A 275187-nucleotide genomic window follows, 5' to 3' on the forward strand; every position below is an offset into this window, starting at 1 on the left:
AGGATCCAGCAATATCCAGGATCCTCCTGGGCATATATCCAGAAGATGTCCCAACCGGTAAGAAGGACCCATGCTCCACTATGTTCATAGCAGCCTTATTTATAATAGCGAGAAGCTGGATTATTATTTTATTTCTGCATAAAACAGAGTTGCGATTCTGCCGTCCACCGTCCCTTTACTCAGCTGAAATTATCAGCCTGCTGCCATCTCATCTTCTCTGGGTTTTTCCTTTTTTCTTCTCCCTCCCCCCCCCCCCGCACCCCTCCCTTTCTAGTGTTTAATAAAGAAAATCCCAGACATCATACCATGTCGCTCATTTCCGATAGAAATTTCCTGAAGACCACAAGAGAGAATAGGCTGGGAAAGTGATTTCTTAAGATTGTGTTATTCACAAAAATAGGGGCTGTTTTTTACTGAGACAGGGAAAAATGTACCATGCCTAAAATAGGTACATGATACTGTGGGTATGGAGTTTTGGTCACCTTTCTCCAGAGCACTCTCCCAAAGGCTTTGGGGAGGGAGTCTCTGGAGACTTATAAATCTTTACTAGGAAAATAAAAACAAAATCTTTGACATCGCAGATATTTGTAAGCCCACAAAGAGGCAAATAGCTTTCTGAGAGCATTGATTATGAATTTAAAGGCTATCAATGTGTAAAGTTTGAGGGAATCTTTCAGCACACGCACCCCTCGCCTATCCATCCCTGTCCTAACCTGAGGCGCTGCGTATTGTAACCTGAAGTCAGTCTGGATCCAGGATGTAAGAGAGAAAAGCACAATGCACGGTTGTTTTAATGTTTGCAACTTCTCAGATTTATGGAGTATCAACTTATTTAGAAGTTTGGTTATTTTCCATTAGCAAATATCATCCAACTAAATCTGAGCAGAGCACCCTCTGAATAAGTCAAATAGACAAGGGCTCTAAATGAGGAAATTAATTATAGCCAGTGTCCCAGGGAAAAGAACCCCTCTGTGGCACAGAGAAGTGTAATTAATGGGAGGGAAGTGCCAACAAATCACTCCTTAAAATATTAACGCTATCAAAGAACAGCTGGAGAAGGAGGAAACTTGACCCTTGGGGGACTGATGGAGGGGCCGTGGCTGCTGTACAGTTTCACACAGTTGTGATGTAATGAAATTCCTCAAATCATAACTTTTTAAAAAAAGATATTAAGTCGTGTGGCTCTGGAAAAGTTATTAAGCGTTAGTGTGTCTTCGAGTTTGATTATTTTATTATGATCCCTGTAGCTCATATTTGCTGTGGTTTTAAATCTTTTTCTCTTTATTTTCCTGAAGGCAAAACCAAACCTCCCCGCTGCCCCTAAAAAACTGTTTTTGTTTTTGTTTTTTTAAAAAGCAGCCTGAAAGCCCGGTGACAGCATTTTTTTCCTATATACATAAAAATCCATTAACCATGAAATTTCTACTCTACCCCACGTGCTTCAATTAAATTCTTAGTTAAGGAAATTTGTTTGCCTAAATGTAATTTGGCTTTACTTAACAGTTTGATAACTTATTATTGCCCCCCAAACATTTATTGTGGAGCAATGCAGTTATAATTTTACACAATCCTACTCAGTAGTGGCGTGTTGGGTATTTATTTTTATATTTAAATAATAATCTCAATATTTAAGACCTGAAGCTAGAAGTGGTTCTTTACCCGGGATGGAATTTAATTTAGATACTTAAAAATAAACCGTTTTATTCAGCACTGAAGTTTTTCTAGAAGCCTCTGGGACCGTGGGCAAGCTGCGGGTGTAATAAATACTTCTGACCGCGTATACTTGTGTTGGCGGTGCTCTGACAAGTTCTTCCATTTGTTTCAGGAGACTTGCTAATATCTAAAACGGTGACAGGGTGTTCAAAGCGTTTGACAAACCGTGTGGCTGAGACGAATGTCCTCACACGTACCGAACCAATAAACCCCGGAGAGGAAACACAGGTTGCAATAAAAATAAAGTCTTGAGGTTAGCACGGGTTTCACGTAACTCTGGCTTCACACGGCTCTCCCTCAGCTGGAGGAGCCATGCCCTGCAAACAGCCCACAGGGGACACATCATTTAAATAAATGTGTTTCTTTGCCCGAACAGAAGTTCAGATAGGCTCGATTATCATTAATTCTGCTCTTTTATTTCCTTTGCGGGCGCGGAACACCGAAATCCTGGCCTTTGAAGTGCGGCTGGCGGAGCTGACCCGGGTCCTCCCCGGCGCCGGCTCAGCGGTGCGGGAAGGAGGCGCCTGAGCGTGAACTCGTGGAAGCTGGAAAGGAGGGGTGAAGGGGTGGGAGTGAGGTACAAATGTTGGTGACCCTAAAAATCAGGTTATAGGAATCGAACGAATCCTCAGAATCGGCGGCCCAGGGACAAACTGGGTCTGTGCACAAGCAGACAGGACAGTTAGGGGACTTCAGACGCCGCGCTCGTTTTTTAAGAGAAACCCGTGGAGCTCAAGCGCGGCGCGAGTCCCCTCGTGAGCTGGCAGGCGTGGACGGAGGCCTGACCTTAGTCTTCCTCATCCTTCTGCAGGTTTTTCCCCTGGCTATGTGACAGCTAGGTGGCAGGCTCGGGCTGGTCCCCTCGGGGTCACCGCCAAGGCCCGGGATAGCGCCGTGGGTGGGGGCGGAGGGGAGACGCGCGTGAACCTGCGGGCGTCGGGGACCGCACCGCGGTGCGCCTGCTGTGATTAGCTCGCTCGGCGACCCCGGAGGGCGGACTTTCCTCACCCTCGAGTCTCCTCCTCCCTCTGCCTTTTTAAGGGACGCCCTCCAGGCAGAGCTGTCAGCCACCCCAGGCCCTCTGCACTTGGCCGCGACTGGGCTGTCTCCCGCCTGCGTGACAGTCAGGGGCCGGAGCGGAATTAGCCGTTGGTCCCCGAGAACTGCACGTGGAGAGCCAAGCTCAGTTCCCGGCTCTGCCGGGTACCGGGCGACAGCCCACGATCGGGACACTGCCCGGCCCTGGAGTTGGTCGTTCAGGGCTCGACGGCCCGCAAGAATAGCGGGGTGGGAGGCAGCCCGGCCCCGGGTGCTCCTAGCGCGATGAGCCTGGCTAAAGGCGGCCGCTGCTTCAGTCGCAGCCTACGCGGTGGCCTCCCGCGATCCCTGGTCCCCTCACCCTCGCGCACCATGCTGACCTCCGGCCAGCGGAGCCCGCAGAGCAGCCCACGCCTCCTGCCCAGCCGCTGCTAACCCACGAGAACGCGTTCTTGACCGGGAGGTCAACTGGCCGCGTGGTGCTTCGGGGAGGCGGAACCGTGGTCCCCTGGAGCTCCGGCTCCGCCCTCCGATTCTCCAGCTGCCACCGGGTGCGGGGCGGCGATGGGGGCGCTGCTGGCGTTCTGTCTGTTCGTGGGCTTGCTGCGTTGGGGCCCGGCGGGCGCGCAGCAGCCTGGGGAATACTGCCACGGCTGGGTGGACGCGCAGGGCAACTATCACGAGGGGTTCCAGTGCCCCGAGGACTTCGACACGCAGGACGCCACCATCTGCTGCGGCTCGTGTGCGCTGCGCTACTGCTGCGCGGCAGCCGACGCCCGGTTGGAGCAGGGGGGCTGCACCAACGACCGCGGAGAGCTGGAGCATCCTGGCATCACCGCGCGTAAGTGCGGCATCCCTGGGCGGACATGGCTCGCCCACCCGACACAGGCACGCCTTACTCCACGCAAAGTGGACCCCCTCTGGGTCTGGGGATCGAAGAAAAAGAGGGTGATCGTATTTCAGGTCAGGGGTCCTATCGCTTTGCAGTTTGGATCCCGACTGCACGTGATCCCCATGGTTCGGCCCCAGGGAAAGTTTGCAAGGGTTCCCAGGAACTGCTGGGCTGGCGGGAACCTGGTGCTTCTAGGGAAGACAGCTGGAGCCTAGGTTGGGTTTCCTGGGCGCTCTGGTCAAAGCGGGGAGCTCCGGAAGTTCGGGTGCCAGGGAACGCGACTCTGATCAAGAGCCCAAGTACAGTCCCACAGGCTGATTTTTCACCCCCTTATTTTCTTTTGTCGAGTAGTAGCATTTCGTCACTCTTCCAACTTCCTTACAATTCCCTGCATCCAATTACCCTCTCTAGCCCACCCCCTATTGTCACGCTTTTCAGAAACACCCAAGTCTTTGGAGGTGAGGATTTAAAATTCCGGGTCACAGGGCTTTCTCAGGCCCCCTATTCTCACGTCGGAAAACACGGGTCAAATTTCCGCTCACTTGTCCACTTGCTCACTTAAGAGGTGAATAAATCAGGACCCCAGCTGAGGAAATTTACACCTTGAAAAAAAAGTTTTCCACTTGAGTTGGAACATCAGGGAAACCTTTTACAGCTCAAGGCGAAGGTTTTACTGCCAGGAAACCCGAGAAGTGTGTGGAGCTGAGAGCCTGTGTCTCCCCAGGACTGGGAGGCGGCAGTGTGAGGCCTGCACACTCGGATCCCCAGAAAGACAGGGAGAGAGAAGCAGGTCCTGTCGTCCAAATGATAACTGAGAGGAGAGGGGTCAGCATCAAACAGTGTTTTCCTCTGGGGTTTAATTTTGGTGGTGAGGGGAGAGTGTTAAGAAGCCCAGTCCTGAGGACCTGGGAAGTGGTTTCTAGACTACATAGCAGAAAGCAGGAACTCAGGGCTCTCTTAGCATGTTAGAAAAACCAAACTTCTTTGCTTCTCTAGGCAATGCTAAGCCTGCCTCCTGAGTCGGGAGGAGGGTTGTTCTCCAAAAAAGAGACTAGAGGATTGGAGCATTCTCCCCACTTATTGAGTCTGAGATCAGGCCAAACCAGATGGATAGTGGCTCTGCCTCCTGCCAGCACTTTAACCTCTGGTGACTTAACTACGCTGGGCCATTTTTCCAATTTAAAACGGGCATATTGCCATCGAAGAGTCAGTTTATTGATGACAGTAGCATACAGCTGTTTGACTCCAGTGCACAGGGAGTGCAGGCCAACTTCACCTGGCCTTCTATACCACTGGTACTCACACGGAGATGGAGACAGGGGGTGGGGGTGGGGGAGCATAAGGGATGCCGAAGAGCTCACAGTTAGCAGCCCATGGGTAGCTGCTACCTGTCCCACCCTGGCTGAGTCTTTGGAAAAGATATGTAATTATATCTGGATAAGAGGGAGTTGCTATCTCACAAGGCCTCTGTGCTAAAAGTTCAACCTGATACAGAAAATCAGGCTCGAGAGCCTTAGTAAACCCAGGTGTCCTGTCTGCTGCCCGGAAGCTGGAGCCTGCCTCTCTGTGTGGTTCTTTCACAAAGGGAAGAGACCAAGGCAGCTGCCCTGATACCTCTGGAAAAGAAAGTCTTATTTCTATCTGCCTTTTAGAGATGGAAGCAAAGGAGAGTTTGTTTGCTCTGCCTTGGGGATGTGCTCAGAAAGAAGTCTGGGTCACCAGTACTGAGAACTACATGCTGTTCTTTCTGTGGGTGGCAATGTAGACACAGAGGTATGACGTCTGGAGTCAGGACTGATGGTTTGTGAGATGGTGGGAGACACAGTAAATTGGGGCTCACTGTGGATTGCTTTCTCCTGCTCTTTCTAGAGCTCTGTAACACCCTGGGCCTTCATTCAACAGGCCTGGTTCTCCTGGCTTAGACTGGAAGTATTTGGACAGGAGATGGATTGTCAGTCTAGGAGGTGGGTTAGACCTTTAAGTGTCCCACCATGATCAAACCCCTAAAACCTAGATTTAAATGCACATGCATGGTGATCCCCCAAACTTACTCTCTCCCTTCAGTGCACCAAGAGGATGATATAGACTTTTTGACCTCTAGATGTTCAATATGATGGCTAATTGCTAACAGAGGCTACAGCACCAGTTTGCTTTCTCCCTGCTAGGAGTAGCAAGAGCACTCCATCACCATGGTTTGTACTTTGGGGATTGCCAGTCACATGCAAGCTGACAGCCATGATGAGCCTCTGCCTCCTGTCTCTAAGAGGCCAGAGCAGAGGGTAGGGTTTGAGTGACTTGTACCCAGCATCTGTGTATGTCTGTTTTTGCCTTTTAGAGCCTGTCTACGTCCCCTTCCTGATCGTCGGCTCCATCTTCATTGCCTTCATCATTTTGGGCTCTTTAGTGGCTATCTATTGTTGCACCTGTTTGAGACCCAAGGAGCCCTCTCAGCAGCCCATCCGCTTCTCGCTCCGAAGCTATCAGACAGAGACCTTGCCCATGATCCTCACCTCCACCAGCCTCAGAGCAGCTTCCAGGCAGTCCAGCACCGCCACCAGCTCCAGCTCCACGGGAGGATCTGTGCAGAGGTTCTCCTTTGCCAGGGCTGAGCCAAGCTGCCTGGTGCCCTCATCACCCCCACCTTACACCACTGGTCACACCATACACCTAACCCAACCGTCCGGTTTCCTGGTATCACCCCAGTATTTTGCATACCCTCTCCAGCAGGAGCCCCCATTACCTGGGAAGAGCTGTCCGGATTTCAGTTCCAGTTGATGGGTCGATGGCTGTGAATAGGCCACACAGGGAAGGCCAGCCAGGTGGAGTGCTGCTGTCTCGGCCAAGCCACGCTCACTTCTGAGGAGATGTGTGGTAACCCACCATGCTCATGGAAGAAAGGGCCGGAAAGACTCAGCGCTTTCTGGTCTTGAGTTTCTTGGCTATAATGACAGGAGGTCTGACTTAGCAATCACAGCGAACGTGACAACCTAGTCACCTTTTGTTAAAATAGTCAGCAGCTTGATGTTCAGTTTGCAAGTTGAAAGAAAATATTTTACTGGACAATTCATCTACCCTTTGTAGAAAAATGCCCTGTGTTCCTTTTCCTGAGTTGAATTGTAGTACAAATATATACATAAATAAGGAAGGACATACACTTAACTGTAATTATAAAGGTTCACTTAAAAATTAACTATTAAGTAAACTCGAAGGGCCAGGCAACTACCTATTTATAATTTTTGGAGCAACCTAACTATAAGCAATATTAGTACGATGAGAACATTTACTTCTTAAATTAATAACAAACTTTGTTTTAAAATATGAGTTTTCTTTTTCCAAAATACAAGGTTTCACTAACCACATGGGAAGCTTAAAGTTTTAAATATATACTCAGACATGCGTTGTAACCCAGATTCTGGGTAAAAACACCTCCCCCACCAACCTGAGGGAATATTTATTGCAGACTTTTTGTTCAGCAATATTAGTGTTTAAATGGAAGCTGGACAATTGGGTCTTAAAACATTTATTTGTACAAAGAATTATATAGAAACGTGAAGATCTGTAATTTAATTTACTTACCACATTGACGCTACTAATTATTTAGAAGTCATACTATAATTTTGCTCAAAGTCAAAGGGAGGGGGGACATTAGTGTAAGCATTCAGTATTCCACATTTTATGTGCCACTGTGTTTGATGTCTGGTGACGACACATAAGGACCAGGCTAGAAAATAAATAAATACATTTATCCAGTTTCCTGAACTCTATTTGGGGTTTTCAAATCAGGATTCTTTATTTTATACTCTTAGTGACAATTCTTTTGCTAGCTAGTAAAAGGATATATTTTTATCCCACACTCCCATCTTTAAAAATTAAGGGAAACATTGGCTTCCTCAGGACTTAGGAAAGCAGCAGAGGTCAGTTTTTATAGAGTCCTTAGAAAACAGTCTCTCTGTGGTCCTCACATATCACTTGGCCTGTAGAGTTTGACCATCCAGACATTTTTTTTTCATAGGATGTTCTGGGTTTTTGTTATACATAGAAGATGTGACACTGCTAGTCCTGCCTTTCTGTGGGCTCAGGCCAACCCTCTTCAGGCAATACACTCACCTGTTACCAATCCCTTCCCTGTTCATCTACATGCCCCATTCCCTTCATGCTATTCACCACCATCGATGCACTTGGAGAGTCCAGCTTCTGGAAATTCATCCAGTCATCTATCACCTTCAGTATCCCTGTACCAAGTCAACAGAGGTAGAGGAGGGTTAATTGGCTTCCTTGTTTTCCAGTTGAGGGTCAGAGAAAACCAGTTCGAAGGCATTGCTCCTTTGCCAGGAAGTTAGAGTGGTGCCAACTTCCAGTCGCCTCTTTCTTCCACATGCAAATCTGGTCTTTCTTCCAAGTATTCAAGATTATATAAAAATCAACTTAAGAGATAATTGGATGTAAAGAACAAATGTCTGAGGCTGTGCTCAAACCCACACAACGGGATCACCATCCTGGTTGTAGTAGATCTGTACTGTTTCGTTGACAGTTTTAAGTTAACTTCCGCTGAGTTCTCTGTTCTAACACAAGTCAAGTGCAGGGCTCAGCAGTTGTGTGTTAACTTATCCAATCCTCCAGACAACTCAGAGGCATTGTAACTGCCATCTTACAAAACTGGAAACGGAGGAGGAGACTAAAGGGTTCAACTTTCTACAGCAAGTTAATACTGGAGTCGGCGTGTAGAGAATGCCTCAAACAACAGAGTGGCACCTGCTTTAAATTTTATTTAGCTTCTTTTTGAGATAGAGTGTCCCTACATAGCAAGGCTGCTCTAGAACTCACGATCCTGCTGCCTTAGCATCCCTGTACCCACATACTGGGGTTATGGCTGTGTGATGTCATACTCTGCTTTAATGTGCTGTTACTTGGTCCTACTCAGTGAAGTGAATGTTTCTTATTTTGTAATCTCCTTTAGTTGTTGAAAAAATGAATTACAGGCAATATACCTGTAATTAAAATAAACCCATTCAGTGCGCTAATGAGAGGGAGAGAGAGCAAGAACAAGAGCCAGAAGGAGCAGCAAGAGTGAGAGAGTGGAAGGGAGAGAGAGAGAGAGAGACAGACAGACAGACAGACACACACACACAGAAAGAGAGAGAGAGAGAGAGAGAGAGAGAGAGAGAGAGAGAATCAAATCTTCAGTAGACCCTGAAGGACTCACAGAGAGGTGACTGAGCCAATTTCACCCTCCCTTGCCCAGTTCCACAGTGTCTGCTAGAGTATGGAAATGCCCCCTCCCGTGCTAAGCACGATTCTAGTTTGTCAGTGGCTGTATTTTCTGTTTCCTGCTGCTTTGGAGAACAGAATGCAGTCTTTAGGTGCACCGATGTTGAGTGACTCACCGAGTGCCCACATCTGTATTTCCCTGCTGCTGTGGGATTCTCCAACCAATCACCTGGCCATATAGTATTTAAAACTAGGATGGTGTTGTCCATGTAATTTATTGTAACGTGGCATTCAGTGACATTGAATCAAATCATATACTCATGTACTTGGTGACACAAAAATGTATCTTTGTACAAGCCTTCTCTTTGGAAGCTAAGTGGCTGCTAATACTATTTATGATCTTAACATAATAAAGCCATTCCATGATAACTTTTAGACATGTCTCTTTCAACAAGCCTTTGAATCACATTCCTCACCTTTGGGTTTGGCCCTGTGTGGGGTTGAAAAGTCCAAGTGGAATTAAATGTAGTTCCTATCCCAGAAGTCTCTACTCTCCATCACTGGCTGGGAAAAGGCAACTAGAGCTTGAGATGGGATGTTGTAGGGGCTTCAGAAAAAGCAGCACCGTAGAGGCCAGGCACGTAGTCCAGCGGATAAAGTACTTGTACACATCCAAGGGCTTGAGTTTGGGTCCTTGGCGAAATGCTGAATGAGTATGTATCTCCAGCTTCCCTACGAAGGTGAAGACAGGGAACTGCTGGCAAGCTGGCTAGCTAGACTAGCTAAATCAGTGAGCTCTAGGTTCAACGGAGGAACCCTGCCTCAATGAATAAGGTAGAGGGAGACCAAGGAGGTGCCTGAGAATAAGTCTCCTCGGGCTCCCACATACGTAGTCCACATACAAATGTGGTACCCCTTCAAACACATGTACACACATGGACAAACATCACACATACACATGCAAAAAGGAAAAAAAATGGAGAAGTGGTGTCATTCCTTCTCTCAGATAGCTCACGGTCAGGTAGAAGAAGATGAGCCTATAACCTAGTCCCTAGGATGCTTCATAACTGTGGTCATGACAGTAATGCAGGACATGTGGAAAGAGGTATAGACTCATACTGAGAGCTGTGAAAAACATGTGGAGGGTTTGAGTGAGGAAGACTAACAGGGGTGGGGTGGGGGGAGGGATGCAGTAGAGAAGAGTAACGGAATTAAGAGATCTAGTAAAAGAGCCAGCAGCATCCAGGGACTAGGACTCTTGAATGACACACAACACATCACAAGTTAAGTTATTAAGGAAGCAAAGTGTTACTATATATTAAATACCTGGTTATTTAAAATTGCAATTAGACATTGTTGTGAAATTATTATTGCTATTTTCTTTCAATTGCTAGCAGTTTGTACTTAGAGGCAAAGACCAATTCTTTTTTTTTTTTTTTTTTGGTTTTTCGAGACAGGGTTTCTCTGTGTAGCCCTGGCTGTCCTGGAACTCACTTTGTAGACCAGGCTGGCCTCGAACTCAGAAATCCGCCTGCCTCTGCCTCCGGAGTGCTGGGATTAAAGGCGTGTGCCACCACGCCCGGCTGGCAAAGACCAATTCTTAAGAAGTATTTTGTATTTTCCCAACATATTAAATGCAAGTGGCAGCTTGGAAGTATTTTATAAGGGACTGTGAATTGCCCTCATCTTCAATTTTGGACAATTAAACATGGGGAGGGGGCGTCAGTCATGTCATTTGAAATCTCCGAGGACATGCTCACTATGTCCCACTATCACAAGACATAGTGGCAAGGTATCTGGCTGAGCATTTTATTGTTCTTACAAATAATCACAGTGTCAGCATCCTCAAATGATGATTATTGTGAAAACTAGAATCCTACATTTTGAAATGTGGTCATTCCTATGATTAGATTTACTAAGCGTCATGCATTTTCTCGAGACCTTTCTACATTATGTCGCTGAGTTTTCAGGCGGTCCTTCCTCTGACGTAGGATGGAGAGATCACAGTAGAAGGTCAACATGTCTCCCAGAACAGGCAAGATGGGGGAGATAAGATTTGTGTCCTAGGAGGTCAGCTTTGCAAGCCTATGTTCTTTATGACATTAGCCTAGAAGGCCCAAGTTTCTTAGGAAAACAACCCAAAACATTTCTCAGAAAATCCACTGGGGGAAAGTGACTAGGTGCATTGTGTCTTACATGCCCTATAGCATCAGGGTCCTAATAGGCATGAAGCTTGTGCCATATTGTGAGAACCGGAAAAGAAACATCAGAGGATGCACACTTCCCCCTTTACATGTGAGAGATGGAAGACACCCAGAGGGGAGTTTGGCTTTTGAGCTTTTAGGTCTGGTTAATTTTCTGGCTCTTGCTTAGAAGAGTCTTTTGGTCATTTGCTCACCTCCTGCTTGTTTCATTTGTAAGATGGGAGTGTTAATAGTTGCTTTGGACTGTCTGGGTAAGAAGATCCACTCTCTCAGATCAGCTGCACTCTAGGGGGGTGGGATCCAGGTAGAAATCAATGGTATGTATAGAGGGCAGGAGAGTTTAAAAATACTCTAGAGTAAAAAACGAAAGCCCAATTGTTGTGGGGCAATGTGGACCACCGACTGGTGATGGAGAACAGAAAACGAAGACTTGATGAATCACAGCCTCATGAGAAGTGGCCAAATTCCTATTGCTGTCCATTATTGCTCCAGCCTGAGGAGCCCTATGGTTGCCATTAGTCAGTTTTCCAGCATTGTCACAAAATAGGTGAGGTTGAACTTTAGAATTTAAGAGGGTTCATTGGGCTCCCAGTTTTGGTGGCTGTTTGCTTTGGGCTCATGGCAAGGCAGCATATCAGAGCAGGCACATGTAGGAAGCAAAGCCTCATCCTTCATGATCCTAGGGGACAAACAGGATTGAGGAAGGGCCAGAGTTACCCTCCTTGAGGGCCTGTCTCCAAAGATCTCCCACTAGGCCCCACCTCCCAGTAGTACCACCTGTGGACCACACCCACTGACTGGGCTCTGCATTCATTTTATCATACACTTTAGGAAACAAATCTTACAGAGTGATTTTGCTTTAAAATTTATTCTCCATTCCAAAGCCAACGGATGATGTTTTGAATTGTCCAAATGGATAGATTGTTTCCTCTTATTTTTTATTTTTTCTGCCTGCTTACTCTTTCTTTTTTTAGTGTGAGGAGTTGCATATCACATTATCAGATTGATCTAAATCCACAGGAAAGAAAAATTCCCTAAACTGAAATAATTAAAAGGCTCCCCAAAATATATACAGTTACAACTGGGAACCTGAGACATAACATTAAGCTGGTATCAACTTACTTTTTAAATTTCATATATGTTTAGGGAAAATACAAATTTATAGGCATGTTGGGTTATGTAAGGGAGCAAAGTGTTACACATTTACATATCTGGTTATTTAGAAATTGCAATTAGACATTCATTATTTGTGAAATTATTCTGCCAGACTTCTTGCATTTGCTAACTACCCAGTTTGTACTTAGAGGTAATAAAGACCAAATGTTAGAAAGCATTTCATATTTTCCAACATTTTTTTTTATGAGCTTACTTGTGAAATTATCCAGGTTTGTAAGACGTCTCTTCATTAGACTGGGGTGGCTATGTTATAGCCATGGTAGCTTTAGGTTAGAGACGCCGTAAGCATGAGAAAACAGACTTTAAATGGAGGATGACGTATTGAATTAGGAGGGTATATTTCAAGTTTGCTGTTGCCTATAGCAACAGTTGAAGGCATCCCATGCCAAGGTGTCAGTATCCACACACATATATTCCCCCCAAACCCTTTTAAAGGGGATGGCAAGTTAAGTGTGTAAAGTGTAATAGAACTCAGAGGTAACTCCTCTATAAACTGTTTTACTGGGGCTTTGCATGAAGACCCACCACCAGGTGCCTCAGGAAGTCTGCGGGAGGAAGGACAGGGGCTCCCAACAGCTAAGTAGACATGGCGTTCTCAAATCAGCTCCTTTTCTCTATGCTGTGCCCAGTACCTCTGTCTCAAGGACTTAGATTCTAGCAGCTTACCAAATCCATCTCCACTGAGTGAGCTTCTATCACAAGATGCTTGTTTCTGAAAAACATGGCACTTATTCCACATGGTGCTTACTCCACGTTTCCATGTAAATCTGGCCCATTTTATTATTTTATGGTTACTTCCTTTGAATGTTATTGGCTAAACCTGCCCCCCCGCCCCCTCTCTCCTTCTCCCTCTCCCTCTCAAGTGGGTTTAGAAAACCTACAAAAATTCATCCAACACAAAAGGACAGAGACCTCTTGTGAACTGTTTACTGACAATCTGATTTAAAACGCAGAGACATTTCCAGACAATAAAATCGAAATACAGTAACTTCCCCCCAAAATATTTGTGTTAAATACAAACTACTCTCCTGTCAAATTAGGACTACTTTTCTATTTCATTTAGCCGAATTAATTTGACTTAAATACAGCTGTAAACAAAATGTTAGGAAGCTATCAGATGGATACAGCATCTCAGACTATAGTTACTATGGCTTTGAACCTCTATAAAGCAACATATATGTGAAAAGTAGCAATCAAAACTTCAGCCAGTTCCTTTATGTAATGGTAAAGTTTATTTTATTTTTTATTAACAATTAGGACAAAATGTTTAAAATTTGCAGTTTAAAACATGCACAGTCACCAAAGGCCAATGACACGGAACAGTGCATAGAAATGGGTTTTACTCAACATTTGTAACTATTTATAAAACACAGTGCATCAAACATCAAGATACACAAACCTGAGAGAACCACTTTAAGCACAGATTCGACACTATCCACGCAGCATGCAGCGCCACGATCTTTACAGCCGTTACGGGGGGAATGGCTTTTCCACAGAGCTGAATGTCTATTTTATTTTTTTTAAAGCGAACGGCGGCTTTTCATAGCTGCCTTCCAAGGCTGCCTTCTTACTTTTAACTTCATACATTTGCAAAGGCGAGAAATGAGCCAGAGGGGGCTGCAAGCAGCACTCGCTGCATTTATGGCTTCTAGTCTACAACTGGGAATCTCATCTCCACCAGAGCATACTTACCGATGGAAAGTTGCTGCTAATTCAAAGGGAGCTACAGGCCAGGCCACCTTTCTTCCTATTTAAGGAAGACCGATTTGCTGAGAAGTTTCGTGAACTTTCTAAAGGAGAGTTCTCAGAGGGAAGCTAATCAGAAGATTCAATTAAGTAAAAAAGATTCCGCCGAATTGGTTGAAACTTGTAAAACAACCCATTTATTTTTTTAAAAAAAGAAAGTCATGTGGAGGACCGATTAATTTGCCCATTAATTCTTCTTAGGTCATGGTAAAGTTTCATAAGACAGAAATAAATATAAGGATTTACACAAAAGCCATGCATTAGTCTGAATCGCCTTAAATACTAATTCATGCAAACCATAAACCTATCAAAAAAAAAAAACCCAAAAAACAAAGACAAACACACACACACACCAAAAAACTCAAACAGCTGCTCTCCTACAAAAAAATAAATCAATATGAAACACAGAAGGCATTTACCTCCTTTTCTTAAAATTTAACTGGCATTCCACTTTAATAACTGCTGAAGGTTAATCAAAACACAGCAAAGTATAACTAAGTTTCACAAGTTGTTTTATTTTAATGTGAGAAAAGTCAGACTATGATATGTTTAAGAAACAGTCCAGAAATACTCACAATTACAAAGCATTTATGAGGCACGGAGCCACACAGTGTTATTGTAAGCAACAGACAGAAGGGATTCCACATCCTTGCTCACCATGGTGTGAATGAGTGGGGCATTTCCTTGATAAATTTTGTAGCTTAATTATTAGACTAAAGATTCATCTTATGATACAAGTTTTAAGACCAGGAAACATCAGAAAAAAACAAAAAACAAAAAACAAAACCCAAGTGTATGCTGAACAGGTAGCTTTATAATAATTACACACTGATTAAAAAGGACGCCAATCCATTGCCTTCTCACTAGCATTCGTTTTCTGAAAGGGCAGCTTTCAATCACAGGTTATGAGTGTGACACTGAGTATAGAACAGACTAACCTATTGTGAACATCACACCAGCTCTCTGGGATACTGAATTGAAAAATTAAAATATATCATCAAATGCTGAGACAACACCCTGATTATTCACAGAATCCATTTTTCCTGATGGAAAGGAAACCGACTCACTGACTCTCTTTAATGACAACACAGTCCATGGCTCCCTTATTTGGCAGTATCCCTTCACCTGCCAGGGTGAGAAAGAAGCAATCCAGCAAATTCTCCTGGCTCCCAGGGAGCACTGAGTGGAGAACCAGCCAAGAGGCACATTTACCATGTTAAAAGGCCTACGTTTCCAAGAACACTGCTTTCCTGCTAATACCTTTACTAATAGAGCATCTTTTAGGTGTGAGACAGCAGTGAATTGTTAGGTGCATATCTAACACACAGAAAGTCTATGTGCTCTCCACTACTGTGTGATATTCCAACCCAACATCAACGATTCACCGCCCAGCTTTTCTAGGTTGTAAACGTTACAAAGTAGTCACGTCAGCATTTACCAGAGTCCCCTATAGGGGACTTTTAAATTGGAGTTCTGTGTTGTTTATTTCAGAAAACATAGGCTTAAAGTCACTTTGACTGCACCCATTCAAAGCCATGGTAAAACCATGTGCCTTTTCCCCAGCTGACAAAGGGTAGAAACTTGAGAGGATTAAGTCTCTGTAAACTCACTGCTATAGCAAGTCCCTATTTCAAGTTTCACCCAAATGGCCACTCTCTGTGTTCTCCCCAACTTAAGAACAGAGAGACCAAATTAATGCCTGTCATTCAAACACAGGATCCAGGGACAAAAGGCATATAGAGTCTTGTTTTCAGGGTATGTTGTATAACTTAGTATGCTCATGTGGAAGAGATCCATCAAAATAATTTATGATTCAGGATAAAAAGATGACTTTCGATTTCCAGGCAGAGGTCAGAAGATTCCATTCTCATTGACAACGTTCTGAGGTGAGGAATCTGGAGACAGATACCTCTGACGGCTGGGCCAAGGGAAGAAAGCCTTTCTTGGATAACCAGTCATTTTGGGGGGAATGACCTCAATGGTCACCCCCAGAAGGCTGAGAAGAACCCACTCTCCAGATTCAGCTGGTGGACAGCTAAGCCTGCAGCCTCACAGTCTGGAAGATCAGCTTAGATTCTATGTTGTGTGGTTCTGCCTGATGCTTTGATTCTCGGGTGGCTGATCTAAGCTCCAAACGGGACCGTTTGAGATGTGAAGTGTGTCCACTCTGCTTCCTTTCCAATTACGTGAATTTTTAGAACCTCATCTTCTTTGCAGGGAGTATGGAGACATGATGGAAAGTAGCTACAGCTTTAGAGAAGGAAGACACACAGTCTAATTTTAAATTCAGACCAAGAAAAGTGGGGGCGGGGGGCAATGAAATGATTTAACAGGGTAATATGGAGAAAACCCCCCTTCTCAAAGCTAGTCCTTGCACACGTTTGAAGGTCTATTTTGCTGGTAATCCACAAAAAGGCAAACAGGCTTTTGAATAGAAGGCAGAAGAGTGTGTTTCGATCTCTGAAGTGTATCTGAAAACTAGAACTCCCTTTTTTTTTTTAATCTTTTAAGATGAAAAAAATACCATAAAAACTGTAGAAAACTGCGTGTGGTTTTTAAACAGCCCCTTCACCATTTACTGTTGGTAGCAAAATAGGCTTTTTTTTTTTTTCAGGCGAATTCATGGAGATGCCAAACTGATCAGAGCGAACACATGTTCGAAAAACATATCAGTGAACCCTACTTATGATGATAAGTATTCATTGACTGTGAGGTGTTAGGCTAGCGTAAAATAGGTATGTCCTTAGAACGAGGGAAGTGTGCCACTTATCTCTCTCGTGTCGATAAGCAGTATGTGACTCAGTTTGGGAGTTGTCGGCTGAGTGAACTGTGAAATAATTTTCAGGCTTAAGCATACGCGTAGTCGCCATGAGACCAACTGTGCTGCACATATCATTGCCAGTGGGAGAGCACAGTGAAGAACAAACAGCACGGGACAAAAGCTGAGCCTATGTACATGACAAAAAGCCCATGCACTATCTCACGGATTATCCCAAAGGTCTTTGGAAATCCCACATAAATATGTAAGGGTAATTTCCTTAGGAGGGGAAAGACTGAAGACGTAGTCACTCAATATGCGGCAAAAGCCAGATTTTTTTTTTTTAAAGGAACATCTAAAGGAGTCTAACGTTCATCAGAAATGACAGACAGTACAATTAAAAAAGGAAAAAAGAAAAAGGCAGCGTCATAACAACGGTCACACGGACACACGTCCCTCCGACTGGAACAAATAAAAGAAGACAAACGACAGAAAAGCAGTTGTAAGGCCGAAGGTGCAACATCACAGATTTTAGTAGCAAACGCCTGGAAATGCTCAAAATTTTAAGTCACGCTCATGTTTGAAAAGTCAAGCATGCAGATGGTACGGAGGTACCATGAAAAAAACTTTCTTTTAAATTTCTGGGCAGATGACTACTGAATGAGAAACGCACACACTGAACGTCTTTGGCAAACACTCAGCAAGACACTCTTTGACACAAACACATGTTAATGCCTTGTTTAGAAATGCTCAGTAGAGTGAGCTGTCTTATTTCAGTATATCCAGATAGTCCGGATATCGAGAGTCCTTCCCTTAACATCACTTCTGAGTTGTTGTTTCTTTTAAATGGTTGATTGACTGGTGGTTGAGCCAATGAACGATAGTTACAGCCCCAGAGGGACGGCTTGTGAACACTGACCTGTCCCCATTTTGAGAAAGCACTCTGGCAAGATAAAAGGTAATTTCCAATATCGGTTTACAAAGCCTTAGCAGGTACTTTGAGGACATCCAAGGACAATGGTATTACAGTAGTCACATAGCACAATGTCCTTGAAATTCATCTGTGAGATGAGCTCAGATCCACTTTTTCTCCCCATGGACCAGACTGGAATTGGTCAGCAGGTTACAGTGATGACCTTAGACTGTGACAGCTCTCCTCAGAGACACAGCGGGGGGGCCGGTGGCTTAGGCCTGCCATTCACCACTCATCCGACCTCTGCTTCGTGGTATCATAGGCTCTGATGACTTCAGACTGTGAGACGATGCCGTTTTCATCTTGAGAGAAAGCATAGCCGTCTGTAAGCAACGAAAGAGTAGACATCAGTTAATGAACTGGAAATTACTGTCAGTTACAGTGTGCCACCATCTCCTGGCAGAGCTGATGCATTGTTCCCACCTTCAGAAGCAAGGGGCATTAACGTTTAACATCTGGAAGAGACACAAGTTCAGCAGCAAAAAGGAGGAGCAGAAGGACCAGCGGCTGCCAGTGTACATCTTCTAAACTCTGCTTCCCATGACACTAGGCTGAAGCTGGCTAATCTCCCTTGGGCCTCGGAGACGCATAGCAAGAAAGTCCACCCCCTTTACGTTTGCTTTCTTGTGACTGGAAGGGCTCAGAGTCTGAACATGGCATTGGATACATTTTTAGGCAGGGGCCAAGGGAGTGAGAAGGTTGGAGGAGGTGCACAGAGGGATGTATTAATTAGCTTGATTAAATTATCCTACCATGAGCACACACATGAAAACACCACCCCATTCTCCATGAATAGATTCATTATCATTTGTAATCCTCTATAGTTACATGATTATCTGTTATTCTCTATAAATAGATACGTGATCATTTGTTAACTAATGGCACTGAGTGGGAAAGAGAAAGAACACACAGAAATTGCCAGTGGTGGAAGAGAGGCCTGTTTTCTTATGCGGCATTTTCTTTGCCTCCCAGTGCATGCACACACACACACACACACACACACACACACACACACACATCACTGATGTTTTATATATAGTCAGAGGGGGTGTGGGGATAGGATATGACCCCCTAGGGGGATCACAACTTTGGAAAAGACCCCTTGATATATAAAGTCCAAAAGCACTAAAACATGGGCATATATAAAGGAAAATAAATTACATGTGGAAACACAAAATAAAAGATATATTACTGACACCAATGAATTTACTCTAGGGCTGTATATATTATGTTCTCTTTCAGGTCCTTGAAATGTTAAGAGGGTGAGATACCTAATAACTTCTTCCAACTCTAAATATGCATAAATATTTTTGAAGGGGAAAATATATGTTTCTTTGCATTGCATGAAAGCCGAAAAGACTCTGGCAGAGTTATTTAAGTAGGAAAGATAACAACACAGGCAGCTTTTAAGAGTTTAGATTTATCTTACTGTTTCATTTTTAAGATTTAAGGCTCCAAGGAATGAAAAGACAGCAGCATTTTAAACTTTGTTATTAACTGGGAGGTGGTGTAGCCCTTGGGTTTGTTAACCAACCATTTGTGTTTATATATCACGTTGCACAATTTTAAATCATGAATTTTAAATAGTTAAATGTGGTGCAAATCGAACACATGGCTCTGCTGCACGCTGGGATCCGCAGAGCACAGTGGGTTCATGTAATCCAAATTCCAATACTCACGGAGCAGGTTCTGTTGCAGGGACTCGGAGCGGTACAGATTCACATGGTTCTTCTTAAAGACATTCTTGAGCAGCTGCGCTCTCTCCGTGAGGCTGTGGGGCAGGCACAAAAGTGTGAGACCCACTGTCAGCTCTGGGAGCCCTGACCTCCTCAGGACTACCAGCAGAGCTAGACAGAACAAAAGCCCAAGAAGCCGCAGTACGGACTTCTTTTTTTTTTTTTTTTATTCAATTTCCCCAGATAGCAAATGAGATCTTAAGTGTTTATAGACACTTCTGAAGCCATTCCCCCCATGATAATCTAAGAAAAATAAGGTTTCTGAATCCAGCATCATTATATCTAAATCACACGGATGCAGAATCTGCTTAATACAAGCAGTAAAACACTACCTAATCACCTACAATCTTGATTGACTCACGGTATGGATTGTAAATACAGAACGTTTAGAGTTTAAAAGCAGCTATCTTAGCGTTACTATATCTTGCTTATACTCTGATAATAAAATGACAGTTTTAGCTATACTAAAGAAATGAAAAAAAAATACAAAGGCAAAAATCTTAATCCTTTCTAATCAGAAAAAAATCCATTATCACTCCAATATGGTTTAAGTATGTCAATTTCATTTTTAAATACATTTTAAAAAATTATGTTAGATAAGGCATCAAGAAAACAAAAATCTGTAAATGCTTAGCCTGGCCTCCACAGAGAGGTCCACAGAATTGACCGCCCTTTCTTCTGCTACATGCAGTGCAGTGACTCATAGCAGGAATCCAAACATTTGTTGGATAGAAGATTCGGAGCCAATTGGACGCAAGCTCACACGCCTCCTCCACCTTACTAATTACAACGCTTTTCTAGTGGCTGATTTATTCAATGCTCTCTGATAGCAAGGAGCAGTCAGCATAGGTGGAACTGAGGTGTCCGTGTGAGCTGAAGTGAACAACAGCCCACGTAAGTGTGTTCTAACAACTGGAAGTGCATCAGCTGAAAAAAATTCCCATCTTGTTCTTCTCCTCACTGTACAAGCTTTCATTAAGCTGTTGTAAATTATGTCAGTTCTGTGTTTTGCCATCTTTTTTTGAAAGCCAGAAATGGAATTATCTTTATCATATACACATACATAAAGAACATCTTCCCCATTGTAGAGATGAATTACACAGACATTTAGGCAAAAATTGAAGGGAACTGTTTAGAAATGTTGACATTTGTATTAATCTCTCTCGCATAGTTTTTGAAGCCCAGGGATGCTAACTAGGACTTATGAGACATAGTTTATTGTCACTGGGAATTAGCTCCATTAAAAAAAGAAAATGAATTCCTGGAGAAGTCAATGCAGTTAGTTGTAAACCATTTCTGCCACACACAAAGGGAAAGGGTCATCTTCAGGAGTTTCTTCTCCTTTCCTCCTTGTCTTTAAATGATCTACGTTACAGCTCTGAGACACTAAGGGAACTAAAATGGGTGACTCCTTCGGGGAGTTTGAGAGTTCGGGCATTGAGCATGGGTCAATCTGAGTATCACAAAGGAATATTCTGGCAGCTTTTCCCTCAAATTCTTTTTTCTAGATTTCAGGGTGGCCTTCCAATATTTGAAGAAGTCTAGGGATGGACTTTATCCTCTATAATTCAGCAACTGAAATACAAAACATGCTGCTTTCTTCTGCTAGCTATCGATCCATCGATCTATCTTCTATTGATCCATTGGTCCATCGATCTATCTTTTTTTTTTTTTTAAAGATTTATTTATTTGTTTATTATATGTAAGTACACTGTAGCTGTCTTCAGACACTCCAGAAGAGGGCGCAAGATCTCGTTACGGATGGTTGTGAGCCACCATGTGGTTGCTGGGATTTGAACTCTGGACCTTCGGAAGAGCAGTCGGGTGCTCTTACCCACTGAGCCATCTCACCAGCCCCCCATCGATCTATCTTTTAGCACTGAGACCTTCTTGGGAAAGAAGCACAGCCATCAGGAAAGAGCATAGACCTTGAAGTCTGGTTTTGACTCGATTCTGAGTCTGCTACTTGTTAGCTTGTTCACAGTAGACAAACCTTCCTTGGTCATCTCACTTATAATGGGAGGACAATACAGAACTCTCTGGCACACAGGGAGGGTTTAGCCACTTGTCAACAAAGTGACTGACACTTAGGAAGCAGTCAACAAGTGCTGGTCCCTCCCACCCGAGTCTCCCAAACCCCAGGGATTTTATTAGAAAAGGTACTTTGTAAGGATTTTTTTTTTCTTTTTCTTTTCTTTCCTTTCCTTTTCTTTTTCTTTTGATGCCTCCGTTTGTGCTTAACATTGGCTTGGTGTGAGAGAGCTACTGCTGTACATGGATTTTAATTCCTGAAGCCCTCATTCCACCTCATGCTGAGAAAACAAGTACATTTTTGTTGCCCTGTTCTTTCCTTGGTGACTGTGTTTTCTGCTTTCGTTCTCGTGCAGCAGAGTCCCCACTCCAGAATATAAGCGCCATCTGTAGCAGGGTGCTTCATAAACTAGAAGTGATGATGACCTGGATATCTCTGTTTCTATCCTACCCTTAGGCAATCATTTATCATTTCAAAATTGATGTACTTTTATATCATTCATGTTTATGGGGACTAAGAATACTACTGGGTCTCATTATAGTATTTGGATAACATATTGAATAAGTATAGTAAAAGTCTAGGGTTTTTGTTGTTGGATAGCTTTACTCAGTGTGATAGAAGAGAGAAAGAGAAGGAACAAGATCTAGCCACACTAAAACCACATCTATTACAATTCTTAGGGAGCAGTTTCTCTCAGTCTTGTAGGGCCTTTCATTTACATACCAAGATATGCAAATTCCAAGTCTGTTTAATCACACAGTAACTATCAGTTAAACATTGTTGCTTTATTTCTAACTCATGGCAATCATTTAACTTAGGTATTTGCTGGAAGTAAATGAAAAGACATTGTGTTTAACTATAGTATTTCTTCTAGAAACACAGAAATATGTTACAGTTGGTAAAAACTTATATACAGTCAAAGAATGTTTTATTTTAAAGGAATTTTGGTCACTTTTGAAGGACAGTAAAGTGGCATTTATTGGTTTGGTGAGCTGGTTAGTTTTCGTCAACTTGACTTAAACCTAGGCATACACAAGAAGAGGGAATGTTAACCGAGGAACTGCCTCCGTGAGGCTGGTCTCTGGGCAACTCTGTGGGGGTGTTTTCTTGATTGCTAATTAATGTGGTAGGGCTCAGCCTACTGTGGGCTATGGGCCTGAGCTGGTATCATGGCACCCTGAGCTGGTGGGCCTTGACTCTGTAAGAAAGTACCAGAGAAAGGAAACCAGTAAGTAACACTCCTCCATGGTTTCTGCCATCAGTTCCAGCCCTGGCTTCCCTGGATGATGGTAACCTGTAAGCTGAGACAAACCCTTTCCTCTACAAGTAAAGGGACACATCTAGTCATGAAAGGGTTAATGTACAGCATGGTGAGAAAGCAGTGCTGCCGAAAGAATGAACCACAACCCTAATGGGCCTAATCTCTGCCTAGGAGGAAGTAATACTCCATCCCCTTTCACGGTAGTGATGGGCACTCTGAAGAAAAGCCCTTACAAAAGAATATTGCAAAAATTAGTGTGTGCATATATACCTACGTGTTGTGCTGTATTTTTGGCGAATGTTATTCACTAGTGTAGTTGTCTACATGTGTGCATGAACACGTGGAAGGATGGACGGTGTGCCTGTTTTTGATCATCCTCTACCTTTAATTTTTGAGACAGGATCTTGTCAGTCACTGAGCAAGGGTCTGGCTCAACAGACGAGCTTTGGGGATCTGCCAGTCTCTGGCCTCACAGCCAGAGTTTATAGTCATGCTCTGCTGTGCCTGGCTTTTAATGTGATCTGAACCCAGGCGCTAAAGATTCCATGGAACTATACTGGCAATCCATCTTAGCCCCAGAACAGCTTTTCTATATGGTATTTCCCACAGACTATGTCCTGCCATATTGACATAAAAACCACAGGAAAAACTGGAAGATATAATTTTGTTAGTTCTAGGACAACGCCAAAAGTGCTTTCCACTAAGAAACAATACTAAGAAGCTGGGAGCAGGTGTCACCATGTTCCTCCATGAACAAATCATCTGCCACCCACAGTCCCTAGGCTCCTCTCTATGCTGAGACTATGCGACAAACAGTGGGAAAGTTGGTGAAGCCTGGACCCAAAGACCCTGAACTCAGATCTGTTAAGAAACAGATTAGCTAGCTCTGCTGGCTAATGGCCACAGCTGAGTAGCAAACTGTGAGTCTCATTATCATTATTTACCTGGACACCATAAGATACACATCACACATACTCCAGCAATAGCCAACACGGCCACAGTCTCTCCATAACCCCTCATCATCCCCCACACCCCAATATAGTTTTTGAGTGTGTGCCTATTCAAACACTGTGAAGGGCATGAGACCATCAGGGGTCCTGCTCTATCACTTCCCACCTTATTCTTTACAGACAGCATCTTTCACTAAATTTGGAAACAGGCTGACTTTAGCAAGCCCCAACAATCTTCCAGCCTCCACCCCTCCAACATGCAGGGGTTGCAGGCATGGGTAAGCACACGCAGCTTTTGACATGGTGCTGGAGACTTTCCCCTGGTCCTAATGCTTACATGGCAAATGCTTTTCTCCACTAAGCTGTCTTCCAGCTCTGGCCTCTGGTTTTTGAATTCACCCTCAGTTTGTTATGGCTGTTTGATAAACATCTAGGTTAGCAGGACAGCTTTCCTGCCCTGTTGCTGTCTCCTGCAGATCCTTCTGCTTTGCCCCTCCTCGAGCTGCTTTTTTAGCAGGAAGCCACCATGCTCTCCTTGATCACCAGTGAGCAGCAAGAATGCAGGTATGTGCTGGACCAGGGCTTGGCTTGTAGTATTTACTTAGGTATAACTCATTCCCGGAGGAAAGCTGAATAGATATTTTAAAAGGCAAATGAGCTGGGAAAACTGCAGGGTGGGGGGGGGGGGAGGATATCTGGAGTCTTTTAAATAGAGTAGTTCTATGGGGTATAATCCGTTTCTTTCTGGTTTTTTGATTTTTCAAACTTTATTTTATGCGTCCCGTGTTTTGTCTGCATGTATGCAGGTGCACAGCATACATGCTTGGTGTTGGTGGAAGTCAAGAGGGGGTGACAGAGCCCCTGGGATTGGATTTACTGATGGCTGTGAGTTTCCATGTGGGTGCTGGGCATCCAAAGCAGGTCCTGTGCAAGAGTGAGGTCCTGTGCAAGAGTGCTAAGTGCTCTTAACCCCTAAGCCCGCTTTCCAGCCTCTGCTGGTTTACTTTTTATTTAGTGGAAGGGGCTACACACATTGCTGACTCATAGAATGATTAGGATCCGGAGACCATCATCATTTCCGTCCTAGCAGACCTGGTCAGTAACTGGTAAAAGACAAGGAGGGGTGAATGCAGACCTTGGCAACATACTTGCAAAGGAGAATCTACTCGAAACACAGAAACAGTATCATCAGTGGCCCTTCTCTCCTATTTCTTACTTTATTTAGTTTCATGAGCTAGAATGTTTCTTTACCCTTTGTATCACTGAAAGAGAGAAAACAAAGACAGAAAGAATGTAGGTCCCAGGCCACAGAAAAGGCGCTTTTGTTTAATGAACCCTGTGATGCTGAACTATTCTTTGGAGCGGGACCTCTTCAATCAACTGGCCTAGGTTCAAGGCTGACAATTTTTGGGACCCAATCTCTCTGAGCCCCCGTGTTCTCAACTGGACAGGACCTGTTGGCATTGTGCTGCTGTCTGGGTCCCGTGGGTCTGTGTATACAGACCACAGCGAGGAGCTCAAGTGACCGGATATACTGGAGATATGCTGGGACCATTAAGTTCAAAACAGAGCTCCACAGTAGTGTCCCATGGGCTGCTCTGAACCAATGAGAGGCTGTAAGGCTCAGAGGTCAGGGCCTCAGCTTCAGCTCCCACTCTAACATCAATCCCAGTCCGCCAAACTGAATCAAAAATGCTGAAGCAAGACTAAGGTGGCATACTGCTTGATAAAAAAGTGTTTCCTAAGGGCTTTAGACAAGGCCTCTGGGCTGGCTAGCAGGATGAGAGGAAAATGAAGTGTGTCCCCAGCGCAAGCTGCGTGGTTATGTCTTATTCTGGATTGCTTGTAGTTGATTTTCTTTTGTGCATGTAGTGGATTTATCTGCCATCTAGCCTTGTGGTTTCAGAGGATGGGGTGGTAAGGAAAAAAGCCTGGAAAGTGGAACTCACTCATTGGATGACCTGGGTCTAGGCTGGTTCCTAAGACTTCACTAGGCTGAAAGCGCAAACCGTAATTCTGATTTCAGACCTTTAAAAATTATTAATACTGTTTCGAGATAAAAATTCTTTTCCTTTAAAAATTTGTTATAAAACAACAAACACTTGACACTATGCTACGTATTTTATAGTCTCTCTTTCAGTTCTTTAGTTTGTCTTTAGAGACAAGGTCTTAATAGGTAACTGAGGTTGGCCTGACATTTCTCATGCAGCCAGGCTGGCCTCAAACTTACGATTACTTGCCTCAGCCACCTAAGTGCTGTGACTAAAGGCCGGTCTCTCCTTGTTTCCATTGTTTCACTTACGCATCACAGCCAGTTTAAAGTAGGCATGTGAGTCCCATTTTATTGATGGAAAAATTTGAGGCTCTGGTCATTAAGAACTTGTCTAAGACAACAGACTATTTAATGCTAGATCTGTCTTGAGCCCCTACCTCTCTGATCCCAAAATCTGTCAACAATATCACCAGTCCCAAGTCAGATGATAAATGCCGGTTATACGGCTTATTTCCCACCGCTGGTAAGGACGAAATGTAAACTTCTCTTTTGAAAGAACATGTTGCATCTGCTTTTTACCTCTTCCCAAGTACGACTGCACCCGGGTCTTGAGATTTCGCCTCAAGCTCCTGAACTTCATCCACTAAGGTTTTAAAGGCCGTCCTCTTGATGCTGTGGGGAGAAAAGGATCTGCATGGAAAGTCTCCTAGGAAGATAAGGATGCTGGCATGTGGCTTACTGTCTCGCCGCTGGCAAGCAGGGCCTTAACAAGGGACAAGGAGAGCTTTCACAAATCTTAAAAAGCTAGGACACTTTTATTTAGCAATATAGGGACAATAGTCTTAACAAATAACTGAGATTTTTATAATACTAAGTTAGCTGCTAAATAAACATTAACTTTAATAACTATATTACAAGAAAAGATCATTTAAAAATATAACTATTAAGAAAAATTGCAACGTTTTTGTTGCCTTTATATTTTATATATATTTAGAACCAGGGAAGCAAGAAATTTCTTTTCACAATATGTAAAAGACATGTTTGGAGGTGAAAATCATTTCCTTTCTATTTTGAGTTCTTGCAAGTGATTTCTAAAGCTCAGATATTTTCTGATGATATTTTCTCCAGTCCAATCATGGCACCTCTCCTTGATGTCACCCGAACACACCCACTTTATTTCTCATTTTGCTTTTTAAACTAATTTAGTTTTCTCATTCTTGAATCATGCCTCCCTTCTTTAAAATTGGTAAATACCACTGGCACCTATTTTGCACAGTTTACATGTTTGGGAACCACAGGGCCCCAAGGGGTGACATGCGTGCGTGTTACTTCGTATTTAGTCAAAGATCACATACTCACACTTTGTACAGCACATCCAGAAGCAAGGACGCCACGGGGATGGAGAGCAAGCCCACCCAGAAGACTCCAGAGCTGAAGAGCATGGCTGCCTGCGAACATCATCACAGACAGTTGATACTTCCGCAGAGCTAAGACATACACCAGTCACACGTAGTTTCTTAGCTTAATTTAAGGAAGGTAGCTTAAGTAGCATTTTATACGGGGAAAGACCATACTCTGAATTCAAACTCTTAAGATGTTTATGATTAAAAGCCATATTTGTCATGGCATGCCTTTATGCGCCTTTTCCCTCTCAGGTAGCTGATGGAGAGGTTTAATCATGCATCCAAATCTTTTCATATATATGTATACACACACACACACACACACACACACATACACACATATATATGGATTTAAAAATGATTATGCTTAATGACATGAAATGTAAAATTTGACCTTTTCCAATAGAGCATCATCATCAATCTTTCTGAAGAAATCCAATATACTGAATTAAATGAAATCAAATGGCATATAAGATAATTCATATTTAGAGACAAAATTTACCAATTCTGGCACATGAAAATTAACTTGATACTTATCACACTGCAAGCCATTAAAAATCATCCAGACATATTATGACAATGGTGCAATCAAATTAAGATATCTATGAAAATATCAACTTGATTATTTGGGCAAGTGGATAGACATAACGTTATTCTGGCTCAATGATTTACATACATTTTATCAGTGTATATCTATTATTGCTAAAGTCAACCCAAATATCTAGTATGTGAAACTCAAATAAAGGTATACTAAAATTAACTTTAATTATCTCATAGTATTAGATCTTAAATTGTGTATCAGAGCCTGTCAGACTATAAACAAAAATTGTTCTATAATTTAAAGAAGGTAATAAATTCTATTAGTTGTTTGTGATTAAAATAAAGTAGCATCATTGCGAAGTTAGATTACCCAGAGTTTAAAAAGAACTGATTTGCACAGTAAGAGACATATTTTGGTTTTACTTTTGTGAGTTGATTTGCTTCTCAAGGGCAGGCCTATAGTACTCACTCCGTCTGTAAATGAGCTATTATATTACAATACAAAGTTGTCAACTAACACATGCACACCTACCTCTGGCTACAAATCATACAAGAAGGGTTGGGTTTTTTGTTTCTTTGTTTGTTTGTTTTTAAAACTTGAATTCAGGAATTAAGATGATCTAGCATTTAATTCTACATACAGTAACAATTATTCATCGTCCTAGCCCATCAATCCTCATTAAATAGGAAGGTAATTTTAAATTATGACTTGGGTCTCCTTTTCATTTTGATCCTCAAAGGGGGACCAGGAACTCCTCCCATTTTCTCTGCAGGAATGCAGGTTACTGATATGACTGTCACAAGGATGCTAAGCTTCCCCCTGCCCCTGTAATATGGGGCTGATATCTCTGCCCATTTAAAATAAAAACATGCCCTCGGTAAAAATCTCTGAAAATAAAATCTGTTTGCATGGGTTCTGAAGCACCGCATGCGTATTCTAGACATCAACTCGTGAAAAATATGCCCATAAAAGTCACTTTATTTAATAAGCAAAACATGATCTGGGACACGTTGGTTGACATCCTCAATAGTGAAAACCAACAGTAACTATGTAACAGGAAATGTCTATCACCTCCAGGGCCTTTGTTTCCATTCAAGGACGCCTTCTAGGAAGGTAACAGCTATTAGAAAACAAAACAACCCTAAACAAAACAAAAACCCTTTCATGTCTTTTTCTTCCTGGGGAAAAGGGTAAGATGAGATGCTAAGTCATATAAGCGAAAACACCTTTGCCTGGCTTATGTATTTTAATGTTGAGAACAAGAGAAGAAAAGACTTCTTGCTTTTGGCTGCTGTGTATTAACCTCAAGTTAAAGTCTTTGCAGACAAGAAAAACTTGGACCCTGTGGGCTGCTAATTCTGACCATTGTCATGCTAATGACAGAGTGGGGTAACTACAGCCTGCTATTCAGCTACCCGCCTTTGGCTTTACAAATGAACAACGTGAATTGAAGGGGGGTGAAGACTTTTTCTGAGTCATATCTGAAAGCCTGTCAGATTTTTTTTTTCTTTTGCAGCGTTAATCCAAACCTAAAAGATTTAAAGCCGTCGTCCCCATTTAAGACAGAGAGTCTCTTTGTATTTTTTTGGATGAAGAGGAGGGGGAAAAATGAAATCCCACAGAGGTATTTCCTTCCTTTCTGTACAAGAAGGCTCCCCTCCCTCTGTGGAAGCCAGTTTGTCTCTAACTTTTCACATTTCCCCACTTGCAGGCAGGTCAGCTGGGAAAAGCCAAGCCGTGCGCAGACAATGGCGCTTACGGGAGTGTCTGTCCCTGGTTGGTCTGGGGCTTCCCCTTAGAGCAGTTTGTAAATGGTCCTGAATGTGGGAGATTGGGGGGCAGTGCCAAGTGTCTCTTGTCCTCTTCCAGGTCTTGTGAAACCAAATGGAATTTGTCACAAAAAAGCGGAGGGGTGTGAGAAGGGAATCTAAGTGCTTAGGGCCTTGTGGTTGGTAACACGGCAGGCTTGCCTGTGCCCTATGTGGGGAACAAGTAATTGCTTATCTCTGCAGAGGCCCCGGGTGGGAGCCCTAGGGCTTCAAAATAAACTAGGGCTAACTCCAATGGAACATATAACCCAGGCAGGGGAAACCGCTCATATTTTCACATAAACCTGCAGAAGAGTACTTGAAAAAAACATCAGCTTATTGTGCAAGTAGCCCAGTAGAGATGCAGGACCAGGACCAGCTATAGTCTTGTTCCCTGACCCACTGTGGGGGAACACCAGCCTTTCCATACCAGAGAGATGTTCAACACAATCAGCTTGCCCAAGTTCAGCCTTGTAGAATGAAGAGAACTCAAATTTGCTGCCTGCAGGTAAACCCTTGGCTGCACAGTTCTTGTCTGTCTCAGACTTTGCCACTAGGCAGGTTGGGAAGGCATAATTACTTATTCTGACTCTCCATTACATACAGACGGCTCTCAAAAGAAAAGCACGCTTGAGAGCCCTTGTACCTGAGCCAGAGCAGGCCTGGTGCCCACAGCCTCTGACTTGGTCTGCTGGTGCCCATGGCTGCCACTGAGACTCCATGGTTAGGACCTTTGCAGACTGCTTCCTCAGCTATCAAGTGGGTTTAAGAACCAAACCCCACAGTGCAACATGGCAGCATTCATTATTAGTGATGCCTGCCTTCCCTTATGTTTATCTTCATTTTTAGAATTCTTTAGTGGACTCTCTCTCTTCTCCTGTTTTTTTCTAGCGATCTGTCCCAGGAGCTTTAAGGAAGGGAGTTTTTCTCTTATCAAGTTAAGTGCAAATCAGTTCATAAATTTTATGATTTTGATTGCTTTATACATATGCATGCTTGTCTTATGCAATATTTTCCAATGTCAACATACAGTATGGGTCAACATAAATTAATAAAGTTTCAGGCTTATAGATTTGCTAACAGGAGTGGGCTTGGCTAAGTATACCAGTCTTATATAAATTTGCTCACAAGAAATGGAGAAAATAGAAATTATCATATATTAATTTTATAGAGAAATTATTAAGAAAACAGTGCTATAAAACTTGGTGACTTTCTTTCTTTCTTTTTTTTTTTTTAGTATAGAATAGAGTTTATTCAGGGCATGGGAGGGGAGTTTAGAGGGTAGCAGAGGCAGAGAAAGGCAGAGAGAAGGAGAGAGTAGAGAAAAATCACTTGGTGACTTTCTTTTCCCCTCTCTCCCTCTCCCTCCCTCCCTCCTTTCCTCCCTCCCTTCCTTCCCTTCTTTATTTTTCAAAAAAAAAAAAAAAAAGTTTTCGCCATGTGGCCCAGGCTGGCTTTAAACTTGAAAATGAACTGTCTGCTTCTGCCTCCTGAGGACAAGGGTTACAGACATATGGTACCATGCCTGGCTTAAAACTTGGGCAGTTTCTTCTTCCCTCCCTCCCTCCCTCCCTCCCTCCCTCCCTCCCTCCCTCCCTCCCTCCCTCCCTCCCTCCCTTTGTTCTTTTGTCTCATTCCTTGTTTGTTTGTTTGTTTAAGAAAAAATAATGGTGGTGGTGCACACCTTTAATCCCAGCACTCGGGAGGCAGAGGCAGGCAGATTTCTGAGTTCAAGGCCAGCCTGGTCTACAGAGTGAGTTCCCGGACAGCCAGGACTACACAGAGAAACCCTGTCTCGAAAAACCAAAAAAGAGAAAAAAATACAAATCCAAAGGAGCTACAAGTTGATGTTAGCAACAATTGACAGTGTAAAAACTCCCAAAAAACAGGCCTGAGGAATATTCCTCAGTGGATAAACCATTCATGTACTGTGTGGGAGGCCTAAGTTCAATCCACAGCACTCCAACAAAATCAAAAGAACAAAACAACAAAACCCAATAAGTGATATTGTCTAGATAAGGCTTTATACAAGGGTTTCTATATTTAAAAATAGCGAGGAGAAAAATAATCTCCAAAAAGAATAGATGCGCAGAACTTGCACACGTTCAAGGGAAGTGAGTGAAAGGTAAAGCATCCTTGGGGTGAGTCTCAAGTGCATGCGATTCTGTGCTGGTCTCTGATCATAAGGAGAGCCCAGTCATCTTCCTATGAGTAGATCGCAATAGACAGGCACAACCAGGACTCATGTTCTCAAAAGCTGTAGCAAGCTATCAGTGACAGCTTTTCTCCACAGTTCAACAACAACAACAACAACAACAAAACACACTAAATTAAATCAAATTTAAAAACATGCACCATCACAGTTGTGGGGTGTGGAGAACCATGGTAATTGTGATAATTCAGAGATCCCCCTGGAATCCTTTGGGAAAGAGATGCCAACACAGTAAGTCATTCCTGTTAACTTGATAATTTAGTTTCTGTACTACGTGTCAAATTCCATCCAGCTTCTCTGTATCATGAATACTGTCTTGTGATCATCAGTCCTACAAGGCTCCAGGGACCCAGGTGTGGTGAAGTGACCACAGGCTCTCAGACACGTGTGTGGCAGCTTAAGCGTGGAGAAGATAAAGAGCCCACTGAGCAGTTAGCTTTTAGCCAGTGTAATGATGAGCCTTAGAATGCTATTCCAAGGCAATGGGATACAGATATCTGCTGGGAACAGCAACAGTGAACTGGATACCCTGCAGCTGGCTGAATAAATGCCTGTCCATAGGTGGGAATATTATTTCAGTTCTTCAAGATCCTGCCCACAGAATGCAATGAGGAGAAAGAAAGCTGATTGTTTGGAGGTCCTGAATAGAGAGGAAGGTAAGTGTGACCTGTAGGGACATCTTGTTATGCTGGTCATTGTTGTTGTGTCTCACGAGTGTCACAGTCAGGTAGGATACTGGCTATTTCCTGTAGGGACATCTTATTATGCTGGCCAATGCTATGTTTCATTGATGTCACAGCTAGGTGGGACACTGGCTACTTCCCTTCCTTGGTAGCTTGTATAGTATCTTCTGGTATTAAGAAAGCTAATCCTCAGAGAGGAGGTTTCCAGCTTGGATCCAGCTTCTATGTCTGAAGTATGTGGTAACATTAGCAATAAGGACTTACCTTCAATGGCTGGGAGGAAACCAAGGGCAATATCAATAACCTGTAATGTTTTGGAAGCCTCTTGGACTCCCCTGACCAATAACTCACAAAGGGGCTTTTTGTTACTTAATAGCTCTTAATCTATCAGCACAAGTGGCATAACTTTATTTACACTACACTACACTACACTATACACACACACACACACACACACTTACAGTAGGAGGCACAAAGGCTCTTGTGCTTATCGATGACTAAGAACTAGGGAACCTGGAATATTAATCATAAGGGAATGTTCCTTCAAAGAGAGGGAGGCATAACTCGTCATCCAATGAGAAGGCCGGGAGCTGACATGGTTAATAGCCTGGTGATCTTTGTGCTACCTGTGTGGCTCGGGACCACACCTGATTCTCCCCCAGACCCTCCGAATAAGCTTGTTTTCCTTGCCAATATGTAGAGCCCATCCTTTTGGAAGGTGTCACATGTTCCTTACCGAGAGTTTGATGTAGTCACATCTACAATTTACTTAGCTTACTGCATGCTTTGCTGCACACATGGGATGGAGTTAATCACCACCAGAACAGTTTTCACCAAATTGGGCTGTGCTTAAATATGTCTGAAATAAACTACGCAGGGTCAGATTCCCAACGTTTGAACCAGCACAGGCTACTTAATCGTGTGAAGCCGACTGCCTTCTGCTTCCCTGGGATGGTTGCTCTGCTGGTGGTGACAGTCATCGTTATTGCTATGGCAAGTGGAGTCTTCTGGTTTGCTTGTATCTTTGACGACTTAGAGGGCTTTTTGCAGGGAAGGAACATGTTAGAGAAAACTCTATCGGCAAGTCGATTCTGTTTCTTAGGGTTTGGTTATAAAAATGGCAAGTCCAGGGCCAGGAGATTAACTGTGCTTTCTGGCTAAGCTTAGCTTTCCACACTCAGAGGGGTTTGTTCTGTGAGGGGCAAAGTCAAACTCTCAGCTCCCATCTCTCTCTTTTTAAGTTTATGTTGGGAGTTTACTGTTCCTCTTTCCCATGTGCCGGCTAATCTCCGCAGGAAGCACCATCCTCATGAAATAATCATTAAATCAACAAAACCCCAAAACTATTCCAGTGGCTGGCTTCAAATTGCAGGTATTATGTCTTTTCACGTGAGACTTCTTGGCTCTTCTTCCTGTGTGGCTTCTCCCTTTTCTGACCATAGGAGCCGTTGCATATTTCTTTGGAAAAAATAGACTTTGTGTGTGGCCACATTCCAATTTCAATCCACCCCACCCAACCTCAGGCACCCACGGGGTCTTTCCTGCTAGAGATTTCTCTCTCAGCTATCTGCCGCCAGTGGTCGGAAGGGTCTGCTTCATCCAACCCGAGACACAACTTGCTACCATGGAAGCTGGGATCCACAACCATAACATACATATCATTTTTTAATAATGTAACATAAATCCTGTATATACCAAATGCTAACATGTCCTCTGCTAACATGACTGCCTCAGAGGCCAGGAAGCTCCTATCGGCCTCCCACAATCAACAGCTATCAGACACCGAAGAACAGGGCTTTGAACCTGCGAATACACGAAGGGATCACTATAGCGGCATCAGGCTGTGAAACACCATGGTGGACTCCATATGTCCCAGAGGAAGTGGAAGAAGTGTGCCACCTTGCACTTTAACCAAAGTGAATGCCAAGCTCCTGTGAATTTCTGCTTAGAGATGTGAAATTCACTGAGACTCAACTGACCTGGGAAGTCTGGCTGAGATCTTCCTTCTGAGAAAATCTAAGATAGGAAAAGAAATGCCCACTCTATGTTCTGGCATCTATCATCAAGAAATGTCTTCTGATGTTTTATTTCAGCCCAAGTGAATGCTCTCAGGTCTGCAATTATATTCCAGGACATATAAAACAGGTTTCCCGTGACTTAGGAACCACTAACATTTATTTCTCGCTTCCTTTGATCCAAATCTGTTTTCTATGGCTTCTGGTACTCTCTGGAATATCGCATAACCCACTGGCAGAGCCATCTATCGTGGTTTAAGAAGTGGGTGCTAATTCAAGGAACTTCCGTGGTCTGGTTTATCCTTAACCACCCAGGTCGAGCTTCGTGGGATCTCTCTACCCGAACAATATAGAAGGAACTCTGTATTTACTGAGATGTTCTCTCCCTAGAGACCTCTTTTCTCTCTCCATGTCCCGGAGATGCCCAGCATCTGGGCACTGAAGGTGACAGTGGAACTCAGCAGCCCTCTACAGCAATAGCAGGAGACAAGTGCTCCCTCCTCTGCGCATACTATTTGCAGCTTGCGTGGTATTCTCTGTCCATCTATTCCGCACACACTAGACCATACCTGTTTGTGAACTTTGGATCTCCTGATAGCCAGTGTAGGACCTGGCACGCAGGCACTCCATAAATCCTGGCAGAGCTAAGCTGAATTGGGCTCTTGTGTAAGATGAATTATTACGTTCTCCATAAAAATAGACAGGGCAGAACATCCAGAAAATAAGGAGAAGGGTGTTTTGGATAAACCCCAATATGTTTGCAATTATTTCCAGCAGCTCTTGATGACTAGGGGGAGGGGGAGGGAATCCTTTCGCTGCTAGGACAACCACAAACAAACAAACAGACAAAGATCGAAGAAAATGTGTAAAGTAGACACCAGCACACAGCATTTCCAGTTCTTTACCATGGCCAATTCCAGAGGTGGTAAGGGGCTGGAAAAGGCTTAAGATTCCCGGTATGGAAGCTAGAATGCCCCGTAAGAAGCTCTCGCTCTTGAATCTCCACTGTCTCAACAGAGCAGGTGATGTGAAAATAAATCAGTGAGGAAGATGTTCAGAGAAAAAGGAGGCTCTCGCTGCGACCCAATCAACTGGCAGTTGTTAAGCCTGGCTATACAGCCCTGCATACCGAAGGTGCTGTGAAGGAGCAGTCTTCAGAAATGGCGTAGAGAATGCCAGGCACTGTGTAGCTCTGAAGAGCCGTTTTCTAAGGCTGCAGCCCCAGCATAGTGAAAATAATTAGAAACAGAGTTGTAGATTTATTTTGATTTTCCTTATTGTGCTATTTTTAAAATGTAAAAACAATACAGAATGGGGATGGAGTTAGTAATACTTGGATTATGAGAAAATACAGATTGAAGGTTTTAGGGTATTACTGGGTAAATTGTGTAAGAAGGGGTACATTATCTCAAATCTCAATATTTCTACTCTCTAAACAGAAAGGCCTTAGATCAGAGATGCCCTCTCTTCCTTGATCCTGAGACACTCTTTTTCATACAACAGCTATCCGAGTTTCAGCCTAACTGTCCCATCTTCCAAAACACCTTCTATCCAGTCCTGGTGCTCTTTCTTCCCATTACATTCTACTCTGGATAAAGACTGCCACTACCTCATCACATACAGAAGTAACTCACACCTTAAGCCCCTTCCTGCCCCCCACTACAGGAGAAAAGGAACGCAGAGGAAATTGCCCTGAAGAGTATCTAAAGCTCTGCCACACGCTGCACTCTCTGCCCTTGCTCAGTTATCTGGCGGACCACATCTGGCTCGCAGATATGACATCACGTTCTGAGTCACCAGCCAGGAGACCACCTATGGGCACGGACCAGTTCTGTTCTCTGCTTCCCAAGACAGAGTCTGGAGTGAGTTAGACACTTGCTCTCCATTAGAGGGAAAGATGCCATGGATATGAAAAAACAATTCCACATCTCTTCACGGCTCTAAGAAGTGTGACGCCATAAGCATAAAGTACCAGCTGAGGACCCGAATCAGGACAGTGCTTTCTGTATTTAAATCTCTTCTGCCTTAGCATTTCTAGACACTCCTCCCTTAACAAGAAGGGCTTCGAAGCAACCGACCACTTGTCCCACTTACTGTCAGGGTCATGGGGACTGTGATTGATGGCATGTTTTGTTGGATGGGTTGGCGATTGTCCTTGGCTCACTGAAGAACATCTGATGAGTTTAAACTAGTGGTTCCCTCCAGGATACTTGGCTTAACACAGTAATCTTAGATAAAAAAACTCTGCCCCTCCTTGGGAGCCCTAGCCTTACCACCAATAAGTTATTATATTGCTGTCTAGTAATTAAGGGCTGATAGGTGGATAAGGAATATTTTAAGCAGGAAATTCCTCATAGGAAGTGTGATTTATGACGCTGGAAATAGGCAACAGCACAGTTTAGGAAAATCTTATCAATGTTGTAGTTCATGAATGTCTTTCTTCAGGGGTGACACCAAGGGGCCCAACAAAAATTTTTTACTGTTTTTCAGACTGACTTTACAAACCTCAATCAAGAGATCTGAAATTCTGTAAAACACATGCTCTTTCCTTAACTTCAATTTCCTTCGGTAGTTTTATAGATCCCCGAGGCCAAGGAGAGCAGAAACAGATGGCGCTGGGAGTGGGGGACACTTTTCAGTGTGTGTCTGCAAAGCCGTAATAAATTTAAAAGTTTTTTTTTGTTGTTGTTGTTGCAACCCAGCTTCTGGTATTAATCCTGATGTGAAATGACCCTTGATAGAGTTCGATATAGCGGCTTTTCTATTTTTTTTTTAATCTGGTTTACTAATCATTTTTGCAAAAAACAAAACAAAACATTTCTTCTGGAAATTCCTAAAAAATACCCAGTGCCATCATCTGGACATGTCTGGAAAGCAGGCTGGCCTGTGTTTGCATGACACAGCGCTTTTCCTCAGGGACCTCCTTACCCCATAAACTGTTGTACTGGTGTGAAAAAAATACAAGTCAGGTCTGAAGAAAAAAAAAACCACCCTCTTAAATCACAGCCAGAAAACATTCAAAGTTGCAGCCAAGCTTGTTGCTCTGTTTTTTTTTTTCTTTATTTTTAAAAACTTTCCTCCAATTGGCTAACTTCATAGACTCCACTTTCTCCCACCAATGTCATCATTCCTTCTAAAAACCGTCTTTTAGTAATTTTGGCCACTGAGTTATTTGTTAATCATTATCATTTGATGATTGTTATAGGCAGGCATGCAGAATGACTGTTGGAGATCCAGTGCGAAATTACAAAGGGATGTTTTCACATGGGAACATCCTACCACCAACTAGGAACCACCAACTAGGAGTCATGGAAGGATGAGCTGTGCCCTGTCCTGTGGGGATGAGCCTTCTGGCAAGTCCTCAGGAAAAGAAGCTACAGTTGCTTGCATAAAACAACTCTCCAAACACTGACAAAGGCAGCTGAGGACAGCTGAGGACCGGAAGGCTACATACAGACACCACTGGCCACTTCCCCAAGCATGCGGGCACCAATGTAAACACTTATTTAGTACCCTGGTACTAAAGGAGGGTTAAGCCTCCACAGTTGCTATGGCTGAGAAACAAACCATCAAGGACCAGGGAGAAAAGGTGAGGGAAGAAAAGCAAATGGGACAAATGTTTGAGGGTGCGGTGGTTACCGGGGGTGGAGCGGGGTGGGGGTAGGAAGAGGCTGTTCCAAGTGCAGCTCAGATTCTTAGGACCCGGAGGAGATGACTGGACCACTTTGACTGTGAGGTGTGACCCATGTCAGAGTGTTGCTGTGGCTCCTCCATGAGTGAATACCACAAGGGTTTCAGAGAGTATACGGGCACATGGGGTCCTACTAGACTAGTAACAACCATATGTTTTCTTGCCACAGGACATGCTGTTTCATAGACTTTTCTTTCAAAAAAATGAGATGGTTATAATTAATAGCTAATTTTGCTATTAAAAGGAGGTTAAAGGCTAGGATGAAGGTAAAATTTCTCATATGTGTGTGTGTGCACATGTGTGTGTGTGTAGTTATGTGCATGTGTCTATGTGTGTCTATATGAGCAGAGGGTAACATCAGGTGTTATTCCTTGGGCATTGCCCATCTTGGTTTTTGAGGCAAATCTGTCTTTGGCCTGGAGTTTATTAATGAAGTTAACCTGGCTGACCAACGTGTGCCAGTGATCTGCTTATTTTGTCTTTTCCAGTGTTGGGTTACAAGCATGGAATTACATCACACTACAGCTGGCTTTTACAAAAGCAACCAAGTGGCCAACCAAACAGCTAACCAACCATCCAACCAACTAAACATCCAACCAACTAAACATCCAACCAACCATCCATCCATCCATCCATCCATCCATCCATCCATCCAACCAACCAACCAACCAACCAACCAACCAACCAACCAACCAAAAAACCCTCTGGGTTGTGGGGACTAAATTCTGTCCCCTGTGGTTGTTTGTTAAGTCCTTTGCTGGCTGGGCCATCTCCACTGCCATGGTGAAGGTGAAGGTGAAGGTAGGATTCCTACAGATAAGCTGAGGCGAGGTGGGTGCTATACCATGTGATTAGAACTCTGGGCACTTTTTAAGGAGACATAAACAGTTTCATACTTGGTTAACTTAGGAAGCTGACCTGGGGCTCTGGGTAAGCTATGAAATAACAGGATAAATGAAAACAGGAAGATGGCTGCAAGATGAAAGGAAAGAACTGCCGGGTGTGGTGGCACATGCCTTTTTTTCCTTTTTTTTTTTGAGGGGTGGCGCATGCCTTTAATCCCAGCACTCGGGAGGCAGAGGCAGGTGGATTTCTGAGTTCGAGGCCAGCCTGGTCTACAGAGTGAGTTCCAGGACAGCCAGGGCTATACAGAGAAACCCTGTCTTGAAAAACCAAAAAAAAAAAAAAAAAAAAAACTGTAGAGCAAAGAGCTTGTGTCTGTATGGATGTGACGCCTGTCAGTAATAAATTCAATGGCCTATTGCTTAGGCAGGAAGCAGGAGGTGGGACATCCTATAGGCAGAAAGGATTTTGGGAGAGTGTCAAGCAAGGGAGATTTCCCCGGGAAAATATGATGGATATAGATGCATGGTGCTTCAACACAGATAACCAGCTACATGGTAGAATGCAGCTTAGAATAAGTAGATTATTTTAAGTCATGATCTAGTCAAACAAGAACCTAGCTATGTGGTCAAGATATTTGTAAATCTATCTTGAGTCTGAGTCTTATTTCTGGAAGCATGGGGCAAGGAGGAAGAATCAGAACACACTTCTAGAAACAGCCCTCCTGATTGCAAGTAGGAGCAACAGTGGGTACCCAAGAGAAGGTGGAGAATTCCTCAGCCTGTTGGGAGAAACTGGTGGTATTTGAAAATAAAACTGGGACTTCATTCTCTGGGCTACTAGCTAGTCATCAGCTATTTCTCTCTTTATGACAATATGGATCTAACTCTCATGAGTCATGCCTGCTATAAAACGTGTCACTGGGCAAACACACTGGGTGTGTGATAAGTACTAGCTCTCTTTCTTCCCACTCTCTGTGAGCAAGGGTTTCCCCTTCCATATGCTATGAAAAGCAGCCGTGTCTTCACACACTCCAAAGGCTGCAAAGGTGAACCCAAACCACAAAGTCGGAGATGGATACGTGGTCCAGAACCATGTGTGATGCCCATGATGCTGACCTGGAAGCAACGACCTGTATCTGTAAGTTGCCTGAGTTGTACAATCCACACCCTGAAACCTGTGAGCTAGAGCGAGAGTCAGAGCCCTTTTAACTTGTTCCACTTGAGAAGCCATAGAAACCATGGGGGCTGGGGGTGGGAAGAGAAGGCACCATGGAGATGTAGATAACTTGCTGCCTCACTGTTGCTAGTGACTGAACTGGTCCCCATCACTGAAGCATGATTTGGGCAAAGCCTAGCATCCTCCTCTGTCCATGTCATACAGAAAGTTATCTGAGCTGAAATTTAGCGCTCTGCATCTTCTACCTGGTTTTTCTTCTGCTTGCAGAAGATACAGCAGAAGTATAGACTGATGTCATTTAATGTCCATCACAACCTGTACCATATAAAGGGATAAGCAAAGAAAGACAGCAGCATTTGGTCCTTGCTGTGGTTGTGCAATGACTCTTGCAGCATCAATGCCTTGGAAAAGCAGCAGTGCAGGACAGCAGACAACAGGTATCCTCTTCTATGCAAATCCACGAGAGACAGTCATTGGGAGGGAGCTTCCTTATAGATTCATGGTGTCCTAACTTAGCAGCTAGTACCAGAGAAGTAGCATTCACAAAAAATCTTTGCCACTCCTTATGGGAGGTCAGACTAAACTCCTAGGGCCTCAGTTAAATTTATCTTTAAATTGGTTATTAAAACAAATTTGTGATGAGAACCAGAAGTTAATGTCTGACAGCTTCGTCCAATGGCTGCTTGTCTGACTGTGAGCAAGCACCTTGGGTCATCGTGCCCTTACCTGCTGCCCGTCTCTCTGCCCATGCGCATGGCACTTACTTATCTCATTCCACTTACTCATTGTCTTTCTCTTCCCACCAGAGACATCAGCTGCAGAAGGGCATGATTTCTGTCATCCCTGAATCCAGCGCCTAGAAACGTGGCTGACGCAGAGGAATCCCAGTAGATGTTTGTCAGACCAACTGACTATGCACACAGACCTTGGAAAAGCACCTGAGGGGAAGTGAGTGTTCAACAGCACTGGGATGACTGGCATTACGGTGCTTCCAAGACCTTGGCTGCCTTTGGGAGCAGCTCTGCTACTCTCAGCCAGTGCCCCTTTAAGGCCGCAGAGTCCCCCAGCCTCCAAAGCCTGCTTATACCATTTTCTGTTCTATCACCTTGCACACGGCCTAGATTAAGCTTCTCGGCAACTAAGAACAAACCTATGCATATAATTTAGTCTCCGAAGGAAGTGTTGAGACAGGGAAGGACCGGATGTAGACTACATGTATGTGTGTAGAGGCATGTAGACTCTGAACTCGACACCAGTGACCTTGCTTTTGGTGGTGACAGAAAGTTATTACCCACTGTGTCAGGAATTCTGTGAAGTTATCTCCACACTCTTGGCCTTGCTTTGGGTGGTGTTTCACTATGTGTATTATACGGCCCACGCCAAGCCAGCCAGTGTTGACTGCTGCTACCTACAATAATGTACTGCCGTACGTATACGGTGCTGATTTTGTTATGAAAGTCAGATGAATAAACAAACTGTACGATGATCAGCCAGTTTTTGCCCAACCTTACAATAGATATAAAATATTGGCACAAGAGTAAAAACTTCCTATATATGTATATATATATATAGTCTGTAGTGTCAATTGAGATATAGAATCTTAGGATTTGCAAACTCTCACACACCCGAGAAATCACTTCTTTCTGAGATGACTTGAGTTCTCCTATAACTAGTGGCTGTGCTTATCATGAAATGTCACAAACTGAGCATAGGAGATCCTGTTACCCCACAAGAAGCAGACGGACATCACTGATGTTTGACATTATGCATGGCAGTTCTGTCAAACCCTCGGCTGGAGAGGAGGTTCATTTGAACACACATACACTCACGTGTATGCACACATCAGAATCTGTGACAAGCACTGAAGTGCGGCATAGTGTTAAGGAATCAATCTTTTCCTTGGATCAGCCAGACTGACATGTTTTGGACAAGCTAGGAGAGCCTCCAGCTGAACTAGCGCAGTCCTTCTATTTCCAATGACACTCCAGCTATGTAAATACTTCATCCAAAGTCACGGTAGTCAGAAAGCAGGAAGGAACAGAGCTCCCATTAGCAGTTCCCACCGTCCACGAAGGGACAGAACTGTGATGGAGCACTGACATTCATTTCATGTTGAATTAAACACGGCACTGGCGTGCGTCTCAGGAGACGATATTAAGTTCCGTGTTTGGGTAATACCAGGAATTCTACAGGCAGGGGCAGAATTATATTTGGCTGGCTAGAAGCCAACCATACTTTGCACTTGTCCTAGAAGTAGGTGGTCAAAAACTCAGTTCTTGTCATCAGACCCACTAGCCACAGTTGCTTAAGTGATCAGGGGATGGGGGGGAGAATCTCAAACACTTCTGTGGTACTCATTTTGAAGATAAAATCGACACAGAGACATCTGGACATGAAGGGGACTTAATGCGTACTGAGAGAGGTTCAGTTAGAACTGAGCTTGGGAAAAGCAGGTTCAGGCAGACATCATAACACAGGGACAAAGCAGCATTGGGTTTCCCACACAGCATCATCAGAGACTGAAGACAAACACTGCCACACACATGAACCATTTTCCTCTTCCAGAAAAGAAAGTCTTAGAAACCAAGACAGAGAGGAGGTATGTTCCCGGCTCTCTCTGCTCTCTTTAAAACACATGCTGTAAATTTTCTAGGCCTCACAGTGTGCGTTTCAAAAGATACCTTCACGTTCGGTGGAGGGAAAAGCGGGACTCTCGGTGCATCTGGTTTTCCTGTAATGGTATATAATGCCCCTCTCTAATAAATCTAACCACATTTTTCTTAAGGAAAAAAAAAAGTGTCTGCATTCTGTTAATTTATAAAAAGCAGGGTGCTGTCAGATCGAATTTCATGAAAATGATCTATAAACCAGACTGTCAAAAGTGAAGGGCACTCAGGCAGAGTTACAGGCAGGGAATACGTGCAAACCACCGGAGAGGGTTCCTGTGAACGCTACGAAACAGCAGCCCGCAACAGGGCTCACGTTACCTTGATTTGCAAGTTACTGTGCGGTCACAGGAAATCCCGAAATGTTTTCCACATTTTCTTTTATACATTTTATGTCAAATTTCCTGCAATTGAAATCATAAACCCTCCTACCGCTGGACCCTCTTCTGAAGGAAAGGGGGTCTTTTGACACTCCCCCACAAACACCTAATAACTCAATTCCTCCCAGCGTAACAAGAAACTGAAAGACAGAATTGAAAACCGGAGGATGATAAGGCCGAGATGTCACGTGCCTCAATTCCTTCAAAAAACAAGAGTCAAGCTGATGTCATTAAAACAGCTTGAAAAGTGCACTTACTCTAGTGACAGTTGACTGCTTTTTGAAATGAGTGACAACAGATGGAATGACAGCTTGTCCCAAAGAAGGAGCCGAAGCATTTCTCTCAGTCTCTTAGCCTACATGCACTTGTGGATTTATGGTTCAATGTTTTAAAATGGCATCTTCTAGACGGGTATCCGTGACAAGATTCAGGTTCCCCACAACCATATTTTACCGTTCCAGTTATGTTTATGAAAGGATAAGTCAGATTTAAGTTAGATGTTGAAGTTAAAATACTGGTCAGAGATTTATCTCTCCCGCTTGTGGTGTTCGAGGGTGGTCGAGCTCTTGCCGAAGACACACCCACAAAACGGGAAGTCACGCAGAGTAGGGCGCAGAATGGTTAATAGATACCCATTTCTAAGGCACACATTACCTCTCCAGACATGTCAGGGGCCATGGGTACGGCAGGCCACAGAGATGAGTAGATCCCGAAGAACACCACCCAGAGCGCGATGCTGCCCCAGATGGCGATGTGGCTGAACTGCGAGGAAGGAGATCTGGGTCAAGACACTGCCAACCAGCCAAGCACACAGCCATAACGGAAACACTCAGATTCTCTCCTGATCTGTATTACATTCATAAAAAGATAACCTCCCGGAAATGTGCTATAATTGTATAATCGTATAATTGTATGTTCTTTGTAATCTCCACCACTGTCCTCTGCTCCAACTTTTATCTTTTTAATCCATGGCTATCCTTCGTTCACCTTTATCTGTGCTCCGTATGTTCTCTCTCAAAGAGGTCAGATACACGAGAGAACATTGTGTGTAGGTCAAGGGATGTTAAATATAAACTCCTCGTTCCAATCCCCCTCCCCCCACCTTGAACGTCAAACTACAATTTTGTTTTCTCCATCGAGTCTCTCTTCCTGGAAGTGGGCAGGCTGCAAAACTAACATGCTGGAAGAGGAACTTGTTTTATTCAGACTATGCTTTTACGTCCAAGGGCAGATCTCTCACGAATTTAATTGTTCTTCAGAATTATTTCCTGATAGTTGTCTATGGGACACCAGTCCTATGATACCCCTAAGCAAAGGCACCTATGCCTGAATGCCTCCGTCATTTTGAGGTGGTGACAGTGTACAGTGCTGAGCCAAAGGCTGGAGGGGCCACAGTGATAAACTCATGGAACTCTGTGTTTTCCATCCCAAATCCCTAATTCTCCCTCCTTGCCCATTGCTTCACAGTCAGAACTTTAGGTTCTGTGATAAAGAGACATGCGATTGGAGATGTTCTTACCCATGTCCAATAGGAGGTTTCCAGTCCAGCTTTCAAGCACACAGTTATCACTACAAACTAAAAACAGAAGAAAAAAATATTACTTTGTCTCATATATATTGTTTTATAGTAGTCTATCAAGTGACATAGAGACTCCCATGGAAGACACATGTTGGAATCAAACCAGTTATGTGCTCAACGGACTCATGGATCAGGTGAATGGCTCTCACTAGGGCATAGCAACAGCTGCCATTTACATGGCTCCCCCGCCTCTGCTCACATTCACAGCCTCAGAGTCTATTTGGGAGGCTACCCAGGGTGCTGCTATCTGCATTCTGGACAGTTCACAAATAGCCATAGCATGTGCTTATGTTAATTCGGGGTTTCGTGCTCCTTTTAACTGAATGTTTTTAACTGAATGCGTTTTCACTAAAAGCTTACTTCCTGGATTTTAAAGATAAATTATACAAGTAAAACAACTAGACATTTAGGAATCTAAGTCTCAGCTCTGGAACTTTAGGTACACACAATTCTGCAAACATAGGATATGACAGTCAGCCACTTCTAGAAACACACACCAACTACGGCGGGCGACTATATTGGTGTCCCAGCTAGTAAATGTCGACTTGACACAAGCTGAAGTCATCTGAGGGGGAGTAACCTCAACTGACAAAATGTCTCCATTAAATCAGCCTGTAGGACATTTTCTTAATAAGTGATTGCTGTGGAAATGCCCAGCCCATTGTAGGTGGGGCCACCCCTGGGCTGAAGGCCTGAGTTCTATAAGAAAGCAGGTTGAGCAAGACATGATAAGCAAGCCAGTAAGCAGCACCCTCCATGGCCTCTGCTTCATCAGCTTCTGCCTCCAGCTTTCTGCTCCAGCTCTGACTTCCTTCACTGATGGACAACGATGTAAGATGTAGGTGAAATAAACCTTTTCTTTCCCCAAGTTGCTTTTGGTCAAGCACAGCAACAGAAACCCTGACCAAGACAAGGGGTAATTCTGAAAGCTACCTTGACTGCTCTGTCTCCCCTATGGATGCCTTAATGGTTAGACAGAGGACTGAGAAGCACGTAGGAGTCTAGTAAACCAGTCTGGGGTTGTCTGCGAGGGCATTTCCAGAAAGCACTGTCTAAAGGAAAACTCACTCCAAGTGTGGGCAGTGCTGTCATATAAGGCGAGGGCCCAGAAGGAAAAAGCAGAGGAAGCCTGTTAGTACATGAATCTTCTCTCTGACTGCTTCATGGCTGCCACCGTGTCACTGTCTCCTTACCACCATGACCCACTGATCTGGTTTTCTGTGGTGGGCATCTCAAAGCCCTGGCATCTCCAGTAATCCTGGGGTTTCCACTCTAACTGAAACCATACTTTCACCAAGGGCCTCTCTCGGTGCTAAGCCTCAGTTTCTCTCCAGGGCCCCTTTAGTCCTGGGGTCTCCACTTTAACTGAGGCTGCATCTTCAACAATGCCTTCTGGTGGCCTGTCTTCAGGGAGACTCTAGTCCTCTCACCCAGTACCCAGCCTCAGCCACTCTCTGTGACCCATTCATGCCTTCAAAAATTAGGAACATACGGGAGAGACCCTTCATGCTATCTGCTGAGTTCTATAGCCAGTTGATGTGCAGCACTGGCCCCTCACTGTGTACTGACCCCAAAGAAATACTTCTCAGAAGATTTCACCCCAATGATTATGGTCTCTTATTAATGATTGCTGCAAAATCGCAGCCCCAGCTAGCCAGCATCAGTTGTCCCACTGTCCTAGCTGGGCAGTTGCCTCAGTGCTGCTGGTTTCTTGTTAATCACAGGTGATTCTTCAGCTCCAGCTGACCAGAAACTGCAGGCTTTACATTCAAAGTTTTATATTAATGACTCTGGGAGTCTTTGAGGGACCCCAAAAGTTCCCTCTGAAACTTCATGAGCCAGGCCTCATCGTCTGTGCTTTTTTGTCTTCCAAGCTTTCACAGAATAGCCCATTAATCATTGAGCACTCAGTGTCTTTTCTACCTGGATCTCTACCATAACCCCCACCCTTAACTCCCAACACTGAACATGGTAAGGTTTCTTACAACAAGGCCCCACTTCTGGTACCAATTTCCATTCTCGTTTGCTTTCTCTTGCTGTGATATATACCATGACGGGAAGCAACCCGGGAGGAAAGGGTTAATTTCACCTTACAGGCTACAGTAAAGGACTAAAGTCAGGGCAGGAACTCCCAAGGTCAGAAGAGAGTGTGAAAACTTCCTTCTGGAGTTATAGATGGTTATGCACTAACACGTGGTTGCTGGGAACTGAACCCAGGACCTCAGGAGCAGCCATTTCTCCAGCCCCAGATCACTGTAAAGTTAGTTAGCTTGAGCCTCTAGAGAAATCCCTGGGTGTACACCCAAAAATACTTTGATGAAATTTGGGAACATTCTGGAAGGCCAAAAATAATTAGTTATGCCAGTAAGATAAATTTGAGGAGGAAGTTAAAAATAAAGAAAAAAAAAAGGGCGGAAACAGGTAGAAAGAAGAAAGACTGAGAATCAAAGTAACAGAAATCTTATAAAGTCAACGAATACCAATCATAGTTAGAAAGAGCAGGTGTGGTGGTGCCCATGTGACTGGTAATCGTTCTTGGCCTGGAGGTGGAGTCAAAAGGGCTCTGAATTAAAGGCCATCCTGGGCTACACAGTGAGGTCGTACCTCAAAACAAAAATGAAATAAAAAACTTAAATATGTTGTGGTCAATCTCCAACCCCAATAAGTCCGTGCAAAGAACACACAACTCAGTTATAAAATTTATAAACTGCACACCTAGATTGGGCAGATCTACCACTACACTGCTCTAGTCCCCAGCTATGTATGAGATTCCTTGCTACTTGTGGCTCCTCCAGGCCATATGGTTCTGCTCCATTTTCCTTCCACTTCCTCTTCCTCTCTCTCCTCAGTCTCCTAGTCTCCCCTCCTTTTTCCTTTCTCTCTCTCTCTAAAACCTCCAGCCCTGCCTTTCCCTTCCACTGCCCAATCACAGGCTCTAGCCTTTATTTGACCAGTTAGAATGGGGAGAAGGGTCACACGAAATCACCTGAGTATGAACCCAACAAAACCTAACCTAGAAAACTCTTAATACTCCAAGTGCCTTATTTCATTCCCCCTCCCTCCCTGCACATAGACATTTAAATCCGAAAGGAAACGGGTGGGGGGGGGAGGGGGCGGTCAGAGATGAAAGGTGTGGCTTTAGACAAAAACAGGCAAGAGGGGTTGAACTCACAGTATAAACAAAGTTTCCCAGAAGCAGGTAATCTGAGGTTTTCCCATTTCCAAATACCGTGCCTGCAAGGAGAAAATAAAAATACAAGAGGCTTGTTAGAAAAGAAATAAAAGTCCAAAAAGGAGGAAGCAAGTTAGCCATTTTGAACACAAGGAGAGCCTAGAGGTACCCTGTGGGGCAAGAGATGAAGAGGATGTTACAATGATGCTGTCCCTCACTAAGTTGCTACAGATGGGCCACAAATGAGACACCAGACTCCGAAAGCCCACACAAAGCGGAGAAGCTGACTTGCTAACCAACTTTTAGAGTCCACAGGGCGAAATGAAATACATAGATAATACCTAAAAAGGTTGAACTCTCAATCGTTCGGAAAGCTTAAAGCTCTGGGTAGTGACAGGATGTGACGTTTGGAGTGCTGACAGAGAAGGTTGTCAGCAGAATAGTGAGAGTCACGGGGAACTTTTCAATGAAGCTGTTCTGGAGGAAACAAGAGTGATCCATGAGAAAACCGTGCTCAGACACAAAGGAGCACCAACCCGATGCCAGGCACATGATTCTTTGAGGGCCTGGCTGGATTTCTGGGCATATCAAAAGTCTTTGGTTTTTCTAGGGAAGATTAGCAAAGACAATTTTAGAGGAAGGAATAGTGACTAATCAAGAGATGTTATGGACCACAAACATTGATCCCCATTTCCCACGGAACTCGGCTCCCTTCTGAAAGGCAGCAGGAAGCTCCTCGCAAGTTCACACAAGTTACATGCACTGTCTGGGGTGGGCAACAGTGACTGACAGACCACCAGCTTTCATTGCTGAGCTTTAGATCCACTCAGGAATTATTGAGGATTCTCATGTATGTGCTTTATAGAGACTGGTATTTACCAAGCTAGAAATTCAAACAGAACATTAAAAGAAATCTGTATTTTATCTAAAAATAACAGTAATAAACCCAGTGCAAAGTCATATAAACACATTTTATGAAAAATAACTATTTTCCTAAACAAAAACGAGCGAGAAAATTGGCATTGTTTTACATCGCTCTCCTTAATGTCCAGAGTTTAACAGAATACAGCTGGGCTCTCAAATGCTGCTTTGGTTAATACAGTTCATAGAAATATGGCTTTGTAGAGATACACAGAGCTATAATGGGTGTGTCTGTGTTTATCTTGGTAATCTTTTTCCAGTAACTCTTTTATACAACATCAAAATTCACCACACATTGTTTTTTCCAGAGATAGAGGTGTTTTTTTTTTAAGTTATGTATTTATTTTTATTTTATGTGCAGTGACATTTTGCCTATATGTATGTCTGTGTCAGGGTATTGGATCGTGAAGTTACAGACAGTTGTGGGCTGCCATGTGGGTGCTGGGAATTGAACCTGGGACCTCTGAGCCATCTTTCTTCTTCTTGTTATTGTTGTTACATTACAATCCACTGGTCACACAGTCCCATGCAAGACTGTAATCCTGTGGAAGCCAGTGGTGCTACTCATGGAGGGAACAACCCTTCCCACAGAGCAAGTTGTTGGGCTCTGGAACACAGCAGGTGTGTTTTTATGCCTCCACAGCTTGCCTGTCGAGGATTTCTTAGACAAGCCAATGTTTGAGAGATAATCAGAGGCTGGCCTACGGTTACTTTAAGGGCAACCGTGAGTGAGTCTAGATATAATCGGTGGAGGATGCAAAGACCAGCACATTATTTTTATCCAAAGCAGTACACGTCTTATCCCCCACTGACCATGTATCATAACTGAAAAAGACAAAAACTGACTATTATAAAAAATTATAAATACTCAAATTTTGACCCCACAGACTCCCAAAAACTCTCAAGTTTTATAAGACAACTACGGGCAACCCTTGGAATTACTCCATTAAAAATGCTCTATATTGTATACTTTTATAGACTCCTGGTCTTCTATATTTTCAAAGCAAAACAAGTCTCTTAGTCTCCTAGCACTCACTTAAGAGTGGCAAAAAGGTGGAACAATTACATCAAGCTGCTACCACAGTCTGTGCTTGGTCTTTGAGGGAAAAGCCAAGGGCCCTCTGGATTTGGATTTCATGGGCAGTAGCTGATGGGGATGGCTGGACTGAAGCATGCTGATGCGGACTGTTTTCCAGGTAAACACAGCGAGAGATCTGGCATGGCTAAAGTGTGAGGTATGCTGTGTAGTTTGGCTTGCTTATTTATTTATTTATTTATTTATTTTAAGATTTACTTATTTTATGTGAGTATTATTTTCACTGTTTTCACCAGAAGAAGGCAGTAGATCCCAGTACAGATGGTTGTGAGCCACCATGTGGTTGCTGGGAATTGAACTCAGGACCTCTGGAAGAGTGGTCAGTGTTCTTAACCTCTAAGCCATCTCTCCAGCCCAAGGTTTGGCTTATTTTTCCCTTCTCTAGCTTAGAATGTTGAAATAGGAGTTTCATGGATTGGTGATATCTTGCTTTCCATTCTTATGTTAATATTAACATCTTGAAAATTAACCATATCTGGTCAATTTGTCTAAGGTCATCAGGATATCCTGAATTGTATCCGGGACTTTGGTATCTGGTTGCTCCAGAAATCAGAAACAGCATACTGTCCACCGACTGATTAATGGGTCAAGTATCGGATAGCTATCTATTCAGTGGAATATTACTTAGTCAGGAAAGGGGAAGAAGTGCTGACTGACCCTACAACGTGGAAAGGCCAAGCTTGTGCACATAATTCTAGTTATAGGACATGTTCACCATAGGCAAATTCACAGAGATAACAATGTCAGTGGTTTCCAAGGGCTACAAGGAGGCTAAGAAGAACCTGAGAGTGACTGCTAATGGGCACAGGATTGATTTCTTTCTTTCTTTCTTTCTTTCTTTCTTTCTTTTTCTTTTTTTTTTTTTTTTTTGGTTTTTCGAGACAGGGTTTCTCTGTGTAGCCGTGGCTATCCTGGAACTCACTCTGTAGCCCAGGCTGGCCTTGAACTCAGAAATCTGCCTGCCTCTGCCTCCCGAGTGCTGGGATTAAAGGCGTGCGCCACCACACCCGGCTGGGCACAGGATTTCTTTCTGTGGTGATAAAACATTATGATATTATGCAGTGGTGACATTTTCCTAGTTGAATGAAGGTACTAAAAACCATTGAAGTGTGCATTTTGAAATGTTGCAATAACTTAATTGTACCTTAAAAGGAAACAAATGTATTCCCATGGCCGTGAAATTAAGCAGCATTTCCTGCTATAATTTCCTGAATGCTTAACAAAGAAGATTAAAAACTTGGCTAGGGCAGGAGTCCACCACCTCCTCTGTAACACTTAGGCATTCCTGCTGTGAGCTGCGGTAATCCATCTGCAGTTGGCTGGGTACCAGTGAGGAGTGAGATCCTGTTCTGAGCACACCCAGCACTACCAACAGGGCTCACTCCTCAGCCTGCTAAATCTTAGAGGAGGAAGATGATGCAGAGAGACAAAAAACAACAAACCAGGCTAGGCAAGTCGTGTGCAGATGTGGGGATGGCAAGGGGACTCGGTGCTGCAGCAGCGTGACAAGGGTCATCTCAGATGGTGTCTCTGTGCAAAGCCTCCCTGGGGAAGAGCACACAGGAGCCTGGAGGTGGGCGATTTTGTTGCAAGTGTGATAAGCTTTGAGGTACTTGGCTCACATTTTATTAAGGACATTCTGGAAACCCCTGGTAAAGGACCCATAGGGAAACAAGAACAGGTAGCATGGTGTTATGCTAACAACCATGAATTCATAGATAGTGGGAATGTCTGTACTTAGGAAGGACCGGCAGCTACTTGAGTGGAGAGTGAGCTGATGGTTTTTGCCTTACAACCTTGGAGCACTCAGCATTGAAGGGCCAGCCTCTTCCTGAGCACCCCAGGGAAAAGGTCTGCTTGGAAACCCAGAAGCATCAGGCTAGGCGTGACAGACATCCTTCCTTCCTAGAGTGGCCACTTCATCATTTTTATGTCCAGAGGAAGTATACCATGATCCTCTCTTTCAAAAGTGATGGAATAAAAATCACTCCCTCGAAACCAGTGGAGAAAAAAAGTGCACACTCCAAGACAAAAGGGGAAAATCCATTAAAAATGTCAGGTCAAGTTCACCTGAAAATGCTTAGCACAACTGATCGGGCTCAATTGTAGAAGCCTCGTAGGTACAATAAACAGATGACATAAAATGTTAGCACTTACTGCCTTCACACGCACGCACACACACACACACACACACACACACACACACACACACACACATATATACTTGCAAAGAGGGAAAATGGTCTAGAGTCTGCAAATTTGGGAAGCATGAGAAGCAAAGAAGAAGGACTTTGCATAGATTACATCACTTGACTACTGAAGGAATAATAAAAATGTCTCCTGGGTGCACGACTTTCAGATGCATACATTTTAGATTAAGGAAAACGCCATAGAGGGAAACTGAACGTATACAGACAATGAGTTCCTTTCCTAAAACGGTGAGACACCAGCTCTCTGCATTCATAGTCTTTCTACTTACCATACTGCAGGGCTTTCAGTGGGAACCAAAACAGAATAACCGAGTGGAAGAGGCCATTCAAACAATGAACCCAGAAAACCTGGGGGAAAACAAGAATCCATGAGAACTGTTTGCGATAAACTCGCGCCGTGACCTCTGACCTTTCTTTTTATCTATGAGCTAGATGCACAAAATGTGTTTCTGCGGGGCCACCACTGTGACTTAATAGAACTGACAGACACTCTCTGCCTTAGACGTTCATGGGTCATTTATTTATTTTTATGTTTCTCAAGATGTTTTTTCAGCTTCACTTGAAATTTTTTTTCTCTACTTAAAATAAAAAAAATTCCACTATCAGAAGTTTGAACTTCTGCCTGCCAAAGAGGTTGGTGTGTGTGTGTGTGTGTTCGTGTGTATGCAAATCTAATAAAAAAATGCAGATCCTGGAGTTTCTTACACTGGGATTCCTTTCATAATTCTAGAAGAATAGACCTTTAACAGACATGACTGGGAAATTTCTCTCCTGCTTTATTTCCTACCCTACTACGCAGTAAATGCTCAATGGTACAAATTAGTATGTTTTTCTCTCTCTCTTGTAATAGACATGCACGTGCATACACTGTAAAAAAAAACCCACAAGGTCTACCACTTAGATTATATACTCATTAAAATAAAGTATTGTGACTATGTCTGAATTTATCAAAGGCTTTTACAATGGCTTAACATCTGTCCATACCGAGTTTCAGACAATCACCACAGCCACCGAACAGCCATTACTTTTTATGTCTCAGGGATTACAAACAGAAGAGCAGCCATCGTCAGGACTACTCCCCGTAACATGAATGTGAAAGATTAAGTTATAGAAAACTGGTTAGAGTCTTTAGGAGCTACAGAACAGCTGTAGCTTCATCATTTAAAATGGCTACTTGCAGACAGAGCTTCATGGTAAATACAATTGGCATGTATTAATAGTTTTAAGCTGTTCAAACAACAGAAATTAAGTTGCCTGCCTCCCGACATTTTCCACTGTGATCTCAGTTTCCTTTGTTGGCTTTCCCAGCCATGCCGACCTGTATGATCCAATTTACGCTCCAATACTTTACACGTCTCCACTTGTGCTGCTCATCAACCTTTGTCGCTTCTCCTGACTGTGTCATTACCACAAGTTTTTATTTGACAGAAAGCACAGGTGGGTGTAAGAAAAATTAGTTCTACTTTTCCATCCCCCTGACGGATACTTATTGTCACATGCTAATCCTTTAACCCCTGTCATGACCTCAGAACCTCCGACCCCTTTTACCATAACAAATGTAAGCCTCATCATTCAAGGCCACAATGCTCCACACTGGGGACCCTCGGCAACCGCTGTGTAGACAACTATGCATTTTGTAACCATTTTGTTCCTGAATTTTAAAACATTTAGATGGGATTCAATCAAACAGTTTTACCGAAATCATTAGCCCCAAATCCCTAAGCCTTAGAAAAATAGACGGCCAGCTGAATATATAAGCTAAATACATATTTAAAGAGATATAGGAATTGTGCAAGCCAGTTGAGTTGGTCTGGAGACTTTCTAAATGCCTGAGCTCTAAGATCATGAAGTACTTCTTCAACAATAAAAGACAGAAGGAAAAAGTTGCTCTTCCATCAACACTGAGCACCGTATCATGTGCACAAAACTGTGCCCATGTTGCCCTGTGTGCAGGGCATGGGAGGATGACTGGGTTGGCTTGGGGGGAACAGTTTAGCTTTCATTCAAGGGGGACATGTCCCATTTGTGGCTAGGAAGCTACCGTGAGACATCACCAGAGTCCCCACTATGGGAGGGAGGTAAGGTGATTAAAACCTACTCAGCTGGTAAGAGTCATTGCGGGTGTACTAGTCTGCCCTTTACTCCCAGAACACTTCTACAGAAAAACAAGAGCTCATGACCACTGCATCTGCCCCGACTATAGCTTTTCATCATTTGAAAATGTCCCCCACAGACAGCAGAAACCATGGCAGCAATGTGGGGAGAATTTGATACAAGTTGTTCACAATAAATACATACATACATAAATAACCAACTTAAAAAATAAAACATTAAAATATTAGACATTGAGTACTGTAAGAGAGACAGTTTAAGAGTATAACGCTAGAAATATATGTCAGATCCAGTAGTATAAATTAAGCGAGAGATATTTTAATTTTAATTCGTTAGTTTCAGTTATTTAACGTGAAGCCATGAAGTGATATTATATGCATGTATGCCACTGGCCATCCACACACAATGCGCTCATGAAGATGGAGTCTCAGGAGAAAAACAACTTCTTGGTTATAAACTCAACAGGATCATTTCTGGTGCGTGGTACAAAGGCACCAAAACACCTGCTTTACTTTGTCCCTAGGATCCTAAGGATAAATAACACTTGAGAGCTTTATGAAGTAAGTACTGACTTCATGTTAAATGACTCTGAAGTCAATACACTGAACTGCAATTATAACCGAACTGTCACTAATTTACTACAAACATGCACTAAATTAAGTGGAAATGATTCAGAAAAAGGACATCATATTTGTTCACTTTCATATACATAATATTAGAGTTTCAGAGAACAGCATCTACCTTGACTGTTGGCATTTTAGATCCCTCTCTCAGTTACACCACACCGAAACCTGAATGGTCACATAATACTAGTGTAAAAACATGTTAAAAGATATCCTTGCAGAAAGGTGAACTATGCAGAAATGAAGTCTTATATTGCTGGAGTGGCTAAATATCACAGAACAGGGAAGATGCAATGTATGAACCCAAGCAAATGGAATCAGCTCAAATGTCCACCAGCAGATGAATGGACATTAAAAATGTGCTACATTTATATGGTGGTATTCCATTCGGCCATAAAGGAAAATGAGCCCATGAACCTAGAACGGAAATGGATGGAACTGGAAAATATTATAGTAAGTGAGGCAGTCTGGGTGTGTTCTCTCTTGTGGGTGGCTCTTAGCTCCTCATTTTTATCCATGTGTGTTCAGGTGAAAATGAGTATAGACTGAGGGGAAGAGCCTGGAGGGAGGCTGAGGACAGGAGTGAGGGGTAGCAGGGAGGGAGTGTGAGGGGGATGGAACACAGAAGATCTGGAAGTACAAGGGGGACAACAGGGTGGGGGGTGTGCAGGGGTGTGTGGAAAGACAAAAATGGGGATGAGAGGAAGGGAGGCAAGGAAAAGCTAGGAAGAGTGTAAAGCAAAATAACCACCCAGGAGAACTCTAAAAGGAAGCTGCTGCTTTTTATGCTAATGCCACTTTCTTATGCAATAAAGAAAAGGAAAGGAAATAAATTTCTAGATCCAAAAAACAAAAACAAACAAACAAAAATAAATAAATAAACACAACAACCCAGGCAGACAACGGTTTTAGGTGAAATGCTGGATACTTCACCCTGAGTTTTGAGTTTTAAGCCTCAGAGCTACGGAGTCAATGAGAGGATACTTCCTAGGGTCTAGAGTTCTAACGCCCGACTCCATCACTCTCATTTCTAGTGAGAACATCATGCCCCCAGAACCTTAGGAAAGAATGAGAGAACACTTCTCACACGAGTACAGCCAGCCCATCTCAGTCCCAAGTGACGAGCCCGTGAGAAGTGAGTTTCCCCTACACTGTCTGAAAGGCCATGTCTACTCACTGTTGTCTAAGAACCCCCCAGTGAAGAGTGGTTTTATTTTAATTTTTTAACACTCAAAGAAAAAAAAAACAACAACCCACAAAACCCCCCAAAACAGACAACAACAAAAACAAGAACAAAATCTCCCAATCAATCTAACCCAACCAACACAAGTCCTTTGCACTCCGGACTGGAACCTTCAAATGACTTGCTACATTCTACACCCTGGCATGCTCGGCTGAGGCAGGCCAGGTGCCCCAAGCTTGTACAACAGAGAAAATCCGTCTGAACAGACGAGAGGACACAAGTGCCTACCTTGGTATTGAAGTCCAGAGCATTCTGGGATGTTTTGTACAACTCAGGATACTTCAACATGTTCTCCTTTCTGCACGATCTCTCAAATATTCCAAGTGTCAAGGGAGGCATCGCTGTGAACATCTACAGGGACATATTTCTCATTACACCAGAGAGCCAGATGCACGGGTGCTACATCTTTCAGTATTGAACCAAATAGGAATTATCTAATGCACTCGACTCACCACATTATAAAGCCCTATGCACCATCTTTCAAAGAGGATCTGTCCAGAAAAGCCGTTGACAAAGGCAAACCAGATCTAGGAAGAAAACAAGACTCCAGGATTAGGACACAGGACTTCAACACATCGCCTAGAAGCTGCCGCATAGTGAAGACTGCAGAGCAGCGCCGGGATTATCATCTGTGGGTCTCTGGACAAGGACATTTCTTGTCTTTACGTTCGATTTAAAGGGGCACTTTCATTAAATAGCTGCCATTTGAGCCAGAGTTCATTCTATTTGCCAAATCTAAAAAATCTACACGGACAAGCAATCACAGAGCTAGAAAAATTAGATATCATCTTTTTTCTACACGTGAATATGTTTTACGTCATTAAATTCTGAAAGCTTTAATTCCTCTTTCAAAATCCCTTCAAGGATTCAGTGAAAGAATTTTTTTTTATAGATGTTATACTTATTTATTTAGGAAATAATTTCCATCATTTTCTTCAGTGTCACTTGGTGTCATTTATATACAAATAAAGTCACAGCTGTATATAGTGTCACAGCCTACTTCTTCCCCTTAACAGAGTTCTCACAACATCTTATAATACCACTAATGGATTGAGAACTTCTGCAGTGTGGACATTTAGCTGGCTTAACAGCTCTTGCTATCAGAAATGATTCCTAACTGAAACCTTACACATATTCCCCTTTCCTTAGGATATATACTTAAAGTAGAATTAATCTATTAAATATGTTTTTTTTTACAGTTCTCGATAATTACTGCCATCAGAATGTTAAGCTTGAATTTGTATGTTGGCATATTTTAAACTTACAGACTTATTTTTAGTTAGGTGTAGGTGTGGGTGCACATGTGGGTATGTGCATTTGAGTGCAAATGCCCGAGGAGACCAGGCGTGTAGAACTCCTGGAGGTATGGTTACAGATGCTTGTGTGCTGAACTTAATTTTTTATGCTTATATAAAAATCAAATCTTTAATTAGTAGAACATAATGTTTTCATATGTTTGTAATTCTCTTTGAAAGAGAAATCTTAACTTAGAAAACAAAATTTAGGAGTAATTTTATTCAAAATATTTGAAACATATAAAATTAAAATGATTGCTGGCAATACCTTAAAAAAGAATGCATTTTAAAAAGCCAACTTAAATATAATTAAAATTCAAGTGGACTTAGTAAAGTACAGCCTGGCCTAGCAAGAAGATTATACATACACAGCACACAGTACCAGCAGACATGAGGGAAGAACACAGCACACAGTACCAGCAGACATGAGGGAAGAAGTTCTTGTCTCATGGCTCCAGAGAGTACTTCAGAGACACAGGTACTTTGTAACACTTCATGTCTCGTTTAACCTCATTACTGAAACATGAACCCCTACAAATTCGCCATTCATCAGTATGAACCCAGGCTAGCTTCCCCAGAACAGTTTCTGTACTGGGCCTGCTTTATAGCAGAAGGGAACGGCAGAACATATGGAAGAGTGAATGTCTACACATTAGTCTAATGGACACGATTTGGCTCACAGGGTGTAATTCATTGTAAATGCATTGCCAAAGCATCGATGCTGTATAAGTTTGTGTTAATAAATTGTGTATGGTCAATAATTATAGAGGTGAGTGGCCCTTTAGCTTGTTTGGGTGAAACATTCTCTTGTTAATTTAAGAACAAGATTAGGCTTTAAGACTCTCCTTTGAGGCAATGAACATAGATGGAAAGTCTCAAACACAAAATAACTCTCCGATAAGCCAGCAAGTTTGTATTCAAAGAGTACTTTAAAATATGTAAGTGGACTGTGTTATAACAGAAAGCTTTGACATGGGCATTAACACGCTCTTACCACCTTACTGTTTGAATGAAAGGTATGTGACATGGTATTTCAAAATGTTCATCTTCTTATTGCTTTTTTTTTTTTTTTTTCTTTTTAAAGAGAATGGACTGGAAAGCCTACATGAAGAAGGAGTCTTTCAATACAGAACATCTTTATGTAAATATTTTGGTATTCACATTTTCTTTCTTTCTAGACTTTTTTTGTTTTGTTTTGTTTTGAGAAGCAGAGAAAAGATAAAGTCTTTGCTAGGAAGTAGTCTGCTAAGTTCAGGTTAGTCTGAGATCTGCAGCCTGAGTCGTATCTGAGAAACACATCCCTAAGGAAGACAGACCCTGAATTAGCATAAGCACACAGATTCCCTCTCTTCACTCCACCAAAGCCACTGATGAAGCAAGCAAGCACCAGGCCTTCTGGGGGCGGTGCCCAGATTATTTAACTGCCCAGGGAGTTGACTTCCCAGCACAGCTTCCTGGGAAAGTATCACCTTAGTGACTTTAATGACTTTCTGGAAAGGCGAACCACTACATTGTTTTGGGGGTCTAAGAAAACGTAGATGCCACCAATCATCTTAAAGAAAAGCTCTTCTCTGTTAGAAAGGAATCAGAGCATGTAGAAGGAGCCAACAATTTTAAGTGAACACTTACAGCCACTGCCTGGCAGCTACCCCAATGATGTTTGCTATCGCCACCTGTTGAACCTGTGTGTGTGACTGGCTGCAATTCACAGCAGTGAAGGGGCTAGCAATACCATGACAGAAAAGCAGTTTTTCCCTGACAATCTATTGCACCCTTTGGGTTTAAGACTGCTCTTGACGAATTCTTTTCCAACCCCTCCTCCCCTCAGCCCCCCATGTCCCTGCATAGGCAGTTCAGCTAAAGCCCTACAGACGTTTTCCTGATGGAGCACTTCTGCATATTAAAAGCAGCAGCTTGCAAAGAGTCAATGCGGTCCTGGCTCCCACGCCTGATCAGCACAAAAACAGAAAAGGAGAGATTCGAGACTGGCAGTTGTCCTCGCTGGAGACAGTCAATGGTGTGCTTTCTGCCTATTCATTCTCAGTATTGACATGAACCATTAACATCTGCAGAACTTGTTTTAGCTGGCAGAAGGTGGGTATTGGGGGGTGAGGTGGGCGGGCGGATTTGATTTAAAAGTTCAGTCCATTTCCAAGACAGTTGAATTATATTCAAAATACATTTCCAAAAAGTGCTAACAGAAAAATAAATATGAGGTTTCCAGTAAAGTTTCTCTCTCACTTCCCTTTTAACCCATTAAGAATGTGATCGGTGTTAAATAGCTCGTGAAGAGGCTTTAAATTCAAAGCCGAGTCAAATTTAGGGCGAGGTAACTACAAACCACATAGTTCAGGGCTAGAAACAGAATGTTTAGACTTCATTTTCACGTAAGCAAAACATTTTATGTTCTTCATTAGTAGATAAGTTTTCAGTGTACTGTTGTCAATCTAGATGTTCAAAAAACTGTCAGTTAGTCTATACTTAAATTATGAACTTATTTCATGAAAATTATACTTCATATGCATCTTTGTTTAAAAGTTTATGTAAACAAAGTATCACACTCTCAATAATTGAAGTGAGAACATAAAACTAGGAAAGTTAGATATATAGAGGGGAGGGCAATACAAATAATTCTTACAGGGAAGAACCACAAGTTTGCATGGTAACCTAACTTTAGATGCTGAGTGACTCATAAAGACACATATACCTCAAATTTAAGTCTTAACATCCTAATCTGACTCATAATTAGAATTCTGACAGAGGCAACTGAGCCAGATGCCTAGCAGTTTCCAACTGCAGATGTGGAGTCAAATGCCTGTGCTGTGATATGTGGATTCATAAAGAAGTGGGTAGGCCACGTCCTCCTGATTGATGCATAGGAAAGTCCTCAGAAAAGAGAGGGAAGTGGCAAAGACAGTCACACAGTAAGGGAGCTCTCAGCAAATTTGTGAGGATGTGGGTCCTAGACAGGGTTGAAGATAGTTCTCATAACAAATTATGCACATCTCTCAGAGATGTTCAGAGGAATGTGAAACCAATAATATCTAGAGGAGGCTCATTATTATGATACAGTTTCCGATAACCCAGGGATGAGCCAGGCATTAAACAATATAAGACTGTATAGGGAACAGAGGAAGCCCTGACCTGTACAATACTGAGTGCATATGTGCTGCTGGTGGAATGGGTGTGTTCATATCACTACTCTGTATCCTGGGAGAAAATGTCAAAGCCTCACTCAGGGCACCAAGTGCTGAGTGTTGACAATGTAGTCTGAAAATGTCCACCGTAGCTTTCTCTGCCCATATATTTACAGCCTGAATATTGTTCCCCTCTAGAGACCACCCTACAGAGAGCAGCTATATCTGTCCCTTTATCCAGCAGCATACCATAAACTCTGCCTCCCTGTTTATCTATATGGAATACCCCTGTCTCCTCTTTTTAGCTGTATGCAGTCACCTTGCCTCAATGCTCATCTCTGTATAGAAAGCACCCTGAGCTATGGTTTCTACAGCAGAGTCCAGACTACCCAGCTCCAGCCTTCTATGTATTTGCCTTTTCTTCATTGCCTTGTCACCTCCAGTCAGGTCCAAGTCCCTGGAGCTATTCAAGGACTTGACTGAAAGAGCCCTTGAGATGGCTCAGGAGGTGAAGGTTCTTGCTGACAAGTCTGAAGACCCGAGTTCCATCCCTGGAACCCATTGCAGGCCTGGAAAGAAGAGACTTCTGCGAGTGGTCCCCTGACCTTTCCTCTGAAGTTTGTGCATGTCTACTTACATACCCACAAGATAACGAATGTCGACAAATAACAAATAAATAAGCGGATAACCCTTTCTTGTTCACGTATCCACCAACACTGTGCTGCCAACTGTGTTCAGCAGGCCACAGCGCATTAGAGAACTTGATATATCTTAGTTCAAAATTGAGATGTGTTGAAGGCAAAATACCAGATTTCAAACACTGGGCATGGAGGAAAGGATGTAGAATGTATACACAACTACAAAAACATAATATTTTTTTTACATGGTGAATATGGTAATATTGTTAATATGTTGAGTTAAAATATGATATTGAAATCAATCTGGGTTTTTGTTGTAGCATTTTGCTAGTGTAGTACCTAGGAAATTTAAAGTTACAGACATGGATTCCAATGTGTCCTTCTGGCCAGTTCCTGGGGTAACAGACTGTCCTTGGCTTGCTTTGTAGTTGTTGGGCTGAGGCTGGTTATCTGATGCTCAAATATCTACAGGGCAAGCTTTTATCCTCTGAGTACACACGTGTGTTTGTTTGTGAGCAGGGGCTCACGTGTATGCGTATGCAGGTATATGTATGTGTATGCATGTGTATGGAGGGCAGAGGTCAACCTCAGTGTCTTTCTCTCAGGACCTATCCACTGTTTATTGGAAACACTGTCCTGGAGCTCACTGAGCAGGCTGGGCGGGCTGGGTAGCCTCAGGCGTCTGCCTCTCCAGTGCAGAGATGAAAACGCATGCCACCATGCCTGCCTTTTCACTTGGGCTCTGGGATTCAGACTCAGGTCAGTGTGCTTATGAGTCTACTCCTTGATCAATGAAGATCCCCCAGATTTCCTTTGGAAGATGATGTCATTTTTGATATGTGGAAAGAACCTAGGAATAGAACGTTTTAGACATTCCTTGTCCAAAATCTTATTGTTTGCCAAATTCAAACACCGTAAGAGATGTATAGCAAGGGGTGGCTGTGGCTCATATAGAAGATCTAGAACTAGGTCTTAGGTCTCAGAATCTTAGACTGCCCGGCATGTTGACTGTGAGAAATATGGTACTTTCTGCCAGAGAAGTGAACACGCTTTCTAGTGGCAATGGGTTCTGGGGATAGAAACCAGAAAGAATGCCTAGGTTTCCCAAGCATGCAGAAGTTATGGCAAGAAATACCACTGGACCAGTGAATGTAGGCACAAGAGATATCATTGCCACTGGGAAATGAAATAGGGGCCTGGCAGTCAAAACCGCCAAACCCAGACATCAAAAGAACATCAGAAAGGACTGGAGAGATGGTTCAGTGGTTCAAAGCACTGACTGCCCTTCTAGGAGTCCTGAGTTCAATTCCCAGCAACCACATGGTAGCTCACAACAATCTCTAATGGGATCCCATGCTCTATTCTGGTGTGTCTGGTGTGACAGAGACAATGTACTCACATATATAAAATAAATAAATCTTAGGAAAAAAAAGACTCCAAAAGACTGACAGCTAAACCTAGTATACTTCCCTGATCTAGAACCAACCCTTTTCCCCCACTTTGCTTCTGGCATTCCTTACTTTTCTCTGATTGGTAAAAAAATTTTGCATCATCAGATTATTATTTTTTAATACAGTTTTTCTTGTGTGCACTACCCCTTAACAATGGGTTGAAGAAATTCTGTACACGTTTAAGCTTTATTGTCTTTCAAATCTGATAACACGACTCATTAGCAATTCTACTTCAGCTTTCCATCAAAGTGACCTAACATTTTTAGCTAGTGTCTACACATTGATTATTCTCATGGTTAAACTCTTCTTTGACACGTTTAGAAATAAAAAGGGAAGACATGGTCCAGCAGTTGGAAACACCAACTGTTCTTCCAGAGGATCTGGGGTTTTGTAGCTTGCCGGCTTTCCACCCATGCGTAAGATCCCTGAAATATTAACTCTGAGGCTGGATTTTTCTATGAATCAATGCTTAGGCCATAAGCCTGGGTCTGTTCTCCCACTAGTTCATAACTCCATTACCTGTTTGTTCTATTCTGTGAGTGCTACATGGCTTGCTACCTCTCCTTGGAGTTCATGTGACCGACCGACCCTCTTTCTCAGAGTTACTGCATCTGACTCTATCCCACAACCCCACCCACTTCTCTTTCCCTCTCTGCCACCTTCCAAACCTGCCTCAGTTTACCAGCCATAGGCTTTTTACTGACGGCTGGATGCTTCCATACAGCATAACAGGCGATTATCCCTCAGGGCTTGAGTCCCTGTACCCATGTGATGACTAACAACCATCTGAAACTCCGGTTCCAGGAGATCCACCCTGGCCTCTGTGGGGTCCCGCAAGCACATGAAGCACAGACAGACACACACTGGCAAAAACATCCACTCACATCAAAATATAAAATAAATTCTAAAACTTTTTTTTTTTCTTAAAAAAGGAATTGAGATGATAAAGTAACTCCTAGAAACAAAGAGAACGATCCCATAAGGAGACCAGTTGGAGCTATGGCTGTCAGGGGCGGGACTACGCCTGCCAGGGGCGGAGCTATATCTGTCAGGGGCGGGACCACGTTCACCATGTGGCTACCTCGATGATGTAGAGCACGATGTTCTTGTAGAAGCAGTACAGGATACACTTGGAGACTCTATTGTAATTCCAGGCACCGTGAACCATCAACAAATTCTTCAAATATTTGAACTAGGGAAGGAATGGGAAGACATGAGTATTTCCCCCCCTCACTTCCTCTGATGCAAAGGGGTGGGGCTCTGTGTCGCTGCAGGAGGCTTTACCTGAGCGATGGAGTAATCTGAAGAGTTGGCTGCCTGCAAACCTTCATTGCCACTTATCCCAACACCCACGTGGGCCGTCTGGATCATGCTGACGTCATTTGCTCCATCCCCGATGGCAAGCGTGATGACTTTGACTTGTTTCTTAACCATCTCGACAACCTCGGACTTCTGAAGAGGAGAAACCCTTGAAAAACAAACCAACCAAACAAAAATGAACAACTCCTCCTGCTTCCTGAAAAAAGAAACTGAAATGCCATCACGTTTTGATCAATAAACGATGCAAAACAACTGGATAAACGCATCTCCTGCTAACATGTCTGTCACTTTAGGGGGAATTCAAAACAAGGAGATAACAAACGTCCTGGAAGCAAATGGGTAGGTGACATCCAAGAGACATGTTTAAGTACCAGCAAGCGTCATCAGAAATTCATTGCAAAGAAGAAGGCATAAGAAGCTTTTGGGGTTAAGAGCTGTATTGCCCTTGCAGACCTGGATTCAGTGCTTAGCACCTATGCCAGGTGGCTTACAACCGTTTATAACTCCAGCTCCAAGAGACCCCACACCCTCTTCTGGCCCCTGTGGGTATCTGCCACTCACATGCACATACTTTTCTATATACACAAAATAAAAAAGCAAAGTACATCTAAAACATATAAACAACCCAAGACCATAAAACAGTCCAAATACTACCCAGGTTTTAGTCAGTGCCTCGAAAACATTCTGAGCTTCTGAGAGCTGGTCATATGTAATGTGCTAGATGAGTAAAACATCTTAAAGCTCCTGAAATTAATAGTGGGGAGTTGGGTAGACTTTCAGCCTGTTCTCAGACATCATTGTGAATCTCAAAAAAAAGTAAACATCCACTGCTAGAACATAGTCCACATGCTTCGTTTTCTTCCAGGGGCACAGACTAATGTGCATGCAGAAATCAGACAACTTTTTCTGCAATCGTGGACCAGGAACAGAAGGCACCAGCATTTACACTAACATCACATTTGGTATTAAACTTGAAGCATTTTTCATGCATCTTAAAAAGTCATTTGAGAACTAAATGCCAAACAAATGATAGAAATGGTCTATGACAGCGTGCTTCAGCGACACAATTAACTTAATCTATTGTTCATACTGCGCTGGAAATAGACAGGAAGACTAAACAGTGAATCCGTCCAGACGACTATTATATTAAGACAGCAATTAGGGCTGGGTGTGGTGGTGCATACTAGTAATCCCAGTACTTAGTGGCTGATACAGGAAGCAGGGTCATAAGTTCTAGGCCAGCATAGGCTACATAGCAAAGTCCTGACATAAACACAGATAATAAGAAGCAACCAGTGTATAAGATGCTAGTTGTCCTTGTCATCGTCATGATAATCGCCATTTTGAGACCTTTTAAGGCAGTGTTAGCCCATGCTGGCCTTGAATTAGCTATGCTGTGTGAGGCTCTGGCATGGAACTCCTGATCCCTTGACTTCCATTTCCTCAGTGTTAGATTACAGCATGTGCAGTGTGCCTCACTCAGCGATACATTCTTTCTTTTCTCTTTTTCTCTTCCCTTCCCTTCCCTTCCCTTCCCTTCCCTTCCCTTCCCTTCCCTTCCCTTCCCTTCCCTTCCCTTCCCTTCCCTTCCCTTTCTTCTTCTTCTTCTTCTTTTTTTTTTTTTTTGGTTTTCCGAGACAGGGTTCTCTGTGTAGCCCTGGCTGTCCTGGAACTCACTTTGTAGACCAGGCTGGCCTCAAATTCAGAAATCCGCCTGCCTCTGCCTCCCGATTGCAAGATAAATTCTTTCTTAAGGTCAGTATACCACAGCTGCGTAATAAATATTTGTTGAAATATCTCACAAAGGATTTTGTTATTCTTTTTAAAAAGAAAGGCCGATTAAGGAACTGATATGTCTTCACATATACTCTTGATTACAGTGACAGGAAAAAGTCCCCAGCAGTGGGCATTCTGTACAAACACGCGCCTCCAGGAGGCAGAGAGTGAGCTACGGCAGCTCCGAGTCTGGCTTGAAGCTGGAGAATCTCAGCTTGAGCCCAGGACACTGACGGAGTGCTCCTCTGTGTTCTTAGTGGCTGAGCCAGAAGAGAACTGGTAAACAGCTGCCATATCAAAGAATTATTTTTAATTTTTTTTGGACTTCCTTTTGGCATTTGGCAAAGGTACAGTACAAAATGACACAGCGCTGACCTCAACAGGAGAATGAGTATCAGGCTACTGACGACGGTTCACTTCACCGTCTGCCTCCATTTCTCTTCAAAGCAATTTTCATTTCACCTTCGCGTTTTATTTAATTTCTCTTCACAGGCTAATAGAAATTGGTAAGCCTACTGGCCCTAGGCCAAGGTTTTATACACAGACTACGGTTGACATTTAGCAAATGTCAAAAAAGAATGCTCACCAGAAATGCTACGGAACGCAAATGGAAACAGGCATGAATGAAGGAAGCATTTAAAAACATTTATCAAGTTCTCTTTAATGGCTCCCGGTCTGCACATGTTATTAAATCACGCTGTGGAGCTAGGGCATAGCGGAGCGTTTTTTGTTTTTTGTTTTTTATGAATGGCATCTACATAGTGAATTTCAGAGAAGAAGACACCAAACCCTTAGCCCCCCCCCCCCATTTTCACAGTGATTACAATCAGCGGCTGCTCTCTCTGCTTCACACTGTAAATTTTAATCCTGCACGATGGGTAATCTTCATGGCCAACCTGATTGACTTTACGCCTAGGACACACAACCTTTGGGAGTGCCTGGAGGGTGTTTCCAGAGAGGCTTAACTGAGGGGGTAAGAGCTACCCTAAAAGTAGATGGGCTGAAGTCCCAGACTGAATAAATAGGGAAAAGTTAAGCCTGCCCGATGAGGACCAGCGGCATCTCTCACTGCTTCCTGAATGCAGGCTGAGATAGCGATGCTACCAGCTACCTCATGCTCCTGTCGCCATGGCTCCCTCTGTCTTCTTTACTTCAACTGTTCAAGTCAGGTCTTTTGTCATAGCAATGAGCACTATAAAGTAATAGAGCCTCCAATCTGTAATTAGGCAAGGATGCTCACCCACCACGATGGAGCCGACTCAGCTGTTCATTGAAAAAGAGTAGGAATACCCTAAGCAAGAAAAATGTGTAAGCAATAAACTATGACTAGCAAGCATAGCCCAGGCTTAGAAGACAGTTCAAGGGATGTGAAAGCCACCATCTCTGCAGACTGGAAGAGCAACTGGCAGCTAAACAGCGATGCTGGATTTACAAAATGTAAAACACTCATTCATATGTTGCACTTACAATAGGAATGCACTGGTCTGTGATCTACACCTACAACCCTCTTTTGCCAGGAGACCTGCTGGTTAAAGCCCTGGATTTTTCTGTTGCAAAAATCTCACTCAGGACACACACACACACACACACACACACACACACACACAGACACACACAAACACACACACACACTTTTCGTTTTGTAGCATGAAGCTGAGAATATAATCTTTCCACCTTAGCTGACGACTGTCTTATCAGCTTCTCTACATTCAAAGGCAATATTGTCAAGCAACTCACATTCTTTGCAGACTCTCATACCCAGTTTTCTTAGCAATAACTTTCACCAGATTGCCTCAGTGATCTGGGAAGTATTTAATTAGTGGCAATTACTTGGAGATATATAACCGCAATAAATACATTACAGGATAAACACGACTTGGAAGACACCAGGTCAATGCATAGAAGCACAAGAGCATGTGAATACCACATCACATCCAGGCTACGGCGGAGGGGGCTGGGGGCAGCTGGTGGCTGTTCTGAGGGAGACAGGGGGGATTCTGCTTAGTGAATCTAAAGTCAGATAAAAAAGATGTCCTATAGAGGGGTGTAAGAGTGAGTGTGTGTGTGTGGTGTGCATGTGTGGTGTGTGTACATATATGTGCACAAGTTTATATGTTTGTGGGTGTATGATGCATGAATACACATGTGTACTACAGCAAACACCAGAGGCCAGAGGATAACTCTGGAGTGTTGGGTGCTCACCTTCCACTTGTTTGAGATGGGATTTCATTTTGCTTTTGTTGCTCACTGCTGGGTATGTATGCCAGGCTAGCTGGCAGCAAGCTGCCTGGGATTTCCCTGCCTCTGCCTCCCATCTCACTTAAAGAGTGTGAAGATTTTACACACACACACACACACACACACACACACACACACACACACACACACTACTGCTCCCAGCTTTATGTGGGTGCTGGGAATCTGAACTCAAATCTCGTGCATACATAGCAAAATGCTTTACTCACTGAGTCCTTGAATATTCTCCCTCAAACCCCATATCCATAAGCTCTCAGTCTGCAACCTTCTGAGTGCCAATATGATGTTGAAAATCCATCACCTGATCTCATGTGACAAATATTTCGGCTTATGTGTGTCAGGTTTGTGGAAAATCTTATACATGAAACATGAAACAATTGTTATGAAATACAAATGAAATCTTTGCTTAGACTTGGGGCTCATCTCCACAGTAGCTCACTATCTATAAGCACATGTTCAAACTTTAGAACCCCAAGTTCTGAATCATGCTGAACCCACGGCACTTTGGATAGGGACTCTCAAATGGGTGCTGTGTTCAAGTCTACTTAAAAAGTTGTTTCTTGCTACGTGGGGTTGGCGAATGGGGGTGTATAGCAAGCAAATGTAATGTGACTCAGGCTTCTGCTGCTGTGAGTTCCTTGACAGGATGCATGGCAACCTGGAACTGTGAGCGACGTGAACCCTTTCTCCCTTAAGTTGCTTTTTGTTAGACTATTTTACCAGAGTAGCAGGAAAAGAAGCTAAGACTGATGGGTGTGGCCTACGGCCCCTGGATAGTCCTGCCTACACTTAGTAGGTCCAGATGATGGAAGATGGCCTCCTTGACAAGCATAGGAGAGTTTATTTCAGATGAGGGAAAGAACACACAGTGGATTTCTTTCCACACCCAAATCTGCCAGAGCATAAATCTTCTCCTGATGAGTCTCCGGCTCTTCAGTCCCATCCCCCCCCTGCCCCCATCACAGTTTGCTTTCTTGACTTTTGTGTGTGCTTTTGGACTTGTACAATATATATAATAGCCTAGAGCAGTAGTTCTCACCCTTCCTAATGCTGCGATCCTTTAATACAGTTTGCTTATGCTGTGGTGAACCCCCCCATCCATAAAACATATTTTCACGGTGACTTCATACTGTTATTTTGCTATTGTCATGAATTATAATGTAAAGATCTGATATGCAGGATATCTAATATGCAGCCCTGTGAAAGGGTTGGTTGACCCTCTCCTCCCCCAAGGGGTGGTGACCCTTAGGTTGGAATCACTGGCCTGGAACAACCACACAATGAAGCTAGTTCATCCTTCCTAGTGCTTATCACAAACTATATGTCTATGGCTGGGAGATTATAAGTCTTCAGCTTTCTAACTACCAACAGTGTTCAACTGTATAATCTAGAAGCATCAGAACGGCACTGTTTTCTTCTCCTAGATGTGTATATGTCCTTCTCTGTGTACAGCTGATAGACTGAAAAGATTCACTACTGTCTTCCACCGTTGCTTTGTCTTTTCTGGAAGCAGTGGGAGACTCTATTGAAAAAAAGATCACCAATGTAGCATGTGCTGTGGAGGTCTGTTTTTCTTCCCGTGCACCACAAACAAGAGGGTGGTCCCTTGTGATGTAACCGAGGAGTGAGCTGAGCGCCGTGTGCTTCTCAGATAGCTCCTGGCTGCAGTTTCTGCACATGTTATTCATTATTGCTCCCATTTGTTACATAGCAACTTGCAGTGCCCCGTGAACATTAGATCAGAGAGCACTGGGATGTTTTGTCATTCAAGCTAAGAAATATATAGGTGGTCTGCTTTTTTTTTTTTTAAATTTATTTTTATGTGTTTGAGTGTTTTGCCTGCATGTGTATCTGGTGCCAGCAAGAGTCAGAATATTGGATCCTCTGGAGTTGATGCTACAGACTGTTGGGAGCTATCACATGGGTGCTGGGAATCAAACTTGGGCCCTCTGGAAGAACATCCAGTGCTCTTAACCACTGAGCCATCTTTCCAGCCCCAGGTGGTCTATCTTATACAAGCTTTGTTTTGCACTCATTGAATGGAAATGATTGTCTCTCTGAATACAACATGGGTAATGATTATATGTACATGTATCTACACAGGCAAAAAGAATTATGTGGCAACTTTACATGGATAGCCAAAAGACTTCTAATGTTAAAGGCATGAATATCACTCTACTGATATATTTTAAAATGTATAGGTGAGATTTGGGGGGGGGGTTATCATCCTAAAGCACAATTTAGTATAATGTATAATTGTATTCCTTTTGGCCACCCATAAGAAATAAAAAACAGGAGGAACATGGAAGGATACAGTTGCTATAGTTTCAGGTCTGTTGCTGTAAACACCCTGACCAAGAGTACCTTTGGGGAGGAAATGTTTTATTTCTGCTCCTTTCACTGAGGAAAAGTCAGGGCAGCAACTCAAGTTAGAGCTTGAAGCAGAAACGATGAAGGTATGCCACTTGCTGACTCGCTGTTTGACTCATTCACCACTCCCACTTTGCTTTCCTAAATGCAGGACATCTGCCTAGGAATGGTGACACCCACAGTGGGCTGGGTTCTCCTGCATCATTAATAATCCAGGAAATCCCCATCAGACAGTGCCCAGAGGACAGCCAGATCTGGGTGTCAATCCTTTAATTGAAACTCCCTTCGTAGGTGATTCTGGGCTATATCAAGATGATTTAAAGCTAACTAGGGCAACTCATTTAATCACCATGATGTGCTTTCTACACGCAGTAATCAAGCTTTGTTACTTATTAAGCGTGAGGTTCATCCCTGGCTGCTCTTTAGAAGTCAGCCAGGATGTGCTGCGCGTTCCTTTCTTCCTAACTTCCTAAAGTCTCTCCTGGGACTGTCAGTCTACTCTCCACTGGGCCACATTTGGTTGACAAATAACGCACTTGCAAAAAGAGAGAAAAACCTAACTTAATCTTACTGCTTTCCTTTTTTTAATTAAAATTTGTTAGGTTCATTTATAATGCTTGAAGCCGAGAAGATATTAATATGTAGCAAAATGTATGTTACACATACCAAAATTACATGCATATTGGAACGGCGCTGGAAGCTCATGGCGGATTTATTACTGGAACGAAAACAGCAGCTGATGTAGAAAATCCTAAGGATATTTAGCAGATGGAGCATAATGAAACGTTCAACCACCTCTGGGTAAGAAAACTGTGCTATTCAAGTGACCGATGAGTGAGGACCTTCCTAGCCTCCAAAACCAACATCTGCTACATTCTGTGCAGTCAAAGGCACCAAAGAGACTTTACAATGTAGGGGCCAAGGCTAAAGAAATAACACACAGATAGCTCTTCTCAGGGGGAAAAGAAAAAAAAAAAAAGGGAAAAGTGACTTCAAGAAAGACTTCCTTTCTGAAGCACGTTCTGGATCCACAGTTGCTCTTGCAGAGTGTACACATTCATACAGATAAACCCCCATGCATTTTTCATTTAAGTGACTCAGACGGGATTTTCAATGGGGACTGTGCATATTGGCAGTGCATATCTGAGGGCTGAAATGTGCACGCCATTACACAGTAATACAGCAAACTGTAATGGGCAGACATATCTTACAGAAACTGCTCCTAGTTGGAAGTTTCATTATAATGTTTAGAGCAAGAACATACTTTTGCATAGTTTATGGTCAGCATTGTAGCTCAGTGGTAGAGTGTTTGGTTATCTTGCATGCATAACTCCCTTGTTCAGTCTCAAGTACAGAGAAAGTATTCCCTTGATTGCTTTCTAAAACACATCCGCCCTTTTGCAGAATATCAGAGCTGGTACCCACTCCTCTCTTGTACCTCAATCTACAATTTGTCTACCCTCCCTTACTTATCCAAGTCCTTTTAATGCATATGTTTTTCAAATCCATTCTTCCCGTAGGATGCTTTTTCCTTTCTCTCTACTCCACGCCTTGTAGCTACCAGAATGTCTTGGCTACTTTTTGAACTGTTTTACACACTTGGAGCTCAGTACTGAGCTCAGAACTCAGCCTTTCTTTAACTGTCTTTAAGGAACCCATTTATTCAAATGAAGACAATCGCTACTATCTGTCTTGAGTTCACACTGAATTCTGCCTCCTGTTTTTACACGCTAGGAACCACCAGTTGAAAGATCATAGACACATCCAATCAGAACTGAGAAAACTGTATGTAGTCTAGTAGGTGATTGATATTCGCCTGAAGGCTACAATAGATTTCTGGAAAGCTGCAGAGTCCAGCATTTAAAATTGATGAAAAGTAAAGCCCTCTTTGTTGTTGTTGTTTTGTTTGTTTTTTTGCTTTGTTTCTTCGAGACAGGGTTTCTCTGTGTAGCCCTGGCTGTCCTGGAACTCACTCTGTACATCAGGCTGTTCTCGAACTCAGAAATCCACCTGCCTCTGCCTCCCAAGTGCTAGGATTCAAAGCCCTCTTAAGAATCTGAATGTACTTGTCTGAGATACATATCTGCACTGCAGGACAGGAAAATATAAACCAGAAAGGATAAATTGGGGAAAAGAAGACATGATTTAAGAAGATGGTGGTGGAAACCAAGGTAGCAACTCTCAGTAACTGAAGGTGGTAGGAAGGGTTCCTTGGACACTGGCCATGGTGGAGTGAGATGTGTAGACTTTGCAAGAAAGTGATGAACCTTGAGATGCCACCTCACACCAGCCAGAATGGCTAAGATCAAAACCTCAGGTGACAGCACATGTTGGTAAGGATGTGGAGAAAGAGGAACACTCCTCCATTGCTGGTAGGATTGCAAACTGGTACAACCACTCTGGAAATCAATCTGTGGATTCCTCAGAAAATTGGAAATTGATCTACCTGAAGACCCAGCTATACCACTCTTGGGCATATACCTAAAAGACGCCCCACCATACCCCAAGAATACATGCTTCATCATGTTCATAGCAGCCAGAAGCTGGAAACAACGCAGATATCCCTCAACCGAAGAATGGATGCGGAAGATGTGGTTAATTTACACAGTGCAATACTACTCAGTTATTAAGAACGAGGACATCCTGAGTTTTACAGGCAAATGGATGGAACTAGAAAATATCATCCTGAGTGAGGTAACTCAGACCCAAAAGGACATGCATGGTATATGGTATATACTCACTAATAAGTGGGTATTAGTAAAAAAAAAAAAAAAAAAAAAAAAAAAAAAGGTACAGAATACACAAGATACCGTCCACAGAACCACAGAACTCAAAAAGGTCAACAGGCTGAAGGGTACAAGTGAGGATGCCTTAGTCCCACGTGGGAGAGAGAAGAAAGCGACCACAATTTGGGAGGGAGGGACCTGGGAAGGAAAGGGGATTGTGGAGGGAAGGGGAACATGATCGGGTATTGGATGGGTGAAAAAAAAAAAAAAAGAATGTGATGGGCATTCACGTAGACTTTCGAGACCGTCTAGCATCAGAAGCTGTGACTGTAGTGTGTAATGTGCGTCTGTGGTGCTCAGGTAGGTTTTCTAGAGTCATACCTGAAACGGTACCACATTGAGTTACAGCAAGTCACAATTGATAGCTCTTAGGTGTCTTGTATGCTCTTAGGCATGCCACTTGAATGGGGTCTTTTCTGGTGGAGCTCATCAGAAGTTGCTACCACATACAATGAGTCCCATAGTTCCTTTAGCATCTCTCAGTAGAAGTGGAATAGGAAACAAGAGGAGCAAGACCTGAGCTGAGGATTGCGCTCAAGCCAAATGTGGGCATTTTATAAAGCTATAAAACCCACTCGGTATGTCTTTCAGTCAGGCGTTTATGAAAGAAACAGTCTCTCCACATTTCCAATATTTATTCAGATTTTCTTGGAAGTAAATATAGGGTCGACATTCATTAACAGTTTGTAAGTCTTCTGAAGCCAAACATCTGCTTGGCGCCCAGTGGTGTGCACAACTTCTTTTTCTTTGAAGGGATGTCTGTTGAGTATTTACTGGCTTCTTTTGGGCCTTGTCGCTACCTCTTAAGTAGAATGTTTATTCAGAGGAGTCCTTGAGCTAAAGACAATCCCCCAAAGACTCAGGAAGTAGATCTGCCCTGACCGACACACTCATACTCCAACAGAAAATATACAGTGTCCCTTTAGGCCTCTTCTTGGAAGGCACTGTCAGGCAGAGGAAGGCAAAAGGTTTTGCCTAGGAATGTCGCTCTAAGTGACAACACTTGCTGAAATCAAGGGTTTTTTTCTTTTTCTTTTTTTCTTGTTTTAAATCTACTATGGAGAAAATGGCCTAAAAGGGGGTTAAGCTTTGATTAGCGATGTTGCAACTGGAGAAAAATGCTTGCTTCAGTTTAACCTCTGCTTTTCAGGGGACATGAGTACATAAATTATGGAGCAGGATGGTGATTACTCGACAGTCTAAGAGCTGGGGGCTTGAAGCCAATTTTCAACCAACTGTCACAGAACGTAAGTTTCAAAATATGTTTAAACTCAACTGACAACTACAGGGAAAAAAAATAAAGAAAACCCCCAAAACGTAAGCTTCTTCGAAAAGCTGGGTCATATGAACTGACGAGGACTTCAGAAACCACACACTATTTCACACAGAGCTACTTCCCTGTGGCCTGCTCTTCTGGAGGGATGATGGGTCAGAGGAAGAAAAGCTGCAGGTCTGTCCCCAGACCAGGATCTAAGCAGCAGAGAGGTGATGCTTAGCACAGAGCAGCCGACAGAAGCAGAGTTCATAATGAAATCTGCCAAGGGTGACAGGCAGAATTGACCAGGTGCTCCCAGGCCGGGACGAGCACCCTAGGAGGTGCTCCCTTCCCTTTCATACCTCAGTAGCGGTTCCCCACCTGCTTCAGGCATCAGCACCTGGGAGGGGTCTGCACTGCTACCTTCGAGCCTCACCATTTTATAGGGAGAATGGTTCAATTCAGTGTCTCAGGTGCCAGAGAGGCAGTTAGAACAAAAGTTTCCTGAACCCCAGTCAAAGCAGCACTATGATTATATACAAACAGGAAGGCCTAGCGCAAAAGCACTGGCAAACAAGCCAGAAATTATTGATCTAGGACCTCAGGATAGCTCTTGATTTTAACTGTTTGCATAAATTTCCACAAGTCCGAGAGCAAAGCTTGTTTCCCTTAGGGAATTGCAGGTTGTCCGTGAAAACCCTGACAATGGTCTACACCACTGTGCACTGAGTATGTGTGTTTCCTCTGGGGGATGCGAACCAGAACTTTCTTTTGTTCTTTAAAGGCATCTAAGAGGGTGTGCAGGGACATGTCTCTAACTCTAGTGCTTGGGAGCAGGAGGAGGAAAGAGAACTAGAAATTCAAGGCTAGCCTTGGGTACACTGTGGGTTCCCAGCTAGTCTGAAATACATGAGACTCTGTCTCTTAGATTAGCCAATTAAGCCGCCAACCAAACAACCAATGTATCTGTGGCCATCCCAAGTAAGAAGCAAGACTTGGGCAAGAGAATAGAAGTGAATAAGCACCAGAAGAGAATATTATGTTGATATGTGGAAAGCAAGACACTCTCAGACACGAGTGCATGCTGCTGCTGCTGCTTATCAGATGACCTGAGGGATGGAGGTCAACCGTCAAACAGTAAACATGAAAGCTGCCCAGCTTCTGTGAACACAGTGCTTGGTAGGCTGATAAGAAACAAGACTATGGGGCTGGAGAGATGGCTCAGAGGTTAAGAGCACTGACTGCTCTTCCAGAGGTCCTGAGTTCAATTCCCAGCAACCAGAGGGTAGCTCACCACCATCCGTAATGGGATCTGATGCCCTCTTCAGGTGTGTCAGAAGACAGTTACTTTTAAATAAAATTAATCTTAAAAAAAAAAGAAACAAGACTATGTTCTACTGTTTTGACTTTAGATCCATATATATACACACACATATATGTATATATGTGTGTGTGTATATATATATACATATATACATATATATATATATATATATATATATATAATTTTTTTTGACATATAACATGTAGCCTATACTCTGTAAACCAAAACCAGGACTCAAATGCCCTGAATAATTTTGGGTTGGAGAGATTAGCTCTGTCTCTGAGTGGTCCCCTCAGAAGACAGAGAGGAGATGTAATGACTCCTGATAGAGAACAGCAGCTTCATTCATTTCAGCAAGAGGCTCTGGGGAGCAAGACTGCATTTTTGTAACCGTGGCGATTAGGCAAACACTGCAACCTCTTTCTGCCCTGGGTGCCAGGGTCAGGGAAGGGAGCTGATGGAATCCTGAGGATGGAGCGGATGAGACTCATTATCGATTCTGTTATCTGCTGCTTCCGTGGACTGTAGAGGAGAGTCCGATTCTGAATTCTCTTCATGGGTGTGGACTGACACACGGTGGACTGGAAAGATGTCTTCATTTGAAGGAAAACCTTGAAGACTTAGCACAATCGTGAGGGAACTTGGGAAAGACTGCTGTGCAGTATTTTGAAATAATATTCAATATTTATCTGAGCATCACTTTTCTAATGGAATAAAATAGAGCGTTTCCTGAGGCTGGGAGATCATTATCGTGTGAGACATGAGCAATTACCCTGGGGTCCATCCTCCAAGGACCATCCACAGGCTCACTCCCCATCCCCAACCTGGGATAGGGACACCATCTTTGCATTCAGAGGTCAGTACAGGAACGAGAAAAACATGCTTTTGTGCCAGCGGTTCAACTGCGAAGAGGCACTAGGCCAGGAAGGTGCACACACACTAATCCAGCTGTGGCACTGATGTAATTATGGGTTTAGAGCGGCCTCAGAGCCAGGCCAGAAGCTTTCCTTTAGGGAAAAGAGTATGAAGGTAATTAGAATTAAAAAGAGCTGAAGGAAGATGTTTTTTATTAAAACAACAACAAAACCTTGAATAGAACTATCTGGCCAGGGACCTCCAAGGCCCTCAAACTTCCACACAGCAGAGGCAGCCGAGGAGGGAGGAAGCAGCCACACACAGCTTTCTAAGCTCCGTGTCAGCACTGAGCCCCACGTTCACGGCAGGGCGAATCGCTCCCAGGGTCCCTGGCCTGAAGAGCTCTGAGATCCATGTGACTAGTGGTCCTGCAGGACACGGATCTCCAGAGAGAACTTCACAAGCACAGAACATACTTCCTCTGCCTTGACTCCGCGTTCTAGTTTGCCTCTAGTGGTTAAGCCTGTGGTTAAGCCTGTGGTTGAGTTTTAGGAAGAACTGAGGGAGGCACTGGGATAAGCTCTGCTTCAATGGCCTCCTGCATCTTTCAAACCAACTGTGAATCTGCTTAGAGGAGAGTGGACAGAGACAGCAAGGAGAGCAGGTAGTGAGCCACACTTGCCTTGGTAAGTGCAAGACCTATGCCGAGCACACAGTAGGCACGTCACAGATGCTAGCTAGAGCCAACTGGCTACTTTATCCAAACGTCACTGTGTTTTGGTCTGCAGTCTGTTTCTGAGTAGGAGCCAAGAGCCCTAACACTCACGGGCTTTTGAGCAATCTCCTGTTGATCCTCATGAACCCATTAGTGAAAGAGACGAGATGGCTAAATGGAGCACAAAATTACTCTGATGGAAGAATGGGAGGGCTGAGCATTAGTGAGCCCCTGCCAAGACATTAGCAAGAAACCAAGAAATGTGACTGTAGCCTCAGATTTTAAAAAGCGTGGAGATGCCAAAGCAAAACCAAGAGTATAAAATAATTTCTATCACTGTGATAAAAAAAGAACATGACTGTTATGAACACTAAGCATTTGCATAATGCATCACTCAAAATCAAAGGTCGTATTATTAATAGAGACCACAGAGAAGACTAAATTCTATAACTATATCTATAATGAGATACCAGAAAATAAAGAGCAAATCTTAATTCTTCGAGAATAAGAAAATTTTGTAGGTCAAAATGATGCTTCTACGTGATCCTTACAGGGGGTGTGGTTTAAACACACTCCAAGAAGTAAATTTCAATTGAAATTCAAGAAATAGATTTTAAGTGGGTAAGCGGAGACAGAAAATGAATGGTTAAAAGGGAATAAGTTTATTTTGTTAGGAAATAGAGCTTTTCAAAAATAGAAGGATGTTGAGGAGAACGGCAGGACCGCGGACTGAGAAGCCATCAAGAAGCCACACTCGTGCTTGTCTCCTGAAGAGGGAGAGTGACCAGCTGGTATGATTCAGTACAGAGATGACAGGGGGGAATCCTGAGCTGAGGACACCTCAAGAGAGGAGCCCGGCTATTGCTATCAAGCACTTTAAACTTCAGGAGGACAGAATTTTAACAATGTAGACAAGGATTGGGAAGATCCCCTGATAAGACAGCCAGCCAGGCTAGAGCTCTGGTAACTCAAAAACAGATTTTAATCTAGGATGTGAGCAATATAATAAATTACTAGGCAAGACTCTTAGAGTAAATAAACAGCCATCGGAAAAATATTCATCTGTTTGGAAAACGACTTGGTCTGTACCTCCCACCACGCTATCCCTACAGAATAAATTCTAGCAACAGGATCAGCGATCTAAATAAATAGAGACAACAGGGTTCTTTCCATAAATAAACCAACATGGAAATGCAGATAAATAATCTTTTTTTCCCCTCTCCTTTGGTAGTTAAGATCAGAGAGAAGGCTTAGAGATCATTCTATCACTGATAGAAATATTTTCTTTTTTTTCTTTTTAGTATTGGTGTTTGAACCCAGAGTGCTGCGTATGTTCACCAAACTACATTTGCAGCCCTCTTGAAAGGGCATCTATTTAATTTTTTTGGTATAGAGTCTCCCTAAATTGCCCAAGCAGAGCCTAAGCTTGGTATCTTTTGGCTTTAGCCTCTGAAGTAGCTGGGATTAATGACAGGTGCCATGTACCTGGTTGCCGCTGATTGATTTTAAATACAGATAAGCAGCAAAGAGCTGACCCTTTCAAATCATGAGTAGTATTCAGTAATGATAGTTAGGACTCAGCTTGTGAACTCTGGGACTTGAGTGAATGAAATGACCCAACATTTGTAGTTCACGGATTAAAAAAAAAAAAAGCTTTGTGGAATGTTTAAAAATTAAGGCCTTAAGCTAAGGCTGGAGAGAGAGCTCAGTAGTCAGGAGACCTAAGCTGTCTGTTCCTGGTACCGAGGTGCCTGTAATTCCAGCATCAGGGGGATCCAGTATCTGTAGCCTCCTTGGGTACCTGCACACATGTGCACACACCCAACCTCACACACATCCATAATAACATTAAGATCAGGTCACTTCTGTTGAAATCTGACAAAGTTGGGGAGAACTTACCTGCAGCAAATGACAGCTTTGCAGGACAGAGCTAAGTCCAGGAAATACTGCCGGACGCCGAAGGTTAAGGCATATTTGAGGGTCTTCCCATCAATTATAAGAGCAAAGTCATTTTCCTTCCGAAGAGCATCTCCCAGGGTGGTGCAGTGGCGGCTGAGAGTTTCCCTTGTGCCCTGGAATACAAACCAACGGTCATCAGCACCCATTCCGTTTGCCCCGCCACAGTGTCTTTAGGATGTTCAGTAACGAAAATTAGTTATTTTTAGTGCTTTTTATCTTTCAAATTGTTCCCACAAGCCTTTATTCATTCAGTTCTCACAATAGGACCCAGAGACGGGGACTGAGAAGGCTATCAGTTCTGTGGATGTTTATATAGCTGCCCATAGCAGGGCAGGGAGCAGACCACCAGCGGCCTAATCCTCCTTGACTCTGCCGTTCGTGACTTTAACCCCATGGCCACAGTACTGCAAAAGCATTTTCAGTAAATTCTCTTCTTCAGAAAAAAGAACAACACTGGTCTAAATTTATGAACTCGTCAACACTGGGTTGCCCTGAACCAAGGGTAAAGGCTGGAGACGATAATTTAAGTAATTTATGACTGTTCTTTGAGAGTACTCAATGCTATTGAGATAAAATTCCCAGGGACCTAGAGGAGGAAATGCAGAGTTTGTAATCTCCTGTAACTTTGCAAACTCGGTTTCATGGTTCCATGATGCTGTATCTTAGTGGGATGGAGACATGAAGTTTGGCAGTCATGATGGATCCAATACAAGGAGCCTTTCCATCAACCAATAGTTAAGACTGTTCAACATGCCCCAAACGAAAACCTTATAATGGACGTTTACATTTTATTCCAGGGGCAAGTATTTGTTTGGTTCGAGAGGACTTAAGAAACAGAAGCATGAAAACCTTTAGAATTCTGCCAATAAAGTTTATAGTTATGGCAGTCCAAAGCATGCTGCTCCAGACGGTTTTAAGAGCAACAATTCATTGAGGTCAGGTGGATGAGTTAACCAATGAAGGTGCGAAAAAACAAAAACAAAAACAAAAACAAAAAGCACCCAGCATGTGCTGCACGCTGGGTAGTTTTAAGGGCTCTGTGTAGATGAGACATTTTTAGCGCTTACTCTAACCATGAGTTTAGATAGTACTGTTGTCCCAGAGTTAAGACAGAGTGGTTAAGTTCCTTGCTCAAGAATACAAAGGTGCCGTGGAGGAAAGTTGGCTCAGACTAAAGTTTCTGTTCTGATTTGTTGTTCTCTGCAAAGTTCATCAGACAAAAACAAAACCCCAGAAAACAACAAAAACAACCACCCCCCAAACAAGCAAACACTGTAAGTATCATGCAGTGAGTGCCACATGGAACAAGTATGAGGTCACATCACTTCTTCTGTTGTTTCCCAGAAGCCTTCACCGCCTTTGACCTCATCTGTTTATAAAACTGAGTTGAAACACAAGTCCTGCCTATGCTTGCTCTACCATCCAGATATCAACCCGCTAAAGTCTAACACCCTTAAGATGGCACTGAGCCTTCCCATTGCTGGAGCCTGAGAAACTTCACCTCCCGGCTCACCCCACAAGCTTGGCTCTTGCACATCTCTCTCCCTAGAGTGTCTTTCCTGTCGAAGCAAACGGACCTACGAGGCTCTCCAGCTGCCCAGTGCACCTGAGCCTATGCCTACAAAGCCTTCAGCTCCTTCCAGGGAGTGTCCAGGGCTGAACCTCTGACCACATGTTACAGAGCCTAGTATGTGACACACTCAGAAATACACCTTACTGAATGACGAGACTGATAAATTGGATAGCATTCTTTTTCCCTTTATTATTACACACACACACACACACAGACACACACAGACACACACAGACACACACACACACACACACACACACACACACGGCTGGAGACAGAGAGAATCCTTGTTCTCTTCAATAGAATTTCAAATGAAGATAAAGAGCCTCTGAATGTGTGTGTATATGTACATATGTATATGTGTGTGTATTTATTTATATCTCTGTAAGTCCTTGCTTAAGTGTCACCTGATCTGAAAGGCCGAAAGAAAAGTTACCAAGAACCCACAAAAGGCTTCAGATGTCTTTGGGCATCAGCTGTAAGACAAGAAGAACTCACCCCCAGCACTGTGGGATGCCCCCTCCCCCGGCTGTGGAGCAGCCCCCTGTGCCCTACTTTCCTTTTCTAAGGTCCTCTCTGACACCCTCAAATCCGCTGAGAACCCTCTTATGTGTGGCATCGGTACCTCTGTGATCCCTTGGTGACTATCCAAGATCTTCAGCAAATCAAGAGGTGTCAGGAGAGGTAAGAGGCAACATGTCGGGAGGGGTGAAAACCTCCCTACAGCCGAGTTCGCAGCAGCCCACCTGGGTGTGAGGTGACACTGACGCGGGTTTGTTAACTCCTGTTGTTATTTTAGTTCACTGGTGTTAAGGATAAGGCGTATAAGGAGCTCTCTTGCTGGCTGTGTGCTGCTGGGTATAAGTTGTATTTTATCCTTATTTACTGCTGGGAGTATTTTAAAATTCTCCTATTTATGAAACATCACTGCGTTGTTGTTGTTGCTGTTTTTTTTTTTTTTTTCCCAAACCTGGGAGCCGTACCCTATGACTATATTGCATTGCAGCTTTATCTCCTGTGGCTATGGATAAATTTATGGCCGTGTTAGCTGCCACTCTGTGTTCTTTTAGGCTTCTGGAAGGGGAAATGTTTAAACATTTAAACCTAGCGACTTGTGAAAGTGAGACTAGACAAAGGAGCAGATGCATTAGGAAAGAAATCAAAGGCTGTACAGGGCAACAATAACAGGCCACGCTGCAATCTGCCTGTTGTCGTTTGTAAGAGGGATTAAAGGGTTGTCAGAGATGTTAGGCAGTTTGTGAGGACAGACAGACTGGAGGACAGAAGAATGGCCATAGTTCCAATTGCCAGCCCATGAGGGGACAGTAGGATTGACAAGGGTGGTGATATTTCCTATGGTGATTCTTTTCTCTATTCAAGTCCCCACTCACTGGACTTCATACCCATGTACTCAAGGGATGTGTTCACAGCTAGTGCTTACAGAAATCCTCCTTGATCTCCTACCCTGTTTTCTCCTCTTTGCAATGTCACAACCTTGTTATCGCAAACACCATTTCTTAGTGCTAGTTAGCTTTTGCCAACTGGACACAAACTACACAAACTAGAGTCATCGGGGGAGGTGGGAAGGTCCCTCAATTGAGGCCTCCTTCAGGTTGGCCTTTGAACCACTCCTGAGTGGTCCTGGGACCGAGCAAGGCATAGAGAGTAAGCCAGTAAGTGGTTGTGATGTCTGCATTACCGCCTGTTTCCAGGCTCCTGTCCCAGCTGCTGCCCTGATTTCCCTTGATGATAGACTCTAATCTGTAAGATGTAATAAACACTTTCCACCCCAAGCTGGTTTGGGTCAGTGTTTTTATAACAGCAGTAGATGGCAAAACAGCACAGCCAGTGACACAGAAAGCCCATCTCCTTTCCTGAGGCTACTCCATGCCTTTTCTTCTCTCCTCCTGCCTAAAACTTGACTTATGAACATCTGTGAGTTTCATTCTTGCCCTTACCATCCCCCACCCCAAGCTATTTAAGCCTATATACAAAGTCAAGATTTTCTAAATCTAAAAACAATGAATAAACTGAAAAGCGTTCTCATTACCCCACCTCCCCTGAGTCCTTCAGGTAACAAGGGTTCTTCCATTTTTTTTTTTTTTGATCCCCTGCCTGCTTTGCTTATGCAACATAGCATGCTATGGCCTGGCTTAGTTTATATCTCAGGCTTCCACTTGTGACTGAAGTCGATGATGACGAGGCCACAGAGATGATTGGTAATGACACCAGAACTCCTTGCTCATGTGACCCCAGTGGATGCTTTAACTCTCCTTGAACCTCAGATCCATTCAATTCGAATGAGGAAAGTGTTACATGTGCCCCTTATTAGAAATGAGATAGAGAACAAATAATTACAATACAATATCTACTGCACTGAGTAACAGCAACTGCTCAGTGGGCGCAGTAACTAACTGCCTAGTGATCAAGGCAAACTATGCAGCTGTGCGCTAAAGAGAAAGAAATGGTTCTTATTTGGTTTTTAATAAACCTGGACGTGAGAAGAGGGAAGGAGAAGGGGAGGGAGGCATGATGAGGAAGGGGACAATTATGCTGAATTCTTCCCAATAGCAATGGAATCAGAGGCCTTCATGTACACAGAACACACTCTGATAGAGTAAAACAATACAATAGCAATCTGGAGGAACCCAGAGACCGGCAGTTTTATAAAAATCTTTTTCCATATTTATACAGGACCTGCAGAAAGGAAACCCTTGATAAAAATCACAGAATGTGCCCCAGACAATGAAATCTGACACAATTTTAGAGGGAAATCAATCGGAAGCTCTGATTTGGAAAGTAAGTATCACAGTACACAAGTTGTCATTTTTTTGTTTTGGCGGAACTGCTTGGAACTGGCTGAAGAACCCGGGGGCCAGATGTGCAGAGAACACGTCAGGCCACCTAAGAAGTGGGTCTGTGATGGCCCCCAAATGAAGTGCCCCAGAGAGCAGCTGAGTAACAATGCCCCTGTTCAGCTTCTGGCCTTTCTGTGCTTTCCCAGAAACCTCTCATTTTACAGGCGCGAGAGTTTTACTTAGGAACGAATCCAAGGAACAGCCTTCCTGAGACTGCAGAGATATCCCTAAAGGAAAGGGAAAGAGCATCAGGGAACCCGGATGAGTGGAGGCCAGCACACAAAGCCTGAGGCTACCAGACACATCTTACCCTGGAGCTATGGTTTCTTACTTGTGACCTTAAACAGCACAGACATGCATCTACCCTCTAGAGGGCATCATCAGTAAGCCTAGTCTCCCTCAATGTTGAAAGGAAATAAGCCCTTTATGTATCCAAATCATAGGCTGGTGTTTGGGCCCAAACCGAAGTGAGCACCTGGCTTTATGCTTATTCTTGGGGACCCACTCATGTGAGAAGATGATAAAACTATATTATAAATTTTATCCCTCGAAAGGAAAAAAAAACTAATAATACATAAAAATTCTGAATAACACTGACTTCTAGAAAATATTTGAGGAGGCAGTTTTAGTCTGGGATATATGTTTGCATTTCTCCCAAATTCCTGCATTGAAACACTAACTTTCTATGTGACGGTGTCCTCGGAGGCAGGGGTCACTAGGATATGGAATCAAGACTTGTGTAGGATTTGTGCATGGCTTGCTTTATAGCAGTGAATCTGGGGAGCCCTCCTCCCTCCTGTCACACGAGGATACAGTAAAAGGACACCATGAACCAGGAATCAGGCCCCAGGGATCCCTGGCTGCTGGCAGCTTGCTGCTGGACTTTTTGTCTCCAGAATACAGAGAAATGGATCTTTGTTGCCGAAGCCATCCCATCTGCGGTGTTATTCTTGTGGCAGCCAGACTGTACTAAGGCAGTCTTGTTGTTCTTGGATTTCTTCTCTTTCTCTTATGAATTAAGGGACTGGTGTATCAGCGGGAAGATGGCAGCTTTCATTTTTGGTGAGGGTGGACTTAAGATTAGAAAGACAGTTCAGCCTACCCCAGTGTCAACAACACAGGGTATTCATGGTCACTCTCTTGTCTTCAGAAAGAGGAAAAATCTAACAACAGGCTGAACAAAGATGGAGATTACCCAAATGTGATGACGGGCTCGAGGCTGGGCTGGTAGAAACCAGCTCTTCAGAGCATGTCCACAGATGAGCACAGATTACTCATGGGTACAAAGAAAACAGTCAATTGCTTAGGGCACACACATGTAGCCATGTCAAAGGGAGACATGAGAGGTCAGAGGCCCCCTTTGGGACTCACATGGCACTCCAGGGTACTGATAACGCGAAGCTGAGTGAAGATGCCATACTCTGGAAGCTAAGCATACCCCACAGTTCAGAAATTCAAGGTTTTCCTTAGCCTCAGATGGAGACAGAGGACAAGGTAAGGCTGCCGAAGCCTTTATCTTCTGTGAAAAGTGGAAAGTAGGCATTTTACATTGAGAAATTTCATAATGAAAAAATACCAAATCGCTTCAACTATTAACACAATAGCCTAGGACCTCTAAAGTGTGTGTGTGTGTGTGTGTGTGGTGAGAATTTTGGTTTCTTTAAAAACCCAGTTATATTATGTAATTATGTTTTTGTTTGAATCCCAGGTGTGGGATATGGGGCTGCTTCAGATTGCTCACAGCCGCTATGATTTGTCTCTGGCTCTAGGAGGGACGAGATTTTTGCCAGCTGCAGATAGTTTATGTTTGGAATTCTGGGGACTCTTGAGAGGGTATAAATGGAGAGCCCCGAGAGAGAGGGAGAGAGGGAGAAAGGAAGCAGGGAGAGTGGGAGGAGAGGGGGCCTGTGGTGGCAGCTACTGGTGGTCCCTGCTGCTGCTGCTGTTGTTGCTGCTGGTTTCTGCTGTTGATTTTGCTGGGTTGCTGGTTGGAGAGATCCTGATGACAAAGACTGGACTTGCCCCTAGGAACTCAATGCCCCTTATCACCAGGAAGTAGTCTAAGGAGATCTATGCCCCCTTTCTCCTCTAACCTTCTTTCTAGTGTTGGGGAGGGGGGTGTTGGAAGGGATTAGGGTAAAATAAGGGTGGAGAAAAGTGGTAGGTAAAAGTAGCCAAAAAGCATGTTTATGAGTATGTGTGTCGGGGGAAGGGGAGGGAGTAGGGGGAAGGGGAGAGATTCAGATATTGAGATTCTTGCTGGTCTGGAACTCAGTATGTAGCCCAAGTTGATCTCAAAGTCATGAAACTTGCTGCCTCAGCTTCTCCAATGCTGGGACTACAGGGGTTTACTGCCATGCCTGGGTGTGAATTCCTTTTGGATGAGATGAGGCAGCCACATAAGCTAGGGATTCCCTGCCCATGATAGAGATGTGTGCCCGTGCAACTATTGCCCCATTGATTCGCCTCACTTTGACAAGCTGGCCATGAGTTGGCACTAGAAAGACCTGAGCTGGAGATGGTGCTGCCACTTACTGACTCTTTCTTTGCTCGGGGAGGTTTTCCTGGACTCCACTGAGTCAAGTGGTTTCTTATGCATGAGATTGGGTTAGTTCTAACCCTTCAGAGCAGGGGTTCGAAACCTGTGGGTGGTAGCCCCTTTACAAGGCCCAACATCAGATATCAGACATCTATATTATCTATATACAGATATTTACATTATGATTCATAACGGTGACAAAGTTACAGTTGTGAAGCAGCGATGAGAATCATCTCACGGTTGGGGGTCACCAACATGAGGCACTGTTTTAAAGGGTTGCATGCAGCACTAGGAAGGTTGAGAACCGCTGCTCTGCGATCGGATTGCTGCATGTGCTGACTCCCTTACTCATGATTACATCATCCTGCCTGGTGCTCAGCAGAGCCCTGGCACCTGAGTTCTTTACCCTCCTCCTCTGACGTCAGGTCCACAGAGGCTCCTACGCTATAAGGCAGCATGAGCAAACTGTTGAGCTCTGCACAACATTAGACAATCCAGGAGGCTCTGTCCTAGGATCACTTTAAGGTTTCTTATTAAGAAGTCTTCCAGTGACACTGTTCCGATCTACCTGTGGCCACTAACACTCTCTCCCAGATGGGCTCTCCCAGCCCATCTTCTATTGCATAAACATTATCTGGGAACCTGACTGCCCTCCAGCTCTAGCTAGCGACGAGAACACCTCCTCTTCTCAAATGGCATACTGCTCCTGGTGCATGGTGGGAGGAGAAATATTGATATAATTAATGTCTGTTTTTCCTTAGCAGTTTCTGCCGGAGGCAGAACAATCTGATACAGCTCATTTCAAAAATTTCAAAGTAAAATGGAGTTTCTCTGTCACGATTTGCATGTTCTCAGATGAATGACTGCATTAATATATGTGTTTGTTTATGATAAATGGCAGACTTGTTTTTCTAGAATATTCTTTAGCTATAGCACCATTAAGGCACTGAATAGCCGGGCGTGGTGGCGCACGCCTTTAATCCCAGCACTTGGGAGGCAGAGGCAGGCGGATTTCTGAGTTCAAGGCCAGCCTGGTCTACAAAGTGAGTTCCAGGACAGCCAGGGCTATACTGAGAAACCCTGTCTCAAAAAAAAAAAAAAAGGCACTGAATAATTTTTAAGCATGGAGATAAATTTCACCTATTTCACCTGTAAAGTGGAGTTTATTTTACTTTGGTTTTATTTTAATTTACCATAATCTAAGGACACTATTAAAAATATATGTGTGTGTGTATATATATATATATATATATATATATATACATATATATATATTCTTGATATCTAAACATACTTGACTAGCTGTTTTGGTGGCTTGTGGGCCTCCTACCTCCCCATCATTTAAGACATGAGTTTTATAACCACATGTTTCACTCCCCTTCTCTACTTTTATGGTCTCCAAATGTTCACACCCTAAAATTGCAAATTAACAGAACATTCCAGGAACATTTTTAATAACACATTCTGGCTATATCAAGTATGGACAATGTTAGCACGTTCTTAAAGAGTGAGTTACGACTCCTGTAATAACAACTTGGATAAACCACTGGGTATTACTTATTTTTCTACAATATGTTACTGATTCAGCGGAGCATTGGACATTCCAAATACGCCTACGCAACACATATATCAACTGCTCTTCCAGCTACTGCAGGCCATGGTAAAAGGATATACACCCGAGAGTAGAGAGAAACTTCATTTATGTACAACTGGTCCATTTAGTATGCATCTCAGTCAGGAGAACTTACGCTCTTTGACATAGTTTTTGATCGAAAACCTTTGGTATTTCCAAATTCCTATTCTAAATTAGGATATAATATTTAAAAACATGTGTGTATAGAGCCAAACCAATATAAAGCAATTTTTCCAAAAGGGGTAAGGGTAGGCAGAAGGTGAAGTCATTAAAAACATATGGTCAGCAAGGTCCTCCAAACTAGCTTTGTGGAAGGCAGCCAAACGAATGCATTTCATCAATACATATTGCTAAAGATAACGGGGGTGGGGTGGGGTTAGGGGGAAGGAGAGACAAAAAATATCCCATGCTTTGCTGATATACAAGCACGGGTTTTCCTGAATGAGGGTAGATGTAAAACAGTGTAGTTGAGAAAACAGTCCAATCTCCCAGAGGGGTCATGCCATCTGAGAAAGGTCAAGGGTCACAGAATGGAAGCAGGTAAGAGAAGGAAGTTAGAGTGCTGCATAAATTGCTTTTGGCCTCTCAGCGGAAGTTAGAGCTTCGGGACCGTGATAGGTTCCATAAGGAAAATCATTCCATGTGAGCATCTAGTCTCACTTGGGGTAGAGAGGAGAGGAAGGGAGAGGAGTGTGGTATGGGTAGCCAGCCTGTATTTTGGTGTTGGGGTCGGGGTATGCAGCAAAGAAAGATCAATCCAGGGAAAGGAAGGAAGGGGAGGGAGATATAATTATATAATTTAAATAGTTCTGTGGATAAAGGCTTTTACCAAAGCCGTTGAGGTAATTATTTTAAACCACCACTGAGAGCCTCCTAAACACTTATTTTGAGGTTGGTATTAACTATTCTCCAGTGGTGGCTGTGATTCAGACGGGAAAGGAAGAAGCATTCGTGGAGGGACTGGCTCGGCAGCCATCCAGTCTCTCCTACTGCCTTCAGTCCAGCCAGGATGAGGTTGCTCAGAATATACCGCTGGTCTTAGGAAAATAAGCAGTAAGCAAATTACCAAACCAACGGTCTGGAGAAGGTAAGTACACAGGTCTAGAAGAAACTGTTTCCCAGACCCAGAGAAAACGAATGCTGGACCCATTTGCTTAATAATTTCAATTAATGCAAAGAGGAATATGGAAGAGTCATTATCCACAGGTCTTTCTTAGGGCAGAGCCGAAATGTACACTGTTCCTATTATTCTCTGTGTGTATTCAATGACTTCTATGCATGGTTCTCGTAGGGGCAAACCTGAATTCCATGAATTCCCTCCAGAAGGGCATTCTCTTTTAGCTGCCCTGGGGGTTGGGGGGAACTATATGCAAGAATAAATGAAACAAGATGGAAGACATGGCATTGACTCTCAGGACATAGAATCCTGTGAAGGAGTCACTCTGTCACTAGAGAAGGTACAGTTATTCAAAGATGGATCCCAATTCGGATAAAAGCACACTCTGGATTTGGAGTAGTGGAAGTGGAAATATCAGGGTACTGATCACAACCCGGAATGTGGATCACAGAAATGCTGTGATCTCTGGCATGTGAAGGGACACAAGTGAACCAACAGCCCCGTCCCTACCTACAGGAGCAGGGTGCGATGCCTCCGGGTACACCTGGTACCTCCCTCAGTTTCTCATAGACAGTTGTATGTAAGGTTGCTCTGACCTGCCAAAGGTATGAGCAGGGGAGATGGAGAAAAGGCAAAAAGGCCAGGAGTGTGCCCTCAGAAATGTCAGCAGTTTGTGGGGAGCTGTGCAAGGGGGCAGCCTGGTTAGAAAGCACTTATCTGTAATTCTAGGGCTCGGGGAAGAGTGCAGATGTTTAGTCGGAGTGAGGTAAAGAATATTCACATTTGAGGGCAGGGGAATTTCTTGAAACAGAGACACCGTGAATCTGTGAACAATTTCACTCAGAGTTCTGTGCACCAGTCAGTCTTGGCTGCGCCGTGTTTACAAAAGGGGACATATTTAACTCCACAAGACCAAACAATGTACGTTTTGATGGGACTTTTTCAACCACATACTCTGGTTGCCAGCAGACACACTCTCAAATTAGGGGCGTGGAAATTAAGCGATTTGCTCAAGCATCATTTTTACCTTTTAGTAATGCTTACATTTCTTACCAGGGGTAAGCAGTGTGCCTTCCAGGATCTGAACAATCTCCCTCCCACAGGGCATTACGGGAGAGTATCCCTGCCTCAGAGAGAGAACAGTGACACCTTTAACTATGTGAGAACTTGGAGACCTCACTCAGAAAGAACTTTGCTAACAGTATAAGAAAAGTCAGAATCGAAGCTCTGACACTAGTGCAAGAGAACTCAGCGTGGTTTCAAACCTGCCTAAACTAGTTTTCAAAGCAATACAAAATCTATTGTATTAGACTCAGGGGACATATCAAAACAAAACCTGAAGTAGCTCACATTTTCTTCCCCCCACCTCCTTTCTCTTCTGGAGTCAAGTCAGTGACTTGCTTATTCTGGATTTCTTTCAGAAGCCATTTACCCATGGCTGATTCCCAAAACAGTGAGGTTTGTCTGCATAAAACATGTAAGTTGAGATCAGAAGGGTGTAGATGACAACTTCAGCATTTATATCCTGAATGTCCTATACATTATAGTAGAAATTTACACAGTGTTAGAAGGTCAAATGTAGGTAGAAAAAAAAAACAAAACCAAAAAACATTCCATGAAGGGTTTTCTTTTACTATGGAGTTGGAATTATTCTTTTTAATGCTTGTTAACTTAATCTCCAATGAGGCCAACAATTAATTTTTGATAAAATATATCAGAGAAGAAACACCAGAATCTATAATCAAAGTTATGGTTGGTTTGGGGCCATTTTCTTCAGTTAAATAGAGACGGGGAAGCAATGGCTGTGTAAAGCTGTCTCTCATGGAAACCGCCAATGACAGAGCTCTGCTTTCCTATGAACAAAGCTGGAAGCACCAGTAAGAGTGGAGGATGGCATCCCAGCATTTCTAGAGTGCTTACCCAGGCAGGGTGCAACACCAAGGGGAGATTAAGGGCACATGAGAGGAGCAGATGTCCCTCCCTTTGAGTCTGACTGAAGCCTCTAGCCAGCTAAGCATCAAACATTCAAACAATATTTGCCATGAAAGTTGCCTACCTAGAGAGGATATTCTTTACACTGAGTTATTTTCAACTAAGAATGTTAAAGTAGCATGAACTATGCTTATTCCTAATTGTAAACCAACAATGTGCTTACTAGGAATCGCATACAAACCTCATTTCTAGTTTAAAAAAAAAAAAGAGTCTAACCCCGCTTGTGGAACTCTTGTGACTCATGGTAAACCTTCACGATGGCAATCCCTATCCAAGGCACCCCAGAACAGCCATAAAACCTCATTTATTGGGGTGGTAGAGGCAGTGTACAGCTACCTCTGGCTCCCACAGCATGGCTATCTGTACTTGCTACAGGCTAGCCACTGTGGTCAATATTTAACAGGCACTGTTTTGTTAAATCCTTATAATAGCATGTCTAGGACTTAGATACTTTCATGACTTCTATTTCACAATTGTGGTACTAACTACCGGGTGTGGTGGCGCACGCCTTTAATCCCAGCACTTGGGAGGCAGAGGCAGGCGGATTTCTGAGTTCGAGGCCAGCCTGGTCTACAGAGTGAGTTCCAGGACAGACAGGGCTACACAGAGAAACCCTGTCTCAAAAAGAAAAAAAAAAAAAAAAAACCACAAAAAAAACAAACAAAAAACCCAACCAAAACAAACAAACAAATAACAACAACAACAACAAAACAAAAAAACTCCCCAAAACAAAAAAAAACCCCATATATTATGTTCTGGAGTCAAACAACTAAGGCCCTGATCACCTACCCGTCTATGATTGGCCTAGTGTCCCTTCCTCAGCTGCAAGAGAGGCCTAAGAGTATGTGCCCACTAGCATTTCCAGGTGAAAATTGGATTTCCTTGTTTAGTCGTCAGTCTAGCACCTGGTACAAAATAGATTTAATAACTATAAGCCACAGATTTATTTATTTTTTTTTTCTGAGTAGAAAAGTAATGCAGGGAACCTGGAGGCACGACAAGAGTCCCCTTCACACAGTGTCATAGTTTGAAATATTTCTCATGGGCTTGGGATACTTGGTCCCCAGGAGAACGTCATGCTTTGGGTGGTTGTGGTCCTCCTGGAACACAGTAACTAGCTGGCAGATGAATGCCACCAGGGGCGGGCCTTTGAAGGGTAAAGACTGGCTCCGTTTCTAGTCCCATTCTTTGCTTTCTGTTCTACCAAGACACGAGGAGAAGCTGCGCCATCTTGCATGCACGAATTCTGCCATACCTTCATACTATATATACTATGATGGACCGAAACCATGTGTCAAGCAAATCCTCCCTCCCTTGGGTTATTTTTTTTTTTTTGTCATGGCATTTGATCATGACATTGAGAAAAACAACTAGAATGCATGGAAGTCAGCAAATTACACTTTCCTAGGAGATGGATGATGCACAACTTCTCAAGACAACAGGAGGGATGTCTTGACTAGGCTGGATGTGAATGACTCTAACAGCAAAGATGGTCTAGAAAAACCGCACCCAGTGGAGAGAGATGGGTGGGGTTGGCTAGGAACTTGAGGATCTGGGAGCCTTTAACTGTGAGCAGAGGGAATTTCCTACTCTGAATACCATTCCTGTTAACTGAGTCGATGAACAGTGACTATCTCTCCACCAGTTCCCCAAGAGAAAGCCTGGCAATAGGAAGAAAGGGGTGGGCACTAGAGCAGGCATGTCCCTGAGATCTACGTATTCCTTCTGAAGAGTCCACAGTTCCTCATACCCAAGAGATGCTAGACACATGCAAGGCTTAGGATGTGCACAGGAGAACCAAGCATGATGGGCCCGGAAGTTACAAGTGGCTTAAGAAATAGGAGTCTCTTAGCAACCTGTGGTAGATTTGACAGGTGAGACCAAGGTGCAGTTTTGCGCTATTGCTACGAGCCCAGACAAGTCTTCAACATTTTTCTAATCATGCAAAAACTTAGTTCAAAGCTACTGAACAACGGGCTGGAAAGACACAGCTCAGCGGTTAAAGAGCACAGGCTGCTCTTTCAGAGGTTATGGGTTTGAGTCTCAGCAGCCGAAGTAGAACTGGAACATCAACTGTGACTCCAGCTTCAGGGGGACCGGACACCTCTGGTGTCCACAGGCTCATGTGCACACGCAGACTTCTACACAGAATTGAAAACAATAAAAATGAATCCCGCCGGGCGTGGTGGCGCATGCCTTTAATTCCAGCACTCGGAAGACAGAGGCAGGTGGATTTCTGAGTTCGAGGCCAGCCTGGTCTACAAAGTGAGTGCCAGGACAGCCAGGGCTACACAGAGAAACCCTGTCTCGAAAAAACAAAAAACAAAACAAAACAAAACAAAACAAAAAACCCAAAACAAACAAACAAACAAACAAACAAAACAAAACCCCAAAAACCCGAATCCTAAAAATAAAATTAAAAAAAAAAAAGAGCTACAAAATGAGTATAAAAAGAACAACAGCAAACATGCCGATGCCGAATCACTGGAAGTGTTTCTAGAGCTCCATAGGGCAGTCATGCCAGAGGGACTCAGGTAATCTCACACTTACCTTTCTTTAATGTATCATAAACCTAGTCTTCCCACAGCCGTTTTCAGTAATTTTGGAAGACTCTAATTAGAACTTGGGAAGTAAAACTTGGTCACAGTATTACGTTCCTGCAGTTCTCGCCTCACAGATCAAATGTTTTCAGCTATAACGTATTTTAAATAAAGTATTTTATGATAGAAGGTTTTACGGGAAGCGTAGAAAGGATCCTGTGGATGAGCCAGTCTATCAGGGGCGTCTGAGAGGATTGCGGCATCATTCCTGGGCACTGGGTGGGGCTAGGGGAAAGTATATTTCCATGAAGTCAGCACATTCAAATTCCTGACTCTGTTGATGGAAACTGTGCTCAGTTAGAGCATAATCAGGATTCCCTAAGAGAGCTGGTCAATGACACCAGAAAAATCATACGAAATATGGAAAGGGTCTGTTTATTACTTAATAGGCTTTGCCATCAACTTTATATGCCTCTTAATGATACTTATTCGTGACATGAAATTCTTTTTTTTTCTTTGTGTATGTGACATATACATGCATACTCGTGTGTGTGTGTGTGTGTGTGTGTGTGTGTGAGAGAGAGAGAGAGAGAGAGAGAGAGAGAGAGAGAGAGAGAGAGAGAGAGAACGAGAGAGTGAGCTGGGGGGCGTCAACGTTTGTATGACTTTCTCTATTCCTCCCCATCTTATTTGTTGAGATAAGGTCTCTCACTGAACCTGGGTCTTGTCCTTTCAGTTAGGCTGGCTGGCTAGAAAGCTCCTGGAATCTGTGTTTCTTCTCCTCTAGGGTTAAAGACACGCATCATCATGACGGCTTTACAGGGATTGTGGAGATTCCATCACGGGTCTCTCTATGTGCAGGAAGTGTATTATCCACCAAGGCATTTCCACAACCTGAAATTCTTATTTTTAAAGTTAAAAAGTTCAACAAGTCTTTCTGCCGAAGACAACTCTTTCTTTGTCTTGTGGTGGCACTCCGAAACCATGGTAATAACTGGAGACAGGTAAACCTTCCAGGTTTCCTCCATTCAGGTCTGAAGGGTGAGACATTGGTTGTGTATATGTCTTCTTCAACTGGTTGTATGCATTCATTCAGAGGTGAAACACTGGCCTGGAGGTGCTTTATTTTGCCTTTGTTTTCTTTTTTTTTCATGAAGGTTAATAACACCAAAACCCAGGACGTGACGAGAAGCCCCAGCAATGCTTTTGGACAGTCTATTTTCTGGGAGACAAATGCTTCCTCATCAGAGTCACCAGGAGAAACTTTCCCCTCCTTTTAGAACTGGCATTTTCCTATGTAGCTCAAGTCGGCCTCAGACTTGTTATCTCCTGCCTCTGCCCTCTGAGTGCTGTGATCACAGGCTATGCCGACTGAAGAAGGAAGATGTTTTATATATGAGTTTTTAGAACCTGAGAATATGATTCTTTATAACAATGTAACATGAGACCCACCATTTCCACTTTAACGTTAGTATGGTAGAAAAGCTGGAAACTATATAGTAATATGTGTCACTCATATAAAAGATGACTGACAGCCAGAACTTACTGCCTCATGGAAACTATTAAAGACGGAAAGTGATACACTTTGTATAAAAATTCTCATTACGCATAACAGAAAGCTATTGGACTCTTTCCACCACATTCTATGACACCTCTTTGCATGTACTGCACTTTACACATACTTTGCGTGCACCACGTACCACCATACCAATGCTCTGCCCAAGGTAACACCATACATACACACACAGAGGCAGCTAGACCTGTATGGCTCTGAGAAGCTGATTTCAATGTATAAGGCCTACTGTGCTGTTTCAGAGGACAGCCCCAGAGCACTTGACAAGTCACACATTCATAACTTCATTCCTGAGACAGCATGCTCTGAGGTTTATGACTTGTTAATTGTTCTTTGTGCTCATGGAATGAGCACCCCGAGCCTTCTTGCTGTCTATCAGTACAGTCTGAAAGGCAGACTGGCTGTTTTTCTTCCTCTCTGTGATGGGGAATACAGCTAATAATTTTTATAGATAGGCATTCTAGCTGCTCTCAGGATCCGCCTGAACTCGGAGCCACCAGATTTTTATGACAGATCAGAAGGCACTGTGCAAAGAGATGCTTCATCTCCTGCTGAGAAACAAATGAGTTCATCCCAGGAGGTCTGACCCCAGACAGCCAGATTTGTACATTCGCCACTAGGCTCCCGGGAAGAAAGAGCTTCCCCAGACATTGTTTGGAAGGCTGGCAGTCAGGATTGCAGGCAAAGAGTGCTAATCCACTGAGCCACCGTGTCTGTGCCTACTAAAATTCATAAGGAGGCTTTAGATAGGACGAATTAGCTCACATTGAAAACTGACGCACTTTCTCTTTCTTTTCTTTTCTTTTCTTTTTTTTTTTTTTAAAGGGAAGCCCTTAACTTAAAATTATGTGGTGACTTACTGCTCCGGTATTTATCTGGTATTTACTACGTGTTAGGTAATTTGCTGGGCACTGGGAAGGATAAACCGGAGCAATCCCTTATTTCAATGAAGTTGTGTGTTCTTGGAGTCTTCTCTCTCTTATTTCTTGGAAAAATAGGTAGTAAAAGTACCTTTGAGGTATTTCTCAATTTGAGTTTCCACCTTACAAATTTAACAATAAAAACAAACACCACCATGGTAAGGATATATGAACAGCGTGTGTACTGGTTGGATTTGTCCACGTGACATAAACCTACACACACCTGGACTGTTGGTGGAGGAATCGCCTCCATCAGATTAGCTCCTGGCTATGTCTGTGGTGGGCATTTTCTTGATTGCCAATTGATGTGGTAGGGCCCAGTCCACTGTGGGCGGTGCCATTCCTAAATATATGGGACTCAGCTATATAAGAAAGGTACCCGAGCAAGCCATGAAGAATAAGCTAGCAAGCAGTGTGCCTCCATGGGCTTTGGCTCAGTTCCTGTCTTGAGTTCCTATCCTGGCTTCCCTTACTGATGGGCTGCAACCTATCAGCCAAATAAACAAACTCTTTCCTCCCAAGGTACTATTGGTCATGGTGTTCATTACCATAAGAGAGAGCAAACTGGATGCTGCATAATGACTATTTTTGATATTCCCTGTTCTCTTTCAGGTTGTCATTTATAGTACTGGCTATCTAAAAACACTTAGAACAATGCTGATCTAGGAAGCATGTGGAAATGATAGAGAAGACTAAAATAAAAGCAGGCATGCTGGCACAGAAGGAAAAAGCCTCACCCGGCCCTGTGTTGAGGCCACTCCTGGTGGCTCGTTTTCCAAGGACCATGGGGTCAAGCCTCTGAGTTGTTCCTACACCACATCCTTGCCTCTGGGGCCCCACTTCCTTCTTCCTCTACATGCGATCCATGCCTTCTTGCCCTTCCAAACATGCCTATACGTCATTGCTGTGTACCTTGTATACATGAAGTTGAGGAAAACCTTCAGTGTGGGTGTGTTCTCTAACCTGATCCAGTTTGCCCTGGTGGGTCTCAGATCACCTTTCCAGTTCTTTAATTCTGTCATTTCTTTCTAAGGGGGCCTTACAAGTACCATGCCACTGTTAGCAAAGATTCAGTAGATTTGTAATGTACATTACACAGACATATAAATATTGGCTAAGGTATGGCAAATGCAAAGAGCAAGGCACTAAAAAACAAAAAGCAACCTGGGATAAGGGAAGCAGCCCAAGAATGAACGGGAGTGACCTTAGCTGTGACTCACAGCATTGGGGATATGGAACGTGAAGATGCCACCTTCTGTTGCCAGGCAAGAACCCCAGTAGAGCAAGCAATAGGGACACCGACCCACCCACAAAACTTTCAACTCAAAATTTATTCTGTCTACAAGAAATGCAGGAACAGAGGATGAAGCAGAGACTGAGGGAATGGCCAACCAATAACCAGCCCAGCTTGAGACCCATCATCACATGGGCAAGCACCAATCCCTGACACTATTACTGATACTCTGTTATGCTTACAGACAGGAGTCTAGCATGGCTGTCCTCTGAGAGGCTCCACCCAGCAGCTGACTCAGACAGAAACAGACACCTATAGTCAAACAGTGGATGGAACTTGGGGACTCTTATGGAAGAATAGCAGGAAGGATTGCAGGCCCTGAAGGAGCTAGGAGCTCCACAGGAAGACAGACAGAATCAACTAACCTGCACCCCCGGGTCTCTTAGAGTCTGAACCACCAACCAAAGAACAGACACAGGCTGGACTTAGGCTTCCCAGGACATATGTAGCAGATGTACAGCTTGTTCTTCATGTGGGTCCTGAATAACTAGAGTGGGGGGCTGTCCCCAAAGCTGTTCCCTGTACATGGGGTATGTTCCTCTAGCTGGGCTGCCTTGTCTAGCCTCAGTGGCAGAGGATACACCTAGCCTCACAGAGACTTGATGTGCTAGGGTGGGCGGGATACCCAGAGGAGCCCCCACCGGCTCAGTGGAGAAGGAAAGGGGGGATGGGGGACTGTGGGAGGGGTACTGGGAGGGGGTAGTGAGTGAGATGTAAAGTGAATAAAAAGAAGAAAAAAAGGAAGGAAGTAAACATTTCCAGACAGGAGGCTTCTTTGAACTCAAGATACAGCACCAAAAGACCAAGCTCCCCTCTCTTCTGTTCTCTCAAACCACAAACGAAATGGCTGGGCCTGCAGTCAGTGCTCAGCAAACTGAATGAAGTACTGATTGATCATCTCTAGCCTGCCACCAGCTCTGCACATTCTGCTTTATAGCAGGGAGACATTCTACATCAAACAATGATCGATTTCTGTCAAGGAAACGATTTACAGCCCGAAAGAAAGGCGATTTGTCAGTCACAGGAGTTTAGATTGCTTTTTTTGTCCTCTTTCTCCTCTCTCTGGCAGTGCGTGAGAGGCTACAGTCGAAGGGATGGCATTCTGTTTCTTTTTGCCTCATAAGTTTTGAGATTAGCCAGTTTTCTCTCACATGCCTTTCTGTGTCAGCCATCGCATCACTTCCTCCATGGGCGGGGCGGGGGGGGGGAGGTATAAACCAGGGCTCAAGCTGAATCCTGAACAGGAAGAATGAACCCACGTAAAGGTTTTCTGGGATGGCCAACTTGTGACAGGATGAGTCTGGTGTCAGCTTTCTCTCCAAAACAGGGCCTAGAGAATATTTTCCCTTCCCACTATACCTTCTCCTTGATAGGAAGGAGCAAAAGCGATGAAAGAGGGTGAGCAGCATCATGTGGCTGATCTGATGTGACAGTTCCTATGAATAAAGAATAATTGAGCGTCTTTGGAGTACAGAGATACTGAAGAGAGAGGGCTTGATCCCCCCCCCCCCAGTGGGTCATGAATTACAACACCTCACTCATGATTAGCGACTAGATGACAGAACTTCTTGTATCGTTTGAGTCTGAGGTCCTTCCTGTTTATAGTTGTATGACACTATCACAGTGTTGCCAACTTAAGAAAATAGAGGATCACCTGGGAGATGGTCCTCTATCATGTGTATGAGACATTATCTTGATTACCTTAGGAGGTGGGAAGGATAGGTCCACTTTGGGTGGCGTTATTCCGTAGGCTGTATAAACTGGAGAAAGCCAGCAAAGCACTCAAATGTATACATGCATTGCTCTGCTTCTGACTGCAGATATCATGTGACCAGCTCTTTCAAGCTCTAGCTGCCTTGAGATTTCTGCCACAGTAGACTGAACCTTGAATTGTGAGCTAAAACAAACTCCTTGTCTGATAAACAAACAAACAAACAAAACCCCAAAACACAAAAAGCACTGTGCAGAGTGTTGTGGTATGACTTTTTAAAATTTGTTTTTAGATTGATTTCTTTTATGCATATACGTGTTTTGCTTCCATGTATGTAGGGCATCGGATCCTTTGGAACTGGAATTAGTGGTGATTGTAAACTACCATGTGCGTATTGGAACTGAACCTGAGTCCTCTGCAAGAACCAAAGTGTTTTACATCTTTTTTTTTTTTTTTTTTTAAAGAAACAGGAACGAGTATGGACTAGTGAGAAGCCAAGCCTATGGGAACCCATATGGTGGAAGGATAGAACTGAATCCTTCAAGTTGCCTCCTTGCCCTTTGACCTCCGCATTCATGTCTTGGCATGCTTGTACATACACATTAAATATAGAAATGTAAAAACAACAACAGTGTAAATGAAGAAAATACCTAATTAAAAACAAAAACAAAAAACCAACAACAGCAACAACAGCAGCCATCCAGGTAGAGTAGCATCTCCATGGATAAATATCTGTCAGATTTAGAATATCTGTCTAGGTAAAGGCATAAGTGGTAAATTTACACACAAACATGGACGGTCCACTTTCTACCATCTGTACTGCTCCCAGGAACTAAAAACCCACATGGTGTGCTTACTCCACTTATATTTACTCCAACAAGAGTCCTGAGGAAGTTAGAACCTTACATTCAAGTTCGATATTCTCCCTTCCACCCTGCAAGGATGACTTGACTCTCCCTGCAAGAACCCTCTGCTTCAAGCATTCTTCCCGCTCAGTGACTCACCTCTACCAGATTAGCTATCACCGTCTATCTGACTGCATCCTCACATGTCACGGGAGCCCCACAGCACACATCTTCCAAACCTACACATCAGCTTTGCGCGGGTATGTGTGGGCATTTACTTCACTTTTTATGTGTCTTTGGCAACTCAAGGCTGATACGTAGGAACATAGCAAGATGGCCGAAGGGTGTGTGATAAAAACCACACACCATTACAGGCTGTTCAGAGAGGTTTGCAAGAAGAGGGAAGGGTATCAGGGCTTGAGGATGAGTAATGAAAACATTTGCAATCAAGTCATCTGTACAGACGACTTTTGTGTCACATCCAACTTTCAGACATTGTCCCCAAGCCTCTGTAGGATCTCCCAACACAGGCTTTGCAGCTTCCCAAATCCCTAATTATCAGCTTTGCTCCGCTCTGCTTTCTGCGTCATGATAACTATTTGAAGCAGCTGTAAAATCATCACCTCGCTTCTTTGTCTTCCACCTTAAATTACAAGTAGCCACCTTGACTCTAAATTATTTACAGGTCATTTGTCCTACATAGCATTCTGCTAAATACTTCATCTGAGGGCGTTAAAAAGGTGGAGGGGCGGGATCACAAAAACAAAACAGTCAGAGCCCTTTTGTAGACAGCAAGGTGATTTTGTGTTCCTTAGTACAACTTTCAAAAACTCTCAGCCCGGCGGTGGTGGTGCACGCCTTTCATCCCAGCACTTGGGAGGCAGAGGCAGGCGGATTTCTGAGTTCGAGGCCAGCCTGGTCTACAGAGTGAGTTCCAGGACAGTCAGGGCTATACAGAGAAACCCTGTCTCGAAAAATGAAAAAACAAAACAACCAAAAAAAAAAAAAAAAAACCTCTCAAAAACAGAGACATATGTATTAACTTTGGACACTAAAGCAGATATAAAAGGCTTAATTCTGTATGAATGAGTTACAGTCCATTGGCAACTGTGAAGCAACTTTTCTGTCCCACAACATTAAGGACATCACCTGCCAATTTCTTTTAGCTACCACAGCGGCAAAGCCTGAGTCAGTTTACATTGATGCTGTTCAAAGCTCGACACATTGTTAAAGCAGAACAACTACAACAACGTCTAAAAAGGTATCTTTTAACCTCCCGCATCTGAAGTGTTTCCACAGATCTCTGATGGAAACAGGAAAAGGAGGTTTTGGAGGAGAACGTTACTTACGTCAAGAGAGCCTTCGTTTATCACGATCATTCCCATGTTCCTCTTCAGGAGTCTACAGGAGTGTCCTGGGGACACACAACCAGGATTAGTTTTTTGTTTTCTGGAAAGAAACGAATCGGGTAAGGCAATGACATGAACGAACACCTAGAGAGGATTTGACTGAGAGGGAAAGGTTTCAGTTGTTTTCCAGACTAATAGGAAGTTTCAAATGAAATGTTCTTGCCGGCCATTAGGATGGGTGGGCGGTAAGGTCAACATCTGAAGCTGTCTGGATAAACAACATGGAACAATTGTGTTTAGCATCTCCATGTCCAGAAAGCTGCTAAACTTGTGGGCAATATTCTTCTAGAGTAATGGCTGGGCCAGTGGATTTGCAGAGAAGGGCTCGGGATGGTGGGTGCCGTTCTTGGAGCCACTCGCCCCCACCATCTATCTCCCTGTCTTGGAGAATCACAGCATCACTCTCTTGCCTTCTTTCTCTTTCTTTGCTGCATTCTCTCCATGACAAAGCCACTCCTGTGTTAAATCCAGGTCTGTCTATTTTATGTTGGCTTCGTACAGTTGATACAGCTGACGAACACAGACTACCCTGGTGAACTCATCTCACAGTAACAGAGATTACAATGGCGGCGTTTACGCTCAGTGCCTCTGTAATCTTAGGGTCTTGCTCAGCCATCCTCAGGGAAGCCTCCTCCCATAGCAGCTGGAAACAAATCCAGAGACCCACAGCCGGGCATCTCTGCAGAAAATGAGAGATTTCAGAACACTCAGCCCTAAATGGGATAGCTCCACCAAATCCATGCCCTTAGGGCTCAGCAAACAGAGGAAGAGCAGGCAGAGAGAGTGGAGAGCCAGAGGAGATGGAAGACACCAAAGAATCAAAGCCCTCTAGATCAACAGGATCTACTTGCTTATGAATTCAGAGACTGAGGCAGCACGACCAAAGCCTGCACAGGTCTACACCACATGAGGTAGGTAGGTCCTAGCGCTGAAAGAAGGTGGGGGACACGTTCTCATTCCTAACCCAGAAGCTAGCTCCAATTGGAAACCACTTGCAAAGGGAAATTTAGATTTCTCCCAGGGAGTCTCACTGGGGAAACAAACTACTCCTAAGGACAGGCTGCATGCCCAGCAGTGAAGCCAACAGAAAAGGCGCCCAATAGCATCTTCAGAGCCTCCTTGTGCCATAATGTCATGTCAGAGCCTTAAAATTTTACATTATTGTTTTATTTATGCATTTCCCTCTCTTTTTATCCTACAGCTCCTTTGGATGTATATTACAGTTACCTAGTTTAGTGTTTTTATAGACTTTCTGAGTGTGTGAATGAGTGGCTTTTGGTCTCTGTTTCTTATACCTCTTCTTGGGCTCTTTTTCCTTTTCCTTGGCTATTCTGATGTGTTAGTGTTTGTTTTATCTTATATTTTATTACTATCCCTTAGAAGCCTGTTTGTTTTCTAGTGAGAGACAGAGAAGGGGTGGACCCAGATGGGAGGGGAGATGGAGAGAAACTGGGAGGAATAGAGAGGAAACTGCAATCAGTTTCTAGACTTTCGAAAACAACTGCAGAACCGTTACATATACATATGCCTGCCACTTATGAATGGAATGTTCAAGCAGCAAGACACATCGTTTGAGAGTATACGTGGGGTTGCAGGAGCCAGGATGGCTGTATATAAAACCACTGCAACTTTAAAGGGAGCATTGGGGCCACAAGTAAACAACTCAGTGAGCTTAATAACCTTACAACACATTTACAGTCTGCAAATATCAGATCTTAAAATAAATGGTTGTGGATGGGAGAGGTCGCCTCCTCGCACATCCTCTCTGGTCCCAAGTACAGCAGCGATCTTGTGTTCCAGAAGAATTCACACTGGCGTACAGGTGTGGCAAGCAAGGTGTTGGGTTTATTTCGGCAGGTGAGAAAGCAGAAGCGGAGAGAAAATTCCTTCCCCAAATGGGTGGCTCAGTGGAGTGGCAGAGGTGAAGAAATACCACTAGCCCCTAGATGTACAGACCTCTTGGTCTTTACCCCCTCTTGCCATCTAAGTTCTCAGTGCTGTAATAGGCACCATAACCAAAAAACTTGGCGAGAAAAGTTCTTTTGGTTCTACATCATAGCCTATCATCTAAGAAAGCCAGGGCAGAAACTCGAGGCTGGACCTGAAGTGGCAGCTGTGGAGGAATGCTGCTTGCAGGCTTTCTCAGTCTGCTTTCTTATGTCATTGAGGATCGACCACAGGCCCCAATGATAGACAGCACCTCCAGGAGGCTAGACAACCCCCCCCCATCAATCATTCATCAAGAAAATGCCCCCACAGACTTGTCTACGGGCAGTCGGAGGCAATGGACGCATTTTCTCAAGGATCCTCTGCCTGGATAACTCTAGCTTATGTCAGGATGACAGGAAACTAGCCAGAACACCACTCTTGGGGCAGTCCGGGATAATCTCCTTTCTAGAATAGGAAGGTGTTTTCTTAAAAGTTTTTCTTTTCCACAATTCAGTCTATTAGAATTAAGATATAATATTATGTATTATTTAAATGCATTTACTAAAGATTATGTACTAATCATTAAATATAAGACTATGTATAAAGGTTGAGATGTTCACTAGGGGAAAGGTCAATGATGTCATTTCCTGCTGCAGGTTGGAGGGTGGGGCTTCCTGTGAGGGGTTCAGAGCCCACAGAGACTGGCATTGTGGTTTTTCGTATAGCTCTGCCCCACCTATTGAATCTGTTCAGATTAACTGTCTCATGCTAGAACGAAAACTCTTGTCTCCAGCATCCACAGCTTCACGTTTCTGTTTGCTTGTCTTTTAAACACATCTTATAATTCATCTTATTGCAACATATCAGCCTGTTGGAAGGTATCAGGGTTCAAAATCTGAGTGGAGTGAATTACCAATATTAATGGCAGTTTCTTGCTTGTCCCCAGTAAGGATCCATATTTTGATGTCAGCCTTCATTAGCGTTTCTATGGTTTCAGGCACTTGGTCCTGCAATTTATCCTCAATGGCTGTAGCTCCAAGTAGCTGAAGATTCTGGAAAAAAAAAGGTTGAAAATTTGAGGGGGGGGGGAATAACTTTACTGGGTAAGAACAAAAGCTGAACTATGGTTTTTTTTTGTTTGTTTTGTTTTGTTTTGAGACAGGGTTTCTCTGTATAGTCCTGGCTGTCCTGGAACTCACTTTGTAGACTAGGCTGGCCTCAAACTCAGAAATCCATCTGCCTCTGAAATATGTTTTTTTTTTTTGTTGTTTTGTTTTTGTTTTTTGTTTTTAAAGAATCAGAGACAAAGGTAATTCATAGACTTGGGCATAAATTCCAAGCATTCTGCTGTTTTCTTTAAGGATCCTCAACTTTAATCCAGTCATTCTGGCTGAGAATGAGACTCCCTGAAGCAGTTTTACATTAATTCTTTCCAAAGTAAGGGTCTAATTCATAAAAACAAAAACCAAAAAAAACCTACAACAACAAAACAAATTTGAATCTGTCTGTCTGTCTGTCTCTCTCTCTCTCTCTCTCTCTCTCTCACACACACACACACACACACACACACAAATGGGCATTAAAAGGTCAGCTAAAAAGAAGTAGGTGGCTACTAGAAATAAATCAGGGAGAAGAAACTTGGACCCATTTAAAAAGGATTACATTTCACTTTGCTGTAGTGTCAGGAAATACACACTCAACAGAACTAAAAGTGATGCGGAGGGAAGAATAAGCCGAGTGATAGCACAAGTCTGCAAGAAAACACACTCGGAGTGTTTTCTACCCGGTTCAAGATTTGTGTGCTGGAAGGTGAGGGCAGCACAGGGTTCCAGTGTGTAAGGATTAGAGAAGCTGCAGTTTAGTTCCGGAACACCCCGATACAGCAAAAGAGCCTAGTGCAGAAAGTCACGTGACCTTTTTTTTTTCCTTGGGGACTATATGTTACGCTTATACTACACATTAGCCCACATAGTGTATAATGCCATCATGTATGAAGAAACAATGTGGGCATTTTATTTAAAAAAAATAACTTATTGCTCACAAATGCCCAGGGTCACCAGAGCCTTCAGGAATCAGGATGTTTTTGCCCATGAGCATCTTGCCTTGATGCTGATGGCTGCTGACACCTTGGCAGAGGCTTGCTAATTAAAATAAGACAATGGAATCTGCCCTTGGTTGGTCATTCCTTCCGAGACCTGTTTTCTCTGCAGTCTGCAATGCTGTTTGACAGTCTTTGATTCGGAGCAGAACTTTTCCGAAGTTGGACTTACTCATCTCAAACCCTGCCCCTGCCTTACCAACCAAGTTTCTGGAACATTCTAAATCCCCTGTTATCATTCCAACAATTTTCATAGTGTCCTCCTCAGTAATAGATCCCACTCTGCAAGAAAGCAGAGTCTTTTTTTTTTCTTTTCTTTTCTTTCCCTTGACTACTAAAGTCTTTACGTGCGACTACTGAAGTTCATTTACAGCCCCTGTATCTTTCGCTATGCCTGCCACATATGCAGTTATCCCTTCCTGGAAGTCTGGAATCCCAGAGAGTCATCTGTGAGGGCTGGACTTAACCTTTTCCATGGTCCCTTAAGGTATTGTTATTTTTTACATCATTTTGTGAAGCACAGTGGAATTGTGGATGGAGAATCGGTTCCAAAGGCTTTTCTATTCCCCCAGATCCATCAGAGGATCACTATCCACTGTACTGATAGCCTTTATGAAAGGTTTGTCCTAAGTAATAAGACTTAGAAGGTGAGTTTGCTCATTGATTTGTGGGCTGCCCAGTGAACGTCGGGCTGGCAGGCACGGGGACATTAATCTTCTTGTGTTTTTAAGTCTGTTAAGATCGTTGGGTGACCAGGTGCATTGCCAATGAGCAGTAAGATTTTGAAAGAATTTTTTTCCCAAGCTGTTATGTGTCAGTAATAAACACCAAATGTTCAGCATGCCATATTCTATACAGATATGTCACACGGGCTTTGTTGTTACACAGACAGATTACAGGGAGAGTAGATTTACTATAGTATAACCCTTAAAGGCCCCAAGACTTTCAGGATGGCAAATGAGCACCTGTTTACCTTAGGCACCAGCTGTATCTGTCCCAATGTGTCCCTTTGAAGTCAGGCAGTGATTTTTTTTCTCCTCTCTAACTATGAATATTTTGGGTGGCTTTTTCTTTTCTTTTCTTTTTTTTTTTTAATTAGAAGCTTGTTTGAATTCACTGAAAATCTGTTTGCAAATATAGACATCACCATCAACTATTCAGCTAGACTTTCTGGATAGCTCCTGCATCTTCTGCATCCAGTGCTTGCTGGTTGACCTTGAACGGCCATGTATGGAGGCAGACTCTTCAATTAAAGCACTAGGCAAGCTGTTGGCTTTGAACTCTTCTCTGTGGCCCCTCTCACAGAATTGAAGAGGTTAAAAGCTTGCTTGGGGGTGGGGGGCTGCAAATTCCACCACTGAACGGCTGATGCCAAGAGCTTTCTTTGAATTAGATTTTGGCTTATGGGAATGTTTTAGCAGGTCTGATCTCCTAACAAACCACTAAGACGTTCTGCACATCAGTGTCGGGATAGTGTTTTGCTTTCGTATCATTCGTGTGTTCATTGGAACAGGACTTGAACTTCCTTTAAGAATGATAGGCACGACTTGGCTATTTGGTGAAAAGAGAGAAGCTTTTAGCCTTTCTTGGCTTTTGACATGCCTTCCTTGCTTAGCTTAATAATCTCCAGCTTTGGATTTAAAATGAGGGACACTCAGCCCTTCCTGTTGCTTAAATACTTGGAAGTGACAGTAGAGTGAATCTACTTTTAATACTGTAGCTCAGAGAGCGAGTCCCACGGAGTGGGAGGGAGATGAAGGAATGGCAAGCTGACGGAGCCACAAGAACACACACATTTATTAAGCTTATGGTGTTTCAAAACAATTACAACAGCAAAGGTTACTGAACACAGATTACCATAACAAATGCAATAATCAAGACAAGTCTGATTACTATGCAATAGTCAAGACAAACATCTCAAGAATTACCAAGGCTGAGACATGAAGCAAGCACATGCTACATGTGTATGTAGTTTATGCCTGTATCAGCTGGGGGTACATCTAGCTGCAGTAGAAAACTCTTCACAGTGACACAGGGGAAGGTTTGGTTTTTCTCACCTAAGTCGGCTCGAGGTAGGTAGTGACTGGAAACTCAACCACATCTCCACATTCAACTCTACATTCCATCTAATAATTCCGAGAGGTTGTCCCTAGGCACAACTAAAATGGTATTCTGAAATGGAGAGCAAGGAGTCAATACCAAGTATATCTGTTTCTCATTTGGGAGGCAGAGCACAAGCCTCAACATATTTCCAAACAAGGCCAGTTGGACAGGCTAGGTTACAGGGCTGTCCCTAATTATGTATTTAGCTTGCCTAGCCTCCATGTAGAAGATGGGTGGGAATGAGTGCTAAATTAGCCCTCCAACAGCCTCTTCTACAAGTGATGGAGGGCCAAGTATATGAAAGGTACTTGTAGAGTAGGTCTATACATACAGCCCCACCTTCTCCCTTATCCCTTGTCTAGCGACACCTGATTCGTATAATGAAGTCAAATTCAAACGTTACTGCTTCTTTTAGCTTTCGGCGCAGAATTCTGCTAACTTTTTTTTTTTTTAATTAACATGTTTTCACTTACCATACAGATTGAGCCCTTACAATAGAAAAAAACTGAAGTCTGAAGTGGTACAAAATCTGTATGTGTTCAAGTACCAACATTATGTCACAAGTGGGAAAACCTCAGGTGACAGGTGTTGGTCAAAATGTAGGTGCAACAAGATGTGGATAATTACAACACAAAACCACCTTCAGTCATGTGAGTGAGGGGTATATGAAAAAAAAATGAATTCTGGGTTTAGATTTGGGACTCATTCCCAAAGAATCTCACAATGTAGACAAGTCCCAAATCTGGGAAGCAAAACAAAACAGCAAACAAAACTCTGAGACACTTGGGGTCTGAGCATGTCAGGCAAGGGACACTCAACCTGTGTTAAGATCAGGCATTTGAGTGTGGGACTCTGCAAGGTTTGTTGAACTGTGGGGTCGTGCTATTTATTTTTGCATCCCAGTAGCATTGGAAATGAGTCCTTAAGTGACAGACAAGACAAAATCCAAAACCAAATGTTCCAAAATATTTCTACCATTGAGACCATGTTTTTCTCCATGTGTTCCGAGTCCCCTGCATAGTTGTCAGACACACCTGATGCACAGCACTTAGAGTGACACGGAGACAGAAAGGCACATCTCCTTTTCAAAGAAGATACTCTTGTATTATCTTGAATAGGTAGCAGATTTGAAATCTATCATAACCTGATGAATAATTATCACCAAGCTCAAGGAGAAGAGGCAGAGAGGTTTAATGTCCACGATACAGCCGTCCTGTTGCTGTATTCTAACACGCACACAGTGACCCCATCCACCCTTGTATCTACTTTAGGGTATTTGCAGTTACATCATTTTGGCTCATTTTCCCTCGAGAATATATTCAAGATGAAGTTGTGCTCACATCTTAAATATCCTATGGGAGGTTTGATTCTAAGGGAGGCCATTTTAACATCAATGGAGATTGCTTGGAAAGAAACCATTGCAACTGTCTAAACTAAAAAAGATTATCTTTTGTAATATGTTTCACAAAACATTGGGGTAACTAGATAATTAGTGTGAGTCAAGACACAAACACAGTCATGTGCGTTATATGAACACATATATTTGTGTAGTTCCCAGCTCTCCTCTAGGGAGGAAAATGAGCTCAGAAAATATATAGGAGCACATTACCACACACAAAGCTATAAAAATGAAATGACTTCACTGGAGAGATCACTGTTGAAATCATATTTAAAAGAAGGAAAGAGTTTGGTTTTATCCTGGCAAAGGGAGACATTTTCAAGGCAAGCAAGAATAATTTAAAGAATCAAGTCAGTCAGGTATGCCACAAAGGCGGTGAGCAGGATAGAGTGGCATGTGTAGCTAGGTGACTATTCTTTTCTTTCTTTCTTTTTTTAATTAGATATTTTATTTGTTCACATTTCAAATGTTATCCCCTTTCCTGGTTCCCCCTCTGCAAACTCCTTATCCCATCTCCCCTCCCCCTGCTTCTATGAGGGTGCTTCCCCATCCACCCACCCACTCCCACCTCACTGCCCTAGCATTCCTCTACACTGGGGCATCAAGCCTTCACAGGACCAAGGGCCTCCCCTCCCAGTGATGCCAGACAAGGCCTCTTCAGCTCCTTCAGTCCTTCCCCTAACTCCTCCATTGGGGTTCCTGTGCTCAGTCTCATGGTTGGCTGCGAGCATCCCGATCTGTATCAGTCAGGACCTGGCAGAGCCTCTCAGGAGTCAGCTGTATCAGATTCCTGTCAGCAAGCACTTCTTGGCATCCTCAATAGTGTCTGGGTTTGGTGTCTGCTGGTGGGATGGATCTCCAGGTGGGGTAGTCTCTGGATGGCCTTTCCTTCAGTCTCTGTTCTACTCTTTGTCTCTGTAGTTCCGTTAGACAGGAGTAATTGTGGGCTAAAATTTTGGAGATGGGTGGGTGGCCCATCCTTTAACTGGCAGGGAGCATGCCTAATCTCTGGCTATGGTCTCCCAGGTTCACTCTCCCCTTTGTGGGGTGTTTCAGCTAACATCATCCCTGTGGGGTCCTGGGAGGCCCTTGCTATTCTGGCATCTGGGACTTTCTGGTTGCTGCCCCCCAGCTCACCATCCCCCATTGCTACACAGTGGGTGGCTATTCTTACAGGAGTTTTTACATGGATGGCAAACAGTTGTGAGCATCCAGCAAAACTTCAGCTGTCCTAATTGGGTATGAATAAAGAAGCATTGCACCCCAAAGGCTGTTCATTTCCTTTTATCCCAAGAGCCCCTGGAGAATGGCAGTCAGTTGTCACCACCATCACAGGAAGCTCAGCCGGCTCCTGTCCTTTGCGTCTGGTATCTTTTATAGTGAGATTAGGATCCTGAATGATAGGCTGCTTTGCTTTTGGAAATTAATATTTTAGCTACACAGCTGTCATTAGGATAAAAATGATGTGAACTTTGCACGCTTTTCCTGATCACTGCTCCAGAGTGTTCAGGCGGTAATCAATTTCGTCTCAAATATGTATTACCTTACACAGATGGCCATTAGTGGCCACTGTGGGAATTACATATTCAAAATGTGTTGAAACACCAGGAAATTCCCATGGTAATATGGAATGAAAAAAAAATCCTAAATGCTTATTTTACTCTCAAAAATGTCACCATGCCTAAAGTTATAAAGGTTTCGGGCTGATGACTCTGACATACTATGCATTTAGTTATCAAAGAAAAATTGTGAAATAGTATTTACTTACCTACAAAAGCCCTTAATAATCTTATTTTTTCTTTGATGTCTCTAAAGTATGCAGTCTTTTTTTTTTAAAGAAGGGGGAGATAAATGTAAAATTTCTACCCCAGTGAACATAAAAACTTTCATATAGAATATTTAAGAACTTCAAGTATATGCCAGTACCACATATTAAGATGGATAGAGAAACTGTGTTTTTCCTGTCAATGCATATAGACTTTACTAAGTAACAGGCCTTCAAAGTGACCTATATTTTCATATTAGCAAGTAGGTCATCAGTATTTGGACTGTTATGTTTTAAATGGGGGAAATAGAATAGTCTAGTCACACTTCTGAGTGTAACACGGTCTGTTCGGCAGCAGTTTCTCTAAAGATAAAGATACAATACTGATATGCAGAATTTTACCCCTGGAGTAAATATGCACATAACCCAGCAAGACACAGTAACCCTGAGAAGGCTATGTCTAGGACAGTGAGGTGTTACTAACACCTAATATTTCCTAAGGAGAAGAAGGTTCTAGACACCAGGAGGTCGGATACACTATCTAGAGTCAAAGAGAGGAAGGAACAGCTGACTCTGACTGTAGGAGCAGAGCAGCAACCCGTGCCAGAGGAACCAGGTGGGAAAGAGTCTGATGATGCAAACACTGGGTCTTTGAACATTTGCCTCTGACACAGCCTTTACAGTACTTTCCTCATAGAATGAGTTTCAGCCCCAGTGCTGAGCCACCCTGACAGGGCTACCCGATTCCCTCTTTCCACACACAGGTCCCACTTTCATATTTAGAGATTAGGTGCTTTACACAGGTACACTTGTTCGTTCGTTCATTCGTTCGTTCATTCATAAATATCAAGCAAGAGATCAAAGCAAGAATTGGAGATACCACTGTGAGCTCTTTCCATCATGAAATTTAGAACTTATCAAGCAAGCCAGTCATGGTGGCTCATGCCTGTAATCTTGGCACTCAGGACACCCAGGTAGGAGGACCACAGTGAATTGGAAACTAGGTGGGGCTAATGTCATGAGTTTGAGAGTGATAGCCTATCACTGAGAGAAAAGGAAAAAAGTATGGTTAGAAACTTGCCTCTTAAACTCTGCCTGGCTTTGCCTTCAGTGGGGGTAATTCACCTCAGCAGGCATTAGAATCCTTAGGGGTTCAGCGACACTTTATGGGGCTCCACACACAGAACTAATTTCTCCTTTGACCAGAGCTCACTGGAAGCCTGGGACTGTGCAGTTCCCTATAGTGTTGCTGGTCTGAGGACCTTACTCTAAGAACTGTTGGTCTGGAGCCGCATGTTAACCTGCTTTTCTCTAAATAATAATAATAATAATAATAATAATAATAATAATAGTTCAGGCTTAGAGGGTCACAATTCCCTGAAGGAAGTGAATTCTACCATTATAACAAAAAAAGAGCTAAAGACAGTATGTAAACAGACGGAGGTAGCTATGCTCCAGTAAAGAAAGCTAGAGGGTGAATGTGGCCACTAGGCTGGCACGAGCAGACCTGAGACTGCAGAATGCCTGTAGTTGCTCCATCCCTGCACTTGCCTCCTTCTTGATAGAATACTCTAGCCTTGTTTAATATCTACCTTCTCCTTGGTCTGGCTTCCAGTCTTCCGTTCCCAGGTCTTCCCTGCCCTCCCCACGCCCCTGTAAATCCTACACTTCAGGAAAAACTTCTTAACTCTAGAGTTATCATCAGAGTAACACTGCTTCACATTGTAAGAAGCCAATGTTTGGGGGCTGAGGAGACGCCCCGTTGATAAAGTGCTTGCTGAGCTAGCATGAGGATCTGAGCTGGATTTCCATGATCCACCTAACATGGGAAATAGCCAGAGGCCGCCTGACTGTCACCACGTGGTGTGGGTGGTGGGTACCACCATAGTGGCACAGATGCCAGTTAAGATACCACTGTTCTTCAGTCTTGAACTTTAGTGATCCTGGGACCGGCTGTGCCTGGGACTCTCAGTTCTATACCACAGTTGGTTCTCAAAGCCAGCCAGGCTCTTCTGTGGTCTGCACTATGCAGGCCCTGGCCTCTGGCTCTTCTGTGGTCTGCACTGTGCAGGCCTCTGGGCCTTCTTTTCTCAGCATCCTTCAGCACATCACATTGTGGTTTCACTTATAAAAGAGCTCCTACCGCTTCCCTTTTAGTTAAAGCTGGGCTAGGGCGTTAAAACTAAGGACATTAATTCACAGGAATGCTTGCTGGATGCTTCTGGGGAGATCATGCAACTGGGTCATTCTTCTAAGGCCAAGAAAAAGGCTTTGACTTGATGTTTTCTTCTGAACCACAGAAATCCCATTTGAACTCATAAACCCAAGGTCTTGGCAAGTGAGGCCAGAACTTCACACACCCAGTTGAAAAAGATTCAGGCTCTGAGAAGTGATTTGGGTGTGGCTTGAAAAAAACAGCACATCTATCTATTCTATCTGAGTCAGACGCCAGCCATGCCCAGAGTGGAAAGTCCACCAAGGAGAGCTGGTAAGAAAGGAGCACTCTCGCCAGAAAAGGGGAGCACGTGATCAGAAATGGCAGGAAATCACAGGTACTCTAAGATCACAAGTTGAAGGGAAATCATGAAAATTGTTATGTCCATTTTAAAGGCACATACTACAAAAAGTATGGGCTGCCTCGCTTACTAAATGGAGAAGTCCCAAGTGAGCCCACTCTTATCCCAAATGCTGGTCTAATGATTATACAACTGCACACTTTATTATGCTTCATTTTTTTTGTTTCCAATATTTTTATATATTGTTTTCTTTTTCAACTGACCTGGCAGCCTCACATACAGGCTCTCATCATGAGACTGGAATTAAGACAGAACTTTGTTTTCAATCCCTGTTCTGCCAGCTGACAACATGGATATATCCCATAGCGAGTAACTTAAGCTACCTGGGAATCATACTTTCACAACAGCAAGAAGAGAGTAAAATTACTGATTTGATAGTGTTCTTCTGGGGATGAAATTAGATAGAGCATCCCAAACTTTTTGTGTAGTATAGGAGGAAAAAAAAATCTTGAGTAGTTTTTAACCAATATGACTGTGGGTGGTTTGGATAGTATGCCCCCACCCCCATAGATTCATGAGTTTGAATGCTTGGCCATAGGGAGTGGCACTATTAGGAGGTGTGGCTTCATTGGAGGAGGTGTGGCCTCTAGAAAAGTGTAGGTGGGCTTTGAGGTCTCCTATGCTCAGGCTCCACCCAGTATGGACTCTAGTCTCCTCCTGGCTGTCTTTGGATCAAGATGTAGAACTTTTGGGTCCTCCAGCACCATGTCTGTCTGCATGAGTCCATGCTTCCCACAATGATGATAATGGATGGACTAAAGCTTTGAAACTGTAAGCTAGCAAATGGTTTCTTTTATAAGAGTTGCCTTGGTCATGGAGTTTCTTCACAGCAATAAATCCTTCACTAAGACAATGACACATCTCCCAATGACATACTTGTTCAGAATATTAAAACTGATCTGCATTGTGAAAGTACAAAAAAGATGAGATGAACAATCGATCAGAAGGCCCACCATTTTTCTGACCATCCTAACGGACCATCTCGTACATTTACTTTAGAGATCCCTGAACTAAATACTCAGGGTATCTGGGAGTTGAGGTTAGTGGTACTGTTGCCTGACTCCAATGTGTGAAGCCTGGAGTTTGATTCCTGACACTGAGAAAAAAAAACCCAAACAAACCAATCAGTGGAAGAGTAGAAGATATGAAGCTTCGTCACTGTGCAGAAAGGGGCGGGGCTAACTTGCAGATGAGCTGACAAGCTGCAGATGTTCTCAAGCAAAGAGTAAACCAGGAAACTACCAGGATTCTCAACCGCACAGTCCCCAGTACACCATGGAAACCTTCACCCAGCCTTTAGTACAAACGAGAAGTGGCATTTGCAGCTACTAAGAATAGATGTGGTAGTTTTATCTGAGGAGGCATTCCACTGTGATCCCGAAGTCTTCGTGAACCTGGCAGCCATTGGCATTCAAGAAAAGTCCTGTTTTCTATTAAGTTCAGAATTCCTCTAGGAAACTCTTAAGTGGCTTCTTGCCACATGCCACAAGGGGCACAAGGCTGTTGGACTCAGTCACATGGATGTCACGGTTGGTCTGCATTGCACTACATGGAGGCAATCTATAAACATCCTCAAAATATCAACTAGATGTTGAGGGAAAATAAGGGAGATAAAGGAGAAAATAAAAAAGATTATGACTTCAATATACTATCTTAATACCTTGTCTCAGTGTCTAGGGCTCTATCCCTGGTTAGAGTTACACTTTGTGTGTGCATGTGTGTCAGTGTGTTGTTCCTTTCCAATCACTAAAAGGAAAGCAGAGGTTTTTGCTTGGCCCCCATTACTATGCTTTAGAGCCCGTTATACATCAGAGTTCCACATATTTGTTTTTGATTTTTTTTCAAGCATCTTCTCCTCCTTTTATATATAAGTAACACGAGAAGAGCACTTAAAAAAGTGAATGTGCCTAAATTTCTAAAGAATGAATGACATAAAAATTACCTCCTCGTTTTCTAACACACTCCTAAATTGATCCTTAGTGGTGCCATTTTGAATACCCAAGTCAGCACACACAAAACTCGAGCTAGGGGGGCAGACTCTCATTAGGAAAACACCTACAAGGCTCTAGTTTCTGAATAATTCATTTATTCGTCAAATATTTACTAAGTGATTAACACAGGCCAGACAGTCAAATACCGGGGACAGAGTGAGGAATGTGATGAACACAGTCACCGCTCGCAGGAAGCCTCAGTCTAGCAGGCGATTTACGTTAATCACAAAATGCAGAGCGGGAGAGATGATACCAAAGTTACAGCGTTCTGACTTCACTCCTCTGCTCATAAAGGACCTTCTGGCCCATAATCTGTTTTTGGAAAAGAAATGTCAACAGATGGAAAAAAAATGCTCATTTTGAAAAACATATTTCCCAACTGAAAACTTGAAACAAAAGATAAAACTTCTGTCACCAGGGAAATACTGTGCCTCTCCATGCTCAGTCTGTATATATGCTGCATCTTGCATGGCTTTCTCCAACTCTTGAGTACACGACCTGCTTTTGCACAGCAGGCGTCTGCATTTAGCAGCAATGTGAAAGACGTAATTTTTTCCTATTGAAGCAAATGAATATAAATATTAAAAAAAAATACCCTATAGCTACTATGAAAACACACAAATTTCGACCGATGATTTAACTTAATTATGTGAAGGTTAAACCAGAGGCCCGTGTTCTGTTAATTTCAAAGGAATATAGCGGCATCATATGAGGATGAGGCAGAAGTAATTTACATGTCTTACAAATGGTAGAATAAAATTAAAAAGGCAGATTACAGTAAGCAGGCGAGAAACTTCATAGAGACAACCACTGGAACTTCCAAACCTCCTGATTATCATTACTTATAATCCTTTCTGAGCACATATAATTAAATGGATCAAAAACTTAAGTTTGTTTTTAAAAATAGTCTGGTTTTTTTTTTTTTTTTTTTTTGGTTTTTCAAAGCAAAGAGCACACCTGAAGTGGCTTCTTCCTAAGGTGAAGTGTTGAGTCTGAATATAGTGCCTGTCCTCCCAAGGAAGGAGGCGAAGGGCAACAAAACAGGGCAAGTTTGTCGTCTGCAAAATGAGACAACTGTAAATTCTCTCAGGTGGTGACAAAGAGAAGAGGAGGTGCTGCGGACCACAAAGTGGGTCAAGACAGCGGGGAGGACCTGTCAGGGCGTCAGCCCCTCCGTGTCTTAATCCTCTCTACTTTCTAACGGCTGAGAAACTTGGCCTTTCCCAGTAGTAAACGTCACCGTTCATCTTATACTCAGTAACAAAGCACTAGTAATCTACTTTAGAAACAACTCACGGCATGAGAAGTTTTTATCATTCTGAAGAGTCTATGACAGGAATGCAAACACTAGCACCCAAACCCCATAAACGCTAAATCCCAAATCTTCTCTAATGATAACTGTCCACAGAGAGGACAGTATCTGGGACATTTTTAAGCCTCCCACATTCTATTCTCTGTGGCATGGCCCTGGACAGTAAAGCCAGTGAATTCGAAGACATGGATGTCTTGGAAGAAAAGGAGCAGTGCCACAGTAAAGGATGAATGGCAGTATTCTCTTGGATGTGGCCTTTTTGGATCAATCTATCATCCATCTATCCGTTCATCCATCCACCCACCCTTTGAGAAAGGGTCTCACTATGTGGCACCAGCTAGCCTGGAACTATCTATGTAGAGTAGGTTGGCTCCAAACAGCCGCCCCCTTTCTTCTGCCTCCTGAGTGCTGGGATTAGAGGCGTGTGTCACCACGCCTGGCCACATAGTTTCAAGCTTATGTAGGAGTTATAACTCCCAAAGGAAGAGGGGGTTTAACTCAAATTTAAAAACCAAGTCTCTGGTTTGGACAAATAGTGGAGGGATATGAGAGTTTATAACCACAAGTTTAATTATACTATAAAAATTTCACTTACTCTGTCATATATTAAAAATATTGTTTTTTAGCAGAAGCTCTCCAAATCTCTCCACTTTTAGAATGTTTTCGATGTAATGTGATTACTGTGTCTACGGCATCATGTATCACTCATTCGAATATACTCAGCAGCATCTTGCATGACAGTGATGCTCTGATCCTTTTAAAAAGCACAGTCCTAAAACATCCACACACAGATGTAACATAATACAGTTTTCATATTGCACTCAGTGGTGCCCAGAGTCCTGGGAGGTTCCTCACGGACCACCATGAGGCACGGTGGAGGCAGAGGAGGAGTTGATGGGGCTCCTCTCTACCCTTCACGCTAACCGGAGCAGCTTAGCTTTCATCAATCGCGAATATGATTTACCAATGTTTTGTTTGGGAAATGGACTCTGCTCTAAAAAGCAAAAGCAAAAGCGAAAACCACTCTCAGGGTTTAGAAATGAAACGTCTTCCACATCCAGTCCAATAGTACTTGTCTACATGCGAATGGATTCCAAAGTCATAAAGAGCAGATTGCACAGTCAGTGTATCTCAGACAAAGATGAACTCGGAGGCCGTGACAGCTAAATTTACAGCCAGGTGAAACACCTCTGGAACTGGTGGTCTCTTTGGTGCCTCGCTGGGCTGTTTGCAAGGGTAGTAACCACATCTTCTGAATGCCAACTCGGCTGATTTTAACAGAGGGGAACCTCAGACCAACAGCAGAGCCATCCCGCTCAGACACACTCACACACACACACACACACACACACACACACACACGCACACGCACACGCACACACACACGCACACACAAAGCCCTGCAATCCTCAAAGGACTCTGCCTAGTCCCACAAATACTACTGCTCGCTAACTGGCAAAATAATTTTTTTTGCAGAGCTATTTCAAAGCTTCCTTCAGACCTTCTTCCAAGTTCCTCACTTAGGGAATCTGGGCAGACCACAGTGGTCTCTAAAAAGGCCTATGTTTTAGGAGTAGGAACACATACAAAATGCTGTTCTTACTTGGAACAGGCAGGCTGAGGAAGGGACTCTGTCTCCCTACAGTTCTACATTACAGATTTCACAACATGAGGGTTACCACGAATGTTAAAAATCAGTTAGCTCTAAATTCCTCTTTTCATTCCTATAAGAGACAGTCTTTAGGAGGTTTCTATTTACTATTTAAGGGGGGTGGGGGAGAGAGAGGCAAGCTCCCCGGGAAACTTAAATTTTAATGTAACTCATGATCGCCATCTGCTGGATAATGGTTGAATGTGTATCCCAGTTAAAAGTTTTTAATCATAGATGTGTATCATCTATGTGCATCATTAAATAATATGTAAGTATAAAGGACATGTAATATCCTGTAAGTTACATAAGAAACAAGCTACCATCCCTAAACTTATTACAGTATTTTATGGAGACAGGAGCATACTTTGAGTTAAATGTAGCATTTACATGTGTCTGAGAAACACCACCTGCTGCTGGATAAGATGTTCCCTAGTGATCCATGAAGGGGAGGGTGTGGGGAGGGTGTGGGGAGGGTGTGGGGAGGGTGTGGGGAGGGTGTGAGTGAAGGGGAATTAGTGCTCAGAGTTCTTAGTCCCATTTGCCTTCCAACATGGGAAGTACCTAAGTTTCCTAACAGAGAGGAGAAAAATGCCAGCTTTTCCACCTGCCGGCAAGATCCAGAGAGCTGCATCTCAGGCTCCCTGCACCTCAGAGGCTCCCTGCACCTCAGAGGCTCCTTTTATCCCATGCTGCACGGGAGGGAATCCGGTAACTGGGCAGAGACTGACTGGCAAGTTTAAGCTACAGTGAAGGCCCTTAGATACATCAGAGCACAGAGGTCTGATAATCCTTTTTTGAGCTCTGTGACCTTGGTCTAGTGTCTTAGCCTCTCTGTTACCCGGGTATCCTCATTTGTAAATACGGGTAATTAGTTCCTCGAAAGGACTAAACATGTCAATAGACGAAAGTGCCACTGTACCGCTAGGCACACAGTAAGGACTACACCAAGTGTTGGTTGTCGTTAATTAAGGAGACAAGAATTCTCGCTACAGATGCAGCTTCAGTCACAGGAACCACTGTCAGCCCGAATAGGCTATTTTTGTTTAACTGTAAAACGAAGGCATTTGACAGAGATCATAAAGGAACACAGTAAGTAGCTACAGCCCAAGTGAGTGCAGGAGAAAGGACCAGGCCGCTGACTGTTCTACTACAGTTTATTACAAATCCACAAAGCTATATCATTTCATATTACATAAACATAGTAATTACACATAACAGACACATCATCTCTGTGTCTGCATAGGTATGTGCCCGTGTGAGCACACTTGCCTTTGTGCAGATGTCCCCATGTGCTTACGTAAGTGGCCGCCTTTGTGTGTCCCTGACCCAAGTCTTCAGTGATGCAGAAGCAATGGGATACACTGGCGGGGAGACTGCTTGTATTCAGAACCAACTCATGATGCAAAACAGCGAAGATCTACATACAGTAACAGCTAGTCCTTGGGCCCTTTCAGAAAGATATTAGACCATATTAAGATGTATTAATTTATTGATCTTGAGACTCGATCATAAGGTTTGTCATCAAATAGATGAATGCAGGTAGATAGGAAAGGTGAAAGTGGGCTCCTTGGGTTGGCAGCTTCTTAATCACAGAAAGCACTGTGCGAAGAACTCGAAGACATGGGAGCCAGTAAGGGAAGAGGAGAGACCTGGGAGCCCTATAACATACCCGAGCCAGCATCCATGTAGAGAACTTCAACCTTAGGCATCTCCCATCCTGAAGGCATTAAACTGTTAAGTAAACTGGTAAAGACCTTTCTCTATAGGTCTGCCTTCTGTCTTTCCTGGTCCATGACACAAAATGAACTCAGCAAGCCCCTAGACAACTACCCCTTTACATATACTGGCTTTGCACTTTACTGGTCCCCAAGCAAAGAATGGACATTTGCGGACACACCCTCGCTGTCTGACGGTGACAATGTCCCACGCACCTTTTCAATTAGTTCGTAGCTCTCCTCCAGCTTCAGCAGCCTGTTCTGTACCGACGTGGATGCGCGGTGGTAGACGGCCCGCCACTCCTCGAAGTCGCTCTCAGAAATCTCAGCCACAGCAAAACACAAAGTCCTCAGCCCTGTAAAAGGCAGCGCACCCAGTAGAATTCGTCGCTAGCCTGATGCTCCCATTATTTAACAAGACCCAATTTTGTGTAGTCTCACTGAGTTTTAAACAATTTACTGATGTGTCCATTTAGCTGTGACAAAACCTCAGTATCCAATGTCTAGAATGCTCTCCCAGCTTTTGAATTTTGTACCTTCCTCATGATTCCCAGTCCCTTGAACCCTTCATCTACATGAAGGGTAACTTTCCTAAAAGCTTCATCTTAGCAAGCTGTCCGAGTTTGAAATCTCCCAGCTGTTCCCCATGATGGAAGTCCCAAACCTGGAGTGTGGCTCACGCCCTGCAACCATTTCACCGTACTCCTGGGCCACCCAGTTCCTGTGACAGATGTGGGTTCCCTGCACAGGCTATCCATTTTACCTCCCTTTCCCCAGCACCCCTTCACTGGCTGCAAGACAGCTCTACCTCCTGAGAAGGGGGCAGAGAAGAGCAGAGCTACTGACGACTGGATCACTCCCCTGAACCTAATCTGAGGCACTGCATTACGGCACGGGTTTCTTTCCATTTGGAAACTGGTTGGAAGCTTACTTGCAATGGAGCAGAAATATCCTTCAGCCTGAGGTCAGAAGGAATGGGACAGAGATTGGGGGAGGGCAGGGAGGGTTGCCAATTGAAATGGAGGAACTAGAACCTATGTAATACTGTTAACCAGAGTGGAGTTGTCCAGACTTTTAAGACCACCTCCCCAAACATGCAAGGCCTGTATGTTGGGCAGCACAAACCTGGCATATGGGGCCAGGGGCTTGTAGACTTCTGAACTCTTGCATTCTTGGAAACTTGGAGAAAATCATGACCTTATATTCAGAAGCATCTATCTATCTATCTATCTATCTATCTATCTATCTATCTATCTATCTATCTATCTATCTATCTATCTCTTTAGAAAATATTCCTATCCTTTCAAGCCTTGATTATGGGGAAACAACGACATGGGCAGGGTCATGTAACAGGAGTGAAAATGGAGACGTGATTAGAATACTGCAATCAAGTGCTGTGGTAAGATTCTTTTTTTAAGATTCTATACATTCTGCATTAACGGGCTGAGAAGTTTAATGACTTCCACTCCCACTCACCAGATCAGCTCCCTAGATCCTGTATTGCTTGCCTCGTACACCATCATGTATTTCAGGAGGCCAGCTACAGGGATGATGTTATTTACCACAGACTCCAAGGCCTTAGGTAGACACTGGCATGTGGTGGGGCTTAATTAATAATAGTAATAAAGGTTAAGTTATAATAGCATAACTTTTTATGTAATCATATGATTACATATGTAATGAATATTACATATGAAATGTAGCCATTTCTTTCTTGTTATACAGATCACAAAAGCTCAGGGTTTTTTTGTTTTTTGTTTTTTTAATTTCCCTTAGCAAATTCCATGAGATGCAAGGTAAAGCATTTAGGTGATATCCATTCTAAAAAGTGGCACAGATTTAAAGGCCTGACTCCTTCAAATGGGGACAAGGTCTCTTGTCTCTCAGCATTTTAAATTTTTGTTTTGTTTTTTAAGAAAAACTGTGTGAATGTCTAAGCATAGGAATATCTAAATTATCACCAATAACCAATGGAGTAAAACTGCCAATAGCCCTGCAAATATCAAAGGCCTATGATTTCTCTGTGTTTCAATCCTGTTCTGTTTCCATATCGTGCTCACCTTCCGTAGCAAACTGTTCCAAGTGTTTTAGGGTGATTTCTTTGTACTTTGAGGTCTCTGCAAGTCGTTCATAAATTACTGTGTCCTGGAAAGTAAGCAGAAGGTTTGGTGGATTAATTAAGCATCCCGAATTTAATAAGATCGAGATCAGCCACATTACTGGTTGCTGTGCAAACATCTCCCAGTGTTTCCTTTAAAGCACAGAATATTTTTGTCTATGAGTAACAAGGACTCGCCAAAGACAGGAAGGAAGACGGCTGGCCCTGTGGGTTTTGCATCCATGGAATCAATCAACCACAGACAGAAAATGCATCTTGGCCTGGACGGTTGGGTCTGCAGAGACTATCACAGTTTTTCTTGTGATACTTCCACCACCAGCAGTATGGGAGTACTTTTCACATGTTTATATTTCAGTAAGAATTCCAAGTCATCTAGAATTGGCTGGAAAAAAACAGAGAAGGAACTGGGCCTGGTGGCCAACATTTATAGTGGAGGTGGGAGGATGTCTGTGTAATGTACAGACAGAGCACTTAGGGGAGAATGGTCTAGAACTCAGGGAATGTTTGGGAAACGCCGACCTGACAAAGAGTCTGTCCTATGCAGATCTGCCTTGAGCTAGAGTCTCAGTGGCTACAGGATGTGCATAAAATTTACCCAGCTTTAGATGCTTCCAGGGACAAGAGCACCTTTGGAGGTCTGTGCTATCAGATGGATGAACATGAGACATCCGTGGACCACCAAATGTCCTGAGATGTCCCGTGGGGACGGAACGAGGACCGGCAATTAATCCCTGAGCTGCCTCAAACCGCTAATGATTCTGACACTGTCTCTAGCTTTAAGACTTGGTTGACTCCATTTGTAAAATAATATTCCTGGATTGAAAACAATATTGCTTCTTTGATATTTCCGCACAGTGTGTTTTGATCCTATCCCCCACGCCCCCATCCCGACCTATGTTAAAGTCCCTTTGGCTTTAGTTTCATGGGCTGTTTCTCTTTCTCTGCTCCTTCCTCCTTTACAAATCGCCTATTGTTCCTTTTCGTTATTCGCTGGCTTTGGTTTTAACGTCTCAAAGAACTTCAGTATGCAGCCTTCATGACTTTTTATGAGACCAGGAAAAAATAAATCATTTACCTGCAATTACTCTCTCAGTGGTAGTACCCACTGTGGGGTTTCTAGTCTTGGGGCTGAGATTTGGAAGCTGACTCGTGGAGTATGATTTAGAGCCCTTGAGAGAAACACAACCAAGTGACCTCAGAGCAGATGGAATATCCCAAGGCCCAATTATGAATTTCTTTTCATTTTTCAGTGGTGGGATAGGAAGGAAAACAGAGAAGGAATGACAGTTTGCAATCATGGCTCCTCCCTGGGAGGGAAAGGAGTAACTTTGGAGTTCTCTCTCTCTCTCTTTCTTTTTTTTTCATGTTCATGAAAATTTCCCCGAGGTTAACAGAGGCCATTTTCAGAGGAAGAAAAATCTTTCAAACCTTGAAAAACAGAAGTGGTGGTAAGGAGGAGGGAGGTTAGGTTCTGCAGTAAATCTAAACATACTGGTGCTTAAGAGGGTCAATTAATTGTCTACATTCTTTGTGGTGTTGAGGAGGCGAAGGGAGGCAATGTGGCCTTCTGTAGTAAAATGTGTGTTTTCAAATGACAGTCACAAGTGGTTGGCCATGCTTGTCTGTGGAAAAAAAAATACTTAAGAGATATGTTTGGGGACACAAAGCCCTCCTTTATTTAGAGGGCTACATCAAGAGTCTGCCACATTTTCAGGAATGAAAAATAATTCCTTCGTAGATACTAGAAGAGGGACCTGCCATCAAGTCGGACTCTGAATTTATGGACAGAGTCTGGTTATCTTGTATCCTGGCCTTCAGGAAGGAAAGGCGGACCACCACAGTGACTGGATATTCTTGGGGATAGCATGGTAAAGCCAGATGCTTGTTACTGTGGACGAGACCAGGGCTTTGAGGAAAGTGAAACCCGTGGTTAATCATTTATTTTTGGTGAACCTTTTTGTTTTCCTCTTGCTTTTTATTTTCCCCTCTTTTTTTCTTCTTTCCTTTTTTTTATTGGATATTTTATTTTTTATATTTTTATTTCATTATTTTTAGTTTTTTGGAGACAGGGTTTCATGTAGTTCAGGCAGGCTTTAATTTATTATGTAGCTGAGGAAAATCTTGAGCTCCGATTCTCCTGTTTCTATCCCCCAAGCACTGAGATTCTAGGCATGAGGTACCACCTCTGGCTCTTACTGTGTTTTTGACTAAAATTTAAATTCAGATCTAGATTTAAGAATGTATTTTTATACATGTGTATGTGCACAGGTATGCACACATTTGCATGTGGAGGCTACTGGTCAATCTCCAGTGCCATTCTTTAGAAGATTCCATCTTACTTTTGTGAGACAGAGTCTCTCACCAGGTTGTGGGGCTTGCCTGTTGGCTATACCAACTATTTAGCAAGCCTCAAAGATCCTCTTGTCTCCACCTCTCCTATGATTACAAGCTCATGCTATTTAGTTGTTCCTTTTACATGGGCTCTGAGGATTAAACTTTAGGCCCTCAGGCTTGCAGGGCAAACTTTTTACCTATTGAGATATTTCCCCAGCCTCACCTAAAATATATTTTTTAAAAAGACTATTTGCATTTAGTTCTTTGTGTAGGGTTGAGGTCTAAGGAATGCTGGTGGTGGAAGAAATAGTCTTCCTGAGGGAAGAACACACCAAAAGGCCAGCTCTAAAAACATTCTGTAGTGGTTTTGAATAAGAATGGACCCCATAGGCTCCTATATTTGAATGCTTAGTCACCAGGGAGTAGAACTGTTTGAAAGGATTAGAAGGATTAGGGGGTGTGGCCTTGCTGGAGAAAGTGTGTCACTGGGAATGAGTTTATAGAGGTTTCAAAAGTCCACAATAGGCTTGCTCTCTCTTTCTGCCTAAGGATCAGAGTGTAGCTCCTAGTTGCTGTTCTAGTGCCTGCCTACATGTTTGCCATCACCAAGGAGCATGCAACCTCTGCCACTGTAAGCCAGCCCCCTGACTAAATGCTTTCTGAGAGGTGCTTTAGTCATGGTGTCTTTTCACAGCAATAGAACAGTGACTAAGTCCATTCAAGTAACATGCTCCCTACCCAGGAGCATGACACCTCTGCCACTGTAAGCAAGCCCCCAACTAAATGCTTTCTAAGAGTTGCCTTGGTCATGGTGTCTCTTCACAGCATACTGTAGTCATTTAAGATTCCTGTAGGATCAAGTGTGTCCATCAAGTTTCTCAAGTCTTTCCTGGTTTAGAGTAAAATTCATGAATGAACTAAAGTTTTATTTGAGTAAATGGTATTTTTAATAATTGGCTATTATTGTAGATATAAACTGTATATGCTCCTATTTTTAAATTTAAAAATTAGCAAAACAAGGTTAACTTTCTTATAGAAACTCTTAAGTCACTATGTCTTTATACTGTATTTTACATGGGACTTTTCAGTACTGCTTTCTAGTTTACTAACTTTATTTTCCCCTCAACTGTGTCTAGAATTTACTCCATTAAAAATTAACAATTGCTTAAGATTTTGAATTCATCTTGAATGTGTAGTAGATACCCTCTCCGATTTCTTTTTGAATGAAAATGGTTCGAACTTCTTTATTTGCCATGCTGAGCTTCCAAACATCCGGAGGTAGAGCGCTTTACCCAGATGGTCTAATCTGGAGCGGAAACCATGCCTCCCTGGTTATGGTGTTCACTGGCTCCTCTGGTGTGAGATTCCCACATATACCTCAAGCTCTGGAGTTTCCTGAATGCATGCCAGCCTCATGGTTTTCCAGCCAGAGCAGGGGTTGGCATGAGCTTTCCTCAGCCTCTCTGCATGATTAGAAAGCTCAGCACTTTAGTCTTAGCCTCAGAGTAGAGAAGCTGGCTTGCACCTGAGTTCTCAAATTAGACTTCAGGCCAGCTCAGTGGGAGAGAAATTATGCCTGGTATTAGAAACCTGGCCAACTCTCTGGCACTAGTGGTGCTATGGATCCTAGAGGAGAACCCACTACCATTCCTAACTACATTGTAAAACTCGGCCTTATAGGAACAGCTCTTGCCTCACATTAGAGAAGCGTCCCTTTGTAGCAAACAGACCCCATGACATTAAACTACAACTGGTCATAATGCGGAAATCAACAGATCATGGGGAGTCCAGTCCTAGTAGATCCATTTACAACATAATACCTGAAACTACAGCTCAGGGAATATCATAGAAGAGGTGGGTAAAACGACTGTAGGATCCAGAGAACCAAGAAGTCTGTTGTGAGATTGTGTCTCCTAGAAATGGCAGGGAAGCTAAACATGGAAGGGTGAACTCTCATGGGGTCCCACCCATAGACAAAGAACAACATGCAACCAAGGATTCTGGGGTGGCTGTGTGAATGTATCGCTCCTACAAATGGCTCCTCTGGTGCTGCCTGGTTGCTAGGAACCAAACTCACGCTCTCTGGAAGAGGAGCAAGTATGCTTAAACAGTTGAGTCGTTTTTCCAGATAAATTCACTCCAATTTCTTTTCCTGGGAAATCCAGGCTTCTGCACCTGATAGCCCCTATGTAGCTCCCAGCTCTCTATCTTGATAAGTTGGTGTTAGTCCACTCAGCAAGCCAAGTAGAAATCCCCAAATGATCCCCGATAATCCTTTCCCTCAGCACCTGCAAACATCAATTACCAAGTCCTAAATCTTCCTCCCTGATCTTCCCTGTGCCTGTCTCCATCCATCCCCAGCCGCTCCTGCCTGACAGAGTTGATAAGGCTCAACTGGAACCTCTGCCTGCCTCTGTTTGCAGCCCTCAAATCATCTTCCCCAATACTGTGGAAGAAATACATGCTCTTGAGCACAGGGATGGACACAAACCCAACCTAACCCATCACCCAAAGCCAAGTCACACAAACCCTTCTGCCTGGTCCATGTTCAGCTATTCTGCATCAAACTACAAACCACAGTTCTCAGACATTCCTTGCTGTTTTCATGTTTAAGCCTTTTTTACTACTTAGCCCTATTTCAGAGAAGGAAACAATACATCACGGAAGCTAATATGTGCAAACAATTTCTGTGAATAAAAATAAAAATCCAATGCCTTTTTAAAAAATAAGTTTCTGATGCTTTAATTCTTCCAATAAAAGTTTAGCAGTAGAATGTTCAAACTTTTTTTAAGAAGGAAGGGTGTGATTTGGGTGTGGTAAATCAGACAGATGCTAACGATGGAAGCAGGAGCCTGGAAGATCTGTGCCACGTGACTTAGCACCACAACCTAATCACCTTTTTATGTTCTTCCCTGACTAGACTTAAGCTTTTGAGATGGCTTAGGTCTTATATTCACAACTCTAAAGATCCAGCTCAAAGCCTGGTGATCAAACATTCCAGATGAATACTTGTTAGATGTCCTCATCAATGGGATCACAAAACCCAAAGACACTGTACAACCAAATTCAGGAGACATCATGAAATAATTCTACCAAAGTGCTGTAAGAACCTGTGGCATTCAAAAACTGTGTTGCAAGGCTTTAAAACCAAGGAATTTAACTTTCTCAGGAATTTAAACAAAAGGGTTGGCTTTCTTAAGTTTAGTTTTCCAGTTTCCATGGGACAGAGCACAGTTATTGGGTTCATTTAAAATTGTGTCATTCCAAGCTGGAATGTGCAAAGGGCTTAGTAGGCAAAGGGCACCTCAGGAGGAAAATCCTGAGTGATCTTAGCAAAAAGAATGGCCCCAGTTGGTGGGCTTCTCATTTTTCCATAAGTGTAAACATGTTTTAAATAGGAAAATTCAGTTGGAATACACAATACTATCTCTGCCAATATAATCGACTCACGTTCTGAAGCCAACCAACAATCAGGAACCCTGTAATATTTAAAGCAAGACAAACAAGCCATACCAAATGAGAAATTACAGCAATAATTGTGAGCCAACCCTCTCTCCATTTCTACGGTCTGTAGGCAAGTAGATTAAAATTGGAGTGTATCATTATATCCTAATACAATTTAAAAATATTTTCTGTATTTAGTCATCTGCTAACATAGCTAATATAACACAAACCTCAAATATCATGTATTAAAAATTGAATTACAAAAGTACCCCATGCCAGACTTTTTCAATGCATCAGATTTACCCAGAAGGAATTCCACATTTCACCAGCAGAGGCTGAACGCACTTACTATAAAACACCAACAAAAGTGGATGTCATCAGCTTCATGCAAAACATCTGTGTTACATTTCCATCGCAGGATGCCTAACACGTACATTATAAGCCATCATAAATCAAAACCATAAAAGGCAAAAGCAAAAACTTACAGCTCCTTTGCAGTAAAGCCGTAACTTCCCGGATGGAGTGCGAACCACCACCGACATCCTCTTCCTAGCACTGAAATAAAGAGATTTTCCATAATGGGCCATCATCCTGCAACTCCGCAGAGACGTGGTTTTCACGTACTATACACATCTTAATGCTTGCAGTGAAAAAAAAGTAATCTGACCAAATTATGAGCCATATTCTCCCATATAGACAAATTATCTCCCGAGTGTACAACCGGGTGCCTTGGAAAGTTACATTTTATGCTTTTAAATCACCAGAGTATCATCTACTGTCCTAAAGGAATAAACAAAACAGTTCCCCAGACACCTGGAAGAGTTAATACCCTCTAGAGTAGCACTGTGCTTAATATGTTACATTTTAAAATTGAGTTATTGTCTTAGTAGATGAGTTACATGCCTCATTTTAAAATTTAAAAACAAAAATGATAACTTTAAGGAAATCATTACAGATGAAAGGAAATGCTATTACTTTAAGAAACAATATAAGCCTTCGTTATTGTTTTTAATGATTGTGGCCGACTCCTTATTGAGATGGGTACAGACCAAGACCCCAGCAGATGCCAAAGACTGGGGATAGTATACCTAAAAACAGTGTTTTATTTGTTGGACACAGTAAGTATTTAACAACAGCTATTAAGAGAACAAATACAATGATACACCCGAGTAAAAGGTATCAGAGACTTAGAAATTGTTTGCTTCTATAATTTTCCATCAGTTATTTTTAGAGTATGGTTGCCTATGAAGAAGTGAAGCCTCAGACAGAGTGGAAATACTGTACTTTACCAATAAAGTAAACGTGTCTCTTGTATACATGCTAACTCAGTCCTTCTTGATTCATGCTGTTCTTTCTTAGTCCAGTTCTGATTTAAAGGTCCCAGACTCATCAATTTAGTTCCTCTGGCAAGATAGCTAAAGCTAGGAACTCTCTTCTGAGACCCATCAGAGTCAAATGGCCATTGCAGAGAAAAGTCACCGAGTCAGAGATGACTAATATGGAAATACAAGGCAGAGGTGCTCCACACTGACCACCCGTACATCTTCCTCTTCTGTGAAGCCGCCTCCCTCAGCCCAGCAAGGCCTTAGCACCCATCTGTCACTCTCCAAGTCCTCACGCCTCCTTCTTGCTCTAGACTCTACACTTCAGACTCACCTAGAATCCTTCTCTCACATTTTCCAGCCTATATATCTACCTCTCTGAGCTGCCTCTTCCATCCTGTTTTCTTGACACAAGGGAGACATATTTCTCCTTTTATCAGAGCCTGAGCTTGGGCAGTGAAGGGAACCATGAAAAACAGAAAGCTGGTGAAAATGTAATCAAACTAGCAGCTGTGTTCCAGCCCCAGCAAGCACCAAAACTCTGCAACTTTGGCTATGTGGTTCTGGCTTTAGAATCAAGGATAGAAGAAAGGGGTTATGGAATCCCCTTCATGACTAAGGAAAGCTGTTGAGGCCAGGAATGTATCAGGGGTGTCCCTGCACAGAGGCCCAGTAGGGCCACTGTGTGAAGCTATGAAGGTGGAGCCTGGATTGTCTTGGAGACCCCAAGACATTGGAATAGCCAGAGTTGTGGGATACCTGCCAAGGAGAGCTGCTAACTGGGAGTGGAACCAGCCCAAGAGAAAGAAGTGTGCTGCAGTCAACAAAGCTGAAAGGGTTGGAGATCTGAAGAGCATTTTGACATCAGACATGGAGATGGAGTTTGCCCAGCTGGTTTTGCATCTTCCTTTGGTCCAGCATGCCCTCACTGGGCTTCCTTCCCTATGTTCTGGGATGGTAATGCTATGCTCTGTGCCATTATATGAAGTATGTGAGCTGCTTTTGATTTTGATTTTACAGGGCATTATAGTTAAGAGATTGTATCAATCTCAGAAGACACTTTGAACTTTGGACTTTTAAGCAAGTTTGAGACTGTTATAGACTATGGGGACTTTTGAAGTTGGATTGAATATAGTTCTGCATTATGGTATGGCTACAAGCCTATGGTGGTCAGGGAGTGGAATGTGATGGTTTGAATAAGAATGCCCCCTGACTCATGTGTTTGAGTGCTTGGCTCATAGAGAGTGACACTATTAGGACATATGGCCTTGTTGGAGTTGATGTGGCCTTGGTAGAGGAAATATATAATTGTGGATGCGGGTTTTGGGGTCTCCTATGCTTAAGCTATGCCCAGTGTGGCACATAGCCTCCTTCTGCTGCCTGCAGATCAAGATATAGAACTCTCAGCTACCTTTTCAGCACCATGTGTGCCTGTGTGCTGCTATGCTTCCTGCCGTGATGATAACAGACTAAACTCTGAACTGTAAGCCAGCCCCAATGAGATATTTTCCTTTATAAGAGTTGCCTTCTCACTGCTAAGTGGATATTAGCCCAGAAGCTCGGAACACCCAAGATAGAATTTGCAAAACACATGAAACTCAAGAAGAAGGAAGACCAAAGTGTGGATACTTTGATCCTTCTTCGAAGGGGGAACAAAATATCCATGGAAGGAGCTACAGAGACAAACTGGAGCAGAGACTGAAGGAATGACCATCCAGAGACTGCCCCACCTGGGGATCCATCCTATATTCAACCACCAAACCCAGACACTATTGTAGATGCCAACAAGAGCCTGATATAGCTGTCTCCTGTGAGGCTCTGTCAGTGCTTGACAAATACAGAAGTGGATGCTCACAGCCATCCATTGGACAGAGCCCAGGGTCCCCAATGAAGGAGCTAGAGAAAGTACCCAAGGAGATGAAGGGGTTTGCAGCCCTATAGGAGGAACAACAATATGAACTAACCAGTACCCCAAGAGTTCCCAGGGTAGTCCAACCAAAGAGTACCCATGGTGGAATTCATGGCTCTAGCTGCATATGTAGCAGAGGATGGCCTTGATGCTTATCAATGGGAGGAGAGGCCCTTGGTCCTGTGAAGGTTCTATGCCCCAGTATAGGGGAGTGCCAGGGCTGAGAAGCTGGAGTGGGTGGGTTGGTGAGTGCGGGGGGTGGGGTGGGGAGGATAGGGGGTTTTGGAGGGGGAACCAGGAAAGGGGATAACATTTAAAGTGTAAATGAAGAAAATATCTAATAAAAAATAAAAATTAAAAAAAAAAAAAAAGAGTTGCCTTGGTCACAGTGTCTCTTCACAGCAAAGGAACCCTAAGAGCCATTCCTTGCTTATGACTGTTGTTCTCACTTGCCTCACTTTCTCCGCAGCTTCGCTCCAAAGCCACGCAGCTCTGCTACAAATCTGTTCCTTTCCTCTGATACATAAATTATGTTTACCCACAAACATGTTCTGGTGTCTCCCATATAATACTTCGCCTAGCCAGGCACCCTCCCCTGTGAACCACATGGCCGTTTTAACTCTGTAACTCAATTCTAGGTGAACTACGGCTCTCCACACGCTCCACTCATCTCCCTTCCACTCCCATCTTCCCACCATTCTAACAACTGCACAGATCTTTTCAAACTTCCCCTCATCTAAGCACTCTTCTTGAGATTCCTTTCAGCTCTGGGTCATGTATCATTCTACTTTTGTCCTGTGTGTCTTTAACAACGAAGACTTTATTTTAAAAGATGCCCTCCCTTCCAAACCTCTTGCAATAATTGCTCATGTTAGCCAAACACTTTATTACTGAAGTTTACCCTGCAGTCCATTTCTTATTTCAAGGCAAGTTGTTAGTAAGTGGCCTGAGATGGCCTTAAACTTAGTCTGTAGCCCACGGAAGCCTTGAACTTGTGATTATCTTGTTTCTTCTCCAAAGTAGCTAGGGTTACAGCCCTGTGCCACCAGATTTGGCTGATTCTTAATTTGTAACCTATACTTAATAGTTAGAATTATTTATGGCTCAGCCACTTTCCCCTTAATCTATAGTTTATCTTCAGAAGATCCTATTGACTTTTAATCTTTGAGTATCACTGGAAGACCAGTGACTACCAAATGGTTATTTCAGCCATAGCTTTGGATTCATGTTTCAGGTTCTTATATCTAATCCTCTACTGGATACTTCCATTTGTATGTCTTACAGACATCTGAAACATAGTGTTTCCAAATATCTCATCCACCACATCTGCTCCTATTCCCATGTCTGTCATCTAAGTATAGGGAATTTTCACATACCCAGATGTTTGTGCTGGGATTCTAGCCTTCCCCTTCCTTCTCTTTGTTCCCATTCTACCCCTCCAATCTACAGCAAAGTTCCACTGCCCTCCCTCAAATAGTTGTAAAACAAAACAAAACAAAACAAAACAAAACAAAACAAAACAAAACAAAAAAACAAACCCATCAACTTCTCATCAATTTCACCACCATTATCCCGATAGAAACTGCTCACATTCACAAAAACTATTTGAAAGCATGATATCATTTCCCTTCTCATTCTTAAATCAACCCTCACTACAGAATCGAGACCGGAAGTCCTACTTCTTATTTCTTTCTTCCCATGGCACTTTCTATAAGCAAAGAGTGTCCGAAAACATGTGCTAATTTACATGCTGCTTATATCGCCTATAACAAACAGGGCTGGGAAGGACACTTTCTCATGGAGACAGAGATGAGCCATGCTCTGTCTTAGGAAATTAAATGCTCTGCTTCCCATGCCTTCCTCTGAGTCATTCGGAACACATATCAAGGGTGACGTTTAATATCTGGCCAGATCCTGTTATTTGGTCACATGGTCACTCCAGATCAAGATAGCAACCAAAGTTAGCACACAAAAGGAACTACGTCTCCCAGGAAGTACACAAATTTGCTTATGCAGGAGAAAGCTCAAGAAAACAGGTGGGCATTTCCTTTCCTCAAACTATTGCTTTCTCTTGGGCCTTTAATTTTTGAAGTGTTCTTTAAGAGGTAACACACAATCTTTAAAGACTCCATAGTAAGATCCATTAGTCTGAAGAACATAGGGTGGCCGGGCAACAATGTGTAATATTAGTCTTGAGTAGAAGTGATATAACTTAAGGTCTCAGTCATAGCAAGAAGATAAAAATGTCCCCCATAAGCACCTGTATTGGATCCTTGGACCTTTGGTGGAGCTGTTAAGAAGTCCTGAGAACTTGAGGAGATGAGACCTACTAGGCTGAAAGGGTTTCCAGGGGAGAGGCCTCTGAGGTTATGGCTTGGCTCTCTTCTGGCCCTGAGATCTCTGCTCCTAGATATGCCACAAGTTCTTGGTACCACAGATGGAACTCTGGGCACCTTGTCTAACTGTCTCCCTTTAATACATGAGCAAGACTTTTTCAGTCCTGTACCGAAGGACCTTCTGCAATGCATGGCCAATCTAGGCGAGTTGACTGTAGAGTGGCACCCTGCCCCTCTAGAGTGCTATAATCATTGGGGTTATGTTGTGGTGGGGAGATTTTCCCAACTGTGTCCTGAGCTCGTGGATATACTCATGGACAAAAGGCAGCTCAAGACAGTCGTCTTTGCTACAATTCCCTGCCCTCACTGTTGGATGTGCTGTCTATGACAAAAAAGACCAGACTTTGCTGTTGATGGCAGTAAACAGGAGATTTATTCTGGATATTGGGAAATGAATCCGAAGAAGTACATTCAATCATGGAGTCCCAGAATTCAAGGCTTCTGATGTACTGGAATTAAAATGGTGTTCAGTGTACAGAGACCTCAGGGGCAACTTGACATGAAGAACAATAGGATAATAACACCAGGTGTCTTGTGGAATCAGAATGACTGTACTGCATTTCTAAATGTGCCTCCATGAGGACAGGATCACCAGTAGCTTCCCCATGGTGTAAATATATGGACAATCTATGCACTGAATGGTCTCCTCTTGTGCGCTACTGAGTCACCGACCTCAGCTTTAGGTTTATGATCATGGTGTCCTATGACATCATGATGTATGATCAAGGAAATTATCATCTAAGCCATGTTGGTAGCAAAATGCATTAAAGTCAATTATGACATTCTCTTCTAACCTCCTCCAAAACAAATAAACATACACCCCCAAACCCAAACAACAACAACACCCCAAACCTGAGTCAGAACAAACCTCTGTTTGTTCCTCTCGGTAGGCACCTTGTCTTACTGAGGAGGAAACTAACACAGCCCACATTCTTGCTCTTTAAGAAAGGAGTGGATGAAGCTGGGCATGGTGGTGCACGCCTTTAGTCCCAGCACGCGGGAAGGAGGCAGAGGTAGGGGGATTTCTGAGTTCGAGGTCATTCTGGTCTACAAAGTGAGTTCCAGGACAGCCAGGGCTATACGTCTATATGGAGAGCCAGAAACCCCATCTCAAAAAAAAAAAAAAAAAAAAAAAAAAAAAGAGGAAGGAGTGGATGGGACACTTACTCTGCTTCTGCTCCTTCCTGTGGGATGGTAACTCTTACTTCTCAGAGACAAGTGAACAGAAGGAAGCTACCATGGAGACTTGCCAACTCCTAGTGATCTCACTCCACACAAATCTTGTTGCCTCTCAGTATAAGTGTTTTTGGGGTCTCTAGATGCTAATAGTGTGGGGCTGAAATCTTCCCCCAAAGGCCCACGTGCTGGACGACTGATCCCAAAGAGGCGCTATTAGGAGGTTAAAAAGAGGGCAGTCTTTAGGCATTGGACATAACCTTGAGGGAGACTGTGAAACCTGAGTCCATTTTCTTGTTCTGACTTTCGAGGTTCTGGCGTGTCTCACGAGTGTGAATGCAATCTTTGGAGACCCTGATTTGCTCGTTCCTGTGTCCCTCCCTCATGTGTTGCCTCACCGAGGTCCAAAACAGCAAGGTCCATTGATCATGGAGTGCAACCTCCAAAGTGTGTCAAAATGAAGTCATCTTCAGAAGGCGATTATCTCAGGCATTTGTTACCATGTCAGAAAGCTGGCTAACAGACCAGCCATGGGACTTCTGGCCAGTTCTGAATCTGTGACTCAGATAATTGCACTTTGAAAGGACTTCTTGAGCTGCCAGCAGAAGTCATATAGTCCTGCACTCTAAAGAAACCTGTGTATGACTTATCTACAGACAGGACATGTAAACTGCATGGAACATCTTATCTTGCCTAAACACACAAATAAAAGTAAAGGATAGATTCTAGCTACATATAGGAAAAAAAAAAAACCAATAATGGATGAAAATGTATTTTTTCCCCACATGAATTATAGAGCAAGTAAGTGTCTTTACCTGGTGAACTCTAGGACATTGAGCAATTCATATCTTTCTTCCTGCCCCAGCTGCAGAAAAAAAAAAAAGAATTGGAAATATTTTAGGATTCTTAGAAATAATCACAGGTCATAAAATTTATTGAAAAATGTCAACACGAACAGTTTCCCCTCACCCTTTGTGAATTATGGAAGAGAATTCACTAAACTTTCAGATTAATGAAAAAAGTGAACGATAGGGGAGGGTTCAAAAGAATTGCAAGTATCACAGAAGCCGGACTACAAACTACTGAGGTCCAAATAGAGTGTATGGGACAGAGCTGCCAACAGACAAGGTTATCTGTTGTGACTGTGCTGAGGTTACTAACCTACCCATGAGCCCATGCTCAAGGAGTCAGAAAAAGAACATGAAACAATAAAAAAAGTCAAAACTTTATCTTTAGGAAGTAATAGAAAAATGCATTTTTAAGATAAAATTTTAAGTTAGGAAAGAAATAGTTTAAAGGAAAAAATACACCAAGTACAAAGATGTTTAGCTATGAACACAATAGAAGCATTAATAATAATTTTCAAGATGAGAACTCATTTACATTAAGGAAACATAGAGATCTTCAGTGCAAATTGTATAGTTTGATAAAGGTTCCGCCTCTGTAAATACCACCCGGTCGAAGACGCAGAACATCTGACCCACAAATTTCCGTGTTCCATTTCCAATCAATTTTCTCCCAGGGCAGTCACTGTTCAAAATTCTATCTTTATAAATCACAACTGCAAAATTTCCAGCTGCACACAGACGGACTTGTGCAGGACGCTCTCCTCAACGCCTGGCACTTCCCCTCTTCCATAGAAAGGTGCTACAACTCATCCCCACGGCTCCAGAATCAAGAAGTCACTCTTATTGTTTAGATTGTTCATCCTCTCCTGCTGATGTGCGTTCTTTTTGGTTCTGGTTTGGGGAAACCATGGCCACAGCCACCGTGAACACTTCGTGGTAAGTCCTCGGCGGATACAAACTTCCTTTCCTCCTAACTGAGAACTGAGTATGAATCGAAGCAGGCTTTCCTTCTTCCGAAAACTCTTTAAAACCTCACAACCGTTTGCTTCCGTGGCTCTATCTTAGCCTCTGCACTGGGAGCACAATCACGCCTCATTATGTGTTTACATGTTTTTGATGACTAGCCTTGTAACTTGTCATGTAGCTGGCCATGGAGCTGCTTGGATATCACCTGCTGTCATGTGCAGACCCTGAATAATTCTTCGTTGTTTGTCATTTTGAGACAGGGTCTCGTGTAGCCCAGGCTGGCTTCAAACTTGCTATGTAGCTGAAGCTGGCTGCACATCCTAGATTCTCCTGCTTCCTGCCTCCCATGCACTGTGCCCAGCCTTCTGGATACTTACATAACCAGACATTTAATGCTATTTGGAATCTGGAGAAGAAATAAATGGGAGGATGATTCAAGGGAGATAAATCTTGATTTAGTCGAAGGGAAAATCAGTAGATATGTCTAGTTTGGAAGAATCAATATCGTCTACCAAGCATATTATCAGCCATGATTTTGTTGGGTGTTTAAAGAACCAAACAAAGGATGACAGTGGTGCTCATGTAGGAAACATGAGTTTCATTGTAGTCTTTTCCTTACTGCCTCTGTCTCTGAAGCTCCATGAATGTATTACAGTTTTTAAAACAGCCCTTAAAACACAAATAACTTACTGAATCTATGATGACGGAGTCAGGAGTTCTTCCAGTGAAGACAAAATTCAACTGCTTGGCGGCTCTGACCAGAGCGCCCTCATCTGTGACAGGGAACCGGTGAACGAAATAGAGGGCAGAAAAGTATAACACATGCCAATAGAAAGACATCGACAGTTTTCTGCTTGGTTATAATCTGGCTCCTTATGCTCTGAAATCCATTGTCTTATGTATATGATTACACCAGAGAAATGAGCATCATGTTCCTGAACATGTCAGCCACCCACTATCAGCCACCCACTGTCAGTCATCCACTGTCAGTCAGTCATCCACTGTCAGTCACTGTCAGCCCCCCCACTATCAGCCTCCCACTGTCAGTCATCCACTGTCAGTCACTGTCAGCCCCCCCACTATCAGCCTCCCACTGTCAGTCATCCACTGCCAGTCACTGTCAGCGCCCCCACTATCAGCCTCCCACTGTCAGTCACCCATTGTCAGTCACTGTCAGCCCCCCCACTATCAGCCTCCCACTGTCAGTCATCCACTGTCAGTCACCTACTGTCAATCACTCACTGACGGCTATCCACTTTCAGTCATCCACTTTCAGTCATCCACTGTCGGTCATCCACTGTCAGTCACCCACTCCCGAGAAGGGAAGCTTGAAAAGACCCCTTCATCAAGCACATGTTTGAGAACATTGCTCTCCAAAAAACTGTCAGGAAGTTTTTTTACATATTATCCTCCCCCCCCCCCAAGGTTGATTGTTAATTCCAGTGCCTGGGGATCTGAACCACTTATAGTACACAGAGGTTTTAGTGTATGTTGGCTGCTTTCCCCACTATGTTACTAAGTCCTGTCTCTACTGAGAGGGATAAGAAGACAGACAGACAGACAGACACACACACACACCTGTACTCCACCTGAAGCAGCAATACTTCTTACTCTGGTTTAGGAATATGATGCATTTTACAGGTCATAAACACAAGGCTAGAATATGGCTTTGAAATACAAAGTTCACCATTTTTCTGAAAGACTGGATTATTTACCTCATTTCATCTTGAAAGTAAGTCTGAAATCAAGCCTAAGTAGCAAACATTGACAACTTATAAATATTTTATGGAACCCTTTGAAGTGTGAAAGGCTTTCCTCTCCTGAGTGAATATGGAAAAGGTGCCCTACCATTTCCTAAAGAGAGAAGCCAAATTATGTTCAAAGCCATGTACAGCAAGCAGTATTCCTTTGGCAAACAAATCTCCCTTTTCATGTTTGTCGATGTGTAAAGCCCATTATGTAAGAGTTTATTCTTACTTATAAGGGAAACAATTACACACATATACATACTTTTATTCCCTCGTGTATATTTTAATTACTCAATTTTCCATACAATTCATTTTGAGAAAAAAAAATCACATATACAAAGCAACATATATTAGTGTGTGTGCGTGCACACACACACACACCTAATACTGAAAGCCAAGTTTCTAATTAGGATTTTAAAAGTATGAAACCATAATTTGGTTATGTTCCATTATTTTTTTTTTGTATTATACACTATGCTTTATTTGCAAGAATCTCACAAAGATTGTATACAAATACCCCTATGATTAAATTATCTCTACTTTCTTGTGTTAAAAAAAAAAATTCCTCTATGGTAAAGCAAAAACATTGAATTTATTGGATTGCCTTTTCACAGTGATGTTCCATTATTTTAATTAAATTGAAAATTTAAGATCCATAACATCAAATTTCAGAACAATTTTCTACAGAAAACTACCCCAATCGTTGCTTCCTGTGTACCTGGCGATGCAGCCTGATAAATGATCTTGTCCCCTTCTCTCTCCGGTACAGCTGTGTGGCAGACGGCCATCATTGTGAGAAATTCACAGATGATAGGTGCGGTTGGCTGTGAGGAATAAACACATAATTCATCCCCCCTTTATTTAACCATCTGACACTAATGGCAGAAACGTTGCTTCGTGGCCATTTATTGAGAGTACAGCTGGGGCGCATTGGGGGTGTGGGATCACAGCCAGCATCTGTTATGAAGAAAACCTAGTTGGAACTCAACTTATTCATTTTTGTACTTCCTCATTCACTCTATAAACATTTACTTAACATGATTTTTGTGCTTCTAAATAGAAATGGTAGAAGAAGATGAATTTGGTCTTTAGTGGACAGAAGAGATATGTAAAATGTTCGCTTGCTTGTTTGTAATTTCTAGCCACATTTAAATATCAGGCATCTAACCTTTAAGTAGAGGATGATGATGATGATGATGATGTGAGGCTCTCTGTAATGCTGACTTTCTCCAAAACAGTCTACCTTAACCCAGTACATAATGATGTGTGTATGTGTGTGTGTGTGTGTGTATCACAAGCACTAACAATTCTTGGGGCTTGAGGGAGACTGAAGACTGAATCCTTTCTGTAAGCATCTCAGATCTGATGAGAAAAGAACACAGACACTAAATATTAAGCATCTTCATGTCTGGCTTCTGGAGAGAAATGTCATTCAAGCTAATAAAGAAAATAAGGTGTGCCCGTGTTCGCATAACCTCCCGTTATAAAGTGCAACAACTGAGAAGGTTAAATTAGGTTATGGAAACAAAAACTGCTTATGCTAAGAGTGGACAAAGCACAGATGGTCCCAGCCACATGAAGCTTGCTTGGACTCATAGGGAGACAGAGGGGACATTAGTGATAGCGTTGTTTATTCACAGCCTGCTTAGGTGTGTAAAGAGAATATGTGAATGTCATGTGAGGTGACAGGACATGTGGTTGTTCATGAGAGATGGAGATAGATATATGGAAGAAGTCCTAGGCTAATGAAGAGCCGAGCATGGAGAATTCCACTGGGACGAACGGCACGGAACTAATAATAAGGCCCCAGAGGAGAAATGAAAGAAGGCCTCTGGAGGAAGAAAGAAAGAGCCGCTCAAGGCAGAGTGGTGATGTAGGCGAGGGATGGCGGAAGTCAGGGAGGTGGTGTGACTTGCAATCCAGGGCAGCATGCTGGCATATCAGTTAAGACACAAACCAGGAGCTGGGCAGAAATCTGAGGCAGGGGAATGCAGGTGCAAGTTAACTTCAGTAGATACCCCAGCTGTGTTGTAAGTCAGTCCTAAGATGGGCAGGTGCTCTCTTACCAACAGAGCGAAGTCATAGCTATCTGAGGAAGGAGAGAGGCAGTCTCTAACACTATAAGCAAGGAAGACATTTTGACTGATGATATAAACACCTTGAGATCATTCTGCACTGGTCTGTTCTACCCTCCCTATTTGTTATATCTATAAGGCTTTTGTTCCTCCTTAAGGGTTTCCCCAACTCTGTCCTTGATATATTTTGCAATTTCTTCTAGTTTTAATATCTAAATTCTGTTTAGTCTAAAAGTACTCCAACTCCCCCTCCTATTTGGGGGGGGGCAGAAAAATAGACTCAGTAAAATCACAGCAGAGAGTTCTTCAAATCTAGGAAGAAGATATAAGCATCTGGACACAGAGGCATTGAGGACATTAGCACATGTAAAATAAAATAAATCTAAAAAAAAATCATGTAAGTAAAAACATGAGGGGACTAACTATGAAGGAAATTCATTCCGAGACGTATTCATTAGTGCTCACCTCCTAGGGACAGAGAGCCCTGAGGTCACTTACGTGGTTATTCTGGAGATTGTCCAGCAACGACGGGTCATTAAAGGTTTTTTCATCTCCAAAGTGTGAGCTCTGCCTAAAGGGAAAAACAAAGCAAAGTTGGTTCACTTGTATAGGCCTAACTCACTCACTGCTAGCGATGAGTGATTGCTCTCAAGCCATTCCAATAACTGATCTATTCCTTAATTCAGGCCAGACTGGAAGGGACCTATGTTCTTTTCAGTTCCATCTCCAAACTCAACACACAGTCTAGTGCAGTAGTGACTAACATGTGGGTTGTGACCCTTTGAGAGGTCCAACAGCCCTTTCACAGGGGCCACGCATTAGATAGCCTGAATATCAGATATTTACACAGTGGCAAAATGACAGTTATGAAGTATCAAGAAAAGTAATTTTATCGTTGGAGGGGTCACCGTAATGTAAGGAGCTGTATAAAATCATTGCAGCATTACGAAGGTTGAGAGCCACTTAGTCTAGTTATCTTTCCCCAGGAAGAGCTGTACAGCAGGTTCCTCTAGGTAAAGATTGGAAGGCAGACTGTCCTCCAGATTCGTGCCCCTCTAACAACAGGCCTGTGGCTAGCCAGTCACTCTTAGACCTTGCTTAACCTCTAATTTCTGCTATTCCCAGCCTTTCTGACTATAATATAGTCCAGTCATTCTCCCATGACCACGTATGCTCCTGTCTCAGGTCCCTGGAGAGATGAGATTTCTTCTTGTATTCTAGAATTAGTTTTTGCTTATTGCATAGCTTCGGGGTGGGGTAAAGTCTAGATCCAAGACTGATGTAGCCCGTGGGTGGTTACTTTTGGTTCTCACATGCTACAGTGTTATAATGTGACCTCGGTCCTCCAACTCCATAGCTCTCCCTTCTTAGCAGACGGGAAGCTCATACACCCTGCTCTTGGGCAGCCTGGAGCCATTCTCATTCACTCTCTGGTGAGACATCCACAAGGCTCTCTGCATTTCATTCTTTACATCCCTCGATCTCCTACTGGCATTTTCCACAAAGTGGCTTGCTCCTTTTGCCTTCCAAAAGTCAGGAGTGTGTTTCAGAACTTGGACCACTAGGTGGCAGGTCCTCCCTTCACACTCTGCTCCAGCCCAGTTTGCTCTGGCTCATAAACCTTTCCAAATGGAATAGGTTTTGAAAGGAGACTTTTTGGCATTCTTCCCTTAAGTTGGTCCAAGGAATGAACCCATGAGGGACCACAGGGCAAGAGCTCTCCAGCCACAGTGAGATTACTGCTGGTATAGATGATGCTGCCAGGCTAAATGGTACAAAACCGTAGAGCACGGCTAATCATTGTCCTATAAGGTCTGGACTGATTCTTGGCTTTTAACAAAGCAGTGTGATCTGACTGCTGGGGCCAGAAAGTCCTTCAGCTGAGGATACATTTGAACACAGAAAGCTGCATAATAATTACCTTATGGCAACTATCACAGAGAAGCTGAGTCCCAGCTCTGGGAGAACTCATCTTTCTATTCAAATGATTCAGGTTTTTAAATGACAAAAATCTCAGTCCCAGGAGAAAGGTGTATTTTTCTCTCTTTAATACTTCCATGACTAGTGTGGATTAAAACAACACCCCACCGGTCTTGGAGTCTCTTCTGGTTTGGAGGCCGGGTGAACCGGAGCCAATGACACATGCTCCCCGAGATATTGTGTGACAGACTGGATGTAAAGAAAGAGCAGTTGAGAGCATTTATACAATGTGTCGGCCTGGACAAGCTCACCGCCCACTGTACGGCACCCGTGTAGAGGCTGGCTTCCTGATCCGTGCCACATCTCCCGGACAACCTGAGACAGAGCTCCTTTGGTAGCTCAAGTCATTTTTCTGAGGCAATGAACACGGTTGTACAAAGCCTGTTTGCTCAGCATCCTCTCTGACTCAGGGGCTGATCTCTTCCCTAACCTAGTGGACCTGCCTCAGCTTAAGGGCTTCTGGCCCCAGCAGTCAGAGAACTGTTTTTTTTAAAAGAGTCTGTACCTCTAGGGTTTTTTAAGGTCCTGTTCATTGGTAGTCAAAACTGCTTGCTGGTAGATTTAATTTTTTTAGTAATGAGTTTGTTACTCAGAGTAGTTAAGTCCGAGAATTTGAATGGGTGATTAAATGCGCTGTTTTGGCTAGATAATGGTTGGTTTTGATCAAAGTAAATGAGACTCAGTTTCCTGGGTGACTGCAAGTATTTCTGAAAGCAATTACAAAAGAGGAGTTCTAAAATGCTGTGTGAGAGTCTGCACTGCTGAAGAGCGAGCCTGCCAAGGGGACTCCTTTGAAGACTGACGCTAATGTAGATGGGTTAGCTCTCATTATTCTAAGGGCATGCCTGGAAGAATGCTCTACCCAGCCTACCTTCTACAGCAGAATAAATAAATGCCACCCATGCCACACATAATTATAGGCTAGGTAAAATGAGAAAATAACCAAGCAGAAAAGAGAAACTCGTCCAACCTGCAGAGACTATAATAATACAAAAAAAAAAAAAAACCACTGAAAGACTGCAGGGCCAGCTCTAAGGCAAGCTCTCTGTCACCCCACTGTCATCTACTTGAAAAACAACAAGAATATAACGTGTGACTGTTTCAAGAAGAAAAAACAAACGTATCTACTTAGATTTGCTTCAGAATAATAAGGGTAGAAAGGCACAGGAGGGATAAGGGTGACCCGGGACATAGCCTGTTAAAATAACTCATGGGGACATTTATTCGTTCTGCTTATATTTAAACTTTCCAAAATAAGTTATTTTTAAAAGAGAAAATGATTATGAATATTTATGGTTTTTGAAAGTAATCATGTGATACCTTATAATTACATGGATGTTTTCTCTCTAGTCCTTCCAATATTGATACTATCAATTTAGATAATGGTTTTTAATAGAAAGGAATTGGTCTCCAAGTCTCCACGTTTGTTTATGGTTCTTGGCAACAACAGGAAAACAGTGCCAATTCTGGAGTTAGTAGCTATGCACTGGGAAGTCATAATCTAGACAAATCACTTATATTAATATATTTTTTTAGATATTTTCAGCTATTGCACAGTCTTTAATGCCAAGAGTATATTTGAAAGGGTCTTTAGAATGGACCAAATACAAACACAAAATTTTCACATGTGGATTTTCTTGACATTTTTGTGGTGAGTGCCATTTCAAGCAGGACAATTAAACAGATAGCTACAGGCTTGCTACGTGGCATTCAGTCAACTTCACATTGCCAGACAAAGCTGCCAAGCAGCTATTGAGATGACTTCTGGAGTTCCGGAGAGGGTCTTCCATTAGTCTCTCCTCCTGCAGCAGTAGCATAGAGCCACTGTCACGTATGCAGAGCACAGGGCTCCACCACGGCCACAGTTGATCTTGGTTTTCTCAGCAACATAAAACCAATTAGATGAGGCCAGGCAAAGGCCAGGCCCTTGGAAGTATGGAGTCTTGTATGCGCTTCTGAGTTAGGGTTCCTCAACTCAGTCAAATGGTAGATGTTCCATTTGCCTCTCCTTAACAACCTCAGCAATTGAACTGAAATAAAATCAGTTAGAAAAAGTATTAAGGGAATCGAGAAGGGCTTGAAATGCGAAGCTATCCCCTGCTCCAAAAGAAACACAAGTCCTTCGAGTCTACAGACTTGTGACGGCGCTAACACACCTTTCATCATCAGGCTAAGCCAGGATTACCTCTGTCTCGCACCCATGTCCGCCGGCTGTGTTCTTGGGGAGACCACTTACAGGCTTCTCTCTATAAAATCTATCAACTTGAAAATGATCATGTCAGATAGATGGGGCAGACTGAGAGCCACCAGCACTAGCCTTCTAGTTAGGGCTTAGTTAATCGTCAAAGTTTCCTACTAATTTAACGGCTAATGGTGGTCAGAGTCTTCCAATAAGTCTACTCAGGTAGTTAGTGACTTGTGTGAAGGACAGGTCAGGGTCTAAACATTGATGGTCAGAGTCCAAAGCTCACATGCATGGCCACTCCACATAACCCTACACAGAACCTCAAAAAAAAAACAAAAACAAAAACAAACAAACAAACAAACAAAAACCCTGTATCTTTACCGTTGCAAACCTACAGGTGTAGACAGAGACCCCCCCCCCCCCAAGTATACAAATAAACAAAGCGCCTTTTCCATAAAATGACACTCGTCTTTCCTGGTGCACTTTTAGACTCAATGGCAGAGTGAAAATACATAATTTATGAAAAAGCTGGTATATTTCATTTGAACTTAGATTTTTTTCCCCCAAAAGATACTATCTGAAAAAAAAAAATCACTTATGAGCAAGATAAATGACATAACTCCTTTTCCAACAGTGGTTAGTGCCATGAAACAACCTCTGCTCAAAGTCTAATGTTTTAAATGATCTGGGAAAATAATATGAGACTTTGGAGAAAACCACAGCGAGGCTAAGAAAAAGGAATCATGTCTCTTAGAGAGATATGTGTATCAATTCTACAGTACTTAATGGTATTAAAATTGGTCAGACTGTCCTATAGACAAGCGGCATATAAAGATGCATAGGTGTTTAAAAAAAGGCAGGCAGGGTTTATTTAGATAACATCTGACCTGGGTCAAAGAGTATCCACAGTAAAAGCTTTAATTACAGAGTTGTGGGACCAGATAAGTAGGAATGTAGGCAAGGCTAAGGCAAGCAATGATAAAATGCTCATCTGCTGGCTGGGTTCTTGGGGAGACGACGTTGAGTGATATGAAGAGCCAAATGACTGTGATAGGTGTCAGAATGTGTAGGACTCCTTGAAATGAGCACTGTTGGTGGCACCGGTCACATGAGTCAAACAGCTGCCTCCGTAATCCTGGGTGCTATGAGGCTTACTGAAACCTCTCATCAAATCCCCACTTTACTGAAATAAACCCCAAGAAGGCTGAAAACTTATTCTGTAACTGGAGTTCAATGGATAGTGGAAATATAACTTAGTCATAAAGCATATGAGGTCCAGATAAATAGAAGTCTTATTTTCAAAATCACTAGCTTTAAAGAAACTATAATTTTTCAAATTTTATTTGCCACAAGATCATGACAAATCATACAAGTAACAAAATACACTAAATTCCCCTAGATAAAAATGCAAATACATGGCTGAAAGGATTTTAATGTAAAACAAAACAAAAGAAAAAAGCTTCCCATAGGGGTGAAATTAAATTTATACTATGCTATTTTTAATAAATCTACGATGAATGAACATTTACTGATAAGTTATAGGAAGTCTAGTTCTAGAACACTTTTGCCTTACATTTAAAGGTCTTCATCTTATAGCCTTTGTAGAGACACATAGAAATAATGAACAATGTAAAAGGAAACCTGTACCACTTGGGCCTGTAACTGCATTATCTGGTCCATGGCCGCGTTATCCGCACAGTGGCAGAAGGGGGCAGTGCTGAGCTAAAAAAACATAAGCAAGCTTTAATTGCTGCAGCAGATTTTCCTGCCCAGGCACTTTGGAATCGATCCCTACTGCCTTATAGATAAATAATATAAGACCCCAGCAATCCTTAAAGCTTTAGAATATGTTTATAAGGGCTTTTGATAGAAAAATCAAGGATACTCTGAGTTTAATACCCAGTACAGAGCATCATCACCCAACACCTGTGAAGATGGCTCCCAGAGACCAGAAAAGCCTGTTTACAAAGCAATACATCAGAAGCTTTCAAAGAGATCAGTGGAAGTACCACGTAGCTTACCATTCATCGGGCGAGCACCCATAATCCTCAGGTTCAGGGACATGGCTTCAGGAGGAGGGACAGAAAGAGAGGGAAAAATAATCACAGAAAGGCTGGAAACATAAAACCATGGAGAAGGAGAGCTGAGAGGCGGGTTTCTAGAAAGTTAAGAAGATGAACATTTAGTTGGATCTGGGAGAATGGCAGTTAGTACAGGGAGGAGAACATGAGGATTTATGGTAACCAAGTGGATTTACAAAGGTCCCCTGTACCCCAGAATTGAACGGTGCATAGAGGTCAAAATTTAGTATTGAATATGTTTAAATTTAGCTGTTGAAACATATGCTATAGAGCCAGTAGGAAGTGCATTATTTATATTTATAACTATAACAATGTGTTTCAATGACACATACATGCTAGTCACGTCGGGCACAGTCACACATTAAAAAACATCTGTTGTATAATTTTCAGGAAGCTTTGACTGACTTGACACAATAACTTCCTAAGAGGGTAATGGGAGTAAAAGTTAACTGTATTTGTTTGATTAAATGGAGCCACCGATATTTAAAATGGTCCACCCATCAAATATTTTTTAATCTTTTTTTAAAAAGATTTATTTTATTATTATATGTAAGTACACTGTAGTTGTCTTCAGACACACCAGAAGAGGGCATCAGATCTCATTACGGGTGGTTGTGAGCCACCATGTGGTTGCTGGGATTTGAACTCAGGACCTTTGGAAGAGCAGTCAGTGCTCTGCTCTTACCCACTGAGCCATCTCACCAGCCCACTTTTTAATCTTTAAAAAAAAAAGTCTTCTATCCATACTTTGATTTTATCCACTAGCTCATGGAAACATGGGGAAGGACCCCTTGGCATAGTTCATGACACCCAACATACATATCAGCATAGATTCTCTTATTTCCTGATTCTTTCGTTACATATGATAATTTAGTACTTTCACTTTCATTTAGACTATTTTACGAAGGAAGAGTGTAAAATGGTGAGATTGTTTTCTTTTTTTTCGATAAGTATAATAAGCAGCTCAAAAATAAATAAATAAATAAATAAACAAAAAAGAAGTCATTAACATCCCAAATGACTGCCTGCTCTTTTAACCTTGTCACGACACAGTAAGTTTTCCCCAGGGATAAACAGCAATCATAGCAAAAGGGATCCCTAAAGCTACTCCTCCCTGCCAAAGGCTTGTGTTTACTGTTTTAAGAGGAAGGACTCACCCAGACCATCTTAGGCTAGATTCCTATGAAAGGGGCTAGCCTGTGGCAATGCACTGTGGAAATGGGCTGCAGCCCCCCAGGGACTATCATTTATGATATCTTTAAGGTTTGGGCCCCAACTCCTGGACTGCACAGAATGGCAGTCAGCAATGTCTCTGGAAGAGTTAGTAACTGTCCAAGCAATGAACACTGCAAGAAGGCCCCGCCAGCTTGCACTGGTACTGGGTCCCTGCTCACTGTTTCACACCAGCACTGGACCTAACGCTTCCAAAATCCTGAGGCTTAACCTCTATGGAACACAAGGGCCACAGTGCCTTCCCCGGAGCCTGGTGCAGCCCTGGCAGGATTGAAGTACCACCGTTCATTCAGAGGGTGGTGGGCAGCAGGTGACTTGTTTCCATGAGTTTCTATGACTGCAGCTTGGCAGCTCTTGTGTTGGGCAGCTATCTGGCTACTGGCCCAGGGGCAAGGCATGCCAGTGTAGTCATAGCTGTCTGGGGAGTTCATTTAAACTCCTTCTCAGATCTGGGCTCAAGGATCACTCTGTCAGAACCCTCCCTTGACCTTATTCATTAGATAACCTCACACCATCTGAGGCTCACACTGATTCTTGCCTCCTATTAGGACTACTGTTGTATTATAATTAATTAATATCTATTAACCCCAGTTAGGCTGTGAACTCTGAGTGGGAACCATGAAAACTCTGCTTGACTGGGCTTCTACTACCTAACCAAGAGCCAGCTGCAGGAAGCCGGCTTCTTCTCTTATAAGCAAATGACAGGTCAAGGTTGGCCACCAGACACACCTACTGGCTGTAATCTAGTCCTTGGGGCTAGGCCTATGGTAACCGTGAAGATTTTCCTGACGAGTCTCTCCTCGGGTTTGTAGGATTAGTCATCTCCCCCCAAACATACATATTTGTAACAAAACCTGCCCTGTAAAATATTGACATTCTGTAGTAAGTCTGGACATGGAATCTTCATTTGTTTTCACTAATCAAATGTCTGGTCCCACGAAATAAAAATAAAATAACAATGACAAAAAGAGTCATTCACATTGCTTAGTAGACTGTTTTTCTGCCCCAGAGCTAGTATAGACTAAATTGCTGACTGCTTTTTAGCCCCAGACTAAATTGCAGACAATCAGGATATAAGGAAACTGCTTCAAATCTTCATGGCATTGAGAACTCCAGCCAGTGAACAGAGAAGTTCTTATCTATTGCAGATATGCAACTGATTATAATAAACACAGGCATTTCCATAGGGTAACCTGTTACACTGAGATTCCCCTAAAGGTTTATAGTGTAATTTCTAGTTTGTAGCAAGATGAATTGATAAATATAACTTTATTTATATTTAATTACAACTTCCCCATAAGATGATCTAAGGTTAAAAACAAAAACAAAAACAAACAAACAAACCAGTAAGTTTAAACAGAGGCATTCCTACCACAAAATTGATTTCTGTGAAATAGTCACTGCTAACTTTCTCTGAATTTCGTTGTCTGTCATGAAATTCAAAAAGGAAAAGTCTGAGGCAAAGCTTAAGTGAATTGAGAGATACTTTGTTAAAATGAAATTCTGAATGAAGCATTGGTGTTAAACACCTATCCCTATGATATCACCTGATATAGAAAACTAATGGAAACTCTACTATTGGGACCTAAGAGATTGTCTGGTTTTCCTCTTTATTGAGTCCCTCAGAGCTAAGCACATCTGAAAGGGAATTGTTGAAGGTCACATGAGGACATCTAAGACTCCATTTGTAAACAAAGCCTGCCGTGTAAACTACTGACAGACTGTGGTCAGTAAGGACACAGCTTGTTTGTAAGAACCTTCGTTTGTTTATAATGATCAAATGTCTGGTCCCACAAAATAAAAATAAAGTAACACTAACTAAAGGAGTCATCCGGGTTGTTTAATAGACTGTCGATAAGGTAGAACTTATACCTTATCTCTTCACTTCATTCTTAGGGAATGTTCTCACCAAGACTGCCATTTCTTTGACCATCTAACTGACAGGACAGGCATCTGCTCAAAGCCATCCTGTCCTCACACACTTGTGCTTTAAGGAGTTATCAACAGACCAGGGAAGAGTTCTGCTTCTGCACATGTGGCCGGGGGCAATTAAGAGCCTGCTTTTAGCCTATGAAAAACCCATAATGAGGAGCCTTTACTATCTCTGGACTAACTGAGTGTAGATTGTGTAAGCACTTGATGTCAAAGAAAGTGACTATGATTCCCCTGCGCCAGGAACAAGTCTGGGGAGACTCGGGGAGAGCAATTTTATCCAAAAAGAGGCTTCAGATAAAGAAACAAAACAACAAAACAAAAAATCAAACCAAACAAACCCAGCAAACTTGAAAGTCAGTGTTCCTCTTAAAACTTTACAGTCATCCAATCAGCTGTATCCACAGGCTAAAGCCATTTTGAATCAAACTCTCTCCTGGCCTAAAGAGCAAACATATCTGTCTCCACTCCTGTTTGCAGACAGTGTATTAATAATAAATTTAGTTGAAGATATTTTCAGCAATTAATGTTCCTTTCCTCCTGACTTACTGCTTAAAGCTAGAGTATGAATGAAAACAGTGGATGCAAGTTGGACCCACGGATTTACTTGCCTCTCTGAGGTGAGGAGAAATGCAAAATTTGCTGATAAGGTCTGGGCCTTTCGGTCAGAAGGAACAGGTCTCTGAATGATTTAGGTATGCATGCCTATAATGAGAAGTAAACTAAACAGATTCCACACCCAATCTGAAGGACACTGCTCTCCAGATTGAAGATATCCTTGTCCTCCCTTCATCCCATCACCAGAATTTTACACTGTTCTGTGACTGCAAAGAGGAGACACGACGAAAGATAAGACGGGGCTGGGGGTGTCATCAAAGCAATGGCAGTGCTGCTTAAGACCTGACTGAGGCCTCTTCCTATGTTTCTTCTCACATATATACTGCACCCTAACCTAGGGCAGAATAAAGGGAAATGGTTTGTCCTTAGCACCAGGCCCAGATGGTGATCATCCCTCGCCCTAAGCCCTGGGAGGCCATCAGTCAGTCTCTACCTGATATCACCATCCAAGGAAAGCAAGAGCAACTGCAAAATACACAATCCATCCATGCAGAGGTAAAAGGAGACACTTTCTAGATTCAAAAGGCAAAACCCAAACTCTCACAAAACCCAAACCTTGCCCCCCAAAATTCCAACTCTTCCGAGTGGATGGGATCACATGTGCATTTCATACGCCAAGATAAGGGGAAGCGCTCACCCATAGGCCACGCCTGCGATGGTGCACTTCTTGAACTGCATCACATTGCATGTCAGGGTTCCAGTTTTGTCAGAAAATATGTATTTAACCTACAAACAAGTTTTAAATCCTCATTAATATTTCAAGGCTTTTAAAGGTCTATCTGGGGTCCTAATGCATATCAACTAAGTGCTCTACCTATGAGTTAGATCCATCCTGCTCAGAGAATCTTTTAGAGAGGAAAGAAAAGGTACTTAAAATATGCTTTCTTTCTTTTTGTTGTTAAAGATTTATTTATTTATTATATGTAAGTACACAGTAGCTGTCTTTAGACACTCCAGAAGAGGGCTTCAGATGGTTGTGAACCAACATGTGGTTGCTGGGATTTGAACTCAGAACCTTTGGAAGAGCAGTCAGCGCTCTTAACTACTGAGCCATCTCACCAACCCCCAAATTACGCTTTCTTTAAAAGTCAACTTTGTTCTTCTGTGGTGTATATTGGTGCAGATTAGAAAACCTAGAGTCATAGAGAAATTTACTTCACAATATTCTGAATTTCTTCAGAACATTTCATTACTGTTTTCAGACATACACAGTTCTAGGGACTCTCCAGCATATCTCAAAATAGCAAGCATCACGATATTCTGAATTTCTTCAGAACGTTTCATTACTGTTTTCAGACATACACAGTTCTAGGGACTCTCCAGCATATTTCAATATAGCAAGCAATTCGAGGGTTGGCAAATAGCTTGTGCAGCTCACTTCAGGTACCATCTAGCTTGGGAAGGGGCAGTACAGTCTGTCCTGAATGCAATTTGAACAGCAAGAGTTGGAAAGTGGAGGAAGGGAAAACAAAAATCCTTTTTCAGCTGGCATCCATGAATGGATTATAAACACACATCTGCAGTCACATGTCACCCAAGGATGCTTTAGTTAATGAAGGATGCACATAGGATGTGGATACCATAAAACTGTATCGAGTGTCTAATGAAGTCATAGCCGTTAGCTCTGTGGAAGTGCATTTTATGTTGTCTACATAATGATGATGTCACCTGACAGTCCTCAGATGCATCCCGGAGAAGTGATGGAAGGCTGTATATATTAACAAAATATCAGTTATAATTCTCATTTCTATTTAACTATTTGACTAATCCAAATTCCTATTTGACTAGATTCATACAATATAATATGAATGTTTCCTTCCTTCTGGATAAAAGTTGTGAACAATTCCATTGCTGCTCCTATAACTCAAAGGCAGTCAATATTTAATAGCTAATCAGGCTACCTACTAAGAACTAGGCTTGCATAGTATCTCACCTTGAAAGAAAAATCTGCTTTAATGTTGGAAAACCCCACTATGAAACATGAACACTGTGTGCCATGCATCAACAAATGTATTTACGTGCACAATAGTATTATTTGTATTTGAATACAAACAATGAAAAGTGAGGAGATGCTACTTCATCTGCAGGCACCACATAAGGCAGAAATGGCGACAAATCTCACTGCTGATTGACCACGTGTAAGTAAGAGCTTACCTGGCCAAGTTCCTCATTCAGATTCGATGTCCGAGCCATTGCTGCGGTGTCTGTGGGCTCATAATGCATGTCAAGATCCTACAAAGAAGCAAGTGACATCAGTGAGCACAAGGGTCTGGGGGACTGGTTTTTGCACTTTTCACAAGTCACCATTTGCTTATGGAGTTCTGTGTAACCACTCTAGGTCCCTGCTATCTCTACGTGATTCTGTGTGACTGTCCCGAAAATATGCAGCATGGAATGGTTCCCTTTAGTTAGGAGAGGAGAGTATGGCAGTGAGCGCTTGTCTATAGAGGGTAAGATAGTCTGTTTACTTCCACTCTTCAGTCCCAGGAAGGTAGCCTCCTGTCAGGGCTAAGTTACGCAATACACACACGAAGTGATCTCTAGAAGGAGGTGCAGCGACTGGTTAGTGATCTTTGCTAGAAAACCAACTAATTTTTTTTCATAGTTAACTCTTCAAGCAACATGAAAAGTTATCTAAGAGACCACGTCTGGTTGGACTCCCCCAGGCTGTTTCTTTCAGTACAGATATTTGACAGTCAACCCCGAATGGAATAGTTTTATATTTCTTTGTACTTGCTTTGCTCCCAATAGCCAGCCATGATCTGCTCCTATTATCCGGCCCCATTATCTGACATTTTTTATAGTAGAATACTTTATTAAGTCAGGGCTGTAGTTTATTGAGTTTCACATCTCTCCTATCTGTGCTCTGACCAGTATCCTCTCTGGACTAGGCTTTTGAGTTTACATGCCGTGTTGGAAAACAGACATTTGTCAGGTGAGTTGAGAGACAAGAAGAGAGGGCTCACACAGAGATCAATCTGGAAACTATGAAATGAAGACCAGCTAGAGAAGAGGAGGGGGTCTAAATCAGAGGGGCCGATATGACTTAGAACAGGTGTGATGGAACAGCTGAGGTTAGACATTTTCAAAGCCATTCTCAGAAATCCATACTGCATAACAGAACAACTGTCTAGAACTAGAATCCAGGAGACAGTTACCAGCCCCTTCCATGCAGGGAGGAAGCTGGCTAGTCAGGGCCATCACCAAGTCTACTAGTTAGGAGGATGGTTGAAAAGCAAGAGCTTGCCAGGGTTATTTAACACTACCATTATGTAATTATTGGAAACAAATTCTACTTTTTGAAAATCTACATTAAAAAATAAGAACCTGGGTTGCCATTTGGTCTTCGAGGGACATTTATCTTATTGTATCTGTGAATGAGAGTCCTTCATGAACTTAAATTTATCTGTACATACGGCTCAATTATTCAGGCCACATTCCTGTGTGAAAGTAAACTCTGCTTGCTGCTCCTCTCATTGTCCCGAATTCCACTCATCTTTTACCAAAGAAAAGGCCTGGCATTCTAGAGAGATCAGTCACCACACGAAGATATTGACCAGCTGCAAAAGTATCTGTGCTTATATTTTTAAAATCCCAATACCGTTCCTTTCTTTTTTTTTTTTTATTTTTTTTATATTTTTATTACATATTTTCCTCAATTACATTTCCAATACTATCCCAAAAGTCCCCCATAGCGCCCCCCACTTCCCTACCCACCCATTCCCATTCTTTTGGCCCTGGCATTCCCCTATATTGGGGCATATAAAGTTTGCAAGTCCAATGGGCCTCTCTTTCCATTGATGGCCGACTAGGCCATCTTTCGATACATATGCAGCTAGAGACAAGAGCTCCAGGGTTCTGGTTAGTACATTATGTTGTTCCAACAATAGGGTTGCAGATCCCTTTAGCTCCTTGGGTACTTTCTCTAGCTTCTCCATTGGGAGCCCTGTGATACATCCAATAGCTGACTGTGAACATCCACTCCTGTGTTTGCTAGGCCCCAGCATCATCTCACAAGAGACAGCTATATTTGGGTCCTTTCAGCAAAATCTTGCTAGTGTATGCAATGGTGTCAGCTTTTAGAAGCTGATTATGGGACGGATCCCTGGATACAGCAGTCTCTAAATGGTCCATCCTTTCATCACAGCTACGAACTTTGTCTCTGTAACTCCTTCCCTGGGTGTTTTGTTCCCAATTCTAAGAAGGTGCACAGTGTCCACACTTTGGTCTTCATTCTTCTTGAGTTTCATGCGTTTATCAAATTGTATCTTATATCTTGGGTATCCTAAGTTTTGGGCTAATATCCACTTATCAATGAATACATATTGTGTGAGTTCTTTTGTGATTGTGTTACTTCACTCAAGATGATGCCCTCCAGGTCCATCCATTTGGCTAGGAATTTCATAAATTCATTCTTTTTAATAGCTGAGTAGTACTCCATTGTGTAAATGTACCATAATTTCTGTATCCATTCCTCTGTTGAGGGACATCTGGGTTCTTTCCAGCTTCTGGCTATTATAAATAGGGCTGCTATGAACATAGTGGAGCATGTGTCCTTTTTACCGGTTGGGACATCTTCTGGATATATGCCCAGGAGAGGTATTGCTGGATCCTCCGGTAGTACTATGTCCAATTTTCTGAGGAACCGCCAGACTGATTTCCAGAGTGGTTGTACAAGCTTGCAATCCCACCAACAATGGAGGAGTATTCTTCTTTCTCCACATCCTCGCCAGCATCTGCTGTCACCTGAATTTTTGATCTTAGCCATTCTGACTGGTGTGAGGTGGAATCTCAGGGTTGTTTTGATTTGCATTTCCCTGATGATTAAGGATGTTGAACATTTTTTCAGGTGCTTCTCTGCCATTCGGTATTCCTCAGGTGAGAATTCTTTGTTCAGTTCTGAGCCCCATTTTTTAATGGGGTTATTTGACTTTCTGGAGTCCACCTTCTTGAGTTCTTTATATATATTGGATATTAGTCCCTTATCTGATTTAGGATAGGTGAAGATCCTTTCCCAATCTGTTGGTGGTTTTTTTGTCTTATTGATGGTGTCTTTAGCCTTGCAGAAGCTTTGTAGTTTCATGAGGTCCCACTTGTCAATTCTCGATCTTACAGCACAAGCCATTACTGTTCTATTCAGGAATTTTTCCCCTGTGCCCATATCTTCAAGGCTTTTCCCCACTTTCTCCTCTATAAGTTTCAGTGTCTCTGGTTTTATGTGAAGTTCCTTGATCCACTTAGACTTGACCTTAGTGCAAGGAGATAGGAATGGATCGATTCGCATTCTTCTACATGTTAACAACCAGTTGTGCCAGCACCATTTGTTGAAAATGCTGTCTTTCTTCCACTGGATGTTTTTAGCTCCCTTGTCGAAGATCAAGTGACCATAGGTGTGTGGGTTCATTTCTGGGTCTTCAATTCTATTCCATTGGTCTATTTGTCTGTCACTATACCAGTACCATGCAGTTTTTATCACAATTGCTCTGTAGTAGAGCTTTAGGTCCGGCATGGTGATTCCACCAGAGGTTCTTTTATCCTTGAGAAGAGTTTTTGCTATCCTAGGTTTTTTGTTATTCCAGATGAATTTGCAGATTGCACTTTCTAATTCGTTGAAGAATTGATTTGGAATTTTGATGGGGATTGCATTGAATCTGTAGATTGCTTTTGGCAAGATAGCCATTTTTACAATGTTGATCCTGCCAATCCATGAGCATGGGAGATCTTTCCATCTTCTGAGATCTTCTATAATTTCTTTCTTCAGAGACTTGAAGTTTTTATTATACAGATCTTTCACTTCCTTAGTTAGAGTCACGCCAAGATATTTTATATTATTTGTGACTATTGAGAAGGGTGTTGTTTCCCTAATTTCTTTCTCAGCCTGTTTATTCTTTGTGTAGAGAAAGGCCATTGATTTGTTTGAGTTAATTTTATATCCAGCTACTTCACCGAAGCTGTTTATCAGGCTTAGGAGTTCTCTGGTGGAATTTTTAGGGTCACTTATATATACTATCATATCATCTGCAAAAAGTGATATTTTGACTTCATCTTTTCCAATTTGTATCCCTTTGATCTCCTTTTGTTGTCGAATTGCTCTGGCTAGGACTTCAAGTACAATGTTGAATAGGTATGGAGAAAGTGGACAGCCTTGTCTAGTCCCTGATTTTAGAGGGATTGCTTCAAGCTTCTCACCATTTACTTTGATGTTGGCTACTGGTTTGCTGTAGATTGCTTTTATCATGTTTAGGTATGGGCCTTGAATTCCTGATCTTTCCAAGACTTTTATCATGAATGGGTGTTGGATCTTGTCAAATGCTTTTTCCGCATCTAACGAGATGACCATGTGGTTTTTGTCTTTGAGTTTGTTTATATACTGGATTACGTTGATGGATTTCCGTATATTGAACCATCCCTGCATCCCTGGGATGAAACCTACTTGGTCAGGATGGATGATTGTTTTGATGTGTTCTTGGATTCGGTTAGCAAGAACTTTATTGAGGATTTTTGCATCAATATTCATAAGGGATATTGGTCTGAAGTTTTCTATCTTTGTTGGGTCTTTTTGTGGTTTAGGTATCAGAGTAATTGTGGCTTCATAGAATGAGTTGGGTAGAGTACCTTCTGTTTCTATTTTGTGGAATAGTTTGTGAAGAACTGGGATTAGATCTTCTTTGAAGGTCTGATAGAACTCTGCACTAAACCCATCTGGTCCTGGGCTTTTTTTAGTTGGGAGACTATTAATGACTGCTTCTATTTCTTTGGGGGATATAGGGCTGTTTAGATCATTAACCTGATCTTGATTCAACTTTGGTACCTGGTATCTGTCTAGGAACTTGTCCATTTCATCCAGGTTCTCCAGTTTTGTTGAGTATAGCCTTTGGTAGAAGGATCTGATGGTGTTTTGGATGTCTTCAGGATCTGTTGTTACGTCTCCTTTTTCATTTCTGATTTTGTTAATTAGGATGCTTTCCCTGTGCCCTCTAGTGAGTCTGGCTAAGGGTTTATCTATCTTGTTGATTTTCTCAAAGAACCAGCTCCTTGATTGGTTGATTCTTTGAATAGTTTTTCTTGTTTCCACTTGGTTGATTTCACCCCTGAGTTTGATTATTTCCTGCCGTCTACTCCTCTTGGGTGAATTTGCTTCCTTTTGTTCTAGTGCTTTTAGGTGTGTTGTCAAGCTGCTAATGTGTGCTCTCTCTAGTTTCCTTTTGGAGGCACTCAGAGCTATGAGTTTTCCTCTTAGAAATGCTTTCATTGCGTCCCATAAGTTTGGGTATGTTGTGGCTTCATTTTCATTGAACTCTAAAAAGTCCTTAATTTCTTTCTTTATTCCTTCCTTGACCAAGGTATCATTGAGAAGAGTGTTGTTCAGTTTCCACGTGAAGGTTGGCTTTCTATTATTTATTCTGTTATTGAAGATCAGCCTTAGTCCATGGTGATCTGATAGGATGCATGGGACAATTTCAATATTTTTATATCTGTTGAGGCCTGCTTTGTGACCAATTATGTGGTCAATTTTGGAGAAGGTACCATGAGGTGCTGAGAAGAAGGTATATCCTTTTGTTTTAGGATAGAATGTTCTGTAGATATCTGCCAGATCCATTTGATTCATAATTTCTCTTAGTTTCACTGTGTCCCTGTTTAGTTTCTGTTTCCATGATCTGTCCATTGGTGAAAGTGGTGTGTTGAAGTCTCCCACTATTATTGTATGAGGTGCAATGTGTGCTTTGAGCTTTACTAAAGTTTCTTTAATGAATGTGGCTGCCTTTGTATTTGGAGCATAGATATTCAGGATTGATAGTTCCTCTTGGAGGATTTTACCTTTGATGAGTATGAAGTGTCCCTCCCTGTCTTTTTTAATGACTTTGGGTTGGAAGTCAATCTTATCAGATATTAGAATGGCTACTCCAGCTTGTTTCTTCATGCCATTTGCTTGGAAAATTGTTTTCCAGCCTTTCATTCTGAGGTAGTGTCTATCCTTTTCTCTGAGATGAGTTTCCTGTAAGCAGCAAAATGTTGGGTCTTGTTTGTGTAGCCAGTTTGTTAGTCTATGTCTTTTTATCGGGGAGTTGAGTCCATTGATATTAAGAGATATTAAGGAAAAGTAATTGTTGTTTCCTGTTATTTTTGTTGTTAAAGTTGGCATTTTGTTCTTGTGGCTGTCTTCTTTTAGGTTTGTTGAGGGATTACCTTCTTGTTGTTTCTAGGGCGTGGTTCCTGTCCTTGTATTGGTTTTTTTCTGTTATTATCCTTTGAAGGGCTGGATTCGTGGAGAGATAATGTGTGAATTTGGTTTTGTCGTGGAATACTTTGGTTTCTCCATCTATGTTAATTGAGAGTTTGGCTGGGTATAGTAGCCTGGGCTGGAATTTGTGTTCTTTTAGTGTCTGTATAACATCCGTCCAGGATCTTCTGGCTTTCATAGTCTCTGGTGAAAAATCTGGTGTAATTCTGATAGGCTTGCCTTTATATGTTACTTGGCCTTTTTCTCTTACTGCTTTTAGTATTCTATCTTTATTTAGAGCATCTGTTGTTCTGATTATTATGTGTCGGGAGGTATTTCTTTTCTGGTCCAGTCTATTTGGAGTTCTGTAGGCTTCTTGTATGTTCATGGGCATCTCTTTCTTTAGATTTGGGAAGTTTTCTTCTATAATTTTGTTGAAGATGTTTGCTGGTCCTTTGAGTTGAAAATCTTCATTCTCATCCACTCCTATTATCCGTAGGTTTGGTCTTCTCATTGTGTCCTGTATTTCTTGGATGTTTTGAGTTAGGATCTTTTTGCATTTTACATTTTCCTTGATTGTTGTGCCGATGTTCTGTATGGAATCTTCTGCACCTGAGATTCTCTCTTCCATCTCTTGTATTCTGTTGCTGATGCTGGTATCTATCGTTCCAGATTTCTTTCCTAGGGTTTCTATCTCCAGTGTTGCCTCATTTTGGGTTTTCTTTATTGTGTCTACTTCCCTTTTTAGGTCTAGTATGGTTTTGTTCATTTCCATCATCTGTTTGGATGTGTTTTCCTGTTTTTCTGTAAGGACTTCTACCTGTTTGATTATGTTATCGTGTTTTTCTTTAAGGATTTGTAACTCTTTAGCAGTGTTCTCCTGCAATTCTTTAAGGGATTTTTGTGCTTCCTCTTTATTGTCTTCTGCCTGTTTAGCAGTGTTCTCCTGCATTTCTTTAAGTGTGTTATTAACGTCCTTCTTGAAGTCCTCTATCATCATCAGGAGATATGCTTTTAAATCCGTGTCTAACTTTTCTGGTGTGTTGGGGTGCCCTGGACTGGGCGAAGTGGGGGTGCTGGGTTCTAATGATGGTGGGTGGTCTTGGTTTCTGTTAGTAAGATTATTACGTTTACCTTTCGCCATCTGGTAATCTCTGGGGTTAGTTGTTATCGTTGTCACTGTTTAAAGATTGGAGCAGAAGCTGTGTTCCACTCACCAGCAGTCTCTAAATCCTGCGGCGGGGGTCGTGGGTAGCTGACGGTACCCGGTGCTGGTCCAGCCGGAAGAGGCCTGTGGTCCTACTCAGGCCGTTTTTCTGCTTCCCTAACTAATGCAGTCTCTGGTCCCGCGTGCAATTGGATTGGAGCAGAAGCTGTGTTCCACTCTCCAGAAGTCTTAAGATCCTGTGGTGGGTGTTGTGGGTAGCTGGCGAGTGTCAGCAGACCCTGCGCCCCAGCTGCCCCGGTGCTTTTCTGACTGGAAGAGGGTTGTGGCCCTATGTAGGCCGGATTTCTCTCTCCCCAACCAGAGCAGTCTCAGGTCCCGCGTGATTGGACTGGAGCAGAAGCTGTGTTCCACTCACCAGCAGTTCCAAAATCCTGCGGCGGGGGTCGTGGGTAGCTGGCGGGTGTCAGGCAACCCTGCGCTCCCGCTATCCCGGCGCTGATCCGGCCGGATGAGGCCTGTGGCCCTACTCAAGCCGGTTTCTGCTTCCCTAACTAATGCAGTCTCAGGTCCCGCGCAACTGGATTGGAGCAGAAGCTGTGTTCCACTCACCAGCAGTCCCAAAATCCTGCGGCGGGGGTTGTGGGTAGCTGGCGGGTGTCAGGCAACCCTGCGCTCCCGCTACCCCGGTGCTGATCCAGCCGGATGAGGCCTGTGGTCCTACTCAGGCCGGTTTCTGCTTCCCTAACTAATGCAGTCTCAGGTCCCACGCAATTGGATTGGAGCAGAAGCTGTGCTCCACTCACCAGAAGTCTTAAGATCCTGTGGCGGGTGTTGTGGGTAGCTGGCGAGTGTCAGCAGACCCTGCGCCCCAGCTGCCCCGGTGCTTTTCTGACCGGAAGAGGGTTGTGGCCCTATCCCGTTCCTTTCAAAAAGCGTTCAAATGAGCTTGGAACCTAAAAAGTAAAAATCTAAATTTCTCAAAAAGGAAAATTCAACACTCTGGCAGATCAGGCCAGAATATATCATTTGTATAAATTCATTCATTTTTAACTAAGATAAAACGGAGGGAACAAAACACTATTTGATGAAAAATAGAGGAAACATGTTTAGTCGTAGAGCCAACATTAAAATCATCAATTAAAATATTAAAATTAAAACATTAAAATCCAAATTAAAATAAGTCAAAAGGAAAAACCGTGTACAGTGAAGTCATCCACAGTGTCAAAAATGACCTGGATGTCGTCAGGCACACCTTCAGAAGCACAGTTATGTGCTTGACTGATTAGACAACCCTCTGCCTTGTAAACAGACTCTTGAGCTGCACAGATACTGAAGAATTCAGGTAAAATACCTTGTCATCCTAGCATTAGTGAACTGAAATTCAGTTCCAAGGAACCAAGAGAGTAGACAAAGCTGCTTATGTCAATTATGCTACTAGATCAACCAGACATATATTCAATTCCAAACGCATGGCCTCCTTCCTCTACAGCCACTGTGTGACCCCACCCAGGTTTCCTGAACGAAAAACCATTCTTCCTCAGGATACGTGGCGTATCTATTTGCCTGATTCCGAGGAGACCATGTTAAAATTATATGGGTCTTAAAAACCACATCACATAGTCAATTAAAACAATATATAATTAAGACTTTAAAAACAGCTCTTTAATGTTCAGGGATCAAAAGATCCCATCAGAGTAAAAATCTTTAAAAAGAGAAAACACATACTTAGGAAGATGACATAGAATACAGATTCATATTTACCCAGTTTATGAAGTATGCCTGGGTAAACTTCACCACTTCTAATGTGACCAGCAAGCTGATGGGAATGAGGTTGTTGAAAAGGATAATGAAAGTCAGGAAGTTCAGTCCAAAGTTACTAGCGCCACCATCTGTTGGGGAGGAGGAAGAGCATCATTAACAGCTCTATATCTGTAGTGAGGAGATCTGAGTACAACAAGGATTTCCTATATTATACAAGAAATCTTGATTCTCAAACATCCCCTTCAATGTACCATTCAGACATATCTTCCTCTAGGGTCCCACATCAGCGATCCAACCAACTCTAGACTGAAAATACTCTGTCTACTAAGTATGTGTAGACTTATTATTTCTTAAATAATACAGTGTAATCACCACTTACACAGTAAATATATTTTTTTGCATCATGAATGCTAAGTAACCTGGCTATGACTTACAGTATATGACAAAATATACATAGAACAAATACTGGGTCATTTAAAATAAAAAGCCTTGGGTGTCTGTTGGGTCATGGTCGGCTCCTGATGTCTTAGAGGCAAACTTCAAACTTAGAGGCACATTAACCCTATCAAGATCTCCACGGTGCTACTAAAAAGGCGGCGAAGAAGCTGGCCGTGGTGGTGCACGCCTTCAATCCCAGAACTAGGGAGGCAGAAGCAGGTGGATCTCTGAGTACAACTGAGGCTAGCCTGGTCTACAGAGGGAGTTCCAGGATAACCAGGGCTATAGAGAAACCTTGTCTTGGGGGTAGGGAGAGTGCCTTTGTTATTGGTAATGCCAACCCTGTTCCAATCTGGAAGCTGAGAGACTTTAGAAAGGATAAGAGTTTGTAAATGCAAATTAGGCACAACCACTTGTGTGCGATTTCTTTAAAATGTTTTCAAACTAAAGTATGGTTTCAAAGCAAACAACAGCAACTAGAACAGTCTGAGTTGTAAGAATACTTCTTATTCTTCCAGTGCAGGGCCCTGGGAGTCCTTGGTTCTAAGCTGGTAAACGCTACACTGAGCCATCCTTAGCTACGGGAGCAGTTTTGGTCTGTAGGCGAGTTTTTCTCCTAAGTAAATTAACCTCCTCTTCAGTAAAAATAAAACAAGGGAACCTAATACACTGTAAGGAATATACACAAACAAATTGATCACAGTAATAACCTTTTCATGCTGTAATAATAAATCAACGACTATAAAAACCCCGGAATAGCTGCAAAGCTAAATAAATGTAATAAAAAGTTACACGTAATAAAAACAGCTTTTGAAATCTGTAGTTTGTTTGTTTGTTTGTTTGTTTGTTTCTGTAAGATTGTACTGGAATTGTTTTTACACTTTGGGGAAATTAAATATTTACTGGCTAAGTACTCATCCCAAGGAAATGGAAACTCACTTCCTAGAAATTCCCAGAGGGGAGACATTAATATGAGAACAGCAAGAGAATAAATACACGTTCTAACGGAAGTGATCCGAAACTACTCTCCCTGGAACAAGGCAAGCATTTACATAAGACTTCTGTTAGTTCAAAGGAGAACCCATTAAAAAAGAAAGAGGAAGGAGGGAAGGAAGGAAGGGAGGGAGGGAGGAAGGAAGGGAGGGAAGAACGGGAAAAAGAAAAGGACAGTCCAAAGATTTTAAAGCATGTAATATATATTCATAATATATTCAATACTCATTTTCCTCTACACAAAATCTCCTTTCATGAGTTGACCTGCCACAATTAATACAGAGGGCAGTTCTTATTTTGTATATCACATTAATGGTTATATTTTAGAACATTTTATACTACTATGAAATGAGGCTTGTTTTTAGGTATTCTGAAGTTCTGAGGACCTGAATTTTACTTGTGTCTTCTGGAAGTCTATTAAAAAAAATAAAGGTAAGACCTCCAGCTCTCTTAGCCACAAGTTTCTCTTTCAGAAACAATGGGATATTTCGCAAACTAAATTAAGATCGATGGCGAGGCAAATGTCTATCTCAAGAAAGGGGGAAAAAACAAGCAAGTCAGCCTTCACTGCTCACAGTGTAGATGGAGGTACCAGTCTTTCCCGGAATGCCTTCGATTCCAAATGGCTGAGCCCACAGAACACACAAGAGACATGGCAATTAAGATGCAAAATAAAATCAGAATTTGTACATTTGTAATCCGTTCCACATTGGAGAGTTTAAGTGGTGGGCTTGTGGAATTCTGTAAAACAAAACAAAACAAAGCAAAAACAAAACAAGATAAATGGTAAAAACTACACACTTTAGCATTGCATACTTAGCAATTGATGAGGAGACAAAGTCACAGCTCAGTACTTGGACTCGCGCTGAAAACTGTTCCAAATACATGACAAGTGTAATAGAGTGCCCATGGCTGCTGCCTCTGCCTCTTAAGACCGCTACACCACATACACCTTTTTCTAGGTTATAAAACAATGAAAGTGGGGAGGGGTAACATTCGTTTTGCAGGGTGTCAGGCAGATATGCATGGCTACTTAGACCAACAAGGTCTCACAGCATCTCCTCAGTGCCTTTGCTTAGAAGAGGCAGAGAAAAAGGACTATAGCCCTGCAAACATTTCACTGTCTAAAGGATTTCTGGTGCTACTCGGAAACTGTTTCAGTGGACACAGCAGTAATTCGAGTGGTACTACCTACCATCAGTAACAAACAACTGAATGTGGCAGCGGGCTGGTTTAGGAGGCAGAGGCAGGAGAACCATGCAGCAAGCCTGCCCTAGGCAGCAGGGGACAAAGAAGGCTCTTCTGCTCTGTGTGATGATTCAGTATCTATGCCAGGTCTGTGCTAACCAAGCAATTACAGGACAGAAAAGGAAATCTCTCCTAACCAATATAAGTGAATGATAGAATTTGTAGCACGGCCAGGGTAGGACCATCCCACTTGTCAATGTTAGCATCTTCATACCTGTATGAGATGCAGGGACAAAGGCCCTTTAGAGTGGCACTCCAGTTAGTATTTCCAAGTGAGTTCCCTACACTTGTTACACTACTGACTGCAGCTTGCATTACAATGTAGAGCTGAAGCCAACATGGGTGTAAATGAACATCAGAATAGATGGCAAAACAGCCTTGTATACCAATGCCATGAAAAAAAAAAAACTAATGCCATGTTAGTTTATACTTTCCTTAAAAAAAAACAAAAACAAAAACAAATTTCTATACCCCATCTTTTGATTGGGTTGTTTGGTTTTCTTCTTGAGTTCTTTATATATTTTGGATATGAGCCCTCTATCAGATGTGGACTGCCCTCCAAAAGACCCAACAAGCAGCTGAAAGAATCAGACAGAAATGTCTGCACCCAACGAATGGACAGAAGCAGCTGACCCCTGTTATTGAATTAGAGAAGGCTGAAAGAAGCTGAGGAGAAGGGCGATCCTGTAGGAGGACCAGCAGTCTCCATTAATCTGGACCCCGGATATCTCTCAAACATTGGACCACCAACCAGGCAGCATACACCAGCTGATACGAGACCCCCAACACACATACAGTAGAGGACTTCTGGGTCTGTGTTCATTCAGAGATGATGCACCTCACCCTTCAGAGACTGGAGGTCCCAGGGAGTTTAGAGGTCAGGTGGGGTAGGAGTGGGGGCATCCACGTGGAGACAGGGTGATGTGGAGAGGAGGTGTGGAATGTGGAACAGTAGGAAGGTGGATGAGGGGAGGATAAAATATGGAGTGTAGAAAAAAATAAATTAATAAAAAAACCCACCCACATTTAAATTTGAGCACTGCATTAAAATAAAATCACAAGACAGATATTTCGACACAGTGTTACACAGGCAAATTGATATGAGCATTAGTAATTGGAAAATGTCATGGATCAACACACAGCACCATTCACTGGGTGTTCATGTCTCAGGTGACCTTGGGGACTGTTTCACAGTGTTCCCATGAGCAGGGAGCTCATCTCCCAGGGAAGGGATTTCAAGGTCTCCTCCGCTTAGTTCCCAGTGTGGGTGTGTGGGATGAGTCTCTCTGGGTGGCTGGTGTGCTCTGTCTGGGACAAGTGCAGCAAGAGCGATGAATCATGCATTTCCAAGAGACTTAGTCTTAAAAGGTCTCATAGATAAACGTCTCACCTGCATCAGCTTGGTGTCGTGGCCAGTGTAGACAACTATCCCATGAACCCATTGGGTATTTCTTAACTGAGCTCCTCGGAGAAGGATCTGGTCTGCCCCTAGGGGAACGGTGCTAGGACAGAGTATGTTGGCATTAGAGATGACATAGTCCAAAATGCCCTAGAAATACAGTCACTACGCAGTCACCAAAGTTTCCACTGTTAAAACTTTATTTTTGAAAAGGAAGTAAGTTTTTATAAAAGGAAGTATTTTTTTTTCAACCAACAATGATACTTTTCAAATATAACTGTTGGGAAGACGTTGCTTTTTCCTTAACACCATTTATATCTTTCCTCTCCCTGTGGACTGCAAGTAACCAACCCCATACACGCCAAAGCCGGGGCTCCAATTCCCAGTGTGGTAACATTTGTAGCTGCATTTTTTCCAGGCTATTAGTCTTAGGTGAGTTCATCAGGGTGAAGCCCTCTGATGTACTTAGTGCCCTGATAAGACATCTAAAAGCTTTCTTTGTCAAACAGATACAAAGATGACATTTTTGCCAGATGCATAGATGGCCTTTGTAGTGGCTTAAATAGGAATGGTCCCCATAGACTCATGTGTTTCAATGCTATGGCCCATAAAGAAGTGACACTATTAGGAGGTGTGACCTTGTTGGGGTAGGTGTGGCCTTGTTGGAGAAAGTGTGTCATGCTGGGATGGGTTTTGAGGTCTCAGATGCTCAAGCTATGTATGCCTACAGTGGCATTCACTTCTGTTGCCTGTGGATGGAGATGTAGAATTCTCAGCTCCTTCTCCAACACTATGTCTGCCTACACACCACTATGCTTCCTGCTATGATGGTAATGGATTATAACTCTCTGAACTGTAAGCCAGCCCCAATGAAATGCTTCCGTTTATAAGAGCTGCCATGGTTATGGTGTCCCTTCACAGCAAAAGAAATGCAAACTAAGAGAGACTTTATTAGAATCCATGCATGCTCCTTTAATTTCATTACCCAGATGGTAGAAAAACAAATTTTAATTGATGAAATTAACTCTTTAAGTTCTCTAATTATGACAGCCTGAGCAAACCAATATAGCATCCCAAACAGCAGGCAATTTTTGGGAATGGAGTAGCTAATCCTCACATACAAATCTCCCTGAGACTTAAGTTTACTTAAAATCTGAAAATGGTACGGCTAAGATATCTTTCCCCTCCACCCTCTCAATAAACACACACATACTTCATTTAAATTAAAAACAACTTTGTACATAACCAGAGCTCAAAAACTACAGAAATAAAATCATAGCTCACATCATATTCTGATACTATCATTGCCTTTCTGAAATTAGGGCCTAGACCTAAAGCCTTATAATATTCATTTTACAGAATTACCATATCTGTTTTCCAAGAACACAAAAACATTCCCAATAAATGGTAATCATTTCAAAGCCATTTGCTTCCTAGATATTAAACAACATTTTTGTGAGTAAGACCCAGATTGGGTCCTTTGTGTGCTTCCTCTACGGGTAGCTTTTGTAGTGAGTTATTATTAGGTACTATAAACTCAAGAGGCTCAAGGGTATGATGGCAATATATATATCACAGATATGTATTGAGTCAGTTGATGGAAATGTACAGTCCAAAAATTGAATGGCTCAAAGTTTCCTAATAAACAAGGTAGGTTTTCATTTAACAAGAAAGTAATGTAAAAATTCAAATATAAAGAAAACTATACTTAAAACTTCTTGGAAAAGAAGGAAACCATTTCCAATGGAGTCTATAAAATGTGCAGGGCTTGTCAGTCAGTAAAGGCCAAGTAGAGCAGGGAAACCTCCATTTCTGGTGGGTTTAGATGGTCCAGTCAGCTTCCAAGGCTGGGGGATAGCTTGGGCATTGGAACTTCCTTCAGGAAATATATTCTCCTGGCTCAGTGAAATCAATCCCCATGTGTGGGTTAGCATGGCCCCTACAGGAACCTTCAGGAAACCGTGTATTTTAACTCCCCTCATTTACATCCCACAGCAGGTTTAGGGCCCATTGGGATGGGAGTGAGGCATAGTCAATTTGGTGAAAGCTTACAAAATGCATGAGGGCTGGTTATTTTGTATGGATAAGAGGTTTATTTTGGGTCAGTCTCTAGTCACTTCATTGGGGGCCGAGTATTCAGTACGTGTGGATCCTTAGGGACAAAACCATATTGAAATCACATAACTCTCTTGTCTAGGTGCCAACACCTGGAGTGCACATCAGGGTTAGGAGGGGCCTGGAGGCTAAAGCAGGCTCCACAGAGTTCTTGGGAAGTTCCTGCATCGTGCTCTAGTGCCTTGTGCATCCATTGCTCCTCACCTATCTGACTGGGCTCAGTATCACATCAGGTACACATTCATTGCGCCCCACCGTCTCCCATGATGCCCGCTCCTCCTAGAGTCCCTGTCTCACTCACTCATATTCACCTTTCTCATAAGATAAAGCATATTATAAAACGTTAGCCTTTTAAATCTTGGTACGACCATATAAAGTTTTCCTTATGGCATGGATTTGCTTGGCACTGATTTAATGATAAGGAATAGAAGCTGGCCAGTTAAAAATGTCAGACTTAAGAAATGATGCTAGTACAAATGGCCAAATCTATCATTAGTCTATAGCCATATGTTCAAGGAAAGATTACTGTGAGAATTCTAGAATTAACGATTACCTCAAAGATCATAAGAATGTGCTTTGGTAGGTTAGATAAGGGTGTCAGTTGAGGGTATATTTCCCATGTCATTTACTATAAGAAATTTTGGTGCATTAGACAAGGGTGTATCTGTTCAGGGTACATTTCACATGTCATTTACTTAGATCCTTATTTAATTTTTCACCATTCATATTCTAACAGTGACAACATTGGCCGCACTCCCCTAGGCTGGTTGAACCAGTGCGTCTAGCTGATGGTTCCCTGGACAGCACACCTGTCTGGTAGACAAGCTCTGCTATGCAGAGGAGGGAAGGAGTGAGGACAGGAAACCGAAGCGGGACACTAAACCCTCTACCCTTCTTGCCTTGCTTTGTCCTATTGTTTTGTCTCGCATTGTAGTAAAACTCCTGGATAAAGAAGTCCACGCTTGCTCTAGCTAATTCTTCTCCATGATGTCAGGCTCCTCACCAGGCTCCACACACTCTAGTCAAGGGCCATGATCGTCACTCAATAAATCCAAATGTTAATGTTCAGACACAGTGTACTTGGCTATGAGTGACAGCAGGCCTCACTTTCTTCCTCCCTCTCTACTTTCTTTACTCTTTCTTGGTTTCTAGACCTCACTCTTTTCTCAGCCTCCCACACTAGACAGTCCTCGGGGCTTTTAACCTTCCTGTCTATACTCTTTCAATTTCAGTGATTTTTTTTCCAGGCCCATGAGTTTGAATATCTATACAAGCTACCTTCAAAGTTTAGACATATATTCAAATGCCACTTGGACACCACAAACTTATTAAGTTCAAAACTAAATGGAGGATGTTTTCCCTTCATAACCCATGCATGGAACCCAAGTATATGCAGAACGTCCTGTCATGGCCTACAACATTTATAGAATCTGGTCCATTATTATCTTTTGTCTTTCACCTCAATTTCTCTTCCTCCACCCTCAGTGATTTGCACTATTTCTTCTGTCCAGAAACCTCTAGATACTCACGTGATTAAGCTCCTAACTTTTAGATCACCACTGTTCAAATGTCACCTTCTGAAGGAGGCTGACAACAATCACCCTAAGAGATTCCTTCCTAAGGACACCTTGTCTCTTTTGTCCTATGCTATCTTTCCCAAAGGCCTTCTGCTTTTCACAAAATAGTAAGGGATCACTATTTCTATTTACTCCTTGATGCCTATCTGCCCTCCAACTACTTTACCACAAGAAAGAAACTTCAAAAACTTCTATCATATGTGTTAGTGTCTCTCCAAAATTTCAATTTTGAAATTCAGTCTTTAATATTGTGGCATTAGAATGCTAGGGGTGATTAAGTCTTGAGATTTCTGCACTCATGGGGCCTAGGAGACCCTTGTCAGTCAACTGCTTGCTGGGCAATCATGAAGACCTAGTTTGAGCCTCAGAACTCATATTAAAAAAAGAAAAGAAAAGGCTGGGTGTTGGTGTGTGCTTATAATTCTATCAGGGAAGGCTAGGGAGTCAAGAACACCCCAGGGGCTTCTCTAAAGCCAGGTGGACAATCGGTAAGCTCCCAGCAGTAGAAGACCCTGTAGCAAAAGGCAAGGTGGTTGGCTTCCAAAGAACAGCACCCAAGGTTGACCTGTGGTCTCTACCTGCATGCTTTTTATATACATATAGAGTATACAGACACAACACACACACACACACACACACACACACACACACACACACACACAGCTGTTGAAACTGGGACTAAATCATTATAAAGGGTGCCCAAAGGCCTTTGTCATGACAGAACACAGGGAGCAACACTTCCTTAACAGACACCAAATTCAGTGCCTTGATCTTCCAGGCCTATGAGCCGAGGATTTCTTCTGCTCACAGAGTTTTGAATTTAAGGTACTTTGTTAGAGTGAATGAAAAGAGACAAAAGGTCAGGAATATTATATTGATCTGATTTGTTCAGTGAGGCCTAAGTAATACTTGTAAATAGTCTAGGCCAGTGGTTCTCAACCTGTGGGCCATGACCTCTTGGCGTTGAATGGCCCTTTTAATAGGGGTCACTTAAGACCACTGAAAACACAAACATTTACATTGTAATCCATAACAGTAGCAAAGTTGCAGTTATGAAGTAGCAACAAAAAATAATTGTATGGTTGAGGGTCACCTCAATGAGAGGAACTATATTAAAGGACCAAAGGACCAGCCACAGGCTATTTATTTGCCCATAAAGAATAGTTCAGAGTCCTGGGATATCACTGAAAACATCCAACTGCCAGACTGACAGGAGCATGGGAATGTCATTGATTACACTGCATGAACAGAGTCAGTCACAGTACTGGGAGGGTTAAGAACCGCTAGTCTAGACGCCTAGAACTCAAGTGTATACTAAATTCTAGTTAAATGAGAAGGAAGTGGTAGGAAAGATTTGAATCAGGTAGCAGAAACCAGTGACTACACATGATAGCATGGCCTAGGAAAAAAACATAAACAGAGGAGATAAAAACTTATCTGGCTATTGTGGTACAGTCTGAACTCCTCCAGGCATCTAGACATCAAAGGAATGGACTGTGGTCATGGGCTTGGGACAGGAAAGTTCATGGCAGGAAATTCAGCCAAAGAACCAGCCACAGGCTATTTACACATAAAGAATATTCTAGAGTCCTGGGATATCACTGAAAACATCCAACTCCCAGAGTGACAGGAACATGGGACTGTCTTTGATTACATTACATGAATTAGAGTCAGGATTCAGCATCCTTACAAAGGATATGTATGAGTTGAAATATAGACATGCTTAAAACTATTGCTGAAAGTCAGTATCTAGAACAGGAGACAACCTTGTGTAAGCAGATGTAGTAGACACTCAGTGGCCCAGGATGACACAGAGAATGGGAGTTTACATACCCATGTCCGTCAAGCCTTATGTTCCCAACAAAATCATAGAGATGTCGGTTTGGACTTTCACACTCGATTCTGCCAGAAATTCTCATCAAACTGTCAATGTCTTTGATATCCGATGTTGCCGGTAAGCCCTGTTGGCACATTCCCAAATAAACACAGTATTTTAAGTAAGCATTGTGAGGGTACGGTACTTTCTAAGCTCTTAGATAGATAAGGATTAGCACCATTCTGCAAGTAATTCTTTCCCCTTACATAATACTGGCAAGCTGTAATTTAAGGGTACCTTACCTTTCTTCTCCATATGAGCACGGACTTCTAGCACAGAGTAATACAACCTTATAAAAGTTCTAAAGCATTCATCGCACCACTTCTAAAACTAAAGTCAATCCTGGCTGCTGTACGGTTTCTGTCTCCCAAGTCTAAAGGCGGTGGTGAAACACAGTAGAGTTTGCATTCAAAGAGATAAGTTTTGTTTTCCTTCCTCCTTTTCTCCTTCTCTTACTCCCTTCTGTCTTGAGAGGGAGAGAGCTTCGGAGGAGTCCTTCCCTCAGCTGGAAGTGACTGGCAGTGACTGAGGCCATCCACCTTAGACATCTAAGCTTATCTCTCTCCTAATGATCCAGTTCTACCACCGCCCAAACACCTCACTGGCATTGATGTCAAGAAGCCAAGGGTATGTATTTAAATAAATGCCCCTTTTAAAACTTTATCAAGAAAGTGTTACTGTTGTTTTCTGTTGAACATAATATGAAAAACCCAATATAGAAATATGAAGTAATTTATATCCCCAATATAAATGTGTTTCTAAAGAGCAATGGACATTTTGGCTGTTCAGTATGGCAAACCCAATGCTAACTGGGGCCAAGAAAAACAAATAAGTGAACATGTCAAAGAACTTAGAACACCAGGTACAGGATAATCCCAGGGCTCACAGAGGCAGGTAGATCTCTGTGAGTTTGAGGCCATTGATCTATATAGTGAATCCAGGCCAACAAGGACACACTTGGATTCATACTCTCTCTGTGTTTCTGTCTGTCTTTCTCTTTGCCTCTCTGTTTCTGTTTCTCTCTCTCTCTCTAAAACATACACACACACACAAACAAATACTATTACTACTATTATCATTCAAGCATTGGCTATTATACAGATTAACTAGAATATTGTAAGTAATATTTCACAGTAGAACATACTCAACCAGCAAACTAAATCTGAGTCCCACAATACTTAATTCTAAGCAGTTTACAAACTATTTTTCCACAATGGTTCAAAGAGAAAATAGTTGTATTTAGACAGAATCCCTTCTAGACAGAGGCTTCTAAACACATATCACAGAACAGTGACTATGAGCTGATATATAGAACTTACTTGTCTAATTTTCAAGTTTGTTTCACCATCTAAGTTGGATGTCTCGATGTAGCACATGGCCTGGGGCTCACTGTGGTTCATAATTGAAAAACAAAGATTTAGTTGGGAAAGGAAAGGAAGAGACCAGCTTACTTAAGTGCTCAGACTCACCGAAGCCATTTATTCTAGACAAAGCTACAGCCACCTAGCCTCTTGATGGGTTTCACTCTAATGGCAAGACAGCGTGAGGCACAACTCATGCACGGCACTCATGTATCAGCCTTCCAGCCAGAAGACCCCCAAAAGCCACTTCCTGACAGCACTCAGTAATGGTCTTCAAGATACCATCATAAAGAGCCACCCTATTTTAAAACCGCTTATCCATGTAGACACAATACAGACTGTTTCTGCCAGTGTAAAGCAGGTTTGTGTCCAGATTTATCTCCAGCTCAGAAATGTCCTGTTTCATGCTCATGGCCCACATGTAAACTGGTTATGCAAAATGGTTGATTAAAAATTTCCAGACTGCTCCATCTACAAGCTTGTACTTATTATTTTAGCCTTTTAGCTTTGGTCACAAGATCCCATAGACCACATGAGAGTAAAAACTCAAGGCTGTTTTTAAAGGATGGATTTTACAATGAAAGTGGACATTACACTTTATATTTCTAGTATTAAAAAAAAACTTGATTGAGAGGTGTGTGTGTGTGTGTTCATGCATGTTATCTGTGGCCTGGTACATGTGTGTGGAGTAGCACACATACAGATGTGTGGAGGTGAGAATATAAGTCAAGATGTGGGTTCTCAGGCACTGTCCATATATTTTTGAGGCAAGGTTTCTCATTGGCCTTGAACTCGCAGAGTAGACCAGGGCTGACTGGTCAGTGAGCTCAATGAGTCTGCCGGTGTCTGTAGGGTCTCAGGGACTGGACTCAGGTCATCATGTATATAAGCAAGCACTATTCAAACTGGTCCATCAACCCAGCCTGACCAAGAAGCAAATAGCAGCCCACCTGGCCATATTGCTCCTTGTCCTGAAGCCGCTGCATCTGAGGTTTGAAGTGAACTCTGGAGGTGGTGACCTGTGGCCTGTGTTCTCCAGTTATATTATAGCCGTCTCACTGTTTTTGTTTGTTTTTTGTTTCTTGGATGCTACAGATATAGGAGTGTGGCCTGACTGTAAAAAGTTAACCCTTAAATCTATAAAAAAGCACTCTGAAGATAACCAAAAAAGTATTCTTAACTTAAACCAATTTCATTATCACTTGGCTACATAATCTGTAGCCTAGTTTGTTATCAGATAACTAACTATAAATAGAAAAGAAATTTATAAGTTGCAAACACTGGAATTTTTTTTAATCAACCTCCAATTTGTACATGTGCAAACCAGACTGTGCTAAGTGCCAGAAATGAGCATATAAACTTAATTTTGTCCCCTTGAAATTAACAAAAGCTTTACTTAAAGACTTAGACATCAATCAAATTTTATAGATTAATTTTAAAGTCACCTCACACATTCCAAGGTTTCCCTATGAGCTTTCTTTCACATAGGCTGCTATTTCCCAACCAGAGAAATCTTTCCATATTAATATTTTCAGTCTCAATTATTCCAAAAAATATTTTCAACTCACGGTCACAATAGTTATTCTCACTCTGGCAGCTGCCCAACTTTATAATTTCCACATAGTCATTGGAAAGCTGTAAAACACATTTCTCTGCTAACAAAGAAAAATGGCAACAAACAGAACAGTAACTGAGACTGCCAAGTCTTTAATCTTGGCAGTAAAACTCATTAAAATGTTACTGATAAATATTCTTATCCAAAGCCAGTCTTATAGTAAAACTTATAGAAAGAACCTTCTAATACTGCCCTCCATAGAAAACAATTTGTATTGAGCTTTAAAGGATTAAGAAATTAGCAAGTTTAAATGGCTGACTTCCACTTGATGCCAGGCCAATGAAATACATCCCAATTTGGAACAGTCCTAACAATGACTTCAGACAGCTGTGACTGCAGTAGCTCTAAGGGCCGTGAAGAGGCAGCAGAGTCAGGAATCATGCTAGCTCATAAAGACTTCAGCAAGTCATGGTAACACCCAAGACACAAACCACGATCAGAGGCAAAGCAAGCTTTATGATTAGTAAGTGGAAAAACGAAACAAGATGCACACCACAGGATAGACACCGGCAGACAGCTGACACGGGTCACAGCAATAAGCGTTGGTTCACAAGTTACAGCTGGGATGAAGACGGAGCCCAAAGCATGCAGTATGAAAATATATGACATCCAGCCTCGTGCAGGGGTCCTCTATAAACCCTATACAAGCCCAAATTTTAGTTGCAGTTACTGCAGAAATTCCACAGAACTTGTAAAAAAATTTAAAATAGAAGAATAAGAAAGCATCCTTAGAATGGAATCGGTTTTCCGTTGATTGTCTCGTGAAAAGCTTTACACTGTTCACATACCATATCCTGGAGAATAACTAAAGCCTTAAAGGCAAGGCATCTTGTTAAAACATACGTGACTCAATGCATGCGAGATTAAAATCTCTTGGGCTCCTATGGAGCGTAATAGGAGTACAATCTGCCCGGCTGAGAGACAAAGAACATCCAGTAACTATATTCATAAAGTGCCTTTACAGTATCTCCAATTCACATCTAGAAGGATATGCGTTTGTGCGTTAGAGGAGAGCCAGCTCAACCGCATTTGGGTGCAGTTGTTCTTTGGTTTAAGGTGAGGACCCGCGTACACACACCCTGTCCCACTCTGAGGCTCTGACCTTGAGGACAGACTGAGGAGATCTGCCGGGAGGTGTTCCCCATTGGTCACCTTCACTATCTCCCCCACTGCCACCTACACGTCCCAGTTTAAAAGAATTAAAATGGGGGTGGGGGGGAGAAACAAATAACAGAGAAAATAAAAACCAAACAAATGGACAAAAGAGACAGAAGGTTTGAAATCATTATAGAAGAGGATTCATGTTAATAAAAATGTCTAATGCCGATTTTTTTCAAAACGTATTTTGATCAGGCCTGAAGGGAGAAATGAAAATATTTAACATTCAAAGGTAAACTCATTTGATTTTTTTTAAGCCATCCAATGTTCAATTTCTAAAGTGAAACTTTAAAACATTTTAAAGTTTACATATAAGCATTTATCAAATTAAATAAAAACGTTTTATAGAGTTATTTTATCATACAGATTTCCTTCCCTTAAACTCCTCAATTTGCCGTGAACTTTGTTTACTCCTAGCAAATCAGCAAAGAAATGATTTTAAAACTATTTGTGAGATATTTGAAAAACAAGTACGTCCGGCCCCCTCTCTCCTACACTACAGAAGTGACTTTGTTCTGGCTCCAAAACGTTTTCAAAGTTGACTGCATCCCTATCGTGTTATCTTTAGTGGACGGCTGCACCAGTTGAAGTGATTTAATAACTAATAAAGTATAAGTGACACATTGTGGTTCCGAGAGTATAGGAGGGCAAGCCCTTGTATCCAGAGACATATGACAGTCACGCCAAGAATGTGCCTGGATTTCAATGAGAGCCATAGTTGCTCTCTTCCATGTTTCTGCTACATACATGTACTCATGGCTACATGCTAACACTTCAGTTTGCTCATTTCAGATTAAAAGTTAATGAAAAATAGAACTGGCATGATACTCCTCCTTGAATTTGAAGCTACCTGAAGCTTCCCCTTGAGCTTGCTCCTATGTAGACAAGTAAAGTCAGTTAGCTGATAACTCCATCTTAGAAACTCTCTCTGACAAAGCTGTCGACAAAGGTAACTAAGGACAGAAAGTCAGATTTAAAGAAAACAGTCATTTGTGCTACACAGAGACGCCAGATAGGGAAATCAAAACAGCCTGAGTTATTTCAAACGCCTGAATACCTGTTTCTATAAATAGCCAAGGAACGACCCACCTCCCTGATTATGCATCACTAGCTTGTAAAAAAATCCAATCGTTTTAAATCATGACCTGATTAAATAGATTTTGAAAAAAGGACACTGTCCATATTTTCATGTGGATTTTACAAATCAAACTGTCCAAGGAAATGATGATAAACAACCTCAAGTACATTAAAACACATTTCTTCTTTGTTTATTTCAGAACTAAAATTGTAAAGTTTTAAATTATCCTAAATTTATACAAGGACTAGTGTGATAGTTTTTAATCCTAAGGCCATATGTTCTGAATACTGATTCACAACTCTCTTAAAATGTGAATGCAACAAAAAAATTATCTATATTCAATAACAGAAAGGACATGAAAGGAAGAATAAAGTCCTCAGTCTGGTGGGAAAACTGTGTCATACGGAAAGGCACAATGGCAGTAAGAAATCACTCATCCATTCTCTTGTACCATTTCACCGCTAGGAATAGGAAAGTTAGCGAGAGAGGTGACTGCACATTAAAGGAATTTATTATAAGTGAGGACTGGAAAGAGAAAAAAAGCCACTGAGCCCAATCCATGGACAGCATCATATAAATGACAGGGACTCATAAACAGAGTTAGTGGTCCGCACACACCACAGGGGTCTGGCTGGAGCCAGAGAAAGAGGAGGCTCTTCAGTCTGGGTTAAGTAGCACCTGACACTTATTCTATATGGCACACGTGAGGCCAAGCGGTTTTGTAAATGCTTAATTAAGAATCATGAGAGGTTTTGAAATTCTTCGTTTATTCTTTATTTCCTTGGAGAAATCACAAGGTCAATGCAGGGTAGAGAAACCATCCTCTACACTGTTTGAGCATCAGTAGGTGTCTCTACCTTGATGAGAGAAGGACAGTGTCAGCAGGTATATACTCTTTGCCTTTTATTATAACTATATCTCCAACATTTACCTGAAAGAAAACTGGGAATTGGTTAATTATCTGCATGGAAAGGTAGTAAAAAAAAATATATATATATATATATATATACATATATACAACCCATTGTATTAATGCACAGAATTTTTTTTAAAGTTCTAATCTTCTATATTTGTTTTTATCTGTTATTTAAGAAAATGTATTGATCAATTCTACATATTTGATTGACATCTCAACTTCGTAGATGCTCTTGCTTTGGCATAAAAATAAGAAGGAGGAACCCACAGTTCAAACCTCTCCCTACTTAAGGAAGTCTCTGTACAAGTGAAGAAATGATATCTGCGAGCAGTCACTTTAAATTTAGAAAGGAAGAAAACATCTAAGATTCTGTTTCTGAGTCACATATTCATGATGAGTGGAACAGCTGAGACTCAAATACACATCTACCTATCTTGTAGGGTGATTTTTTTCATAACTATGAGACTCTCATAATTCAAACAACATAAACTGCAATTTTTCATTATCATATAGTAGCATTTTTCACCCTTGAGTATGGTATGAAGGTAAAGTTCTGTTGTGGTCAGAAACGATTGGGAGTGATTTGTCAGGGTTCTTACTGCTTTGGGCAAACAGTGAGTCCCCAACTCAGCAACAACCTGGCTCTGCTCAGGAACAGGACCCTCAGTGGGAATCATTATGGGGAAATTACTGCAGATGGGGGTCCCTGCAGCAATTTTATCTTCTGGGAGAAGTAGTGAGGGAAGGCTGGAGAAAGGCACCTTATAAACCATGGCATATATGCCTGGTTTTCAGATAGGAAAGTGCCCGATGGTATGCTCTTTAAAAAAAAAAAAAATCACTTCAGTTGCAACCTGCCATGTGGACTATCTATCTAAAAATGCCCCAAATGCCAAGGATGTTGGAATTGAACTCCCACTACCTCAAAAGAGGGTGAACATACAAAATAAAAAGCATCTATAAAAATGATATGTACAAATACACAGTATCTTTTAATAATGTACAGTAACCAATAACACCAAGGACAAGAAGATTATGAAAGAAAATGCTCTCCAATCAAGGCATTTAGAGGGAAAGCCACCCCAGTCATCACTTAACCATTCCTTAATCACCTCCACCTGTTAACGTTTTTCCTTCAATTAAGCTACATGCTTCATACAACCAGGGCTGCATCACCTCTGGGAGCGTTAGGTTGATGCATTCGACTTATGAAAATTCCTAACCGGCTGCAGTGCTATCCAGCTTCTTTATTCATGGCAAGACAACAGAAGGGCTTGGATTATTAAACTGAGAGAAATATAACCCCTTCTATGGATGCTGCGCTGTGGGGACCCCATCAGCCTGGAAAGCCAAGAGCTTACTCACTTCCCAAGTAGCTCTCAGGATGTGAGGAAGGCAGGGAACTCCCTTCCTTCCTCCTGCTTTAGATCTCTTTCTCCCAGAGTCCTAGGCAACATTCTCTCCTGGTTCTAACCTCTGTGCATGGTATTCTTCATTCCAGAATAAGAGAACCAGAAAGACGGAAAGGCTGTGATAGAAGAAATGCTTTGAACATGGATTCCACTGGAGGACACTGGGAAATATCTAGGGCTTTAGATTCACTCCCTTCAACTTCTCCTAAGCCATGGACAGGAGCAATTATGATCAAGGATTATGAAAAAGGGGTAAAATTTTCTAACTATAAAGGATTTCTTTAAGAATCAAACAATTTCCAATTGTAGGTAACAACATATTTGCATTTAATTTGAGTTTTTCTTTTCAGGATATGATTTCATCCAGGGAAATCTATCTCCTGGTAGGACTTTACACATTAGAAAGTTTTGCACCGTGACATTCAGCTATGCACACAGCTCACACCAAGCTTCCCAACTGTGCCAGAACGTGCTTGTTTCAAGACCCTTCACCTAGATTCTCTACTTGGACCTGTCTCAAAAAGCCTGAGCAGTGACCTCTGCATGACTCAGTGAAGAAGTGGCCTCTGTGTAGTGAGATCAATGGGGCCAGATGCTTCTGTTTCAAGAGATATGTCTTCTTGGGGGAGGAGGGGGGGCTTTGTCATTGCAACGCTTATTTTAAAATCAGACTCTTGAAACTTCGCCTTTGGAACAGAGAAACCACTTCATGGCAATGTGGAGTGCTGGGTTGCTAATATCTGAGAGCTTTCCTGCTGTTCTGTGGTAACTCTGTACACTGACAAATCCATTAAGTCTTCCGAGGAACATTAAAAACATCCACGCACTAAGAATCGCAGTGAGAGTACCAGGAAGCAAAGACCATTTGCAGGGTTTGTTGTTGTTGTTGTTGTTTTTAAATATCACAAAGGCATGGGGATGTCATTACTGGTTTGATTTTTATTAAGTTTATTTTTCATTGTACAAAGTTTCACGTGAACCAAGCACAAGACCTGTCCCAGCAACATGGCCAGGCCACCAAGAAAGTCTTCATTTGCTTGCTCAATATATGTGTGTGTGTGTGTGTGTGTGTGTGTGTGTGTATTTTTGCATGGTTGGTGGCTCAGGATGCACAGGCCTAATCTTTTCACCTGTGATTACATTTTATGATAGAGGCACAATTATGTGTTTTGTTACCTGCTATGAGCTCATTCACTGCTTGGCACATATATTTAATAGTAAATATTTATTGGGTGAGTGTATAAATCTTTCCATGTCATCATGGCATGTAAATTCAAAGTTTTGCTTGTTTTAAATGACTTATTTGTCTGTTCTCTGGTGTCTGTGTATTCATTTTAAGTATTTTGAATATGTAGACTTCCTCATACTTTACAATTATTGAAGAGATGGGGTATAAATTACCAGAATCTTCTATATGGTTTTCATCATGAGCGGTCATACTGCTAGAGTGCAAGATATTAGTATAATATGAAATAAAAATTCTGGAATACAAGTTTCTCATAATTATTTGACCATGAATGAAACATCAATTATATTTAAGTTTATATTTTTGGTTGTGTGGTTGACCACAATACCAAGTCTAGTTGATACTCCTTGCTTATTACAGACATTGGGTTTTGTTTGTTTGTTTGTTTGTTTGTTTGTTTAAAGAAAAATAACCTAAATACTTTGTCCTATTTGGTAAAAATATGTAATATATTCCTCAGTTATATGTGGAATCTTTTGTATAGGTTTAAAATTTATATAATCACGATCATGAGATATTGATCTTTCCCACATACTTATTAAAATATTCATTCTATTAATGTATATTTCAAAACAGCATTTTAACACTTAACTCTTTTTGCCAGATGGAATTTATTTTTGCACAAATCATGATTTAGTTATAACATAAATATTCAAGTATTATTTCTTGATCCTGTCAATCTCCAATTTTGCCTTGCTTATCAAATACTGAAACTGGCCTCATTTCAGGACAGTATATTCTTCTCTATTTTATCTGTTAATATCTACTTTTTAAATAGATTTTCAGTAAAAATATTATATTAATAATTTGAAATAAGCAGTCTCTTGTTTTTAATTTTGAAAGAACATATATTATATATTTATCTGAATCTCTCTTTTGGGGGCATGTGTGTGAGAGAAGGTCTTACTGTATAGATCAGGCTAACCGCAGACTTGAGGCTATCTTCCTGACTCAGATTCTTAAGTGCTGGGATTACTGACATGAGCTATCATACCAGCCTCACTTATGTGAATATCTAACATCTAGAGAACACCTGCTTCCTTCTCACAGTTCACACAAATTTTGCTTGTAAGCATTCCACGTATCTATCAGTAAGAATGAGGTCTTCCCTGTGTTTCCTAACAATGCTGCCAACATCAAAATATTGTAAGTTTTGCATGTTGATCTTGAATGCATCATTGAACCAACTTACGAATGTAACTAGTTATGATTACTAAATAACTTCAGCTCTTTTTAACTGGGCTTTTGACAACAACCTAAATTCCATCTTTTTGTATCGTAATATGGGATATGCACATTAAATGTGACCTTGACCTTAAGAATGACTAACCAGGCTCTCAACATAAGTGACCACAGCTGGTGATTTGCTACCTTTGTCTATTAAATATTTAAAAATGGGAGCTACAATAACCTATGCACAACAGCACAACCTCAAGACAATGGTCGTCACGAGGAAAAGTTGAAGGTTAATTTTACAGTGGAGCAAAGGAGAGTTATGTCTTCATTTTGTATACTACCCGAGCAAGAAGTCTAGGCAAGAAGAAACAAACAAACAAACAAACAAAAACCAAAAAAACAAAAAACCACCTGACATACCAGTGTCTGTCAACTATACAGACAACCCTTGCAATGCAATGCATCTAAATTCACTTCATTGTATCTGAATCTATCCCATCTGTCTTCTCTGTCAAATGTTTAAACCCATGAGTAGCTGATGAACACAGAAAAGCATGGCATTCCTGAAAGACTTTGGCTGTTCGGTTTTCTAATTGACTCTTGTGAAACAGAGCTGACTGCTACAGAATCCAGCACGATGAAGGGATTTTCCTCCTTATTACTCTCATGCCAAAGACCAGAAAGCAGAGAGCTGTGAATTCCCACATCTCTAGAAGAGGAGATGTCAGGTCTTAGTCTAGCTAGTGATTAAAAAATAAAAATCAACAAGTAATTTTTTTTTTTATTTGAGAAGAGACACTATCCCTTCACTGACAGAAGGTGACCATACACAATCACCAAGGAGAATTGCATACATGGACTTCAATGGAGCATAAATGAATTGGCAGCAGACAACACTTTTGTTGCCCCAGTAAGATAATGTCCTGTGAGATATGTGTCCAGTGTCCACTGCCCTGGCCTCCAAGAAGCCATCTAATGGCCACCAAGGCTACTGACTGTGGATGACTGGGGGCCGTGTGGTCTGGAACTATGGAAGAACTACCAATTGTCATTGCTTACCTTTTGTAAGGAATGGCTACAAGAACAGACACCTGGATAACACTTGTCAAATTGGCATTGTGACTCCACTCACAATGCCAGGGTGGAGTTCCTAGCTAGCAGGTCAACCTCTGAAGAACTGACCTCTGCTTCAGTAGAGAATGGCATCTAGTTTACATGACCACTTGTCTTTAAATAAGTGGCAAAATGTAAATGGGGTGATTTCACTGTATGAGTGTGAACTAAAATATGCAAATGCGAAATAGCAGAACTCCAGTTTCTTTTACTTGGACAGTAGATGATCAAAACAAAATTTACAACACAAAATAAGCAAAATCTACGAAAGAGTACTCAAAATACACTGTGAAACAAAAAATGTTCTAGATAGTACTTTCCAGAGAACAGCCTTCCTGGAAGAGTACGGAAATGCTCAGCAGATATAGCTAAGGGGAGGTTTCACGAATGTTTACAGTAATTACTAGTCAGCTCAGCATTAGTAGAGTTGTTGACATTTGCTTATAATATATAAAAAAATTATTCCATAAAGTACACTTGTATGCATTTCTTCTGGAATAAAATAAAGCCAACACATACCTTTTCCCAGTGAACAATTTCCCATGCACCATTTCTCAAAACTGCAGAGAGAAAAGATGACATTTTAAAGAACGTTTATTAACTACCAATCACAGGTTGTATCTAAAGAAAATGATTATTTTAAATGAGTAACTTCTAATGAAATGACTAGCAGCAATATTATATCTTTAAAAGCGAGTTGTGACAGCAAGGCGCAAACAAGGAAATAAAATTGCAATTTCTATTTCAGCTCCCGCAGTGATTTATCTAACTCAAGGCAGCCTCACTGGAGTGGCCACATGCCTCCTCCAAGACACAGGGGAGCCTCTAGGTTGAGCAGGGGGGTGGGGGTGGGGTGAGGGGGGTGGGGGGGTAGGACCTGACAAATTAAAGGAAAATAACTAGCCTACATCCATTTTCTAATGACAACCATTATCCTGAGGTGGTACTAGTCTACATGGGTTATAGTAATTATTAGTTTTAATCTTGAATAGACAAAAGGCAGCATAAGCAGGCACATCACAGATTTTTAATTAATAAGACTTTAATACAAAGAAGAATCAGAAAAGAACCCAGTATTATTAGATCCATAATAATGCAAAAACATTCCATGTGTGGCTTAGTAGGAAAAGTGAAAGAAACTATTCTGAAATTGAGAAGAGTATTTTATAGTGGACTTCTCATGTCATTGCACAGTACAGTTACTCAGTACCTCTGTTACTCAGTACCTCTGTTACTCAGCACCTTTGATACTCAGTACCTCTGTTACTCAGCACCTCTAACCCCACTCACTCTAGGTTTGTGATGTAATCCTGAGCACAGCGATGCATACCAAACATTGAAAACAGTTCAAGTGAAACAGGTAACACTGCACTTAGGACTTAAAAAAAGTCCAGTGATAAATGACACGGACATTAAATCCTTGAGGGCAAAGCTAGGCTTGCTCTGACATCAAAAACAGCACAGCACATATACAATGTGAAATTACAAAATAATTAATTAACAGTAAAAAATTATACATTTCTGTTGATGTTAGAAGGGTCAGAGTTGGAACCTTTTAGAAGAGTCATGAAAACAAGCTGATGACATTAAACAGCAAACCCAACATTAATTTCATTAATTGCATTAATTACATTAATGACATTTTAAAACCATCATTCTAGTATACATTCTTTTAATCTAGATATAATTTGTGTATTCCAAATTCTCTTATAAGGCTTGTGTCTTACTTAGTTCTTTGTTTCTAATGTCTTACGCCTCTCCTGTCACATAAGACATCAGATGCTGACAGAAAAACAAATGCCAAGAATAAAACACTCTGTAAGGCACTCTGGTGAGAAAACTTTATTAAGTTCAAGTGGAAAGCTAAAACTAAAGCAGGTCTAGCACACCGGCAGTGTAACTATATGCGTGTTAAAATTCTTATTTTTATACTACTCAAACAGATCGGGGCCAGGGACCTGAACTACACACATTCAGAACTGTAGCTATCCTCTAAAACTCTAAGGCTAGCAGAGTACACCCAGCTGATCCCAGGAGGAAGGCTGCGCTTCACCAATGTATGCACAGTATCGGGAGTCCAGAGGACACATCTCACAGTAAAAGCCTGGACTTAGGCTGTGCCTGCCCATGCTTCCAGTGTCTATCTCAGAATGGTTTGTGTACTGGTTGGTTTTGTATGTCAACTTGAAACAGGCTGGAGTTATCACAGAGAATGGAGCTTCAGTTGCCTCCATGAGATCCAGCTTTGGGGCATTTTCTCAATTAGTGATCAAGGGGGAAAGGCCCCTTGTGGGTGGGACCATCTCTGGACTGGTAGTCTTGGATTCTATAAGAAAGCAGGCTGAGCAAGCCAGGGAAAGCAAGCCAGTAAGTAACATTCCTCCATGGCCTCTGCATCAGCTCCTGCTTCCTGACCTGCTTGAGTTCCAGTCCTGACTTCCTTGGTGATGAACAGCAATGTGGAAATGTATAAACCCTTTCCTCCCCAACTTGCTTCTTGGTCATGATGTTTGTGCAGGAATGGAGACCCTGACTAAGACAGTTTGTCACCAGGAATCAGGATTGATGGAGAGAATATGCTGTGTGTTACTCATCACTTAGCAGGTAAAATGTAAAGAAGCATCCACAAGAGAGGCAGCCAAGTGCTGTCCACGGGGACTCTAACTAGATGAACTGAAACAATGTTTGGGCAAAAATACTTGGATGTTTCTTTATTGAAATTTATTTCCTTCAGATCCCATTTATCATTAAGCAGATATTTTTCCAAATACAATAATAACCCCTTTGTTACATGTGTATATGTGTACACATGTGTGCATATATGTATGCTTGCATGTGGGTGTGTGTGTACATATGTACATGTGTATACACAGGGGTGTGTGTGTGTGTGTGTGTGTGTGTGTGTGTGTATTTATGTAGAGGCCAGATACTGACATTAAGTGTATTTCTCAACAGTTCTCTCCTTCATATACTGAGCCACAGTGTCTTGCTGAACCTGGAGCTGGTGTATCTAGGCAGCTGCCCTGCCCTGGAGATTGCAGGCGGACTACCATGCCTACCTGACTATAATCTAGGTTCTAAGACCCCTCACCCTGGTCCTTGTGCTTTCCAGGCAAGGGCTTCACCCACTGAGCCATCCCCCACCAAGCCTTATTGTTGCTCTTTCATTGTTGATTCATTTTTAAGCCACTGCCTAGTATTTCTAAAAACAATGAAGTCTGACATCAAAATAGAGGTGTTCTGCGTGGCAGAACTAATGTTCTGAAGATGAGCACAGCAACTGTAGTTAACACGTGCTGTATCTGAAAACTGAAGAGAGGACAGGTCTGAATAATCTCACCAAAGAAAACTGTGGAGGGGGTGGGGAATGGATGTGTTAATTAGGCTGATGCAACTCACCACAGTACACACATACAATCCCCCCACCCCTGTGAGTATTAGTTCAGAAGAACTCCTCCCACCAAGTTACCACAATCTGCAGATGTTTAAAGTCCTGTCCATAGAAAACAGGATTTACATACAACCCATGCAATCCCCCTAAATAATTTAAATATCTAGGTTATTGAGATTGCCTAATGCAATGAAACTCCAAGACAAAACCACTATTATTTCGTAGTAACTAGGCTATGATGGCAAGAAAAATGTCTGCACTCACTCAATGCATAACAATTCCTTTTACTTTAATGCTTTTGACTTGAGGTTGTTTGAATCTGTAAATGTAGAGCCTATTGGTACACAGGATTGACTATATAGCCAAATGCAAAGTGTTAAAAAAATATATATAGGGCTGGTGAGATGGCTCAGTGGGTAAGAGCACCCGACTGCTCTTCCGAAGGTCCAGAGTTCAAATCCCAGCAACCACATGGTGGCTCACAACCATCCGTAACGAGATCTGGCGCCCTCTTCTGGAGTGTCTGAAGACAGCTACAGTGTACTTACATATAATAAATAAATAAATCTTAAAAAAAAAAAAAAAAGAAATGGGATGTCTACCCCATTGACCTCCACCTTATTAAAAAAAAATATATATATATTTAGACATATAGAAATGTAATGTATGAAATTTTGCAAAAAAAAAAAATTAGAGCACCGATTATCATATGTTAAGAATTAAATATAAAAATCACATAGAAGAAAATAATGCTAATTTTAGCTTATCTGGAAGCTATCTCTAAGGCGAGGCAACCTTGGGTTGAATACCATGCACTACTGCAACTACAGCCACCTTATGGAAAAATCTCTGAGGACATTACTCTAAGTCACCTAACTTGTCCTTTTGTGACAGTAATTTGACTGTTAAGTCTTTTGTATTATACAAAATTTATAAATTTATAAAGGTTTTTTTAAAATTTTGCCCCTTCCTCCCTCTTCCCCTCCCCCTCCCCCTCCCTTCCCTCCCCCCTCCCCTCCCTCCCTCCCTCCCTGACATACATTTCACTCTAGAGCCCATGCTGACCTTGACCTTGAAAGCCCCTGATTCAGCTTCCTGAATGCTGAAATTCCAAGTTTTACCACCAAAGCTGGCTGAATTGTCAATTAAGAAAAAAAAATGTATATGAATATTTTAACTACATGTATGTTTGTGTACCATGTGCATGCTTGGTGTACAAAGGCCAGAAGGGGTGACTAATGCCCTGGAACTGAAGTTACAGATGGTTGTGAGCCACCATATGAATACTGGGAATTGAACCTGGGACCTTCGAAAGAGCAGTCAGTGTTCTTAACCACTGAGCCATCTCTCCAGCTCTTGAATCATCAGTTCTTAAAACATGAGACACACACAAATCTCTTTTAAATTTTGATTTGGAGCTTAAATCTTTCATGGTTAAATTATATCTGACCATTTACATGTCTCCACTAATTTTGTCTTAGATAAATATTTGAATTTTTCTGTAAATTGGTCTTTTATAAGTTTTTCTGATATTTCTTTCTTTTGTAACATGATGATTTAAATTTCATTTTAAATCAGTTCCTGATAATACATACAAAGCTTTGGCACAATCATCATTTTATCTAGAAATTGTTACATCTTCTTATTAGTTTAGATATAGCATTTTAAAATTATGATGAATAATACTTTCTAGGCAACTTAATATTTCTTATATATTAATAATGTCATATGTGCTTTTAGATGGGCTTGTTACAGTTGTCTGCCTCCCTGTTCAACTCATTTTCAAAAGGTATCAATTTTTCCTATTCTAGACAAACACCTTTGAAAATCTAGAATTATTTTACTAATATAAATGTCCCACATGGTCGAGAGATGGCTTGGGGCTAAGAGCACAGGCAGAGGACCTGAGTGTGTCTCTTGGCATCCACATCATGCCCTCACTATTGTTTGTAGCTCCAGCTCCAGGGGCCAATGTCCTCTTCTTGTCTCTCTAAGCACCATGTACACGTGTAAACATGAACACATGCACACATACACACACATAAACATACACACATGATACACATAAACATACACACATACATACACACATGCATACACATAAACATACACACATACACACACATAAACATACACACATGCATACACATAAACATACACACATACATACACATAAACATACACACATACACACACATAAACATACACACATACACACACATAAACATACACACATACATACACATAAACATACACACATACATACACATAAACATACACATAAACATACACATATATATACACATAAACATACACACATACATACACATAAACATACACACATGCATACACATAAACATGCACACATACATACACATAAACATGCACATATACACACACATAAACATACACACATACATACACATAAACATACACACATACACACATAAACATACATACACATAAATATACACATAAACATGCACACATACATACACATAAACATGCACACATACACACACGTAAAATACAAATCATAAAATCTTTTAAAACGTTTTAATTTTCACCATCTCAAAAGAATGTGTGTGTGTGTGTGTGTGTGTGTGTGTGTGTGTGTGAATGTATAGGTAGTATGCCTGCATGTGCACTTGTGTGTGTGGAATACATGTGGACATGTATGTATATGGAGGCAAGAAGGTGACATCAGATGTCTCATCCAACCTCATCTTTTTGGTCCATCTCTGAAGCAGATGCACAGTAATGGGACACACTGCCTGGCTAGTGAACTCCGGGGATTTGCCTGTCCTGCCCGTGCTAAGGTATAGCCAGCCACAACTCTAACTGGCATTTTGTTGTTGCTTTAAATAGATGAGGCGATCTGAGTTCAGGTCCTAATGCTTGAATGACAGAATTATTATCAATGGAGCTACCTCCCTAGCCCCCATAAATGACTTCCTATGGCTTAGCTACCATTCACTCCCCATGATCACTCCTTGCCATTCCCTTCTCCCTTCCTATGTCCTCTGTGCTCAAAGCCCCATGCCCTTTCTTAACTCCTTTTATATGTGATTCTGTGGCTGGGGCATTCCTCCATCCCCATCAAGCTAACCCACCCGTCTTCCACATCTCAGCTTTCATACAACACTCTCAGGAACTTTTGTGGATACCTGGTCTTTTATCACGATAAATAAGCTACTTTCCTTCGGAGTTCAAACCAGTCATTCTCATATATATTCATATGTATATGTATATGAATATGTATATAGAGGGGGGTTGTTTCCTCCCCAGATTATAAGAGCTATAAAAGTGTCAACCTCTCCTATCCTGCTTACTCTAGTATGTCCAGGGTTCCAACACAGTCACTCAAAGCACCTGCTAAGTACTTGCTGGATGAAATGCTGGGTTCACTGGTATTTGCTCGTGTTTGAGAGCATAAGAAATCTGAGTAGTAGTTACACAGATGTAGTGATGATACAAAACCACTTCTTAGTAAATGTCACATTAAAATAGCATGCGTGTAGCATTTAATATACGGTTGTAGAAAAATAAACACTTTAGCAGTTTCTTTAAAAGTTAATCACAGTTACTATAGAACCTGGAAATCCCACTACTGGGTATGAAGCCCTGTACCACTTGTGTCTGACCGTTCACTGCAACATTGCTTATATTAAGCCCAAATTGGGAACCACCAAGATATGCATCAGCTACTATTCAGATGAGCACAATGCAGATTGTCTATTCAATGGCACACTGTATGTAACGAAGAGCTAAGACATGGGTGACGTGGGTAAACCCTGAAGACATGCCAAGTGAAAGACTGCAGACAGACAGGCCACCACAGACTGTACAACCACACTTATATAAAGCACTTAGAATAGACAAATCCATGGAGACAGGATGGAGATTAGCAGGGCTCAGAGACTGGGACAGCAGCTGCTGACCACTCCCACACGGGGGTTTCTTCATGGGCTGGAACTGGTTGGTGTGGTGTGATACACAGTCTCCTGAATCATTGGAGGCCCCCAGGTGCCCATTCTAGGATGGCAAGGCAAGTGATAACTGACTAAGAATAGCCACACAAGGATGCAATGAGCTATTTAGACATTTGCTTAAAATAGATTTCTCAGTTTTGTAAGTTGCTAAAAAGATTAAAAGTGTTATGTAACACGAGATGAAGTAACACCCTCTGTTCTCTGATGTCAGCTTGGGGCTACCCCTCGGGCTCTGCCATCTAATCTGGTCCTCTTGAACTGACGCCACTGTAGCAGATGTTTGCTACTTCACATGTAAAAATAGCGCTGGGCCACTCTTCTGGTTCCAGTAAACACAGCTACTGTCCCAACTGCCTTCCAGAGTGGTCTTCCAACCCGACTCCTGTCTCCAGACCCTAAGCCTGCTCCCTCGCTCTAATCACCAGGAATCTCTGCCTCTGACAACCAGAGACCACAGGTACATTCTCTCCACGCAAATGTTTCCTGTTGCTTTATGACTGAGGAGGTAATTGGAAAATATGGAGGACAGAAATTTACATGCCTAAAAAGGTTTAAATGCAGTGCTGGTCAATGACATTGTATCTTCCCTCTCCTTTGTTTTTAAAAATCATTACATTAACTCTTATGTGTATGTACATCCCTTGAGTGGAGGTCAGAGGACGCCTTATGAGAGTTGGCTCTCTCATTTCACCTTGTAGTTCTGGGTATTGAACTCAGGTCCTCCGGTTTGGTGGCAAGCACCTTACCTACTGAACCATCCCACTGTCCCCTTTTATCCTTCTGGAAACAGGTTCTCATTATACAATGTGGGCTGACCTTGAATTCAGACCTGCCTGCTTTGCCTCCTGGCTGCTGGGATTAAATGAAGGTGCCACCATTTTATGTAGTGTAAGCTAACCTTGAATTTGTTGCAAGTGGAGACTGGCCTTAAACTTTTTATCCTTTTTGACTCTACCTCCCAAGTACCAGGTTAGTCATGAGCCACCATGCCTGGCTATCAGTGACACATTTCATCAAGTTGGAAATAAATGTTTCCAGTAAGGCAAATGGGTTCACCAAGGAAAGGCTGCAGCTTTTCCTAACCACAGCACGACTATCCCATGCCGTCAGACTCAAAGATGTTTTATTCTTGAAAAAAAAGTATACATACACATAAATATATATACATACATATACACACACACATATATACACATATACATACATGTGTTTTATACCTGACAATGATATTAAGGTCAAAACACAGAGTCAACTGACTTGTGACAAACACTGAATGGCATGGCTATATGAATGACAATTGGTCAGGTTAGTGAAGCAGAGGAACAGCAAGACATTTCAATGTGTAAGGTGCCTGCCACAAAACTCAAGTACCTGAGTTCAATCCACATAGGTTACGTTCACACAGGTCTTGCATCAAGGGAAAGGATGCGCTGCTACACAAAAGGGAAGAAGGCCAGGAAAGTACCAGGAACCTCGGAGATGCCTAGGCACAGCTACATGGGGTTCCTACTACTGCACTAAAACATGGATTTTGAACTTCCCTGATAAATATAAAAATCTTGGTCCCAGGGAAGCCTGGATAGAAGTTCCCACAGTTTACATCTACTAGGCAATCAAGGCAGACTGTAGCTTGTTTCAATCAGGTAAGTTATCAACCTATATACACCCTTAGACTGGTTTTTAAAACACTCTATCTACTAACTACACTTCTCATCCATCAAAATCAGTCTATACTTTTCCCTGGCAAACAATTTCCCAAGCACCATTTCTTAAGCTACTCTTGGGTAGAGGGTGGAGGAGATTCAGGTGGTACACGGCACATTCTAGTCGCTAGCCCATCCTGCCCTGATCTAGGCCAAGGCTCAGACTCACACTGACAGATGCTCCAGAGACAATGCATTATCACAACCCAATCAACAGCTGCACTTAGAGGAAATTCCGGCTTTCTCCTCTGTGCCACGGCCAAGTGACACAGAACTCTTATCTGCACACCTGTACCCTGCAGGAGCAAGTCCGTGAGTTGTGGTTGTAGTCTGTTTCCACTTCACATCACACACAGTCAGAGTTCTCCCTCAGACGGCCACACGTTCACCACAGCAACAAGCGAAATATCACTGCACTGACCACAACCCAGACAGACACAAACCACTTCAACTGTGTCAATTCAGGGAATACTTGATAGTCCAAAGTCTGCACGCGCTTGGATTAATCAATGTGCATACTGCCATTATGTATTGGCACAGTTAAAAGCCGAACTGAATAGAACATGTTATGAACTTGCAGCAGGATCCTGATTTTCAACACTCATTCCATGTGTCTTAGGCACCAAAGACCTGGCAGACATGAGGCTGTTCCCATCACCCTTTCCCCCACTTCTTTTGCCCCAAGGGGCAGAAATAAAGGAAACACACAGCCCGAGGCTACACACTCTTTAGACTCTGAAAACAGTACAGAATCTGGTGATGTAAAAAAAAAAAAAATCAGGCACAACAGGAAACATTTGAGTAAATCAAGGCTTGATCCGCAGCCAAGGACACCTGTCAGTCACAGCTCACTGCTGGCTCCCCTTTGGAACTGGTTCCTGACATCTAACCCTTAGAACGATGAAAACAAGCACCATCTCGGGCAGTGTGCTGGTAAGGGAACCAGGAACAGAGCTTTTTAATTCTGTAGCCTCTTCTCAGCTCCATTCCAACCACTTTGGAGAAAGCAGGAAATACTGACGTGTCCTTTGCCAAGAGACTATTGAGTTTTGTCGGTCCAAAGGTAGCAACACTCCCACCTGGCTTCCCGTGAGGATGATTAATGGCTCTGGGGGAAGGAGAGTAAACCCAAGGCAGGAAAGAATCTTAAATGGCCTCTAGGTGTTCTGACAGCTCATTCTGAGTTTTGTGAGCCTCCTCCACCTCGCCCCTGTGCCATCCAAACACACCTGCTACAGTTTCCACACAGTTTAATTAGGGTGACTTGCACCGGAGGGCGCAGACATTAAACAAACATCTCAAAGGAGCCATTTTAACCCAGCGGGATACTGGCTGGCAGCTTTGGTGCAGTGGGTTTCTTCTGTGAAAGGCAAACATTCTTCTAGAGACCTTGGACCCTTCCTCACCAAAGGCCTGGAGGAGGCCCTGGGAGTCAGACAGGAAGCACTGCAGCCTGGCTCCTTTACACACTCAGGGCTTCCTAGAGAGAAGATGCCACCCATCTCCCTATTTAAAGCAATCTGTCACTAGAAATGTCTCTGAAAGTTATTGGCTACTCTTCCCTCGGCAGCCAGTTACTTCCCAAAGTAGGGAGAAAGAGGCAGATCTTAAAGCGCATTACAGAGAACGGAGTAGAAACACACACGCACACATAGGAAAGGTAAGTGCGCTTCATTTCCTCTCTGGAAGTAAGCCTTTGAGAGGGATTTTAGGTTACGGTGAAGGTTAAGTGCAGCCAAGACCTCTAGACCTGTGTAAATAAAAGAAACCAATGCCCTTATACACCCACCTAGCACACTCTCACTGTAATGACAGTTCAAAGGTGGAATCGTCATGTGGCCCAGAAAGACCATACATGTATTTTGTTTAAACTTGCCTATAAAGGCCAAATTAAATCTCTATGTGTATTGTCAAACCATTGTCTTCTACTGACACAAAGGACAAAGGAAATGTCATCAGTTGATGTCTCTTGGGGTAGACTGTTCATACTGGCATCAAGTCGGCTGGAAGCATTTCCATAAACTCAATTATAAAACTCTAGAGTGGCCTCCAAAGCCTGTCCCATTGCCAGTCACACAGCAGCGCTGAGATCCCATTTCAGGCATCCAGGGACTCCTGGGTAACCCTAGCAATCTGTGTTTTAAGGAGCCCTTTGAGGGACTCAGAGTCATAACCAAGTTTGAGAGCCAGCACCTTAAAAGTAAATGTACAGAGGAAGTAAAAGGACAAGAGCATGGGCCAGCAATCCTCTACTCTCAAAACCTCTAGTACCCACAATCCTCTATTCTCAATACCTCTAGTACCCACAATCCTTTGTTCTCAATACCTCTAGTACCCACAATCCTTTGTTCTCAATACCTCTAGTACCCACAATCCTCTGTTCACAATACCTCTAGTACCCACAATCCTCTACTCTCAATACCTCTAGTACCCACAATCCTCTACTCTCAATACCTCTAGTACCCAATGGATCATAAGCCATTTATCTTTTTCTTTACCTCATTGAGAAATTTCTTACAAGAAAAAAATCTTCCTGCCTGACCTCACCAATCACTTCACAATTCCTTGGCTTTTGTTTTTAAAGCTCCTCAACTGTTGTTCTGTTAAATACTGGAAATAGATTTAGTTCAGTGCTATGAAGCCCTGTGACTTTTGAAAAGCAGGGTGGGGTGGCTAGCTCAGGCCTGGCCCTCTTTAAGTCAGCACTAAAACTTGGCAGGGTTTCCTTCCTCCACCTCCAGCCCATGGGAATCTAACTACCACAGGTTCCCTTATGTCCTCCGAGTCGTCACCCTAGCTTCAACCCCTAATCAATAAAAAAAACAAGGCCATTTCTGTGCCTTGCCTTGCCCTATACAGCTGTCAAGTTCTTTTAAAAATCTTACTGGCAATCTACTCACACCCTTCAACAATTTTTCCAGTCTTCTTACCAGGGTTTACAAAAGTTCCCCTAACCATGAACCCAACTTGTCTTTATCCATGCTCTTGTTGCTTCTCCAACATACATCTCTGAAGTTGTCAAAGAGAATCATTTGCCATTCCCAGGTGTAATCTCATGTCTGCCCACATTCCACAGAGCTGCCCATGGTAGCCCTTCATCCACAGTTAGTGTCCCAAGCTCTCTGCTCAGTCGCTTAACAACCATTCATCATGAAATTCCAAGAAGTCATTTCTGAATTCCACGTCTCTCATTTGGTTGGTCCTCAATACGCTCTCTGGCTTGTATATCCATCTTCATTTTATCTTCCTTCCCTGGTCATAATGTCCTATTGCGCCCGTCCCTCAGCCTTGAGCAGGCTGCTCAGACCCGGCTTGCCACACTTGCTAGCCTACCTAGGGTGGCGTCTTCCAACCTAGGTAAAGTCTATTGTCCTGCAGCTTTCCTCCAAGACGCCGCTACCTGCTGAGAGGCTGAACCTATTCTAACACTATCCTGACAAAGCTGGAGATCCTGGCTTGGTGGAGGATGGGTTCCTCCCCTTTATAAGCTCAGACTCTTAAGTAAACATTGGCCTTCATCGGAAAACTTTGTCTTGGCTCTTTATTTCTCTCGCAGCCTTTCCCATCTAAAACCCCATCATTACTTTCAGGAACCCACTAACCCGGCAGCTACATTCTATGGATCGGGAATGAAGACTTTGTGTATTTCCCCATAGGTGTTAGCACAGGGAAGGTGCTCAAGACAGAGGAAAATAACAAATGTCATACTTATATTTGAGGAAAATATTAGAGGAAAATAACAAATGTCATACTTATATTCGAATCACACCTATTTTTCCCAGGAAATCTGGACATGCAATTCATTTGGGTTAGGCTGACACAGGTAGGAGTACCTGCAAGTGTAATGAAAAAAAAAAAAAAAAAAAGAAAAGGAAAAAAGAAAGATGAAGACTAGGGGAGAGAGTTATGCCTACACAGGAAGGAAAGCCAAGAGCTAGGCAAAGCAGCAATTCTGAAGTCAGACCCCTGTCCATTCAACTGTGCTCCTATAAGTCCTCAGTGGGTTTTGTCCCTCTGTGTACATCTTTAATTCATGGGAGAAATGAAACACAAGCTGGGCTGTATTTCTCCACAAATAAATACCAGCTCCCTATTTAAGGTTATAGTGGAGGACTTCCAATGGGCTCAACTTACACACACTCCTAAGACATTCAAACTGATTTGGAAATATTACCAGCTTTAAGATGTGTGAGGTTATTCATGTTATCCACATACATAACTCTCAGCCCCGGGAAACAATCCTTTCTAAGGACTGTACACAGGTAAGCTGACGTCCATGTAGCAAGGTGCATGTGCAGGCTCCCTGGATGCGAGGAGCGCATCGTATGTGGGGAGCCTGCAGGGAGACAGGAGGTGCTGCTCTTTCTTTTCAATAGGCCCATGAATTGGTGCTATTGTAATCCTTTGTCAGCTCTGAAGTGAACTGAAGCAGATGGACTCTGGCCTGTTAGTGGGTCACTTCAGATTGAATGACCCAAACAACACCTCGATGCCTTTTCTCCAGAGGACTTTAAAAGTGAAGTGGTTTCCAGGACGGGGAAGCAACCACCCACTTCCCGCACTTCAGGCTCCCATGAGCGCGCTGACAACCACTACTCTTCCACTCTGGAAAAGGCCTCTGTAGCATTAGGGAGGAAATTCTAGGTAGATGATGTTTACGGTGTGCCTGGATTCGGGGGACTAGAGAGAGAGCCCATCCATTTAGAGCACTTGTTGCTCTTACAAAGGACCTGGGGTTGTGGTCTACAGTCATCCTAACTCCAGATTGAGGGAATCCAATGCCCGCTTCAGACCTCCACTGGCATCAGACACAAATGTGTACACAGACGTACATACAGACAAGCCATCCATACACATAAAATAAAATAATAAAATGAATCTTTTTAATAAAGGGTACCTAGGTTAAAAGAATTTCATGTAGCCTTTTCTACAAAATTAAATTACAGGAAAAAAAAGTTCATTAAACAAAGGTATGTTTTTTCACAAAATATGCACTATCATAGTAAGAGAAGGTATTATGAAAACTAACTCCAGTAATATTGGCTCTCATCCAACAACAGAACCAAGCCAGGGGGTCAGCAGGAGGCCCTGTCTCCCACACCTCACTTTTTGGACACACACACAGATTCCTGTAGGGAGTATGTCCAAACCTGGGATTTTAAAACAGCATTTCTAGTCATTAGGCAATTATAAATTATTCCAACTACCTTAGTCTGTACCCAAACTCTATCTTTTCCCAGTCCTCTATCTATGCCATGGTTTTCCATGAGATTCTTATAGCATTCCACAGAAAATGGAGACATAGTTTTATAATTTAAAAAGAGAGCTAGCAGAACCACCATTATGAATTCATATGGAGACTGGCTTCGGTATACAAATTACAGTAACAGTGACAATTGTTGCCACATCACAGAGATGATTTTTGCAAAAACAACCTAGTTCAGGGGAGACAAGGAAAGACCCCCTGCCGTACCTCTCTCTGTGTCTGTCTCTTTGTCTGTCTGTCTCTGTCTGTCTCTGTCTCTCTCTGTCTCTCTCTCACTCTGTGTGTGTGTGTGTGTGTGTGTGTATATGTGTGCACACGCATGCGCAATAAAAACTCAGATGGAAAGAGGAAATCAGAGGAGGTATAGGTAATTTAAGGTGCAAGGAAAAAAACCGAAGCACTTGAGTAGAGCCACATGCTAGGGCTTTGAATAATAGAAGCGATAAGTGGATACTGCGTTCTGTGTTCACAGTAGGCAAAGCCAGGGCAGCAATGATGGTGCAATGGTGGCCAGTGTAGGTAAGAAAGTGTGAGAGCTCCTACCACGCTCATATTTGGTCAGTGCCTGGAAAGCAGCCCAGAACACAATGATGCAAAAACTGCTTGCTTCATCTTGTTCTCACCCCAGATCACGAATTCTCAAGGAAGCTCCTTCACACTTCCAGCCTGTTTTCCCTTTGTTATCTATAGTCAAGTATTCTTCTAAAGAATGGGTGCACGTGCGCTTGCGCACAGGTTGCATGCAGCCTCTGCTAAGACCCTAGGCTGGAAGCTACTGGAAATCTATAGATAAGCAAGAGGCGGGTCTTTTCTCTGCAGCGTTCCTCTCTACCATGTTTCATCGACACAGCAGCACACCAGGCATAAAGAAAAGCAACAGACCACAAAGCTCGCCCAGACTCATATGAACCTGAACTTGTTAGCATCAAATTTTACCCTTTACCCCTTCTCTGAAACTAGGTTCTTGGAAACTAATATAAAAGTCACATTTGCCATATCACTAAGCCATCTGCTTAACCAGCATATGCAGATTTCTAAGGCAAAACGTGGCATTTCTCCAAAAAGATTGAGGACAAGCTCAAATGTAAAGCCTAGTTGAACAGTTCCGAGTTGGAACCAACCTCTGTAATTTACTTGGTAGAAACAAGGTGCCAGACAGTCACCAATCTGTAGCTAAGTGGCTGAAAACGTTGTTTATAAATTATCATTGTTTGTTGTTTCTGAAGTCTCTAGGGATGACCAGAGTGACCAACTGAGGATGCTTTTTAGTATCTTACACAAAAGATGAGAGAACACTTGTTTGAGGAGTATCCAAGACTAAATCCTGGCACTAGAGTCTAAAGGCACCCTCTCATGCATCATGTGGTCTTGGCAAACATTTAGAAGATCTAAGCTTAATATTTTAAATCTCTGTCAAAATTAATTACCTGTCATAAATATCTCCCTCCCCCGCCTACACACCGACCACTGCCTCAGTTCAGGAAATCAAATCGAATTTCACTCTGGTCTAATGGCAACAGATGGCTCTCCTATTAAGTAATTTGAGTTATCTGACAGCAAATAGCATCCTGTTCAAACAATTTTCTTATCTCCCATCATCTGCCAAACCAAGAATACCAGTGCTCAAAAGCTAGGGGAGATTAAGCAGGGAGATGTCAATCACTTGGGAAAGAACTCCAAGTATCAACATGATTTCTTGGCTATAGGACTTCCGTATGTATGCCTGAGTCTGTACAGGTCATTTTATAAGCTAGTCTCATTTGGTGGGAAGCCTTCTCTCACATGTGTCTGGTCTTCATTTCGAGAACCGAGAGAATCCTGTACCCTCATTTAGAGAATGGAAAAAAACCAGGAAGAACCCACAACAATGTTTTGTCCAACAGGAACATTTTGGGAAATTAAGATGTAAGTAATCAGGGTCCCTCTAACACAAGGTGCGCGGACCTAAATTCATACCACCATGACAACTGTCCTTCAAGGCTTTGGAAAGACCTACCACCAGTCACGGAAGACTAGAGCCCTCTGCCAGTGGTTGTCATGCACAAGAAAAGCACTTGCAAAACTGAGCTTTAAAAGCTCCTACTGAATATTCTTAGCAACGTGATAACAGATGCAAGAGCTGCCCTTGTCAGAAATACCAGCACCCAAAACATCTGACAGTCCTCCCTTTCATCCTTAGGATTGTTCCTTTCCATCTCAATTCCTGGAGCAGCTTCGTGTCCCGCTCCCATGAGCCTTTCAGTCCTCCATCCTGAACCTACACGTTCAGTCTGCTTCCTTTTTTGGTTCCTTAGCCATAGCTACTGAGAACAGACAAGGAAAGCTGGAATCTCCTCTGCCTGGCATTTAAGGTCTCATAAAACTTGACCCTAGCCTACCTTGTAAATCATATGTCTGCTTCTCCCTGATAGGAATCTCTTTGGGGCACAGGACACTCTAATAATAGCGTGATCCAGCAATCAGGCGGTGTTTTTCTTCCCCAGGCTGTCTTTTCTTTCCCCCTTCCCACTCAACCCACGGGCAAAATGTCACCCCCACATCTCTCTCATCCACAGTCCTCCCAAAATGTAAGACCTAGCTCATGATAAAGCAGGATTTTCTCCTTTTTGGGGCTTTATAGCCTTGGACATGGGAAACACTATTTGTCCCAAAACTCCAATGAGTCATTGGGATGGCACAGCCCAGTCTCCATCATCTTCCCAAGGCTCTGATATTGTACTTATGAACTTAGGCATGGTTTTCCTCCTCATGTAAAAGTATCTTAACGAAGAGGCTGCAAGCTCTTCAGAGTTAAACTTCTTACTAGATCTTTTCTTATATCTTCAAATAATTAATCTTTCAGTAGAGACCCTAAATATTTAGACTAATAAACACACCCTCCACAAATGGATAAAAAAACCTGGCAGAGAAGGTCTTTGGTAGGAAGTGGTGAGAAAGAGGGAGTAAATACCAATAGAGTGGTGGTCCTTAACCTTCCTAATGCTGCGATCCTTTAATACAGTTCCTCATGTTGTAGTGACCCCCAACCATAAAATTGTGTCATTGCTACTTTATAACTGTAATTTTGCTACTAGTATAAATCCATCATATAGATATCTGAATTGCAAAATAGCTGATATATGACCCTTGCAGGGGTTTTGAGCCACAGGGGTTGAGAACCCCCGCCATGGAAACTTCCCCACAGGAGCAACAGTAGATCCTGTGCTTACTGACGAGGTGATGCTAAAAGGTACCTGGTTCCCTTCTCACCAGAGACCTGGAGAGAGAAAGGAGTCTCTAAGCTCAGAGATGGCATAAGGTGTCTGCTTTCAAGTTCTTACTTTTTAAAAACATGAGAGCCATGGTTTTCTTGGTCTGCATTGAAGGTCATTTTGGTGGTGTTGGTCTATACCAAAAAAGGCTGTAAACACCACACCCACTCATAAACTGGCCTGCTTTTAACTGTGCGCTTTATTTCAATGGATAATTCCATCCGCCTCCATGGAATAACTCAGGGTGGTTTTCAATCAAGTAACAAAATTTCAGATAATTTTCAATCATTCCTACAACCAACACTCTTTGCAAATAAAATAAAGCCTTTTTTTTTTATAGTTTTTAACACGGAGGGGGTGGGGTGGGGACTGTAGACCTTAGTAACAATACATTCCGAAGCACATGGCTAGGAAACACCTAAATATATTCAAATGTGGCTTTTTCAGAAATATCACTCTCATGGGAATTAAAGTGCTGTGTTAATAACTGCTAAGGACAGTTAATAACTGCTGGACAGAAAGTATTTCAATACAATAGAGTACCCTGAACTGAATCATATGTAAGTAAAGAGTCTGGGCATACGACAGCGAGCAAACTTGGTAAACACAAGAAAAAAGACATAAAGGTCCTACCTTGTGTCTGTTTCTTGTTCACAGCATTATCAGCCTTGTGTCGTTTCTAAAGTTCAGAACAAAACAAAAGGCTCAGTGAAAAAGTGAATGAGATCCATCACGTAAAATGGTACTCAGAGTAAACAAAGATCTTTTAACGTAGGCCTCTGGGTTTTTGTCTTTCTATGCTCCTAGATGGGGTGTTGTTAGACCATCCCCAGCTTCTTCCTTCAGTACTCCTCCCCGGTAGCACAGGCATGGGGCCCTCAGAAAGTTCTTAAATAGCAAAAAGGTAGAATAACATTTAAGTGATATTAGAGAAAAGGAAGCGAAAGCCAGATTTAGTCTACTGCTTAAATAACTCACTTAGAAGATTACCCAAGAGAACGTTGTATAATAACTACCACTTAATAATGGGATTCAAGTATTTTCAGCTTTTTGTGAAACTCATTATTTGATTCAGCTGAGCACGTCCCCCATAACTTGAAGGTGCGCTGATATCGGTCGACAACTAGAAGCAAGCCCATCCACCACCTCGGTTCAACCAGGAGCCACTGAGGAATAGATCCTAATTCTCTTCGTCCCCAAAGCACCCACAGAGGGGAAGAGTGAGCAGGTGAGTTTTGTCTAAGTTGAGACAGGTGAGTGTGAAGAGTTCATAAACCAAGATTTTAGAAGAGTAAAATAAAACAAACAAACAAACAAGCACCATCACTATCAGCAGCAACAACAAATAACCAGAAGGCCAGGAGAAAGACAAGGCACTCATGACCAGGGGCCACTCCAGGGGCCACTATGTCCTCTGTCATTCATCCTGGGGCTTCTGTCTAATCTTACAGCATGGGGGAAAAAAAAAAGAAAACCACACTGGACACAGGTAATATAACAGGAAAGTCATATAGAAAGATTTAATTTTTTTTTAAATTTCAAATTAAGGTGTTGAGTGTAATTAACCCTTTGTTTTCCAAGATCCTATCTTAGAAAGCCCAAGCCCACCCTTTGCTGTGGGAATTGAGAAGAAATACACACAAGAGCCTCAGTTTTCCACTTGAGAAAAATAAGGAATTCGAGAAGCGTAGTGAAAAACAATCTCCCAAGAGAAACGTGTGGAGTCAGTGCACCTCTGCACCACAGCTGGAGCTAGGGTGAGCGGGGGAAGGGTTGTCCATACTAATGGGGTAGATCTGGTCATCAGAGTGTCAGCCACTGAGCTACACAGCAGACAAACAGCACCGACATCTCCCTGTGAGGAAAGTGACTCTTCCATCTCCGCAGCAAGTCTTTCTCAGTGCCCACTACTCACTAACGAATGTGCAATGGTGAAGAAACATCACGGGACTATCATTGCTTCTAATTTACTAGAAGGTAATTTGAAATGTAAAGGAAATTAAATCTTTCTATATTTACATTAACAACAGAAAAAATATAATTGTAAGAGTCCAAATATTATTATTTTTTGTTGCTGTTTCTTTCTTAATAAAGGTCACAAGAAAATTTTGAAAGTAATCCAAAGTAAGTTTTGGTCCACCAATTATTTTTAAGTCCAAGGTAACTTTAGATAGTAAAAGGAGGCATGGATGTTCTCCTTCGTCTGTGCACCTATGTGTGCCTTCTAACTGATGGAGAGAAGAGCTAACTAATGAAACATTCCAATCAAACAAGAAATGAAACTGAAAGAGGCCTTGGACATTAGTTTCCACCTACAGGAAATTCTTACACCAGAGGCTCTCTGTCTTCAACCTTCTGCCACCTAATAAATGAGTTCAGTGTGTCAAAAGAACAAATGTGTTAGAAATACAGAAGGATCCAGCTTCCAACTTTCCCTACACAAATAATTTACATTTTGTATGATAAATACAGCATGAGTCCTTCTAAAACTAAAAGTTTACAGAAATACAGGTAATCTCCGGTTTCAAATTCCCTCAGTGTTCCTGGGAGCTGGTGAGATGACCGCTGTTTTCTACTTTGGATAGAAAGTTCATCAATAAATGGTGTCATATGAACAGTGTTATGAATTTGAGGACACATGGGTGTCCAGTCCTGATATTTTTTTAAAGCTACTTCCCCTGACAAGGCCGAAAGTGCCATGTTAAATTCCACTTAGAGGACAGAAAGCTGTGTCCTTGAGGCAGGCGATGGGCTCAGACTCCTCATTGAGAAGACCCTTTCCTTGCTGGGCGTTGTTTTCCATGTGCCTTTGGGCTTCTGAGATGAGATTAGTCAAGGCTTAGTCTCTGCTCTTCCTCACTTCTCCTCTAAGTTAGCTCAACTTTTTCACACCAAGCCTATCACTGGGGCTGCCTATAGCCACCCCCCCCATCCTCCTCTTCCCTGCTCTCTCTGTTTCTGTCCCTTTGTTTCAAAGGTGCCCTGAAGAGTGAACATGCTGCCCACTGTTACCTTAGCCTTGACTTGGAACCATGAATCCACATGGGCTCATTTTCACAAATGGGAAACTTCAAAGCCACCTGCACTTTCTATTTACTAAACACTCACTGGGCCCCCAGGCTCCATTAATACTCCTGCGGGTACAGCAATGTATAAGAGCCCACATCCCTGGAGTTCATGGAGTAGACAAGTGGTTAGAGACAGAAAATCAGCCAACTAAGTAGGGGATGCACTGTGTTGGGTAGAGATAAATCTTGACAACTTGATTTTGAAATATTCACTGAATTCTTTTTTAGACTTTTCACCATCTTGTCAACACCACTGGTCTAATATATCTTCATTTTTTAAAAAATATTTTTATTAGGTATTTTCCTCATTTACATTTCCAATGCTATCCCAAAAGTTCCTCCATACCCTCCCCTACCCACCCACTCCCACTTTTTGGCCCTGATGTTCTCCTGTACTGGGGCATATAAAGTTTGCACAACCAATGGGCCTCTCTTTCCACTGATGGCCAACTAGGCCATCTATTGATACATATGCAGCTAGAGTCAAGAGCTCCGGGGTACTGGTTAGTTCATAATGTTGTTCCACCTATAGGGTTGCAGTTCCCTTTAGCTCCTTGGGTACTTTCTCTAGCTCCTCCATTGGGGGCCCTGTGATCCATCCAATAGCTGACTGTGAGCATCCACTTCTGTGTTTGCTAGGCCCCGGCATAGTCTCTCTCTCTCTTTTTTTTTTAATGCCAGCTATTGGACTAGTATATCTTGTTAGCTAAAAAAATCTGTTCTTTTTCTAAAATTCATGTTTTGTCTTTTTCTGAAAAGGGCCTTTGGATGTTCCCAGGACAGGTGACACTTGTCTGCAGCTTGCTGTCCCTGAGACATGACCCTAAGATAGCACATGCTTCACTTAATTCTAAAGCAAGCCTGGTGACTGCTTTACTGTCTAGTTCTTCTACTCAATGGTCCTCTCCAGTCAGACTTCTCCCACTCGGTAGCATATGCCTGCTATTTGGTGCCTGCTCCCCACAGACTGAATAACTAAGTCATTTTGCAATGAATGAAATCTACTAGTGTTTAACAATTTTCTGGGAAAAAAAAGAGGAGAGAATGTTTTTATGGTTTTAAATACCAATCTAATAGACGACTCTAATTCTGATTTTTTTCCCACAAGAATTGGTATTCATTATGATAAAAGTTGTGAAAAGAAACTTCTATTAATTTAGAATATTTCAGGTATTTATATATTTATTTTTGTTTATATTATTTGTTTATAGTGTTTGTTTGTATGTATATATATATATACACATATGTATATATATTAGACACAAAAATAAGACAACACAGTATGTTAATCTTTGCAAAGGATTTGGAGTAGTAAGTTTTCACTATCTCACTATAGATAAATCTTTGATTTTATTCTAAAAATGTACAAACAATGCTAACATAGGATATAAGTTTTCTAGACTATAAGCTGTGTTTTATTTCTAAGGTATAGGGGGAAGACATAATTAGTCTTATATTGGGAAGACAAACATCTAGTTCCATACTTCTGTGGATGCGAAGATAGCATCTCTTTATCATGCCATTAGTTGTACCACCTGCAAACAGATGTTGTTACCATTGATGGCCCAAGCACTTGAGAAGTGCCATCTCTATTCCCTCTGCCTTTCTCTGCTACAAAGAACCCTACCATTCTATCCAGCAGAGAGCTAGCAACCACAGTATCTTTCAGTAAGCAGAACAGACATATATTGGGCCACTGACATACTGAATATGATTAATAGCACAACAAGGTTTAAATACATCCTAATATATATCCTAAATGATGACAGGTACCTATGCAGTGTCCTTGTGTTTCTGTTGAGTGAATGTGTGAGTATATGAGTCATTTTAAGTCGTCATATAAACAGTTCTTTGTCCAGCTATCTAAACTATTACTTCTTTTGTTCTCTCCTCTAGAATACCATCTCAAATTATATAGTTGAATATATACTACATGTTAAACAGCCCCTATAGCCAGTGTCTATCAGGAACAGTAGTTTCATTAAAACCTCCAGCAAGTGAAATCATTACTACCTCACAACATGAAGGTGATATTTTCTAAGAGTTGTCTGATTAGATTCTTTCTGATATCCAATTATTGTATTTTGCTCTATTAAAAATACTCCTTGAATACATTTTTATTTACTGTCTATTTTGAAAGACATAGCTTGCAAAATTATAGCTTTGCTATAAAACCAGAGAGAAGATTGAAGAAGCAGGGTAGAAGACTGCTACCATGCAAGGCTCCATCCAAACTGCCATGACTGGACTCCAACATTCTGGCTCTCAGTGGTTGACCTCTGAGTGGTTGACATCAGACTTTCTGACTATTCTTTCTCACTTGGAAACTTGGAAGAAGATTGGCAATACTTAGCGGCCCACTCTATGTTCTAATAAATATAATGGACAGGGAACAAGTCCATGGAACCCAGAAGCATAGTATATGCTAGTTGTATTACTGCTGGCGACTCTCGGGATTGAAAGCCCAGACTGGGATGGAATGTTAGTTCCATCACTTTCTGGGATGATGTCTATGACCTCGTAAAGCCCCAGCTTCCTTGCCTTTTTCCTTTTAAAATCTTGCATTTTAAAATATTCTTTTAGTAGAGCATTATATGTGTCTTTTCAAAAGACTTATTCGTATTTTAAATTATGTGTACGACTGTGTTTCTGTAGGTGAGTATGTATCCATGAGTACGGGTGCCCACAAAGGCCAAAAGAGGATATCCCATCCCCTGGAATGGTGCTTGGAACCAAACTCAGGTTCTCTACTGGAGCAGACCACAACCTCAAGCACTGAACTGCCATCTCTCCAAATCCAGCTTCCGCGCTATAGATGGAGAACTCTTGAAGTTATGGAGTGGATTAGGTAAAAATCAAATAAAGAAGCAAGGCCCAACCAAACAGCACAATGGCTAAAGAATTATATGTTCTCCAGAAAAATCAGGCTAGCGAAAGAAAGAAAAGAGTATGCAAAGAAAGAGACAAAAATTATAGTAAGGACCAGTCCCCAGGAGCTATCAAGTCCAGTCATAGCTTCAAGAATGGAGGTGAGGGGGAACAGGCTAAGGAAAGGGAAGTCCTCCAATCTCCAACTTGTGGGTCCAAGCAGGATGTTACCAATCAAGAGGACCACAGTGTCTTAGACACAAGGACAGAGTCACGTAGCCTCAACAACTACTGCTACTCAGAGCCTGGAGACCACAGATACAGGATCCAATGACTCCAATTCTAGCACGCATTTCCATTCAATGCTTTTTTTTTTCTCTTTTAAATAATATTGTTAAAGTAACATTGTAGAAGTAATATTATTATTTGTGAAATTTGGGGCTGTGCATTGATAAAGACTTCCTCAATCTCCCCAACTCTCTGACTCTTTTAAAGCCCAATAGTTGTTTTAGACATGCAAAGAAATACTATTAAACAATAAGAAACATCAAAACCCCACATCATAAAACACAGTGTTGGCTTCCTCAAATACGACAGTTTTTAACTGAATATAATGTAGAAAAAGCCTAAAGTTATTTGGGGGAGTACATTTTACAAAGGAGACATTGACTTCTTTCTACTGGGGAGGAAACTCCGACTACTAAAATAGAATGAGAAGAAATCAAGGCATCTAATAAGGTGAAAACCCCAATAAAATAAAAAGTACAAATAAAACCTCATTTATATTTAATCGGGAGATTATTTTAGTTAATTAGAAACAATGATCAAATATAATTTTTTCTTCACACTAATTTCGATATGTAAGTTAATTTCTTTTGTTAATAAATGAACAACCAAAGAGAGCATCATACTAAGAATTCCTCTATATTACTCTGTTAGAAATTGACTTCAGGAGAAGAAATGTAATTCTAGTCTATTCTATTTGTTTGTTTGTTTGGTTTGGTTTTTTGTACTAGGGTTTCTCTGTATAGCCCTGGCCGTCCTGGAACTCACTTTGTAGACCAGGCTGGCCTCGAACTCAGAAATCCGCCTGCCTCTGCCTACCAAGTGCTAGGATTAAAGGTTTGCGCCATCACCACCCGGCAATTCTATTCATATTTAAGTTGAATAAGCATTTAAAAGGGTCTATACTATAAATTAAATACCTTAAGAAAACAATATTTGTAATATATCGTTGAGCCAATTTTTAAATACTTACAATATCTTCTATTATCTCTTTAATAGCTGCCACAGCTAAAATAAATAAGAGAGGAACCAGTGTTGTGTAACGACCAGTCGGCGACACATCAGGAATTTGCTGAAAAAGGCAAGATAACTCCAATGAGAACCATAATGCTTATAAAAAAACCTAAGAGAATAATGTCACAGGCTCTTCTAAAACATTCCTCCTTGATTTTACTAGTACTAGGTGGAGTACCTGGGGAACAAGCTAAGTTGCTTCATGGTAAATATATATATACAGCACATAGAGCTAATACAGGGTTGGATCATACAAAGATAAAATAGCATATAATAAAAGATATCATCATCAAAATGTCTTAGAAATGCAAGAAATATCTGTAGAAATGTCCAAACAGTCTAATATGAGTAAATAAATCATGAAATAATGCTTATTTCACTATCTCTTTATGCTACCTCGATCAGACAATAATGCTTAAAGCCAGAAAAAAGACAAGATGGACACAGCCCTAAGTTAGGAGTAGTTACCTTGGGTGCTGGATTAATTAAACTTTTCTTTATGCTTTGCTGGATTTTTCAACTCCTTTTGCTAACAGTAAACATTAGCTATTTTTTAAAGCATTTCTTTCCCTTTAACCATCTATAACAACTAACTTAAGTGGTCATTTTTGTAAGTGATAATTTTTATAGTGAGCTGTTTAGTATAGATACTTTTCACTGCAGTAAAGGTAGCTGCATAATTTAGGTCCCTCCTCTCTTCAACACCTAAAATGTACACTTCCTGCCTTAGAATTTATAGGCCATATCACATATTTGGATAAACTTGAACCAAAGGCTTGGAGGGGTGCAGAAGACCTGACCCTGTGTGCAGGCAGCAGCAGCACTGAATATGCACGAAAGGCCTGTTAATCTCTGCTTTTCTGTAAGCCTCAGGGGACTGGTAGAGGTTTCAACAAAATATTTCCCACTTCCTGCACACTTGGCTTCAAACAGAGGTTGGAAGATGGATGGAACTTTACCTGGAGCAGGGCAATAAAGAGAAAGAACGAATTAGCCGCTCTTCGGAACTGAGAATAGAGGAACCTCGGAAGGAATGTGATCACGTTGTATTTTGCAGTACTGGAAGGCAAAAATAAAGGCATAAAGCGTAGTCCCTCCCACAATTAGCACCCATGTTTTCAAGGTTCTGTAACCGCTGCAGGAGTAACCAGATGACAACATTTGTGGACAGTTTCAAATTTGGAAACCATAGTGAGGGGTCCATATATAAAACCATATATAAAAAAGAGGAAGAAAGGAACTGGCGAAATAAACAGTGAGGACTGGATCTCATAGGCTTGGCTTTCTCTATAACATTGTCTGTCCTCTTTGGCCAGTTATCATGCTGAACAGTACTAGGAGTAGCTTGCAAAGAAGGGCAACTTTAGATAAGATACTGGACCATCACATCAACAGAAAAACATCAGCCTTTGAACAAGACCAGATAGTGCAAACATCTTCCAGGCAACCCAGCACACAGCTTTTTACTGTTCTAAGCTGCACTGTCTCTATGGCCACGCTGGGAACATGGTGAGGACTCTATACCGTCCAGAATCAGTAAGACATGAAATACGCTGGTATTGGAAACATCCAGGCTTTCCTCTTGCTACTAAATAGAGGGGAGATTAAAGACATATGCCATATTCTTCAACAGTGATAGTACTAGAGGACCTACAATTTTGTAAATATTCGTTTTAAATGGGTACATTGCAAATCTGGAAAATCGGCCCAAGGGAAGCACCAGGACAGCAGTTGAGGTGCTCATGTGGCCAGTGGCTACTCAAAACCTAGTGCTTATGTGGGCTCTTTCCCTGATTATTGAAATTAAAGCCCTGAGAAGATGCAGTAAGGAAGACATTCTTGAAGCATGCTGTATTATAAGCACTGTATCACAGCTATCAAAACCCACACTTTAAAACTCTAGCTAAAACAAACAAACCAAACCCCCAAAAGTTCTTGGTATAGAGTTGCAAAAAAATTGTTTCTAAGCTGTTAGAACTTGACATGCAAAAATAACACACCATTCCGTGAACAGGTTTAGACAGACCACAAGTGCCCAGGGGCAGCTTTAATTACTCAAAAATTACTAGAGTATAGTAGGTGCTTGTCACATCTGCTCCTTTCTCTGTCCAGGGTCTTAGTTTTTGTTTTTATCCTTTTCTTTGCTTTTTGTTTGAGATGCTGGTAATTGAGCCCCGAGCTTTATAAATGCTAGACAAAAGCATTCTGCCACTGCCACAGCCACACCGTAGCCAGTGTTTCTTTCATAGACAGAAAACAGAGAGACAGTAGGTGCTCCTAACTAAACTGAGAGCTCTTGGCTATCCTAGAACTCACTATGTAGACCAGGCTAGCCTCAAATTCACAGCATTCTAGCTGCCTCTGCCTCCAGAGTGCTGGAAACAAAGGCGTGTGCCACCATGCCTGGCATGCGTTTCCTTCCCACCCATCTTGCTCTACTGCCCGGCCTTCCCATGCCACCATGCCTCCCCCAGCCCTTCCTACCTGACGTGGTTGTTGCAGAATTTTGTCAGCTGAGGCTGGTTGATGAATATGGTTCTCACTTCCTCCTGATCTGCCAGCGAGGTCTTCTCTGAAACGTCATCTGTCTTCTCATAACCTGAAAGAGACACGCTTCTTAGTGGAGGAGAAGTGTTTTCTCTTACTACCCTTATCCAGACCAGACCCATTTCCAAGCTACTCTACAGTGTGATACTCTCACAAGACACGGGCTGCCCCTTATTGGTGGCGTTCCTTTTACAACAAAGAGTAAAATACATATAAAATTTTTGTTAGAGGTGCCATTTGATATTTACGTAAAAAAGATCCCCTTCAGAAACAATAGTGCTTTTTTTTTTTCATCTTTCCTAATACAAATGCCCCAACTCGTCTCTTCTACTTCATAAAAAGATAGCCAAAAGTAAAAAATTTTGGACATAGTTTATGTGATAGTTTAAGTAAAACTCAAAAAGAGTAATCTAAAATACATTTTAAAACTTAAATATGTTGAATATGTCTGTTTTGTTTTGGATGAAAATAGAAAAAAAAATTAAATACTAAGGTTTAAGTAGGCAATTCTCAAAATGACCTAACTCGGTGCATTCCCCTCCTCCCTCCAGTTAGAAGCACGATTTCTAACTTCCTTCTCAAGATCATAGTAAAACTGCTAAGCCACCTCATGGTTTGCACTTAACACCAAACCAAACCAAACCAAACCAAACCAAACCAAACCAAACCACCCCCCGCTCAAAAAAACAAAAACAACAACAAAAAAAAAACAAAAACATATGGACAAGAAAAACTTTAAATGGCTCATTGTAATTTTCTAGTAAAAACTAGGGTATTGGGTCTGATCCCCTGCACCACAAACAAAATTAAGCAAGCAAACAAGCCAACAGGATCTAATTAAGTTAAACCCTCCTCTGTCGAGAAAGGACAACAGAAACATTATATCTGGGAAGTCCATTTGTTTCCTTTTCCTCTTTTCTGGGCTAACGCTACCCTTCAAACTTGCTGGCCTGTGGCCTTCTGAAGTGTCCTGCACTGTGAAAGCTAGCGATGCTGTTCTGGGTCCACAGTCACGTGCAGCGACTCCTCCCCCACTGCACACTTACCAGGAGGTTTTCTGGCTCCCTGGTTATGAGTCAGCCTCCCCCTACCAGAATAGGAGCTGCGGGGAGCCATAGAGGGTGTGTTACTCATCTCCACAGCAGTCAGCAAACAGCAGGTACTCAACAAATGTTTGCCCAATAGACACACCCCAGACGACATAGACATGGTGGCCTCGACCGCCCCGTTTTGAAGCTTCTCCACCCACTGATAAAGATACTAATGATAACCAGCCGCTAGTGACAAATGGTAGCAACAAGCTTGCCTGTGGGACACAGAGATAGTGGGAGAGGGAGACTCACTGAGGTGCCCCAGAGCGGACAGGGATGCTGCCGGGTAGGGATGCACACGCTGACCAAGCACTCAGGCCAGCTCAGAGAAGACTTTCCATTGCTGAGAAAGCAGTCTGAAGCCTATTCTCTGCCTGGCAGGGAGCCACTAAGAGCTTTCCAGGATCAGAGCTGCATTTTATCCTCATCGTTTGGAAGGTCACGGCTCCAAGGTAGGCTCCATCATAGACATTTTTCAGTTTTAGGAACGTTGTTTTCACCCACAAGCGTGCTCTATTACTACGTCATATTTTAGATAGAGCACAAGCTTCATCCCCCTCCTGTGTTATCTGAATTTCACATGGGGATTGGGAGGTGGATCATTTGGTGAAGTGCTTGCTGGACAAGGGTGAAGGCCTGAGTTAAGATCTCCGGAAATCGAATAAAGGCAGAGCATCCATGGCGATGCACCCATAATCCCAGCATGCCGGAGGTCGAGACAGGAGATTGCAAGAGCCAGCTGACAAGCTTTGGGGCTGAATTGTCAAGCTTGGAGATGAAGTGGGAGGCTCTGCCTTGGTATATTAGAAGATACAGATTGACTGAGAAAACTGTCTTTAGATGGGACTTCCTTTACAGTTCTGCACTCTTGAGAGCCTGGCCCTGGGTTATTTTTTCCAAGGAGTGATGGATGGATCAGTCCTCCTAAGAGATTTAGACTAGGGTCTCAAATGGTACATGAGTAGGACCCATATCATATGTCTATCCCCCTTTGAACTAAATTTGTACTCAAGGATTCCTATGGTATTCTCCTGGGTCAAAGGGACTGGAATCTAATCTGTATATTTCTCACACAAGAACCTGGGTAATTAAGACAAACTTCACAGTGGATTAGCAGAGGTCATAGGAAAATCAGACAAAGAACTTCTCTAAAAGAGGCTACATCTAGAATGGTGACATATTCCTATGAGTAGGAGCTTTAAAAGGGCTGGCTCGTTCTAGGTGTATAATACCCAGGTGTTAGAAAAAAGGCTGAGGCCGGGCAGTGGTGGCGCACAACTTTAATCCCAACGCTTGGGAGGCAGAGGCAGGCGGATTTCTGAGTTCTAGGCCAGCCTGGTTTACAGAGTGAGTTCCAGGACAGCCAGGGCTATAACAGAGAAACCCTGTCTCAAAAAACCAAAAGGCAAAAAGAAAAAAGGCTGAGCAGTGTGATATATGTGAAGCTAAGGGCTCTGAGATGCCCTGGCCAAAAGTGACACTGAGATCTAAGACGTACTGATCAAATGGGATAACTGAGCTCTGAGATGCACTGACCAAACATAATACCAAGAGAAGGATTTTTCACCAAGAACAGCCAGTGAGATCCTCAGGAAGCAAGAATGATTGGGAGTCCCTCCACTCTCCCCTGAGCACTGCCATGGAGCCTGGCAATGCCATGCAGAATCCACACAGAGGTAAAGCTGTAACTCCCAAATGCCTCAAGGCCAGAGGTTGCACATGCCACCTTATATAATATATCTGATCCCCCACTGACTACCTTTTTTTGAAACACGTAGGCCTCATAACCTCAGACATCTACATGATACTCTAATGAAGGTGTCTGCTGTGGTCCAGGAGTCGCTCCATTACCAAACATCAATATCAGTCAGACAGGGATGGCTTATTGAATGCATACCCTAATAATGATCAGATTGGAACCACAAAAAGGACTTGGGTGTCTAATGGTGGTATTAGTCTACTCTCAGGACAGACTTTTTCTAGGAAAAAAACAGATTCAAAAGTTTAAAAAGGCAAGGAGGGAACGGTACTACATTTTGGCTTATGCTGAGTGCTCCTGAGTGAAATTCTGAGTGAAATGGGAAATTCAGGACATTGGGATAACAGAGCAGAACTATTATAATCATAACTTTTTGGCTTATTAGTGGCATTCTTCAGTGTCAGCCACAAAAAACCACAACAAGCTCATACGCAGGTGGCAGGAGGTTCTGCCCCATGGTCTGCTCTGACTCAAGCCACAACAGTTCATACTGACCTTTAACTTGCTGGGTCCTACATAAAGCTTTATGAAATTCCTCAAGATTAACAAATCACAGGATGTACAGTACAGTTCAGAACAGGTTAGGTGATCAGCATGACCCTGTTCTGAATCAAGTTATTTTTCTATGTCAATGACTGGCAAGCATGTTACAGCAACAATATGAAATAGCTGGCAGGTATGGAAATTTTGGCTATCGCTATTCTGGAAGTGGGGATAGGGATCAGACCACAGCAGTGTCTGAGGGAAAGACCCAAGCTAATGTGGAAGGCAAGGGTTTGTAACTATTTTAATTGGACTGAAGTTCAGCTCACTGTGGACACTGGCAGGTCTGGATATATATCAATAAGCAATTAATCCATATTTCATAAAGAAAAGAACCAAAGCTCTTATTTGAACCACTTTGAGGGCAGTGGGTCATAATTTTGACCTCATCCTTATACTGGGTTAGAGGTGAGAACACATTCTCATCATGCAATTTGACAGCTATCCAAGGTACACCGGGCAAATGACTTTTAAGTGTCTGTGTTGTTTTGTTTTAAGGTAGGGTCTCAAGTCACCTGGCCTTGAACCTGCTGTTTCTCAGAGTGTGACCTCGAGCTTCTTATCTTCCTGCCTCCTCTCCTGGACCCAGACCACCAGTCTGTGCAGCCTTACCTGGAGAAAATTTCCATCCTCAGTCACAAAGGCCACATAAAGAGCGAGCTAGGTGCTATGCTACTTTGACTCAGTCCTTAGTGTGAGGTGGTCGTAAAGGCAAGCCAAGAGGGAAATTCCTCTCATCTCAACATGAGAGAAGTCAAACTAAGATGGCATGGAGATACCATGTCTCTTTCCATACACAGTTCCATCTCTGATTTAAGGACAGAAATTACATCTCTTACGATTTGGTTGGTAACCCAGAGGGCTTGTTTGATATGTTAGTGATGTGTGCATTTAAGCCATTAAACTTATTAGTAACTCTTAATCTACCTGTCCAGACCCCTACAGACTGCTGAGAACTCAGCCACCTAGACAGGAAGCAGGAGGAAGCTGGAGAAGCCACTGTTTTCAGATGAGTTCTCAGCCAGGCCCTCTCAAGCCACCTTTGTTTGGAACCCACACTAATGGTGAAACCAGGTTGAAGAAAGAAATGCGTCTTTATCATGCCTTGCAGGTTTTCCTACTATAAAATCACACAGAGGGCACACAGCACTCATCCAGGCAATAGAAATCGACCCTGAAGCACCGGTTTACTGTTTCTGGGACCTATCTTCTCTAGGTTAGTGCCAAGAAGGTCTGGATTGAACTCTGAAACCCAAATCTCATTGGATGTATTATCTGGTAAATGTCAAAGCAAACAATAAGATGTCTTAGGTGGTTACTCTCATTAGCATCCTAAGTTTCAAAACAGAAATATTATATGTCTATCTCCTGGAATAATTGGTATAAGAAGAGAGTTTGTACACAAAGTACTTATAAAACACTTGGCATTTGCTAAGTATATTTTTAAAAAGTCTATTATGCTTGAAGCGTGAGCAGTGATGGATGAATTCAGTCAGACATTGAGTCTCAGAGAAGGGGAGGCTGGCACAGTGTCTTGGAGTGGTAACTCCTCCCCAGTGTAACTGTGAGCCCATCTGTTCCCCCTGGCTTCATGGAAAGTTTCCTAAATAGTTCACCTGATTCACACAAGCCCTCAGTCGTCTGATGAGCTCTCAAGTGAGCAAAACCAGATCAGATCTCTCTCTTTCTTAGAGGTAGACTGCAAGCTCTTCAAACTTTTAAGATGTATATACATCCAAAGTTCATAAATGTATGATGTGAGGCAATGTCACAGGAACTAGGGGAACTAATGTCACAACAGCAGAAAAGCTGACTGAGCAGCACACCTCCAAAGGGTCTCCTACTTCCTGCAAAGGCATCAGAGTTGAGCAGAATCCTCAGGAGTTCAGGCAGGTGGTAAGGGATGGGAGTATTGCTTAATGGTGTGGATTGAAGAAGCCAGTAGACCATGGGTCCTACAGTACTGTTTCTAGACTAACAGAAACCTCACAGCCAAGTGGATTCTCCTAAGTTGGTTTATCTGAAAAGTCAAGTGAGTTACCACACGCCTCATGAGAATGAAAGCAACTTACCCACTGGTGACTGGGTGAAACAGGACTCCAACAACACTGGGCTCACACAACCTAATTCACTTGATCCCACGTAAGGACAGATACATCTATAAGAACAATGCTCTGTTGAAGACCCTGGCAATGGGATCATGATACTTCAGGTCTCTCACTTACCACTCTCCATTACCTGGGCCAAGCATAAATAAACCATGATAAATACTTAAAGGCTTATCTCCTCAAATTCTAGGTTCCTAGGAGTCTGTCATATGACTGTTAAGTACAGACATACAGGATTCTCATCCAGCTGCATACTATACTTCCCAATGTTTCTAAATGACCAACCATATCACTGAACTGCCTCAAGTATCATATTCCATTTATATACTTATATACATATATACATATATGTATATATTTTATAACATATGTAATATAAATAAAATATACATTATATATTATATATGTGCATGTATACATATATAATACATAATTATTATATAATCTTATACTGAACAGTGAGTTCTGGGTTGCAAAAAGGATTTAGTTTTGCACCTATCATTTTTATCTTTGCCCAACAGTGTAACAAGCACACAGCACTACCAATGCCCACTTCTTCAGTTTAGTTTCCAGATCTTTGAGGCACTCATTTCTAGGACTGAGTTGCTCAGCTAGACACTTGACAATTACAGATACAACTAGTTTCTTAAAACCAAAACCAAAAACAACTTTATTCTTGAGACTTTCATAGAAGCATAAAGTGGAGTATGCTCATATATACCTCTTATTTCCCACTATAATACTCTCAACATGCCCCCCGACCCACTTCACCCTGACCCTCATCACACACTAAGTCCAGTTAGTGCTGGTCACTCAGACATGAGTGTGTAGCCATTCCCTGGAACGGGCACACCTGCTGGCAACACAAATTGCTCCCTCCTCCCTCCTCAGTAAGGGGTGGGGCCTGGAAAGCACTTCCCAGTCTGTACTGGAACTGAGTAGACAACAATTTCTACAGAGCAAACTGACAAGGAAAGCATAGGGTGGCTTCCTTTAGTGTTGTTCTAGTTGGTGACTCCTTAAAGCCACCAGAATCAAGCCAGTCTTCTAGAATAAATGATTCTGGTGTGGACACTAAATGACAACGCGGTGGCTGAGATCTTAAATGTTCCCTTAAGACCTGCTGTCAAAGGCTTGGTTATCATTCTGTGACAATACTAGAAGGGAGGACCTAAGGCTAAGGGGAGATAGCTAGGTGATGAAGGACATACTTTTGAAGGGAACAGGAGAAGCTGGCTGGCTCTTCCCCTGTCTTTCACTTTCTGTCTCTTCCTCCCTGCTCCCCTCTTCCCCATCCTTCCCCTCTTCCTCCCTGCCCCGACTTCTTCCTCCCTCCCCTCTTCCTTTCTGCTTCCTTCTCCCTGTTTCTCTTCCCTTTGTATTTGTCATGAGATATGTGACAGCATTTCTTTGACCATGAACTCTGTGCCATGATACCCTGCTGCTTTGCTGTGTGCCCTAAGTGATGGGTCTAAGCAAACCTGGCCTGGAGAATATGAAACCGAAGCCCAAATGCCTTTCTTCCTAATAAGTTCATTGTCTCAAATACTTTATTCCAGCAGCAGAAGGCTGACTAACACACCTTTTAGTTTTCAAATGATAAGGCAGTATAGTGATTCGGTAATTTGGAGCTCTAGCTTCTATCTATATTGAAGATATAAATTTAGTAATACCCTACTTGATCTGATTTGTAGCCAACATTAGAAGCTTTGTTTCCTGAACAATATCATAATTTCAACAATGATAAACTTACTTAGAATGCCCTAAGCACACATGAAACCACAGATTTATCAGGCTGGCTTCTTCATTTTTAGTTATAGTATGACCAAAGGGTGTGTGCAGAGTTCTGAGGAGCCTGAAATAGCAGCAGAGGGAAATAAATAGCCACCTGATACTCACCATTAACAAAACATCGCTTGGCATTTGCATACAAGGGTATAAAAGGGACATGCTGAAGGTGGCCACTTCACCCTCCCACAATAATTTCTATCAGCAACAGATGTGGGCTGGCATTGGGGCAGCATGTGAGTTACTTCTTTGTAATGAACATGTGCTCCTCTTTCTCAGCAATGCCAATCACTAAACCTGTGCACAGGCTGTGGGGCCAGTTCTGGTTCCTCTACCGATTACATACATCACCCTGCATAAACCCTTCCTGGTTATGTTCTAGTTTTGATAAATGAGGAAGTGGGGCTGATAATCTTAGGCTGTCTTCTAGTCCTAAAGCACTCAGAAGTTAGTTATCTTCTGGGTATGGGTAGAGAGCCAACAATGTGTGTATTCATAAGAACAAGGAAATGAAAAGTACGAGCCTTTTCAGAAATGTTTTATATATATATATATATATATATATATATATATAAAACAGTTGATTTAGTCTGTAGTCAGTATTCAGCCAGACCTCAAACGTGGATTTATAACTGTAGCCAAATCTCTGTTCTTGAAGAGATACTTGGTAACCATTAACTTTGGCCAGCAGTGGCCTGGTTTCTTCTGAGCATTTACCACCGGGTTACCAAATAAGAGGCCTTAGGCTTCCTCCTCCCTCTGTCCAGACCCAGCTTGCAGCTTTCAGGCCACACAGCAAGATGCAACCAGGGACAGAAAGGCTCAAAGGTTATCTATGTGAAAGGCTTAACGTTTTCCAAGCCTTGTCACAGATACTACAACCCAATCCTCAGAACTTAATCCCATCATTTGTTCAGTCAACATACTTAATCTCTCTGGGCAGGCCATTTTACAAACCATTTCGGAAACAGCTGAAGATAAGGTTCCCTCTCTTTTGGGTTTATTTTCTAGAGTAGAGGAAGATCATTACAGATCACTCTAAGGGAGCTGTAGGAAATGGCTAGCAGGTAGTGAAAGGCCATTAAAGTTCTTTAGTCTCACTGTGGTGATAGTTTTTTGCAGACATCAGTGCTTTGTCCAGGGCAAGCGATGCTTCATCCTGAGTGGTCAGAGAAGACCTCTCAAGACGCTGAACTGAGAGACCTTAGTGATAGTTAGAAAAGATGGGGGATAACACTGACTCAATCAATGAGTGTTCCTTGGGGGAAGATACGGCCAAGAGAACCTGAATCAACGAGAGGCAGGAGAAGATCCAGATACACAATGAACACCTTGAATTTACCTTCTCAGTCTAGCAGTAATCTACTGCAAGGATCAAGTGCAAGGCCGTTGGGAGGCCATGTGATAGCACAGGTGAAAGACAACAGGGTCTGGATTCAGCGCGTGACAACTGATAGGAAAACAATGTAGACACAGTCCTCCTAACCTACATCTCTCCTTATCTTCCTACCGTGGTACAGTGTCAGACATGCCTGCCACTTAATGTTACACCAAGCAAAAGTCCACCATCTGCAAGAGCTGTAGGATTTAAAAAATAAATATCCTATCGATAATCTTTTTATTGATTATATGTTAAGCTTAAAGTACTCCAGATATACCAAGTTAAACACAATGTTAAACCATAGCTTCCACTTCCCTATAAGGTTTTGTACAATGTGTACAACCGTGATACCCTTGGGGCACTACAAGGAAATATCCTAGCTATTCTTATCTGTGATGAAATCAGGCAGATTATGGGAGGGGGAGCCCTTGAGTCAGATCTGTGTTTAAAATCTGCCTAGGGCATTTCTATGCAACAATAAACAAAGCAATGTATTGTCTGGGCCTTACTTCCTCAGCCACAGTCAAACCATCGCTGTTAGGACGACTTAGTGTTAGCAATGTAGACTGATACTTGCTACTCAAACTGTTCCTGTAGTCTAGTCTCCATAGAGATTATAAAAGGTAGTTCTTCTTTTAAAAATATTTGCTATAGGAAAAACACTGCTGATAACACAAGTAGAGGGGATAATGGTTAATCAGGATTATGTTAGCAGCCAAATAATGACTTTTCTCATGCAATTCTGTAAGCAGATTATTAAATAAATGTCTTCCTCTAAACTACCATCTCTATATAGGGGTTGTGCAACTGAACTGCAGGGGTGAGTGGGTAGGAGGGAGAAGAGATGCCTCATAACACACTTAGAGAGCCATTACCACTGTGCAGATTATGCAATGAAGAGGAGGGCCTCAACTGGACTCAAAACATCTCTTGTATATCTTCTAAACATACTACGCAGGGTCCAATCACCTATTAGTCAATGGCTTCCGATACTCGTTCTTAAAGAGACTATATTGTTTGCTCAGGATTCTTGACCTAGATTGAGGTTATTAAACAAACAATCATGCTTACAACAGTCCAAAGCTCATGAAAGAGTATGAACTGGAAAACTAGCTGGCGACTTAAGAGATGCAGTTAAAGCTAGGGGCTACTTAGGAGGAACCAGGAACACGGCTCACTGTCCTTTTCAAGGCACTCGCACACAGACGCATGCACTCACGCACATACACGTGCACAAATGAAAGTATCCTTTCCTTTCTGTCCTGTACCAAGCTGTGTTTTTGTTTCGAAGCAATCTGGAAAAACGATTTAGATGTTCTCATTCTCTCTATAAATGCAAAGGCAGTTACTGTAGCTACAAAGGAGACTTGAAACCCTGCTTTCTGCATTGTTGAAGTGGGGTCACTGTTCAGACGGAGGACAGAGGCAGGCATTAATTCAGCTACCAGGACTTGGGCACTTGGCAGCTTTGGTGTTCATACTATACTTTGAAGCAAGGCACTACAGAAACGAAGCATCTGCCCAAGCATGGAAACTAAAAAGAAACTCTTTTTTTTTTTTTTTAAGATTTATTTATTATATGTAAGTACACTGTAGCTGTCTTCAGACACTCCAGAAGAGGGCGCCAGATCTCGTTACGGATGGTTGTGAGCCACCATGTGGTTGCTGGGATTTGAACTCTGGACCTTCGGAAGAGCAGTCGGGTGCTCTTACCCACTGAGCCATCTCACCAGCCCCAAGAAACTCTTCAGTACATCTCAGGTCTCCAGACACAAGTGCAGAGCTGGGGCGGGGGAAGAAAATGTCATCTGCATGAGTACGTCATCACTGGGCTGAACACAGCTCAGGCTCTGCGGACATCTGGTGCTGTCACCAGTTCAGTGTCTGCTTTCCTGGAAGTCTCCCACTTTTCTTTGGCAAACCACCCACAGGAGTGCTGGGGCATCCCTTCAATCACCTCCCTCAGCCCCATTTAACTTAAGAATGTTGGGTGCAGTAGGACTTGGTGGTACCCAGAAGTGACGGCCCACTACTCACACTACCTTAGCTCTCACGTGACCCGTCTAGAAAGCTTTTGTTTTGTTTGTTTTGAACTCGGCTTCTGCCCACGGGACAAAAGTGCTCATTAAACCCCTTCCTGAACCTGGCCCAACTTCTTCCAAATGCTTGCACTCATGACTGGGGCACTTCTGCACCTGCTCTCCTCAGTAGATCATTAAACTTCAGGAAACTTCCACAACAGGCTCTACTTGCTCGATCAGATCATCTGCTTGCTCTAATTAAGTTCTTCATCCAGCACATTCTAGAACACTGTGGGATGCCACGCCGAGGGACTTGCAGGAGAGCTGAAAAGCTTTCCATACCCATTGCTTCCTCTCACTACTTTCCTGTTCAAGCTGTTGTGACCCTGGCCTGTTACCTTTAAACTTCTCTGAGTTATTGAAAGAAGAAGCTGTAATAAAGAGACACCTAACTCTCACATATAAAACATGGTTACTTGCTTTATTCATTCACTCACTCACTCATTCACTCACTCATTCACTTGTTCATTCACTCACTCATTCACTCATTCATTCACTCACTCATTCACTCACTCATTCACTCATTCATTCAACAACTGAGCATGACCTCATCTCTTCCTTAAATTCCAATTCTTACAAAATTTTTCTATAGCCATCATAGCCCTGATGAATTTCGCTTATATATCAGAACACATTCTTTATCACTCTTCAGTGTATCACACAGAAAAGTTTACATCTGAGGAATGTGCCTGGCATAATTATGATTACTTTCTGAGTAGTAGATATGCATAATGTACACACATACACTGTGCACACTGCTAGTAAGAATAACAGATGAATAGATGTCTCTAACTTTGGCAGCAAGTCTAGATCAGGAGTAAAGGCACGCTTAAGTATTAACTGGGTATGTTGCTCTAACATAGGGAAGTAACATGAGTCACACTATAGAGAAGTCTTGTGTGCACAGCCATCAAGTGTTTATTACATTTTCTACTTTGATATAAGGTATCCAGAAATTCCCAGAAATTTGTAATCTTGCCCCCTGTCATGATAGCCACTAGCATACTCTCTTATGAAGACCTACTTTTACTATACACAGTAAATAGTATTTTTCTATTACCTCTGGAAGAACAAATTTAAAAAGAGACAATTGTGAGCACACTGGACACAGCAACACCATTTGTCTACAACAGGAAGAAAATAATACGTGGACACCTCCTGAAGTCACACTGAGCTGTGACAAGCTCTAAAAGTAGTACTCTGAATCCTGCGTGGGGACATGAAGAAGAACTCCGCTATGTTCAGAAGAAAACACTATCCATAAGCAGGATTCCATGGAGACCTATGGCCTGCCTAGTGTTGGGCTTCACTTGGAGTAAGTCCTGAATCTGTGGCAGCCAGATTTGGGTATCATCCTAGAAAAATAATCACGTTGGGCAGCTTGGGTTACTAGGAAGTGGCAGTAAAGCATTTACCAACAACGTTAACATCCATGCTCAGGTGGAAACTCAGGAAATGTAATGAACGAGGGAGGGGGATCTGATGGCATCACCTAGAAACACCCCAGAGGCCATGTGGTCTGAGTGAAGAAGGAACAAAACCATGTGTCACCAAGCAGACTGACTAGCACCGAGGGGCTTTCCACAGCGAGACATCTAGGGGACGTCTCCATCTCCAGGAAGGGGCCCTCAGTTAAAGTATTGGCAGCTTGCCTAAGCCTCAAGCTCTGCCCTAAGAAGGTCTTGGAAAGAAGATGCTGAGTGAGCTGTGCCTACAGACTGGACTCTAAATGACAGAAAAGGGGAAAGGCAAAAAGATGCACTAGAAGATGCAAAGGGTAAGAAGCCTTGATGATCAAGTCAGACATATCTCTTACACTTCAGAACACATTTCATGCTATCAGGAAGACCCACAAAGGGGAGACTCCTGATTGGCTAAGACAACATGCGGACTAACTGTTAGGCTCCCCGAAGAGAGAAGAAAATGGAGTATTTAGACTCCACTGACATTGGACATAAAATCCTAGAACAAGTGACAGGAGACCCAGAAAGGCAGGACACAGGCTTATATATTCCAGAGTGGAATGCACGCACAGACACACAAGAATAGAGTGAATGCATTTCTTAAAATCTTAAGAGCCCACCAGAATGCTTTCCCCCTTCATTTGGGATGCAAGAATTTGATGAGACAGGCCTGTGGCCCAAAATAGTTGTGTGGAGTTAACAGATAACAAAAGCAGAACTTAGCAACTCCTACGTCACTTCATTGTCTGTCAAGCTGCAGCATCGAAAACTAGGCAGAGCAGAAGCCAAAGTCAGAAGAACTAAATCGAAGGGGAAGTGGAGAGCTTTGCTTTATTATTTTAAGGTAATAAAATAATATCTTTAAGACTTTGTATCTTATAATAGCAACATACACACACTCACATACACACATGCACTCTCTCTCTCTCTCTCTCTCTCTCTCTCTCTCTCTCTCTCTTGAATTATGAGAGCCTGAATGGTGGTTAAGTGGAGTGTCATAACAGAGATCCATGGACCTCAACAGAAGATTCAAAAATGAAAAGACAAAAAACAACCAAACAAAAAACCCCAAACAAACAAAATCCACTGCCAAACAGCCAGGTTACATACATTACAGGACACTGTGAGTCAACATGTGTGCTTTCTAGTCTCACAGATCTAAGCTCATAGTTGCAAAGGACTTATAGAAATGGCTTAAACATGAAAAATGTGGAAGTTAGAAAGAAGATCTATGCACACTGAGAATTCAGGTAAGACCGAGTGGGATTTAATTACTTCGAAGGAGCTATTTCAATATAGACAGAAACACAGACTATATTAAAAGGTGTGCCAGTTTACAGAGCCTTCTTTATATCACCTGAGCCTGATCAATACTGCTAGTGTGCCATGATTTAGAGGCCAATATCTGTCAAAAACCTCATACAAAGAAATGATTAAGGGATCGTTTAATGACCAGAAACCAGTAAACTTCCATAAACAAATTGCCTGCTTTTTCTTTTTTCCTTCCTTCCTTCTTTCCTTCCTCCCTCCTTTCCTTTCCTTTCCTTTCCTTTCCTTTCCTTTCCTTTCCTTTCCTTTCCTTTCCTTTCCTTTCCTTCCCTTTCCTTTCCTTTCCTTTCTTCTGCCCTCCCCAATCTCTTTGGAGACAGAGTCTCACTATGTAGCCTTGGCTGGCCTGGAGCTCACTAAGTAGAGACCAGGCTGTTGAGACCTCACAGAGCTCTGCCTGCCTCCGCTTCCTGAATGCAGGGATTAAAGGTGAATATCACAACACCCAGCCTTTCAATTCTTTACTACAAATACTAAATAACATGTGGTGGCTATGGATATAATGTAGTTCAGTGGTTGGTTTATCATGTGTGAAGCCTGGGGAAGGGGATGGGATAGACAAACTAGCATCCCATTACAATCCATAGCTGTGTATCCATGCAGATCCACAAGCAGGCAAAACCTACTGAAAGGCCCAAGCATGGGCTGCACTTAATTCCTGCTTCCTTTCCTTCCCTGGTCTAGTGCCTAACCCTAGGTATCAGGATCAATGCAATTTGCATAGAAGAGCCAGGCCTCTTCTGGGAACATGGACTTGCAATTCAGCAGTAAGGTCAGCTAACTCAGCACCACAGAGATGTGGGCTCCAGGGTGGCACAAGCATGGCTTGTATATGGCTCAAGTGTGTCCCACAGTGACTCATGTGTTGAAATCTAATTCCCACTGTGAGACATTAAGAGAAGAGAAACAATTTAGAGTGAGCCCTTGGGCTTCATCAGGAGTAGGTGAGGTCTGAGTGCAACCCCATGGCTGAATTTCACAACTGAAAGAGAGATACCATCTCTCTCTCTCTCTCTCTCTCTCTCTCTCTCTCTCTCTCTCTCTCATGTGTGGGTGTATCTGTCTGTCTGTCTCTTGTGTGCCTCTGTCTCTCTCTCTCTAGGTCTGTCTGTCTAACTCTGTCTTCTCTGTCTCTGTCTATCTCTCTCTGTATCTCCCTATCTCTGTCTCTCTCTGTGTATGTGTGTGTCTGTCTTCTCTTGTGTGCCTCTGTCTTCTCTGTCTCTCCTTGTCTCTGTCTCTCTTACTCCTTCCCTATCTCTTGGCACACCACCAGAACACTCTGTAATCAAGAAAGCCATAGCATTTGTAAATGAACTCTTGGCCTTGGACCTCAAGAACTGGGAGGGAAAATAGAGCATCCTCCTTTATAAAGCTGGTTACCTGGCTTCAGATGTTTCATTGCAGCAATGGTCCTCAACCTCCCTAAGGCTGCGACCCTCCAATACAGCTCCTCACATACTATTCTGCAATCATAAAATTACTTTTGTTGCTACTTCCTAACTATGATTTTGCTACTATTATGAATCATAACGTAAATATCTGTGTTCCCTGATGGTGGTTGGCCACCTCTGTGAAAGATTTGTTTGACCCACAGTTGAGAACCACTGCATTGGAGTAGTGAACACTGGACCAACATACATGCCAGAGGCATGGAATAGCAAAGGGGAAAGACAGACAGACATAAAAGCCAGTGCAAAACTGGACAGAGCAATGGAGTTCCTAACCCTGCCCCACAAGTTCACCTCCCACCCAGAAGCTTCCCTGGCAGAGCATATAAGTTAGTGAGTATATAAGTTAGGATATGAGTCAGCTAAACCCCTGAGTTCAAATGGTGGAATGAGGACACACCGGGCATGAGACAATCAAAAGGTCATGCCAGGTTCTGCAAGATTAAACAAGGTCAAGTCCTATACTAAGGCCTAAGAAAGTCAACTGTGCAAATACAACATGAGAGACAACTGGCAGAGCAAGATGTGAAGAGAACACACTGACTGTTGTGTTTTCTCAGCAGAAAGAACTGCCTGAGAATGGGGTGACCTGTCTCAGGAGATGTGGTACCTCCCCAGAGAGGAAGGGATTCAAGCTGGAAATGAGACCCCAAATCATGGCTAATATTCAATATCAGATCTGTGTTGCAAGAAATGGCTTTGAAGGTCTATCCCAGCCCCAGAAATAACTCATCATTTATATATATATATATATATATAATTTATATATATAATATTTAATATATATTACATACACATATACAATACATATATAATATATTGTATACATACATAATATATATATATATATATATATATATATATATATATATATATATATATATAACACATAGCTAAGTATAGCTCTTACCCCTCATCAAAGAATTTTTTTTTGTAGCAGATACCATTTCAGAAAGCTACAACTGGTCAAAACGCAGAGGATAACTGTCTGTGGGGTACTCATATCCTGTGGATACATCTACAAGACAACCCCACAGCTCAGATATGGCAACGAATCTCCACCTATGAAATATCAACAATACAGTCATTCAGCTGCTTAAATGAGACCTGAAAACAAAAACTCCAGCTGACATGCCAATGTAGATGGGTGAAATCTAACAGGGCCTCCCCTCTAAATAAAGAGCTATGGGCAGTGAACTACTGCTGAGGGAGGACAAACAAGCTCTTCTCCAGGGATGAACCCCCCACAAGGTGATCCAGTACCAACTAGCCAGCCCTAAAACATACACGTGACAGCACTAAATGGGCTAAGCTGGTTATACTTACAGAATACACAAATTGTGTGTGTGTGTGTTTGTATATGAAACACTAAAATTAAAGAAAAAGAAGTCATGAATCCGAGAGGAAGTAAAGAGACATGGGAGGGGCTGGGATGAAGGACGGGGATGACATAATTATATATTTTTCTTTTTTACTTTTAATTTTGTGTGTCTGATGTCGTCATAATTTAATTAAAAAAATAAAAGAAAACCACAATTTATAAGGTCACGGGAGAACCAGTCGTACAGTGCTGGCCCAGCGAGGAAATTAACACTTGGAACACAGAACCATGAGCCACCGGGAATGCTTGTATGATAGTTAGCTCCAGGGACTCCAGGAGCAATGCGCTTTCAGGAAGACACCACCAAGTTCCAGCTCTGAAGGAGTAAGCTAGCTCCTAGAAAATCCTGGGGAAATCTTAATAAGCAGCTATGAGGCTCAGTGGTCATGTCTTCTTTAAAGGCACGTGACCATTTTATAGCACGAAAACCAGGCAGATGAATAATTGGCTGCAGTGACTTTACTCATTTGAATACAAGCCACAGAACTACCCAAGTAACATTATCTGGGGTCACATTATTCTCAGGAATTTGACTGGCACTTGCTTTTTACCTCTGCTGTGCCTTTGCAATAAAGAATCAATAACCTACCTTGAGTCTTTGAAAACAATACTGCAATCATAAAACACACACACACACACACACACCACCTAGTGAAGAAACTAGAAGCCTAGCTGCCAACTATAATGGTGATGGGGTGGATCATCAGTACAGTACACACCACAACAAATGCTCTGAGTGTCAGAACAATAGCTTTCCCCCCCTGTACTCCTTACCAAGGAGGAAGCTGTAGGGCTCTGTGTGCACGTTTATGAAAACTAGCTTAGCTTCCTGGCATGCAAAAAGCCCAAGTGCACTGAACCAAGCTAGGAAAGACATCAAAGAGCTCCTGCCCCACCTTAACCAGGAGACTGGGTGTGGCACTGGGATGCCTCTGTGTAAGCATGTGGGCAGGATTAAACAACCCAAGACTGGTTAGGTAAGACAACTCAGAGATCTAAGGGTTGTGTGCTCAGGTCCAGGTAGGGCAGCGCCAGCATCCTTTAGCTTGTCAAGATGTGGCTAGGAAAGGCGACAGAAACCTCCACTGAAGATCCAACTAGGCTGTGTGGATGACAGCTGGTGGGCTGCGCAACTTCAAGGACCCAGCATTGCGCTCGGCGACATTAAAGCAATATCTACACACATGTGAGGTAACCAGCTGCCTGGAGCAAGAAAGCTGAGAGGGCTGAAGCAATAAAAGCTTCTCACGCCATGAATACACGCTGCCTAGTGCAGAATGATTCTTCTAACGCAGTGCATGTTGGGAGTCCCTCGCACTTCCTGGGGGGCAAGTAGGTTTAGCTCAATAATGGTGCCACCATTTGGCCAGTCTCCAAACTTGGAGGTTTGGTTTTTTGGGTTTTTTTTGTTTTGTTTTGTTTTTTGTTTTTGTTTTTGTTTTGTTTTGTTTTGGAGATAGGGTTTCTCTGTGTAGCCTTGGCTGTCCTGGAACTCACTTTGTAGACCAGGCTGGCCTTGAACTCAGAAATCCACCTGCCTCTGCCTCCCAATTGCTGGGATTAAAGGCGTGTGCCAATTTTTGACACTACATTTTTACTAGCAGCAAATCAGCTGGACTCTCCTTCAAGCTTTAGCCTCAGATGCCCATTTACCACCATCTCTACGGACAGCCCTGGAGTCCAGGTCACTTCCATCTCCCGTTTCAACTCGTCTTCCCAAGGTGAAATAAGACTCTGGGTTGGGGCCTCAGGGGCATGTCAGGCGCTTCCCATGATCCCAGTGCGCAACTGGGCTTTTCTCTCCTCCCTTTTCAGCAGGCAGATGTGTTACTGGCAGTTATTAGCTGTGGCCAAAGAAAACTGGTATTTGCAGGAAATTAACAGGGACTTGTCCAACGCCACGCTGCTTTCGAAAGGGCCAAGACCATTATCATGGTGGGTTTGGAGGGAATTAATTCTAAGTGCCTCACTTCATTTTCTTTCAAGGGAATTCTTTATAAGACACCAGTGTGAGATGGTAAACTCACCATCTCAACTCACTCTGCATGGTGTTGGACACCTAAGTATGGAGCCTGCCCTGGAGTGGGGCTGATATGCCAGAGACTGATTGTTTGTTTGTTTGTTTGTTTTTTATTAGTTTAGGTTTTTTTTCCTCCCTCCCTCCTTTCCTCCCTATCTCCCTCCCTCCCTCCCCTCCTTTGAGAAGGAACATGAAGTTGGATAAATGGGTTGGTAGGAAGGATGTGGGAGGTGCTGGGTAAAAGGAAAGAATATGATCAAAATACAGAGTATGGAAAACTTTTAACTAAAAACTCTTTTTCAAATGCTAAAGAGAAACAGGTAAGAGCCACCAGGAGGAGAGCCTCAGGGGTGCATCACAGTGCAAATGCACTCTATTGTCTGTGGTTTCCATGACCAACAGCTGCCAGCGAACAGACAAAACACACAAGAAGCCCAAACAGAAAAGAGGCCATCATTCATTTGCTTCAGTGGATGTTTTGAAAAAGACATTTCCAATTGGACAATATAGAAAGATACCTGACATAAAGACCACTATTAAGCTCAGGCTAAAAGCTCTGGTCTTTAGTATTAATCAACATTCAAATATATAGGAGAGTGTTTCACGAGCCCCAGTAATAAGTTCCTTGGGGAAAGTGACTTATTAAGACCAGGGGAGATTCTACTTGGCATCTGGGGAAATTAAGAGGGTTTTTTTTTTCTTTTGCTAATTAGATTCACGTTGTAGTTAACAAAAAGTCAACCTGTGTGATGATTTTTCTTTTTACTGATTAAAGAAGAAAAAGACAGGAATAGTGCCTATCTTGGTCTTAAGGTTAGAACTTTCACTTTTCTATTGGCTTAAAAAAAAGTGTGGACACTTTGCCCCTTCTTAGAATTGGGAACAAAACACCCATGGAAGGAGTTACAGAGAAAAAGCTTGGAGCTGAGACGAAAGGATGGACCATCTAGAGACTGCTATATCCGGGAATCCATCCCATAATCAGCTTCCAAACGCTGACACCATTGCATACACTAGCAAGATTTTGCTGAAAGGACCCAGATAGAGCTGTCTCTTGTGAGACTATGCCGGGGCCTAGCAAACACAGAAGTGGATGCTCACAGTCAGCTATTGGATGGACCACAGGGCCCCCAATGGAGGAGCTAGAGAAAGTACCCAAGGAGCTAAAGGGATCTGCAATCCTATAGGTTGAACAACAATATGAACTAACCGGTACCCCCCTGGAGTTCGTGTCTCTAGCTGCATATGAATCAGAAAATGGCCTAGTCGGCCATCAGTGGAAAGAGAGGCCCATTAGTCGTACAAACTTTATATGCCTCAGTACAGGGGAACGCCAGAGCCAAGAAGTGGGAGTGGGTGGGTGGGGGAGCATGTGGGGGACTTTTGGGATAGCATTGGAAATGTAAATGAAATAAATACCCAATAAAAAAAAAGTTAAGATCTTGTGGCTTGAAGACACTCTGAAAGTCCTTGGACCTCCTCCTCAATGACTAGCTCTCATAGTATCAGAAGGAGCCACACATGGCTGTCAAGGGAGAAAATCAATCAACAGTCCTATCTAGTCCTGATGCCTGAATATACAACAAGGACCGGAACGGGAAAATAGCAGGAAAGGTGCACTAATGGCACTGATACTTCGGTAGTAACCAAGAGGTACCTAATTGTAACTAAGGGCAGCTCAGTAAGAGGGAATCCATGCCTGGCAGTCTAAGCTCAGCCAACTTCCCATGGCTGTGAGGCCTTGGGACCTAGAGGAGAGTCTACTACTGACACTGTTGTAAACCAGTATTATCTCTCACTGCTTTCCAGATTTACTCTTATACCTACTGATAAGTGCGGTTCTCAGCCTTCCTCAAAACCAACCAAACAAGTAAACAAACAAACTTCTTTTTTGCAGTCAATGAAGCTCATTACAAAAGCCATATTTGAACATGCTTCACCTAAGGAGTGACACCATTAGTGGGTGTGGCCTTGTTGGAGTGGGTATGGCCTTGTTGGAGTGGGTGTGGCCTTGTTGGAGGAACTGGATGGGTGGGCAATGAGACCTTTCTCCTTGCTGCCTGGAAGCCAGTCTTCATCCAGCAGCCTTCATTGGAAGATGTAGAACTCTCAGCTACTCCTGCCATGCCTGCCTGGAAGCTGCTGTGCTCCCACCTTGATGATAATTGACTAACCTCTGAACCTGTAAGCCAGTCCCAATTAAATGTTGTCCTTATAAGAGTTGCCTTAGTCATGGTGTCTGTCACAGCAGTAAAACCCTAACTAAGGCACTACAACTGGTCAAAACGCAGAGGCTAACTCATCCTGGAGTGCGTGTTCCCAGTTAACATATTTACAATACGACCCTTATACTTAAGACCCATGGAACATTATGAAAGACGAGGTGGAAAGATTGCAAGAGCCAGGGGACCAGGACAACCGTTTCCAGATAGTCTCTCCTTTGAGAAGGGGTGTGGTAGGAAGGAACAGGTCGATCTGAGAGTAGGTATCAAGATACACTGTATGAAACTCTCAAAGAATTAACTAAAATATTGTACCGATAAAAGAAAAGCAACAACAAAATACAAAAAAGAAAACATACAGGGTCAGTCAGAAGGCTCAGCAGATAAAGACTCTTCCCTGGAAGCCCGGTGACCTGGAGCCTGGTAAGACCGTAGTGGGATGAATCAATGTCTTCAAAAGTATCTGAGAATATAGTCACTGGAAATAAGGTCACCAAAGATGTTTCAAAGACCTTTCTGCCAGGTGGCTAAGCTTCCCTCCCCTCCCTTTTAGCTGCATCTCTGTCCTTCAGACATAGGATGGACATAACAATTACCTTCACATAGTTAAGAAGGAGAAGGTTCGGAAAACAGGAATACTGCCACCACACACAGTCAAGGAGTTCACACGATGGACAGAACACAGCCAGAAATAAACCGTGTGCACGCTGCACTTTGAATATTGAATATTATTCATATTGAATAATCCATTGAGAATTTGAAAGAAAAGCTTCCAAACCTAACGGCTAAATATTAGCACAGGGACTTGACCATGCCTGTACAGGGGAATTAAAAGGAGTAAAATCAGACCGACTCGGTAACAGTGTGATAAGATTCAAAACTGTACCAGTCACACCCGTGTGCTCCTGGATTCTTAGCTGGAACCCCTGTGGTTTCCCACACTTCATTCCTCATCTTTTCTGCCATGAGGTAAACTTGGGGATCTACAGCAGTGTACTCTAGGACACTGCTACACATCACAGTCACCTAAGAGATGACACACATTTTATCCGTGGTAGGCTTGCTTAGAGCTCAGCATGATTTAGAAGCTTCCAATTTGATCATGAAGCCGGCACTGAATACATAACGTGGTCCTCAAAACCAAAAATCTCCAGTTCACACACAAGCTGCCACTGCCCTGCTCAGCGTGGGCCAATGTTGCATTAAAGATGGCAGGTCGTTTCCCCATGCCCTTTCTTGAATGTCAGCCTACTACAGTAAACCTAAGTAAAATTAGCAAAATGGACAGTTTGCCTGAGACATTTATGACAGTTCTGGTACCAATGACAGACTGAACCCAAAATATCCATAATAAAGCACAACACACAAGATCTGGATAAAATGTGCACAGGGAGATATTTCATTTCTTTGATCAGAAATAGGGCAAGGCCTGGGGTAAAGACAAAGAGTAAGATACACTAGAGAACTGGGAAGGGTCAGCAGGTCCCAGCTACTGGACAACACCATGAGAGTGGAAGAAGAGATCCAGGAGATGCCCTCAGAACTCACACTCTGCTCTTGAGGTCAGTATATTTAGATGTCCAAGAGCAGCCGTAGAGAAAATGCGCTTATTCAGAAGCCTCAGTAGGTCTGTGGGTCAGCACTGGGACTACCCACATGTGCAAAGGCCTGGAGTCTGTGCTGGGTTAGGGACCAGCATCTTGGAAAAGGAAAGGGCACCTGTGCCTGGGGCACCAACAATCATGGCTACAAGCACTGAGGGCTGGGAAAATGGTGGCAAGGTGTTTGTACTGTGTGTGTGTGTATGTGTGTGTGTGAATATTTTTATGTTTTAAGAAGTACCTTATGTACATCAATGACATTTTCATATTAAATATTATACTACAATGACTTAATAGTTTTAAACCAAAGAAAAATGGGGAAAACTTCAGATTGTAAACACCTCCCCTTGGAACAAAAAGCAGCATATAACACAATCATATGATCTCAAAATTCTCAACGTGCATTCCTGTGGGCCTCCTTCCGCTTTCCCACACTCCTGCTACCTCTGTTTCCCCCTTGTAGTCTCCCTGCCCCAGTTTCTTTTCCTCTTTCCAGTCCCATGTGTCCTTCTGCACACCACCCCCATTCTTCTTCATCACCAATGATTACCCTCTCCAGTCGCCTTTCTAAAGCTTAATTTGCTTGTATGTATACGTATGATTTCAGTATAGCCAAGATCCACATATAAGAGAGCACATACAGAACTCGTGTTTCTGGGTTAGAACTTTGGCTTCTTTAAAAGTATAGAAAAGTTGTGGGATATATTTTTGTTTTAATCCCATGTGTGGGATATAGGGCTGCTTCATATCATCCACAGCAGCTGACTATGATTTGCCTCGTGATCTGGCAGCAGTGTGATTTTGCCAGCTGTGGCCAGTTTCTGCAAATGTATGTATGATGTTTGGAATTCTAGGGTCTACTCTTGTGAGGCTATATCGGCAAGATCCCCGAGAGGGTTATAGCAGCTGCTGCTCCTCCTGGAGATATCCTGATGATGGAGATCAAAATGCCCATGAAACTCAATGCCCCTAATCATCAGGACGTAGTCTATCGATATCAATGCTTCTTTCCCCTGCAGCCTTCTTTTCCTCCTACCCAGTGTTCCGGGGGTTGGAAGGAATAAAGGTGGAGAAGGGTGGTAGAAACAGGGTAAAGTAAAGTAGTAAAAAGCCTCTGGTTACAGAGAACCTCTCTAAATCTTATACTTTTCAGCTGGAGCCACTTTCTTGCTGATTCCGCAGTTCATTTTTCTTTATTGCTGAATAATATTCCAATTGTATAGATGTGTCATATCATTATCCATTCATCTGTCAATGGACCTCTAGACTGGTTCCATCTCCTTGACAAGATGAACATACCAGCAGAAAACATGAATGTCAGCAGAATGTAAAAGTGTCTCTGTGGTAGAATGTGGAATCCTCTGGGTATCTGTCCAGGGGCGGCCTAGAGGAGTCAAATGGAAGTTCTTTTTGGAGGAACCTCCATACTGATGTGCTTCACAGTGGCTGCACTGGTTTGCGCTCCTCGATCAGAGTGGCTGTCCTAAAGAAACCTGGCAACAAATGTTGGAGAGGACACAGGAAAAGCCAACAAACAAAAACCATTCGGAGCTCTGTAGATTATCAAGACTGGAGTTAAGCCAAATCTCCACAAGAGTAAGGAGGAGTCAAGAGGAGAAAAGATGGCCGCAGAGGCTGGAAGGAAACTTCTTTTACACTGAGTTCACTTTACCTTGGGAAGCAGAGTTTGGACAGGGCTGAAGCTAGTTTATACACTCAAATCTTCCAGGTTGTAATCAACACAAAGCACTGGACTCGGCCCTGTACACCTCAGTGTGCTCCCTTTATTAAAGCCAATCCTAGACCCCACCCAGGCAGGTCTGACCCACTCAATTGGTTCCCTGGTCCAGAACACAGGCTGGCTTCGGCTTTCTGAGCAGTGCCTGCCTGGACTTTCTGTCACCTGGCTAACCTGATACCATTACACTTGCTTCCAGAAGGCTCAAGATCAGCCATCCTCAAAGGCAGTGTGCACAAAATAATGAATAAAGGTTTAACTTAACACCAACACCTCTCTTTGCCAGGTCAATTAGAGGTGTAAATAATGCATGAAACCCAGTTCTACGATCCTTCGGACCAACAAGGATGAAGGTGAAAAGGCACCTTACAGAAAAGCATGAGGTCAGCAGTTACATTTGTTTCACATGCACGTTATCAACAAAATAAAAATGAACAAGGTGGTACGCAAGATGCCTTTTGTTGTCTATTTTGAAAAAACAAAACAAAGGACAGGTTTTTAATAAACAGGATGTCACAATGTACTCACATCAGATTCCTAAATTCCCACAAGGGTCATACCAAAAACAAAAGTAGTAAGGCAGTAACATAATGTATGAGGCGTTAAGACACGTGACTGCCACTTCGAAGGAAGGAAGCAAGCAAGCAAGCTTGAAGGCTTGATCTATTCACATAGCTTTTAATAAGCTGTCCAAGACACGGTTTTCACTATAGTTATATATGTATGTATGTATGTATATGTATGTGTGTGTATATATATATATATATGTATGTATGTATTTATATATATGTATATATGCATATATGTATGTATATGTGTGTATATATATGTATATATGTATATATATATATATATATATATATATATATATATATTCAAGCCAATCCTAACATGTTAGCACATGCTAGAGGTATTAGCCATTCTGCTGTCTCATCGGGCAGCCAGCTGTATCTATTGAGCAGCTGAAGCAGGCTCAGTCCTAACTGAGATGCATTATAAATACAACATGCCCATCATACCTGTAAAACCTAGCACAAATAATCAAAGATGTTTTATATAACATCTGTATAAAACATAACATGATGAAATGATATGAATTTGGATATACTGGGCTAAAGCAAACATGGTTATATATCATTTATGTAGATAAATATTATTAAAGATATTACACTATATCATTTACTTTATCACATTTAATGTTTGAGTAAAAGCAAATATATCATTAAAATTAATTTATTCCTTTACATTTCTTTTAGGTTTATGAATGTTAAATTTATATTCCAAATCAATTTCCATTTAACACCAAATATTTGGCTTACGCTTGAATTAGAATAAGTAGAAGGTTTAACTGACAGTTGGTTTTTAAGTCAGTAGCTCTCACTTTACAGGTAGGTCCTAACAGTTACAAAGAACACAGAGTTTTGTTTTGTTTGTTTTAAATCCCAAACAATACACTACAAATGCACTTGTATAGTTTATTAGAATAAGTAGGGTTTGCTAAGAACATGTTCCCCAGCACATGAAAGAAAAAAAAATCCAATGAATATAGAGAAACTGGGTATACACAACATAGAATAATAACTATGTTAATTTTATCAATTTGAAACTATACCTTTAATGCAATACCAATAAATATACCCCAGCCTATTTTTTTTAGCTTGACTAATACATTCAAAATTTAGGTGCGCTAATAAACATAAAAACAGAAAGAAAAAAAAACGGTTACAAGAAAGATCAGAAAGAGTAAGACAGAAGAACCTGCTTTTATGAAGTTGCTATAAAGGAAATTGATGTTACGGAATAAAACAGACAGAGTAAAATAGAGTGGTGGGGACTGCTTTAGTTTACTGTCTATTGCTGTGATAAACACCATGCCCAAAACAAGCTTGGACAGGAAGTTGTGTGTGTGTCTTACAGGTTCCCTGCAGGGAACTGGAGGCTTTATAATACAACCTAGGATGGCTGCCCAGGGATTGCACCACTTACAGGAGGCTGGTCCCCTCCCACTCCAATCATTAATCAAGAAAATGCCCATGGTTTTGTCTACTGGTAAATGTGCAGACATTTCTCACCTGAGGTTCCTTCTTCCCCGGTGACTCTAGAGCACGTTGACAGAAAAGGAACCAGCCAGGGATGTAAGGGAGGAAAAAAGAGATCAACTCCAGAAAAATGGAGGTAGGAGGAGAAGCATCTCAAACCACAGTAGGAAAATTGGGCTATCAAATATTTGACTATGGCCTGACTTCTCATATGAATATGAAAACCCCAGGATTTAGAAATTCCATCATATAAAATGAAATCTAGAAATACTGGATGAAAAAAAAAAAAACTAAGTAGAGACTTGTCATCTTGAAATGAAACGTGATATTAAAGGAGAAACTTTAAGGGAAAAATTCTAAAAGATAATACTTCTTGAAAGGTAACTTGTGGGCGAGGGAGCTGGGAGCTGGTTCAGTCGGTAAAATGCTTGACTTGCAAGTATAGGAACCAGAGTTTGATCCTAGAACCCACGAGAAAAAGGCCAGGCTGGGTTGGTGGTGCACACGTGTAATACATAGGCAGAGCCCTGCAGCTCACCAGCCAGAGAACCTAGCTTCCTTCAAGAATTCCAGACCATTCCAGGAGAACCTGTCTCAAAACATCAAAGAGTGGGTGACTCCTGAGGTATAATATCTGAAATTGTCCTCTGGCCCCCACCTGGACACACACAGCACATTCAAGATTAGCTTGTATAGATGCTAAAATACTACAAAGTTAACACAATCAGGAAGGAGTTCAAATCTTCAGCCTACAGGAAGTTCTTAAAGTTCAACTATCATGTTTTCTTGTACTTGTAGAATCTAAGGAGAGAAAGGTGTCAGGCTAAGGTGATTAGGGGAGGGATGAAGGCGGCAGGGAGGGGAAAAAGAGAAGGCAGTAAGAGGTGGCAAAAGGGATCTGTGCCAGGCCTTTGCCAAGAAGAAGATGCCACAACAGAGCTCTTTATTTTGTGTAACTGTTATATAAAATAAATGTTGTATAGGAACACGAGTAAATAATTCAAAAACCTAACACTAAACTTATCCAAAAATGTACCTGGTAAGTAAGTAATGACTAGGTGTACAGAGGTAACCTCCTGGGATGTATATTTATCAGAATGACAAACCAACCAACCAATTCACTGCAGACCAATGAGAAGAGCCAGGGACACGGGCACTTCCAATTATTTCCAATGGAGGTCTAAAGTAAAATAATCCTTCCAGCAAATCTAAAAAATGTATCAAAATTATTAAAAAAAAACATATATAGTTTGGACCTAGAAATTCCAATTCTAGAGATTTTGCCCAAGGAAATAATTCAAAAAGGACTACAAAGGTCTGTAAAGATGCTCATTCAAAAGTTGTTTTACAAAATGAAACACACACACACAAAAAAAACTCAAGTAGCCTAAATATAAACCCAGAGAAAACTCCTTAGTAAACTGTAGGCTAACCAAAATGCCAAAACTCTACTAAAATTAACAGCAGTCCTGTATTCAACAAATATGGGCCCAAAATGTGACCATTCTTTCACTGCTTCCTGAACACATTTCAAGTTTCTTTCATTCACCATCCCTTGGGTCCCAGCTCCCAAGTAGCTGGCACACAAGGGATACACAACATGGGCTAGCCAAACAATTATTTGGAATTCCTTGGGCAAACTCAGCTCCAGTTGCATGTGTTCTCCGGAGGCTGTGGAGTTTATGTATGGTAGAAGGTAAACTGAATGGGGCATTCCTATGCCGCTATGAGAAAGTCATCACTCATGGCTCCGGGGAGACTTCTAAGACATGTCTGTTTGGTGTCACTCATGGTCCTGTAATTACGCCTAACAAACTGGCTGAGTGGAACTGCTGTTTTGGTCCATTAGTGCCCTCCTGTCTTGGGTGATAGATATATTTATCAGTGAACAAAACAGACAAAAGTGTAATAGAAATTATTAAAATCCTGGCCTGGGGTTTTTAATCTGCCTTAGGTTATTGAGTTATTGGATAAAAGACACACACACACACACATAGCCTTTATATTTACAATGTCTTTAGCAGCCCAAAGCTGGGTAGCTGCCTACCCTCCACACTATTAGAATCTATTTTCCTATTGGTAACCCTGAGTTGTTCTTTACTATTTACAGTGTTTCATCTAGGCTGCTCTTAACTCCAAATGGGCAGCCCTCCCTGCAACGTATTTTTATTCCTCAGCTATCTCCCGGTGGCCTCTCCTTCTCTCTTCCTTAAAGTTCCCCTTCTTCCTCTCTCCCACCCCAAGACTGAGAAACCTAAATCCCGCCTAGAGAAACCTAAATCCTGCCCATGTCTCTTTGGCCCAGCTATTAGCTGTTGGCATCTTTATTTACTAATTACAATGACCTGGGGGCAGGGTCATTTTGTATCTATGTGTAAAGTCCCTGCCCTTGGGGAGCTTACTAGCCAGAGGATAAGGACACAGAAAGATCCATTTGTTAGGAAGCAAAGAATGAAAACTAAAGCCAAGGGCATCCCCACAGTGACATTTATCCTCAGCAGAGATGCACACAGCAAGCTCCCCACAGTCTTTCGGGAGTCTCTTCAGCCTGGGCTGTTAACCAGGGACCTGCATCAAGTCTCAGTGACAGAGGAATGACAGAATGTGCGGTGGATTCTATGCTATACATTAGACAACCAAATTCAGTGTCTTGCACTTAGACCTTCAGAGTCGCACTTACAGGAATGACACACAGAGATCCGATCAGCACTCTGACTCCTGGTTATAAACCGGAGACCCCACACCCAGGATTCTTTCATTCACCCTTTTCCCGGCTCCCAATTGGCTGACAAGCAGCGGATGCACAACACATAGTGGCCAAAGGAACAAGGCCATTTAGTCATGTTTGCTCTAGACAACTGAAAGGGCCTCCTAAAAATTTGTCCTTTACAAGTCCTTACATTGTTCCTTTTGTAAATTGAACATGGTATTCTCTATCATCACAAACATTTTAAATTGCCATTTGCTAAGAGGGAAATGAAAGCTTAGAGGTGTCTAAGCATAGCATGTTTTTCTCAGCCACGACTAGCTTAACATTTCTGCATTATAACACTCAACAGAAAATAATAGAAGGCATGGGGCCGCCTGCTCTTGGTTGCTTTAAAGTATATGTCCTCAGTTTTGAGCAGCCCGTGAGGCTGATTATTTTGTAAACTATAGGCTCTAAAACTCCCTGCTTCCTTCAGGCAAGAACCTTTGGCAGTCTGGGGCCCCTGGGTATGACTGGGCCTGTTGTTTGCCCAGTAGTCATCTCCCTTTCTTGTTAGGAACGCCACACTGAGTAATGTGCTCAGCTGGAAACCTCCACTCCCCAGCTTCTCCTGCAGAAGGGAGTGAATGCAAATGAGGAGTTGGTCACTGTGTGTCACTTGCAGGAAAATCCTTTATTCCCCTTCCATGGTTTACTTGGCACGGAACTCCTATAGGATAGCTGAGACCCAGCAACCATGCTGTGGACTTTATGTGTACAGGCCGGTAGAGCAGAAAAGCCCAGGGAGCCAACATCTCTTGGGACTTGGTGTGGCAGACGTGGCTGACCTTGACTGGCTACTTCTACACTAGCTTTTGAGAGAGCAAGACAGTATTCTAGGTGAACAATGGGTATTTCAGTCTGTGATTATGACCACTGTGTTCAGACACTGGAATAGCAGGAAAGAAGCCTGAAGTATGTAGCTTTCTGTTCTATCCTTGTTCTCTGTATGTAGCCTTCTGTTCTATCTATCCTTGTTCTCTGTATGTAGCCTTCTGTTCTATCTATCCTTGTTCTCTGTATGTAGCCTTCTGTTCTATCCATCTATCTGTGCTTTCTGGGAACGTATCTATGAGTGCTCAGTATTATTTCTGAACTGAAGCTTCCCAAGTTCAATTGTTTCCCTGTACCTAACTTTATTATTTCCAAGAATCTTAAAAACATGTCAATTTTCCATGTGTTCCTTTTTTAAAAAAAATCTAGTCTAGACCTAGCAGGCCCAGGCTGACCTTCAATATACAGCAATCCTTTTGCTTTGGCCTTCCAAGTGTTTAGATTACAGGTGTGAACAATCACACCGAGCAAACATGACCAACTTGGGTGTGTTATAACTATCAAGTTTGAAGTATTCTCTTCTTGTACTGAGACTCTTGGACTGGTTTGTAGCGTCCTCTCCACTGTCAGGTTCGAGACAGTAAGGGAGGAGTCCTCAGAATGCACTTCAGAACCAGAACCTGGTAGGCACACCTGGGCGGGTCCACACCCAGTTTCTTCAGGATACCGTAACCTAAGAAGCTTCGTTTTCAGGCACTGGGATCTCATTTCATAAAGTGAAAATAAAAACCAACAACAAAAGCTATTGATTGAGAACCCTCTCTTCAAAAACAAAGTAGAGAGTGTGTGTGTGTGTGTGTGTGTCTGCTGTCTGTCTCTTGCCCTTCACTCCCTATAGAGTTCAACCCTTGTGTACCTGTGACACCCCCCAGACTCCCCTGCCCTGAGGCTTCTGCCCTGGCTGTCCCTCTACCTGCAACACTCTCTTCCCAGGTCTACAGCAAATTAGGAAGGCCGAGCCCACCCAGCCTCCTTCATCCTCAGGTCTATTCACCCACTTTACACATCTGGCCTTGGCTGTTTTTCCAACAACTTTTATCAAATAACAAACTCAACAATCTGACGGGTTTTGCTTTGTTCCTTCTTCATGGCGATGTGCACACTGAGGTGCCCCTCACACCTCGGTGGGCTCTTACAGGAACTGGACAGATACGTGCCGAATGCCCATGTAACCTACTCCAAACTCTCTCTGGTTCTCGGTCCCCATTTTCTCTGCGCTGGTCCATGACCCATCAGCCACAGCGCCTGACCTGCAGAACCCTTCCCCATGCTTCTTGTCTGACCTGAAATGGTTCTTTTGGGGTGCCACTTTGTTACAAGAATTTGGCTCCCCCAGTGGCTGTGGAGGCCGGCAGTGACTGTATATCAGGAGCATGCTTCAGTGAGAAATTAGATTAGGCAAAAATCTAAGACCTTTTCCAAATATTCATCAGCTCTGTATCTGAGTGACTCACTTGGCATTGACAGGGCTCTGATCCAGCAGGACTCCACCTGTCCAAACTTACCCCCTCCTCCTTCCGGGTTTCCCTCAGCCCGTAGCCACATTCCTGAAGTCTCATGTAAGCCTTGCTCATTTTTAACCATTTCCTTCAAGCCATTATGATTACCTTCACCACTTTCCAGCTCTGAAACCGATGGCAATGTCCTTCAAGAGACTGCTATCTACAGCTAGCAGCATGACCTTTGAACCTGTCCTAAGTGTGACTGTTCTAGCACCTGGAGCTCCTGAATCACGATCCACATTTAACAGGGTCCCCTTGTGATCCTCCACAGCTGAAGCTGGCACTACAAGTGGGCTCTGCAGTCAGTCCTACCTACTCACTGGCTCATTATTAAGCAAAGACAGAAGTCCTACACTTCCATAGCATGTGTGCCACCCACAGCAAGTCCCGTGTTCAATTAACAACCTACCCACTAAGAGGATCTGCTGCCCACTTTATTTAAGCCTTTTCTTTACACCTTGGCTGTAAACAAACTTTCAAGTGCACAGTAGCTGTGCGTTGGGCCAATCTAGACTGGGGGAATAGAAATCCACACAAGTCGCTTCAAATGAGGAGGAATGGCTGCATAGACTTCTGAATAGCAAACTAGGGCAGGGGGCCAAAGGTCAGGCCTCCATACTAGACCTCTTCCACTGAGGCTCTTTACCCAGTTCCTGCTGCCTAATTTGGCATTACTTTCAGGGTATACTACAGTCATTCATTTTCTCTCCTACTAGCCCCCTTCAATTCTGCCCCCTTTGGCTTCGATTTTCATTCTTCCTCTAACTTTAAGTTCCCCAGTAGTGATATAGTAGCACGGGAAATATTTTATTTATTTATTATTTATTTATTTATTTATTTATTTTTACAAACCCACAAGGTTACAAGCTTGTGACTTGATTGGGGTTGGCTGCCTTTGAGTCAGGTGCCCATCCTGTTCTAACGGAGGCCAGGGTGAATGCAGTTTAGAATAAGGCCTTATCTAGCAAGAAAGAACTGTCAAAGGAGATTGTTCCCTAGGACAGGAACCTGTGGAAGGCCAATCAACAGGCCACGCCCCTCCCCCTCCCCCTCCCCCCACCAGCCCTCAGTCCCAGAGATATTATCAGCTGGCACATATTAAAGTGAAATCAACCAATCCGGAAGAAGGGTCATTCCGGAGGCAGCAGGAGGACCCTGACACGGATGGATACTCAGGGCTGCACAGACTCAACAGCAGGAGCGCTTGTTTTTTTCTGAGCCCCTGATATAAGTGTGTCACTGAACTAGCTGTTTCCCTTTGATCAACCCATTGAGCCATTCTGAGCCAGGTCTCCTCAGCCATCCTCCTCCACTTTCAACAGCCTCCAGAAATGGTGCAAGAGCCCCATAAGGTAATTGTTGTGAAAGCGCTCTGAACACAGGAGGTGCCTACCGCAGCCTCTCCATGCTACTGTATATTCTCTCAAAGTGACAGCAGCTTTACCTTGCCTTTAGATTTCTTACTCTTCCCTCCCTCCCCCTTAATATATGACCCGCTGGTTGCTAGTATTTAAAAACATCAACCGGCGTGATAAATAATATTTTAATACCAGTTATCCTAACTTTGTTGCTTCTATCATTCAGACAGTGGTTAGTGCATTCATTCATTTTCCTCGAAATTGAAAAAAATAAATACGCTTATATACTAAATTCTTAAGATGCTGGTCAGTTTTGATTTCCTTGTCTCTTGCCTACATATCAGAGCCCGGAATTCCTATTTTTCACATGAGGTCCTTACAGCTCTTACTACTCCCGCCCCCGGAAATCCTATTCTCCTTGTTTCTACTCCACCCCCACCACCCCGTTATCATCTATCTCACGGTCAAGATGGGGGCAGGGATGGGAATCTGTGACTGTAACAAGATAGATTATGTCTCAAAATAGTGCCATTCCACAACGTTGAAGGGCAGAGTTACTGGAATGGAAAAACAGACAAACAAAAGAAAGAAAATAAAAGTATACCGTTTCCTTTTTGTCCTAGTAAAACCAAGAGATGTTTATTGAAAGCCTGTCACACGCCAGACAGGAGGAGAAGGGCTCCTCAATCAGGGTGCACAGCATCCCAGTCTTTGCCAAAGCGCCCTAGCCCATACCCTAGGGCATCTGTTGCACACTTCCTACAAGTGGAACCACTCAACAGCTGGCCCTGGGTGGAGCAACAAAAGCAGCATGCACCTTACTCAAGTCAGTTCAGTCGGCCCAAGTGCAGGCTTCAAGCAAAAAAGAAAAACAAAACTGAAACCTCAAACTAGAGCCTGGTGAGCCACAGGGGGCAGAAGTGCAGACTGGAACGCAGCCTGGTATCCACTGAGCACCCAAACCCAATTAAGGCTCTTCCAGCCTAGAGATGCTGGGAACAGTGGATTCAAGAATCTGCGACGCCTGGGAATGGCAAACCTGCTCTTCGGGAAGCCGTGATGTGGGGACAACACAATGGTGGGCGCTGGAGATAGTAGGTTGGAGGGATCTATTCATGGGCACGGGTAAGCTCATTGGGAACAGGCAGATTGCAAAGATTGTGCGCTGTTGGCGAAGGAGGAGAGCCGGACGAGTGCTCTGGGAGACAAGGACTGAACAGTCGCGTTGCGGTGTAAAGGAAACCTTGGGGCTCCCGCCAGCGCATAAATTCCGAGGTTTTGGATCCTGGAAAGCATTTGCTAGTGCGCTGAAGGCAGAGCTGGCGGAAGGGTTCACTGGCGATCAGGGGCGACAACCAGACAACTGGGAAAAGGAGGGGGTGTAGATGGGATGAGATGTCTCTTCGCGGCCACACACACACACACACACACACGTCGGACCCCAGGCTGCTCGCACCTGCCCCCACGCACTCTGGGCGCACAGCCTCCTGCTGCGGCGGTCACTCACCTTCCGCGCGCGAGCGGATCTCCGACACTGTCCTCCGCATGGTCGGCATCTCGACAGCCCCTGCAGGTGGGTCTCGGGCGGGGACCCTGCACCTGTCACGGCGCCGCGGGGGCGGGAGAGCTGGCTGCGCCGCGCAGAGGGCTCAGCTGCCGCGGGGCCGCGCCTCCCACCCAGGGCAGCGTCGCCGCCAGGAGCCGCCTGGGCACTGGACGGGAGGGGGAAGGCGGCGAAGGAGCTGCGTCCGCAGAGCCGCCTTGGTCTCCCCGCGGTGGCAGAGGAGCGGGCTCGAGGGGCGGAGCCGGGGACGGCGCCGGGGGCGGGATCTGCGGGGCGCGCGCTCACTCGCTGGCCTCCTGGAGTGGGGCGGGGACAGGGCCGCCGAGCCTCCAGGTCCCGCCCAGTTCGGACCGTACCATCCGCAGGGAGGGGACGTCGATCTAGCATTCTGGGCTTCTCGGCCCACCTCGGCCCTCCTTGAGGCCAGTACAAGTGTCCCAAGCCTTAATAAAAGAGGAAGAGTTTCTTTAGTTTCTGAAAGCTCTGGCATCCCCTACAGCCGCCTTCTGGCTCTACAATGCGATAGAATCGCCCGTCCTCAGCGCCAGGGTGTCGGTTCGGTGTGGGCAGCTTGAGTCTAAGCCTCTGAGACTTTGTGGGTGACGTCTCTGCTGGTGTGGGGGGACCCTGCGTTCGCCCTCTGAGTGGAATCCTAGCCTATCTCAACACCCAGCCTGACTCCTGGCCTGAGATGCACTTGAACCCTCTGTAGTAGCAGGCTGTGAGACCTGAAGCCACTGGAACGGTTCCTCTTCTTGTCGTTCTAAGGCTTCCAGCCGCACAACCTGTGTGGGTGTGTGAGCCCGTACTTCCCACCAGTTCGTCCTCTGCAACCTGTTAAGGCTCTGAAATTGCAACCAAACCAACTGTTGACCACGTGGTTAACCAAGCAGAAATTCTGCTGTTTGTGGTTTCTGCTCCAGAAAGTTCCATGCAGTAGTTTATCCTCAAAGCCTAGTGGGGTGTCGGTATAAAATCCATAAAGATGTTAATTACAAGTCGTTATGTCCTCGAGACCAGCACGACCTCAGTGCTTTTTATTTTGTGTAGTAAAATCCAATCTAACAAGTCGAAACAAATGCAGTATTTTTAATTTGCTCCCGATTTCAGCCTCGAGATAGGATGAGGGGAGCTTTGTGTCTAGCAAGCTCCTGAGCAGGGTAAGAAAGGAATAAAGGTAAAAGATACTGGCTTCGGGTATTGTTCTTCTGGGCACCTAGCAGAAAGAGCCTGTAGTAAGGCTTTTTATTAGTATTCCTTTGAGATCCAGAAGGGAGAGATGGGTAGAGGATGAACAAGAGAGAGAGAGAGAGAGAGAGAGAGAGAGAGAGAGAGAGAGAGAGAGAGAGAGAGAGAGATGACTGCAACTCGAGCATAAGGAAAAAGACAAATAAATAAAATCCGCTAATAGCATCTTCTCTCCATTCGTGATAGTTCCTCTACTTCCTGGAAGGTCTCATTCACTAAGCAGAGTTCTACCTCACTCACTCACATTAATACCCAGGCGGTCAATACATATTTATGAGGAACCCACTCCACTTGTCTCTTATTCAGTGGTTGGGATCAGAACAAAGGACACATATTATTTCCAATGTGCTTGGAATCTCTCAGGTTAGAGCAGACTCAAACGTAAATGTGTCTGTGCCAGAGATAGCCATAATTTAAAACCGTAGTCCGTTGGGAAAAAAAAAAAAAAGAAAAGAAAGAAAATGAATACAGCCTTATCAAGACTGTCATCGCTGGCGGCTTTTACTTCGCTTAGGCTCCATAATCTCCTGGGGGGAAAAGCAGGCTTCCTCTTGATTGATATAAATGAGTCTGAAACCAAGTGGATGACTAAGAACCAAGGGGGCGGGGAAAATCAGCTTAAAAGTAAACAAACAAATGTAGGGTTAGGAGTGGTTTTCTGATTAAGATTTTACATGAGATTTTTATTAACCCATCGCTTAGCAAAATGATCTGTTTGATTTATGAACAATACCTTCTGTAATTGCTATGAGCCTTTCAGTGAGATTCACGTCTGCTTACTATAATAACCATCTAACAAGAGTTCCAATGTTACCTGTTTTCTGTAGTGCCTGCCACCTGACATGTGTGCATCAGCCAAGTTGACAACCTAGGTCATTCAGATAGGAAATGAGAACAGTTTCTCATACAGACAAGATGGCAAGATGGCAAGATGCAGCTTGTGGCTTCCCACTGGCTCTTTCCCACATGCTCCTGTCATAGAATCCATATTGGCAGGAGTATCATAGCTCCTTGGTTTCTGAAAATCTGCACCCCCCCCCCCCCACGGTTGTTAGAAAGTCATCCATTTTCATGGTTCAGCACTGTAATTGAGGTTGAGAAGTGCACTAATCGGCATCAGCTTGGTATCAGAGCTCAGAGATCTCACCTTCCATTGTGTGAGATGTGTAGCCTGCCAGCCCCTGGCAGGAAACTCTGGTTCTAGCAACATGACCTTGTTACAGAATCTGCAGTTGAATGCAGATGTCAGCAAGTCATTTAAAAATTTTCAGGTCCTGTGACTATTTTGCCTGCTGACCCGACTAAGAAGGAAGCAGGCTATTTAAGGACAGCTGCCTTAAGGATAACTTTTTATCATTATGCAGAAAATATACATTAAGTTCACGTTAGGGCCTGGGCCAGAGTGCTAGGCTTAGAAGGCACTGGGGGAAAAGCTAGCTATCAATACAAGATGGCTGACATTCCATTCCAGCTAGACAAGAAGCAACAAGTATAAACTTCGGGAGGAGGGAAGATTCTAGAATAAAAGATGGCCAGGATTTTTGAACTTGAACTTGAGTAAAGCTCAAATCTATAGAAATGAATTAGAGACCTGTTGCCCAGTAAGACACTAACTCTACAACAGTCAAACAAAAAGATTGTCTAGACAGTGAGATGTTTTGTTTGTTTTTTTCGAGACAGGGTTTCTCTGTATAGCCCTGTCTGTACTGGAACTCACTCTGTAGACCAGGCTGGCCTCGAACTCAGAAATCTGCCTGTCTCTGCCTCCCAAGTGCTGGGATTAAAGGTGTGTGCCACCACTGCCCCGCTTGATTACAGAGTCTTAATTATCAACCTAAGGACACCATGGGCCTTCTAAATTAGGTTAGGAACTCCAGCTGTGTCCACTCCTAGTCATCTTTATGGTAGTGTCCCCTGGACTCCCTTCTCGTTACCAAGTACATTGTGCTCCAAGATAATGAATGCTCATCTGCTCATCACTTTCTCAGGAACCGCCCCAGAGGAGCTATGGGAAAATTCTTCCCTTAATTCTAATTTTAATTAGGATGGTTTGTGTTATTGAGTAACCACAGAAAACCATAGTGATGCAAACATACCCACTCTGTTCTACTACTCTAGAAAAAAAATTGGAATATGCTGGGTAGTTTTATGTCACCTTGACCCAAGCTAAAGCCATCTGAGAGGAGGGGAGCTCAATTAAAAAAATGCCTCCATAAGATCAGGCTGTAGGCAGGTCTAGAAGTCATTTTCTTAATTAGTGATAGATGGAGGAGGGCCCAGCCCATTGTGGCTGGTATCATCCCTGGGAAGGATGGTTCTGGATTCTATAAAAAAAGGGTGTGGACCCCATAGAACTTGATTGGCACAAGGAATCAGCTGTATTTAAACTTCGACATCAGGGATGAGGGCTGTGTTCTCCTAAGTGGGTTAACAACAAAATGTTGTTGTGGGTGTGGGAAAAGTGAATTGACCCCTATGTGTGCTCTCATATGACCTTGACCCTCTGCTGTGTAGTAACAGAACAGAGGGCTTTCATTAGATGTCATTGCCTTAATGCTAGATTTCCCAACCACTAAAGATGTAAGAAACTAGTCTCTGAGCTTCATTAATCACCCAGTCGAGGGTCTTCTGTTACAGCCCGTGGATAATGGACTTTCAGAACAGTAAACATCATAAAAGGAGAAAGAAAGAAAAAAAGGTACAAAGGAATGGCATTGCTGGGTCTAAGAACTTGCCATGCCAGACAATTAGAGAACAGTCTTTATAGCAGATGATGTAATAAAACTGAACCATTGCTTTGTACCATATGCTCAAACTCATTCTAAATGGATTCAGGCCCAAGTGTAAAAGTTACAACAACTATAAAACTCTTACAAAAGAAAAAACAAAATGCGAATGTGCTGGGTAGTTTTATGTCACCTTGACCCAAGCTAAAGCCATCTGGGAGGAGGGAATCTCAATTAAGAAAATGCTCAGAAACTTTGAATACCCAAGATATAAGATACAATTTGCTAAACACATGAAACTCAAGAAGAATGAAGACCAAAGTGTGGACATTTTGCCCCTTCTTAGAATTGGGAACAAAACACCCATGGATGGAGTTACAGAGACACAGTTTGGAGCTGAGACGAAAGGATGGACCATCTAGAGACTGCCATATCCGGGGATCCATCCCATAATCAGCTTCCAAACGCTGACACCATTGCATATACCAGCAAGATTTTGCTGAAAGGACCCAGATAGAGCTGTCTCTTGTGAGACTAGGCTGGGGCCTAACAAACACAGAAGTGGATGCTCACAGTCAGCTATTGGATGGATCACAGAGCCCCCAATGGAGGAGCTAGAGAAAGTAACCAAGGAGCTAAAGGGATCTGCAACCCTATAGGTGGAACAACAATATGAACTAACCAGTACACACACACACACACACACACCCAGCTCTTGTCTCTAGCTGCATATCTATCAGAAGATGGCCTAGTCGGCCATCAGTGGAAAGAGAGGCCCATTGGTCGTGCAAACTTTATATGCCTCAGTACAGGGGAATGCCAGGGCCAAGAAGTGGGAGTGGGTGGGTGGGGGAGTGGGTGGGGCACTTTTGGGATAGCATTGGAAATGTAAATGAAATAAATACCTAATTAAAAAAAATAAAATAAATAAAAAGAAAAAAAGAAAATGCTCCATAAGATCAGGCTGTAGGCAGGCCCAGAAGGCATTTTCTTAATTAGTGATTAACAGGGGAGGGCCCAGCCCATTGTGGGTGATGACATTGTGGGTGGTGAGCAAGCCAGTAAACAGCACCCCTCCGTGGCTTCTGCATTAGCTCTTACCTTCAGGTTCATGTCCTGACTTCCTTTAATGATGAACAGCAAGACTCTGGAAGTGGAAGCAGAATGAACCCTTTCCTCCTCAACTTGCTCTTTGGTCATCTTGTTTCATTGCAGCCAATGAATCACTATGAAGGAGTCCTCCTTGTGAGCTTATTTCTGTAAATTAAGTTCTTTGGTGTGACAGCAAAAGCATGGACAACAAAAGGAAAATGAGCCATCATTCAGCATCAAGAGCCTTTTTATGCTATATAGGACAGCTTAAAGAAAGCAGAAAAAAATATCCCAGATAATGGCTTTGATAAATCATATACTTGATAAGTGATGTATGCCTCAAATACATAAAGAACCATTACAATCAAATAAAAAAAGAATAACCTAAATTTAAAGTTATCAAACAGTAATTTTGCTAAAGAATGTATCCAAATGACAACAGGCTCTCCAAAAGATGCCCAACATCATTAACTGAGAAAATGCTCATGAAAGCCAGAAAATTTTGTACTCATTAGAATGGGTATAATAAACAAGACAGATGATAACAAGGTGAGATTCTCGAATAGTGGTGGCTGAAATTTAAATGTCACAGCTGTTTGGAAAGTAGTCAGGTAAATTCTTTTATTTATTTCTTTATTTCTTTCTTTCTTTATTTATTTATTTATTATATGTAAGTACACTGTAGCTGTCTTCAGACACTCCAGAAGAGAGCATCAGATTTCATTGCGGATGGTTGTGAGCCACCATGTGGTTGCTGGGATTTGAACTCAGGACCTTTGGAAGAGCAGTCGGCGCTCTTAACCACTGAGCTATCTCATCAGCCCCCATCAGGTAAATTCTTAAATGCTTAAACATGACGTTACAGGGCAGTGACTATACTGCATGCACCCAAGGAAAATAAAAGCACAGGTCTAATATATGCTCATATCAATAGGACTTATCATTTCCAAATGGAGTAACAACCCAGGCTATCCATCAGCCAGTTGATTGGTAAATAAAATGTCATCTGTCCTAGGATGGAATTTCAGTGTGCAATCAGAAGGAAAGAAATACAGACATCTATTACAACACAGATGACTTCATGAACATCCTGCTTGCCTGGCAGTGGTGGCGCATACCTTTAATCCCAGCACTTGGGAGGCAGAGGCAGGCGGATTTCTGAGCTCGAGGCCAGCCTGGTCTACAGAGTGAGTTCCAGAACAGCCAGGGCTACACAGAGAAACCCTGTCTCAAAACAAACAAACAAACAAAAAATGTTTCTTGAAGAGAGTGACAGGCCTGGAGGTTCACAAAATGACATGATTCCAGTTTCAAATGTCCAAACTACAGAGGCACAAAGATTGTATACTAAAAATAATAACATCAAAATTAAGTGACCAAATTTTAAATACAAACTAATCATAGCCAAAAGGTCTAAATCTTCTGTCATGGAATAATTCAGCCACTTATTACTCACAGTGATTAAAAACCGTACTTCTCCCTCGAGCTCATGAGTTATTTCTTATGTCTGTATTAATGTTCTCTTCGCAAGTGCCAGTGAGATTTTAACTCAGCTTGCCAATCTACTTCTTGTGAGCAGGCACATCTATTGCCACTGGGATAGTCCATGGCACCAGACTCCAGCTTCTTCAGCCTTCCAACATGGATCCAGGCCAGCAACTCTAGGAAGGTTCCAGGCCTTTGTGTTCAGAAATGGTATTCTATCATTTCTGAGGCTTTCAGCCACCTACACTGAGAAGCTACTGAGTTCTCCAGTGCAGTTGTCCATTGTGGGGCTGTCTAGCTTCTGATAGTGTAGGCCAGTCTAACATACATACATACATGCATACATACATACATACACACACACACACACACACACACACACACACACATAGACACACCACACCACACTACACCACACCGACCACACTCCTATTCCTTTAGGGAATTGCCTAATACAGTGGACTTTCCTATTTATGAATGTATAGCACATACTTTATTTATATTGCATGTTGGGGCTTTTCTTTTAGAAACAGAGAAATGTTTGATATGCAAAAGGAGAAACCAACCATGAAGAGAAATATGATCATAATCTATTTACCTGGTGTCGGCCAGAAAAAAAATAATATTGGAAGAGAAAAGGAACTCTTAAGAAAAACCTTTCCCTCTTACCATGTGACACTAAGTTCCATTTCTTGGAGGAAAATCTTCAGTGACAAGGTTAGAAAAGCATTAAGGGGCAAGGAAGCCTCAGGATTTCCATTAAAGATTAATGAAGCAGCGGTAAAAAATGAGATAAACGCGATTATCTGGTTTAATATTGTAACCCCGTTCCTTTCACTTTGGGAAGAATGCCAGACCTAAAGACAGTGCTCCAACGAAACGACAGGAGCCATAGCTGTCACACCTGAAATCTTTGCCAGTTGTGTTTGAGTCTCTGGATGACACATCCCTTTGCTTGGAGGTTCATAATTTACTGCAGTGTTTAATAGATTTATTGAAAAATCATAATGTTGTTTTCCTCTAACCTTAAAAATCCTTAGGAAGAACACTAGCTGGAAAGAGGGACCATTTGTCAATATAATTTGCGGACAACTCTGAACTCTGGGGAAATTCACCAAATTGAGACGAGTTGATACTTGATCCAGAATTAAATGAAGGTGTTTGCTCCAAAGAAAAGAAGCTAGAGGGATGGGCAACAGTTTAAAGAGATGGTGTAAAGAGGGTACGTGAAGACATGAAGTTAGAGGTGCCAGTAGTTGAAGCAAGAAGACCTGGTGTCACAGGTGGGAAGAGAGCCCATTCCTCTGTGTAGACATGCCCCGGTTTGTGTACCCATTGCCAAAGGCAGCCTTTCCCTGTCTCTCCTCTGGGTGGATTATGTGTCAAGTTTAAACTTTAGAAGACTGACCTTGCTCAGTAACATTGGAACATTCTTTTTCAATTTTTAAATCCACAGATTCCCACTGCAGCCTGTCCTTTGGCTAAGAAGCACACATCTTCTGATAGAGGCCGTTGGCTGGAAAAACAAACAAAAACAAAAAACTGAAAAACAAAAACAAAACAACACCTCTCAGTTATCCAGGCTTTCGGCTAATTTTATGTCTAGTCAGAACCCTTCTGGCTTCTTCTGGGTTGTTATTGATCAGAAAGTGACTGTGCCAGAGGTCAAAGGAGGCCTGTAGGTTGAAGAACACTGGAGATACAGCTCAGTGGCAGAGTGCTTGCTGAGCATGTGCATAAGACACTGGGTATGCATTCAGTGTTGGGAGGAAGGGAGGAAGGGAGGAAGGGAGGAAGGGAGGAAGGGAGGAAGGGAGGAAGGAAGGAAGGAAGGAAGGAAGGAAGGAAGGAAGGAAGGAAGGAAGGAAGGAAGGAAGGAAGGAAAATAAAGGAAGGAAGAAAATTGTTTTGGTGTTGAAAATTGGACCCAGGCTCCCTGCATTCTCTGCACATGAGGTAAGTGTGGTAGCACTGCCATTTTTCACAACCCAGTTTTCAGACAAATAGACAGAAGCCAAACTATGGAGGACCAGTCACAGAAGCCAGCAGAGTGATAGGATTAAATACACAAAGTGTAAGGGACTCACTGCTGACTCTACAATGTAGAGCAAATTTGACTTTAAACAATTATTTGCCAGGTGGCTCACCCTTATCATCACAGTCCTTTGGAGGCTGAGGTTGGAGGGGCACAAGATTGACGCCAACCTGGGCCACAGTATGGAACCCTCTGTCATAACACCAATGTAGTTAATTTCTTAGTTCAGTCATTGCTTGTGGTGGTAGCGGAATGTAGAACATGGGTCAGAGGTAAAGAGACCAGGAGAGAGGTGGTAGGGAGAGTTTACCCATCAGAAGAAATAGCAATAAAAAGCTAAGCTTGAATGAGCTGTGAGGCTCCTTTTATTATTATAACTCCGGGACGTTGGAGCATGAAGGACAAAGGTCTATCTGTAGAAAAGAACAGACAATCTTCCCCTTACGGTTATAGATATGAATCTGAGTGTAGAGTTGCATTTGAACTGTTTGAATTTGGATTAATTCTGACGGAATAAGAAATTCTTACATTAAAGGAAGGGGGAATCACCTTTCTTACACCCTTTGAACAATAATAATACACATTTGAGCATGTGGTTAATTAATTATTCAAAAGTTTCAGTTATCTTTTAATGCCATTTGTGAGTTTATAATTTCTGATTTTTTTGTTTGTTTGTTTTGTTTTTGTTTTTGTTTTTTTTGTTGTTTTTTTGTTTTTTGTTTTTTTTTTGAGACAGGGTTTCTCTGTATAGCCCTGGCTGTCCTGGAAACTGAGGGTTTTTTTGTTTGTTTGTTTGTTTGTTTGTTTGTTTTTTGTTTTTGTTTTTGTTTTTGTTTTTTAAAGTATGGTGAATCTGGAAACCTGATCACTATCAGACCCAATTTAAGAGAATAAGAAAACCTGGACCATAACGCCCGAGTCTCAGTTCTAACACTTTTGACTTGTTTCATGCTTGGGACATCATTGATACAAGTGCCACTACTGCACCTCTAACTGTGTTTCCCTTCGTGGTTCATCCGCATCACAGCTGGACAGGACTGCTGGTTGCTTTTCTCCTTTGATATTTGCATAGCACCTTGGGGGGAGGTGCTATGAAAGCTACTGGGGCGGAGGCTTCCAGGTCAGTTCCAGCTCAAATCCTTGAAGCTCTGTACTTAAAGCACATGTTCTTGTTACCAATAGGAGCCTCTCTTTAACATCTTAGAGGCTACCAAATGCACTGGCACTGTCCTGTATTGGTCAGGTAGAACATTATCTCCCCAACTGGAAAAAAAGTTCATTGAAAAGTGTGTGTGTGTGTGTGTGTGTGTGTGTGTGTGTGTGTGTTGTAATAAAATGACAATTATATGTAATTTTAAATAAACACAAACTAGTATGATTCTTTTCACCTTTTAAAAACACCTTTGGTGCTATTTAGTGCTATTTCTCTCCCCCCTTCTTCTTCTATACTGACCTCCCTCCTCAAGTAAGATCCCCCACTCCATTTTCCTATTTTCCTCTTCACATCACTGTACCCTTAAAGCAGAATTCTTACTTGGTGGTTTCACAAGGATTGCTTGCAAGAACATCATTTAGTAAATATTAAAATATTAAAAACAAATATTCTGTCTTCTAGAATAAGGTTCAAATGCACAAATGGAAACCCCCACCCCAAATAACAGTATTTTCATTAAGGGATATGTTTCTTTGGTATTCACATAAAAGAAGTCTGAAGATTAACTCCAGGCCTAGGGTCTTCCCATTTAGCTCTGCCATGATAGCCTGCATCTGGAAGTTATCTCATGGTTCTTGCTGCTGTCTGGTGTACCAGCCACCATGGCTGCTGTATAAAATAGAAAAAAGAATAAATATATAAGGATAAAAGGTGAGTCCCAGCATACTGAGGGATAGTCATTTAAGCATTTGCTCTTCACGTCTCTTATATAAGTTTTGCTCATTTCCATTGGTCATCATATATATGACTCACACAGCTGAAAGGGGTGGGGGTAGGACATATAGTTTCTTATTTACCTACCATTTCCCTGTATAAAACCTAGGATTCAGATACCAGTAAGGGAGAGGGGAATGGATTTGCAATCAGCAGTCAGAATTCTCTGGCACACTTGCCAGTAAATCTCAGAAGTTTATCTGCGGATTGCAATGGGAAAATCCTCAAGCTCTTTATTATCACAGTAAAACCATGGGAGCTGGAGAGGTGGCTCAACAGACAAAAGCACTGGTTCCTCCTGCATAGGACCTGGGTTCAGGTCCCAGCATCCATATGACTGCTTACAAACATCTGTATAACTCTAGTTCCAGGGCATCCAGTACCAGCTTCTGGCCTCTGCAGGCACCAGACACATTTGTTTGCTTTTTGTTTTGTTTTGTTTTGTTTTGTTTTGTTTTGTTTTGTTTTGTTTTTTCGAGGCAGGGTTTCTCTGTGTAGCCCTGGCTGTCCTGGAACTCAGTCTGTAGACCAGGCTGGTCTCGAACTCAGAAATCCACTAGCCTCTATCAGACACATACAGGCAAAATACTCATACACAGAAATAAAATAAAATAATAAAATAAAATAAAGTATTTTAAAGCCAACAAACTTCTTTTGTCCAAATTGCATTTGTAAATATTTACATAAAAAGTTTGCATCATTTAAAAATAGACTTCATTAAACATGTTTATCAGCTGGTGGGGTTTAGCCGACAATTTATTAACACTAATTGAATATGGTGTTGCATTGGGTACATTTGAAGCAGAGCAGAAATTGGCTTAATGAAGCAATCGTTTCTTTAGGTAACCTCCTGTTGAAAAGCAATAGAATCCCGTGGATGAAAGAACTGCACTTATTGTTTGCATCAGAAAAGTCACATCTCAAAGAACTAGCGAGGTCTAAGCTTTTCCCGTGATGCTCTGTGAGCATCAGTTCCTCAGAGATGCACAGCTACACCATGAAGGAAGATGCACACCTAAGAGGGGCTCGCTTGTGCAGCTACCATTGTCCACTGAAGCTTTCTGAGTTCTTAAGATACGGAGCCTGAACTGGCCATCTTCTGTAACCAGGCAACTTCCAGTGGTGGGACTGGAATACCGGCTCAGCCGTAAAGCCTTCAATTTACAATCTACCAAGCCTGTAAGATATGCGGAGACAATGGAGGCAAAGAACTTATAGGAGTGGTTGACCAATGAGTGATCTAGTTTGAGACCCCTACCACAAAAGGGAGCCCCGAAACATAGGATTAAAAAAATCAATGAAATTATTCCTAATGATAGACCAATCACCATCAGAGAGGCAGCTGATGGGGGCAGATAAAAAAAAAAAACCCACAGTCAGACATTAGGTGAAGAGAGAGAGAGCTCAAATTGGAGACTTCCATCAGATCCCTCCCTTTGGTGCTTGGGGAACCCACAAAAGAGAAGGAGGAGGAGGAGGAAGAGGGGGAGGAGGAGGAGGGGGGGGAGGAGAAATTGTAGGAGTTGCAGAGGTCGAGAACACCAGAACACAGTCCACAGAATCAGCTAAGCCCGGCATCATAGGGGCTCACAGAGACTGAAGTGGCAATCACAGAGGCCATATGGGTCTGTGCTAGGTACCCTGCACATATGATATGGTTGTTAGCTTAGTGTTTTTGTGGGACTCTAATGGTGGGAGTGGGGTGTCTTTGAGTCTTTCACCTGTTCTTGGGACTCTTTTCTGCCTGCTGTGTTGTCTCACCCAGCCTTGATATAGGGTTTTAGCTTAGTCTTATTGCATCTTGTTATGCTGTGTCCATTGATATCACTAAGAGACCTGCTCTTTTCTGAAAAGAAACTTAGGAGTGGATCTGGGTGAGAGGGGAGGTGGTGTGTGTGTGTGTGTGTGTGTGTGTGTGTGTGTGTGTGTGTGTGAGAGAGAGAGAGAGACAGAGAGAGAGAGACAGAGAGAGAGAGACAGAGAGAGAGACAGAGAGACACAGAGAGGGACAGAGAGACAGAGTCAGAGAGACAGAGACAGAGATGGGGTGACTGGGAGGAGTGGAGATGTGTATTTGAGAGAATAAAAAGATGGTGCTTTTGTCTGTCATGGTGACTAAATGCTAGAGACAATGCATTGACAAATACAGAAGTGGATGCTCACAGCCATCCATTGGACAGAGCACAGGGTCCCCAATGAAGAAGCTAGAGAAAGGACCCAAGGAGCTTAAGGAGTTTGCAGCCCCATAGGAGAAACAACAATATGAAATAACCAGTACCCCCAGAGCTCCCTGGGACTAAACCACTAATCAAAGATAACACATGGTGAGACTCATGGTTCTAGCTGCATATGTAACAGAGGATGGCCTAGTCAGTCATCAATGGGAGGAGAGGCCCTTGGTCCTGTGAAGGTTCTATGCCCCAGTATGGGGAAATGCCAGGGGTAGGAAGCAGGAGTGGGTGGGTTGTGAGCAGTGGGAGGGGAGAGGGAATAGGGGGTTTTCAGAGGGGAAACCAGGAAAGGGGATAACATTTGAAATGTAAATAAAGAAAATATCTAATAAAAAATAGTTTTAAAAAAAAAAAGACAATGCATTGAAAGAGAGAGAAGTTTGCTTAGGCTCGAAGTTTTGAAAGTTTCAGTCCAGGACCGAGTGTTTCTCTTACTTATGGGTGTGTGAAACAGTGTGAACTACATGAAGGGCAGGAAGGATAGAGAAGGCTCTCTCTTCTCCCTAGCATCATGAGAGTGAAAACAGCCAGGACAGGTGGGGCTTGGGTCTAGAGTTCTGACCAAGAGTGGAGAGGAAATAGGGAAAGGACAGACACACAGACACTCCTCCAAAATAGCTGGGGTCAGAGGGTTGTGTGTACTCTGATGATGGAGTCCCACCCACCACCAGAAGAACAGGAACTCCAGTGTGTCTATTATGTAGAGCACGGCAGGCATGCTTTTGGATCACACAAGATCATCTAAAAAAAAACCTATTATTTTAAAAATACTATTTAAGTTATTCAATTTACATGTAAAATGTATTTTTCCTCAAGCTTTGAAATTCAGCTAAGTCATATACCCAAATGTTTTAAGAATTAATTTTAAGGAGGTAACTGATTCATGCTTTGTTTCACTTATAAGGTTACAGTAATTTGAGCCTTTTAGATTACTGATATACTTGAAAGACTCTTGCTCTTTCTCCATCATTGGTCAGTCATAAGAAAGTGCTCTGGAAGCTCTTCAGTAACTGTTATACAGTAAATGCAAGCAATGAAAGTAAGACCTGGGTTCTACTAAGTTGGACTTCAACAGGAAACGTTGAACACAGACTTATTAGTCCCACCAATTTAATTTGAAATCAAATAGGTGATAGACTTCAGAAACAGATAAAATTCTCTTACATATAGTGATTAAGATATTTTAAAAATATGAACAGTATGTGTTTTATTTATTTAATTAAAATGTACTGTTCATAAGGTTTAAGGCTACCAATCCTCTTGGGAAAAAACCTCATCTTCCCAATTTAAAAAAAATATTGCTTTGATAATTTTATTCATGGGTACTCTATTTATAGATATCATTTCCACTCTTCCATTTCTGAACTACCTTTCAAATTCAAGACATTTTCTTTAAGTACTTTCTCTCTCTCTCTCTCTCTCTCTCTCTCTCTCTCTCTCTCTCTCTCTTTCTCTCTCTCTCTCTCTCTCTGTGTGTGTGTGTGTGTGTATTCCCATGTATACTGAATGCATATAGTGTTGCTCAATGTCCATGTGTTTGGGTCTAATGAATTTGGATGAGGTAATCTCTCATCAGGGTTATTTCATCCCTGAAGGGACTGTTTCTCCCTCTCTCAGCAGCCACTGGTTGCTTGTGGCTCTTCATGCGAGTGTAGAACCGTGTGAAAACTTCCCACTCATTCTGGCATGTCAACTGCTGTGCTTGGGAAGCAGATCTTGTTTAGGTGACTGTATTGCTGAGATTTCCTGCCTGTAATTTCTCTGTCCTGTCTAGAAGACGTTATCTTGCAGCAGGTGTCCTGGTCCTCTGGCTCTTGCAATCTTTCCGTTCTTCTGTGTTAGTCGCTGAGCCATAGGTGCCTTAAGTGTGTTGTGGATGTGCTAGTTGATGTTGAGTAACTCACAGTTATCCCGAGCTATAGTGCTCGCCGGCAAGAACACACTCAGACAACCGGATTCTTCTGCAGCAAAAGCTTTATTGCTTCTTAAGGAGGGAAGACCCCGACCCCGGAAAATGGCGTTGCTTATATAGCCCTCAGCCATGGCGTTTCAGCACTTGATGTGGCGTGTCAGCTCCTGATTCGTTGCTCGCCCATCACCCCATTACTACGCCCTGAGATGGGCAGTGACTAGACGTGAGTTCACTCTCGCACCTGCGTACAAGGCTTGTTTACTAGTTAGGCACAGCGGAGGCCAGCGCCATCTTATAATGGCGATTGCTCACAGCACGGCTCTCCACACACAGTCACTAAGTCTCTGTATTTTGGCCAGTTCTAACATCATTCCAATTTTAGGGTTAGCATTCTAAAGGGTTACACTAGAGATGAATGTTAATAAAGACCTCCGAGCTTGAGAACTATAGAAATTTGGAACATTTAATCTTTGAAATTACACAAAAGTCCACATGTAGTCCATTTCACTAGCTTCCAATAGCCCACCGCTGGCGCAGCATTTTAGTTATTCTCATACTTTCCCTCTCATGAGTATCATGTTTATGGATGGTCTTCCATATTTGTATTCTGTACTCAAACAATCACAGAAAACATTTTAAACAATCATCTGGATGGAACATATGCCAACGTTGTTCCCTAAACAATATAACAACTGTTTACATAGCATTTAACTGTAACAGGCACTACAAATCACCTAGAGATGATTTAAAGTATCACAGGTGTGTGTGTGAGAGAGAGAGAGGAGGGGGGAAGAAAGAGAGAGAGAGAGTGTAAAATGCAAACACGACACCACATTTTGTGAAAAAATTGAGCCCCTGAGTGGTTTTGTATCTGCTGGGGACTGGGTGGGCCTTCAACTCTCCTCTCACAGATGTTAATGGGACAACTGCAGTCATTTTAATGTCATTTGATTGGATTCTGTTTTTTTCATCTCATAATGTTTTTCCTAACTGGCTTCCTTCAGTTTTAGAGTCAAGAGTCGCTGCAGCTGGACTGAGAATCAGCACTATACATTATTAAAATCAGGAGTTTATGACTAAGCAATGCCCTCATCCCATCCAGCCCTTCCTCCTATTTTTATCACTTGTTCAGATCACGTTCTCCAGGGCATGTATTTCTGTCGTTTGCTGTGTCTCGCTTGCTCCGCATCTGGGGCAGTTTCTCTGAATTCCTTTGGAATTCCTTGCCATGACATTTTTGAAGAGGACAGGCTACATCTCATACAGAATACCCATGTATGGGACTGTCTGATCTCTCCTCACGGCTCTGACAGGGATGGTACACAAGTAATGCTGCATCCTTCCAAGGAGACACAACACAGGCTCTGGGTAACCCACTAATGTTGAGTCAACTTGAATCCCTTGAGTTAAGGGAAATACGGCCAGATTTTGTCACTAAAAGGAAAGTAGATATTTTGTGTAAGAGGCAGCGACTTACAGGAAAAACTGGCTTTAATCAATCTTACCTAGTATCTTTGTCACTGATCCATTGCTGTGAAGAGACACCATGACCACAGCAACTCTTATAAAGGAAGCATTTAATTGGAACTGGCTCACAGTTCAGAGGTTTAGCCCATTGTCATCATGGCGGGAAGCAGAGTTGTGCTGGAGAGGTAGCTGAGAGTTCGACATCCAGATAGGCAGGCATCAGGAAGAGGGACATTTGGTATGGCTTGAGCATTTGAAGCTTTGAAATTCACCCTCAGGGATGTACATCCTCCATCAAGGCCATACCTACTGCAATGAAGACATTCCTCCTAATAGTGCCACTCCCTAACGACCAAGCATTCAAATATATGAGCCCATGGGGCTACTCCTATTCCAACCACCATGCGTAGCGATTTTATTCTGCATTTTTAGGAAAGAGGCTGCTGCTTCCCCCTTTATTGCCTCTGCCCACTTGTCATCTGTCCCTTTCTCTTTTTGTTTTCCAGATTCACTCCCATAAGCCTGGCTGAGAGTTTCAGCTCTGCTACTGGTACCTATCTTTGCATCCCTGTTTACCCAATTTTTCAAATTTCTCTTAAAATTATTTTAAAAATTATTGCTATTGAAAAAAAAATCTATGTATTGTGTTTTTATCAGGATTTCCTCTCTCCCAACTCCTTCAGTTCCTTCCCACCTCCCTAACATCTGACTCCAGGCCATCTTTTTCTCTCTGTTTTAGAAAACAGGTAAATAAAGACAAACCAAACAAACTAGAATGGGGGGTGGGGAGCACGAGGACCTCCCCCTCCACATTCCCCCACAAACAAAACCCACACAAACACAAAATCAGGTGAAGGACCAGTAAGATAAGAATAAAAAAATCGAACAATTGAGACAAAAAAAAATCTACAAAAATACTACTAAGTTTGCTTGGTGTCGTTTGTCAACTGTTGGGCATGAGGCTTGCTCCTAACCATCATTAGTTTACCCAGTGAGACTCCGTTGGCAAAACTGCTTTTTCCTTTGCAAGTTGTTGTCAGTTGAAGACAGATTCTTGTCTAGGGTTGGGAGCTCATGTCTACTTCCTGCCCTCAATGTGGTAACCCCATCTGGCTTGAACCTGTGTAGGCTCCGTGCATGCTACCACAGTCTCTTTGGGCTCCCATGTGAGTCAGTCCTGCTGTGTTTGGAAGACCTGGTTTCCTTGGTGTCTTCCATTCTCTCTGCCTCCTGCAATCTTTCTGCCTTCTCCTTATGTTAGCTCCCTGGACCCAGAGGGAAGGGGTCTGATGAACACATATCATCTAGGCCTGAGTGTTTCAGAGTTTCTCACTCTCTGCACACTGTCCAGTTTTGGGTCTCCATATTAGCTCCTGTTTACTTTAAGAGGTAGCTTCTTTGATAATGGCAAAGTGAGCTGTAATAATGTATTATACAGCAATAATAATTTCATTGTATTCCTTTAGTATAACAATAGTATTTGGTTGTGCTCTAGGCCATAGTGATCTAGTCTCAGGTTCTTGGCCACTCGAGCAGTGTCAGGCCTGGGTTCTATCTATTTCATGTAGTAGGCCTTCCATCTTATATGGTTGGTCACTCCCACAATGTCCATGCTACTGTCACACCAGCCAGTCATGTTGGCAGCTCACCGTTGTAGATTGCAGGCTTTGTAGTTGGGTAGATGCTTATGTTTCTCCTCTGGTAGCATGCAGAGAACTTTCCAGTACCATGAGCATGAGTCAGTTAGGGGTGAAGGCTCTAGTTAGGCACCAGTTTGATGTCTCTGTATTCAATGAGCTATGTGAGTATTGCCACCAGCAATAGAGCCTTGCCATACATTTCTGGAGAACAATCAACAGCTTTGGCAGTAGATTGAGTTGTTTGGGGGTTTCTATGGGGCCCGTTTTGGCCATCTAGTCCCAGTTTTGTAATATTGTATGGAAAGGAGGGGGAGGAAGTCCCAATTCCCATTACTTCCTACTCCCTCAATTCTCAAAACATGCCTATAAAAAAAATACCTGGAATTCAATTCACAGAATGTTCAAGTGGTCACTGAAAGGAATTATATAGGATGGAAAAAAGCAAGAGAATTTTCTTTTATATTGATAACATTTATGAAAACTTTTTCTGAAGACATGGATATGACTGCCCTAGATGTCATACACTCCTTGACTGAAATGTGGAAAGCTTATGATGTGTGAGATCAAAACCATTACATTTAGCAAAAATTAATATTAAAAAAACATTATTGTCTATCTAGCTCTAGAAACTTTCTGCAGGCCAGATGAATGTAAAATAGAGAGGAAAAAAACAATTGCTTTTGAGACAGGGTCTCACCTTGTGGCTCCAGGTTGCCCATGAACTAATGACACCGATTTTGCCCCTGCAATTCCAAGGTCTCGGGTTACAGGCAAGCACCACCTTGCGTGGCTACTGACATAAGTAGGTAAGAGGAAATGTTTCTCTGTGACACACAAGAGACTTCTAATATTTCCCTGTAGAGCAGATAATAGAAAAATAAATCTATGGAGTTAAATCCTCATCCTTCCTTTTGTATGCCTATTTCCATAACATATTAGGTAACATGTTCAGAAAATGGGTGTGAAAATGTGAGATGCAATTTTCAGTATTAGCTAAGAAAAGAAGTATATTTACAGAGATCGCCACTCTGACAAATTTCTCTTACGATAAATATTTCATCCTAAAAAGAGAAAAGGACAAGCTTGCACGCTCACCACTTTGGTTGGTTGTTTAGCAAACAGAGAAGGTAGACATGTATGTATATATGCTTAAACCACAGAGTCATTATCCCAGTACAATGTGCTTTGACAATCCTGGCGAGTAGGAGTTGGGATAAGAGTGAATTAGCTGTACTGGTCACCTTGAAGAAACCTGAAGTATTTGGCAGGCATTCAAACGCTGGAGACTGAGTGAGTTAAGGGGGAAATCGATCTGTCTTGCAGCTTTCTGTTCAGAAGCCTGCCTCCTTTTGTTGCAGCCTTGAAGGCTGAGCTCACTTGTTTTGACATTGGGAAGTTTTCAAAGTCCTGACGAATGCTTAATCAAATTCTTCAGGGGAGGTTAAGGAGCCTTCCTTCCTCCTTCCCTCCTTCCGTGTAGACACGGGCAGCCATGCAGTGTGCTTAGGAACACAGAATGCCGCTAAAAGCGAGTGGGCTGCGCACCCCTCTGGCTCTGTTTGCACAGTCCATTCAACTGTCTGAGCATCTGACATAGCAGAGACACTGTGACCGCCCGAGGGTAGGATTTTGTTCTGTTCTCCCGGAATGGCCTTTCGCTGAGAAAATTACAAGCTTCAGATTCAATAAATGTTCCCATCGTGTTTTTTGTTCGGTTGGGATTGGCTGAGGTGACTGGAAAATGAGAGAAAGAGGAGGCCGACCTCCCAGGAGGAGACCACTCTGGATTTCCTTGATTACGACCATGAAGGGCAGCAGTGTCTCTGAGGGAATGAGGATGTAACCCAGCCAAAGTGGGTTTGAGAGTTTTAAAGAGCAGGAATGGGGACTTTGTACATTTCTGCTTGTAAATCTGTTTCCTGTGGCTTCAGGACAGTAAAGGGCAGCAGGTGTTCTTATCCATAGGTTGGCTTCCTTGTCGGGAGCACCTCAGCTTGCCTGATGTTCCTTGTTGTAAGTCATTAACTCTTCATCTCAAACCGTGTGTGTTCCTAGACACCACGCCTCTGTGTCCATCCCTGTTGGTTTCCTCCCATGCTATCAGTACAACCTAGCCGTCACATCACCCTGGCTCCACAAGACTAGTTAGCACCCTCTGGCTCTATCTACCTCTCTGGTCTCCTGAGAGGCTCTGACAGACAGCCATTGGACTGAGGACGGGCCCCCAATGGAGGAATTAGAGAAAGGACTGACGGAGTTTGCAACCCCATAGGAAGAACAATAACATCAACCATCCAGACCCCCAGAGCTCCCAGGGACTAAAACACCAACCAGGGAGTACACATGGAGGGACCCATGGCTCCAGTTGCATATGTTGCAGAGGATGGCCTTGTCATACATCAATGGGAGGAGAGGCCTTTGGTCCTGGGAAGGCTAGATGCCCCAATGTAGAGGAATGCCATGGCAAGGAAGCAGGAGTGGGTAGTTGGGTGGGGGAGCACCCTCATAGAAGCAGGGGGATGGGGGATGGAATAGGGTGTTTGGGGAGGGGAAACTGGGGAAAGGTTTGAAATGTAAATAAATAAAATATCCAATAAAAATGAGAAAAAGAAAGTAATTTTTCTTATATTCTTGTATGATTCTGTATTTTTAAAATATGGTAAACCAACACTAATACATTTACAAAATGTTAGAAAATTAAAAAAGAGAAGGAAAGAAAGAAAGAAAGAAAGAAAGAAAGAAAGAAAGAAAGAAAGAAAGACTGAAGAGCTGGAGTCTGCTGTCCAGAGGGATAGCAGCAGCAGCAGACATACCCTAACTTAAGTAGAGTGAAGCTTACACGTGCTAACTGGATTTCTCTTCTACTTATTATTCTACTGGGACCATGGCTTGTTAGATGGTGCTGCCCATATGCAGGAAAGTTCTTTGCCCTCAGTTGCTCTTTTTTGTTTGTTTGTTTGGTTTGTTTTCACATGTCAGTCTTCTTTTGAAGTATCTCACCGTCTCACCCAGATGTGTGTTCTGGTAACTGAGATCAGTTTGGTCTTGTAATTTGGTAATCCGTCTGGTCATCAGATAACTGACACTAACCACAACAAGTCTATCCCATGCAAAGGTGGTGGTTTTTTTTCTAGACAGCTGAGAGCTGTGCCTTAGCTGTGCAAACTTTGCTCTTGATTTTGAGAAGTGATATAGCATAGTTCTTACGCACAGAGACTTGGAGATAGAGTTCTGCCTTTAAATACTACCTATTTCTGGCTTTTGTAATTGGGTGCATAACTTAACCTCTCTTAGTATAGTTTCCTCACTTGTAAATGTGTGTGTGTGTGTGTATGTGTGTGTGTGTGTGTGTGTGTAGTCTTTGTTATACAGGCATGAAGGGTGGGAAAGTATGGAAGTCAGGGAAGTGTGTGCCAAGGATTCAGAGAGCCATGCAGGCCAGCCAGACTGTAGCAGGGTCCAATTCTCTGCACAGTGCCCATGAGGGTGTAAGCTGTGAGGTTTTACTAGAGACCACAGGATATTAAAAGTTTCACAAACATAGAATGTTTGCCAGGAAGAGCTGCGAGTATGAAGTAGAGCCAGTTCAATATAGAGAGCATGGTTTTTGCTCACAACACGGGCGGAAGGGCGGAGCCGCTCAGGCACACCGGAGTCTAGGTCATGCCAGCATGAGCTCCAAATGGCAGACTTGCAGCTTTAGGTTAGGTGTATGCTGTGATGGGTTCTGGCTTTGTTCTGTTTCTACTTGCTGTACCTCCATCCCTTCCTTTTGTGATAGGAATATTTCATCTTTGTGCTTTTATATGGGAGGCATGTAATTGATGTCTGCTTTTATAAGTGCTTATAATTAAGAGAGCCTTGAGTATTAGAAAAGATTTTGGAGTTAAGATTTTTTTTTTTTTTTAGAAGAACATAGATTTCTGGCCTGTACCTTGAAGGTTTGTATTGTGAAGTTCTGAGGCAGAGGCAGAGGCAGAGGCAGAGGCAGAGGCAGAGGCAGAGGCAGAGGCAGAGGCAGAGGCAGAGGCAGAGGCAGAGGCAGAGGCAGAGGCAGAGGCAGAGGCAGAGGCAGAGGCTGAGGCTGAGGCTGAGGGTTTGCACTGTAAATTCTAGGTGTTGCTGGTCTAGACATCGCACTGTGAGAACCTCTGTCATAATCTACGGGGCTCTACACTGCTTTAAGTATGATTTTCTTTTATCCTTTTACTGTTTATTTTTTTTGGCACATACAGCTAGCAATGCGTACTTTGCTGTCAATATTATAATGTACACAGGCCAGTTAAAAAGCATGCAAAGTTGTGAGATCATGGATTTTATGAGTGCAAATTGCATTTTGCTTTTTTCTTGAAAGAAGATCCCTTCAAGTGTTATTTAATGCTCTGGTGCTTGTCGTCCATTGATGCCATAAGGAGCTTGGATCATTTCTGTGAATGCTGCCCCTTTTTATTTCAATGCGTGACAAATATCGAGTAACTAAACAGAATGAGTTTTAAATCTCCATCCTATGCCGTTTTTCTTTCCTTTGCAATGTCAAGAGCTCTATCTACATCAAAAACTATTCAATGGCATAGCAAAGAACCCAACAGACCATGCCAACCTGTACTTTAATCTCCTCAATTCTTCAGTTTAGTACCAATGTTGTTTGGTACTGTACCTCCTTATTTATGTCAATTTCAAGTCTAGTGATCTTATCAGTATAGTGCTAAATTCATGTATGGGGCATGAAAATTCACAAGACAGTCTATCAAGCTGTCTTGTCAAAGTAAATTTTTTTTCTCTTGTGGTTACAGAGTAGATCTTGATTAATGAGCTGCCCCACCCTTTAGTTCAATAGGTCACAACACAGGTGAATCATGGTTCTGGCATCACGAGATGGAAGAGACTGCTTACTCTAGCAAACTATAGATAGCTGGAGGACATGTTTCTGTAGGAAACTTGGGTGGAGTGTGGAGCTGGGCTGACTATCTTATTCTCTTCTTCTCATGTATATTTTTGATGTTTAATAAAAAAAAAATTGAAGTAGGCATGACCTTAACTAGCTCAAGTCTTTATTCTTCATACTTTCAAGTCTGTCTAGTTTGCAATCCTTAAAATTTAGTTTCTATTTTAAATCTACATTTTATTTCTATACAGATTAATATCTTCACATGATATACGACTCAGTGGCAGCCAACATTCCTAGTCTGCTGTTTATTTATCTTTAGACGGTCTTGCAGGGTTAGAAAAAAAATTGTTTAAGCTCCTGCAAATTGGATTTTCTATCATTTCTAACTAAGTCCATGTCTTATCACATCTCTTCATATAACCAGAATTCAGAAGGTAAGAATATTTTGCCAGCTCTAGTCATTTGTAAGGATGATTAACAGGTCTGGTAGCTTCAGAGTCAGGAGAACCTGGCTGGGGAGAGCACAAAGAATGACCTTGGAATTATGTGATTAGAACAGAACAATTTCAAATATATGTTCAGTGGATAAAACTAAGTAAATGATAGCACAAATAAATCAGGCAGGCTTCTCTGGGCGTGACATACCACCCACAGAAAGTTGCAGCCTGATAAATTCCAGAGAGAGGGGTGGGGTATAGGTAGAAAGGACATTTCATGAATAATCAGCTGTGATGATTTGGAAGAGTCCACACAGAAGTTTTACTTTCACTTAGTTATTGATCATCTCAAGGATCAGTAGGGTCATCAGGAATCCCACCAGCTGTTTACTCCATGGTTGCTCCAGTAACTTCAAGTATTGGATTCATTCTTATCAATCAGGATGAAAGGAAAAATTCAATATTTTTGTATTGGATCCTTTCCTGAGAGAAGGAAAGCATTGCCCTAAGTGTTTCAGCCAGCTTGCATGTCTTATCAGCTAGGACTGAATCACATGACCATACAATGTCAAACCTTTGTTTAGAGGGAGATCAATAATCAAGACTGATTTTTTTTTTAACCAATCAGGAGTCACTTGCTTGGGTCAAAGCAGTGCTTCTTTTTCCCTGAATGGAATTGCTGCTTTGAGGCTAGCTAATAAACCCAAGGTTCCATGGGGAGGGGAGAGTCAGAACCTGGGAAAGGATGATGGCTGCAAAGACAGCAAAGGATGGAGTCTGCCTGCCAACCAAGTACTAAGACCTTTTGGGTGGATTCCGGAACCACTTAGGAGATAGTCATCCCCAGACTGATCATGGATGTTCTGGTGACCTCACATAATGGAAGCAGAAAGGTGTTTTTATTTGGATAACTTAATTAAATTGATACAATAATCTCCTACATATCTCTATCATCTATCTGTAGCTATGTGTAAGATAAGTATATATCTATATGTAAGTATGTATGTAGGATATATACTCAAATCTAAGCTTTGGCACTTGAATATATGCAAAATGTAGTATTTTTGTGTCTTAGTTTCTTCAAGCATAAAGTGAGACATATTATATCTTAGAATTATTATGATTATTAAGTTAGTAAACATAGGTGAAATTCTTAAAGAATACTGATTGGTTAGTGTCTGTTAAAAGTCTTTATGGAGAAAACTATAAAATGTTTTTAATTCTATGTTTATAGGTTTATATTTTTCAAAATCTAATTTAATAAGGGTTCTTGAATGCTTCAACCTCCTTTATTGATTAAGGGTAGGGGAGGATAATGGCTAATAGGACAAAGGGGGCATGGACCCATTGAGAGGTAGTTCCTCCATTGTCTTCAGTCCAGTCCATTTTGTAAAACAAACATGAATCATCATCATCATCATCATCATCAGCAGCAGCAGCAGCAGCTTGATCCAGAAGAAACTGTGAGGCTCTGATGATCAACAGGAGTCTGCTGAAGCGACAGGAAGCAGATTAGACACCACCAGAAGTTCCTTGGTATGTTTCTGTCTACAAAGTCACAACAAGAGAAATTCAGCAAAGAAAGCAAGGTGAACCAATACAACAGTGTTGTCAGCAAAGACCAGCATCAGCGAACCTGACAAAGATGAGCAAGATGAACCAGTGCTTCAGAGTGTCACCCACTGCTTGTTGGGTTACACTTACACACTTTCCAAACATCCTGAGTCTTCTCAAGGGTCCACTTCAGCAAAACATCACGTGCACTTTCACCACAAAGCTCCCAGAAAAATACCACGTGCCTGCTCCCAGCAAAACATACTCCCATGCAATTGCATTAGCAAAATACCCTCATAAGACAGCTTCCAGAAAATCATGACATGACACAATTGAGTCTCTAACAAAACCAGAAATTCCCACTTCACATGTTGAATATTTTATGTGATCTATAATGTGACCTAAAATGGAGAGATGCATAGATTCAAAGAGTCCCATATCATAGAGATATATAAATCCCTTAAATTATAGACAAATTCAGTTTAAAGCAAAACTCGTTGCATTTGTCGAGCCAATCCAAGAACTGTTATGGAAGAATAAGAGGCCCAGAGTAATTAAGACAAATAATAAGTCTTGAATAACTGCCTTCTTAGGCAACATCAGTCATTTTAAGCTATACTAATTTACTCAGTGTGGTGTTGGCCAGAGACAAAGTAAAAGGTTAATAAAGCAGAAAAGAGAGTTTGAGAAGAAATAACAACAAAAGCAGAAACTTTTATTATGTTAGCATTATAAACCAACAGATAAGTAGTGCCAATCATTGGGCACATCTGGCTGTCTATACTTTAAAACAGAAATTCTACTCACAATAAAGGTCAGCAGAAGAGATAGACATCAATGTGCCTTTAAGAAGTACTGAAAGCACTCAGCTCAGAGTTTGAATGGTCAGTGGTGGGGTCTGGAGAAGAAAAGATCGATGTGAAATCTGCAGACTGTGGTGGCTGCTAGACTCCTGCATTCACTTTTTCAATCCTGAAACAATTGTGAGTAATGAGTAGCTCCACATACATGTATTATTTACATGTATGACCTAGTGTATGCAGATGCATGTGCATGAACACACTTGCCACTATACTGTGTGTCCATCTTCCATCTGGAGGTCAGAAGACAAAGTGTGAGACTCTTGCTCTTTCCTTCCAACTCATGAGCTCTGGGGATTGAACTCAGATCATCAAGAAAGTATCCTTACAAACACAACTATGCCACTGGCCTACAGCTATTATGGGTTTTTTGTTTTGTTTTGTTTTAAAATTTTTTTCTTGAAAGTACTACTAGCATGTGCTTCTAATCCCAGCATTTGGAAGGCAGAGGGAGAACTCATAGAACTTTGTATGAATTAGAAACTAGACTGAGGGACTGGTGAGAGGGCTCAGTGGTTAAGCACACTGACTGCTCTTCCGAAGGTACTGAGTTCAAATCCCAGCAACCACATGGTGGCTCACAACCATCTGTAATAAGATCTGATACCCTCTTATGGAGTGTCTGAAGTCAGCTACAGTGTACTTAGGAAATAATAAATACATCTTAAAAGAAAAAAGAAACCAGATGGATCTACATAACATATTCCAGGGCAGGCAAGGCTAAATACCAAGACTTTGTTTCAAAAATACTCATGAACATGACATGTATTAATACTTAAATAAAATTATGCCGGGCGTAGTGGTGCACACCTTTAATCTCAGCACTTAGGAGGCAGAGGCAGGCAGATTTCTGAGTTCAAGGCCAGCCTGGTCTACAAAGTGAGTTCCAGGACAGCCAGGGCTATACAGAGAAACCCTGTCTCAAAAAAAAAAAAAAAAAAAAAAAAAAAAAGGAATAAAATTATGACTTCATCATTGATAACATTTTTCTCATTTGTTGGACTAAAGTTCCGTGGTGTTTTACACAAAAATATCTAAAGAACCATGCTCATAGTATAGCCTTTATATCAGAAACAGCTGGAGCGTGGTGAGTCTGAGTGGGATCCAGACCTAGATAATGAGATAATCAGAGCAGGGGATTTGGATAGGAGCCAAGATGGAAACGCTGCTGAAGTCACTTCTGGCTTAGGATTTCATTGTTTGTCTTACATAATGAAGCCCCTGAAGTAGGCTGAGCAATAGCCCCCTAAGTATCCCACTTCTAATCCTTAAAATTTGTAAATGGGGTTTCAATTGCCTTGCAGATTCAATTCAGTCCCTGCAGATATAATCAGGCAACACCAAGATTGTATAAGATTGGTGTGACTCTTAAATGTGATATGAATGTCATGTAACTTGTATCCATTTAAGAAGACAAAAATTTATTAGAAAACATCCAAATGCCTGGAACCTAAACATCATACTCTGAACAACACGATTGGAAACATCAGGGTGTGTTTCTTAAGGATGGTTGAGAAATGCATCACACTAAAAGAGAGGAAAGAAACCAACATGCATCAAGATTTGTGAAATGAAGCTAGCACACGCATGAATAAACTTATACCACCAGAGAGATGGAAACATCTCAAACTAATAGTCCAAATTATTCCCAGTTTAAAAGCCTAGGAAAAAATGTAAAGAGAAGACTGAAAATAATGATGATAAATGAAGAGATGTGCAAACCAGAAACGGAAAGGCAATGAAGAAAATCAATGAAACAGAAAGCTGTGTCTTCAAGATGATCAATAAGAACCACAACCCTCTAGGAAAGGCATCGGAGATGCCCAAGTTCCCCAGCAGGGCTGAAACTGAAGGTGCCACCAGAGACCATTTCAAACTCTATATGCATACATCTGACAGCTCAGATCAAATGCATCAATTCCTTTAAATCCACAAACTAACCACAGCTCTCTCTGTAATAAATAACTTCAATCCCCATGACTACTAAATAAATCAAAATTTATAGCTTCAAAACTTCTCAAGAAGAATTCCCCAGGCCCAGAGAGTTTCATTAGAGAATTCTCCTAATTTTTCATAATACCATGTCTACAATAAAAGGACTAGGGGACATTTCCCATCCATTCTATGGGGCATTGCTATTCTGATACAAAAGAAGACAAAGATAGCAGAAAAAATTAAACTATGGGTCTATGTGCCTCACTGATACAAATATAAAAGTATCCTTAAACAAACTAAGTGAACATAATAAATAGATTTCCTAAACATATGAATTGCATTCTACAACCAAGTAGAGTTTATTTCAATGTGCTATTGTAATCAGAAGCCCAGTTGTTGTTGTTGTTGTTGATGATGATGATGATGACGATGGTGTGTGTGTGTAAAGATTTTTGCAAAAAATAATTCCAAAGTAAAACATACAGCTATGGAGTTGTTTGCATTTATTTACTTTCTTCCTTTAAACATGGAATATGCTCAATTGTGTACAGACTTCTTCATGCCCTCAGAAAAGGAATCTACAATGTGGATTCTCTCTTCTCTTATCGGCTGTACAATTTCATCTTAGATAAATGAAACAATTTATGTATGATTTTTCATGAAAAGAAATATAATTACATATTTAAAAAACAATACCCCAACTCAGTGTATTGCTTTATTGATAATACAGCAATACTTTAGATTTAATAGTCAGTTCTTCACATCTTAATACATTTATAAAAGTAACTATGGTTCAGTCCCTGACTACAGATGTGAAGTGACCAAGCACTGACTGCTTCAAAGAGCCCTTTAATCGTCTTTGACTCTTCCTTTGAAACATGAAAGTGAAAGGATATTAAGTATATTTTATCCAATGTGACAGTAATAGGTCTCTAGGAAATTATTTTCTGTCTTACAGAGTCTTATTGAGATAAAAAAACAGCCTCATGGCTGCCATGGAACAAGTATCAGATTTATACATTTTAAATCTGTTTGTTTGTTTGTGTTTTGAGAGTCTTGAAATCTAGCCATGTCTGGCTTAGAACTTTCTATGTAGATCTGGCTGGCTTTAAGCTTACAATGACCCTTCTTCCTCTATCTCTTCCTCTATCTCTTTAAAGTGATCGAATAGGCAATTTTATTTTATTTTTTTTTAACATAGTCAGTATTCTAGAAATTTCCACATATTTTAGAGGAAAACTATCTAGACCTCCGCAATGATTTAGACCAGATAAAAATATAAAGTATACAACTGTCTATTGTGGCAGGAAGTACAACCAAGAATAGAATCTCAACAATGAAACAATAAAAAAGTTTAAACTTCTAAAGTTACATTTAGTTGATGAAAAATAAGTTATCTGTAATTGATTAGAAATTGGCACAATTCTGTTACATAAGACTGCAATAATTTATCATTATATTTATTATGTCTTTCTCTCTGGAAATATTGGCAGTCACACTCTTAAGCCCCCTCTAAGCTTTATTTTTATGGCACATTAGTGGTGGGCTCGTGTGTAACATGAGACATGAATTGATTTCCCTTTACATGAAAACATCTGCTTAGGTGAAGCTCGTTAATTTGCCCTCAGTCAATTATAAATTATTAAGTTAATCTTATTTGAAATGAGAATATGAAATATTTCAGCAGCCAATATTTATTGACTAATGTGAAACCTTTATATATTTCTTTGCTGTCTTGGAGAAAGGAAAACAGATAAATTATTTCTGATCTATCAGGGAATGAATGCAATCCAAATCAACCTAAAATTTAGACCAGTATTTGAATTTTAAGTAAGTGGTGATTTGCATATGAAATAATGGTTTAACGATCTTTCTTTGAATTTTTTATTATTTGTTTACTTTACATCCCATTGGACCTCAGCTTTTCTTCCTTTTCTTCCTCCCAGTCTCTTTCTCTCCTTTCCCCTCCCCCTATTTACCCCTTCTCCTCCTCTTCTTCTCAGAAAAGAGGCGGCATCCATTGGTTATCAACCAGCCTTGGTATATTAAATTGCAGTAAGACTAGGTGCATCTTCTACTGAGGCTAGACAAGGCAACCCAGTTCTCGGAAAAGGGATCCAAAGGCAGGCAATGTAGTCAGAGACAACCTGTGCTCCTGCTTTATAAATCCCACATGAAGACCCAGCCGCACAACTGTTGTATATGGTCAGAGGGCCTGTGTATGCCCCATGCATGCTCTCTGGTTGGCAGTTCAGTCTCTACGAGTCCCTATGGGCATGTATTAATTGATTCTGTAGGTCTTATGATGTCCTTGCCCTCTCTGGCTCCTTAAATCCTTCCTCCTCTTCTTCCACAGGATTTCCCCAAGCTCCATTTAATGTTTGGCTGTGGGTTCCTGCATCTCTGAAGTTATGTATGCTCCCATCTGCAAGTAGCAGAATATCATGAATAGTGTTAGGGGTGGACTCCCTATTACGGCATGGGTCCCAAGCAGGGCCAGTCATCAGTTGACACTTCCCTCAAAATTTTGCTCCACCTTTTACCCCTGCAAATATTGTAGGCGGGGCAATTTGTAGATCTAAAGTTTTGTGTCTGAGTTGGTGTCCCAAATCTTCCACTGGAGGTCTTGTCTGCTTATAGGAAATGGTCTGTTCAAGCTCCATATCCTCCATTGTTAGGAATTTATGGGGGTCAACCTCATAGATTTTGGGGTATTTCCATTGTACTGTTTGTCCCACAGATGTCACCCCCAATCCAGTTGTCTCCTCCAGTACTCTTTCCCTATGTCCTCCCCCACCTCATTCTTCCTGTTCCCACCCAAACCCCAGTTTTCTCCCTCTATCAAAAGTCTCATGTCTAATCTAGTTCCCATTTTCACTAAGATTCATGAGTTCCCCTTTTAGCCCTTCTTGTTACTTAGCTTTTTTGGCTCTATGGTTTGTAGCATGGTTATCCTGAAACTTTATGACTAATATCCTATTATAAATGAGTACATACCATAAGTTTCTTTCTGCATCTGGGTTAATTCACTCAGGATGATATTTCCTAGTTCCATTCATTTGCCAGCAAAATTTATGATGTCATTGTCTTTAATGACTGTATTGCATAATGTCAGTTGAGGTACATCTAGATTGTTTGCAGATTCTGGCTACTACAAATAAAGCTGTTATGAACATAGCTAAGCAAGTGTCCTTGTGGATGGTGGAGCTTCTTTGGGTATATGCTCAGAAGTGGTATACCTGAGTCTTGAGGTATAGTTATTCCCAATTTTCTGAGAAACCACCAAATTGATTTCCAAATTACTTGTACAAGTTTGCACTCCCACCAGCAATGGAGAAAAATTTCCCCTTGATCTACATTGTTGCCAACACGAGCTGTTGCTAAAGTTTTTGATCTTAGCCATTCTGATGGGTGTAAGATAGAATCTCAGAGTTGTTTTGATTTGCATTTCCCTGATGACTAAGGATGCTGACTATTTCCTTAAGTGTTTCTACACTATTAGAGAATCATCTAATAGCTGAGAATTCTCTGTTAAGATCTGTACCCCATTTTAAAATTGAGTTATTTGGTCTGGTAGTGTCTAGCTTCTTGAGTTCTTTATATATTTTGGATATCAGCTCTTTGTCAGATGTGGAGTTGGTGAAAATCTTTTTCTATTCTGTGAGCTGCTGTTTTTCCTTTTGGTTGTGTCCTTTGCCTTACAGAAGCTTTTCAGTTTCATGACGTCCCATTTATTAATTGTTGATCTTACTGCCTGAACAGTTGACGGAATTTTGTATGTTGAACCATCACTGCATCCCTGTAATGAAGCCTAATTGATCACAGTGGATGATGTTTTTGATGTGTTCTTGGATTCATTTTGGGACTTTTTTTATGGAGTATTTTGCATCAATGTTCATAAGGGAGATTGGTCTGAAATTCTCTTTCTTTCTTGAGTCTTTGTGTGGTTTAGGTATCAGGGTAACTGTGGCCTCATAAAACGAATTTGGTAGTGTTTATTCTGTTTCTATTTTGTAGAATAATTGAGGCAGATTTGTCAGCTGGAAAATGGAGTCCAGGGGGTACAGTACAGCTTAAGACTATTGGGTGTGTTTTGAGAGGACTTGAAAGGCAAGGGCTTGGGGTGCTGTCTTACCTGCCTGTCCCTGGTGCTGATAGGCCACCAAGAAATCAGGCAGAGTTGTGGACTGGAAAATGGAGCACAGTGGACATGGCTGATTTAACATTTTTTTCATTGTATTTATTTTTGGCAGGATAGTATTTCAAAAGTGTATTGCATAAGCACAAGTGTGCCACGATGAGTATAGAGCTCAGAGGATACCTTGAAGGATTCTCTTCTTCCCCTTCACTGTCTGTGCCTCTGGGATTGAATTCAGGTCATCAGGCTTT

At 42.4% G+C, this 275187-nt stretch overlaps 2 protein-coding genes across 5 annotated transcripts; one reads left to right on the forward strand and one right to left on the reverse strand.

Moving 5' to 3' along the window:
- The first annotated feature begins 2734 nt into the window (after positions 1-2734).
- Shisa3 (shisa family member 3) lies at positions 2735-9259 on the forward strand. The gene is made up of 2 exons (XM_021163992.3): positions 2735-3592; positions 5979-9259. Exons 1-2 carry the CDS (start codon positions 3316-3318, stop codon positions 6416-6418), a joined length of 717 nt encoding a protein of 238 aa, XP_021019651.1. The 5' UTR covers positions 2735-3315; the 3' UTR covers positions 6419-9259.
- Positions 9260-14472: 5213 nt separating this feature from the next.
- Positions 14473-243584, reverse strand: Atp8a1 (ATPase phospholipid transporting 8A1). 4 transcript variants are annotated; one of them, XM_021162268.3, is made up of 37 exons: positions 243305-243584; positions 209297-209411; positions 207772-207871; positions 206772-206870; positions 200211-200256; positions 182494-182534; positions 174978-175051; positions 172219-172288; positions 170857-170984; positions 165323-165434; positions 163260-163425; positions 161254-161381; positions 152258-152335; positions 150741-150829; positions 146261-146305; positions 140573-140645; positions 138718-138823; positions 136942-137024; positions 135253-135302; positions 128120-128189; positions 121798-121882; positions 119954-120093; positions 104041-104179; positions 101139-101203; positions 79135-79307; positions 63863-64046; positions 63660-63770; positions 56510-56584; positions 56286-56408; positions 52349-52427; positions 47853-47914; positions 44621-44677; positions 43756-43863; positions 27040-27128; positions 26260-26352; positions 19388-19479; positions 14473-18031 (listed from the first exon to the last, which is right to left on the reverse strand). In XM_021162268.3, exons 1-37 carry the CDS (start codon positions 243351-243353, stop codon positions 17934-17936), a joined length of 3495 nt encoding a protein of 1164 aa, XP_021017927.1. In that variant the 5' UTR covers positions 243354-243584; the 3' UTR covers positions 14473-17933. The 4 variants fall into 4 exon arrangements, with proteins under 4 accessions (XP_021017927.1, XP_021017928.1, XP_029333956.1 ...); XM_021162269.3 differs by lacking the exon at positions 174978-175051 and adding an exon at positions 176969-177042; XM_029478096.2 differs by lacking the exon at positions 146261-146305.
- Between the last annotated feature and the right edge of the window lie 31603 nt (positions 243585-275187).

This window comes from Mus caroli, unplaced genomic scaffold (assembly GCF_978045245.1).
Source record: "Mus caroli unplaced genomic scaffold, Mus_caroli_1 scaffold_4, whole genome shotgun sequence".
NCBI lineage: Eukaryota > Metazoa > Chordata > Mammalia > Rodentia > Muridae > Mus > Mus caroli.

Bases quoted from the DNA above. Each gene is read 5' to 3' on its own strand.
- Atp8a1 (XM_021162268.3), bottom strand. From the start codon at position 243,353: ATGCCGACCATGCGGAGGACAGTGTCGGAGATCCGCTCGCGCGCGGAA. The intron at 135,303-136,941 runs GTAAGTTATTTG...TTTTTTCTGCAG, and splicing joins ACTCCGTCATCATAGATTCA to CTGGGGCAGGAAGAAAGATA. The intron at 56,585-63,659 runs GTAGCCACATGG...TTTTCTTCCTAG, and splicing joins TCGTGCTCTACATCATCGAG to ATCTGGTTTGCCTTTGTCAA.
- Shisa3 (XM_021163992.3), top strand. From the start codon at position 3,316: ATGGGGGCGCTGCTGGCGTTCTGTCTGTTCGTGGGCTTGCTGCGTTGG. The intron at 3,593-5,978 runs GTAAGTGCGGCA...TTTGCCTTTTAG, and splicing joins GCATCCTGGCATCACCGCGC to AGCCTGTCTACGTCCCCTTC.